Source organism: Aquarana catesbeiana, linkage group LG09 (genome assembly GCF_042186555.1).
Source record: "Aquarana catesbeiana isolate 2022-GZ linkage group LG09, ASM4218655v1, whole genome shotgun sequence".
Taxonomy (NCBI): domain Eukaryota; kingdom Metazoa; phylum Chordata; class Amphibia; order Anura; family Ranidae; genus Aquarana; species Aquarana catesbeiana.
This window is the reverse complement of record NC_133332.1, coordinates 297,951,670-298,240,027: the sequence shown is the minus strand read 5'-3', so window position 1 is coordinate 298,240,027 and position 288,358 is coordinate 297,951,670. Positions and strand designations below refer to the sequence as shown.

At 43.0% G+C, this 288,358-nt stretch overlaps 2 protein-coding genes across 5 annotated transcripts; both read left to right on the top strand.

Annotated features, from left to right (window-relative positions):
- Positions 1-68,445: 68,445 nt before the first annotated feature.
- Positions 68,446-205,119, top strand: FUBP3 (far upstream element binding protein 3). Of its 3 annotated transcripts, XM_073600480.1 has the most exons (19): positions 68,446-68,658; positions 96,773-96,878; positions 118,052-118,093; positions 122,378-122,411; positions 123,986-124,035; positions 124,329-124,400; positions 127,196-127,253; positions 129,323-129,485; positions 135,632-135,730; positions 148,905-149,009; positions 154,730-154,832; positions 157,158-157,258; positions 158,538-158,676; positions 182,317-182,477; positions 184,087-184,160; positions 192,411-192,487; positions 201,942-202,013; positions 202,189-202,316; positions 203,500-205,119. In XM_073600480.1, the coding sequence occupies exons 1-19, from the start codon at positions 68,569-68,571 to the stop codon at positions 203,506-203,508; spliced, it is 1,683 nt and encodes a 560-aa protein (XP_073456581.1). In that variant the 5' UTR covers positions 68,446-68,568; the 3' UTR covers positions 203,509-205,119. The 3 variants fall into 3 exon arrangements, with proteins under 3 accessions (XP_073456581.1, XP_073456583.1, XP_073456582.1); XM_073600482.1 differs by lacking the exon at positions 135,632-135,730; XM_073600481.1 differs by lacking the exon at positions 118,052-118,093 and having other exon boundaries at positions 68,447-68,658.
- A 53,294-nt stretch (positions 205,120-258,413) lies between these two features.
- Positions 258,414-270,811, top strand: PRDM12 (PR/SET domain 12). Of its 2 annotated transcripts, none has more exons than XM_073600477.1 (5): positions 258,414-258,883; positions 261,339-261,529; positions 264,104-264,259; positions 268,532-268,643; positions 269,257-270,811. In XM_073600477.1, the coding sequence occupies exons 1-5, from the start codon at positions 258,661-258,663 to the stop codon at positions 269,640-269,642; spliced, it is 1,068 nt and encodes a 355-aa protein (XP_073456578.1). In that variant the 5' UTR covers positions 258,414-258,660; the 3' UTR covers positions 269,643-270,811. The 2 variants fall into 2 exon arrangements, with proteins under 2 accessions (XP_073456578.1, XP_073456579.1); XM_073600478.1 differs by having other exon boundaries at positions 258,415-258,883; positions 268,532-268,634; positions 269,257-270,809.
- Positions 270,812-288,358: the final 17,547 nt, after the last annotated feature.

The window sequence follows — 288,358 nt, the reverse complement described above, 5'->3', positions numbered from 1 at the left end:
ATTCAGATGCCGATTTTGCCTTTAAATTCTGCAGACCTGAGAAGCGATTCCCTATTTATCAGCGTGGAGTGTCCTTGAAAGGGTTTGAAAATGCAGTAATGTACTCAGAAAAAGAGCTTGGTGGGGGGAGCCGGGTAAGGTTTATAAAGTCTTTTCCACATTATGCCTATAACAATATGATAGTTTGCCAATTATTTTATGCCTCTTTATTCCTTTTTGTAGATATATTATTATTTAAAGTTGCCCCACTCTAAAAAAAAAAGGAAAAAAAAACATGGAAATGGCGGGTCCCATCTGCTAACTCTATTCTGAGATCTCTTAGCCCATTATCCCATCGCTGGCTGGAATCTTTTTATGCCTTTTATTCTTGTCTGCTTTTTATTTTTTAAGCTTTTCCTTTTCTCAACACCCACCCCCCCTTCCCTCTGCGTCCAAAAATGCTCGGTTGAAGTTGTTTGATAGAGTAACGACACATGTGTGCATAGCAGACCAATAAAACCTAATGCACTTTGCCTTTGTCTGTTAGCTCGCTGGCAAAGACATTTTCCTCTGAAAAAGCCACTTAAAACACATCAGCCACAATCCTACACAAAACAGCCACTTGTTGGCTGATTGTGCTGTTACCCGCAGGTTCATCTGTTTCCGCAAACATGCAGCATGCTAAACAAACACACACTCGCCACGGAACATGAACAGCAAAGTGCATGCAGAAGCACATAACATGACACATAAAATAATTAAAGGGAACCTGTCACAAGAGGAATATGGGAGCTGCCATGGCTGACTTGCTTTTAAAGGCCTGAAACTGTTGTTCTTAGGAAACCTGTAACGATAAGATTATGGGTTAATGTAAAAGGGGACCGCATCCTAAATATTAACGAAATTATACCCAAAAAGAAGAAATAGTGGACTTTTTAGGCACCCTAATAACTGTGATTTAGAATGTGTATACAAATCTACTACTTTTTATTAAAATCACTTAAAAGATACATCTATGAACAGTGTAACAAAAAGGGGGAATAGCATTTAGATATAATCACATAATTTTCCTATCCAATACCAATTAGGTATAATAAACTACTACCATTATATTCCTATATGTCAAACAATATTGCTTTAGGGTAGTTGTATATGTGATTAGCTGGGTTGGTGGTGGACTGGCTATTTTGCTCTCAACCCATTTCACAGATTGGGTCCGCTTCTTCGGGAGAATGCTAAGTGCATAAGTGAATTTTCACAACTAAAGTTTATGGGAAATAAAGGAATCATGTGAAGACATACAGCTAAGTATGAGATCATCTGCATGTTGCAGGGTATGCATATTCAATGTTGTGTTTGTATGTATATAAACAAACAAAACGAAACAAAAAGGCTTTTATTTGTAAGCAAATCAAAAATAAGGCTTCCTTCAGCACACAGGTCAAAAATATAAAACAAAGTCCGCTTATCTTCAGCATGAAATAAAGAGGGTGAGGCTTGGGAGGCTGGTGCTTCTGTTGCTGTCGCAGATCAGGGCCGGAGCTGGTTTCCTCTCTTCTTCTCGTAAACAGCGCTGCGGTGTGCCAAGAGTGCCCGGGGAGCGATGCGGCCGAGCGGAGAGCTGTGAGAGCAGAGTTCCTTAGAGCAGTGGTTCTCAACCTCTCTAGTTGCCGTGACCCCTTGATAAAATTTCCAAAGTTGTGGAGACCCCCAACCGTAAAATTATTTTCATAGCATGGATTGTCAGCACCCAAGGCAAGGCAAGTAATTTGCGCCCCTAACCCATGGACATTTAGTGCTCCCTGAGTCCCTTCCACTCGTACAGTATTAAAACCCCTTATGGTACATTTTAGGATGTACCACTCTTTCTCTTTGTTCTCCTTTCTTTCCCTTTTATCTCTCTCTATCCTAATCTCTTGTTTTTTCCCCCATCCCTCTTTCTAGTCATCTTTCTTGTTCTCTCTCTTATTCTTTCTCTCCCTTTTTCTTTGTTCCTCCCTCTTACATGTATTCTCTATTTTTATTCCTTCTCTTACTCCTTGGTGGGGGGTGGGGGGGGGATGAGGGGTGAGGGGGTGGGGAGAATGGGATGAGTGGCAATGTTGGCGGGGAGTTCTGATCAGCCAACTTAGGTGCTCTTGATCAAGCTCTGCTGATCTGAGAACTATAGTGGGGACTTTTAATGGCAACTATAATCACAGGTAGCGTTACTCACTGTGTCTCTGAATTGGTGGTGTCTCGTAGCAGTGACACCTATGCCGAAATCAGGAGATGGGGTCTCCTCCAGACGGCGGGCGGCTGCAGGCTCCAGGGACAGCCCTGCTGGGCAGCCACAAAAAGGCTGGGAGAGCGGTGCGGGCTTCAGAAACAGCCAAGGATTTGGTGACCCCTGGCAAATCATCATTTGACCCCCGAGGGGGTCCCGACCCCCAGGTTGAGAACCACTGCCTTAGAGAGAAGACGGACATTGGAGACATGGAGAACGAGTTCAAGAGCGTAGACAAGGAGAACCGCTGCAGTCCGCTTTATGGACCTCTTTACCAGTGGATCCTGCTGATGATGAGGACTTATGCCGCGTACACACGGTCGGACTTTTCGTCTACAAAAGTCCGACAGCCTGTCCGACAGACTTCCGGCGGACTTCCGGCGGACTTGCAGCAGACTTTCTAACGAACGGACTTGCCTACACACGACCACACAAAAGTCCGACGGATTCGTACGTGATGACGTACACCGGACTAAAATAAGGAAGTTCATAGCCAGTAGCCAATAGCTGCCCTAGCATGGGTTTTTGTCCGTCGGACTAGCACACAGACGAGCGGATTTCGGGGTCCGTCGTAGTTACGACGTAAAGATTTGAAGCATGTTTCAAATCTAAAGTCCGTCGGATTTGAGGCTGAAAAAGTCTGCTGAAAGTCCGGAGAAGCCCACACACGATCGGATTACCAGCCAGCTTTAGTCCGTCAGCGTCCGTTGGACTTTTGTAGACGAAAAGTCCGACCGTGTGTACGCGGCATTAGTATTGAAGTGGATGCTGAATACCTTACTCATTTCTCTTTTACTAGTGGCCTTTGGTGAGTTTGACCACCTGGGGGAGTGTGCATCACGTGGTGGAACATGTTTTCTTTCTGGTGAAAGGTGCACGCTTGGACATCAGTGATTCTACACCTATAAAAGCCTTGAACTGTCTTCATCATTACCTTCTACATAGAGACTCACATTTGTGTTTTTGGCCACATGCTGTGACTTTTTTTTTTTGGCGTTTATTTTAGCGCTTTTTTTAGTATTCTATGATCCAGCGTTTGATCGCTAGACTTTTATACTATTGTGTTTATGTTATAAAATAAAGTCCGCTTATTTTCAGCACAAAGCAAATTAAAGGAAAGAAACATACAGTTTTGTGGATGGGTCTTCGCCCCAGAGTTTTGAGAGTCCTTATCGAATCTTTAGCAGCCTCCAACAGGTTCTCCACTCACCACCACAGGTGCAATCACCTACTCCTCCTCACCACCACCTCTTCACTACTTCCTATCTTTTATGAGCTCTTTCCTGGTGGCCTTTAACCCCCTGTGTGCTGAATCCCTGTGGTCAGGGGTGGAGGCTCTTTCCCACCCGAATATCACTTTAGAGCCTCTAAAATTCAGGGCCCCAAATAACTCTCTATTGAGACAGAGAGGACTGCCAGCCAGTCCTCTCTGGATTAATTCTACTGCCGAGAATTCCTCAACCATTCTAGGTGACCCCCTGAACACCAACACAATTCCCTTAAAGTAAGGTGACCAGATTTTTAAAATGAAATCCGGGGACATTTTTTAAATTTTTTTTATTGGCAAATAGTAAAATAGTTTACAAGCATATTTTCCTAAATGATATATGCAGTGTATGTGGTATGTGAGTATGGAATGATTGTAAAAATTATATATATGTTATTTCTCACACTTCCTCCATGAGATAAAAAAAAGATACTTCTTAGAATTTTTTCTAAGGGGGGAGGGGAGGGATGGGGCAGCTAAATTCAAATCCAATCCGGGCAGGGGCGGCTCCAGACAATTTTTTTGGGGGTGCTATGGCGGTGCTTGAGGTAAAAGTGAGGGTGCTAGTGTGGTGTGATACCTGTGGGCGTGGCCAAAAGTGGGTGTGGCCAGCAAGTTGCCGTGGTCAGAAAGTGGAGGTTTTTTTTTCATGGCGTGCAATGGTGATCAGTATATCCTGGCCTCTGTATACCAATAAAAAGCTAAAAAATGCAGCACTGCTCCTCCTTCTCTCTTCAGGATTTTTTATGCCCGGGTGCAGTGATTGGTGGATACAGCTGGTCTCTCTATATGTGCTGCTCTGTAGGGGGAGGTCAGAGCTCCCCAGGGAAAGATGCTGGACAGAGATGTTGATCATAGACATCCAAGACACACCCCCAGGGTTTCCGATTTGTGCCCCAAGACTGCCTGAGTAGTGAGAATGAATGGAGCTGTCAAGTCCAACTCTGATGTCGGGATGGGCAGGGCCAATATGCAGAGCTACACCCCCTTTGTCAGACAGCCTGCGCATAGACAAATGGCCGTGTTTATGCATTCGTGGGCGGGGAGGAAGGTGGCAGGTGGTGGGACCAATTGTAACTAGTGTAAACCTGAATTATACACCGCTGTGGGTAAATATACACTAGTTACAATTGGTCCCGCCCCCTGCCACCTTCCTCCCCGCCCACCAATGCATAAACCGTCAGCTACTTGGTTATGCACGGGCTGTCTGACAGAGGGGGCCCAGCCCATCCCCGACATCAGAGCTTGGGTTTGACAGCTCCACTCACTCTCAGTGTCACTGCGGCCCTACGCTCCCGGCTTGCCCACCAATCCAAACTACACTGGATGGATATTGACATTGCTGCATGTCCTGCTAGGGCTAGGCTGTCAGCAATAAGTATAGGCACCCCCCTGAATCTGGGGACAGATCTGGGGACAGACATGGTCCAGGGACAGTGTCCTCAATCCGGGGACATCTGGTCACCCTACCCTACCTTAAAGGGACCACAACCCAAATACTGGTGCTATTTAGCACCTGTCCAGGACCCAACCTTGGCGTCCTGTACAATATATATATATATATATATATATATACACAGTATCTCACAAAAGTAAAATTTTTGTAAAGATTTTATTCTATCTTTTCATGTGACAACACTGAAGAAATGACACTTTGCTACAATGTAAAGTAGTGAGTGTACAGCTTGTATAACAGTGTAAATTTGCTGTCCCCTCAAAATAACTCAACACACAGCTATTAATGTATAAACCGCTGGCAACAAAAGTGAGTACACCCCTAAGTGAAAATGTCCAAATTTTATAAATCTCATATGTAGGTTGAAACACAGTCATTAACTGAAAGAAACAGAGCTGTGTAGGAGGCTTAAAATGGGAAGAGGAACAGCCAAACTCTGCTACTAAGGTAAAAGTTTCATGTCACAGGTCATACACCATGGTGAGATTGAGCACAGAAACAAGACACAAGGGAGTTATACTGCAAGTTCTTTGCAATTTTGGGGTTGCATTTCTGCAAATGGAGTTGGAGATTTGGTCAGGATCAATGGTGTCCTCAGTGCTGAAAAATACAGGCCAATGCTTATCCATCATGTCATATCATCAGGGAGGCGTGTGATTGGCTTGGAAGTGATGGTTTGGCCCCCACAGAGCCCTGATCTCAACATCATCAAGCCTGTCTGGGATTACATGAAGAGACAGAAGGATTTGAGGCAGCCTACATCTACATAAGATCTGTGGTTAGTTCTCCAAGATGTTTGGAACAACCCACCTGGTGAGTTCATGCAAAAACTGTGTGCAAATGTACCTAGAGGAATTGATGCTAATTTGAAGGCAAAGGGTGGTCACACCAAATATTGATTTGATTTGGATTTTTCTTCTGTTCATTTATTTTCCGTTTTGATAAATGATAAAAATAAACTATTAACCCTTCCATTTCTGAAAGCATTCTTAACCACTTCAATACTGGGCACTTACACACACTTCCTGCCCAGACCAATTTTCAGATTTCAGCGCACTCGCACTTTAAATGACAATTACTTATGCCGCGTACACACAATTGGATTTTCTGACAACAAAACCGTGGATTTTTGTTCGAAGGATGTTGGCTCAAACTTGTCTTGCATACACACGGTCACACAAATGTTGGCCAAAAATTCCTAACGTCTAGATCGCGGTGACGTACAACACCTACGACGGGACTATAAAAAGGAAGTTCAATAGCCAGTGTGGCTCCTTCTGCTTGATTCAGAGCATGTGTGAACTTTTGTGTGACGGACATTTGTTGGCAGAAATTCCAACAGCAAATGTTCGATGGAGCATACACACAGTCGAACTTTCAGACAACAAGCTCACATCGAACATTTGCCGTCTGAAAATCCGACCGTGTGTACGTCAAATTAGTCATGCAACACTGTACCCAAACAACATTTGTATCATTTTTTTCATACAAATAGAGCTTTCTTTTGGTGGTATTTAATCATCACTGGGTTTTTTATTTTTTGCGACATAAGTGAAAAAAGAGCGAACATTTTGAAAAGCAAAATTTTTTTAATTTCTATAACATTTTGCAAATAAGTCATTTTTGTTCATACATTTTGAGCCAAAATTTATATTGCTACATCTCTTTGGTAAAACCCTCCCCCCCCCCCAAATTAGTGGATATTATTTAGTCTCTGTAAAAGTTATAGAGTCTACAAGCTATGGTGCAAATCATTGAAAAATTGATAACACCTGATGCACTGGTGGCCTATCTCATTTTTTGAGGCCCTGAAAGTACAAATACCCCCCAAATGACCCCTTTTTGAAAAGTAGACAGTCAAAGGTATTTAGTAAGAGGCATGGTAAGTTTTTTGAAGTTGTCATTTTTTCCCACAATTTTTATGAAAATGAAGAATTAATATTTTTTTTTCACAAAGTTGTCATAATAACAAGTTATTTCTCACACAGAGCAAATGCATACTTCCAATTACACCCCAAACACAATACATTCTGCTACTCCTCCTGAGTATGGCGATACCACATGTGTGGGGATTTTACACAGCCTGGCCACATACAGAGGTCCAACATACAGGGAGCACTGTCAGGCGTTCTAGGACCATGAATTACACGTAATTTCCTAACCACCTATTACAATTTTGAAAGCCCTGGAGCAACAGGCAATGGAATTACCCACAAAATAACGCCATTTTGGAAAGCAAACACCCCAATGTATATTCTATGAAGCATTATGAGTATTTTTAACTGTTCATTTTTTTACACAAGTCCTCAGAAAACGTGGAAAGAAAATGAAAACCTATTTTTTTTTTACACAAAGTTGTCAATTTATAAGATATTTCTAACTCATAGCATTTATATAGCAAAAATTACACCCCAAAACACATTCTGCTACTCCTCCTGAGTATGGGATTACCACATGTGTGAGACTTTTACACAGCCTGGCCACATACAGAGGCCCAACATTGAAGTAGTACCTTCAGGCATTGTAGGAGCATAAATTACACATCTCATTTCATTCCTACCTATCACACTTTTGAAGGTCCTTGAGCACCAGGACAGTGGAATTACCCACAAAATGACCCCATTTTGGAAAGCAAACACACCAACGTATATTCTATGAGGCATGGGCTACATATAGGTACTCGGGTACTCTGATGGGCTGGAGACAGGTACTCGGGTAACCTGATGAGCTGCAGATAGGTACTTGGGTACTCTGATGGGCTGGTGACAGGTACTCGGGTACTCTGATGGGCTGGTGACAGGTACTCGGGTACTCTGATGGGCTGGTGACTAGAGCTCGGGTACACTGATGGGTGGTGACAGGTACTCTGAAGGGTGGTGACAGGTACTCAGATAGGCTGTGACAGGTAGTCAGGTACTTGGGTACTCAGATGGGCTGTGACGGGTACTCAGATGAACTGTGACAGGTACTCAGGTACTCGGGTACTCAGATGAACTGTGACAGGTACTCAGGTACTCAGATGGGCTTTAACAGGTACTCAGGTACTCAGATGAACTGTCACAGGTACTCAGATGGACTGTGACAGGTACTCAGGTACTCGGGTGGGCTGTGACAGGTACTCGGTACTCATATGGACTGTGACAGGTACTAAGGTACTTTGATGGCTGGTGACAGGTACTTTGGGTGGTGACAGGTCCTCTTTATTGGGGGGGGGGCAATCAGTGTGATTGGTGTACACTGTAAGCGGTAAGGACATGCACTGCAATCTCCTTCTCACACACAATTATTCATATAATGTGTGTGTGTGTGTGTGTGTATGTGTGTATATATACACCCACACACGTGGTCTAGTTTCTGCACTTTTCTATATTTAATACAGTTAAAAAAAGCGTGGAAACTTTTTGAAGACCCCTTGTATGTACAATATACAGTATGTATATGTTAGAAAGCCTACCTTAATTCTGGGCAGTTCAGACTCAGATCATCCAGAGATATAGGCAGTTGAAGTCATATGTAAATCTTGACTTTTTCTTTTAGAGCAATGCATTGCTCTGCCTGTTTGCATGCGTGAGGATCCCTATTGGCCAGTGAGGGCAGCCATCATATTCATAGACAATAACGAGGCTCAGGAGGCAGGACAAAATATACACCCACTGGTCACTTTATTTACTTGTTCAATTGCTTGGTAACACAAATTGCTAATCAGCCAATCACATGGCAGCAACTCAATACATTTAGGCATCTAGACATGGTAAAGACGACTTGCTGAAGTTCAAACCGAGCATCAGAATGGGGAAGAAAGGAGATTTAAGTGACTTTGAACGTGGCATGGTTGTTGGTGCCAGACGGGCTGGTTATTTCAAAAACTGCTGATCTACTGGGATTTTCACACACAACCATTTCTAAGGTTTACAGAGAATGGTCCGAACAAGAGAAAATATCCAGTGAGCGGAAGTTGTGTGAATGAAAATGCCTTGTTGATGTCAGAGGAGAATAGGCAGACTGGTTTGACACGATAGAAAGTCAACAATAACTCAAATTACCTCACGTTACAACCAAGGTATGCAGAATAACCATCTCTGAATGCACAACACATCAAACCTTGAAGCAGATGGACTACAGCAGCAGAGGACCAGACCCAGTGCCACTCCTGGCAGCAAAGAACAGGAAACTGAGGCTACAATTCGCATAGGCTCACCAAAATTGGACCACAGAAGATTGGAAATGTTGCCTGGTCTGATGAGTCTCAATTTCAGCTGCAACATTTAGATAGTAGGGTCAGAATTTGGCCAAAAAAACATGAAAGTATGGATCCATCCTGCCTTGTATCAACGTTTCAGGCTGGTGGTGGTGGTGTAATGTGCGGGGATATTTTTCTTGGCACACTTTGGGCCCCTTAGTACCAATTGAGCATCGTTTAAACGCCTGACCTACCTGAGTATTATTGCTGACCATGTCCATCCCTTTATGACTACAGTGTACACATCTTCTGATGGCTCCTTCCAGCAGGATAATGCACCATGTCACAAAGCTCAAATCATCTCACCACTGGTTTCTTGAACATGACAATGAGGTCACTGTACTCCAATGGCCTCCACAGTCACCAGATCTCAATCCAATAGAGCTCCTTTGGGATGTGGTGGAACTGGAGATTCGCATCACGGATGAGCGGCCGACAAATCTGCAGCAACTGCGTGATGTTATCATGTCACTATGGAACAAAATTTCTGAGGAATGTTTCCAACACCTTGTTGAATCTATGTCACGAAGAATGAAGGCAGTTCTGAAGGCAAAAGAGAGTCCAACCCGGTACTAGCAAGGTGTACCTAATAAAGTGGCCGGTGAGTGTAGTTTGTTATGTAGTGGAGCCTCAAAGTCCCGTACACCCATAATATATTCCTCCTTTATTTTAAAAACAGGACTGAAGAAGCTTGTGGTGCCTGATTTTGGTGATAGGGTTTGCTTTGACACAGGCTCACTTTGAAGCTGAACTCCAGGCATAACATTTTTTTATTTAAATTAACTTCTTTGTAGTCATAAAGGATAAAAATACACTTTGTGTGCACAAAATGCCTTTGCAAACCAAGATATTATTTTGTAAAAGTAGCAATGACATCATCACTGTGCTGTACATAGCTTGTGCAAACAGCAGACCTGTGGGAGGGCCTTAGCAGATCCCACCCACTACAGGCTGCCTGCACAAAACTACAGAAGGGGTGGAGCCAAGACCAGTCACCCTGCACAAGGAGAGAGCAGCAGTGACCGGTCTTTATTACAGGAAGCTGCTACACAGGGTCAAAGTTGCACACTGGATTACTACACTGATTTGGAAGAAATACACAAAGCTCACCAAGATTCAAATAAATACACACGGTTCTTGTATTTAAATAATATTTGCCAAGTCCGGAGTTCAGCTTTAACTGTTCAGTATCTACCAAATCTGAAATTTTAAGGTGGACCTTTAATTTTGATTTTGGTGGGATCCTTTAAAATCAAACTTCCCTTGAAAATTTCTTTCCTCCACCTCGCTTGTGTACAGAAGACCGTTGACTCGATCATCCAAGATGCTAGTGGGGTCTATTATGGGTTTAACCTTCAACCTCAGCTGAGGCCCATCATAACATCACTCCGAGGCCTGACAGGCAAAGCACGCTTCCCTGCACCGGCAGGGTTAATAACGTACCCCGTCCACCTAGAACAGGCTGTCTAATTCTAGTTTTCACCGGCTTTTTCTTTGGTTGGGTGCCTGCAGCACCGCGGTTTCAAATCATCAGGTGCCAAAGCAGAAATGAAGGGATTACAGGTTCTGGGGCTGGACAGGCCCATCTGTCAAGGCGACGGGCAGGTGCCCACCCTTCTTTCCGTCTCCTCTGCCCCCCCTGTATGGGCAGAGCTGTCAACTCGCCGTGCACATTGCATTACAGTTCCATTAAGGAAACAGGGGCAGCAGAAAATGGCAGCTGTCAGCACTATCATCTATGTTGTAATTCACTGTACTTTTTCACCAACAGCATTTAAATAACCGTTCTACCTGCGGCGCCAATTTCTGCAGCTCCTTCCCGCATTTGTGTGTTCTCTTAAAGATACAGCACACACATTTATCCCCTGCAGGTTAATGCACGTCTGAGTTTAGAAAGAACATTAGCGTAGTAGCTTTCCTGTTCCCTCTGTCGGCTTATTATCTCTCCTGACACTTTTTTTTTTTTTAACTGCTGTTCCAGTTTTGTTCTGGCTTTGCCGTATTTATCCATGTAAAAGCCCACCTGTTGCACGTGAAAGCTGAGCTTTTAGCAAGTAAGTAAACAAAGATGAAATAGTGGCATGACATAGTTAGTCTGGTTGTAAAAAGACACAAGCCCATCTAGTTCAACCAATAAAGGGGGTGGGGGGGAGATACATAAAATACATATATGAGAGCTGTTTTATGTGTCAAAGGATTTGTATTTCTGTCCATCCAGTCCTGAAATTTACACAGCACTGCCATGTCTGGCAAGGGTGGAGACCTGATTTTAATTTCCTGATGCAGTTAAATAATACTTATTCCCCCCACCCCATTCTGCAGAGTATTGAAATCATGGGCTGGAAGCTTCTTGTATACAGCAGAACATCTTTACTTTCATGGAGGAAATCTTTATCATGGCTTTACATCATGTAGACAGAAACAGAGAACACAAACAAGTGCACACTTAGATACAGAGGGTACTTCCTCCCATAACATAGAATAAATGAACAATACACTATAATACTACAGCACCACCTGCTGGCATAGATAGGTATAATGCACACACTATTGTCAGTTTATTAACAACTTTACATTACATGCTGCTGTTCTTTTCCAACCCCCCTCCCTAGCTTGTGACTGGGCCATGAAAGGAGAAGTAGTAGCCAGGTGAGCTCATCTCGTTGTCCCTCTGTTCGCTTTGTCACTCTGTTTTCTTTTGTTAGACTGTGCCTTGCACTGCAGCACAACTGCTTTGACTCCCTTTGGTGCTTCTCCCTCTTCCAGTCAGAGCTCTGCCGTACAGGGACTTCAAGAGGTTGATGCCAAGCCAAACCCAGGTACATACACTACTTGAATTTAAAAACAAATACATTAAATGTGGGGTTGCATTCATTTGTGTCTTCTATATATTTCTGGAGTTCAGCTTTATTCTTATGACTGCCAGTTTAAATGGCTTTTTCACTGACAAAAAAGTGCAGACATTTATAAAGTGCTGGCATCTAGAGGTTACATAGTTAGTTAGGTTGAAAAAAGGCACAAGTCCATCTAGTTCAACCAATTAAAATAAAAAAATCATATGTAGCACTGGTAGATTTTTAATCTACTGCTGATAGGTAAATTTAGTGGGTTATCTGTTCATACATAGTCAGATTTGCCTCTGTTCCAGCTTGGCTGAGTTGCATGTGATTTCACACTGTGCCTGTGGGTGTCGTTGTCGCCATGGGTCGGTGTTGGAAAGGCAACACGTTGAAGTGTATAGGTGCTCCTCTGTCCCGGAGATAACTCGGTGGAGGTGGTCCTCCGAGTTGCATTCGGGGAGAGGGTATTTATGGGACAGACGCCATGTTTAGTGGTTGGTTTTTCCGTCCACCTGCTGGCCCTCCTGGCCGACAGGTATGCGCTAAGAGTACCACCTTGTGGTCCTCCGCTCTGGAATAAATCAGCAGCTCCACCGTGAGTTATTGCTACACAGTCCGATACCCACAGTTGATCTAGAGGAAGGCGAAAAACCCCAGCAAAGCATGATCCAGTTTTCTACAGCAGGGGAAAAAAATTCCTTCCTGATGCCCTGAGAGGCAATTGGATATTCCCCGGATCAACTTTTACCTATAAATGTCAGTACCAGTGGCGACCGCTCATAAGGGGCACACCCCCCCCCCCAATCCATGCGTCCAGGCCCTAATCTACACGCAGGGCGCCAGACGCATGGATTTCAATGGCTGCCGTGACCTGCATGGGGTAAGTGCAGGGGGCCTGGCGGGCCATAGGGGGCGAGCGAGCAACCCGGTATGGTGTGGGGTGGCAGGTTGGAGGGACGTGGGGGGGTGTCTGTAGTCAGGTCTGTCTGACGCCCCCCCCGACTGATGGAGCACCAGCCGCCACTGGTCAGTACCCCGTTATATTATGTAAGATAAGGAAATAATCCAGGCCTTTTTTAAAGCAATCTTCTGAGCTGGCCAGAACCACCTCTGGAGGGAGTCTATTCCACATTTTCACAGCTCTTACTGCTTGAGGCTGATGAAGGCGTGGCTTGCCTTTGAAACGCGTCCCTACTGGCTACTGCACTCACTGGGCTGACGGCACACACCTGACGGCAGAAGATCATCCCCTCAGACATCCATCCCGGTTCTGCTTATACCACCACGGCGGTTCCCAGTTACTCCGGCACCAGCTCTCCACACACGGAGTCCACACACTGCAGCTGCATTTGTATTGCTGGACAATACATCCCCTCTGGATCTAGGACCGCTACATTTTTGGATTGATCCCTGACCCTTGTCTGTCTCCTCTTTCATCATGTGAGTGCAATTGTTGTTCATAAAGTATATTCTTTATTAAACTGTGCTACACCATACCTACCTGGCGCCTCTCTGTCCCCCCCCTCTTTTCTTACTGTGAAGAAACCTTTCCGTATTTGAAGATGAAATCTCTTTTCCTCTAGATGTGAAGAGTGCCCCCTCGTAATCGTGATGACCTTAAAGTGAATAACTCAATACCAAGCTCATTATATGGACCCCTTATATATTTATACATGTTGATCATATACCTCCTTAATCTCCTCTTCTCAAGAGAGAATAAATTCAGTTCCTCTAATCTTTCCTCATAGATGAGCTCCTCCATGCCTCTTATCAGTTTGGTTGCTCTTCTCTGAACTTTCTCCAGTTCCCCGATATCCTTTTTGAGAACTGGTTCCCAAAACTGAACTGCATATTCCAGATAAGGTCTTACTAATGATTTGTACAGGGGTAAGATTATATCTCTCTCTGGAGTCCATACCTCTCAATACAAAGGATTTTGTTCACTTTGGAAACCGCAGCTTGGCATTGCATGCTATTATTGAGCTTATGATCTACCAGAACACCCAGATCCTTCTCCACCATTGACTCCCCCAGTAGTACCCCCCCTAGTATATCCTCCTTTTTTTTGTATAGTGCAAAAAAATGCAGAGGTGATCAAATACCACCAAAAGAAAGCTCTGTTTGTGGGAAAAAAAGGACATCAATTTTTTTTGGGTACAACGTCACACAGCCGCGCAATTGTCAGTTAAAGTAACGCAGTGCCATATAGCAAAAAATGGCCTGGTCATGAAGGGGGATAAACCTTCCGGAGCTGAATTGGTTAAGCTAGTTTCATACAGTATAAACCCATTTCCAGTGGGGAAATCAGTTCTAGCTTCCATGCACTTTAAAAAGGAGCGCCCTCCCCCATCTCTACCTCCCAACTTAGCATAAGGTATGTAGGTGAAGATGCACCACGTTACATGAACAATGAAGAATTAATACGCAATAACTGATTAGTTAAAGGGGTTGTAAAGGTATTTTTTTTTTTTTAAAAAATAACAAACATGTTATACTTACCTTCACTGTGCAGCTCGTTCTGCACAGAGTGGCCCCGAACCTGGTCTTCTGGGGTCCCTCGGCGGCTGTTTTAGCTCCTCCCCGCAAGCATTTACCACCTTAATGCGAGCTCCCTCGCATGGTGGTGAGTGCTTGCGGACGCGCTCCCGTGATACAGTCGGCGGCTATAGCCGCTCGCTGTATCACTTGGCCCCGCCCCCCGGCGCGCCGCGTCATCGGATGTGATTGACAGCAGCGCGAGCCAATGGCTGCGCTGCTTTCAATCCATCCACTGCAGCCAATCAGCGACCAGGCTGAGCTGCAATGAAGATGACGAGGACGAGCAGCGAAGATTCGAGGCGTCAGGTAAGTAAAACGGGGGGGCTGGGGGCGGCGGTACTGTCAAAAGTTTTTTCACCTTAATGCATAGGATGCATTAAGGTGAAAAAATTTTTACCTTTACAACCCCTTTAAACACACAAGTGATTTTTTTTCCATTGCTACTTTTTCTTTAACCCAGGATCTGTGATCTGTGAAAACATGAAAAACACAAATCCCACCAATGCGCCACAGAAAATCCAGTGAATAATGCTAAGATGTGTTAGCTAATATTTTGTTGCCAATTTAAATTAAACAAACATAATTGGCATCACCTAAAAATTCCAAGAGGTAAATAGTGCTGCTAAGTACAAACAAACAAGGCAAGATATGTATATATTATTTGATAACCATACACGCGCAGGATGGATCCATGCTTTCATGTTGTTTACGCCAAATTCTGACCCTACCATCTGCCATCTGGCACCTGAAATGGAGACTCCTCAGACCAGGCAATGTTTTTCTAATCTTCTATTGTCCAATTTTGGTGAGCCTGTGAGAATTGTAGTCTCAGTTTCCTGTTCTTAGCTGACAGGAGTGGCACCCGTTGTGGTCTTCTGCTGCTGTATCCCATCTGCTTCAAGGTTCAATGTGTTGTGCATTCATAGATGGTATTCTGCATACCTTGGTTGTAACAAGCAGTTATTTGAGTTACTGTTGCCTTTCTATCATCTGGAGCCAGTCTGCCCATTCTCCTCTGACCTCAACAAGGCATTTTCATCCACACAACTGCCGCTCACTGGATATTTTCTCTTTTTCTGACCATTCTCTGTAAACCTTAGAGATGGTTGTGCGTGAAAATCCCTGTAGATCAGCAGTTTTTGAAATACTCAGACCAGCCCTGGAGTTTAGCCTTAGAGTGCTTTCACACTGAGGCGTTGTGGGCGTCGGCGGTAAAGCACAGCTATTTTTAGCAGTGCTTTACCATTGTTTTAGCGGCGCTATTCGGCTGCAGCGGCGCTTTGCTGGAGGTTTGGCGGCGCTGCCCATTGATTTCAATGGACAGGGGCGTTTTAGGAGCAAGTGTATACACCACTCCTACAGCGCTGCAAAGATGCGGCTTGCAAGACTTTTTTTACCATCCTGCAAGCGCACCGCTCCAGTGTGAAAGCACTCGGGCTTTCACACTGGAGAGACAGGAGAGGCTCTTTACAGGCACTATTTTTAGCACTGTAGCACCTGTAAAGCGCCTCAGTGTGAAAGGGGTCTTACAGCCTTAGGCACATCAACTACTATTGATCATATGTCTTCAGAGAGTTCCTTTTTGTAAGGCGTGGTTCACATCTGCTGATCCTTCTTATAAACCACAATCTTAAAATGTTTTAGTATCTTGGCAATCAAAACAGCTTTAAACCACACCTCCAAACTTATTTCATTTTTTGGACTCCAGGTGTGCCATGCTGACTCCAATTAGCTTTCATTTAAATAATTAGTCTGTAAAGCGCCTCAGTGTGAAAGCAGCCTTATGCCCCGTACACACGGTCGGATTTTCCGACGGAAAATGTGTGATAGGACCTTGTTGTCGGAAATTCCGACCGTGTGTAGGCTCCACCACACATTTTCCATCGGATTTTCTGACACACAAAGTTTGAGAACAGGATATAAAATTTTCCGACAACAAAATCCATTGTCGGAATTTCCGATCGTATGTACACAAATCCGACGGACAAAGTGCCACGCATGCTCAGAATAAATAAAGAGATGAAAGCTATTGGCCACTGCCCCGTTTATAGTCCCAACGTACGTGTTTTACCTCACCGCGTTCAGAACGATCGGATTTTCCGACAACTTTGTGTGACCGTGTGTATGCAAGACAAGTTTGAGCCAACATCCGTCGGAAAAAAATCCTAGGATTTTGTTGTCGGAATGTCTGAACAAAGTCCGACCGTGTGTACGGGGCATTAAAGTGAGCCTGTGTCAAAGCAAACCCTATCACCATAACTGCACTAAAATCAGGTTCCACAAGCTTCTTCAGCCTTGTTTTTATAATAAAGGAGGAATATATTATCGGCGTACGGGACTTTTGAGGCACCACTACATAACAAACTACTTTTACCGGCCACTTTATTGGGTACACCTTGCTAGTACCAGGTTGGACCCGCTTTTGCCTTCAGAACTGCCTTCATTCTTCATGACATAGATTCAACAAGGTGTTGGAAACATTCCTCAGAGATTTTGGTCCATAGTGACATGATAGCATCACGCAGGGATCTTCTTTGTTGAGAAGAAGGACCACACACTCAGGCCCTGTGTGGACTACAGGGAATTAAATAAAATCACCATTAAAAATAGATATCCGCTTCCAAAACTCTTTCAAAGATTTTGGACTTCCCAAGTTTTCACAAAACTAGATCTCCGGGTGCTTACAATTTAGTTCGGATTAGAGAGGGGGACAAGTGGAAGACAGCTTTCCGAACCCGTTATTTTGAGTATCTCGTCATGCCCTTTGGACTATATAATGCCCCCGCAACGTTCCAGCATTTTGTAAATTACATCTTTAGAGAATACCTGGACCAGTTCCTGATTGTCTCTCTTGACAATATTCTTATTTTCTCTGCATCGCTCGGACTACACCGTGTACATGTGATGAAAGTCTTAATTACCCTCAGAAACATGGACTCTATGCAAAAGCAGAGAAACGTAAGTTAGAGAAACAAACCACCCAATTCCTGGGGTTGATAATATGCACCAACGGAATCGCTATGGACCCCCAGAAGGTGTCTTCAATTCTTGAGTGGCCTGCCCCAGTGGATAAAAAAGGGGTCCAAATATTGTAGGATTCACTAATTTCTACAGAAGGTTCATCATCAGAGGGTTCTCAGTCATTATTGCCCCCATCACTCAACTGACACGACAACACTCTCGATTTCAGTGGTCTCAGAAGGCTCAGGAAGCCTTTGATAAACTTAAAGCCCTGTTCACTTCTGCTCCATTATTACAGCACCCAGACCCTACTCTTCCCTATGTCCTGGAGGTAGACGCCTCTCGAAAGTTGCTACTGGAGTAATCTTATCACAGCGCCAAGGGCCTAAAGCTTTGCTCCACCCAGTAGCCTTTTTTTCAAGAATATTAACTCAAGCAGAAAAGAATTATGATGTCGGTGACCGTGAGCTGTTAGCCATAGAGACGGCTTTAGAGGAATAGCAAAACCTGCTGGAGGGTGCAGCCCACCCTGTGATGATCTTCACCGATCACAAAAATTTGGAATACCTCAGGACTGCCAAACGTCTTAGACCCCGGCAAGCATGGTGGGACCTGTTTTTCTCCTGATTTAACTTCCACATTTCTTACTGGCCGGGATCCAAGAATAGTAAAGCTGACGCTCTTTCTCAAATGTTCTTGGAAACTCCTGAAGTAGCATCTCCCAGCACCATCCTGTCCTCACAAAATTTTTTATTATTACTACCTGATCTAAAGTCAGCCATACAGCAAGCATCTTCCCAAAGCTCGGAAACTGAAGTTTCTTCTCTAAGGAAGCATGATGGATTCTTCTGGCATAACGATAACGTTTTTGTACCACAAGAGAACAGGACTTTAGTTCTTAAAGCACGCCATGATCATCAGCTAGCCGGTCATTTTGGGGTACACAAGACCATTGAACTTGTCCAACGTTTCTTCTGGTGGCCAGGCTTGAGCCAGGACTGCAAAGATTATGTTGGTTCCTGCACAACTTGCCTTCACAGCAAAGGGAGTAACACTAAAGCCTGGGGCCTGTTAAGGCAATTACCAGTCCCGGACCTTCCCTGGAAAATGCTGTCCATGGACTTCATTGTGGATCTACCTCCTATGGAGGGATTCACTTCCATTTTTGTAATTGTAGACCGATTGTCTAAAATATCACTTTTTGTACCTAATGGTGGGCACTCCCTCTGCCGCAGACACAGCGCGTGCCTTTTATAAAGGAGATAGTAAGGCTCTATGGCCTGCCCAGAAACATTGTCTCTGACAGGGGGTTACAATTTACCTCCAGATTCTGGAGAACTCTTTGCAGAGCCTTAGACATTGACGTCTGCCTATCCTCAGCCTACTGCCCACAAAGCAATGAACAGACGGAAAGAACCAACCAAACCCTGGAACAATACCTTCGGTGCTTTTCCACTTTCTTGCAAGATAATTGGGTATCTCTGTTACCCTGTGCTGAATTTGCCTACAATAACTCAGTTCACGCTGCCAAAAACCAGACCCCATTCTGTGCCAACTATGGGTACCATCCATCCTTTCTACCTGATGTGCTGCCAGAAACTCCTGTGCCCGCAGTTCAAGACAGATTAACCTCCATCCTAACCAACTATCAGGTTCTTCGGGAGGCCATTTCAAAAGCTCAGGAGGATTATAAAAGGAGACAGGGTCTGGCTGTCTACAGCTAATTTGAAACTCCCTTGCCCTTCGCGGAAGCTGGGTCCAAGATTCATTGGGCCATTTGAGATAAGGAGAGTGATAAACCCTGTGGCTTTTGAATTGACACTTCCACAGTCTTACAAGATCCTTCTGGTCTTCCATGTGTCTCTTCTGAAACCTGCCCCTGCAGACCATTTTCCTGGAAGAGAAGACCCACCACCACTACCTGTTACAGTGGGTAAGGAGACTGAATTTGAGGTAGAGGCAATTCTTGATTGCAGGAAATGAAGAAGGCAAACTCAATATCTTGTCAAGTGGAAAGGTTACCCTCCTGAAGAGAATTCCTGGGAGCCCGAAGGAAATATACATGCTCCTAGATTGTTGCATGAGTTCTTCAACAGACACCCTGAAAAGATATCACGTTTGGGCATCTGGAGGCTGCCCATAGGGGGTGGTACTGTCAGGAGACTAGCCGGAGAAAAGTTGCCCACAGGCCTGGCACAGTGGCCAATTTCCAATATGGCCGCACCCGCAAAAGTATTGCGAAAGCACGTTTGCCATGGCAAGACGTGTGCATGCTGGAGCACGCAATGCTTGTCAGATCCTGGCGCCCTCTGGCCTTTAAAAGAGTGATTGCAGCACATGGACATTGCTGACTGGTCTTCAGCTTCCTGCTTCCTGTTCCTGCGTGTGCTTTTGCTTCTGATCTCCTGTTTACTATTAGGCCTGCCCTTGGATTCCTCTTGTCGCTCTCCCAGCTCTGACACAAAATAGGTAAGCAGGGCCTTCTGATTTCTCCTGTATTAAATTGCATTGTAACTGTAACCTTATGTTGTAAAGCGCTACACAAACTGTTGGCGCTATATAAATCCTGTGCAGGTAAATTTGTGCAGGCTTGGCCAGACAGCCTGTCTGTGTTTTTCCTGGGTTGGGCAGAGATCCAGGGAGAGCTGGATGACTTAAAGGCAGCATCACTGAGACCTCCTTCCTACTTCTAGAATGTACTGGAACCTTCTAGAAAAATGTGAGGGGAAGTAAGGTAGAGCTACAGTCAGGTCCATAAATATTGGGACATCAACACAATTCTAATCTTTCAGGCTCTATACACCACCACAATGGACTTGAAATTAAACAAACAAGATGTGCTTTAACTGCAGACTTTTAGCTTTAATTTGAGGGTATTTACATCCAAATCAGGTGAACGGTGTAGGAATTACAACTTTTTAAGGGACCAAAAGTAATGGGACAGATTAACAATCATCCATCAAACTTTCACTTTTTAATACTTGGTTGCAAATCCTTTGCAGTTAATTACAGCCTGAAGTCTGGAATGCATAGACATCACCAGATGCTGGGTTTCATCCCTGGTGATGCTCTGCCAAGCCTCTACTGCACCTGTCTTCAGTTCCTGCTTGTTCTTGGGGCATTTTCCCTTCAGTTTTGTCTTCAGCAAGTGAAATGCATGCTCAGTCAGATTCATGTCAGGTGATTGACTTGGCCATTGCATAACATTCCACTTCTTTCCCTTAAAAAACTCTTTGATTGCTTTTGCAGTATGCTTTGGGTCATTGTCCATCTGCACTGTGAAGCGCCGTCCAATGAGTTCTGAAGCATTTTGCTGAATATGAGCAGATAATATTGCCCGAAACACTTCAGAATTCATCCTGCTGCTTTTGTCAGCAGTCACATCATCGATAAATACAAGAGAACCAGTTTCATTGGCAGCCATACATACCCACGCCATGACACTACCACCACCATGCTTCACTGATGAGGTGGTATGCTTTGGATCATGAGCAGTTCCTTTCCTTCTCCATACTCTTCTATTCCCATCACTCTGGTACAAGTTGATCTTGGTCTCATCTGTCCATAGGATGTTGTTGTAGAACTGTGAAGACTTTTTTTCAGATGTTGTTTGGCAACCTCTAATCTGGCCTTCCTGTTTTTGAGGCTCACCAATGGTTTACATCTTGTGGTGAACCCTCTGTATTCACTCTGGTGAAGTCTTCTCTTGATTGTTGACTTTGACACACATACACCTACCTCCTGGAGAGTGTTCTTGATCTGGCCAACTGTTGTGAAGGGTGTTTTCTTCACCAGGAAAAGAATTCTTCGGTCATCCACCACAGTTGTTTTCCATGGTCTTCCGGGTCTTTTGGTGTTGCTAAGCTCACCGGTGCGTTCTTTCTTTTTAAGGCTGTTCCAAACAGTTGATTTGGCCACACCTAATGTTTTTGCTATCTCTCTGATTTGTTTTGTTTTTTCAATGCAAATAGCACACTTGAAATGAACTCTGGACCTTTTATCTGCTCCTTGTAAATGGGATAATGAGGCCACGGCCACAGCCACGGAACAGCTGAGCAGCCAATTGTCCCATTACTTTTGGTCCCTTAAAAGTGGGAGGCACATGTACAAACTGTTGTAATTCCTACACTGTTCACCTGATTTGTATGTAAATACCCTCAAATTAAAGCTGAAAGTCTGCAGTTAAAGCACATCTTGTTTGTTTCATTTCAAATCCATTGTGGTAGTGTATAGAGCCAAAAAGATTAGAATTGTGTCGATGTTCCAATATTTATGGACCTGACTGTACCTGGAGTATTCTGAGGCAGGGGGCAGGCCCCCGCAAATACTCTGGGTCAGCCTAGCTGGGGAGGAGTTGTTCTGGTGGAAGCTGGAGATGGAGTGTTAGGCTGTCATGGTCTTTGAGGGAGCTCCCCAGTCTGGGTGGGGGGGGGTGACCTTGGGCCTGGGCTTGGGTGCAGACAGGACCCTCCCAAAACACATGGAAGTGTCCTGGCCAGGAGGCACGGGAGCAAGGAGAGGACGGCAGGAGAATACTGCTAGGCAAGTCTCCAGGAGGAACAGGAACAGCCAAGTGGGCTGGTGAGTGACACACAGTCAGGAGGACTGGGAGGCACACCTGAGAGAACTGGGTTGGAGCAGTCTGGGATGGGTGCAGAGCCAGTCAGGAGGACTAGGGTGGCACGGGCAGTGGAAAGGGGCAGCTGCAGCCAGGAGGTTTGGCAGTGCCTGAAGAGGTGGTACTGGGAGCAGTAGGTACAAATAGGACAGCTAGCACTAAAGACTTCCATTTTTTGCTACACCATATTGGCCCACGGTCCTTGCCTGCAAGGGGCATTCATCCGGACTCAGCTGAGTTTGTGCTGAGTCTGAAACCTGTGCTACCTGGTCCTGGGAGTGATAGTCTGCAAGCAAGTGAGTGCTGGAAGTAGTAGAGGAGAGAATGTATATACTGGAATGTATATAGTTCAAGTCCCTACAGAGATTTATCGATCAAATGGGCATCCCATATGCACCCTTCCCCATCCAAGTTCAATTCCCCTACATAAAAGAACAAAACAAACAAAGCTGCAAGGACTGCTTCTTCTCTCTGAGTGACTGGGAATTAGTGTGCCTGGCTGTGCAGAGTGGGAGACAACCACAATCACCAGCGGCCCTTACGGGGGTACCGCTACATAAGGTAAATAAAAAAACTTGAAAAAAAAAAGAGTGTTAGATTTCACATCAGCATGCAGAAATGATAACTGATGCAAATTTTAGTAAATGGGCACAAAGGCAAACTTTACCCACTAGGCCACAGTTAGACTCTGCCATGGGTTGAAGGGTCGAGTGGAGATATTAGGGAACATTCAGTGGGAGAGGCGTTTCTGTTTTGGAGGGGGGGTTCACATATTTTCAAATTGCATCAGTTACACTTCAATAACACAGAAATGCTACATAAATTTATTTAACAAATTGGTGCCAGAGGCAGCCATAATCTAATGTGTGTTTAAACATGCTGAATTCCATCCAAAAATGATTTTGTTGTCCTCTGGCAGGGATAATGTTTAATCTGCGGTCTCATGAACCCAATTATATAATGCAATATGCTCATGTTAAGTGAAATAAAGGGGCAGTTTTTACATGGTGGATAAAGTGGCCACATTAATTAAAGTCTGGTAATAAAAGAATTATAAATGCTCATCCGTGATAATAGGATGTTTTCCTCCAAGCATATTTTTGAGCATGTGTCCCTAAAGTGCCTCGGTTTTTCCTTTTGATCTGAGCTTATCTTATACAATAAGCACCTCTTATGCTCTCGCCAAAACCCTATCAAATTCACACATCCCGCCTATTATCTCCAGCCCATTCACTGTAATGCCTCGTTTCTTTGTCTTCTTATTGTATGTTTGGAGCATTTAAATAAACCGGCTTTCTGCTGGCATAATGTGACTGGTTGCGCAGTATCTTTGCCTCTAGATTGTGCAGAAAGGAGCACACTCTATCCCAAGATACTTAAAGAGGAGTTCCGCCCTCCCACCAAAAAAATTAAAAGCCAGCAGCTACAAATACTGTAGCTGCTGACTTTTAATATTAGGACCCTTACCTGTCCATCGATCCTACGATGTCAGCACCCCAGTCGATTTTCCGATCAGCTCTTGGGTACTGCCGCCACCATTCACGCTAAGGCTCCCTACTGCGCATGCGAGAAGCGCGCTGCACTTTTTAACTGGTCAGAGGAAGAAGGAGGGGGGCCGAGGTCGCCGTGGCGCAGTCTCCCAGAAGTGGATGATGGGAACTTGTCAAAAACAGGTACCCACTCCCAACCCCCCCCCCCCCCCGAAAGGTGCCAAATATGGCACTGGAGGGGGGGCAGATAAGCGGAGCTTCCACTTTTCGGTGGAACTCTGCTTTAAGCTGGCCAGACACTTGTAGATTTTAGAACAAACAGCTTGCTTAATGAATGTCATTTAAAAGTAGTTCAATATTTTGTTTGCATTTAACCATTGATTTGGGAACAAGTGAACTTTACCAAACAAAAACTTCATACACTGTTAGAAATTAATTTGAGAAAAAATGTTCCATTCTGCTTCTATGAATTTTCTTATAACTGCAGTCAAAAATGAACACCGATTAAATCCAACTAATGATTAGAGCAGTGGTCTCCAAACTTTCTAAACAAAAGGCCAGTTTGCTGTTCCTCAACCTTTCTGGGGCCAGACTGTGGTCAGTGAGAGCAGAAAATGCCTCAACATCAGTGTGGGGGATAGACAATATTTCAAGTTTTGGGAATAATAAATTACATGCCACCTGTGGTCAATAGGAGGAGGGATGGTGCCCCATTATTATTAGCGGGAGGAATCATTTCCCATCGTTACTGTCAGTTGAAGGAATAGTACAACATCGTTGGTGTCATTGGGAGAAATAATGCCCCATCATTGGTGTCAGTAGAAGGAATAGTGCCCCACTGTTGGTGTCAGTGGGAGAAATAGTGCCCCAAGGGCTGGATAAAGTTATAGAATCAAACTAAGGGCTGGTTTATATGTGCATCAAAATGGGGCTTCGGGCAAACTTTTTAATAGCACTCTGAATGCCAAAGCCCATGTCACTAAATAAAATGGTTAGCTTACAGTCCCGTTTACACGTTTTTTTTGCTTTTGCTTTGCTTCAAAAATTATACCCCATGTAGCTTTCTTGATGCTTCAAAGAGTCTCCAAAGCCTCCATAGAACTCTATGACAAAGCTCGCTTGAAGCTCCTGCAGCTTTTGAGAGGCTTTTATTCAGCTTTAGCTGCACTTTGTTTTGGAGGTATTGCAGGTATGAGATGTCCCACGAAGTACTGGGAAACCAAAAAGTGAACCCTTCCATCCACTGATGGACTTTTAATTTCAAAATATGTGTATTACTGAATAAAATAATATATTGGAAATAAATGCAATATTTACATATTATATAGAAGGCTATTCTGTCTGTGTACTCTGTCTCCCTTTTCACTGGATAACAGGTTATTCTTTCAGAAGCAACCTAACATATATTTCTAGCTCATACACTATATAGTTAAAGGTTGTGGACACCTCACCATAATACCTAGATGAGCTTTTTAGACATCTCATTCCAAATCATAGACATGAGCTAGAGTTTACTACTAAACAGGGAATCGGCAGAGCTACGGGTTACTACTGAGTGGGGCATCAGCAGAGCTGGGAGTACTACTGAGCAGGTGATCTGCTGAACAAGGGTACTAATTAGCTGGGGATCTGGTGAATGAGGGTACCAATGAGCTGGGGATCTGCTGACTGGGGGTACTACTGGGCCCCTTTAAAACAAAGAGAAAAACACACACACAGGACATTTGCCAAGCTTCAAGTGATTGTAAAGTCTCGTTTGTTTTCCTATAAAAATAACAAACATGTTATACTTACCTGCTCTGTTGCAGTGGATTTGCACAGAGCAGCCCGGATAATCATCTTCTCGGTCCTCCTTCAGTGCTCCTGGCCCCTCCCTCCTGTTTAGTGCCCCCACAGCAAGCAGTTTGACCCAAGCCGAGTTACAGCTCATCGTGTCCATTCAGACACGGAGCCCCAACCCGACTCCACCCCCTCTCTCCCCTATTTGGCTAGCTGACTTTGATTGACAGCAGCGGCAGCCAATGGGGCCCCTGCTGTGTCTCAGCCAAACAGGAAGGAGAATCTCGAACGGCTGAGATACTCGTAGACTTCGCTGGACAGAGAGGAACTTCAGGTAAGTATTAGGGGGGCTTAGTGGGGCTGCTGCTAACAGAAGGCTTTTTATCTTAAATCATATGTAGCGAGGTCCCGGGGCCCCTGGGGCCTAATGGTGAGAGTTAGGGACAGCTGACATCCTTTGTTGTAGAGTGGGTTACAAGGCATGGTGGGTGTAATGCAAGATGAAATGGTGGGCACCAGACACTTTTGAATGCAAAGAGATTTATTGTCTAGTGAACAGAACTGAGGGAGAGAGGGTTAGGGCCATGACACTCTTAAGTAGATGCAATGATAATTGGTAGACTCCGAGACTTCTATAGAAAGACAGCTATACAGGTGTAGGCCCCCAGGCAGACACTGTAAAGGTAGGACCACTGTCTTCTATGGCAATCTTGTAGCAGTTACTAACTGCCTAAACAGGGTGCTGCACATAGAATGCATTAAGATAAAAAAAACCTTCTGCCTTTTCAACCCCTTTCATTAAAGCTTCAAAAACGTATCATTAAAGCATCAAAAACACATAAAAAAAGCATGTTGAAGCAGTAGGCATGTTCATGTGTGCTGAAGTCGAAGCAAGTGTAAATGAGCCTTAATTTTGAATTAAATTCTACTAGTGTATGGCCAACTTTAGTTACAAAATTACTTTTTCTCTAAGCAATTTTTCTGTTTGTGTATACTCCCTGCCCTTTCCTGGTATTTGTAGGAGGTTAATGGCCCGTACATACGATCTGAAAATTGGACGAAGGATTGTTCGGGTTCGGGTTGTTCGCATATCAAAAATGGAGAGTTTACTAAAGTTTAATCTAATTGAAAGCCCCTTGGTAGACCCCTGGCAAGTATACCTCGATCTCCAAGTCCAGATGTGCATACTGAGCAGTACAGCCTAACCCTTTCCTGCTGGCCGCACGCATATATGCGGCCTCTCGGTGCGTGGGAATTAACGCCAAGAGGCTGCATATGCGGACCTAAAGATAATCAGAGCTGGACTGAGAGCTTGCACTCTGCACGCTTCTGGCACAGTTACTGGTGGCTAACGGAAAGCTCCCGGAGATCTCTACTTGCGATCGGGAGCTTTCTGATCATGTGATTACTGTGACAGCCAATCACAGTGGTCACATGATGAGAAACTCTGCCCTGCCACCAGGCATCTGAGACCCCTTAAAGTACTGTGCAAAAGTTTTATTCAGGTGTGAAAAAAATGCTGTAAATTAAGAATGCTTTTAGAAATAGAAGTGTTTATTTTTATCAATTAACAAAATAAAAAGTAAATGAACAGAAGAGAACTCCAAATCAAATCCATATTTGGTGTAACCACCCTTTACTTTCAAAACAGCATTAGTTCTTCTATGTACACTTGCACACAGTTATTGAAGGAACTTGGCAGGTAGGTTGTTCCAAACATCTTGGAGAACCAACCACAGATCTGTTGTGGGTGTAGGCTGCCTCAAATCCTTCTGTCTCTTCATGTAATCCCAGACAGACTCAATGATGTTAAGATCAGGGCTCTGTGGGGGCCAAACCATCACTTCCAGAACTCCTTGTTCTTCTTTATGGTGAAGATAGTTCTTAATGACATTGGCTGTATGTTTGGGGCCGTTGTCCGACTGTAGAATAAATTTGGGGCCAATTCCACACCTCCCTGATGGTACGGCATGATGGATAATTATCTGTCTGTATTTCTTAGCATTAAGGACATCATTGATCTTGACCAAATCTCCAACTCCATTTGCAGAAATGCAGCCCCATACTTGCAAGGAATCTCCACCATGCTTCACTGTTGCCCACAGACACTCATTATTATACCTCTCTCTAGCCCTTCAGCAAATAAACTGCCTCCTGCTACAGCCAAATATTTCACATTTTGACTCATCAGTCCAGAGCACCCGCTGCCATCTTTTGCACCCCTGCCACTGAATAAATTTGGGGCCAGTCACACGCCTCCTTGATAGTATGGCATGATGGATAAGTATCTGCCTGTATTTATCAGCATTAAAAACCAGGAGTCCTCAGTAATAAAGAAGAACAAGGAGTCCTGGAAGTGCTGGTTTGGCCCCCACAGAGCCCTGATCTCAACATCACAAACAAATGGCCACTGCCCCACCTAAAACTGACCTTTGCAGCAAGGAGCACATGGAAGGGTGACGCATGTCAAACAAAACCAAATAGAATTCCCAGCTCAACTTACCGACCAGTCTGCAACCAAACAAATTACCCTGATCTAAACATTATGAAGTCTGTCTGGGATTACATGAAGAGACAGAAGGATTTGAGGCAGCCTACATCCACAGAATACCTATGGTTAGTTCTCCAAGATGTTTGGAACAACCTACCTGCCGAGTTTCTTCCAAAACTGTGTGCAAGTGTACCTAGAAGAATTGATGTTGGTTTGAAGCCAAAGGGTGGTCACACCAAATATTGATCTGGTTTTGATTTTTATTCTGTTCGCTCACTTTGAATTTTGTAAATTGATAAAAGTAAACAATTAAAATATGTATTTCTGAAAGCATTCTACTTTACAGCATTTCTTCACACCTGCCTAGTATTATACACCTTTATTATTGTTGGTAGGAAAAGCAAATATAAGATTTTCATTCCATGAAAATTTTGGTCAATGTACAAATACAGTACCTTGAAAACGTGTTCATACCCCTTGAAATTTTCAACATTTTGTCATGTTACAACCGAATTCGTAAAGAGAGTCCACCTGTGTGTAATTTAATTTCAGTATAAATCCAGCTGTTCTATGAAGCCATCAGAGGTTTGTTAAAGAACCTTAGTGAACAAACATCATGAAGGTCAAGAAACACACCAGACCGGTCAGGGATAAAGTTGTATAGAAGATTAAAGCAGGGTTAGGTATAGTAAAATTAATAGTGGGTAATCCAGATGGCTCTTTTTTTAATGGTAACTCAGCTCATTAATATCCAATATCTTCCACAGCTACTGAGGAAGGCCTGTGATTGGCCGATACACATCTAGAAGGGAGGAGCTGATAGTCACGTTCAGCCAGGCACTGTGTATGTGGCGGTGCTACTCTGGAGGTTTTTATGTGATTTTAAAAGTTTTTATCTTGTAAGTGCAACTTGTCTGTTTGGGGGCTTTGAATAAATTTGTATACGGAGAACACTATGGTCTCTATACTTATTATTTACATGTCCTGAACTCATGGAATCTTGAGCCAAGCTGAGAGATGATCCGTTTCTTTGGATATTAATGAGCTGAGTTACCATTAAGAAAAGAGCCATCTGGATTACCCACCATTGATTGGGAAGAGGAAGTGTGAGCAAAGAGCTTGTGGGGAGATCTGCATATGAGTTTTGACTCATCTGGGAGGTGAGCGTGCATTGTTACTGGTGGTGGTGTGCACTCCTTTTGAGGACGAACAATCACTGTGGTGGAATTGTGTGGATACACTGATCACAAGAAGAGTTTTTCATGTTTTATTTCTTCATTTTTTAATTTTTATTGGAATATTCATTTATATGTAGGATTTATTTATTTTAGAGATTTGCACTTTATATTTATAATTTTACACATCCATTCTGAAATTAGTGTGGTGTACCACTTGGAATGTTTAGCAGCTGTGCATGTTTATTATTAGGTTATCTTATTTAAACATCACAATATTTTTTACTTGTGGCGCTGATTGTTTCATCTTATAATTTAAGGTATAATAAAATATCCCAAACTTTGAACATCTCACAGAGCACTTTTCAATCCAGCATCCGAAAATGGAAAGAGTATGGCACAACTGCAAACCTACCAAGACATGGCCATCCACCTAAACTGACAGACTGGGCAAGGAGAGCATTAATCAGAGAAGCAGCCAAGAGGCCCATGGTAATTATGGAGGAGCTGCAGAGATCCACAGCTCAGGTGGGAGAATCTGTCCACAGGACAACTATTAGTCGTGTTCTCCACAGATCTGGCCTTTTATGGAAGAGCGGCAAGAAGAAAGCCATTGTTGAAAGAAAGCCATAAGAAGTTCTGTTTGCAGTTTGCAAGAAGTCATGTGGGGGACGGAGCAAACATGTGGAAGAAGGTGCTCTGGTCAGATGAGACCAAAATTTACCATTTTGGCGTAAAAAAAAAAAACGCTACATGTGGCAGAAAACTAGCATTTCACATCATCCTGAACACACCATTCCCACCGTAAAAAATGGTGGTGGCAGCATCATGTTGTGGGGATGCTTTTCGTCAGCAGGGACAGGGAAGCTGCTCAGAGTTGACGGGAAGATGGATGGAGCCAAATACAGAGCAATCTTAGATGAAAACCTGTTAGAGTCTGCAAAAGACTTGAGTCTGGGGCGGAGGTTCACCTTCCAGCAGGACAACAACCTTAATCACTTCAGCCCCGGAAGAATTTTACCCCCTTCCTGACCAGAGCACTTTTTGCGATTCAGCACTGCGTTGCTTTAACCGACAATTGCGCGGTCGTGCGACGTGGCTCCCAAACAAAATTGACGTCCTTTTTTCCCCACAAATAGAGCTTTCTTTTGGTGGTACTTGATCGCCTCTGCGGTTTTTATTTTTTGTGCTATAAACAAAAAAATAGTGACAATTTTGAAAAAAACACATTATTTTTTACTTTTTGCTATAATAAATATCCCCAAAAAATATTTAAAAAAACATTTTTTTTCCTCAGTTTAGGCCGATACATGTTCTTCTACATATTTTTGGTAAAAAAAAAAAAATCGCAATAAGCGTTTATTGATTGGTTTGCGCAAAAGTTATAGTGTTTACAAAATAGGGGATAGTTTTATGGCACTGTTATTATTATTATTTTTTTTTTTTTATTAGTAATGGCAGCGATCAGCGATTTTTATCGTGACTGTGACATTATGGTGGACACATCGGACATTTTTGACACATGTTTGGGACCATTGTCATTTGTACAACAATCAGTGCTATACAAATGCACTGATTCCTGTGTAAATTACACTGGCAGTGAAGGGGTTAACCACTAGGTGGGCTAGGGAGGGGTTAAGTATGTCCTGGGGAGTGTTACTAACTGTGGGGGGGCGTGGCTACGTGTGACACGTCACTGATCTCTGCTCCCGATCACAGAGAGCAGAGATCATTGACACTGTCACTAGGCAGAACAGGGAGATGCTTGTTTACATTAGCATCTCCCCGTTCGTCCTCTCCATGAGGCGATCATGGGAAATCCCTGCCGCGATTGAGTCCGCGGGACCCGCGACCCAACTCACAGAGCTCCCAGCCGGCGCGCACGCAATGGCACGGCAGCAAATTTAAAGGGACGTATGGGTACGCCCATTTGCCCAGCCGTGCCATTCTGCCGACATGCATTGGCGTGTGCCGGTCGGGAACCAGTTAAACATACAGCCAGAGCTACAATGGAATGGTTTAGACCAAAGCATATTCATGTGTTAGAATGGCTCAGTCAAAGTCCAGACCTAAATCCAATTGAGAATCTGTGGCAAACTTAAAAATTGCTGTTCACAGACGCTCTCCATCCAATCTGACAGAACTTGAGCTATTTTGCAAAGAAGAATGCGCAAAAATGTCACTCTCTAGATGGGCAAAGCTGGTAGAGACATAACCAAAAATACTGGCAGCTGTAATTGCAGTGAGAGGCGGAATACAAATGCACGCCACACTTTTCACATATTTATTTGTAACAAAATGTTAAAACCATTTATCATTTTCCTTCCACTTCACAATTATGTGCCACTTTGTGTTGGTCTATCACATAAAATCCCAATAAAATACATTAACATTTTTGGTTGTAACATGACAAAATGTGGAAAATTGTGAGGGGTATGCATACTTTTTCAAGGCACTGTATTTCTGTGATTCAAGTTAAAATTGGAGTACAAAGGCAAGATGACATTAAGGCAGAGTTCCAGGCAAAAATTGAACTCAGTCTCAAGCAAAAGAACGCCCAAACCCCCCCCCCCCCTTTGTTTTTGGATATATTTTTTTTCATACCTTTTTGCAAAGTTTTGTTCAGGACTTCCTTCCCATGTCGCCACGGCAGAGTACATCACTTCCTCGGTTTTATCGTGCCCTTCTCCTCCCCATCCCCATTGCCTTCTGAGACCTGTATGTACCCCAGAAGACAACAGGACCATTCAGAAGGCTTCACTGCCGGTTTCCTTTCTTACAATGCCGGCGCCCGCACCCAAAGCCGTTGGACAGATTGGCTTAGGGTTCCGACATCATGGGCTCCCTGGACAGGTAAGTGTCTTCATATTAAAAGTGAGCAGCTACAATATTTGTAGCTGCTGAGTTTTCTTTTTTTTTCCCAGGCTGGAACTCTGCCTTAAAGGGTATAATGGTTATTACAGTATATGGCTCCTAAGGGTAAAAGAATCTCCTTCCAATTACCCTGGACCTCTTTTTGTAAAAAAAATCTGCACTTCCTCAACCTCATTATTTATTTATTTTTTCAGGGAAAACACAGACAGTGAAAAGGGAATAAAATAAAATTGTAAAGTGACACTAACAAATACCAAAAAAAAGGCAAAAAACACTAAATGAAATAAGCTACCCAGAATAATAACTACCCCCAACCCACCAAAAAACAAAAAACAAAAAAAAACAAACAAACAAAAAAACACAACTTCTAAATGCAGAAAAAGAGATGATAACTTTATAACATGAGAAATCACTGGATTACCCCAACCACATTAAATAGCATGGATGAAGGACTCTATCCTGCCAGCTGTTGTATTCACACAGCTGCAGCTCCTGATTGGATGCAGTCACAGTCTGGCTGACATTTTTACATTTTTTCAATGTTTGGCTTTAGTTTTTCCACTATAACCTTTCGATTTTCCACTAGACGTTTGTTGACCTGAGTGGTGCCTACAGGAACACCAAGAATTCAAATTTCACATGGTAAACATGGCCGAACATGGTCGATGGATGATTTGTTTCTACAGACATAGAGATAAACTCTTGCTTGCTGACTATAATAATCAATTCTATTGCAAATAAGTATTAAATAAGTAGCAAGTAGTATTGATCAATCTCACACAATTGAAGCACTGTGTAATCATGTGAGATTAATCCCTACTACACGGTTTTTTGGAGGGCACACCATTCTATTTGTTCCATCTTTTTAGCGATCAGTCACTACTCCTGGTAAGCCATTTTAGTAACACAACTGAAGTACTTAAGCTAGAGCTAAATCACTCATTAAGTCTAGCCTAAGGCTGGTCATAGACTATGCTGTTTTCTTTCCTTCAACCATGCGATGAAGGTAAGAAAATCTCTTGATTTTCCTATCAACACAGTCAGTGTTGATTGGGGATCCCTCCCACTGCGTTATTGTATTCTAACAGCGGGAGGTTTCCCCACCATCAGGATACAATGACTACTGCTGCTGACTATTGCCGGGGGCAGTAATAGTATGAAAAAAAAACATAGATCGACTTCAGTACAACCAGCCTGTCCATAGATCGATCAAAATTTGTCCAGTTCCTGCTGAACCAACCAAATTTGGATCCATCTATGGCCAGCTTAAGTGTGGGTGCCCAACAATCAAGTTTTTTAGAATCTGCCAGGCAATGGAGGCACCTGAGGGCGGTTGGATCATGTGTGCGTGTCCAAATGCCCTTGGACATCTATAGGAACCTTTTCTGTTCATATGTGTAACTCCATTGTACCATGGCAAGTGACGCAGACCTTTGCTTTTACTACATCTCAAAGCATTTCACCAAGCAGAACCACACCTTTAACCCCAGGTATCCAGGGTGAGCTCCTGACAAAGTGGCTGATGCTATCAGAAAATGAACATCCTTCACCCCAGGCTACAAGCTGTCAGGATGATATTGAGAAAGGGAGGTACACAGCTGTATTTTCACAGGTGAAACAATACACAGTACATGAGGAACAGGGCTAATGTTCATCCATCTTGTTTAACAAAGTAAACTGTTACCTGACATGAAAAAAAAAAAAATTTAATTTCAAAGTGAACGTGTGGCTCCTTCAAGTGCCTACTGGAATCCTCAGTTTATCGTTCAAGCACTCGACCATCTTCAAAACTTCTGTTGTGCAAATCCTGAGCAAAGTTTCTGTGGTCTATCGCTGGCCCGACTCACCCACCCCCTGTGCCATCCTTTTACCCAACGAATGTGATCACTGCAGTAGCCCAGAGAATGGCAATGGGCACTATGGCTGATATTTACATTTTAGGGAACCCTGGGTTTTGGAATACCAGCCATTCTGAAAGGCAATGAGGGTTATATGTAGGTACTAAGATCTGCTGGCCCTAAAAACCTAGGGGCCACTGTAGACGGTAAGGTGAGCACAATATTTTAATTCAAAGTACACTTATCAGGAGAGGAATATGGGGGTAGCCACCGATTTCCTTAAAATTGTACTTGCCTGGTTGTCTCTGGCTTCAAAAATATCTCATAGAGACCCTTTCACCACCTTAAACAATTGTGGGTAAAAGCACGAAAAATAAAGTAATTTATAATAATAATACTAATAAAGTAATATATCACCATGTACAGTATTTACATTCATTGTGTCTTGGAACTTGCTGGAAAATTAGACTTTTATACAAAAAACCCCAAGTCAATCGATATTTAAACAGCAAAAACACAATATGGGAACACTGACAATACCCATAACAAGTCATTTGCCTGGTTTATATTTAAAAAGTCAACACAGCATGGCAAATTATCAGCCCCTGATATCTACAGACAGTTGTAAAAATCATTGATTTACTGATGGTTGGCAACCCTGGGAAGCGCAACCCTAGCTCAATAAATGTATAAATCTAAAATATAAAAACAATAAATGTTACACTCACATGATCCCCGATACATGACCATATATCATCCACCAAGAGCCAAGGGTTGTGTCAAGTGCCCTCTAAGGAACATCTGTCCTGGCTTTAGATGGTGTTCCTATAGCTCAGAATCCCCCACTCTTTCCCAATAGTGACGTCAAAGGGAGAGCAAGCCGCCGGCCACACTCTGTGGGACAGGCGATGGAGCAGGGAGAAGAGACCGAGGCTGGTTCAGGTACATGCTGTCACTTTTTTCTGTAAATATATGTGCATTTATTATTTTTCCTAAATAGTATACTTAGCCTTAAAGTGGTTCTAAAGGCAAAGCGTTTTTTACCTTAATGCATTCCCTGCATTAAGGTAAAAATAATTCCTATTAGTAGTATTGCCCCGCCTCCCCCAAAGTCTTGTATCGATCCAGCACTGTGCCCATCTGCAGCGGCTCTCTCCTCTCTCCCCTCTCTCACAGGCAACAGCGGAAGCCATTGGCTCTTGCGGCTGTAAATCAAATTCAGTCTGGAGGGAGTAGGGGGTGGGGCCAAGCTGTGCTGTGTGTGTGTGTCAATAGACACACAGCCTGGCTAGGGAGAAAGACTGCTGGTGCACCACCATAGGAAGTCACCAACATAGGAAGTGGCTTGCTATGGTGGTGCACCGAGAAGAGGAGGAGCCGAGAGCACTGATGGGGGACTCCAGAAGAGTATGATCAGGGCCGCTCTATGTAATACCATTGCGATTGATGTGGTAAGCTGAATGACTCGGGATATCAGCTTAATTCATGAGCTTAGTGCTGCTATTCTATCCTCTTATGAATGGAGTAAGTGGACCTAGCAATCATCCGCCTATCCTCCATTCATAGCTTTTTATTCATGGAAGCTATAGTACAGCTTTTATGCAAAAAAAAGGTCACTGCCCCCACCTATAACTGGTCTTCACAGCAAGGAGCACTGGAAGGGCAAACGCATGTTAAATAAAACGAAAGAATTTCCAAGCTCAACTTACCAACCAGCCTGTGACCAACCGAATTAACCTGTCTAACAGTATGCGTTAAAAACAGGGGTTTAGTTGCACACATTTGCAAATACATGCATAAGCTGCAGGCCACGGCAAGGCACCCTGTATCCTTCAGACCCTAACTCTAACTTTGAAGAGTCTCCACAGTGGGAGCACATGTATTCTAATGGATAGATGAAGGGCAGATGACTGGAGGGAGCCCAACCCTCCTTAAAGGTGAAGGAGCACACTGAACACCCAGCGCCGCTACAGCTTTTATGAATGGCAGAAATGGTCAGGAAGGGTGAGCACAGTCTGCACACTTGACAAGTGCCTAGGGTGTATTAACTGTTGCAACAGAGCGACAGGGGTGGGGGGATCAGAGGAGAAGGATTTCTATTAAATATGGAGACAGCAGCACAAAGTAGAAATGGCATTGATCATAAGTAATGTCCCTTGTGCTGATTTTGTGTTTTTTTTTTTAATTTTCTTTTTTTTTTCTTGTAAATGTAGGGTTTATTAAGAATATTATTGATGATGATAAAGGATGGCATGGTATCCTTGCATTGCTGGGGTTCTGGGTTATTTTCAACTAGGGATTCTCTTTGCATGAAGTTTAAAAATCGTAGATTACTGATGCCGCATACGCATGAGCAGAATTTCCGACAGAAAGAGTCCGATGGGAGCTTTTCATCGTATATTCCGATCGTGTGTATGCCCCATCGGATTTCTCCCGTCGAAAATTCAGACGGATTTAGATATAGAACATGTTTTAAAATTTTCCGACGGAACTAATTACTATCGGTAAAACCGCTCGTCTGTATGATGTTCCGACGTACCAAAAACGACGCATGCTCTGAAGCAAGTACGAGACGGAAGCTATTGGCTACTGGCTATTGAACTTCCTTTTTCTAGTTCCGTCGTACGTGTTGTACGTCACCGCGTTCTAGACGGTCGGACTTTGGTGTGACCGTGTGTAGGCAAGACCGCTTGAGCGGAATTCCATCGGAGTTCCGTCGGAGAAACCTTCGGAGTTTATTCTGACAGCAAAACCGGTTATGTGTACGCGGCATTAGGCTCCATGCACACAGGACGTTCAAAAAATGTCTTTCTGGACGTTGGATTGCTGGCAGAAAAACGCTGCTTTAAAAAAGCAATTTTTACAGATTTTTTTAAATGCGTTTATGCGCATTTTTCAGCGTTAGCATTTTTGGGCTTTTTTTAAAATTACTCCCAGCTTATATTCAGCTCTGCAATGAAAGAAAAAACGCTGAACACTGATAAAAGCGCGTTTTTCAGCTTTCATCGTCTTTTGTGATCAGGAGAACTGCTCTTGAACCTGATTTTAGGGCGTTCAGACAGCAGCCCATAAACTCCCCTGCTGATAAACTTCAATAAACGTCCATATGTGCATGGACACATAGGATAGCATAGAGGGGAGTTTAAGGGCTGTTAAAAAAAAACGCCCAAACTCCCAAAAACATCAGTTTATCAGCTTCAGTGTGCATGAGGCCTTATAGTAATTACATGCTTGCATAAAAATTGACACTAATGTTCACTGTCTGCTTGTTTGTAAAAGGAGCACCAATTTGTCATTTAGAGGCATGAATTGGTATGAGCTGTCTTCATCTTTTAAAATGTTTTGTATTTTAAAGTAATTCAGTATTTTTTTAACTAAAAAATACTCTTTACACTGCAATTCAATGATAGAACTGTACTGTCTAACATTTTAATGTTCTACCAACAATCACACTATTTAACAATACTAATCCCAAAGGAATCTGTCTTTGCAACCCTAGCAAGCACCTAGGATGGCACATACACCATCAAATTTCTGGCCGGTATTATACCAATGTATATGGCTTAATAAATTTCTTTTTTATAATTTCACTGCGTTCCTCCAATAAAACCCTGCCCTGTTCTTGCAAAAGCCACTATTAGTAATCAGATGTTAGTTCAGACAAATCTCTGCCATCACACCGGACAGAAAATCATCCACTAAGTATTAGCCTCAAGCCGAATAAGAAAATCTTTAAGCAGTTATCACACCACCCCCACCATGTCTTAAAAAAAGAAGAAAAAAAAAAAAGGCAAGGAAGAAAACAAAATATCTCCAGTTGTCCAGACTAGGGTAGAAAAATAGAGGCAAACATCCATAATTTTCCCTGTGGGGTTTTGCAGTAATTGAACCATTACAATACAAATAGAGTCAGCGGCAGCCTAGAGGTAAAGGAAAGCAAGAGTGAAAGAGATGTTTGAATTATGTCATATGTTGCTTTAAAGTCCCCCCTCCGCACCCACTACTTACACCCATCACCAAAAACCGCTTTCTATTTCTCGTTAGCCCCCCCCCACCCCAAGTCGTTTCATGCTTCCTCGAAAACCCCATCCGAGGATGCCATGTGGTACAAATAATTTCTAATTTTTCATTTGCAGTAATAGAGAACTAACGTTTTAGTTCTTTTTTTCTCTCTCCCGACTATTGTTGTTGGGTTTTAAAAAGGAGAAAAATTCATCTCGGAAATTTGTTTCTTAGTGTTTAAGGTCTGCAATTTCCTTTCCGATGAATTATCGCATCTTCGGGGCGTTTAGACTGAGGATCCTGCAATTTTTTGTTAATTTTCCATCACCTCTGTCTCCGGCGGATGTTAATATGGTTCCAGAGCCATTAACTGTTGAAACCGAAGACGGTGGCGTGTCATCATCTGTGAGTGACAGGCAACAATTCTGAAGGGTGACATCGGCATGCTGCTACCGGCCCTCCGTTTTTTTGTTTTTATTTTCCAATTTATTACAGGATTAATGAAGAAGTTGCATGTAGAAAAAAAAAAAATTAAAAACAAATAAATGTTTATATGTATTTTGATAATTATTAATTACATGGCAAGATATCCAATTTTTTTTAGCATCTATAAATATCAACAGCTTTAAAAGTATGCCTAGTCCTGGATAAAATGGCAATGCTTACAATAGCCAGCTAGCACTGAAAATTGCAGTGGCAACAATAAAAAAGCAGCTCAAGTAGGTCAGTTGCTTCTGCTATGAAAGAAAACACTGCAAGACTGTTAAATTCAGAAAATCCATTTTTAATTTACCCTAGAACCAAGGCACACGTCCCATTTTAAAGCAACTGTGTTGTGTTAAAATGAAATTCTAAAAACTCCCCTGTGCAAAAGGAGGCTCCTAATACATAGATGCCAATTGTCCCAAAATTTTTGGTGGATATATTTAGGTAATTAGGGGATCTGATAATATCGACAATTAAAAATAGTAGTAGATAAATTTAAAATAAATAAGCAGCTGCCCCTTTAAGTAAAATCACCACCTTTAGCAAGCAAAAAACATAAAAAAGGTACGGTGCTACTCAATTGAAACCATATGAATGATAATAATAGTTTCTATACTCATGAAAACACCCAAAAAAATGATAAATTCTAACAAACATATACATTTTAAAGTGATAAGTCCTTTAAAAATCCTCCAATCACCGTGCCTTGTGATAAACAATTACTTCTCTTCCAGCTCCACCACAGTAAATAATGAATAAAATGCACACTCACCAACTGCAAATGACTCATTAAAGGCCTCAATTGATTTTCATAATACTCCAGTAAAGCTCATCAGGTCGCTCTTCAGATAGAAGGATGGTGGATCCAAAACACTCAGACACTCTAAATACAGATCCCTCAACCAATTTAATAGACCATAAACCCAGAGAAGATGATGGATAATATAGTGTAGTATTTTATTTAAAGCGGATAAATAGATAAAAGTATTGTTCTTACATAGCAGGATGCTTAAGTGAGCACCACTGCAGACAGCCTCAGTAGTAAACCATCTCCGCCGCTCGTGTGAAGCCGACGTGCGTTCCAAAACCCATATGTAACGCAAAGTCCCCCACAAGAAATGACGTGTGTGATGGCGACAGTGCAGCCTCAATGCATTTTGCAGAATGTGCGTCATCGGGAAGCTCATATATCAGGAACATAAAATATAGTGGTTGCAAACCTCTGAAATGAAGAGTGAACACAGCATATCCCTCTATAGTGTGAACTTGCCTCAATCCAAACCACAAAGCGTGATTTCTGTCATTCCTCAGTTATCTGCATGACTCACTTCTTCTGGGTCATGCTGACACCACAAAATCTTGGGAGACAGCCCGGCCCCCTCCAGCACACAGAAAGTGATTGACAGCCTTTGCTGTGTATATATCCCTTGAGACTGTGTAGAGGGGGGGGTGTCCTTTCCCTCCACTCAGGTCTCAGATTACACTCAGCTCTTCTCACTATGCTGTGCAGTGTGGGATGTCAGATCTCTGCCTCCTGCCTGGTGGAGCTGAGAAATAGCCATTGATCTGTACACTTTATCTGCAGTGTTCTCTCCTCCACAGCTAGCCAAACAAGTACAATTTATGTAGCAGGCCTTGTTTAATCTCTGCTGTGTATCAACTGAGGCTTCAATAGGAATATGTGAGGATTTACTTTAAGTGCGGCCTGTAGGCGGGGGTGATAGTGTTCCAGGGACTGGGAGAAATATGTTAGGAAGAATGCTAATACTCACCTTTCCGGTAAGTGGAAAGTTCTAATTTCATGCTCTTGCAGAACTACAGAGATTAGAACCACTGTCAGGTTTTCATTACTGTTTGTGTATTAGGAATATTTACCTTCTCTAAGTGTCCTGATTACCAATGTCACCGGGAATGAAAGTGAAGATAAATCCAAAATTCTGAGTGTCCACCAGAATGGGAATAGAAGGGGATCTTCCTTTAGGGTTACTTGTTACTTCTGCCTAAAAGGGGATTTTCCTAACATTAGAAAGATTCTCTCTCACTTTCTGTATTTTCAGGGCTGACAACCTCCCAAAACACTACCAGGATTGTCCATCTTTAGGCAGTTGCCAACTGTTTTAAAATATGTTCCATCTCATATTTCCAGTTTAAAGATGTAAGTCTGAAGTCTGTTTCTAAGTAGGAAAGGTAGGTAGGCCCTATCATGGAAAATGGGATGAGATATTGCTAAATATTCATAGGGGGACCTTGGTGGCCTCCTGCATATGTTATGGAACTGTCCGAAATTGGTTTGGTATTGGGAAACAGTGGTCAGAAAGCTTAATTGAGTGTTTCAAAATGGCATTCCTTGAGATCCCATTACTTGTGTTCTAGGATGAACATCTTCCCTATGGATCTCATATAAGTGAAGCAATTTTGAGGGTGTTATTGCAAGCTCATAAGGTAATCTTTATGCGCCGGACATCTCCAACCCCACCCACTGTCCCTGAATGGAAACTTTAGCTTAATAACACCCTATGTATGGAACAATATATTCACACCCACAGGGCTCCTCTGAGAAATTTGAGAATGTATGGGGCATGTGGCTTACGACTCCTGGGATGCCCACTTTGGACCTAATGAAACTTCCTTTGAGGCAGCCAACTTCTCAAACCATTGTTTCCATTTTATATTTGTTGCTTTCTACTGTTTAGAAGGTGACAGTGTGCACAGCTCGGTCCTGTAATATATTCCTACATTTTTACAATGACTTTGTATGATGGTGAAAGGTGTACTTATCATAGTGTGATAATAATTCAGTCTAGTTTTATATTATGCCTACCTTGGAGTTGGTATGTTACTTTAAGGCACACTATATGTGGAAGACTATTGTTTGTATAAAAGTTGATTTAAAAAAAGAGAAAAAAAAATCTCACTGGTTTCTTTAGCTAACAGGACCGTTTTTCCTGCAGGGCAGGCAATAACATACAGGAGGTCCACTGTGAGCATAGACCCAGGTCATTCCAATCTATGAGTCAGTCCTGAGCTGGAAGGAATAGGTCATTCTAAGGTACAAGACGATGAATCACTCACAGGCTGTGTGAAACACCCTGTGACTAACTAGCTCTCTTTACAAACCAATTACTAATTAATTAAGGGTTTTTTTTTTCCCTCTCCTTCTCTTAAGCATAAACAGTTGGGGACAAGAATTCTCCCCAGGGCACAATAACACAAAAGGCTAAAGGGAAATTTGCTAATTCCACTCACACTTCTATTTTAACACCCCAGACTACCCAAATCCTTTGATCTTTACAGGTACTTTGTAAATTCAGAGGCGTTGTCAAACAGAAAATGCTAACCAGGCTCACAAAATACAGCATATTTCTGGAATCAGAACCAGTCATTGCTTTATGCAGTGCATAAATATAAGAAGAAGGAGAGAGGGGGACAATCAGAGAACCACTGACCTAACACTATGGGGGGGGGGGTCATCAGTCAGACTGATTAGAATCAATGTTTAAATCACTCTTATTTAGGGTTGCTACCTTCCCAGTTTTTTTTTTTTTTATCACCACGCAAAGTCTGGTTTGGGCATTCTGTAAAGCAAACAGAACCCCAGGCTTAAGCTCTACACAAAAAAGAGGATTAGAGATCCACAAGATAGTCTCAATAAGAGGATCAGTTGGTTGAATTGCCAAAAATCTACAGCTTTATTGTTAGATTAATAACTCATATCAAAACCCATGAAATACCCTTGGTGTGGTGGATGTTTTTTTATATGGATTATTAATCTAAGTAAAAATAAAGCTGTGGATTTTTTGCAATTGAACTGACTGATCCTCTTATTGAGATCTTGTGAATCTCTAATCCTCTTTTTTGCATATGTATTTTTGAATCACACTCTGAGAGTACTTAGGGGTGTTTAGGTTTACACAGCATAGGGTGTGTGTTTTTGATTACTTTCACCCTTTATTTTTGTATTGAGTGAGATGCAACAGAGGAGTTTTATCTTTTTGGGTTTATGTATGAGCTCTACATGCGCTTAAAGTGTTTTATGTTTCAGCATTATTTTGAATAATAAAAGTTCCCCCTTCTTTTCCTGACCAGCCCAGCACTCAAGGCAGCGATTGTGAGGCCCTATGGCATGTTGATACAATCTTGCATGCCTTTCAAGATTGAGGGTGTGATTTAAGAGGGGGTCCTCAAAAAAAGGGGGTGACCCTCCCAAACTACTACTGCCCAATGCTCACAGGCACTGGGCTCTTTGGCATGCTAGGTAAACAGTCACTTTATCAGACTTTCAACTTGCTTCTAGTTGTGCTAAAAGTTTATTGAAGCCCACCAAACCTGCTAGCGGGTCATTTAAAAAGTGTCAGTTAGCATTCCTTATAAAGATATGTTTTTAACTTCCTGATGCTTAACTGAAGATTAGGACGAAGTGACAGTTTCTCTGCAAAGGGCCTAAATAACCCCCCTATACTCACCTTACCAAGCATGGAGGACTATTTGACATTTTCCCCTGTCACAGTACTTGGTTGCTGTGACAGACCTAACCTGAGCAGGGGCTTTTGGAGGGGACTGCAGGGTAGCCTCCAGACGATGGGCAATGGCTTTTGAGGGGGCTCTATTCTTGGAGTGTGTGCCTGGTGGACCCTTCGAGTGGTCTTGCTTCGGATTCAGGTTCATGTCTTCCTGAAGCATACAGACTCTGGGAGCCTAGGACCTGGATACAGATTTGGGGCCTTTCTGCCCAAATCAGCAATGACTGCTTCACCCCTTCTGAAAGTCCCTGGTGGGTCTGTAACAGTTGCCAACACCAGACTATTCCACCAACCCTCTTTGCCTATATCTCTGTAACAGGGAGCTGGCTATCTTACCTGCAATATCAGAAGACACTCTGCAACATTGTTGCAGTGAGATTGTTACCCTCTAGTGCCAGCTAAGGCTCTGTGTCATCACATCCTGTCAGTAGAGTGATTACCATCAGGGAGCAAAGCATAAAGGGAATTGAAGTTCCAGGACTCAAGTTTCACATTCAGATTGAACTGTATGGAACTGCAAGAGCCAGCATGCTTTTCCGAAGAGGAACTAAAGACCCCATCTTGCTTTGCTGAGGGTTTTTCAGACAGCACGAGGCAGAGGAAGAGATCAGACCTAAGATAGAAGTAATGCCTCCTAGGTGATTTCACCACGCGATTTAGGCCTCCGCCACCAGTCAGGACATCCAGCCTGAGAGAGGGGGATCCCAGGTGCACATCCAGGCGCACCTGCACCGACAGTGAAATGTTCCAGTGTGAGGTGACCAGTCGGGTCATCAAGGAGATCCTGCTTGTTCCAAGATGTTTGTTTGGGCCTTGACCGCAGGATTGGGTGAGGGGGCTTTTACCCATTTGCAGGAAACATGGACACTGCACCACAGAAGAAGGTAAATAGACACTGTATACAGACATCATTGCTGTTAGCCATCTTGCTGACACTTGTAGTGCCACAGGGCTAAAGGATAAGGTCATCCATTCCCAGGGACACTGTATACAGACACCATTGTCCTTTCACCTTGCTGAGAAAGATCCTCCCTTCCTCACTTGATAATCCGGGCCAGTTGTGTTGTTTGTCCCTGCTATTTATGAGTTTAAATGCACCAACAAAAATGGCTAGCTGAAGACACAAAGTCTTATCTTTTCTTCAAAAGGACTGAAGCTACTAGTGCCATATGGACCCACACGCACATATTCAGGGCTCTGTATATACAGTGGGTGTGTGTAGGCCCGTTTATCTAGGAAGTTAAGCCATTATATGTTGAGTTGAATAAAGTGTTTAAAGTTGGGCCTGTGGTGTCAGGGGACAGAAGAGAGAGGCCTGACATAAGAGGTTCATTCCTCTGCTCTTCTCCTGCCTGGACTCATAGAACCAACCTGAGTAAAGGTAACCAATCTGTTAAAGATGGCCATAATATGATTTATTGTTATTGAAGTATTTGCCTCTGCTCTTGGGGTTATTCTCAGGTTTTGAATCCCCTGAAAGCAACCTGAATATGGTATTGACCTATATTGCTTTTAATCTCAGTTATTGCCAAGTGTGCCAGAGGGACTGAGACTGTTCTTAGGGTTTAGAGGCAGAGTACGGAACAAAACATACTTAATTGGCTTCTTCGGGGGTAGCGCTACATCTCCATCTGCTCGCCCAACGCATAAAATTCAAAACACTAACCACAACATACAAAGCCATCCACAACTCTGCCCTGAGTTACATCACCAGCCCCATCTCAAAATGTAACTCAATGCGTCCTCTTTGCTCCTCCAAAGACCCCTTGCTCTCTAGTTCCTTTGTCTCCTCCAATGCTTGCCTTCAGGACTTTCCCGGAGCTTCTCTCATCCTCTGGAACTCCCTACTCCCATCCATATTTATATGTCCTACTTTTGTCCGTCTTCAGGCAATCCTTGAAAGTTCAACTCTTTATGGATGCATATCCCGCCTCTACCTAACAACTGGAATATTACTTTCCCCTTCAACTGGTCCTCCCACAGTTATAACCTTTTGTGCCACTTGCTTCTCCCTTTAGACGTAAGCTCTCACTGGCAGGGCACATCAAACCCTATTGTATTGAATTGTATTGTAACTATACTGCCTTTCTTTATTTTGTAAAGCACTGGCACTATATAGATCTTGTATAATATTAATTTCAGTGCCAACTGTTGAGAGGCAAGGAGCATCAAAAGAGCATTGGTAAGGTGGGAGGTGGAGAGAATTGGAGGATGCTGAGACACTTTCACTTTGCCTTAGATGGACAAGATGACAGCGTTTCTTTAAGTAATTATTACCTTTCAGGTTCTAGCAGCATCTAAAAATGTTCTGTAGTGGGTCTCCTGCAGCATGGGATCTCAGAAGTTGGTGCATAGCTTCTTCCTTTCTCACTCCTGAACCTGTTTTTTCCCTATGAAATGTAATTTGACATCTCAGCATTGTTAAATTTTCTTTGTTATTTTTTTTCTCTTTTATTTATGTGTGATGGGCTAGTGGAATTCAGTGGAGGGGTTGGCAGAGAGGGGCAGTCACAGATCATAGTAAGGTAGATGAGTCTAGCAGCAGAATTCATGATGGACTGGGGGTGGGGGGGAGGGTTGGGGAAATAGCCTGAGTAGGGGTAAGCCTTAGACCCCTTTCACGCTGAGGCACTTTACAAGCGCTACAGCGCTAAAAATAGCGCCTGCATAGCACCTGTAAAGAGACGCTCCTGTCTCTCCAGTGCAAAAGCCTGAGTGTTTTCACACTGGAGTGGTGCGCTTGCAGGACGTTAAAAAAACTCCTGCAAGCCACATCTTTGGAGCGGTGAAGGAGCGGTGTATACACTGCTCCTAAACCACTCCTGCCCATTGAAATCAATGGGGCAGCGCGGCTATACAGCCGGCAGCGATTTGTGGTGGCTTTAACCCTTTCTCAGCCACTAGCGGCAAAATAACGCCACGTAATTGACGGTAAATCGCCGCTAAAAATATCGGCGCTTTACTGCCGACGCACCCACCACCCCAGTGTAAAAGGGGCCTAAGAGAAGAGGTGCAGCAGTCAAGCCAGGAGATAATGAGGGAGTGGATTAGTTGTTTTTTGGTATCATTAGTTAAAAAGGGGCGAATTTTGGAAATGTTACAGAGGTTAAGGCTGGGTTTACACTGCTGCACAGAGCGGCTCACAGCAGGGGTCCAGTACGTCCCTGTTCATCGTTTCAGGTCTGAATGCAGCCTGAATTTCTGGCTGAATTCAGACCAGAAGACGCACAGGACTCCTGTGCAATTCGCTCCAGAGATGTGTGCACCAGCTCCATAGAAAGCCGGTCACAATCTTCTCCACATCCAATTCGCATAAGTGTGAACCCAGCCTTAAGGATAAGTTCACCTTTTCGGGCCTCGTTCACATCCCCACGTAGTGAAAATTCACGTTGCCGCATGTGTTTTTTTTTGGGTGTTTTTACTCGTCATGCATAGGGCAAGGATAGATTAAGGAGGTTTGAAGAGGGATTTCACACTGAAATTCTTTTTCACTAAGACGCAACAGTATCCATTGGACGAGGTTGCATGGTGGTTATGGTACAGCCCCATTTACTTCTATGGAGTGTGGTAGCAGGTGGTGTTTCCTGTGCCATTGCATTTGTGGCTGTGGCAATGACTATGGTGCTGTTCAATGGCCATTACCTGGTTTCGACAGGCAGCCAAGGTAAAACCGCACCTCAGCTGCTTGGTTTTGCTTCCTAACTGAGCCCACATGAAAGGGGACTTAATACACATTGCAGCTCACTTCTATGTAATTTAACATGTTGCTCTGCATTTAAATGCAGCATGTTCCATTTGCACCCAGGGCACATCAAAGCCGTGCACTGGGGGTGATCTCAGCCTATTGAAAACAACAGCCTTCAGCTAATCGTTTCCTTGGGACATAGACAGCAAAAAAAAACAACCTGATGGAATTTATTTGTTCCCTTATTTACACAAAACAAAAAAGTTTTGGCTTATGGATATATTTTGAGCAATGTTTTGAGGATAGCATTGGCACTTTACCGATTGATTTCACTTGTTGCCTGGAAGTGCTCTTTATACATTGACATAAGATGACATATTTACAGATATTTTATGTGGCACGTAATTAGCATAGATATGGGAGGAGGCTGACAGTTGTTCTTTGTTGTCATATTCACCCAGTGGATAGATCACATCACTGCCTCCCCTCCTGTGTATCAGTTCCTGGATGGGAACTTGGCAGTGATTCATGGCAGCTTTCCATGTATCATCTCCAGCAACTGAGTGCCAGCTTTCCCCTCCACCAGGAATGTAATTGCTGTCGTATTAAGAGTTTACTAATCGCAGCACTAATTCTTCCCAGAACGATCAGCTGAGGTATAACTGACAGACGTGTAAATCTCTCCCAGCTCAGGCTTATCATTCAGATGTGAATATAGGAGGTCTCTTTAAAAAGAAGATGTTCAGTACGATATGGGAGCCTGTGGAGTACGAGGGGACTATTATATTTATTGAAAAATGATCCCAGGGGAGATATAAAAAATCCAATAGATAAAAGTCTGTTTATTAAAAAAAAATATATTAAAGTGACCCTATTGCTAGCATCAGAGAAAAAAATAATAATAATGCCAACCTGTAAAATAAGAATAGTAGGGGCCTGGGTGGATGTCAGGGCTGGGCTCCTGCTAACTACGAGCAACTAATTTCTTTCAGAGGCTGCTCAGTTGTCAGCTAATTACCAGACACTCGTTGTTTCCACAGTGACCCACCTGGTTACCATTACCTGCCTCATTAATCCAACCTACAGCCAGCCCATTTTTGCTATTTAAACAGCTTTGCTCATTTCCCCCATGCCCTTGCGTGGTCTATGATCTCCAGTGTTTTCCTGTGTATGACTTGGCCTGACTGACTTCTCTTCCGATACATGTTCCTGTTTTTGCTCCTTACTACGCTGACTTCTGGCTTCCTGACCCCGGCTCATCTGATTACCCACTCTGGCATCCAAAACCTGGCTTCAGTTTTTGACTTCGTTCCTGAAAGGTGTTTTTTATTGATAGCTGGCATCAACGGAGTGATATACGGGTACGCCCATTTGCCCAGCTGTGCCATTGTGCCAATGTAAATCAGATTGCGGTGGTCAGCAAATGGTTAAAGTCACAGAAATGGATCAGCAGTCATTGTGCTTAGAGCCCCCATTTTTGTCATTATTCCACTCTCCTTGTATAGCAGTTTTGCAGGCTAAATATGTCTAAAGTGTCTAAATATGACTGTACAGTCTGATAGGCACCAGAGTTATGCCCTGTACACAAGATCGGACATTCATACAACAAAATCCATCAGATTTTTTCCGACGGATGTTGGCTCAAACTTGTCTTGCATACACACGGTCACACAAAGTTGGTTGGAAATTCCAAATGTCAAGAACGCGGTAACGTACAATGAGCCGAGAAGAATGAAGTTCAATAGCCAGTGCGGCTCTTCTGCTTGATTCTGACCATGCGTGGCACTTTGTGCGTCGGAATTGTCTACACATGATTGGAATTTACGACAACAGATTTTGTTGTCGGAAAATTTTAGATCCAGCTCTCAAACTTTATGTGTTGGAAATTCCGATGGAAAAAGTCCGATGGAGCCTACACACGGTTGGAATTTCCAACAATAAGCTCCGATCGCACATTTTCCGCCGGAAAGTCCGATCGTGTGTACAGGGCATTAGGCTGGCCATACAACTGTAGAATTTCATTCAAACTTTTGTTCAACATTCTGGAAATGCATTTATCATAGCATTTTATCTTGCCATCGTTGAGTTAAATAATTTAGTCTGAAAGCCCTTCGCCCTTTGAAAATTTCGTATAGACCTGTTACTCAAATTAAATCCCTTACATATTTAAACTTTTTTTTGTCTCTAGCACATGCACATTACAGTATGTACAATTTTCCCAAATGAAAATCCCATTCACGGTTAGAATTTAATTTTTTCAGAGACAATTTTTCATCCTTCAATGTGCCTTCAATTTTTCACATTTTCTTATCACTAGGGTTGAAAACGATCTTTGACTTGACCTCACTAACCATCAAGGATTGAACAAATGTTCTAAAAAGCAAACATTTTCTAAGAAAATTCTACTGATGTATGGCCAGCTTTAGAACAAGTGCTCTCAGTAGTCAGTAACAAACCCGCTCAGACACAACTCCTCTCTTTCTCTGCAATCCAAGTGCTATTTGGCTATTACTAGTACAAAGCACTGCAGGGAGAGAGCAGGAAGCGGCATTTTCAGTAACAGAGACATTTTTTTCAGCATGTCCAAGAAAAAATACATTACAAATCATAACATTCAGAGGTACGTGACTGGCTATAAGAGGTAAAAAGATGTGAGAAATAAATGGGACTTGCCTAAATCTGTGATATCAGCATGTGGGATGCCTCGCACGGAAGCACTCAGAGCCAATAAGGCACTGTTATAAAGCATATGTGCTAAGAGTAGGAGAAAACAGTGGAATTACCTCAAAACCATGCTACTGCCACATCATTATCCAGTCAGCAAGCTAGGAGCATGTGCTGACCCAGTGCTTCTGGCCAAATTCTGCTGCAGCTGGTTATTGATTGATCTGCCAGAGGTGCATAGATCACAAAACTACTAACCTACCTGCTAGTGCTTACCTCTACTCTACTCCCTAACTTCCCTTCCTTCTTCTTTGTCCTTTTTAGCTGTATCCAAGCTTTTTTTGCCATATACTTTTTATTGAAGGAAATTGTACAATTTTAGAGGTACATAGTATGAAATATATCTTTACAATATTAGTATTGCAAATACATACAAATGTAGCCAATATATGTATATCTTCAGGTTTTTTTTTTCTTTATCCATTGTTTTGTTTTCCTTTAAAGAACATTGCTTGAATAGTTTGAGTTTAGGCTTAAATAATTATTAAACAATAGGTTGAGAAAAACTAATGTAGCACCCTCTACCAATAGTAGGGCTGGGGAAAAAATTGATTTAAATCTTGAATCGAGTTGAGAGGTCAAATCGATTAAAAATTTAAGCAAATCGATTTTTTTAGATTTTTTTTCACCGCGACGGTCCTGAGGAGCTGCGGGCAGGAGTTTTTAGGCGAGGCCGCGGCTTCGGCCTAGTCCGCGAGGCCGGACACCGCGGACTAGGCCGAAGCCGCGGCCTCGCCTAAAAACTCCTGCCTGCGGCTCCCCAGGACCGGTGCTGACACCGCGCTGGTCCTGAGGAGCTGTGGGCAGGAGTTTTTAGGTGAGGCCGCGGCTTCGGCCTAGTTTGTGTGCCGGACTCCGCAGACTAGGCCGAAGCCGCGGCCTCACCTAAAAACTCCTGCCCGCAGCTCCTCAGGACCAGCACAGTGAAATAATAAAAAAAAAACTCGATTTGAATGGTGAATTGAGTTTTTTTTAAGAAAATCTCAGATTTTTTTTTTTTTTTTTGCAGAAAATCTCCCAGCCCTAACCAATAGGTAGGAGTTAGTAATAAGGTTTTACTAGGGAACTGTCAGCGCAGGCAAATTTAGGCAGGCCTATGCTGCAAGCTAGGCCTGTCTGTTTTGATCTGGGGGCTGGCAGTGGTCAGAGTATCAGTGTGTGTGGCCACCTGTGCTCTAGTTCTGAGACACCTCCCCTGCTTCCAGGGAGAATGTTCTGGAAGAGGGGCAGGGCCTGGGACTGGAGTGGCAGGCAGCTTGTGTGGGAGCCCTGACCAATCCCCAACTGGAATTGGCAGGGGGCGGGCCTCCTATATAAGCTGAGGTAACATGCCACTGGCGGGAGTTGTTGGCTGAGTGAAGTGGAGGATGGAATACTAGACAGCAGCAGGAGGGCACCCTATGTGCGGGGGGGTGTACCGATTGCAGGAGGAGGCCCAGGGAGAGCTGTGAAGGAACTTTGCCATTACACAGTCATTGGCAATGTCTTTATCATCATTGATAAAGAAGTCCTGGAGCAGAGGGGCAGGAGAAGCTGTCAGAACGTATGGTCCGGGAAAGGACTGAGGGCAGAGGGCAGGTTGGTGAGTGTACCCCAGTGAAGGGCTGGATGTGCCAGGAAGTCTGTGAGGGAACTTTGCTTTTACATGGTCATCAGCAAAGTCTTCATCATTACACGGTCATTGATGGGGAGTCCTTTATCGGAGGAGAGACTGTGGGGATATGTGTCAAATCCTGGACTTTACAGACATCTGATGGGTTGATGCACAAGTGCCTGCTGAATTTATTTGAAAGCATTTTTTCAAGTCTTTTGGAACTACTTCTCAAATCTCTCAATGAATGTGGATTGTTAAGGGTCAGAGAGGCTTTTCTTGCCTCCTCCTTGATTATCAAGGATTTTTCAAGTTTTGCACTTCTCATCCCCCTCTCCCCTCGGTGAATGATTTACCTATATCTATGTAGGTTATCAGGTATGTGGGTGGTGTATAACAATATTAAATCTATATTATGTGCCTATGGGATTTGTTCAATTCCTGGGTACTGAATACAACTAATGTGTTGATCCTTACAGCCCACCCTCCGACTATTGGTATTATTGAGAGTCCACCCCCTGTTATTAATGGTGATTTACTTCTGATTATCCGGGGGATTTCCATGTGTAAACAACCGGTTATCGGTGAGGTAGCTATATGTGTACATTATGCATAGGTCCTATGGCTATAGCAAACAGCTTAAAAGTTTCATATTATATATTCTGTGTTATGAAATGTCTGATTGATATCTTTTATCTTCATAGTGAGACCTGTTTTCTTTCAACCAAAACCCTGTGTGTCCTGAAGAAGCAATAGAGAAACGCGTTGACGCACAGGGGCTCACTAGCATCTATTCAGTGTCAATTTTTTGTCAATATGTATTGTATGCTTTTAACTATTTTCTATATATGACCTGTCTGTTGTAATCTTGTTGTTAATAAAATATTTGTTTTATTATACTTTTGCCCATTGCCTGAAAAGTCCAAACGAGGGCCTCTGCCCCTTTATTCCTCTCCTCTTCTGAGTTAAACATTATACGGATGTGGCCTTAAGAGTGTTGTGTCAATCATTTACAATTTATAGGGTGGCAAACACCATTTTTTATTCACTCCGTACATCTGTGTCCCATTACTTAACCTATGGGCACATTCTCTAATACTATGTATTATGGATATCTACTTGTCTAAAAAAAAACATGTTTTTTTTATTTATATACAATTATAGACTATGGCGGACTTTGCAGGCAATAAATGGGAGGGCCTTATGTTGGAGATAAAACAAGCATGCTTCTTATCTAAGGGGCCTGATGTGGGATTGGAGATTTTATATACAAAATACGGGTGTTTGAGCGTAAGGCTAGCCTGTTTTGGCATATAAGGTATTTTGAGCAATATATAATAGGAACTTAAAGTAGTGGATCAAGAAATTAAACAAATATATGTTGATAATACTCTTAATACACTGAATGATCCCAACTTTGTACCTTTTGATGCACGTCTGAAGGAGCATGTCCAAACCTTTTCTAGAGATCTTCTCCTCAAGAAAGAGGACAAGATGTCTAGGGACAAGTTAGCCTTTGCAGGCAAATATGCCTACTCATGGCCTCAAACAAACGGTTCACGTGGGGGAAGAAGGCAAGCTGGCTCACATAGGAATATGTAATTTAGGGGAAAAGATAAGGCTAATGATTCTGATTCCTCTAACACTTCTCACTTTTCTCAAAATTCCAGAGTCTCGGATTGGGGTCACCAGAGAACACGCTCTTCTAGGAAAATACAGCAAACCGGTGGTGGGTACCAAAGCGCCACAGATAAAAAACGGTTGGTTGATACCCCTAGTACAATAACGGGTGAGACTAGAGTAGGTTCCCAACCCACACCCCCATTTAATGAGGGGTGTTCCATGTTTTCAGGTAATACATCACTAGGTGCCTTTCCGAACGCTGTCACGCCGACTCTAGACGTCAGGGCGAATTTAGACTCTGACACACAGTCACAGATCATTACTTGTGCACAAACCATGACTCAATCATGCTAAATTATTAATATAACACGTGAACTAATCTTGAAAACTTCCGTTAGAAAGTACATGTATATATACAAAATCTTAAAAATAAAAATTGAAATATAAAAAAATGTATGTATCTATACATGTATCCATGAATCAAAAATAAGTGTCCATATATAATGTGAATCAAAAATAAATGTCCATATATAATAGATGAGAATCAAATGTAAAGTAATGTGAAATCAGTCCAAAAAAAAGACCCTTGGGTGAACCCGACCAAAGTCAATGGTGAAAATATGAGTGACACCCCATATAGTATCCGCAAACACACAATTAATGTGCTTACCACAAGGCAAGCGAACAACAGCCTGTATCTCGTCTTGGTATAGAGAATCCAGATGGTACACTTAAACTGCATACACAATGGCTGAAAGGATGTAATGAGGACACCAGACTTCCGTCTCATGGACATGTGAATAAAAAGAAACTGGCCATAGTGTAATACTGGCAAAAATGGTTTGTATAGAGAAAAGTAGAAAACTTACACAAGTGCGTAAGGATACAGCAAAAGAAAAAACCCTTTGGTGAACGCAATCAAACTCAGCAGTGAAAATGAGAGAGACACCACACTCCGTGATCCACCACCATGCAAATAATGCGCTTACCGCAAGGCAAGCCAACAACAGCTTGTATTCCGTCTCAGTATAAGAAATCCAACTGGCGTACTGGACTGCTTACAGCATAGGCAGAGGGATGTGGCAAGGACCCCAAATTGACATCTCACAAGCATGTAGATAAAAAAGAAACTGGTCTGTGTATCAGCCACCTCCCCTGGCTGATACACAGACCAGTTTCTTTTTATCATTTATCATTTTATCATAACCCCCTGCCAGTGCCCAATAAAGTGCCAATCAGTGTCCATCACAGTGCAAATCAGTGCCCAGCATTAACACCTGTCAGTACCTGCCCAAACAGTGCTGCCCATCAGTGCCATCTATTAGTGTCCATCAATACCACCTGTCAGTGCCAATCAGTGCCGCCTATGAGTGCCAATCAGTGCTGCCTGTCAGTGACCATCAGTGCCACCTGTCAGTGCCCATCAATGCCACCTATCAGTGCCCATCAGAAAGCTCTATTTGTGGGAACAAAATTATAAAAACTTACTTTGTGTACAGTGTTGTATGACTGCGCAATTGTCATTCAAAGCGTGACAGCACTGAAAGCTCAAAATTGTCCTGGGCAGGAAGGGGCAAAAGTGCCTGGTATTAAAGTGGTTAAGGACACACTGGGCCTCCTTAGAAACCTGGATAAAGTATGTGTCCCACAGGGTTGCCTGCTAGTCGCAATTGACATAGAGGCTCTTTATTCCTCCTTTCCCCACCAAATTGGTGTTGAGGTTATAACGCGCTTTCTTATAGAAAGAGGCAATACCTCTGATAAACTTAATAAGTTTATTATACAACTGCTTTCACATATTCTGACCAAAAATGTTTTTTCTTTTGATGGTTCCCACTTTCTCCAGGTACAGGGTGTGGGTATGGGCACATGTTGTGCACCCACATAAGCCAACCTGTCCCTGGGGGGGTGGGAACTTGATCTATTTTCAGACAAGAGAGATCCTAACCTATTCTCCAACATACTATGTTGGTGGAGGTATATTGACAATAATTTTATGTTATGGGCAGGATCATAACATAAAAAAATTAACATTTAAAATTTCCGATAGAATATAGCAAGAGCAGTATCGCATTCCTTGATGTCAACATCGGCCTCCACTCGGACGGTTCCATGAATACTTCCTTATATTGCAAACTAACGGCGCAAAACACAGTTTTGCACGCAACTAATGCACATTCACACTCATTGGTGCAAAGTATCCCGTTTAGTCAGTATTTGCGTTTAAGAAGGAACTGTTTGAGTGAAGAATCCTTTAAACATGAGGCTGATCTCCTCTACAACAGACTTAAGGATAGAGACTATAGTAAAACCTGCCTTAAAAAGGCTTTCAAAAAGGCTCATGGTAGATCAAGGGATGCGCTTCTGTTTTCCAGACCCAAATCCAAAAATACTGATGTGGTGAGATTTATCACCACTTTCTCAGACCATTATTGTCACTTACTTATGGAAGGTCCGTCAGTCACACTTCCTGATTGTCGAACCCATAAAGTTTGTCACCATATTTTATGTTTAACCGAAGGGATAATCTATATAATCATTGGCAAAACGATTAGACCCTTTTGGAAAAGAATAAAGGACCATGTATACTATGCTACATGTGGCAACTTAAATACAGCGATTGGCCACCACGTGGCCTTTAAACACAAGTATGACCCCCATGTATTCAGATTTTCCGCCCTCGATAGGGTATATGAGGACCCACGAGGAGGCAATTTTGATCAAAGGGTCCTGCAGAGGGAAACAAAATGGTTCTATGACCTGCATGCCACATCATTCCCGGGGTTGAATGATGTCTTAAGTTTCAGACCATTTCTTTAAAAATTAACAAAACATCAAATTATTACCCCATATGTGTACATATATATGGGTAATTTATCAAGAGTATCCCCCCAGCTTAGTACTTCTTATGGACAGTATTTATGCTTAGGATCTACAATTCTCCATGTATCTCCTATGTTAGTCGTTGTTCCTATTTATCTGCCTGCCTGAGTCCGTTACCTGTTTTACACTGTTCATAGATAACTGGTATATGAAGTTTTTTTCTTGTGTTATATACTGAATGAACTTTATTTGATCTCTAGATACATATATTATTATGTTATGGACAATAATAAACAATTTAGACAATATGTTGTAAGAATGATGAAGCAGAGGAGGAGCAACAGTCTGCATGGTGATGCAGGAGGAAAGAAAATAGCCATAAATACATGTACATCATCTCTTCTGGCTCTAACTATGTGCTAACTTTCACAATCTTTAAAGTATGATGGCAAATCAACTATCCTATGGGCATCCCATATATCCTTTTCCCCAACCAAGTTGTACCCCCCAATAAACAAAAACAACACCAGCAAAAGACTGTTCATTGTCTCTGCAAGCAATGTATGGGAGTCTGGCAGCGGGGTGATTTGGTGGATGTTTGTTACTAGTGGCAACTACACCGCTACACTAGAAATGCGAGCAAAGAGAGTTTTCATCTAAAATCCCCTAAAGAGAGGTGTGAAATGGGTCAGTGAGCTGATATATGCATTTTTAGAGAGGGTGTGTTGTATTCTGGGTGTTCCTCAACCCGTTGTGTTTAGGATTACCTGTAGTTGAGGTCCAAGTCTAGTGCGCCCTCAAGTTTCTCAGTATTGTACCCAACTGTATTTTTTGAAAGTGGACTCTAATTTCCTGAGTAGTTCTTTACTGAGTGAAGTAGTTCTCTTGACATGGTATGCATTATGAAAGAGGCCCTGTTTAGTGTTCTGTGTATCTAATTTGTCTATATGCATGAGTTTGTAAGGGGTATAGGTGAGATCCTGTTCCACGGAGGCATACAGGAGGATCCAGTTTTGCAATATGCAGCCAAAATGCATATGTGCTTAAATTTCCTAAGTGATATCTATGGTCAGCATTAGGGCTTATTTTAATAAATGCTTGGTTCAGAGTAGTGATGGGTGATAATGCTATTTTGAAACCAGTAATGATGGATATAAATCTATATGTTTGTTGCCGGAAATATTAAAGGATAGCTATGATCAAACTTTAAATTCCTATATTCATTTCCACATTGTATTTAAATATTTTTGAGGTAGCACTAACAACATGAAAGGAGATTTTTAAAGTAAGTTTATCATGGGTTGTCAAAAATAACTTTTGCTTTGCATTTACTCCTGTTATAAAATGAAAGTGTACATAACAGGTAATCGCTGGTCATTTTATTGAATTTTATAAGGAACTTAATAGTTCCTCACGGCCTACTCTATCAGTGGATAACATAGATAAGTTAGGGAAAATCCCTCAATACCTACTAGAAGCAGGCATGCTTCAGCTTATGTTAGAGGAGTGCCAATACCGGATGAACCAATTTAGAATGAAGAGTTAAAGAGGGTCCTGAAAGAATCTAAGCCACATAAGGCCCAAGGTCCAGATGGCTTTATTCTGTTACATTATAAGACATTTTCTCACCTGCTTGCTAAATCTTTTGTTAGCGCATTCCATTTGATTGATGACGGCCACCATCTGCCCCCTGACACTCTGAAAGCTACTATCACAGTCATTCCTAAGGAAGAAAAGGACCAGTGTGTGTGTTACTGCCCAATTTCAATCCTTAATGTACACCTAAAATTCTTTACTAACATTTTGGTGAACAGGTTGCTTCCGTTAGTACACAGGATACTACATAATGACCAGATAGGTTTGGTACCAAATAGGGAAGCAAAAGATAATATGACTGTATGACTGGAGCCCTCAGCAATATTCATATGGCCCATACGGCTGATACCCCTTCTATTCTCCTTTCGACCGACGCAGAGAAAGTGTCTGATCAAGTTGATTGGACCTTTAGGAAGGTGGTGATCCAATACCTTAATATAGGCAGCGAATTGGGGCTATGGTTAGAGGAATTATATTCCCATATTGTTATATTGCTTTTTACTTAGACCGCTTTGACCAGCAAAATGGGACAAGACAGGGGTGTCTTTTATCTCCACTCATTTTTATCATCTCACTGGAACCATTATTGTGTCATATAAAAGTCAACCCCAATCTAGCTGGTATGTCCCCGAGGTCTGAGGCACTTAAGATGGCTGGCTATGCCAACGATTTATTGTTCTTCGTAACACGCTCGGTTACCACACTTCCAAACTTCCTTACAGAGAACTATCACATTTTAAAGTAAACTTCCAAAAATCAGAGGCTTTAAATATCAATGTGCCACATCAAATCCTGCACAGTCAGTATCAAACGTCACTTTCCCTTCCATTGGGCCCAACATCATGTTACATATTTGGGAATCTGTTTTACTTATTTCATTAAGGACATTTTTGCGGCTCTGAAATTAAACAACACTTTCTGAAATGGTCTTCCAGCTGTTTCTCTTGCTTTAAGAGGAATTGTATTCTGAAGATGAAGATCCTCCCCAGACTTTTATACCTCCTACAAATACTGCCAATCTGGATACCACTGAAATTTCTTAACTAGCCAGTAATGAATTTAGCAATTTCTTGTGGGCATGGAAATTGCACAGATTGAGTCATACCCTTCTGTCACAGCCTAATAATAAAGGAGGGCTGGCATGCCCGGAACCCCCTGAAATATCGTAAGGCCGTGTACATGGTGAAAGTTTAGTGCACACATGGTTGTGCTAAGAGATAGATTCAATGGGAGCAGGTCTCTATTGCGCCCCCCCCCCTTTAAAAGCCTACCATGTGTAGCAATATGGACTATAACTGCAAAGTACAGCGATCCTCCGGTATTTCTGTGCATCGCATGTCCCTCTAGTGCCCAGTGTTATCAACTGACATCATATGTGTGAGCAAAACAAAAGGATTGTGGGATGAGTAATTCCTCAGGCTGATAATTGCTTTGCATGACTATGCACCCGGACTACATATCCCAGGGATCTTTACTACTATCAGGGAGATTGCTGGGAGTAGCTATTGTGCTGCCCCAACAGGGCATAGAATTTATATATATTGTTTTCCTAACCATTTTTCTATGGACTTTTATGTTTAGTTTACATACTGCCATCTAGTGATCCTTTGTGGTAATGCACTTGTCTCTCAAGTTTATTTTTCCCTTATGTTATGACACACTTCCTTTGAATGTAATGCTCCACCCTTCTTCCTGTGTTTGTACTTCCTGTGTCATCTATGCAGTTAACAAGCCACATGTAGCAGAGCACATGTATTCTCCATTGTAAGCTACAGACAGTATCATCTTTTGACCGCACAATACCACAACCTGTTCATCTGTTTGTATCCTGTCATCTGCTGTAATCTGATGTTCAGAATAAAGCATATGTGGATGGAAATCGGTATTGGTGAGTTCAAGCTATCTGATGAGGATTGTCCTCAGTGATTATATCTGCTTATACAGGCCAGGCATAGAGGTCTCACAAGGGATAAATCGCTTCAATCGGAGTCAGAATAGCTATAAAAGAAGCAAAAGCCCATGCGAAGCTCTCTTTCTCGAGGGCCTGAAGTGAGACAGACCTCTCTGTGCATGGAGAGAGGGGTCGCGGCCTACCACGCAGTATACCACATTCCAACCCGGATGAGAGGGGCCTAGCTCTGTTTGCTGTTCCTCTGACATCCATCCAGCACTACTTTGGTCGCCTGCCAACCTGTGTCCTGAGCTTCACATTGGGAGATCGATACGGAAGATCTGCATGAGTGTCGCTACACGAGTTAGGGTAGTACTAGAATGGCAGGAAGAGGTATGTCTGGCTGAAGGAGTGACTGCTAAAGTGTTCACACTCAAAGTGGGGGGAGAACAGACTGAGAAGCAGCCCTCGACCAGAACAACAGCTTAGTGAGAGCCTTCAAGGCCCAGCGGCTGATATGATCCGTAATCTGAGGATGGGCAAGAAAACTTGTGTTGCCATGTACTACATAGATGCTCTGTATGCTGTATTTGGGAGGGTTGAAACTACTGCTGACCTAATGTACAAATTCAACCACACTCACCAACAGAAGGGAGAGAGTCTGTCCGAATACGTCTCCCGAGTAGTCAGGATGCTGCATCAAATTATCCTCAAGAGGGGTATTGACTCCAAAGATGTTGACCGGGCTCACCTGAACCGGGTTCTGCACGGGGCTCGGCCAAATCATACTTTTATATTAAAGTTACTACTGAAAAGAACTCAAGTGGTACCCACATATCCTGAACTGATAAGAAAATTACGAGAGGAGGAGGCTCTGTTAGAAGAGAAAAGCCAAAGATCGAGAGAATTGGGCTCTATTGCTGGGAACAAAGAGAAAGTGGTGGCTCGAGCTGTTCATGCAGAAATGGCTTTCTCGGATGAAGATAGTGGAACTGAGTCTGAACCGTTGGGGTTGGCCCTTCCTGACATGAATAAACCTGTAGCAGAACTCGGGCCAACCGTTTTGATGGCCCAGGTAGCTCAGGCTCAAACCCAAATGTATCATGCTCTGATGCCTGTAATTAAGACCCAAGCGAAGGTCCAGGAACAAGGGACTCATCAAGGGGCGAGAGAAGAGATGTTATGGGTGTGGAGAGGTTGGACACTTCCGAGTGCCCCAAAGCTGGCATCAGCCCTCAATTACTCACTGAAGTCCTGAGGGCCTTACAAAAATTGTTTTTCCCAAAGCTGGCGGGAAACTTCAAGAGACCTCAGTGAAGGAGCTAGTTGAGAGTCCCAAGTGAAAACTGCACTCCAAAGACAAGAAAAGAGGCAAGAAAAGAGACAAGGGAAAAAGGGAAGGTAAGTCACAGTTCCCTCTACCACTTTGTTACCTAAACGAGCGAAAGAAATATAATCCTCAGAGAAAGGAAGACAGGGGCAGGAAATCAATGCACACCTTGCTGAATGAGTAGACGAACTTCACCACCTCTAAAGAGGTTGGCTAGGGCACAAACTATAGAGTCACCTATGAGAAACCTACCCAAGAACTTAGTGGGGCCTTCACCCATAGTATTGATACAAGTAGAGGGCATCAATACACAAGCCCTACTGGATTCTGGAGCCCAGGTGACGTTGCTGTATCGAGATTTTTACCACAAGTACTTGAAGCAAATTCCTTTGTGCAAGCTCAAGGAGTTAGATATTTGGGGCATTGGGACCCAGAAGTCCCCATTAGATGGATACATACCCATCAAGATAATCTTCAATTCTGCCATAACAGGAGAACCAGAGAACCAGAGATACGCTGGCTGTCGTCTGTCCCTGACCTCCTAGGGCAGGCCGAAATTCCTTATTGATAGGCACCATCAACCTTGTGAGGAGACTACTCACTCCTTTGGCCTTGGAGGGCGCTCCAGTAGGGATGATTCATCCCCAGCTGAGGTAGGCCTTCCAGAGAGTGTTGCAAGAGAAGAAGGCACCTGCTGAAGGAGTGGGAAGATTGTGGCGACTGTATACCCATGAAAAGGTGTTGCAGCCTGGGGAGAGGGCCTGTCTGAAGGCTACGGTCAAGCTGTCATGGGACTATCCGGGTCCTTACGTGGTGGTGGAAGCTAATTCAGCAGAAGAAGAGATTGGAATAGAACTGGTCCTGGAGATCGTCCCCACTCGGGCCTTACTAAGAAGTGGGTAAGAAATTGGTTTCCTCTTTTCCTAACCAATGTCTTAGCGATTTATTCTACAATTTAGGGATGTGGGTTACTTCACTTGCTAAGCGGAAACACCATAAATTTCTATCTTACTAAGAAGTGGGGGACGAATTCCTGTCAGCATGCGGAATGTCACTAGTCACCCAATCAGCTTAAAGCCTCGTATAGTGATCAGAAAAGTGACTGCTTTTGGCGGGGGATGAGGTAGTTCAGAAGGGAGATGGAAGAAGAACCACTGTCCACTGCCCAAATCTACCCCCTTCATGGGAGGAGAGGATTAAAGCTCGGATAGCTCGATGGGAGAAAATGTTCTCCAAGAATGACTTTGATGTGGGCTGTGCCAGGAGTGCCCAACATCGAATCCGACTGACTGAAGATAAGCCATTTCGAGAAAGGCCCAGGCGAATCCCCTTATGTGATCTGGAGGATCTTTGAGAGCAGCTGGCTGAGTTAAAGAAATCAGGGGTCATTAAAGAGTCCAGGAGCCCCTATGCCCCCCCTTGATTGTGGCAGTGAGGAAGAAGAATGGGTTCCTTTGCATATGCATCGACTACCGAACCTTGAACCAAAGAGCTATCCCAGATCAGTACATGACCCCTCGCATAGAAGAAGCCCTACAATGCTTATCGGGGGCCAAATGGTTCAGTGTGCTGGATCTAAAGAGTGGGTATTACCAGATCCCCATGCATCCAGATGACCGAGAAAAGACGGTCTTCATCAGCCCTCTAGGTTTTTCGAGTTTGACTGAATGCCACAGGGATTAACAGGGGATCCTGCCACTTTCCAGGATGGAGAACACTGTGGGTGACATGAACTTCCTGGCCTCGCCCAAATACCTTTACTGAGTTGAGGTCATTCTTGGGTTTCTGCTCTTACTTTAAAAGGGGGAACAGCAGAAAACTCAGAGGGGAGGTCCCAGGAAGCCTCGTGATTCTATCCAGGAACAATGGACAGCAAAGTGTGAAAGGTATTTTTAACGGCTGAAGGAGAGCCTGGTTGAAGCACCAGTGTTGGCCTACACTGATCCATCTAAATCATATGAATTACACGTGGATGCCAGCAGAGATGGCATTGGGGGGTGTTGTACCAAGGGTCGGAGGGGAAACTTCGCACAGTGGCCTATGTGAGTCGCAGCCTCACCCCCCCCTCCCCGAGAAGAACTATCCTGTGCACAAATTGGAGTTCTTGGCCTTCAAGTGGGCTGTGGTAGATAAGCTATGTGACTATCTGTACGAAGCTACCTTTGTGGTGAAGACTGACAACAACCTCTTGACCTATTTACTATCCACTGCAAAGTTGGACGCCACTGGACATCGGTGGTTGGCAGCTCTGTCCGAATTTCAGTTCAGCTTGAAATATTGACCAGGGGTGGGAAACAGAGACGCTGATGCTCTTTCCCGAAGGCCTCACTCTATCAAGGCTGGTCCAAAGAATTGGGTTAATTTACCTTTCAAAGGAGTACAGGCTGTGTGTCAGGGAGTAAAGTATAAACACAGAGGAGCCATAGGGGCTGAAGCTGTCGGAGTCACCCCTGCGGGAGTACCTAAGTACTACTGTAATTTGACCCAAGTATGCAGCCAAGAACTGCCTCAGCTGACTAAAGAGAACATTAGACAGGATCAATGGGAAGATCCATTGGGGAGTCTGATAAGAAAATCGGTATCCGCCCAAGACCCTCAGATATTGGTGAATAGCTCCATCAAGGGGACCAAGGTAATTCATAGAGAATGGGAGCGAATGAAGCTGGATGAGGTGATCATATATTGAAGAGGTCCCTCTGAATAATCAGCTGGTGTAAGCCAGCTGTTTCTCCCTGAGAAACATCATCTAACTGTGTTAACCACTCTCCATGATGATCATGGTCACTTAGGCCCAGTTAGAACTTTCAAGCTGGTCAGGGATTGATTTTACTGGCCGTCTATGAGAACGAAAGTGGAAAGTTACTACCACTCTTGTATCAGATACATCCAGAGAAAGACTTTACCAGGCAGGGCAGCCCCAATGGGCCATCTACAGAGTCAGAGACAAATGGAGTTGGTGTGCATTGATTTCTTGTGCCTGAACCTGACCTGAGTGGGCAGAGTAATGTCCTGATGGTGACAGATCATTTCACCGATATGCTCAAGCTTTTCCCACTAGGGATCAACAAGCTAGTACTGTGGTAAAGACTCTAGTGGAAAGGTTCTTCGTTCATTATGGGTTGCCTCAGCGCCTACATTCGGATCAAGGTCGGGACTTTGAGAGCAAACAATCAGAAGACTATGTGAACTCTTAAACATAAAGAAATCCAGGACTACTCCTTACCATCCCCAAGGGGATCAACGACCTGAGCGTTCAACCGTACTCTGCTGAACATGTTGGGAACCCTCCCATTAGAGAAGAAACAGCATTGGGGGGATATCACTGCAGTAGTTCATGCTTACAATAACACCTCAAATGATTCTACTGGATACTCCCCTTACAGATTAATGTTTGGGAGAGAAGCTTTTTCTACCTGTGGATCTGGCTTTTGGAACATCACTAGATTACACCTCCCAAGCCTCTTATAGGGGGTATATTGACAGACTTCGAAAGAATCTAAAAGTGTCTTATGAGAAAGCCAAGGAGGCCTCTACCATCAAAGAACAAAGGAACAATAAAAACTTTGATCTAAGAGTGAGGGTTCAGGATTTGCAACCCGGAGATCGAGTGTTGTTGCACAATCTAGGGGTGCCAGGGAGCATAAGCTGGCTGATCGATGGCATTCCCAACCGTACATTGTCTGTGAATGACTACCTGGGCTCCCTGTGTACCAGATTCGGCCTGAAGGGAAGACCGGCCCTCTCAAGACTTGGCATCAAAACCATTTGCTGTCCATATCAGAGGCTGTTCGAGTATCCTCAACCCCTTGCTTAGAGACTTATCAGTCCCCGACGCTGAGGCCTAGGGCCCGGAAAACTTGCCCACCCACACTCCCTGAAGAGGAGAGTGATGATGAGGAATTAACTCTTGATTGGTTGTGGGTTTCTCTTTTGGAAGATGATTCCATCTTCCCTGATACTGAGGGAGAAGACCGTCAAAGGACATGTTCTCATTTGCCTGACATTGAAACATTAGATTCTCACCCACGCAGGGGAGATGAGGAGGTTAAGATGGAACCCAGTCAAGTGCCTAGTGTGGCGGATGCTCTCACTCCTCCTACTAACATTGCATGGAGAGAGACAGTCCCTGAACCAGGAATAGAGCCTGAAGTAGAACCTGAATCTGAATGCAGTTTATGGGAAACAGAGCAGGGACCAGAGCCGCTGAAAACATCCACTCTAGGTTGAGACAGAGGATATGCCCTCTAAAAAGACTGACATATGATATACTTGGAGAAAATTCTGACAAACTTATACCTACTGCCCAACGTTCCAGTCAAGCACTTGCTTCCTTTACCGAACCTTTAGTAAAGGATGACCTTGATCCACCTCCTGACACTACTGGGTGGGCCACTAACTTGTTATTGGCCTGTCACAAAATTAATATGACTTCTCCTGATGATATATATAATTTGCTGTTAGAAGATGCTTCGTTAGGTCAGTTATTAACTGTTGCAACTTCTAGTTTGTAAAATCGTTAATTATTCAGTTCTCATGATACAGTAAAGTGAGTCCACAGGTTGTGTTCTGTCTTTAGGGACCAAAGACTTTCAAGTGGGGGGGAGAATGTAGCAATATGGACTACAACTAGTACAGTGATCCTCCGGTATTTCTATGCATCGCATGTCCCTCTAGTGCCCAGTGTTATCAACTAACATCTCGTGAGCCAAACAAAAGGATTGTGGGATGAGTAGTTCCTCAGGCTGATAATTGCTTCGCATGACTATTCACCTGGACTACATTACCCAGGGATCTTTGCTACCGTCGGGGAGATTGTTGGGAGTAGCTATAAAAGAAGCAAAAGCCTGCACGGAGCTCGCTTCCTCCTGGGCCTGACGTGAGACGGACCTCTCCGTGCATGGAAAGAGGGGTCGCGGCCTACCACGTGGTATACCACATTCCAACCTGGATGAAAGGGGCCTAGCTTTGTTTGCTGTTTGTCCGACATCAATCCAGCACCACTTCAGTCGCCTGCTAACTTGTGTCCTGAGCTTCACATCGGAAGATCGAGCTACATGAGCTACTGTCCGGAAGGCATCGAATCGGCCTGGTCATTGGTGAGAGGGCAATCGCTCAACCTTTACAAATCCTTTCTCACATTTTGACTGGGACACTTTGCACAGACATTTCTACCTTAGGAATACTTTACTGAATCTACTTTGAACACTGTGCATAGACACCTTTAGTTTATTTCAAGAAACCTTATTGCTTGCTACTACACCTTATTGGATAATGTTAATGCCATTAAGTCTGACCTCTCATTATGGTTAACGGTTAGTAGGTTGGCCAAGGTTTCCCTCTTTAGAAGTGTGACAGTATAACCAGTTAACTGTGTTTATTATTACAGATGCAAGCAGTACTCCATTGTGCAAGTGTATATAATAGACTGTTTACCTGCAACTATCTTGTCTTGTGTTATTCGGAGGAATTCCTTTGCTAAGTTGATGCTGTTGCCCTAAGCTCAGCGGATCTATTACCACCTCTTTGTGACAATATCCCTGTTAAACTGTTCTAGTATATATTATCAGAGCATAAATACACAGAGTTGACTGATTTATTACTTTAAGGTGGTGCAAGGATGTTGGAACCCAGAGTGTCAGGTGGGTTGAATGTTCATCAGGTCATGGCAGTGTAGATGAGCAGATAATTCCAAACAGTCCCTTAGGGGGTCGTACTGCACATGGATTGGAGAGGATGTCCTGAGATTGGTCTACTCCCAGCCTCTGGCTACTACAATTAAGAAATAAATTAAATGAAACAGTAATAATCCCAAATTATGAAGTGCATGTGCTGTTATTTGAAGCAACAAAAAAAGAGCGAAAAAAAGAAGATAAGAAAAAAGTTTTTGGTTGTAACATGACAAAATGTGGAAAATTTCAAGGGGTATGAATACTTTTACAAGGCACTGTATTTCCTAAACATGTTCAGTTTAGGAGATATTTACTGTATACTGCGCCGATGATGTCATTGCCGCATGTGCTCTGAAGGAAGGCCCGCCTGTGCCATTTCTTCAGAAGCGAATGCCATGACTGGTGGCTCCGGCCAATCACAGAGTCTGAGCCTGGCCCTGGAAGGAAGACGTGCGAAGATTGATGCGGCCTCCAGAGGGGACGACGCGGGCTTTGTTTGCAGGTGTCACATAATGTGCTAGTATGCTATGCTTACTAGAACATTATGCCTTTACTTTGCAGGGAAGAAATAAAAAGAGAAAGTTTACTTCATCTTTAAGCTTATCTAGTCTTTCCTTGACTCTGGCCTCTGTTAGCCATGAGGGTATACCATGTGATGTGTTACTAACAATACTGTGGTGGTCAATACTCCCCTACTTTTCCCGTGTGAAGACTGAGGAGAAGAAAGCATTTAGTACAGTTGCCTTCTCTGTGTCATCTGTAACCATCCTCCCATTATCGCCTTTTATGTGGGCAATGTGCTCTGAGCTCATTTTTTTTTTTACTGTTAATATATCTAAAAAAATTCCTTTGTGTCTCTCGTAGTCTCTTTTTGCCATACTGACTGCGTTCTTACCAGGGCTTTTTTTCAGGTGGAACTTGGTGGAACTCAGTTCCACCACCGCTGGCTCATGCCCCCTGCTCACCACTATCACTTGTAATCACAGAAGTCCAGCTGAGGTCAGAGCTGAAGAGCAGTGAAAGTGAAATGGGGGATGCAGAGGTAAGCAGCTGTGGTGGAAGGCTAACTCTGCACTCTGTGTGTCATGCACCCCTGAACTCTGCAATCTGTGTGTAACACTTCCCCCATGAACTGTGCGATCTGTACTTAATGCACCCCTGGTATTTAATGCCCCTTTAAGACCCTTCCACTGTTTGATGTAAAATGTGGCCACACCCACTGTGATGCAGTTTGGAGGGTGTGTGTGTGTGTGTGTGTGTGTGTGTGTGTGTGTGTGTGGGGGGGGGTCATGGTTGAGTTCCTGCACCTATTTTCTGAGAAAAAAAACCCTGGTTCTTACACTTCTTATTGCATTCCACTATTATATAGTGTTGGAATGCTGACAATGACCCCTCTGCTTTGTATTTTTTAAAGGCCATTTGTTTTCTTTAACCACTTCAGCCCCGGAAGGATTTACCCCCTTCCTGACCAAGCCCCTTTATGTGATACAGCACTGCATCGCTTTAACTGACAATTGTGCGGTCGTGCGACGTTGTACCCTAACAAAATTGCCTTGTTTACATAGGCATCTCCCCGTTCTGCCTCTCCGTGTCCCGATCGCGGGCCCCCGGCAGACATTGAGTCTGTGGGACCCACAGGCACGCTCCTGTGGTGTACCCGCTAGCCGCCGATGGCGCATCGACGTACAGGTACGTTGTTTTGCGCACCCGTGCCACTTTGCCGACGTATATTGGTGTGAGCCGGTCGGCAAGTGGTTAATAAGACTTTTTACGTTACGATTTAGCCACTCAGGTTTAACCTTCACTCATCTATATTTATTTCCCTTTGGAATGCACTGTGTGTTACCTTTGTTTAATATGTTCCTAAAGCATTCCCATTTTTATTCCTTGTACCCCTTAGGGTAGGTTCAGACCTTTGTGTGTCGGGAACGCACGCAAGATCATATGCTTTCCTGTCAGGCGGAGAAATGCGCTGCCTTTTATCAAGCGCGCATCGGCGACATGAATTGTTCCTGCCACCCCACAAGCACTTGCAAACATGCGTGTCTTCATGTGGCCAAGCTGCATTGTGCTGCAGCAGTATAGGGTTTTCTGTAGCATGTCTTTAGAAGAAGGTCAGGAAGTGCATTTCCCACACATAGGATAGCCTGTTAAAATGTTAAGTGCAAAAATACACACAAAATGTGCGGAAGCGCAGTCGCGCTTGGTCCCACCTGTAGGTGTTAGCCAAGCCTTTCATGTCCCTGACTGGGTCAGTAGTACAGTTGTACTATCAGGGGAAGCATATATATATATATATATATATATATATATATATATATATATATATATGTATATGTATATATATAACCTTATATATATAAGTATATATATATATATATATATATATATATATATATATATATATATATATAAGGTCAGTGAGGGGGCAGGGTGGTCCACGTGGCAGGCCTGTCTCCTTGGGGTGGGAGGGGATCATGTGATGAGTACACAGTATGAGGTGCTGTACACACCAGTACAGAGGAGGACCCCCTCCCCCCAAGGAGGTTATTCGCCCCCTCCTCTAGAATACTCAGAGTGCGGCTCAGCCTCACACATAACACATGTCTGTATCGGGGACTTCCGGTGCAGCCTTGCTCTGACCCGGACTGACGTCATCCTGAGACCGCTCTATGCCTTGCTAGATTTGGGTCACCCCTCTTCCGGCGGAAGTAATTGTCGCAGTATCGGCCTGAGCTTCCGGTTCTGGGTCCCCGGGCGCAGTGAGTGAGGTCGGTGGTGAAAGCGGCGGCCTCCTCCTGTGGGTGGCGGGTGCCATGGCGGAGCTGGTGCCGGGACAGAGCGCGGCTCCCGTGGGGATCAAGTCCGACGGATTCGCGGACGCGCTGCACCACCGGGTCCGGCAGGTGAGGCCGGCCGTGTCCGGGAGGGGAGCAGGCCGCAGCTCAGCCTGGGAGGGTGGATGGGAGGAGGGGAGGGATTCCTGGGCCACACGGCGGGGAGGGGGAGATAGAGACAGCCCGGGGATGCTGGAAGACTTCTAGGCCGGAGGCCTTGTCATAGGCCCTGACCCACGCCTTTCCTCTCCAACCAATATCTGACCCACACAGCTAACACTTCATCCTCTCCAACCAATATCCGACCCACACAGCTAACACTTCATCCCCATCAACACATGTCTGACCCACACAGCTAACACTTCATCCTCTCCAACCAATGTCTGACCCACACAGCTAACACTTCATCCTCTCCAACCAATGTCTGACCCACACAGCTAACACTTCATCCTCTCCAACCAATATCTGACCCACACAGCTAACACTTCATCCTCTCCAACCAATATCTGACCCACACAGCTAACACTTCATCCTCTCCAACCAATATCTGACCCACACAGCTAACACTTCATCCCCATCAGCACATGTCTGACCCACACAGCTAACACTTCATCCTCTCCAACCAATATCTGACCCACACAGCTAACACTTCATCCTCTCCAACCAATATCTGACCCACACAGCTAACACTTCATCCTCTCCAACCAATATCTGACCCACACAGCTAACACTTCATCCTCTCCAACCAATATCTGACCCACACAGCTAACACTTCATCCCCATCAACACATGTCTGACCCACACAGCTAACACTTCATCCTCTCCAACCAATGTCTGACCCACACAGCTAACACTTCATCCTCTCCAACCAATGTCTGATCCACACAGCTAACACTTCATCCTCTCCAACCAATGTCTGATCCACACAGCTAACACTTCATCCCCAACAGCACATGTCTGACCCACACAGCTAACACTTCATCCTCTCCAACCAATATCTGACCCACACAGCTAACACTTCATCCTCTCCAACCGTCTGACCCACACAGCTAACACTTCATCCCCAACAGCACATGTCTGACCCACACAGCTAACACTTCATCCTCTCCAACCAATATCTGACCCACACAGCTAACACTTCATCCCCATCAACACATGTCTGACCCACACAGCTAACACTTCATCCTCTCCAACCAATGTCTGACCCACACAGCTAACACTTCATCCTCTCCAACCAATGTCTGATCCACACAGCTAACACTTCATCCTCTCCAACCAATGTCTGATCCACACAGCTAACACTTCATCCCCAACAGCACATGTCTGACCCACACAGCTAACACTTCATCCTCTCCAACCAATATCTGACCCACACAGCTAACACTTCATCCTCTCCAACCGTCTGACCCACACAGCTAACACTTCATCCCCAACAGCACATGTCTGACCCACACAGCTAACACTTCATCCTCTCCAACCAATATCTGACCCACACAGCTAACACTTCATCCTCTCCAACCAATATCTGACCCACACAGCTAACACTTCATCCTCTCCAACCAATATCTGACCCACACAGCTAACACTTCATCCTCTCCAACCAATATCTGACCCACACAGCTAACACTTCATCCCCATCAACACATGTCTGACCCACACAGCTAACACTTCATCCTCTCCAACCAATGTCTGACCCACACAGCTAACACTTCATCCTCTCCAACCAATGTCTGATCCACACAGCTAACACTTCATCCTCTCCAACCAATGTCTGATCCACACAGCTAACACTTCATCCCCAACAGCACATGTCTGACCCACACAGCTAACACTTCATCCTCTCCAACCAATATCTGACCCACACAGCTAACACTTCATCCTCTCCAACCGTCTGACCCACACAGCTAACACTTCATCCCCAACAGCACATGTCTGACCCACACAGCTAACACTTCATCCTCTCCAACCAATATCTGACCCACACAGCTAACACTTCATCCTCTCCAACCAATATCTGACCCACACAGCTAACACTTCATCCTCTCCAACCAATATCTGACCCACACAGCTAACACTTCATCCTCTCCAACCAATATCTGACCCACACAGCTAACACTTCATCCCCATCAACACATGTCTGACCCACACAGCTAACACTTCATCCTCTCCAACCAATATCTGACCCACACAGCTAACACTTCATCCCCATCAACACATGTCTGACCCACACAGCTAACACTTCATCCTCTCCAACCGTCTGACCCACACAGCTAACACTTCATCCCCATCAACACATGTCTGACCCACACAGCTAACACTTCATCCTCTCCAACCAATATCTGATCCACACAGCTAACACTTCATCCCCATCAACACATGTCTGACCCACACAGCTAACACTTCATCCTCTCCAACCAATATCTGACCCACACAGCTAACACTTCATCCTCTCCAACCAATGTCTGACCCCCAGAGCTAACCCTTCATATCCTCTAGCTCATATCTGACCCACAGAGCTAACCCTTCATGTCCTCTAGCTCATGTCTGACCCACAGAGCTAATGCTTCTCCCGCCCCCTTAATTCCCCCAAAACTCATGTTATCTACCCACAGCCAGTGTGTGGCCTACAGAGTTTTCTCCTTTTTCCAGCTGATGTCAGAACTCACTAAATCCCCTACAATAGTCTCACCTGCAGAGCTAGAGCCTCATCTTACTCAGTGTTTGAACCTCACAACAATACTCTCTCACCCTGCCTGTCATTGAAACCCCAAACTACCCTTCCATCTCAGCCAGTTAGTGTGGGTGCCACAGAACTATCACACTACCTCACACAACTTGCATGTGAACCCAAGAGCTAACACTCAGTTTCCCCAACCATTGTCTGCCCAGTTGGTCTCTCTCAGCTTTCATCACCTGGAGTCTGTCCCACTAGCTAACTTTATCTTTCTCAACCTATATCTGATCCCCAAAAGTTGTACTCTATTTTCTGTAAATAGATTGTAAAGCTATCATTTCCTCCTTGCATAGGGTCTGATCCACAGAGCTTACCCTTCATACCGCATAACCAGATTCTGATCCACAGAGCTTACATTCCCTCCTGCTCAAACAGTGTCTGATCCACAGAGCTTACACTTGCTCCCGCACAGACCGTGTCTGATCCACAGAGCTTACACTTGCTCCCGCACAGACCGGGTCTGATCCACAGAGCTTACACTTGCTCCCGCACAGACCGGGTCTGATCCACAGAGCTTACACTTGCTCCCGCACAGACCGGGTCTGATCCACAGAGCTTACACTTGCTCCCGCACAGACCGGGTCTGATCCACAGAGCTTACACTTGCTCCCGCACAGACCGGGTCTGATCCACAGAGCTTACACTTGCTCCCGCACAGACCGGGTCTGATCCACAGAGCTTACACTTGCTCCCGCACAGACCGGGTCTGATCCACAGAGCTTACACTTGCTCCCGCACAGACCGGGTCTGATCCACAGAGCTTACACTTGCTCCCGCACAGACCGGGTCTGATCCACAGAGCTTACACTTGCTCCCGCACAGAACGGGTCTGATCCACAGAGCTTACACTTGCTCCCGCACAGACCGGGTCTGATCCACAGAGCTTACACTTGCTCCCGCACAGACCGGGTCTGATCCACAGAGCTTACACTTGCTCCCGCACAGACCGGGTCTGATCCACAGAGCTTACACTTGCTCCCGCACAGACCGGGTCTGATCCACAGAGCTTACACTTGCTCCCGCACAGACCGGGTCTGATCCACAGAGCTTACACTTGCTCCCGCACAGACCGGGTCTGATCCACAGAGCTTACACTTGCTCCCGCACAGACCGGGTCTGATCCACAGAGCTTACACTTGCTCCCGCACAGACCGGGTCTGATCCACAGAGCTTACACTTGCTCCCGCACAGACCGGGTCTGATCCACAGAGCTTACACTTGCTCCCGCACAGACCGGGTCTGATCCACAGAGCTTACTTTTTTTCCCATTCAGTGTCTGGCTCGCTGAGCTAGCACCCTCCCAACCAGCATCTTCTCAGCAGAGTTCTTCCAATGTCTTGTACTCTATCTAGTATCCCCTCCCTTCCTACAGACATGAACACATGCATGATAATGGAAACATTTTATACAGTTAACATCCAGGTGTCTGGTCAGATTTCCCCTCCATATGTTTTAGTTCTTGAATGGTTCAGGAATTGATGTTCCTGGATTCTGCGCTTTCCTTGTCCTCCATTTCTATGTATAGTAACATTTTCAGTAGTTCTGAGCAGTCTGTGATGTGTAGCTGCTGTGGAGCTGCCAATCACAGCATTGCTGGAACTTTAGGCTCCCCAGCTGTAGAATAGCCTCCTCTAGACTATGGCCTGACCCGCAGAGCTTACAGTTTTTCAGCATCACCACTATTACCTTCTTTACTTGCCTGAAGATCTCCGCTTCCACATCTCTGAACTAGCTTGCATCCAACCTTTTGTGGACTGACCCTTTTCTTAGTGGGTTTAAGCAACCTGTGGTGTCTAGATGTTGTGGACCCTACAAATCCTAGAATGGCCTGTTGATGAGCTTGGGACTTATTGTTCTCCAACATCTTGAAAGACATTGAGTACCAACAGTTTAGTCTGTCCCTCTGCTTTACATCTCAAGAGTGCAATTCTTCAAAACCTAACTTGCAATGAATTTCTTGCGCTGCTTCCCTTCTGTTAGGTCAGGGAAACCTTTGATGTCATACTGTTATGTAGCAACAAATCCTACCTTAACGGACAACCAAACTGGTCATTACATATACTGGGTCTTGTAGTTCCTCAGCATCTTGAAAGCCACTGGCTGCCTGCCTCTGGGATCTAGACTAACCATTTCATCTCCTGTCCTCCTGCTGGCTGTCCTTACACCTTCTGCCTGGAATTTATGGCTCCTTAACTTTTCTGATTTGTCATGGACTGCTGTTTGTTATACTGACCCTCCTGTCACATATTAACAAATAAAGTTATATTTTAATGTCAATGTCTTTTTCCCCTTTCTATTACCTGCTTCTACTTTCTTTGTAACTGTTGTTCTTGTAGTATAATATGTAAATGCAGAGACAGCAAAATCTTGCAATCTGAAATAACTCATCACAAGGTACCTAAGGAAAATATGGGCAAGGGAATGATGGCGGTGGTACTTTGTATGGGTGTTTTTTTTTTTTTTTTTTTTTTTGTTTTTTTTGTTACTGTGGTACCCCCTTTTGAGAGATCATAAAGGATTTTATTTTTCCCCTGCTGGAGGATTTTGGATAATGCTATTTAAAGGGCTTTTATGCATTTATCTGGATCAACTGTGGGTATGAGATTTTTTTATATGGAGGTTTTCTATTTATTTTTCCTTTGGTTGAATTACATGGACCTTTTGTCTTTTTTTTTTTTTTTTTTTTTTTTTTTTACATTCTATGTAATGTGCTATACCTGTAAGCCAGAAAGGGAGTGTACCAAAACCGTTACATTGGTGCCTGAGATATTAGTAGTAGTCAGTCTCTCAGTCAGGGTTCCCCCAGAGCTTTCTACGGGGTTCCTTAAGCTGTAGCAAATTTACCTCCTCCCATTAAATCGCACCACATACCTCCAGGGCCAGTGTCACTTGGCAGAGCCAGCTGCATGATACCAATGATCTATTTGGTTGTCTGTAAGGGTGGCATTTTGACTATCACTGTAAAGGGGCATTCTTTCAATTGACCAATAATGTAAGGGGGTGTTGTTCCTACTGGCCCAGAAAGAATTAGTTTGGGAAGGGTTCCCATGAGACCTAAAACCTATATCATGCGTTCCTATGGGGTAAAATGTTGAGAAGGGCTGATGGAGATATACAATTGTTTACCAATTCTGTTACTGACTTAATCTGGGGCTGTTCATTTTGTAGCTAACTCTACTTTTTCTTGGCCTGGTTATCACAGGTTCCTGAATGTTTTTCTTTACACTATGGGCCTTATGTGTGGCAAAAAAAAAATGAATTTTGTTTTGGCCCATGCCCAGTTTCTTCCGTTGAGGGCAGATTTTGAAGTGTAGAGGGAAAGACCATTTGTCTTAATGGGTTCCTCCTAGACCAGTCACTCTCAACCTTTTTTTAATGCAGAGTATCCCTTGCAATCATTTTGAATATCTCAGAGCCCCTGCTAAATGAATGTGCCTTTTAGCTCACGGTACATTTGCATGGTCAGTAAATTGTAAATATAATAATACTTAAAAGAATAAAGAATGTAACATACCTAGCATATCTGACACCCAAAACACCTTTGCTGCTTGTTTCATTAACAATTATGAAATGCAACACAAAATATTAATATTGGCCAGAAAAGAAACACCCACAGTTAAAATGGTAGTGCCCCTTACCATTGGCCAATGGGAGAATTCTTAAAGTGGATGTAAACCCTCACATATATACCCAGTGAAGTAAACAGTCTCAGATGATACACAGGGATGAAACAAATCACCCCATATAAGTTTTACATCTATTTTTGCTGTCTTCGTCTGTATATATCCTTTAGAAAGTGCTCTCCGTGTTTTAAAGTTTTCCTCTTCCTGGTTGGCACTGGGAGTGAATTATTGGAATACAGCCAAGACAGCTGATTGGAGGAAAGGAACCCCCCCCCCCCCCCCCCCCCCCTACATAGGCAAAGGAAGAAAGGAATGTGCAGAGGTCTGCTCTTAGACAGCAAGCTGACTGCTAATCTAATTTATAGCAACCTCCCCTATCTCCCGTTTTGGAGAAGGTGTGAGAAGTTATCAGGCTGATAACAGAGCTACTGAGCAACTGACAGCTACCGGACATAGTGCTTTGAAGAGAGAGAAGAAAACACTGCAGACATATGTGCCCTGCTCAAATTTCATAAATCGGGTTTTAGGGGTACACCGAATGGAAATTTTGGTCCCGAAACCGAAAATGACAGTTTAAAAAAATATATATTTATATTTTTATATATATTTTTAATTGTATTCAACTTTTTAATCAATATTTTAAATTAATATGACTTTATTGTTGGCCATTATTGGCACCTTTAGTGCAAGAAAGGTCAAGAAAAATGCAGTCTGCAGTCTCTAACCATCTCTTGTATCATGTCCTCCGGTCTCTAACCATCTCTTGCATCATGTCTGCAATCTCTTAAATATAAATACACTTCTAATAGTATTAGCAAAATTTCCATTCGGTGCACCTCTAGCAGACATGATACAGGAGATCAGATGCAGCCTTGCCAGTGCCCATCAGATGCAGCCTTGCCAGTGCCCATCAGATGCAGCCTTGCCAGTGCCCATCAGATGCAGCCTTGCCAGTGCCCATCAGATGCAGCCTTGCCAGTGCCCATCAGATGCAGCCTTGCCAGTGCCCAGATTAGAGTGGCAATCTCTGTGTGTCACAGAGCTGGATTTGAATTTCCCGGCAGCAGTAAGAATGTACTGTAGCTGGTCCGACAGAAGCTGGCCATTTGGGCAACTTCTGTTGAGGGTACATGGCTGAAAAAGGTCTGCTGACCGGAAGGTGTTCTGGTGGAGGGCTGTCCCCCTGTCAGAACACAATAGAACAACAGGGGAGATCACTGTACTAACATTGGATAGCTGACCTGAGCTGTCAGGTTTTTTTTTTCCTTCCGCCCGCTGGTTCGAATGAAAATAAAACTTGCAATATGTACTAGACTTTACATTATTGAATAGTTGGAACATTGCCCCTTTACAGAGAGGTAAAGAGATAATTGACATCAGTGGTTACTGGGAAATAAACTCTTCATTGCCCAGGAAACCCTTTAGAAAACTCTTGAGGAACCCTAGGATTCCATAGAACCCTGGTTGAGAAACCCTGTCCTAGACCCTTGAAGTTCTTCAATGGCCTGTGAAAATTCCTATGTCTTGAAACACTTGCTGGATTGTCTTTCTGTATCACTATAGTTTGTTTGTAGTGTTTAGTCATTGATGGTTTAAAACTTGTATATAAAATCTTGATGATATTACATTTTTTCTAAAAAGTAATGGAAATCTATTTATGAAGAAACTGGACAGTAAGTTCAATGGCTGTTTACTGGCTCTTGGGCCCAACTGGCCAGGGTAGCCAGCCTTTTGGATTTGTATATGAGTTTGACAGCAGCTCTCTTAAAGTAAAACTGACCTGGCTTAAAACATTTCTAAAGTAAGAGTGCTGATCTTCAAATCCGTCTTTGTGAAAGCATCTTGGGTCCTAGGTTTGGGCTGCACATGGTGCGTGGACTTCATCCTAAGATCAAGTCCTCCTCCTTTCACCGCCAAGCCCCCTGTCATTTACCTGTAACATGGCAAAGCCTTTCTTGCTAGCTGTATATGTTATGGATAAAATTAAAAAAAGTGTTAATTGTGCCCTTAGTACCCTGAAATCTACCTTTTTTGTCTGAAAAATAGCAGGGCGCGTCCTGCTATGATTTGAGTATTTAAGCACTCCTGTGCCTGCAGCCTCATAGCTAGATATCCGCCTTGTGACGTTAAAGGCGAAGTCCACCTTAATGGAAAAAAAAAATCTCATATATATTTGCATCAGTTGTTTGTGGGTGCATTGCCAGGCTTGTGTAGCCTCTTTCTCCAGCTGTCTGCCCGTACTGAGGTATGTGCTTTCTGTTGGAGAGCTGATCACCACACTCCATTGAAATCTACAAGTCCATCTTCTTCAGTTTTAGACGGGACTTGTAGTTCATGTATTAAAAGATCCCTGTAAATTATGTGGCTGTGTGGGCAGAACTTCACAGCTGCACTGATTTCAAATGTGACTGCAGGGGTGAAGAACCCATTTTGCTGTCGGGAAGAAAACCCTAAAAAGGAGTGTAACGTGGTACAAAAGATGGAGTTGGCCTTTAAAGAAGTTGTGAAGGCAGAAGGTTTTTTTTTTTTTTTTTTTTTTTTTTTTTTTTTTTATCTTCGTGCATTCTGTGCATTAGGATTAAAAAACCTTCTGTGTGTAGCAACCTCCCCAGCACCCCCTAATTACATAACTGAGCCCCATCTCTCTCCAGCTTTGTCCATGTGTGTCTTGGCTATCTGGGATTCTCCTCCTGATTGGCTGAGACACAGCAGCAGCACCGTTGGCTCCCGCGGCTGTTAATCAAAGTCAGTTAGGAGAGAGTGGGCCCAGCCAGGTCGGGGCTCCGTGTCTGAATGGACACACAGAGCTGTGACTCGGCTTGGGTGCCCCCATAGCAAGCTGTTGACTCTGGGGGCACTCGGCAGGAGGGAGGGACCTGAGAAGAGAAGGATCCAGGCTGCTCTGTGCAAAACAAACTGCACAAAGGAGGTAAGTAATGACAGGTTTGTTTTTTTTTTTTAAAACGAGACTTTACAAATACTTTAAGCCTTCTCTGATAGTCTTAGGAGATTTAGAATGAGGTAATTACTGTGCTTGATGGAGGCTCTGACAAAGGGAATCTTAGCCCTGCGTCTACCCCGATGCTTGCCCCCCGTAGGGAGACATGGGGAGTTTTAGTAAAACTGCTAAAAATGTTTGGTGCCTTTGGGCAAGAAGTACTAAAAATGTTCCACAGAGAATCTGGTGCAGCTGTGCAAAGTAACCAGGTTTTAGCCCTTGTTCACATTGGAGACGGGTATAAAATCCTGCGAGTGATTTCAAACCCGCATTTCATTGCGAGTTCAGTGACTATATGAAAGACATCTGTGCGAAATGTTTGTTTTCTGCTTGCCCGATCCACTCTCCTTGGCTGCCTTCCCTCTCTGAGCCATTACTCTAATGACCCAAACACTGTTCTGTTGGGGAAAAAGTAGTGCTTTCACCTGGGTAAGGGCTGATATCTGGGCTTACCCATGGTGGATTTTGTAAGTGGGGAAGTGGTGTGTATAGGTTATTATACCCTGCTGGGGAGGGGGGCTATAAGGGGCTACTCGCCTCACCATGAATGAGAAAAGTTACGCTGTCTCTTTAATTCCATAGGCCCATGTACAGCCAGGATTTGGGATCCTTGGTTCTTCAATAGGGTCTAAGGCGGCTTTTGGGTTCCTGAACTCCAGCACATTTTGGAACATTTTAAACCGTGTTAGGAGCACCTTAATTCCTCGCTTTTGACAATTCCCATTCTCCTAATTTCTCACTAATTAAATGAAGCTGGTCTCATTCATTCAGTTTGCCCCATACCATGTTGGCAAGTCCCCGGAGGCATTATTAGTTATGCAGCTGTTCAGTAATGTGTGGCGTTTCTTTGGTTTTGGAGTTGGAAATGAGAGGTTGTAATCAGTAAGCGTATTTGTTGCTGTAACCACTGCATCATTATTTTGGAATGTCTGTTTCTAGTAAATGGAGCCTTAATCCAAAAAATGCTTTATATCTCTTTACCTAAAAATTTATGTTCAAGTTTACCTATAACTTTTTTCATGTGTATTGTCTTCTATAAGGCTTTTTTCACACCTTTTGGGTTTTAGGTGCGGTGTTTTAAAAAAAAAAAAAAATAATAATAAAGCCTGCTTTAATGCCTGGTCGAATATTATCAAATTAGTTCTGTGATACTGCATGTAAAACACAACACACCTAAAATAGTAGTGTGAACAGGCTGAAACACCTGAGCATTTTGCTGCACCCTTCCCAAAACAAAAAAAAAAGGCTCAAGATGAAGACTCAATGATCAAATTTATTGTCCCTTATCGTGTGAAACGCAGAATCTCTTTTGTTTGGCCCCACAGACTTTTTTTTAAGTGAGTTTTTCAGGTGCTCACATTTAAGACTATACGGCCAGAAAATGCGAAAATCTGCTCCTGTACTGCAAGTTGCACATAAAAATGTTAAAAGGCTCAAAAACACCTGGCTATACTTACACTAATGCCCCGTACGCACGATCGGACATTCTGACAACAAAATCCATGTTTGTTTTTTTTCGAAGGATGATGGCTCAAACTTGTCTTGCATACACACGGTCACACAAATGTTGGAAATTCTGAACGTCAAGAACGCGGTGACATACGACGAGCCGAGAAAAATTAAGTTCAGTAGCCAGTGCGTCTCTTCTGCTTGATTTCGAGCATGCGTGGAACTTTGAGCATTTTGTGTCGGAAATTCCGATGGAAAATGTCCCATGGAGCCTACACACAGTACGAATTTCCGACAACATGCTCCCATAGAACATTTTCCGTCGGAAAATCCTATTGTGTATACGGGGCATAAGTGTACATGATGTGACAGTACTGGAACAAGTATGCTTCAAAGGAAGTTCTGGAACACCTGACCTGCATGCTTGTTTTAGGTCAGTGACTCCCAGTATTTTCTTAAGAATCGGGGTAATATTCCCCCACAGTTTACTGTTTAAAGGAATAGTATAGACAGCATTAATAAATAGCCATTTTTTTTCTCCATTTTTTGATAGACGGGTAGGGTAAAAATCGGTTTCCATTACTCTTTTGCTGTTTGTCTCTCTTTGGGGAAATCCTCCTTCACTTCCTGTCCAGGGGATTCAACAGGAAGCAAGAAGAATCTCTTCAATGTGAGCAGATGTTACCGGAACAGGTGTCCCCATGGGAAATGTTGCCATCATCTCTACTGGTGACAACTTAAGAGAAATATGGGGTGTAAAACAAAAAAATCTTACGCTCACCTAGGTGGATGCAGCATCGATCTGATCCTATATTTGTCCCTTGTCGCCTATATGGAGAACGGAGCGATCAAACACTGCCGATTGCTCAGTTCTTCCCCTCTGCTCTGAGCAGAGAGAGGTAAGCACTCACTGGAGGGCTGTGGAGGGGAGGAGCAGCTGGCTCAGTCTTCCAGCCAGAGAGGTTGAGCCAGCTTTCGTTACAGGTATCTGGGTGACCCCACTGTTGGCTGAGAATGGGTCACATCAGTGCAGAACGAACTGGACTCCTATGATCCATAGGAGAAGTAGGGCCAAAAATGCTTTGGCCCTATTTCTCCTTTAAAACGGTAGCCAGCTCTACAGTTTCTTTGTTTAAATTTTTTTAATTGGGCCCCCTGAATATGTTTATGCCATAATGTGCTAGTATGCACTGCAAACTAGAACATTGTAACACACACACACACTGACCTTTTGAAATGGAGTTCTCCAGCGCTGAGCTGTTACTGCTCCTGGCACTTCTACATTCATCCAATCTTCCTTTAGGGTTTGTGCTCGCCAGCTATTTAAATGGCTGGGCCACGATGACATCACTCCTGCGCATGGGAGTCACCATCATAACACAGCGCTCTCTCTTCAATCAGCACACAGTGTGCTGTGAATACTGAGCTTCTGGAGCCCATATAAATCTCTAAACAGTGCAAGTTTAGGAGATACTCCTTATGTTCGCTACCTGTTGGTAAGACTTGTTATAAGTAGGGATGCACTGAAATTTTGACCACTGAAACATAATGGCCGAAAATGATGTTTTCGGCACTTTGCCGAAAGAGAAAACACCCCGATAATAGAGCCGAAAATGGGGCGGGCCTGGTGCCGCCCAGTACAGGGGTGTCGTTCTGGAGCGCCCCCGTCCAGTCCTCTCCTCCCTCTTCTCTCCTCCCTTCCCTCCCTCCTCGATGAGGCGGCTGAAAGGCAGAAAGCAAAACAGTGCTCTATCTATGGAGGAAAGCTGCCAGCACACCGCGATAAGGAGCGGCTTGTCGGTATGATCAGCGGGAGGAACATTATCAGTGTGCAGCGCGCCGTGGGGGTTAAGAGTGCAGGACTTGTTTGACATGCTGTTAGAAACAGTGAAGCCCGCTCAGTGAAGCTGAGCTTCACTGAGCGGGCTCACTGTTTCTAACAGCATGTCAAACAACAAGTCCTGCACTCTTAACCCCCACGGCGCGCTGCACACTGATAATGTTCCTCCCGCTGATCATACCGACAAGCCGCTCCTTATCGCGGTGTGCTGACAGCTTTCCTCCATAGATAGAGCACTGTTCTTGGCTTTGCCTTGCTAACACTGTCCTGATCCTGTCTGACATACTAAGGCAGGCTGCATGATGGGCACTGGTGAGGCAAAGGCAGGCTGCATGATGGGCACTGGTGAGGCACAGGCAGGCTGCATGATGGGCACTGGTGAGGCACAGGCAGGCTGCATGATGGGCACTGGTGGGGCACAGGCAGGCTGCATGATGGGCACTGGTGGGGCACAGGCAGGCTGCATGATGGGCACTGGTGGGGCACAGGCAGGCTGCATGATGGGCACTGGTGAGGCACAGACAGGCTGCATGATGGGCACTGGTGAGGCACAGACAGGCTGCATGATGGGCACTGGTGAGGCACAGGCAGGCTGCATGATGGGCACTGGTGAGGCTGCGTTGATGTACCACGTCTGCAGTCCGACCATCTCCTGTACCACGTCTGCAGTCCGACCATCTCCTGTACCACGTCTGCAGTCCGACCATCTCCTGTACCACGTCTGCAGTCCGACCATCTCCTGTACCACGTCTGCAGTCCGACCATCTCCTGTACCACGTCTGCAGTCCGACCATCTCCTGTACCACGTCTGCAGTCCGACCATCTCCTGTACCACGTCTGCAGTCTCTGACCATCTCCTGTACCACGTCTGCAGTCTCTGACCATCTCCTGTACCACGTCTGCAGTCTCTGACCATCTCCTGTACCACGTCTGCAGTCTCTGACCATCTCCTGTACCACGTCTGCAGTCTCTGACCATCTCCTGTACCACGTCTGCAGTCTCTGACCATCTCCTGTACCACGTCTGCAGTCTCTGACCATCTCCTGTACCACGTCTGCAGTCTCTGACCATCTCCTGTACCACGTCTGCAGTCTCTGACCATCTCCTGTACCACGTCTGCAGTCTCTGACCATCTCCTGTACCACGTCTGCAGTCTCTGACCATCTCCTGTACCACGTCTGCAGTCTCTGACCATCTCCTGTACCACGTCTGCAGTCTCTGACCATCTCCTGTACCACGTCTGCAGTCTCTGACCATCTCCTGTACCACGTCTGCAGTCTCTGACCATCTCCTGTACCACGTCTGCAGTCTCTGACCATCTCCTGTACCACGTCTGCAGTCTCTGACCATCTCCTGTACCACGTCTGCAGTCTCTGACCATCTCCTGTACCACGTCTGCAGTCTCTGACCATCTCCTGTACCACGTCTGCAGTCTCTGACCATCTCCTGTACCACGTCTGCAGTCTCTGACCATCTCCTGTACCACGTCTGCAGTCTCTGACCATCTCCTGTACCACGTCTGCAGTCTCTGACCATCTCCTGTACCACGTCTGCAGTCTCTGACCATCTCCTGTACCACGTCTGCAGTCTCTGACCATCTCCTGTACCACGTCTGCAGTCTCTGACCATCTCCTGTATCATATCTGCTAGAGGTGCACCGCATGGAAATTTTTGCTAATACTATCAGCAATGTGTTATATAAAAATGTATAAGTTTTATTTAAAATATAAAAATGTTTTAAAAACAGACCTTTTCGGTTTTCGGCCTAGTGTATTTTTCATTTTCGGTATCTGTTTCAGCCCTAAAAAACCCATTCGGTGCACCCCTAGTTATAAGCTTACCTGTAGGTAAAAGTTTAAACTCAGAATTGACCACTGCGTTTAACAATTTTGGATTCCCACTCACTTTGTCTCAATGACAAAGAGCACTGGGATAAATAGCGAGGGAGGGAATACAGACCATAAAAACTTGGTAAGGGTTTTAGTTCTTTCTATCTATGTTAAAAAAATGGCTATATGTACTTTGTGTATATTTTTGTGTTTTTACCTCTTACAGTGATTTTTAAAATGTATTTTTTTTCTTTGTTGCTCCACCATGTTGTATTGAATTTAGATGTTTGAGGCTTCACTACATTATCACCGACCTGTAACAAGTATGCAGTTTAGGTTGTGACTTCACTGCATAATCCAGTTCATTGTTTATAACCAGTTTTGGTCAGACTAGGCTAGGAAATCTGACAGTTGTAACATTTCAAACTGTCTTTCTATTTGATAACAATGGGTCACTAGTGCAAACAGGATGAATCTCCAAGATAGGTAGTGATAAATACCTGACAGGGTCTCTAAAACTAGAGACATTTTGGCTATAGATAGGAGGTGACTGAGGATCAGGATGACCGTCTTTGGTGCCTACAGCTTCAAAAACAGATTGGTTAACCTTTTCCATTCCTGCAGTAAATTGAACCTCGCCATTCACATTCCCTTATGACAGGAGAGCTGCAGTATATTGGGGGGTACAGTAGTAGGGTGCTTCGTTCACCTCTAGGTTATCTGTCATAGGATGCAAACTGAATGCACTTTGTTTTCTTTGCTAAAATCAGCAGTTCAGCATTGGGTTCCCCCATCTGAGCAGAAACTGATAGGATATCTATTTTGCTCATGCGGCTTTGTTCTAATTTCAGTGCCCCTGAATGTCACAGATGTTTGTAATCTTACCCAGCCCTATACTCCCTTACTAGAGCTGCTAGCAGAAAAACACAGATAATGCCTGGATTTGTTGACTTTTCTTCACCCAAACTTCACAAAAAGCTCTGGGAAACGTGGCAGCTGAGTTCCATTTTAATGGGGGTTTATTTTAACTGAAGACCAGGTTTGGCAGAACTCTTCATTTAGCATTTTATAGTGGGCTTCCTATGACCAAAACAGGGTAGTCATCACCTGGACCAGAGGGCTGCTAAGGTAGTGAAATTGTGTAGTACTGCTAATCAGAATAGGACCAATATTTTATCTTGGCAGTAGTGGCCTACTAACCAAGAACTACTACTACTAAAGAATTGTGTATTATTATATGGTTCATATGCCATCTGTGTGTTTTCCTGTGGAGTCCTTGTGAAACTCTATTTTATGTCCTCTTCAGGGACTGATATACTTTGTCAGGATTTCTACAAACCTCACTGCGGCTTCCTACCTGCTTCTGCCCCCCCATCGTGTGTTGTTTTTGGGGTGTTCTGCATGCGTTTTAGGGTTGTTACTATTGAACTCCATACAACATGTTTTGGGGAAAGCACATTGAAGCAAGACTTTTTTTTTTTTTTTTTTAAACATTTTATTATAACATACCGCACATTAAATGCATAGGTGTATACAGGGTCTAAATGAGAGGTATTACCTTCACACATTCAGGTGTTTTAGACAGGGTGGATTTGATTTAAATCACTAGTAAAAATGACTTGATTTAACTTGATTTTAAATGATAATTTTTAAAGAACAACTGTCATCTCTGTCCTGCATTGGTTCCTCCTCTGACCTGCTATTAACTCACCGACAGTCCCATTCACTTTAATGGGGCGGCTGGTGATGCGGCAGTGATACAACAAGGTGAGGGATGTGGCGGCAGCAGGTGAGGTGATGCCGCTAACAGGCGCTGCCATGATGGATGTGAAATGACAGGTGCTCTTTAAATGTAAGGACTTATTCTTGCTGATAGTTAGAACCTTTAATATTTGGAAACAAAATGAAGGTTTCCCAGTTAGAACAATAACCTGTCAGGTTAGTAAAACAGCGATATCAGAACTGATTCAATTATACAATTTGTAGTGTACATAGATTTGCAAAACAATGGGATAAAGGAACATTCCTGAACTTTTGTTTTATCTCATGGTTACTGTGACATTGTGTGAATGCATCAATGCAGTGTATGTTATCTCAGCTTGCAGAGCTTGGCTTCATTGAATGAGTTTACCAAAAATGTGCATATTGCAGAATATACAGCCTCATGCTACATAACTAAGCTCCATTTCATGCTGAATAAATTAATGTATCTTAAATAGAAAGCTATCTTTAGATAGATTTTTACTCCAAAAGCATTTTATTAACCGCTTGCTGACAAGCCGTCATTATACTGTGGCAGGTTGGCACGTTCCCGCTGCAGTGTAAGGGATGGGGGCTTCTTTCGCTGACCGCCAGTGTCAGGGGTGGGGCTTCTCTGGCTGACCGCCAGTGTAAGGGGTGGGGCTTCTCTCGCCGACCGCCAGTGTCAGGGGTGGAGGCTTCTCTCGCCGACCGCCAGTGTCAGGGGTGGAGGCTTCTCTCGCCGACTGCCAGTGTCAGGGGTGGAGGCTTCTTTCGCCGACCACCAGTGTCAGGGGTGGAGGCTTCTCTCGCCGACCGCCAGTGTAAGGGGTGGAGGCTTCTCTCGCCAACCGCCAGTGTCAGGGGTGGAGGCTTCTCTCGCCGACCGCCAGTGTCAGGGGTGGAGGCTTCTCTCGCCGACCGCCAGTGTCAGGGGTGGAGGCTTCTCTCGCCGACCGCCAGTGTCAGGGGTGGAGGCTTCTCTCGCCGACCGCCAGTGTCAGGGGTGGAGGCTTCTCACGCCGACCGCCAGTGTCAGGGGTGGAGGCTTCTCACGCCGACCGCCAGTGTCAGGGGTGGAGGCTTCTCACGCCGACCGCCAGTGTCAGGGGTGGAGGCTTCTCACGCCGACCGCCAGTGTCAGGGGTGGAGGCTTCTCACGCCGACCGCCAGTGTCAGGGGTGGAGGCTTCTCACGCCGACCGCCAGTGTCAGGGGTGGAGGCTTCTCACGCCGACCGCCAGTGTCAGGGGTGGAGGCTTCTCACGCCGACCGCCAGTGTCAGGGGTGGAGGCTTCTCACGCCGACCGCCAGTGTCAGGGGTGGAGGCTTCTCACGCCGACCGCCAGTGTCAGGGGTGGAGGCTTCTCACGCCGACCGCCAGTGTCAGGGGTGGAGGCTTCTCACGCCGACCGCCAGTGTCAGGGGTGGAGGCTTCTCACGCCGACCGCCAGTGTCAGGGGTGGAGGCTTCTCACGCCGACCGCCAGTGTCAGGGGTGGAGGCTTCTCACGCCGACCGCCAGTGTCAGGGGTGGAGGCTTCTCACGCCGACCGCCAGTGTCAGGGGTGGAGGCTTCTCACGCCGACCGCCAGTGTCAGGGGTGGAGGCTTCTCACGCCGACCGCCAGTGTCAGGGGTGGAGGCTTCTCACGCCGACCGCCAGTGTCAGGGGTGGAGGCTTCTCACGCCGACCGCCAGTGTCAGGGGTGGAGGCTTCTCACGCCGACCGCCAGTGTCAGGGGTGGAGGCTTCTCTCGCCGACCGCCAGTGTCAGGGGTGGAGGCTTCTCTCGCCGACCGCCAGTGTCAGGGGTGGAGGCTTCTCTCGCCGACCGCCAGTGTCAGGGGTGGAGGCTTCTCTCGCCGACCGCCAGTGTCAGGGGTGGAGGCTTCTCTCGCCGACCGCCAGTGTCAGGGGTGGAGGCTTCTCTCGCCGACCGCCAGTGTCAGGGGTGGAGGCTTCTCTCGCCGACCGCCAGTGTCAGGGGTGGAGGCTTCTCTCGCCGACCGCCAGTGTCAGGGGTGGAGGCTTCTCTCGCCGACCGCCAGTGTCAGGGGTGGAGGCTTCTCTCGCCGACCGCCAGTGTAAGTGGTTTCTTTTCTACACATTTTTATTATTAATTTCACGTCATTATTATGATGAATAAGTTGTATTAAGTAACCCTGGGAGTCAAATACTCAAACTATGCCACACTTGTTTTCTTGTGTTCTTTTATCTACAACTTAGTGTACTGAGTTTGGGAGCAGTGCAGCAGCATTGTCACCCTGTCAAGGGAAGCTGCATTAGGGGGGGACTTCACTGACTTGCAGGGTTACTAAGAGAGAAATTGCAAGTTCAGATTCAACAAATTCTTTGTAATTGGAAGTCATAGTTTTAATGCTTCAAATCGGGGGTCTCCAAACTGCGGCCCGGGGGCCAGATGCGGCCCTTTGCTCGCCTTTATCCGGCCCTTGGGGCACTATTCACCCCAGTGATATGAGACACTATTCTGTCTGACACCTAAAATTGGGCATAATTCTTGCCACTGACATCAACAGTAGGGCACCATTCCTCTACCTAATACCAAAGGGGCACTGTTTACTCCCGCTGACCACAGTCCAGCCCCTAAAGTCTGAAGGCCAGTAAACTGGCCCTTTGTTTAGTAAGTCTGGAGACCCCTGCATTAAATGATTGCAAGCAGCAATGGTGGGCGGAAACTCAATAGCCTAGCACCAGTTCAGTACAATAAAAGATGCTGACTTATTGATGTCAATATTTTAAGGTTACATTTTTAGTGACTTGCTCAATGCAGCATGCAACAATAGATTTCCAGCTAAAATGTATTTAATTTTAGGACCACCTTTGGCAATTTTGTAGGCATTTTCTGCACTTCCTGTCCTGGACCACTTATCCTGACAGCAACAAAAATATACAGAACTTCTAATCTATTGAAAACTGTTTGGATTACACATAATATAGTCATTTAAGTATACGTAAATTGGAACTTCACTCTCTAACATTGGGCATTAGTAAACAGGAAAGTATATCATTTGACTTTTTTTTTTTTTTCCCTTACATTTACCTTTCTTCAGTTACTTCCTGGTTTCCAGGCCTAACCAAATGTCATGCATCCCATGAGTCTTCAGTAGAGGAGGTTATTAGCTAAAAAAAAAAAGCACTAGGCACTACATCCTATCTGCATGCCTGAGCTAAGGGCTGATAGATTACAGAATGTGAATGAGTAACTTTCTGCCCTTACTCAAGATGAGTGGCCATCTTGAGTAAGGGCAACCATCTGCCCTTACTCAAAATGGCCACAGACAGAGCTCTTTACTCAAGATGGCCGCAAACGGGGTTTTTTTTGATTTTCGCAAAACAAACTAAAACATGGTGATATGGATGGGAGATTTTGCATTCTAAAAATGAATTAAATAGTGTTTGTGGTACTCGGATGCAGCGTAGTTCCTCTTTTTAATTCATTTTTATTAGTATGTTCATATAAATGGGGTACAGATTGGAGAATGGGTGGAAAAAACAAATATTTCCATATACAAAAAACATCAATCATGTAAATATTTATATGTGAATATAAGACCACTTCCTCTAATTTTTGCCTACTCCCCCCCCCCCCCTTTTTTTTTTTTTTTTTAATTGCTATAGTTTTCTTAACTACAAGATATAGATTAATAGCATGTACTAATCCTTTACATTAACACATAGGCTAATATAAAAGTGAGGAAAAAAAGGAGAGCATTTATGTTGCTTTTTCATAAAAAAAGAAATTCATCAACAATGCTTGCCTATCCATTCCTTAAAGTGGATGTAAACCCTCACATATACCCAGTGAAGTGAACAGTTTCAGATTATATACATAGGGATGAAACAGATCTCCCTATATAAGTTTTTTACATGTATATCTGCTGTCTTGATCTTTATATACTGTTTAGAAAGTGCAGGTCCTGTTGGGAGATTTTCTCTTTCTGGTTAGCACTGCGGTGAAGTCTGAGCTTACAGCCAAGACAGCTGATTGGAGGAAAGGCACACACCCCCTTTTCCTCATAGGTAGAGACTTTCAGCTCTGTCCCTTGAATGGTTCAGGGCTCTTCTATTTATAGCATCCCCCCCAACACAAAACTTTGGCTGCTTTTAGCATATGTGACAGAGAACTTATCAGGAGTTATCAGGCTGATAACATGAGAACGGAGCAGGACAAAGCTACGGGACATAGGGCTTTGAAGAGAGATGAGAAAACTAATTGAATTGAAAATGTTCTGAGTTAAAGTGGATGTAAACCCGATTCATGAAATTTGAGCTGAGCATATATCCGCAGAGTTTTCTCATCTCTCTTCAAAGCCCTATGTCCGGTAGCTTTGTCCTGCTCCGTTCTTATGTTCTCAGCCTGATAACTCAAGTTTAGCGGCAGATGTGCTTGTATATCAAAATTGCAGATAAACTGTAATTTTAAAAAGCATACATTCACAATCGTGTCTACTGCAGGCCAAAGTGGCAGTGTGCTTATAATGACGTGAATTAATTACGGTATCTTGCTTTTTTGGTAAGGTCCAATTTAATTAAGTAAAGTGTACAAAACTATAGGTGTATCTGGGTGGTGTGGGTTTCAGACCACTGCATTTAGGGAATCGCCTAAAATTCAATCCGTTGGTGACCCTGGTGGCACCTCCCGGCTTGAATTCTGTTTTCCAATCAGCTCGTGTCACAGGAGCTGGGTGGAAAATTGTCAGCCAACCACTGACTCTGTCCAGTGAGATTGGGGGGGGGGGTGTGACTTATCCTGGTGACCGCTGGATGGGAAATGCAAATTTTACTGTTGTCATTGTGACAACTGTCTAAGACAGGGGTTGCAAAACTACAAGTCCCATCATGTCTCTGCCTCTGGGTGTCATGCTTGTGGCTGTCAGTCTTGCTATGCCTCATGGGACTTGTAGTTCTGCAACAGCTGGAGGTCCGCTAATTGCATATCCCTGGTCTAAGAGAAGATTTTCTACTCCCTTTGAGGATTCTAATGTCCTTTTCTCTAGGATGGGAAGTGAAAGGCAATTCACCCCCATGGGAAATGACCAAATACCACCTGATGGGCTTTAATCATTCTTTCTTACTAAAAAAACAAAAAACAAAAAAATACTTCAAATATACCTTTATTTTCTTTTAAACCAAAGTTTTATAAAAGATCCTGAAACATAGCAGTGACTGGAGGAGGCAGCTTTCATTTAATGCTGTTGAGGGAACATGGAGGCATCTCCGTTTGTGATCCTCTGTGAATCTTTGTATGTGGGACCAGAAAGCCTATAACCGCTATCTAGGTTAGTAGCACTGTCATAGAGGTCAGCATTGGTAGCCTCCTGGGTTTCTCTAATGGCAGGTTTTATTTAAAGTGTTTGTAAACCTCTGACATGAAATACAAAGCATATATAGTGTGTACTTGTCTTAATCCAGAGTACAAAGTGTTCTTTCTGTCTGCTGCTTCCTTCCTCTGTTCTCTGCGCAAGTCACTTCTGAACAGTTTTCCTGACAAAAAGAGAAAAATGGTGACAGGGGAGGGACCTCCAGCTGATTGACAGCCTCAGCTCTTTTCCTGTGAGCTGTGTGAAGGGGGGTGTGTGCGCCTTCCCTCCAATTAGCTCTTAGACCTCAGCTCCCCACCCCCTGCTTTTCAGAGCTGAGAGATCCTGTTTAAATTCTGCACTTTGAATGCATGTAGGGGGAAGACGGCTGCAGATAAACTGTTAAAACTTGGAGGATGATTTGTTAAAACTCTGTATATCACCTGAGAACAGTCACTTCCCTGGCAATATGTAAGAGTTTACAACTACTTTTAAGGTGTCAGATTTAGGGGAATTTCACGCTGATCTCTGGGGAAAAAAAAACGCATATGCATTTTTTGCGGTGATTTTACGGTTTTTAAAAGTTTAACAGTTTTTAAAGGACATGTGACTCAAAACACACCAAAGACCCAATTTTGCAGCACTTTTGCCCTGGTTTTACTGCATTTTCCATTGCTTTCAATGGGAAGGTACGTTTTTATTGTGTGTTTGTTTTTTTTTTTTTTTGTTTTTTTTTTTTTTACGCAAAAGCGCTTGAAAAACTCCTCCATGTAAAAGCAGCCTTGAGGGCCGGTTCACACTGCTGCAAATTCTATTCACAATTTGAGCCATTGCAATTGTTCAAATTTGCAAGTCATTTAAATAACATAGTTTTCCATTAGTGCAGTTCACATCAATGCGTTGCGACTCTAACCTGCATACAAAAAAGGGCCCTGCGCGAGTTTGATCCGTGTGCGATGCAAATTCAGCTTCATAGACTGCAATTGAACTCGCAATGAAAACGCAATTGTACATTCACATCACTGCAATATTCATTTTTTTTTTTTTTTTTTGATATGGCTGGCCAGACATAAAATCGCCATCCCCTCCCAATTTGAAAACCAATTTTCAATATTTGCTGTAGAATCGCAGTAGATTCGCCAGAACACACAAAGAATTTGCAACCAAAAATTCGCAATCGGATCAAATTCTTGCAAAATTGGCACCACAGCAGTGTGAACCAGCCCAAAAAGGGAAATTCAGACATATAAGTATAATTTATCCTTCCTTAGACTTATCTGCCTACCAGCCTTTCCCTCAACATGTACCCTCAGCTTGGTTTAGCATTTGACCGTCAGACAATATAGGATTGCAGATGTGAGAAAGTCACATTAGGCAAAGAATTAGCTGGATTTGCATAGACCTGCGCTATGTCTGCTACATGAAGCTGGCTATGACAAACCAACGTAGGCTCTTCCTGTCTTTTGTATGATATAATCTGTAGTTTATTTGCAGAACCTGAAAGCTTCTAGTTTGATAACCAGTTGTAAGTCTTTGCAGAGGTTGAAGTCCAGTCTGCATGCACTTTTCCACTGAGACACAGCTGTCACATTATAGTAACAGCAACCAGCATTTGCTTTATTATAGATATATGGGGTGTGAGTGTTTAACCAGTAACTCCTCTTTTGTTTCCCCTCTGGGTGATCTATGTTGCAGATTCTTACCTTTTGGTGTTCTGAAGAAATCCCGGTTTGTGTCTAAAGTGTGTAAAATAAATGGTAGTGACTATATAATTATTCTTTGTCTGCTGCACTTGCATTGTTCTAGTGAGGAAAGTGTTGTACGTCACCGCGTTCTTGACGTTCAGAATTTCCGACAAGATTTGTGTGGCCGTGTGTATGCAAAAAAATCCATGGATTTTGTGTAGAGGTTGACCGATATATCGGCCAACATTTCGTCTTTTTAAAGAAATCGGCATCGGCCGATTATTATGGGAAAAGGGCCGATTGTGAGGGATCTGAGGCAGGGGGCGTGCTGGGTGGAAATCCAACACCCATTCCCGCCCCCGGCCGCCTGCCATCTAGTCTAAACGGCTGCTATCACGGCCGCTGTCTGCTGACTTTTTTTCTGTTGTCCGTGGAGGAAGTCTGCAGCGGCGGCCGCCAACTGGCTGTTAACGGCCACGCTGCATTCTGGGGATTGTAGTCTGGAGGCAGAGGCGAGGCGTGCAGCACGTCAGAGGAGTGGAGCTGTCTTTGGCCAGGCAAGGGGACGGAACGGATGATGAGGTGGGACTGATGGGCTACACTGATGTGATGCACTGGTTGGCACTTGTGGGCACTGATGTAATGCACTGGTGGGCACTGATGTGATGCACTGGTGGGCACTGATGTGATGCACTGGTGGGCACTGATGTGATGCACTGGTGGGCACTGATGTGATGCACTGGTGGGCACTGATGGGCACTCATGAGATACACTGGTTGGCACTCATGAGATACACTGGTTGGCACTGGGCTGCATGGGTGGGCACTGATGGACACCAATGAGGTGGCACTGATGGACACTGATAGGCTGCACTGATGGACACCAATGAGGTGGCACTGATGGACACTGATAGGCTGCACTGGTGGGCACTAATGAGGTGGCACTGGTGTGCTGCACTGGTGGGCACTAATGGACACTGACAGGCTGAACTGGTGGGCACTAATGAGGTGGCACTGGTGTGCTGCACTGGTGGGCACTAATGGACACTGACAGGCTGAACTGGTGGCCACTAATGAGGTGGCACTAATGGGCTGCACTGATAGGCTGCACCCCACCTCTCTACCCTAAACAATAACCTCCTCCCCACCTCTCCACCCTAGACTTTGAGATGAAGGAAAAAGAAAACAATCGGCCTAAAATATCGGCCGCAAAAATTGGCAACATATATCGGCCGCCCTGATTTCTAAATATCGGCATCGGCCACAGAAAAACCCACATCGGTCGACCTCTAATTTTGTGGTCGAAATGTCCGATCGTGTGTACGAGGCATTAGACTCAACAGGTACAGATATCACAAAACTAACACCCGTCCTGTTCAGATCCCAATTTCACAGAGGATCTTTTCCTGGACCCTTGGTGAACAGAGCTGACAAAGCCTATATGCAAGGACCCTATGTCTACAGGACAGGAAGTAAGGTCAGATCTCCTAAAGGGGACCCAGCTGGTAAAAACTGGTGGGTTTTAACCATTCACTGCACTCTCCAAATTTTGACTTTAGATATGAGTGCTAGCCAAAGATCAAGCTCCAACAGCCAGCACATTTCAACTTGGCTCTTAGGTGTTCTTACAAAGTGGTGAACCTGGTCCAAGCCTTGTGAGATTTCCACGTGGGCAGATGAGTGTTGCTGAAAGAGGTGCTTGTTATCACATTATCCTAATCATTCTCTTTGTGTTAAGGGCTGCTGCTTGTTCCATTTTGAGGGGGGAAAAAAAGGCACCAAGTATTTTGCTCCTTCCTTGAGGAAAACTGCATGGCAGGGTCCAGGGATCCAGTAAGGGATGCCTGTGTATAGATAGCATTGGTCTGCAGTTCCACTTAAAGATAGACTGTAACCTTCTGGCTGGGTTCACACATATGTGATGTTTGACATCGCATGTGATTCGCACCGCATTGCTGTGCACATCACTTGCTATGTCTTTGCGATGCAAATTCACCATACAGGTTGTATGGCTGAAATTACATTGCACTCGCACCAAAATGGTGCAGGACCCTTTTTTTGGTCCACACTGGAATCTGATTGCATGGGTGTTCACCCCTATGCGATCCTATTCCACAGTTCGCACTGTGTTCTCCAAACTGATTTTGGGTGTCATTAACTTTCGACACCCGCAGTGTTTCGCAGAGAGCAGTGTGAACTGCCTGCGAGTTAGATGCGATGCGGTAACTTTCACTGGAATCGCACTGGTTCCTGCATCACATAAGTATACCCAGCCTCTATAGCAGTCTGTCTTGTTTTTTATTTTTTTTTTCGAAGACCTATATCATTACATTAAGATCAGGTAATAATAAAATAGGGGATTATTCTAAGTGTACGATTAATCACATAACCTAGTAGGCTAGACAAATCCTAGGCGCCAGGCAAACAGTGCTCTATAAAAATTATAGTTGGTCCCTAACTTCTAAGGTTTTTAAGTTGTCTATTTAGCTGGCTCCTAAAGAGAAAAAAATGCTACAGGCTCCTAGACAGAATGGCTCCTGAATTCCATATTTGTCTATCCCTGGTTTAGGCTTTGCTGTTTCTAATTTTTCAGAAGACTGATGACAGTACCTCCCTCAGTCCCGGTTCACCGGTTGAAACCCTGCGATTCAGTGCCAGTTCCCCCATCACACCTGAAATGCACACTGGTTCACGCTGATGAACAAATCAATATAAACATGGTCAATATAAAGTTAATGACACCCCCAGATCGGATCCCAGGGCAAACTGTCAAATGGTGCAGGAATCAGATCACATAAGTGTGAACACCCTTGCGATCCGATTCCAGTGCGGACCAAAAAAAGGGTCCAGTACCATTTTGGTGCAAATACAATGCTATTTGAGCCATTCAGTGTGAATTCGCATCGCACATACATTGCGTGTGATCTGCAATGCGGTGCGAATCACAAGCGAAGTCTGTGATTGCACAAGTGTGAACTCAGCCTAAATGCACCCGGTTTGTTGCATGCCGACTCTAAAGTGAGTTGAATGCATATTGACAGCTTAGGTCACTGGAGATATTGGTGATGCCTTGGGCCTCATGCACACTGGTACTTATACTGACGATTTTGGGGCTTTTAGCATTTTTTGCCTAATGCCCCGTACTCACGAGCGGAAATTCCGCCAGTAAAAGTCCGATGTGAGCTTTTGGTCGGAAATTCCGACTGTGTGTTTGCTCCATTGGACTTTTGCTGGCGGAATTTCCGCCAGCAAAAGATTGAGAGCAGGTTCTCTATTTTTCCGTCGGAAAAAGTTCCTATCGGACATTCCATTCATCTGTATGCAATTCTGACGCGCAAAAAACACGCATGCTCGGAAACAATTAGACGCATGCTTGGAAGCATTGAACTTCTCGGCTCGCCGTAGTGTTGTATGTCACCACGTTCTTGGCGGTCGAAAGTTCAGGGAACTTTTGTGTGACCGTGTGTATGCAAGCCAAGCTTGAGCGGAATTCCGTCGGAAAAGCCATCCAAAATTTTTCCAATGGAAATTCCGCTTGTGTGTGCGGGGCATAAGCCCCTGAACGCACCTCATTAAAGCCTGTGTGTCCATGCACACATAGCTCCTTCTCCTGAACGCAGAAGAATCACGTTCAAAAGAGAAACTTTTGGGAATAAAAAAGACGCTAAATGGGCTTAAGTGCTAGGCACATTTAGAGCTTGAGTGTTTATTCATTTCAATGGGCCAGAATGAATTAAAATTCTGGCCAATGAAATAATGGGACTGAGCGCATTGAAGCGCGTCTAAACGCATTTGAGAAAACGCGGCTTGGGTGCTTTTTAGCGCTGATTTTCTCCTGTCCAGAGAAACAGCGTTTACAATAAACCGGTGTGCATAAGGCTTTATTATGACTGCGAGCCGATCTTCAGTGGTGGAAGTTGCTGCTTCTGGTGGGACATCACTGAAGTCCTCAGGAAATATAAGAAGTTAGTATTTAGTCTCTTTTGATGGGAAGCATCTAAGACGACTTTGGATTTTTCCTTCAGATAGAAATATATCTTAAAGTAAAACGCAAGCTAAACCTTTTTTTTTTTCTTGTTTTGAATGGTAAATGAAAGTTAAAACCTGTTGGATTTTTAAAATTTTTTTAACCTGCCAATGTCCCCTTTCAGTAGATCCACCTTCAGTGTCTCGTCACCTGAACATAACGTGAGGGACAATCCAAAATCTTAAGGTTATAACGTGTAGGCAGGAAAGCTCTCACTGGAGAAATCTTTTCTTATGGAAAAGTGGGATTCTATTTTAAAACTAAATTTTTGGCTGTGGTTTTGTACTAATGACCTACACCAGCCAATAGTAACTTCCCTTTCACTCTCCCATACTGAAGGCAATGAAAAGGATAATCTATTTACTGTTGTCTAGAACAGCTCTTGCTTTAGACACTTTGATAAATAATCTTCTCATATATTTCTTACATAATCTGTCATTCTAGACAAAATCCTTTTCCAAACATGTATATCCTGTGAGAATCCTCTATGATCTCGGTGTGTATTCCCTTTTGGCGAGCGCACAGTGTGTCTATTCTGAAGGTCACTCAGCCAGATTACCGAGAGCGGACTAGTGTTGCTTAGATCCCCGAGTGTCACGTTGACTTTTATCTACCTGTATGTACGCAGTCCTTGGTCTAGCATCACACCATAAAGAAAACTGTACATAGAACTCCTCTCTGTTGTCAGAATTCACTCCTCACCCCAGCAATAAAATGACCAGCTGTTGTAAAGTCATTGACTATTCCATGTTGAGATAAGCTGAACTGTTGCACCTGTTAGATGTCGGCTGTGCACGCCTGTCTGTGTAACCAGCTGTCACACACAGGAAGTTACCTTCGCCTGTTCGCCCACTTTAGCCAAAACGTCTGAATGTAACTCCACTCTGGAATGCTGCAGACTCTGGGGCCAATGCCGTCTCCCATTTCTTGTTTTACAGATCGCTGCTAAAATTGATGGAATCCCGCACTTGAATAATGCAGGATCTCTCGTGGACCCAACAGTGTACGGTTATGGCATCCCAAAAAGACCGCTTGATGACGGAGGTAATGTGCTCAGTTTTTCTTTTTTTTTTTTTTTTTTAAATGTATTTATTTATTTTTTTTATCTATCCTTTTCAAAATATTTTTCAGTTTTGTGTTTGTATTTTGTACTGTATGTTCTTAAAGGGGCCGTTCTACAAAGGATATTTGTTTTTGATGGATGCTGAGGGGCTGTCTCCCATTTGGCACAAGCCCTTTCATGTAGGGGTTGCATATGTTTACTTTTTAGGCTAAGAACTTTATATGCACTAAACTAAAGTCTCAAACTTTATCTGCTTTGTGAACCCCCTTTGCAGGGAAAGAAAATCCATCACTTCTCCCCTGTCAGAACGGAGCTCTGCCTTGTTTTACATAGGCAGAGCTCCGCTCCAGTATGTGTTTCTGATAATAGTCAGGTACCAGCGGACATCCATTCGCTGACACCTGCTTCTGCTGTGACAAATCACAGCAGAAGCGGTGCATGCGCCCTGTAGCAGTAAATCTGCTTTTGGAGCGGTCGGCAAATGGTTAAAATGTAGACAAGGAGGGGGACTCGCCACCTCTCTTTAATACAGTATGGTTTTGTATGCTGCCTAAAAAAAAAAAAAAATCTGACCCCTATGCTTGCCAACATCTGTCAGCGGGCCAGTGGGCCTGAAGGCAGAGGGTCATGGGGAGGTTCTCAGGTGATGGGTCATACAGTGCTACAACCTTCTCCCTTCATTCAGTAACCTATAAGTCTTCATGTACACTAGCAGCTCCTCAATTTGAGTTTAGGAGCTTTTAGCGTGTTGTGTTTTTTTTTTTTTTTTTTTTGCCAAAGCTCCTAAACACAACTCCGTAAAAGCCTGTCCATGTACACATAGGCTTTTAGCAGAGTTTAGGAGCTGCTACTGTTAGGTGAGCTTCAACTTTCCTCTCCTGAACGCGGAAGAATCACATTTAGGATAGGAACGTTTTTACCGCCAGCCGTGGGAAAATGCAAAATCGCGGCCGCGTAAATGTAGGCAGGGTGTACATGAAACCTTAGGGCGCTCCAGTGGCCCATTCGGGTGCTATCAGAACCTCCCTCATAAGCTGCAGTCATGATCGAGATGCAGGCTGCATTTTTTTGCAACAGGACATCAGCTTAGCCATGTTAAGCAGGTGAATTTACTTTTGAGCTGTGCGCTATAGTGCTCTGGGGATTATGGTTTTTGCCATAAACTGTGTATCCTCTTTTTGCAACCTGTGGTAATAGATAAGGGAGTGAGAATCCCATGTTTGCATGTGTTTCAGTCCGTAGGATGATGTGAGGCTGCATAAATATAGATTGGAGGGTCTCATTGGATGTGCTCGTGTAAAGTAGTCTTAACTTTCCGGATGCATTCCCCCCTCAGAGAATCCCTTCCAGGGTACCCTAGAGGGATGTGCTACAAAGTTTGGAGAGGGGCGCTCACCTCGGGGAGTGAGCTGTAGCCCCCAATATAAAATGAGGTCAAGGTGGTTGTTGCACTTCTAGTACGAACATGGTGGTCTTTACAAGGATCCTTTTTCCAGTTCCTTGGTGTTAATATCGTGGGTGGATTTGATTCAAATCACTAGTGTAAAAAAGATTGCTTGAAATCAACTTGATTTAAAGTGGTGTTCCGGCCAAAATTATACTTTTTAAATAAAAATACCCCTTTAATACACAAGCTTAATGTATTCTAGTAAAGTTAGTCTGTAAACTAAGGTCTGTTTTGTTAGTTTATAGCAGTAGTTTGTTGTTTTATAAACTTACAGCAGGCCGTGGCCATCTTAAGTCTGGGCATCTGAAGCCAGACTGTATTTCTTCTCATCCTTGCAGATCTCGCACATGCTCAGTGCAGCACAAGCAGTGTAATAGGTTTCAGGTCAGGTTTCCATAGCAACGGCAGTGTCAGCGGAAGTTGCCGCCCCTTCCCAGAAAGCATTGCAAACAGGAAATGATGCGATGGGCCACGGCCAGGCAGGAGGAAGTAAAAAATGAATATAGCAGATATACCGTAAGTGCTGAGAAAAATTTTTTTTAAATATCCAATTCGTTTACAGTGCACAGTTTAGTGAGGGATGCTGAAGAGTTGTAAAAGTGGGTGGAACTCCACTTTAAATCATAATTTTTAAAGACCAACTGTCATCTCTGTCCTGCAGAGGCTCCTCCTCTGACCCGCTGCTGACTCACCGACTATCCCATTCACTTTAATGGGACGAACAGAGTATTGGTAACTGTAAGCGCAAACACACAAGTCCATATATAACAGGCGATATAGAGGGCTGAGCAACTTAGCCCATAGGGGACAGGCTGGAAGTTCAAGGGTTAAGTGGTGACCGGTAATGTAATGGTTAAAGTAGGCTGGTAGGCTAGGCGGCTGCTGTCCTCAGAGAACTGGCTCTGTGGTGGATGAGAGAGGGGTAGAGAAGGATTTTTACTCCAAAAGCATTTTATTAACTTTGATAAAAATTAAAAAATCTGATTTAAAAAAAAAAAAATCAGATTTAAAAAGGAGAGAGATTCTTTTTTTTTTTTTTTTTTTTTTTTTTTTTTATTTTAAAGTACATTTGTACTTCATTCCTAATCGAAGGACCACACAGACAGAAGTGTAACTTGCTCCTTACATTTACCTCCCCTAAAGCTATAAAACAGACAGCCTTATGTGTGTGCGCCATAAAACAATACGCTAAAATGTGTTGTGTAACAATGTGATTGCCAAAGTGCTTGTTATTACTATAAAGCGCTGGCCAGTGTCCACAGTACACAAAAGCAGGGTGGTGGCAGAGGCCATAAAAGTTTGTGTGAAGGCTCCTAACTTTGTGCCACAAAACATTTCCTTCCTAACAGACTTCGAAGTGGAGCTCCAGCCATGACACTTGACTAGTTTAGGGATGGGTTTGGAACTTGTTCCAGATATTATGTGCTGGCTGTTTACCTGTTGGGGAAGTTTGGCCCCACTTTGCAACCTTGAGACAGAATTCCACCAATGACTAGCGAGGGGGAAATCTGTAATTGTCAGCAATTGTCCTGTGTCCAAAGGAACAGAATATGACAAAAAACAAACAAAACACAACTGGTATTGGTATTCGGGTTCCTATTAGTGATTCTAAAGGCAGAAGTTTTTTTTAATCTTAATGCATTCTATACAGTAAGATAAAAAAACCTTTCAGTGTGCATCAGCCTCCCTAATACTTACCTGAGCCCCATCTCGATACAGCACTGTTGCATGAGTGCCTCAGCTGTCTGAGACACGCTGCTGCCAATCAGTGAGCCAATGGGGGGGGGGGGCTGGGCCGATGTGCAGCTCTGTGTCTGAATGGACACACAGCAGTGGCTCAGCTCGGGTGCCCCCATAGCAAGCTACTTGTTGGGGCACTTGACAGGAGGGAGGAGTCAGAAGTGCCAGCGGGGGACCTGAGAAGAGGAGGATCTGGGCTGCTCTGTGCAAAACCATTACACAGAGCAGGTATGTATAACATGTTTGTTATTTTTAAACAGAAAAAAACAAGACTAATACCACTTTAAGCACACAGTATGGGTCATTTTGGGGGTCAGTTGATCAAAGCTGATATTTTAGTTTTGAGGGATCTGTTTATGCATTACTTTTTTAATGTGTACACTTATAACTGGTATTCTGAATTTACTATAACCTCCCCTGAACCTGTCTGGTCCCTCTGGGAGGCGGGGTGGGGGAGAGAGAGAGAATGTACTAGTGGTTTAAAATTAGTCTTAGGATATGACCAGAGACAGGAGTTCCCTTTTTTGCTTGAGAGCTTTTACAAGACCTCATGATGCAATAAACATACTAGTTACTGGTCCGTGAGCTCACCCTTTCAGGCATACGTGTGTTAATTGCCTCCTGATGTCAGGAATCAAAGTGCTTTCATTTTTGAGCTTGGTGCTACAGGTTCCAAAAAAAAATCACTGTTTATATCCTCAATATAAAAAAGCAATCCTCGGGCTTCATTCACACTGAGGGTGCAGAAATGCACTCAGCTCAGTTTTTCTCTTTTTTTCTTTTCTTTTCTTTTTTTTTTTTAAACCTGAATTCCCCGGTTCCTCCTTTCCACTATTCTTCATCAACATGCTTAAAATATTTTAAAATAAAACCTTGTTTTCACCATTTCATACCTGTGCTTCTCTATGCATTGCAGGCAGATCTTGGTTGGTGGGATGGGCCAGTACTACTTTTAAGAGCCCCCAAGCCCAGATTTAAGTGTGGGCTGGCTCTTCGGAGGAGTTTTGCAAATATGAAAAAGATTTCATAGACTGATTCCAGTCTGGAGTAATGATGTGCTAAAGTTATTGCCTGCAGCCCCAAGGTACTTTGCTGATGGATTGCTGGATGTCTCCTATTTAATTTCACATACAAGGCTTCAGTCGGTGAACATGAGGAGGACCCTTTGGCTAATGTGTTCCTTTGGCAGTTGCTGCACTTGCCTTTTGAGGGACATTTCTGCTGCCTTGGACACCCTCCTCAAGGATGTCACCGGTATTAACAGTACAGTTCCTGGATCTTAGGCTGGAACGGTTCACCCACCCCTAAAGGAGTGGATGTTCCTGTACAGGCTGCATTTTATGCAGACAGCCCTGGTAATGCTCACATGTGACACTGAGCTTTTCTGGTTGAAAGAACTAAAATGCAATGAATAAGAAGGATGGGCCAGGTAAAAGTCAAGCTGGCCGGGGGGTGAACACACGCAGCAGGAATTAAACCCTCAGTCGGTTTCAGTGGGCACTACCACCCGCCGAACACGACCTATTCAAGTGAACCGCACCATGCTACAGCTGCCCCACAACTTTGTGGAATGCATGTGGTTGCAGTGTGGTCTGAAATGTTGGGGGTTAAAACAGACAGGATGCGATAACCCTCCTTGGCACCTATCATATGCTCTCTGAAGAGCGATCTGAAGGCAGCACTCTACCTGTGTCATGCTGGGAGAAGCCATAGAGGTCAGTATGCAGCTGCAAACTCACTGTTTTGTCTTGGTACTTTTTTAAATACAAACTGAGCTATTTATTTAGAACCCACTTTTAGATGTAGTAGTGTTTTTTGGGATCCTAACAGGGGTTAGTAGCTCCGGTGAGGCTTTTGCAAAACACCCAAAAATACCATAGAGTGAACAAGCCACTGTGCCCTGTTTCTGCACTGCAGGCTATTTAGTCTGAGCAGTTTGGTAACCTGTGGCTTGTTAGTTACTGTTGGGAATTTGACTTCTCTTCCAGCGCTTGCAACTCTTTCACCACTGCAGAGCCTCAGCTTGTGTAATGTAAAGATTGCAGGGATTTGGAACTGCTCTTCATTCTGCCATTTGCCGCCGCTTTGTTTACTCACCTTTAGCCCTGAGCCAACTGCGTGTGGAGTATATAAATAACATGTGCCGTGTCATTTGATCCTATTATATTTTTAATGCTGTTCCAAGTTGTCTAGTTACGCAGCACTGCTCGGAGTCTCCTGCAGCAAGAGGCCCATGCTTGGTGACTGCAGGGGTTTGGAGAGCAGCTGTTGGCTCTCCATGCGTGAGAATGTATGCGTGTATATGTATATAATAATGCTGGGCAATGCACACTTAATAGAGCAACTCTTTCTTGTTCACTGAGGTACACAGGAATTCAGATACTGAATTATTCTGCAGCATATAGAAGGCTTGGACAGTTGAAAACAAAAAAAAGTGACCAGCGTGATTTATATAACCCCCTCTACTCAGTATGCCAGTATTTTAGGAGGATGGACACTTCCTCTCTGTTGGGAAAAGTTACGTTTTACCTAGCTTCATCATTGCTTTTTTCTTCAATCAGAATTCCTCTACTGTCTTCTTCATCTCGGTCTCTGTATGCAGCTACCTGGTTCCTCAGCAGTAGCTTTGGGGGCTGTACACAGACCTCACTGGGCAGACAATTGTGAGGCTTGCTTGGACCTTCGGGGCCTTGGGCTTTGCATTATGGTGCTACCTGCAAAGCGCTTTTAAGGTTTAGAGCCATGAGTGTGGATCCAGCAATACCAGTTTTAACAAAGCACTGATGATCCCTGTGGGGGAAAGCACCTGTGTTTAAGGGTCCCTTAAGATTCTTTCAAAGATCCTGTTCTATCTGGCAAGCCCTACCTGGCAACCTGTCCTTGCTGTGATGCAAGTTCTTCAGACCTTAGCAGACTGAGCTAAGCCCATGAAAAGAGAGAAGTTCTACATCCAAGCTGATCCCTTACTTGTGGAGCTTTTTAAATCAGATCTTTACTGTAGCTGAGGACCACAAGCCAAAAATGCTATTTAATTGATTTTTAATATTCAGAGCAAACTCCCCTATCCATCAATGACTCCATGCTTTATTTTGTTGAGAAATCTTTTTAAAAAACAGACCCTAGCATTTCTAGATGTTGCCATCTTGAGTAAGGGCAGATGACTCCTATAGCATTTACTTCCTGGAATCCATCTGCCCTTAGCTCAAGTATGCATTCTGGAGAGTGTGCCTAGCTTCGAAAACCCCCTTCTTCTTTCATCCCATCCTGAAGACTCCTGGGATGTACTACATAATTTGCCGAGGCAAGAAACCAGGAAGTAACTCTAGAAACGTGGAAAAAAAAAGTTTAAAACACGTAAATATGATATACTTTCCTATCTATTTACAAATGCTAAGGATTACAAATAATGTTGAATGGGAGAGTGAAGTTCTACTTTAAGTCCATGCCTGCAGCCCTGTGCTACGGAGTTGATAAGTTGCTGGTTGTCCCTCCATCTCCTTTCTTGTATTAAGCTAGTCACTGAAAATATGGAGAAACCTTTACTTAAAGCAGCATGTCCTTCGAGAGACATTTCTTCGGGGCTGCCTAAGACCGTCTCATCAAGAATGTTACTGGAAGTAACAGTACTTCTTCATCCCAGTGGAAAGAGCCTAGACCTCAGGCTAAGAATTTAAAACCTGCCCCCCCCCCCCCTTATTACTCCCAGGCCTTGATCTAAAAGACAAACCCAAGCCAGGCACCAGTTCAACTGCAAACCTTCGGCTTCCTTTGAACATCTTGACAGCCAGCATCTCTAGTTTCTAGGGACAGAATTTTGCCCTCGGCCCCCCTCAGTTGTCACTGAACCGATCTCCATGCAGCCCTTGCAAGTCTTCTATAGTAGAGTGTCCCAGTACCTGTTGCTGAACAATTCTAGGACTTCTACTCCAACGTGTTTACAGTTTCCAAACCAAAAAGGGGTAATTTGCCCCATCCAAAACTTCAAGGCTGTGAGTGTTTTTATTCTGGTCTAGAAATTTACCCTAGAATCAACCAGATCTATTCACTTTGTAGACTTATTACCTCGTTGGATAAACTTGTGTAGCTTGTGTTGTATCAACAATACCTTCCAGTTTGTGACCTGTCTTCTTCACCGCGCATTTTCACCGAGGTTCTAGCCCCTGTGCTAGCCTTGCTCTGTTTTGAGGGCATCTCCATTGTGGGCTTTTTTTGCTGTTGTTCAGACCTTAGTTCGACTTGTTTTGGACTTCCTGACAGTCTCTGAATTCTTCTTTCCCTCAGTGAACATCAAATAAAATTTTGTTTCGTTTTTGTACTTGCTTAATTTCTTGGTGTTCATTGAGGTCTCATTCCTCTCTAATCATGCTCTTCGTATTACTTTTACATCAAATTAGGCGTGTTAGGAATGGAAAGGGTTATATTGAGCTAGTCTTTTGTTTGCCAGTGTCCAGGCCTCATGTAGGCAGCAGTGTGTGTGTGTGTGTATGTATGTATGTATGTGTGTGTGTATCTATCTATCTATCTATCTATCTATCTATCTATCTATCTATCTATCTATCTATCTATCACAATTCCCCCAATACTGGGCCCTACAAATCGGCAAAGAAGACCTGTCTTATCTGTATTTAGTTTACAAACCAGGTCTTCATTTGTTTACAAATGTAGAAACTGCATGCAGCATTAGGGATCCTTTGTCTCATGCAGTCCTACTGCAGTTAGAGCGAGCGTTGCCAATGGGACATATTCTACATGCAAAGCCTTGGCTGAGAGCATAATTCTGGCCCAGAAAATCAGTCTTTTAAATGGGACTTTGGCAGAGGCACCTTCCCATCTGAAAACAATGTATATGGCTCACCTGGAATGGAAAGCATTGCTATGTTTTTGTAACATTGATAAAGAGTACAGTATTGTTTGCTCCAGAAAGATAAAAAAAAAAAAAAATCTGCATGCTTTGCTACTCTACTGTGGCTGCTATATGTTGTACTATGCAGCATAAGTCGATTTCAGCAGCTGTTTTTTTTTTGTTTTGGTTTTTTTTTTTTTTTTTTTTTACTTGCATTCACAGGAGCTCCCTGTGTTTATAACCTAATAGTACAACTGGAAAATGTGGAAGTGAGATGGAAAACAAAGTAGATATGATTAAATGTTTTCATGACTAATAGGTTACAAGTGGAAAATGTGATCCAAAGGGGGGTTATTTACTAAAACTGGAGAGTGCAAAATCTGGTACAGCTCTGCACAGAAATCGATCTGCTTCTGGGTTTTTTTGTCAAAGCTTGATTGAACAAGCTGAAGTTAGAAGCCGATTGGTTACTATGCGCAGCTGCACCAGATTAAGTGCTCCAGTTTTAATAGATTTCCCCAAAGGGTTATTTAGTCCATCGAAAATATTTCGGCTGGAAAAAAAAAAAAAAAGTAGACTGTGATGGGTCACCCAAGCTGGCCACTTGCATATTAACAGCAATGAGAATATACATGCCAGAGTTTCCGGCCCCTGTCCTAGCTCCAGGTTCATACAAACATCCTATTGCTTTGGTAAAGAGGCAACCCAGCCTGACTGTCACCTGACGAAGTCTGCCAAAAGTATGAAACATTTGTTCGGTGAACCGACACTTTAAAAGACGGCGTTCTTGCTGGTCCAGATTGTGGTTTAAAGTGGCATCTTGTACATGTGTATGTCCTTGAATCTTTGTTTTAATGGGCATTGTTGTACACTATTGTGTGGTTTAATGACCTTCTAGTGAGTTACGTTCCTTGAATATCGCAATGTACTGCCTTTGTCAATTGTTGCAGTTGTCAGATGTAAAGAAGAAAATCAAAGCTCGATGTCTTCAGTAACTCTGCACTAAAAGCTTAATGGTTTGCTAATACAAAAATATTATCGTTTGAGTATGTAATGGCGTGTCTCTTTTATTTATTTATTTTTTTTATGTCCTTTTGGGTCCGTGTTTTCAAGTGTTTTCCATTGGAAGACTTTCATTTTATAAATCGCAAAAAACAATTTTTAAAAAATTGGTTGCTCAGTATAAATATTGTGTCCTACATATCATTTAGAAATAATGCTCAGAAGCAATTTCCACTTGGCAATAAAACTTACAAGTCTATTTAATGGACCTGTTGTCAAATGTGACCTCACTTTCTCTGTGTCCTAAAAGGTAGTAACCCCATACTCGGTCTCCCACAAGGTTGGTGCATCTTGTTGCACTGACCTTGTTTATATTCTCTACAGTTACTTTTCATCTACTCTCTGCTGTTCTATGTATGCCTGCTTTGCCTTCATCTTTTTTAGGTATTCATAAATATAACTTTTTGCACTTTTGTTTCAGTATTTTTAAATCCATTTATATAAAAGACAACAATTATAAAAGGTAGCAGAAGATCTGATCTGAAATGCTTTCTCTGCAGAAGCTGCTTCTCTAAAATCATCATAGGCTGGTCATGTGATCAAATCCATTAGGCATATGTTCATGTGATTTCTGGTTTTAATTTTTAAGCTTTGGTTATTCTGAACTCAAATTCTAGTCTTTAGCAAAGATGGGTGACCTGGGACCTTCGAACAACTAGAAGATAGTTTAAAGCGCACGTACAGCCATAAATACATTGGTCCCACCCCCATCTATTTGACCATTGGTGCTCCTCATTTATACAATTGTATGATGCCGTTCTAAAAGCCAATATATCCCCCTTTCCAACCCAATCACTTTTAATAAGTTGAAAGCCCTCGATGGTTGCTGTTGAGAGCTTAAAGCGGGGTCCCACACAAATTTTGAACAATATCTGTATGTATTCTCTTCCTTGCCTAGATGCTGACATGCCGTTTAAAAAAATTTAAATCGCCGTTATTACCTTCTATTTTTCTATTCTTCTTTGCACTTCCTGGTTCTCCTCCCGTGGGAGTAGGTGTGTTTCTAGCCTCTCCCAGACTCCGCACAGAATCCCAGGATGCCACTGAGCATGTGCGGGAACGAGCGGTGAATGCTGGGAGCACAGCATTCACCGCATCCAGGAAATAAATGCTTGTGGGCTTCAAATGCCCAGAATGAAGATGGAAACTGCCTGCAGTGAATAATATAAGTTATTCTTTCCGACGAAATCTGACACAGGCGGACATATTACACACAATATGTGAGTATGTAATGCTGAGAAGAAAAGTTTGTGAATGAACTCAAAAAAAAAAAAAAACGATAGATAGGTGGACACCCGCTTTAATTTTCTGCTTCTATTGTTTGGTTTGTTCTGTTGGAAATCCCCTAAACTGCCATTCCTTTGTGTTGAAATGAAGCTGGGACAGATAACTTATTGAGCTTAAAGTGGTTGTAAACCTCAGACATGAGCAAAGCATATCCCTCTATAGTGTGTGCTTATCTCTACCCAGAGCACAAAGTGTCATTTCAGTCTGCTTCCTTTTTTTTTTTTTTTTTTTTAAACCCTCAAAAGAAGGTTCCCTTTTGAAGAAAAGTAGACCGAGTTCTGGAACAAACCCAGAGTGAACGCAGCTTTCTCACAGGCATCACGTCGCATGGACTTGGCATTAAACGATATGGGGATATTAAAAGAAGCAATGGACAGGAGGGTGGATTCTCTTCTGAAAAAAGCATGGGATTCCACCTCATTCAGCCTCAAACCCGCTATGGCTTCCATGGTTGTGGCCAGGAACCTAGAATGTCAGTTAGAAAAGCTTAAGGGGCATGTGAAGGCTGGTACGTCGAGGAAAGACTTACTTGAATCTTTTCCGCTTCTGTTTTTAAGCGGTGAAGTATATGGCTGACACATCTGCTGAGTCAGTAAAAATGGCTGCAAGGTCATCAGCACTGGTGAATTCAGCTAGGCGTGCTATCTGGCTAAAAACTTGGACAGGGGATACGGCATCCAAAGTAAAGTTGTGCGGTTTACCCTTCTCAGATGACTTACTCTTTGGCACAGACCTTGAGACAGTTCTTAATAGGACAGCCGGCAATGATGAACCTCCTTCAGGATCTGATACAGCAGGAAGTAATTATCCAAGTCCCCAAACATCAAGGACGGGGTTTCTACTTGCACATCTTCCTAGTGAAGAAACCACCTGGAATGCATCGACTGATACTCAATCTAAAGATTTTAAACAAGTCAATACAATACAAGCATTTTCGGATGGACACAATTTGTTCAGTTTCAAAATTGTTGTCCCTGAAGTGCTTTATGGCATCTCTGGACCTGAGGGACACTTATCTGCACGTCCCGATAGCCCAAGCCTCCCAACGATTTCTCACTCGCTGTCAACCTGGGGAGTTCGATATGGCATCCCCAGTTCAGAGCTCTACCATTTGGACCATCATCTTCCCCCAGAATCTTCACAAACGTGATGGCAGAAGCGCTGGAGCCACTGAAGCTAACGGGCATATCTATTGTACCTTACCTTAATCTGGTACTTTTTGCAGACTCCAAAAGCCAGGTGTTGTTAAATCTACAACTCCTAAACTTAGAGATATCAACTCTGTCTCCAGCACAAGAAATGCGTTTTTTGGTGTACACCATAAACTTAATGCTCAAAAAGATTTTCCACCCACAGGTGAAGGTAGAGAAAATCCAGTTGGTGGTAAAAAAAGATCCAATCAAACCTCTCAGTGACAGTACGGACGGCAGTGGCAGTCTTAAGACTGCTGACTGCGTCTATACCTGCCATACAGTGGGCCAGCCTACATTCCTGTCCAACCTAGATGGACATCCTTCAGAAATGGTCACACCAGGAGCCTCTAGAGAAACCGATCAAGTTCACTTCAAACGTGAGGAGGGCTCTCTGGTGGTGGAGAGATCCGACCCATCTAACAAAAGGTCTTTCCCCTGGGCAAATGTCTAACGATGGACATAAGCGCTTGGGGCTGGGGAGCCCACCTAGACCGCTCAGGGTTCCTGGACCAACGTAGGGGCCCGAAAGTCATCAAACTGTTTGGAACTGAAGGCCATCTTTCTCGGACTCCTGTATTTTTAACAATCGGGGGACCACACGTACAAGTCCTTTCGGACAACACAATAGCGGTGGCCTATGTATTGAAACAGGGAGGAGCAAGTGACTCTTAGAGTTAGCGAGACAGTTACTCACCTGGGCAGAAGCAGAATGTGGCTTTGCTAATGGAATCCACGTTAAAGGATCCCAGAACTTTCTAGCAGATCTCCTAAGCAGAAGGAAGGTTTTAGAAGCAGAATGAAGTCTGAATCAGGAGGTATTTTTGATGGTCACCAAGGCATGGGGTCAGCCTCAAATAGACCTATTCACAAACCAGCAGAATGCAAAAGTGCAGAGTTTCTTCTCACTTCACAGGGAAGATCGAGCCATAGGGTAGATTCTTTCACCCACCCTTGGGACTACAGGTTGTGCTACGCTTTCCCCCCTTTCCAACTGATAACGTTGGTCCTCAGGAAATTCAGGGAAGAGAGTACGGATCTGATCCTGGTCACCCCCTGCTGGCCGAAGAGACCCTGGTCTGCAACGCTGCTAAATCTAGCCACAAAGCACCCCTGGAAACTACCATCCAGCAAGGATTTGCTAACACAAGGGGCACTGAACCATCCGGAAAGGAATCCTCAACAGTTGATAGCCTGGTTTCTGAGGAGGATCTCCTAGGAGCCAAGGGGCTGGCTGTCAGAGAAGCTTGTGGCCACCCTTTTCTCTAGTAGGAAAGAAGTGATGCGGGCTATCTACATGAAAGTATGGAAGAATTTCAATTCCTGGTGCTCTTCTAAGGGTTTCCGGGTCAAGAATACAGTTTGTTTTGGAATGCCTCCATGATGGAATGGAGAAGGGGCTGGGTTTTCCCTGAAAACCCAGGTGGCGGCTCTTTCCTTTTATTTATTTTTTAAAAGACTTTATCGAAGCAAGTGTTTTTAAATTTTTCAGGGCCCTCGCGCAAAGTAGGCCGGTGGCCCTTAAGTTTTTTCCCCAGATGGGATTTGTCTATTGTGTTGCAAGGATTCACGGAGGCTCCTTTCAAACGGGAGACGTCCTTGAAGAATGTAATCCTAAACTTTTTTTGGTGGCCATCGCGTCAGCCCGATGAATCAGCTAGCTTCAGGCGTTGGCGGTCACGAAACCCTCTTTAATGATATTCCTGGATCGGATGATCCTTCAAACGGACTCGGCATTCCTTCCCAAAGCTGCTACACCTTTCATCGTTCACAGGAGATGGTATTAGCCACCTTCTCTTCGGCCCCAGCCAATCCTAGAGAGGAAGTTTCCATACACTGGATGTAAGAAGCTGCCTGTTTACCTGATGGTGACTAAAACATTTAGGAAGTCAAATACACTTTTTAGAATCTTTTCGGGACCCCACAAAAGGGGAAAAAGCTTCTAAGAGCACACTGGGAAGGTGGCTTAAATGGGCAATCTTAGAAGCCTACAACGGCTAATGGAGACGTACCCCCTCCAGGTATTGCTGCCCACTGTACAAGATCGACGGCAGTTTCCTGGGCCACGCCTGAACAAAAATGCAAGGCTGCTACCTGGTCCAATTGCTCTACGTTCCACAAACTATAGGCTGGACCTATTATCTGCAGATAAGGCCTTCGGTAGGAAGGTACTGCAGGCAGTGGTCCCACCCTAGGGTAAGTTTCTCGGTTTTCCTCTCCAAGGCTGTCCTGAAAGGCGATTTGGGAACGCCTTAGACATACCGTTGACGGTATTTCTAAGAGCCTTTCAGGACAGCAGTTACTACCCTCCCTGTTTGTGCTTAAAAGTGTCTTAAGTATCTGTCAGGGCTGTTTGGTGGCTTCTGTGCTTTGTTTTCCAGCATGTCAGGCCGGGGTGGAAGAGGAGGGATTTTAAAGGCTTCAAGTGCTTCCTGGAAATTGGGCAGACTCTCTCCAAGGCTGTCCTGAAATGCTCTTAGAATTACCATCATCCAGTAAGTCTAAGTTTTTTTTTCTGCCAGTATATACCTTATACAGCCCACCTCCTGTTTCTTGTCTGATCATTAGCCTAGGCTTATGTCATCATGCACAGCTCTCTCTCTCCTCTTCTCTCTCTCTCGAGTTTGCCAGGAAGGGAGGGGGCATGAGTCATAAGTGGCTCAATGAGGGCTGGAGGTGTGCCTCTGTAAATTCAGGAAGTAAACAGGTAGCAGCTTCAGCTGCCCACAGTTAAAATGGCTGCAGCCTGACTTGGTGGAGGGTGATTTCTACAGCATATTTGGCAAGTACAGTATATATAAAATGTGCAAAGTGGTTGGAGGGAAGCTTTATAATGGCAAAATTGTTTTTATTACAAATTATGTGAGCTGGCTGCAGTTCCTCTTTAACAAGAAGGGTATGCATGGAGTGGCGCACTACAGCTTTGTCTGCATGGAAAAAACGGCAAGATCTGCCGATAGATTACAATAAATGTGGAAAAATCCAGCAGCGAGAATGACACCTTCTCCAAAACAGCTTCAGCAAGTGAGCAGAGCCTGTGACTACAATGTAGACAATATCATGCTGTGCCTGTGGGTAGACTTAAAGTGTATTTCCACTTTTGCATCCAAATTGGGATAACACCTACTTCATATTTGTTACATGTTTTCATTCTAACTTTTTTTTTTTTTTTTTTTTGTACAATTAAAAAAAAAAAAAATTGCTTATTGTGCGTTACCAATTTACTTGCTGTATTCTGCAAACTGCAAAACTGAAGTTTTCCCCTGCCAGGTAATGGAGCTGGCCATACACTGAGCATAGACCAGTCTAGATTTAAATCGGAGGGTTGCCCTGTCTGCACCACTCCACCCAACATCCTTTGATTGAAAAATGTCAGCCAAATTGTACTGGCATAATTTCCAATATGGGCATTGTTTGAGTATCACTGGCACCTGCCTGTAACAATACAATAAACACAGTGGGAGATTTGTCTATCTGTTTATTGTGGATAGAAGTATCTGTTAGATTTTAGTTCAATCTGTAGGCTGAACATAAAACGAAAAATCTCTGGGTGCGTGGCTAGCTTTAATATTTACCGTAACTAACCCTATCTGTACTGTGCTGGCGGATCTTGCTATCTGCTATACATTAGATTTGAACCTTGTTTGTTTTAATAGAGGGTTAAATCTGAAGTTTCACCTACAGCTGGAGCTAATGCTTATTTTCATTAAAAAAAAATTACAAATATGGTAGAGAAAAAGAGGAGTAAGAGAGCAGAATGTCTCCTTTTAGGTGAAGTTCCGCTTTAACAAGCTCACTGCAGAGTAATTCTTCCTCAAAGTCGACAGCTTCAGAGCTTATGCATAGGAAGTGGGATTTGAGCAGCGTGCCAAGTCCCAACTTGGGCTCCATTCCTACCTATGCAGGTGTGATTGTGCATGTTTTTATGCAGTTTTGCATGAGTATACACGTCACATTGAGGACAGCCAGCCTCAATATATAGGAATAGGCTGCTCTATGCACAAAAGAAGTGCATAACGCTTTTTTATTTGAATTTTTTTACCATGTGTTTTGGCACTTGCAGAATTATGCTTGTTAGCAAGGTGCGTTGGGGGGTGTAATTAAGTTTTAACAAAACTGCGAGTTGCGAGAAAACGTGTGATTTTGTTTTTGTGCACATTCCCACAATGCACAAATGAGCCCAGCACTGTAACATTTTGAATGACAATTGCGCAGTCAAGCAACACTGTACCCATATGAAATTTTGATCATTCTCCCCCCCCCCCCCCCCCCCCACAAATAGAGCTTTCTTTTGGTGCTATTTGATCACACCTGTGGTTTTTATTTTTTGCTCTATAAACAAAAGAAGAGCGACAAGTTTGAAAAAAAAAAAAACTATCTTTTACTTTTTGCTATAATAAATATCCCAATTAAAAAAAAAAAAAATGTTCTCAGTTTAGGCCGATTTATGTATTCTTCTTCTACATATTTTTGGTAAAAAAAAAAATTACAATAAGCGTATATTGATTGGTTTGCGCAAAAGTTATAACGCCTACAGAATAGGGGATAGATTTATAGCATTTTTATTTTTTTTTTTTTTTGTTTTGTTTTCTAGTAATGGCTGCGATCTGCGATTTTTTTTTTTTTTTTGGACCATTTACACAGCGCTCAGTGCTATAGAAATGCACTGATTACTGTATAAATGTCACTGGCAGGGAAGGGGTCAGCACTGGGGGGCGATCAAGGTGTTAGAATCACTCCCTAGGTAACAGATTTAACTGGGAGGGGGGGGGGGGGGCGACTAGGGGAGGAGACCGATCGGTGTTCATATTTAATATGAGCACACATCGGTCTCCTCTCCCTTGACAGGATGTGTATCAGTGTGTTTACACACAGATCCACGTTCCTGCTCTGTAACGAGCCATCGCCCTGCGGACATCGTGGCCGCCGGGCACGCGCACCGGTTCCTCTGTGATGCGGTGTATGCACGCCACCCCCAATACCGACAGGGAGCCGAGGACGTCATATGACGCCGCCCAGGATGGGAGATCCCATTTTCGGACGTCATATGTCTATGGGCGGGTAGGGAAGTGGTTCAAATTGCATGCCCATGAAACAGCAAAAAACATCAGTACCCTGTTTTTTTTTTTTTTTTTGTTTTTGTTTTTTTTTTTTTTTCATAGGCGATGGTTCCCTACAGGTGATCAGTTCCCTTTTCTGTTCATGGCCCCAATTCAGCTACGGATTTTGCAGCTGTGCTGTCAGTTCTGCACATGCTCCGTTTCAAATAAGTTTCTATGTTGAGCATTTCTTCCGTATCACATCTGAGCAGCCCATGTGAGTAGAGAGTCACACGTGGGCATATAAACAGTGATAAATAACAGCCCACTAACCAGCTAAACACAATGGGGGTGGGATATTACATGTAGATTAATGGAGGCTTCCCCTCCCTTATATTCTAAGACGCAGGCTGGAGGGGTGTGACACAGTCTGTGACTAGCAGAAATCTGCCCAAACCACGTTATTACCCAAAAATAAAGTTTTGACTATATATATATATATACAATTTCAAACAGTTTATTAGTATTAATTATTTTTTTTGCTCCTGTGCTTTTTATTGTTTTTTTAAATGCATTAACATAAAAAAACCTTCTGCCTTTACAACCACTTTAATCTAAAAGATAAAGCTGTATTGAGTTAATAAATAAATCTGTGTGTGAATGAGGTCTTTGGGTTTATTCTAAAGGTAAAAAAACAAAAAAACATACCGTACTTGCTCTGTGTAATGGTACACAGAGCAGCCCTGATTCCCCTCTTCTGGTTTCCCCAACCGGTGCTCCTGGCTCCTCCTGCCTTCAGGGTGCCCCATAGCAAGTTGCTTGCGATGAAAAAACACCTGCCTTTTTAAGAATCACTTTAAACCACTTTCACACATTCACATGTTGGGCACTTCCTGACTTGTATGGACAGGGTACTGAGCTTTATATGTGCTGCACTGTGTATACTGACATGTAAACAAATAATGCATTCTGTCTGTTTGCAGGCCAACTAATAGGCTGATGAACTAATCAATAATTAAAATTGTTGACAACTAATTTTTTATAATCGATTTTAGTTGTTTTAGACCTAGTTTCATCAATTTTTTTTTTTTTTTTTTAATTAAAAAGTTGCGTAACTTGAGGATATCCCACGTCATGGAGCCTGTAGAAATCATCATCTGTGCAAGGATGCTGGTCCTCTTCCTAGTGCTGAACTTCTATTGCTGATGTAGTTAATGGCTTTGGGTCTGCTGTGAGCTGCAGTGTAAAAGCCCTGACTAATGACCTGCTTGCCCCCTCTCCCATCCATTGGGAAAGGCTATGCATAGTGTGGAATGCATGTAACACTATCTCTGAATTGGGGGAGAGTTGGATGATTGACAAAATTTGACCCTCCACTCCCCCCCTCCAATATTCAGAGATCATGTTACATGCATAGACTTCTCAGTGGATGAGAGGGGAGAAAAGGGGGTGGATCCACTTTGGACCTTTTTATTTTTTTTTAAACTGCATCTCGCAGACATGAAGCTATTAACTCCCTCAGCACTGAAAGTTATGCACCAAGAAGAGGACCAGGCACCCTGTACAGAAGATTTCTACAGGATCCAGCAAGCTGCATGTCATGGAACATACTGTACTTCATTACAGCTAAGTGATTTTATCTGCAGCCATAGGAGAAAAATGGATTTTGGACTAAACTTTACCTTTGGAAAAAAAAAAACCTTAAAGCCTGCCTTCTATTTTTGTCAAATGTGCTTTGTGTTGGTTAGCTAAAAAATAACAGAATGGCATTGGATTGGCTCTCTGCTGTGTAGATAAAGTGGTGGGAGGTGGTTTCAAATTAGAATGACTACCGTCCACTGCTCATCTATTCACAACTAGAGTGCTCTATATACACTTGGCAGATGTTAAGGAAACACCTGTCACCCATGGGTGCTCAACCTGTGAACCTCCAGCTGTTGCGGAACAAAGTCCCATCATGCCTCTGCCTTTGGGAGTCATGCTTGTAACTGTCAGCGGCTTGCAATGCCTCATGGGCAGCTGCAGGGCCACAGGTTGAGCACCCATGTAGTTACACCATAAGTGCATGTGTGCTGACGGAGTCAACAATTAAATGGCACATACGTCTGTCGTGATGCATGGGAGCGGTTTTGAAAAAAAAAAAAAGTGACTCTGCCTGCAAGCCAGTGCTTAAACACAGAGACAGCTACAGAATAGGCTACAGTTGACTGTTGCTGATCCCTTGTGTCACCTGTCTACACAGCTATAGAAAGTAGAGTGACTCAGCATTGTTTGGCAGCCCTGCAGTTGTTTGACAACAGCTGATCACATGAGGAACATAGTGAGGCACGGCTATTCCTTTCTGCTCACCACATTTAGGCCTCAAGGCGCTCAGGTCGTTTTCTAAACTCTCCTACAAGCCTTCCTCCTGGCATTAGCATTTTGGCAAAAAAACGCCTGATGCTTGTAAAAGTGTCTAATGCTTTTACACGTTTTTGGACATTAAATTATATGTTCTGGGCAATGAAATTAATGATTCTGGCCATTGTAACAAACTATCACTAAGCACTAAATGTGCTTTAACACTCGTTAGCGTTAACACTCGTTTAGAAGCATAGTGTTTTTTTGCCTAAACTCTGCTGCTCCTGTCGTTGTGGTTTTTTTTCCCTCCTTCTAAACTCTCCTGTCATTAAACGCTGCTAAAATCTGTGAGTACATGGACATATAGAATAACATGCAGGAGGGTTTAGAGGCAGGGATAAAAAAAAAAAAATTGACAGTGTGTCCTGGAGCAGCATTATTTGGGCAGAAAAAACGCTTTGCTTCAGCGTTTGAGTGTTAATTCATTGCAACGGCTAGAATTATTTTATGATAAAAGTGTACACTGCGCTAAATTGAAAAAATATATGGTGCGGAGCAGCTACTTACAAGGTGACAACAACCAAAGAAACATGTGAAAATGAAATAAAAAGTAGCGCATAAATGGTGCCAAAAGTCTTCAATCAAAAAAAAAAAAACTGACAAAAACAAATGTCCACAAATAATAAACATAACAGTGAAAAAACTTGTAAGTCTCTCAATATAAGTGAATAAAATCCTGTCGGTGAGTAGGAAACAAATGACATGGAATGTCCCACTGAAAACCATGCGTGGATGCAGGGAGACAGAAGTTAAAACGCAGGTGAATCAACCAATCATCCCCAAGTTGTATCTCTCAACAACATGCGACTTGGTAAAGGTGGTGTGTAAGAAACTCTTACCAGATATGATGGACTCCCTTGTCAGCGACAGGGAGTCACTCGAGCGGGTTGCCTCTCAGGGCCAGTGAACAGACATCACAGCTCTGCGAACCTTCTGGGTCAAACTCTGCGCGGATCTCCCGGGGTCGCCAGGTGGGTCCTCCCAAAGGATGGCCAAGGTGCGGATCAGAGGGAACAATGTGTCACGTACAAAGGCTGGAGTGAAGGCTGGTTGAATCTCTCAGTAAGTATGTGGAGAAAAAATAAACAAGCTCCACATAGTGTAGATGAGCAAAAATAGGATTTTTATTGCTAAAAACGCCAGATAACAATAAAATGTGATCAGAGTATAAAATCAAAAATGGGCAACAAGGAGGATGCTGGAAGCGCCCGAAGCTTTTCGATCAATAGATCATCTACTGGGGCATGCGATTATTTTATGCCAGACGCCCCTAGGAGCAGCTGTAAAAAATGTCCAGTGTGTGTGTGAGGCCTTCGCATTGGTTCACTCTAGATGTGGTGCGAATTCCCTGCAGATTCCACACCGCTTTAAAATCACAACCTGTTCATTCGAACCAGTTGTGGAGTGTATGTTCACGACACCCTAAAATCAGTTTGCAAAACACCTATGCGATCTGATTCTGGACAAAGAAAATGGTCCTGCATGAGTTTGGTGTGAATGTGGTGTGTTTTTGAGCCATAAAAGTGCATGACTCAAATCTCACCCCAGAGACACCACATGTAGTTTGCATAGGAATGTGCTCCGATTCCTGTGCGAATTACGTGTGGTGCCCCGCATCACATCAATGTGATCCTGGGCTAAATGTTTAGCAGCTTTGCTGGGCAAAATAACAAACGCCTGCCTGTCCTGAAAGAACGCTGGCTCCCATGGCTGCTGTGTTTTGGTCAAATGACCGCAGCTGAAGGCAATTGGGAAGTGATGTTTTAGATGGTCATTGACTAGACGGCACCCACAATCCCCTTCAGCTGAGATGAAGTAGCTTAAAAGGCCAACATCTGGGCATGCAAGTGGCCTAAGGGCTGGAGCAAGGAGTTTACTTTAATATAGGTACATAGCTTAGCTCTTTATCTTTTATTTTATTTATCGTTATTTTTATTTTTTTTCTTATTAGCCTTTTATTTTTCATTAGTCTATTAACATACTTAACATTTCACTGTGGGTCTGCTTTCTTTGCTAAAAGTAGAAAACTAAGCCCATTGGCATTATCAGGTTTGCATTTCTGCAAAGTCATGATCGGCCCCAAAAGTACCTGCACATAGCCAGTGGATCTTTTACATGCCTGATTTATGCAAATCTCTACTTTCAGCCAATTCAGGAGCCGAGCACAGCTGTCCTTCATGGAATTGGGGTATGTTCACACACAGTAACTTTAAGCAATGGCTTAATCCTCAAGCCTTTATAACATTTCTGCTGTTTTATATACTCCTTGGTAACCACTTAAAATTGAACTTGGGTATGATTATTTTATTTTTTTTTTATTGCATGGTTACATTGGTCCAGCTTGTACCAGTGTATGCGTATCCATTATCTGAAGGAGCGCTGTGGAAGCAGATAATCGCTGATAGTCATCGCTTCTACAGCCACTGCTGCAGTCTTGTCAATGAAAGGCTCTCGTGCACAGTTTCTTCTCCAGCAAGTAGAATAGTGATCAGCAGAAGAGTGACCTCTCCAAATCTTGTGAGACTAGCAGGTATAGGTAGTATAGGATCTCCCACTGCAGGTGTACATTTTATGAGGCTTTAGGCACGGGACACTCACTACTATTTTTTTTAGGAGGACCTGTGTAAACGGTATGTTTTCACAGCGCTGCATGTGCATAATTAACATTTCTAGATATTTCCTGCAACAGCAATTCTCCACTTAGATTTCAGGTCAGCTTTATAATTTTGAAGGGCTATATAATTGAGCTTTGTGAGGAAGCATCGCCTAATCTATGTCCATGTTGAAGTTCAGCTGTTCATGGGTGAAGTCCTCCATATATTGCAGCCTCTTTCTTCCAACCCAGGTGCCCAAATTTGAACTGCTAAATCAAGAACATGTTTCATTAATGCCACAGGGGCAAACTTGTGTCTCCCAATTTTTTTGTGTCAAGAATGTATCTTGCCAAGTTTGGAAGCTGCGGTTTGGTATAGTACAGTGTCAGGTCTGTAAACCTACTAGACCTGTCACTGTCTGTCTACTAGATTTACAAATTTGACTTGATTCATTCTCCAAAATTGGTTGGCTTTTTTTACCAATTATGGATTGTATGTTGTATGCAAGTGTTTGCTCCTATGTGCAATGTTTTACATTTATTCATGCTGAATCTAGTTGCATAATCAACCGAGCTGGTCTAGATCATCATGGTGATGTTTTACAAGGACCGTATTACACTATATAGTTTTATGATCTCTGTATACACACACAGCTTTTTAAAACAAAAGAGCAGTAGATTGAGAATTAAACCTTGGTGTATCTTCCCAACAATATCTGTGCTGCTACAGTAGATGTTCAACATGCAGGTGTTTAGTTACTGGATAAAGGCTTTGATTCTCATTTTTTGAGACAGGTTCTAAAAGCTGAAGGTTTTTCATTCTCCGCATTTAGGTAAAAAAAAAAATCTGTGTGCAGCTCTAGCCCTCCTTATACTTACCTGAGCCCAATCTCTATCTAGTGATGTGCATAAGAGCAGCGGCTCTCTCCCTGATAGGCTCAGAGACAGCAGTGGAAGCCATTTGCTCATGCTGCTGTCAATCACAGGGCCGAGCATTACTTACCTGAGCCCAATTTTGCTTCCCTTGGCCCAATCTCTATCCAGCAATGTGTACAAGAGCAGCAGCTCGCTCCACTCTCCCTCTCACAGGCTCAGAGACAGCAGTGGAAGCCATTTTCTCCTGTCAATCACAGCCAATATGCGGCTGGGGGGGGGGGGATCGAGCCACTCTCCGCATGTCAATGGACACACACAGCATATGGCTTGGGATCGAGCCTGCATGAGTATCCCCATAGCAAGCAGTTTGCTAGGGAGGTACTTGGCAATGGGGAAGGAGCCAAGAGTGCCAGCTGGGGACCCCAGAAGGAGGTGGATCGGTGCCGCTTTGTACCAAACCATTACGCAGAGCAGGCAAGTATATAACATGTTAGTAAAATCTAAACCTTTACAATTATAAAAAAACAATCTCGTTAATCCACTTCTGACTGAACTAATCATAGATTGCACCTATGATTACTATGCAGATATAGGAAATCTGGTTTTACTTTTAGTTTATAGCAGTGAATATCAGTGAAATCCATTTTGTATGCCTTTTTAAAGTGGAATTCATGCTAATATTAACCTTAAAAATTCACCCTCCTGCTACTACCTATTCTGCCTACCTTATGTATGTGCATTTTTAAGAATAGTTAGCATTAGCGTAAATTCCACTTTTAGGGCCCATTCACACTAGAAACTGCATATCTACTGTTTTTTTGAGTTTTTCTTGCGCATATGCATGAATTTGCTGTGCGTTTTTATGCACATTTAGATGCAGTTGTTGCGAGTTTTTCTATCTCCATTTGTTCTGTCAGGGCACTTCCTGCTTTTTCTTTTGTTCGTTCGTTCTTGTTTGTTTTTTCTTTTTCTTTCTTTCCCTGGGCTTCTATGTGTGCTGTGATGTGTTAGTGTGTTTTTGTGCATTTGCAGTGTGGAAAAATGCATCATGCTCTACTTTTGACTGCACAGTATTACACTGCAATAATGTGGACTATGCCCATAGTTACCTTGATTTTGGACTGTCTATGCAGTTGAAGTGCAGTCAGAAATGCATCCCACTGTGTTTGGTGTGAATGGGCCCTCAGGCACACAAAACAGATTTCGTTGTTGTGCACTGCTGTTAAAGGAGAAGTCCAGCCTGAGCTTGTTAGGCTGGGCTTCTCCTATGGGTCACAGGAGTGCCATTCATTTTGCACTCCTGTGACCCATTTTAAGCAGAGAGCGGTCTGAAGTCTGCTCTCCCCTGACGTCACTGGAATCAGTCCGGGCACCGCGTCATCCCGACTTAGAAAGTTTGGATGCGCCAGCTGCCTGGACTGATGGCAGTCTCAACCTATCGGCGAGCCACTGAGACAGCCGCTCCCCGCCCCTCCACAGCTCAGCGCTCCCAATGAGTGCGGAGGAGCGGAGTCAGTCAGCAGCTCTCTGCTCGGGGAGGTGAGAGAACCGAGCCGTCGGTGATGTTCGGTGGCTTTGTTTTCAGTGAAGAGACGACCTAGGTAAGTATTAACCACCTAGGTAAGTATTAATCTGCAAAACAAAAAACTAACTATACTTCTCTTAACTTAAGCAGAGATTCCACTTTATTAAATAATTTGTATAAAATGCCTGTGGCAGCCCACAAAATATAAGCTTGCTGGAAGTGTAAATTAAAGTCCAATTGAACCTTCCTATTAAACGATTTCATTTTTGCTTATAAACTAGAACCAGCTCCCCTACAATCAGCCTGTTCCTGCTTGTAGCCTGGAGATGAGAACCTTTTATCTGGGTGAGAGCTGAAGTCTCTCTGCAGCAATCTGCCATGCCCACCCTCTTCATCCCTTGCTGAATCAGACCTAAAGATACACAATTGGCTGGAAGAATGAGAGGAGGGTAATGCTGGATTGCTGCAGAGGGACCACTGCTTTCTCACAAACTGCAGCAATCCTTATCTATAAGTTACAAGCCAGAACAGGCTGTTTTAATGGGATCAGAAGCTCCTTTACAAGCAAATCCAACACTATGAATTTGCACACTGTTTTGTGCTCCCTGAATAGATTTACAACAGTTCATTTGGGCTTTAAACATTTCTTTAAACATCAAGGTCTGCTCCGCCTCTAGAGCTGTTGGTCAATCTGGCCACTCATCGCATTAAAGGAGCAATAGGAAAGCTCAGAAGGAGCAGGGTTCAGTTTACCTTGCAACCAAACTTGTCCTCTTCTCATAATCAATAGGGATACCCTAACTTGATTGTACCAGGCACACCTGTTGGCTTTTTCTGGTTATGCCTCCTGCATTCAGGCTGTAAATTACCTTGTAACTATTCCACACTATAAATAGGGCTCCCGTACAAGAAGGAATTCTCTAACCAAACAAATTCCCAGCGGACACATTTATGTATAGAGAGCAAAATCCCTGCCTGTTATTTGGGCTATTGATCGGCATTTATGAGAACAGACATATGTCTTTGAGATCCTCTGTTGGCCTGTATTAATGTGTACACCAATCTGCCTAATCTTTACATCATCTTTAATTTGCTGGCCAGTGGGGAGGCTTTAAAGATTTTTTTTTTTTCTTCAATGTGTGTTTTTTTTTTTTTTTTTTTATGTTCCCATGTAGTGAGGGATATGAGGAAGGGGGGCTAACAGTATGTTTTCCTGGTCCCCCCCCCCCCACATGAGAGCAAGCGATCAATGTCACAGCGACTGCCCAGCTGGTCTGTGCAATTTATAGAATGTTTATTCCAGTGACACAATCCATAATGCATCCATATCAGGCCTAAATGTCTGCACCAGCCACCCTCACCCTCCCGGCAGTATGTGTGTGTATTATTTTATAGCGAGGTGAAGTTGGCTCATCTTAAATAACGCTGTTTTTTTTCTTTTTTTTTTTTCTTTCTTCTTTTCCCCTTCTCTCCCACAGTTGGCAACCAGCTAGGGGCTCTAGTACATCAAAGGTAAGCACCGGACTCTATTTTATTACTTATTGATCTCTATCTAATTGTTTATTGATCCACCATCTGTACTCTAGCATGAGATTGTAACACGGGAGGGGAAATAGACAGATTTCATACACTCGAGCACTCGCCGAAATGGGGAACAGTCAATAATACCATGATTTATAGGAGCCGGTGTTTTAGCTCGGCGACACAGACCAGGAGGGCAAGGGTTCCATACGTGGTGATGTAATGGACTTTTGTCGTAATCTGTTGTAAAAGGCAAGACTGAATAAACGTTTAAATGTTGGCCTTTGTTCAGCAAATGTTAACGGTTTGGCCACAACTGGTTTATGTTTTCTTTTATATTCGGGAGCTCTGGCTGCTCCCAACTTCTGTTCCTGTACCTGCTATAGTTATGAATGAAGACCATACTGAAAGAAAGGCAGGGGGCTAATTTTGTGGGATTACCTTCTCTAAATGCTAGTCGCCTGGCTGTCTTTTTCCTCAGTACTTTTGAGACCCTGACCTGGAACAAGCTTGCAGGTTACAAAGTTGGTGCCCTCAGAACTTCCAATTTCACTTTGTTACAGGTCAGCAATCCTGTAAAAAAATAAATCAAATGGGTCAACTTAACAGTCATAAAACTCGGTCTCCTTCTCAGCCTCCATCAACTATGTAATGTGAGGATTTTTTAAACTACCCACAATGCTCATATCCAGTCAGGTAGAGTCTCGCTCTATATCTGTAGGAGATTTTGTAATCAGATTATAACGTACATGGCCAGCATTTGAGCAAGTATTCATTTTGAGGCGTCAGACTGTGGCCAATGAGAGTAACCCATGTGCCATCATTGGTTATAATATGAGAAATCGTGGCCCATTGTTTGTATCGGTGGGAGGAATGGTACCTCATCATTGGTATCAGTGGGAGGAATGGTGCCCCATCATTGGTATCAGTGGGAGGAATGGTGCCCCATCATTGGTATCAGTGGGAGGAATGGTGCCCCATCATTGGTATCAGTGGGAGGAATGGTGCCCCATCATTGGTGTCAGTGGGAGGAATGGTGCTCCATCATTGGTATCGGTGGGAGGAATGGTGCCCCATCGTTGGTATCGGTGGGAGGAATGGTGCCCCATCGTTGGTATCGGTGGGAGGAATGGTGCCCCATCGTTGGTATCGGTGGGAGGAATGGTGCCCCATCGTTGGTATCGGTGGGAGGAATGGTGCCTCATCGTTGCTATCGGTGGGAGGAATGGTGCCCCATCGGTGGGAGGAATGGTGCCATCTATGGTGCTAGTGGAGGGAATGATGGCCCACATTCATGTCAGTTGGAGGAATAGTGCCCCAAGTGCTGGACGGGGAAGTAAAGGTCCACATCTGACCCCTGGGCCATAGTTTTGGAGACCACTGATCTAGTCTCTTTAAGGGGCACATTAGACACACAATAGGGTCTGTTCTCCTCTCTTAGACTCTAGCTATGATCCTGTGTCACTGCCATTTAAAAGTATTTGGAGCAAGGATGCATTCTGCCAGTTTTCTTAGTAATCCCCCTGTGAATTCATTTTTCTCATTTGTGTTTTTATATCATCCAGGACTGTGATGACAGAAGAATTTAAAGTGCCTGATAAAATGGTGGGATTCAGTAAGTATTTGGTGTTCTAAGCTTCCCATAGGAGTTGTATTTTAGTATACTCCTGCAGGTGATGTTGGCCTGTCTGTTCATGATAGTTTCATAAAGCCCTTTCAAAAATAAGTTACATTACAATGTTTGAAATGCTGTGTTCTTTGGAGATAAAGCCTTTACAAAGCTTTGATGTCTGTGTTGACAAAATATAAACGCATAATCCTACAAATTGTTGTGTTTTTTTTTGTTTTTGTTTTTTTCCTTTTTTCTTTGTTTTTGTGTTGCAATTAACTTTAGCAATTTTTCCCCAGTAATTGGACGGGGTGGGGAACAAATTTCACGAATCCAAACGGAGGCTGGCTGTAAAATTCAGATTGCGCCAGGTAAATCCCTATTATGTTTTTGTGCCTTTTACCTGTCAGCATTTATATATGTTGCTGTTTGTTTGATGCTGTACAGTCTGTGTGTTTATTGAAGCACTGCAAAACGCTGATGACCCTTTCACACTAATGTGCTGCATTGGCGCATGTGTGTTTATTGTACAGTATAGAAGCCAATTCATTTGTATAGGCTGCCTAACCCACCAAAAAGGTGCATGTTGCATTTTTGACAGTGCATTACAGTGCACGTCCATCATCAAGGTATTCAACATGAATAGCACTGCATCAAGTGTAATGTGGGTTAACACAATTCAAGAGCATGAATTGGGCCCTTAAAGTGATACTAAAGGTAACTTTTTTGGGGTAAAATAAAAGATGTTCTACTTGCCTGCAAATGATATTGCACAGAGCAGTCCCTTACCACCTCCATAAACACACACGGCCCCAATAAGTCACACCCTTGCTCCGCCCTCACAGGAGTTTGACTGACAGCAGTAGGAGCCTATGGCTTGTGTTTCCCTCGTGTCTCCTGTGAGACCTAAAAGAGAGGAGAGCGGTGCTGCTGCCTGGACAGCACTGGATAAGCAAGTGGTTAGGGATTGGGCAGAGGGGGGAAAACTAGTGGTGAGGTTTTTTTTTTTAATTTTGTTTTGTTTTTGTTTTTTTAACCCTAATGAAGAATGCATTAAAGTAAACTATTTTGACTTTAAATTATTTTATGAAAACTGCTGAAGCATAGTGATTATTTGCCTGTAGCTGAGCAAATAGTAAAGTTAACACAGCCGGCTCTCGTATCCAGTTCCCTTGCGTACCCAAGGACCAACAGAGTATACCAATAAGGACAAAAACAGTTGGGCCCTTTGATGCTTAGTCTGGATTATTGGTGGTTCTATGCCAAAAAGCTTGCTGTACAAAGTTCATTTTGTAGAAGGCATACCAAGTATGAACCATTACGTTTGCTCCACTATTGTAATTGAAATGTTGCTTATGACAACCACTTAGCCACTAGCTTTTAGATGGGTAATCTATACCATCAAGAGTCTTGCAAGTAAAACTCCAGTTTACCAGCTGAAATACCTAAATTTTTCAATGCACAAAATCTGTTATTTTCTTTAGCTGCTTTTGTTCACCACACAGTTCTGTTATATTCCATAGCTAGCGGGGTTAATCCATTGCCTGTTCTGCTCTGCAACTTGCTGTATCACCTGTGTGCTCCTTGGACAATCTTCATGCAATCTAGATCCTTCCTTTGCTTTTCTCTACCTGTAAGCTGCATGAGTAACCTAATTTCAGCTCCTGGTGTCTGAAATATGAATGACAGTGATGTACCATGCAGTAAAACCCCATCTGCTCACAGTATATAACCTTCAGCTGTAATTTGTGATGAGATGTATACAATTAGAATTAAAACTGTTTTAATGTTGTGTTAAGCACCGCTCCTCTAATGCTCTTCCTGTTCATTTTTTTTATAACCCTTAAGCCACTTAACCCAGCCCGCTTTAACATTTAAAAAGGGTGGAGACCTTTCCCTATGGACAAACTTACAGCGCTTTAAGGAGAGAAGTAGAGCCAAAGCTATTGTGACCCCACTTTTCTTTCTTCTGCACTCCTGTGACCAGTTTTCAGCAAGCCTGCTGTCTGCTGATGTCACTGAGCATGTCCAGGCTCTAGATAGATCCTGATTTTAAAGTCGGGATCCAACTAGATTTTCTGTGCAGTAGCTGGCCCTGCCTCTCTGTTCACCACTGAGAGCCTGAGCTGGCCTCTCCTGAGCCCGGTGCTCCAGTGATTTCTGACTGACAGCCATAAGACTGAGCGATCAGCAGTGTTCGAATTGCTTGGTTCTCGGTCTTGGAGGCGTCAGGGGACAGATGCAGCATTGGTCCGAAGCTGCATCCACCTCGGTGAGTATGTCTTCTGTTTTTTTTTTTTCCTTACCTTCTCTTTTAAATTCTAACAAGGGTTCCATTTTCCCAAAAGATATTATACTGTCTATGTTCCTGCTGAAATTGTTCCCCCTAACTGCTTGCCTCTGTGATAGGTCAGGAAGTGAGGAGAAAACTTGTCCAAGGGTGTAACCCTTACCCACTCTATCCAGATAATGACAAACACAAAATCTCCTGCACTTGAGTGGGCCCAGAGATATTTAGTAGGCTATATTTCCATCCTGCCTTTCATGGATAAGCCTCGTCTTGCTGCCCTCATTATACTGGGGAAGTCTGGAACCACTGAAACCACAAAACAGAGGGTGCACCAACCTAGTGAATTATCCTAAAAATATGGCTTTTATTGTAAAAAGTGTTAAGTATTATACTCACAAGATGACAAATGTATCAAAGCTCATCACAAAGAGTAACACCATCCAGTCCATGATCTTTTGTTGAGGGCTGGATGGTGCTACTCTTTGTGATGAGCTTTGATACAGTTGTCATCTTGTGAGAATAATACTTTTTACAGTAATAAAAGCCATGTTTTTAGGACCATGCTCTAGGTCGGTGTGCCGTCTGTTTTGTTTTGTGGTTCCACTCTATCCAGAAGTAGGAAGATATTCTTTTGGTTGGAGTCCCACTTTATATTCATGTTCTCAAGTTAACTAGGAAAAAAAGTAACATGCCAATGACTGTATAGATCAAACTGTATTTCTTAGGGCTCATACTGAAATAGAGGCAGAGCTATCATTTCAATGACATTTTGCATGCTGTTTTCTATAGGCAAGATATTTACAATAAATTCAGTGTAAGTGTTGGTGAATGATTGAAGTAAATTGAATATTGTCCCATGAATTCTTTGTTTTTCAGATAGCGGTGGAATGCCAGATAGGCCCTGTGTCCTCACGGGAACACCGGAAAGCATAGAGTAAGTGCTTTGTGCCTTCTGTTACTTCACTGAGTCTGGGTGCCTCATCTGCACTAGTAACTGCTACAAGTAATCCTTTCCTTTTGTGTTTAGTAGAGGTTTCAGACAAATTGCCATGTAGCAAAGTATAATCTCCCTCCAATCTTTATCCACCAGCCCCCAGTCCTTCTCTCCTTTATTCATCCCCCAAAAGCTACAGTGTCTGTTCCACAATTACTGTGTGTTTTTCGCTTGGTGAGCGAATACAAAAGTCCTTCAAGTATCACAGCAGGTAGAGGTGATGCTGTATACCTCCCCCTCTACACCACTCCCGTCCCCAATCCAGCTTTGCATCACAAGCGCTTAGCTCAGAACTGGCATTAGACAGCTATCTTTCACGTTCCCAATGTCTGGAAAAGATAGCTGGTTTTTCTGCATCCCACCAAGTCTCGGGACTTTTCAGGGCGTTTCATAAGCCCACTCATTCGTGCCAGGCTGCTGTGACCGCTGATCTGGAATAAGTGTTATTGGCAACTGCATATTACACAGCAAGTGCTAGAGTTGTTGCTTTGTTTTTTTATTTTTTTTATACCCATTACTCTTTGCACTTTCTCTGTGCAGTGAAAGTGCTGTGGCTGTGTAGAGAGAGGGTTTTTCTCCTTTTCATAGGAAACCCCAGTGTAACCTAGTTGTGCCTGAATGTAATAGAAAATTGATACTTGACATTCAACTAGAATAAAAAGAACTGGGCAGCATGGTGGCTAAGCAGTTAACACTGGGTACAATTCTCATCGGACATTCCATGTATGAAGTTCATATATGTGCCCCATGTAAGGGTTCCCCTGGGACCAGTCCACAGATATAGTGGTAAGTAAGTTGGCTTTCACCTAGCTTGGCCGAGTCGGTGGCATGACACCAGTAATCTTTTTCATTTTCTGTAAAGGTGACATTCTTATCACCTGCTTCCCACTGATCAACAAAATAAGGGGCATTTTTCCCATTGACTATTTAATTTAAGCAGAGATTCCGAAGCTCTGAAAATGAACTCAAAGGGAAGCTTTGAATACAAAGGTTGAGAGAGGCTACCTTTTGATTGAAAGCACCTCTAAACAGAGACTATGTGGCATGTTGAGTGTGATATACATATGAACAAAAATACAATTATCTAAATAAATTTATTTAAAGCACCGTAAAAGTAAAGTGAAATTACTGTTTTAAAGCAAGTGATGTACTACAAAGAAGGGATGAGATAGGGCGCGGCCCTTTTATGAAAGGTTTTGTTTATTTTGAATGGGTGGTTTTATGTAGATGTATAGAGCTAAGTCTGTAGAAGAATATAATGTCACGTTTAATGGTGTTCTGAGATGAGCGACAGCTGTGCCCAGGGGAAATTTCAGCTTTCAAAAGGAGACTGGTGAGATATTAAGGGTTGTAGTCATAAGTTATGTGTTTCCTACCCCTTTACACTCACAGTAAACCTGTATTGCCTTCAAGTAAGTCTTTGGAGTTCCTTTGCAAATACAGTACAAGTTCCTATGCAGAGTCCCCCCACCCCCAATTGCAATGTCATGGCTTTGCAGTAGGCTGTTTGGCCACCATGCTTTGTCTTGTGGGTGGCATATGCGGGGGGGGGTGTACCTGTCTTCTCCTTTTCAGGCTCTTCATCGAGGCTCTGGCAGCCGTATGTGCCCATGGAGGAATGCCCAGAACACCAGCAGTCTGCGTCTCAATTATTCGTCCCTGGGCATTGACAGCCCTAAATATTGGTAGCACTCACTTTACCATCCAGCCGCTGTAGCTGTCAGTTTCTCATAGCATTTACCAGGCTGCTGACCGTGGGGCTGGACTGTATGTCTTTGTCTTCCGGCCATACCTGAATGGTAAAGTCTAATGCATCAGTACTTAATGCCGAGCATGCATGAGGCCTAAGGCGTCAAGGAAAAATGTTGCCTATATTAGATTTCTGGCTTGGAATTTTTTTTAAAAAAATATTTAAACAGTGTATGGGCTAGATCTGAAAGAAAGTTTCAGGGTTTTATTTACTTCAATATTTACTGTACTCGGCTAAATGCATCTCTTATCCCCTACAGGCATGCAAAGCGTCTCTTAGGTCAAATCGTGGACCGCTGTCGAAATGGGCCTGGTTTTCACAGTGAAATGGATGGCAACAGCACTGTCCAAGAGATCCTTATCCCAGCATCTAAAGTTGGCTTAGTTATTGGCAAGGGGGGAGAGACCATCAAACAGCTGCAGGTAAAAGGTCCTGCCCCATGTTTTGCCAAAAAAACTCCAGCACAGCATGGGTTAATGTGACTTTTATCCTTGGGTCCATTATCAGCACCACCCCCCCCCCCCCATTGCCCTTTTCCTTATCCATACCATTTTGCTAATAGTTCAGCTCTGCAGCAGGTATAAGTGTGTGTAATTATACTCAGTGTGGAGCATTTCTTTGTGGGATGTTAATATTCAGAAGAGTGCAGACTGCTGCTAATTAGCACTTAATTCCCGGTACCTCAGTACCTTTTAAAAGTGCTTTTTATTTCTTAAATTTCTATTTTAGTTCCTCTTCTGTTTTAGCTTAAAAAAAAAAATGAATTCTCATTTAGAGTGCATAGTATAAATGCAGCTTCAAGCGGGCGAGTGACTGATATTAATCGCTATTTCCAGTTATGCGATAAGCCATCTGCAAAATAAGTGTAAGAATTCACTCTTAACGCACATTAGACAGGTACTCAAAATGTCACTGATTTGATTAATGGCTACAATGTATTGCTTTCTTGAAGCTGATAGACAAGTAAGCCCTCGCCTACTTGGGTTACTATGGTGAAAACATTAAAAATAAGGTATTTTAAATTTTACCCATTCCTTGTAAGAAAACAAATTCTCTACAGTGGGAATTGTACTTGGAATTGTTGAATTGTAGAACAATAATTAGCTTCAGGTCTTTAAATGAGGAATTAGTTGGTTTAGACGCCGGCATGTTGGTGCTGCCTGCTTCTGGCACAGAAGCTGGACCTTTTGTGGCTTTGGAATGGCTGCTGCAAAGTAAGTATGGATCTAATATAGATCTTAGTGTATGGGGTTAAGGTTTCTTTTAGGGTTAGTTTTTAAGGATTTAAAAAAGGACAATAAGGCTGGTTTCACATATCTGCGGCCGCTGGAGTCTGATGCGGTTCTGTTTACCGGTTCAGGTGCAATTCAGGTGCAAATTTTTACCCGAAATCACACCTGAACGGGATTGAAAAGGCCATATGTTGATTTTTTTTTTTTTTTTTGTTTTTGTTTTTGTTTAGATCAGCCAGAGGGCTGAACGGATTCCCCCATTCACGCATAGGTGGTGGTGGTGGTAATGCTCCCTGCTGAGCTATTGTATTATGACAGTGAGGACTCCTTCACTGTCAGAATACACTGATCAGCTCACTGAACAACTCTGCAGCCCGTTGGCTGCGTGCGCTGTTTGAACAAATATTTACTAGTAGTCCTGTTCAAGAACAGTCGATCATTAGAGCAACTCCTCTCGAATGGGAAAGGCCAAAGATTGATCAAAATTCAGCCAGTCCCTGCTGAACCGGCTGATCTTTGGATAAAACATGCTCCAGACCTGCTGCCAACCCAAACACCACCCACACCCCCATATAACATCTGGTAGGAGATCTCCTGTCTTATTTTGAAAATGCCCACACAGCTGCGTCATTCATTCACAGTGATCTGTGAATGAGAGCACTACATGTACCGTTGGCCGTTGCGGCTGATGGCTTGTAGTTCTCAAACTGCGAGCACTCTTGTAGTTCATTCACAGGCCCTGCAGCTTATAAACAGCCAGCACTATTTGGATGTATGGGCTGACAAGTGCATACCCCCCCCCCAAAAGGTGAGCTTTAGCCTTTAATATCCATGCTATTTTCTAGGTTTATTGTTTCAATACAGATATTTGAAGAATAAACTAGTTTTTTGCTGGTCCTTGCGACCGGCATGTTTACTATGGGCAGACGGCTGTATTTCCCTGTGGCTTCACAGCCAGCTTTCCACTGCACACACACGAGCTGCGCTGCACCTTGTAAATGGTCCCACAGCCTTCTGAGACCTGTGACGTGTCCCAGAAGGTTGTTGGGGCGGAGGGGTGTTGAGGTGAATTTCCGATGGATCCGCTGAGGCAATCCAACCGGAAGTGAGAGTGGGTACCTGTTGAATCCAGGTTTGATAACTGTTGAGACAAGATATCTGTCACTGAAGGAGTGCATTGTTTTTAGTGGGTTGAAGAACTCGTAGACTTGCATTGTGAGCAGTAGTAAATCATAACCATTGTTTTAGCATTGCAAATCTGGACTTAGAACCTGTATTCAGCAAATATGACTGCCTATATGTACATATCTAATTACATATTACACCTAAAATCAAGTTTTTGTTTTTTTTTTTTTTGTTTTTTTGTTTTTTTGTTTTTTTTTTTTTTTTTGTTTTTTTTTTGTTTTTGTTTTTTTAAATCTTTTCACTAAGGGTCGGTTCACACTGGGACGACTTGGGATCCGACTTGTACGCCCTCAAGTCGCCCGAAGTCGCCCCAGAAAGAGATTCACATTTAAGTGAATGGGAGCGTCTTAATATACACTACTGAAGTCGCTCCGACTTCAGAGCGTACTCCCTGTACTACTTTGATCCGACTTTGATCCGACTTCAGCCTATTGACTATCATTGAAGTCGGATCAAAGTCGGATCGCCGTCTCGCATGATCCGACTTCGGCATGCGACTTGTGCTCAGATGATCTTGAGGGGGAACTCCGCGCCAAATTTTAAATAAAAATCCGGCATGGGTTCCCCCTCCAAGAGCATACCAGGCCCTTGGGTCTGGTATGGACCTTGAGGGGAACCCCCTACGCCAAAAAAACGGCGTCGGGGGTCCCCCAATCCATACCAGACCCTTATCCGAGCACGCAGCCCGGCCGGACAGGAATGGGGGTGGGGGACGAGCGAGCGCCCCCCCCCCCCCCCATCCTGAACCGTACCAGGCCGCATGCCCTCAACATGGGGGGGTTGGTGCCTTGGGGGAGGGGGGCGCGCTGCGGCCCCCCCACCCCAAAGCACCTTGTCCCCATGTTGATGAGGACAAGGGCCTCTTCCCGACAACCCTGGCCGTTGGTTGTCGGGGTCTGTGGGCTTATCGGAATCCGGGAGCCCCCTTTAATAAGAGGGCCCCCAGATCCCGGCCCCCCACCCTATGTGAATGAGTATGGGGTACATCGAACCCCTACCCATTCACCTAGGGAAAGTGTCAATTTAAAAAAAAACACTACACAGATTTTTAAAGTAATTTATTAGACAGCTCCGGGGGTCTTCTTCCGACTTCGGGGGTCTCTCCGGTTCTTCTCCGCGCTCTCCGGGTCTTCTGCCGGGCTCCTCCGCTATTTTCTGCTCTTTTGCCGCTCTTTTGCTATAGCGGAGGAGCCCGGTCTGCTGCCTTCTTCTCTTCGGGGGTCTCTCCGGTTCTTCTCCGCGCTCTCCGGATCTTCTCCGCGCTCTCCGGATCTTCTGCCGGGCTCCTCCGCTATTTTCTGCTCTTTTGCCGCTCTTTTGCTATAGCGAAGGAGCCCAGTCTTCAATCTTCTGCCTTCTGCCCTCTTCTCCTGATGTTGACACGACGCTTTCTGGGGCTGGAATGCACTCTGAGCGCTCCGCTCTGACTTATATAGGTGGTGACCACGCCCCCTTATGCCGTCACAGTCCCTGGGCATGCTGGGACTGTGACGTTTTATGGGGCGTGGTCATCACCCAATGACCACGCCCCCTTATGCAGTCATAGTCCCAGCATGCCCAGGGACTGTGACGGCATAAGGGGGCGGGGTCACCGCCTATATAAGTCAGAGCAGAGCGCACAGAGAGCATTCTAGCCGGAGAGAGCGTCGTGTCAACATCAGAAGAAGAGAAGAGGGCAGAAGACGGAAGACCGGGCTCCTCCGCTTTAGCAAAAGAGCGGCAGAAGAGAGCGGAGGAGCCCGGAGGAAGATCCGGAGAGCGTGGAGAAGAACCGGAGAGACCCCCGAAGTCGGAAGAAGACCCCAGGAGCTGTCTAATAAAATACTTTAAAAATCTATGTAGTGTTTTTTTTTAAATTGACACTTTTTCCCTAGGTGAATGGGTAGGGGTACGATGTACCCCATACTCATTCACATAGGGTGGGGGGCCGGGATCTGGGGGCCCCCTTATTAAAGGGGGCTCCCGGATTCCGATAAGCCCTCCGCCCGCAGACCCCGACAACCAACGGCCAGGGTTGTCGGGAAGAGGCCCTTGTCCTCATCAACATGGGGACAAGGTGCTTTGGGGGGGGGGGGGGGGGGCCGCAACGCGCCCCCTCCCCCAAGGCACCAACCCCCCATGTTGAGGGCATGCGGCCTGGTACGGTTCAGGAGGTGGGGGGGGGGGGGCGCTCGCTCGTCCCCACTCCCATTCCTGTCCGGCCGGGCTGCGTGCTCGGATAAGGGTATGGATTGGGGGGGACCCCCCACGCCGTTTTTTCGGCGTAGGGGGTTCCCCTCAAGGTCCATACCAGACCCAAGGGCCTGGTATGCTCCTGGAGGGGGAACCCATGCCGGTTTTTTATTTAAAATTTGGCGCAGAGTTCCCCCTAAAGATTCATACCAAACACAGTGGCGGGGATCCAAGTCGGATCCCCGTTCATTGAAAGTCGGACACATGTCGCAGGGCAAAGTCGGATCCAAAGTAGGACGGCTGTCGTGTTGCCCCAGTGTGAACCGACCCTTATTGTTTACTTCAAGTTTATTTGTGCTGGTCTGATGCACAGATAAGAACACAGTCTTCTGCATCTTCATCTGTGTATCGGACCCACATGGAAGTTTACTCAGGGATGCATGTGGAGATTTGTACAGGTCTATGCAGCTGGCTGCATGTCATTGATTTGAACAGACTTCCTGCATGGGTCTGCACAGAAAACGGTAGTCTCTTTGCATGGTTGGACGGTGTACAGATCCATACGCCTGTGTAAAAAAAGCCTTAGGCCCCCTTCACACCGGTGGGTCGATTGGGTCTGCCTGTTAATTTTTCAGGCGGACCCGATCGGACCATCCATTGCCCTCTATGGAGCGGCGGATGTCAACAGACATGTTTGTTTACACCCGCCAACATCTAATTCTGTCTGCTAAAGACCGATGGATGAGGGATCTGTTCCCCAACCATCTGGCAGGTCGGATGGATGACAGTTTGGATGTAAACAGACAGGGCGTCCGTTTCCATCTGAACACCCATAGAGGAAAGCGGGCTGTGTGCGTGTCTGCTCTGGAGCGGAGACAGACCTTTTGTCCGCCTGCTCAGTGGAAATTAGCGGACAGATCCCCCACCTGAGCAGGAGGATCCTCTGGCCAAGTCTGCCCATGTGTATGTATAGTGTACACTTTAAAAAACAAAAAAAAAAGGTTCTAGATAAGGTAGGGAAGGCTTGGAACCCCTGCCAGATTTTTTTATGGAATGGGAAATGTCATAAAACCGGGATAAAGAAGAAATCTTCTAGAGGGAATTCATGTTAGTTGACAACCCTCATTTGTGGATTAAGAAAAGTCAGCTGCAGCATACAGGGCACAGCAATAGGTTTGCTTTAATGGCCCCCATGAATTTGGCAACGTACACGCTCCTTTAGTCCCCCACTACTTTGGTAATCTGCTAAGATTAACATTATTTCTGGGCCTTTAGGAGCTCATGTTTATTTTTTTCCCCCCTCCATGTGACAGCACTGGTACTTGGCCCAGCACTGTCCCATGGGAATGTCCTCGGCTTCAAGGGCTGAACAGAGTGGAGGGGGGAGCAAAAGAAAGGTGAGTGTATGTAGCTGGGGAGGAAGGCATTAAAGGGAACCTGCTGTTTTGCCTTTTGTTGGCAACACACGTTTTCTTTAAAGTAGATCTTTAAATTTTTAGTTTATGTCTTGCTATTATTCATACAAAGTTATTAGAAAAATGAAATGCTTAACTTTCCTGGTAACTTCTTACATTAAAGACACAAGGCCTAGGCATTTGGTCACATGATCTCTGGTGAAGGGAAGGGTTGGAGATCAGACTTGGCTGATCATCCAGTTGAGCAGAGATCACACGGTCAAATGTCTTGGCTTTTGATTGTTTTAAACATTTTTGAAGACCGCCTGAAGCAGGTCAGGAAAGGAAAGTGCTTCAGCTTTTTATTAGTTTCTATATGCACTGTTAACATAGTTTTGTGTCTTTAGAGATTAGGTTCATTTTTAAGTGGTTGGTTTCAAGGAACCTTTTGTGGGGTTATTTGAGTAAGCTGTATGGTGACTCTGTAGCTAACACCATTACTTAGGTGACATTTGTCTGTCTGATGGCTGTCTGTCTGTCACTTCTTAAACATCTCATTTCATGACACTTGCTCTCATGTTGCAGGAGAGGACTGGTGTTAAAATGATCATGATCCAAGACGGCCCATTACCAACAGGTGCAGACAAACCCCTTCGGATCACAGGAGACCCTTTCAAAGTGCAGGTGTGTGAGCTTTGTGAGACTGACCAATAGCAAAGCTTTGATTACTGAAAGCTGAACTCTTAGACAAGCGACTTTATATATGTGTATGGTCTTGCCTGCAAAAAAAAATTGTAATTCTGTTCAGCCAGTCTCCTGATCCAGGCAGCCTTGCCAAACAGCATAGCCAAGTCAGTGATGTCACTTTTTCAAATACCGTTAAAGGGCAACTCTCTAGATTTGGCTTAAAGGCAAGCAGAAGGCTGTTTTTTTTTTTTTTCTCTCTAAAACTGTAGTGGGTTTTTAAGGGAACTGATTGGCCTCTAGTGCTGTCCCTCCCTGTTCTTGTCTGATGCTGCTTTGGGGATGACAGGAAGCTAATATATAGGCTTAAATAGTTTTTCTTCTCCCACTGCAGTATGGGAGAAGGAAAAGGACAAATATTCCTGTTGTGGGTATCAAGAACAGTTTTCCTATCGATGCTACTAAAAGTCCTTACATCTAAGATCTGAGCACTGTTACTTCTCTGAGGATTCCCATAGTGGGAGAGATTGCAGCACTGAACAAAGAATTAGAGCACGCCAGAAAGTGGAAACAAAGGAAAAGGCCAAGGGGGCTAGAGCAGTGTGGATGATGAATGTTGTGGCCTGAGTCAGAGCAGCAGATGCTGTGTACAACACTGTCATGATGGTGAGACCCCAGATGCAGCAGCACAGAGGTAGTAGATGGGGGAACTGCCTGCTTTTACATATGGAGTAGGCATTAGATTTACTGGCAAGAGCAAACCTGGCAGGTGGGGAGGGGGGTGACGCTAAAGGTATGCACAGATGAAAAAGAAAAAAAAAACGTGGGTATGTGGCCTATGTTTCTTGTACATTTTTAAAGGTTGGGTAGGAGGTGTCAATTCAAATCATTGACTTTTTTTTATTTTGGTAAGAGCAGAATTCTGGATCTCAATTCTGCTACTGCCAATATGGCAGCCTGATATAGTAGTAACACGCTTTTAAGCCAGCCTGATTGCATCCCCCTAATAAAATAATATGTTTTACAAGGCCTCATGGGACGTGTAGTTCCTGACAGCTGGAGGGCTGTAGTTTGGAGATCCCTGCAATATAGAAACACTGTAGTGTACACTGCAGTAACACTGTAGTATATTACTTGCTGTTTTATGACCAGAAAGCTGTTTTTCTGGCAATGGTCGTGGACTTAAAGCTCAATTCCATCTAAAACTTTTTTTTTTTTTTTTTAAAGCTGAACTACACCACATCTGAGCACCAAAAGCGTTAATATTTAAAGCAAACTCCCCCATCCATCCATGTCTCTGTGTTTTATTTGGCTGGGAAATCACTTTGAAAAACACACCTGAGCATTTCTGCCTGTGGCAATCTTGAGTAAGGGCAGATGATTCATATAGCATTTACTTCCTGGAATCTATCTGCCCTTAGCTCAAGCATGCAGGCAGGAGGGTGTGCTTAGCTGAGAAAAGCCCCTCCTCTCCTCAGCTCTTGAAGACTCCTGGGCTCTATGACCTCATTTGCCTAGGCCAGAAACCAGGCAGTAACTGAAGAAATGTAATTTTAAAAAGTTTAAAACAAGTAAATATAATATACCTTCCTGTCTATTTACTAATGCTAGCAGGATAAAGTTTAAAAAAAAAAATCCCACTTTTGAGAGAGTTAAGTTTAGGATGGTACGAAAGGATTAGAACCCCTATCTTTTCTTTCCATTACCTGTCTCCATTGTCTTGCTGGGATAGGAAGTGATGGGAAAGGAGAGAGGGTGGGGGTGAAAATAATGGAAGGATTAGGACCTTTGTCGTGTTTTTACTGTCTTTTTTCCCCCAGTAACAATCGCTTAACTCAGTTTTTTATTCAGCTATCACAGTGACAGGAAGTGAAGTTCTCCAACAGGGTCACAGACAGTGATATGAACTCGCAGAAGTAGTCTTTAGTTTTGGGGTGAAGTTGTGATTTAAGTAAAATGGTATGCACATGCTCTGTATAAGAACACATGCCTTAGCCTGCATGAATGCTGATGCATGCCTACACCATAGATGACCACCAAGGCAGGGCTAATGAGGAACGAAAAGAAGCCAATGTTCCGTAGACCTTTCTTGTTGATGATAGTGAGCCACTATTTAGTGTATGCCAGGGCCTTAGGAAAACTATAACCATTTAAGTTACAAAGACTATAACAGAACATGTAAAAAAGATAATTAAGGCTGCAAAAACTGAAAATGATTCACAGGTTGCAAAAGAGAATAGGACAGGACCCCAATGCATTCTTCCAATTTGTTAACAAAAAGGTCAGGTTTGAGCAGGTGCATCTCAAAAAATTAGAAGATCATCAAAAAGTAAATTTATTTCAGTAATTCAATTCAAAAAGTGAAACTCGTATATTATATAGATTCATTACACACATTGTTCTATTTCATGCATTTTTTTTCTTTTAATTTTGATGTTTATGGCTTACAGCTGGTGAAAACCCAAAATTCAGTATCTCAGAAAATGTAAATATTACATAAGACCGATTAAAAAAAAAAAAAGATTTTTTAATACAGAAATTTTGGCTTACTGAAAAGAGTAAGTCCATGTATGCATGAATTACTGCATCAATGCAGCGTGGCATGGAGGTGATCAGCCTTTGGCACTGCTGAAGTATTATGGAAGCCCAGGTTACTTGGATAGTGGCCTTCAGCTCATCTGCATTGTTGGGTCTGGTATCTTATCATCTTCCTCTTGACAATACCCCACAGATTCTCTATGGGGTTTAGGTCAGGTGAGTTTGCTGGCCAATCAAGCACAGTGATACTGCAATCATTAAACCAGGTATCGGTACTTTTAGCAATGTGGGCAGGTGCAAAGTCGTGCTGGAAAATAAAATCAACATCTCCATAAAGCTGGTCAGCAGAGGGAAGCATGAAGTGCTCTAGAATTTCCTGGTAGAGGGCTGCACTGACTTTGGATTTGATAAAACACAGTGGACCAACACCAGCAGATGACATGGCTCCCAAAATCATCATCACTGACTGGAAACTTCACACTTGACCTCATGAAACTTGGATTCTGTGCCTCTCCAGACTCTGGTACCTTGATTTCCAAATTAAATTTACTTTCCTCCAAAAAGAGGACTTTGGATCACTGAGCATTAGTCCAGTCCTTTTTTCTTAGCCCAGGTAAGATGCTTCTGATGTTGTCTCTGGTTCAGGATTGGCTTGACACAAGGAATTGCTACATATCCTGGATGGATATGTCTGTGTGGTGGCTCTTGAAGCACGGACACCAGCCATAGTCCACTCCTTGTTAATCTTCCCCAAATTCTTGAATGGCGTTTGATTCACAATCCTCTCAAGGCTGCGGTTAGCCCTTTTGCTTGTGAACATTTTTTCTACCACTTTTTTTTCTTTTTTTTTTTTCCTTCCACTCAACCTTCCATTAATATGCTTGGAGTTAATTAGCTGATTAGAGTGTGACACCAGGAGTCTACAAAAAATTGGAACACTCCTATGGCCATATCCGTATGGGGTTAAATTTAGAGGAAAAAATGAGGTGCCAAACCGCTCTAAATCGGACTTTCCAGGCAAAATGGACGAAAGTATAATAAAATTAAATTTTATTCAGCAAATCATTACAAACAAGTCAAGTACAGAGAAGTTTAAAAAAACATACAAATCAGAAGAAGGGGACTAGGAGGGAGGAGCCGGATGTGGGCGTCTAGTTGGGTCCGACGCTAATCCTGGGATGCCTGGCGCCACTCCACCCCCCCACCCCGGACATCCCTGACCGAAGTCCGGCATTCTCTGGGCATGTTCGGAGCAAGTGAAGTGAGCATCTGTCTCAGCTGCAAGGGAGACACGCTGAATCAAGCCCTCGACGGGCACACCGACACTCTCTCGAGGCTGATGCTGTGATCTACATCAGAGCAGATAAGCCCTTATCCTTATCCACAGTGGGAAGTAGCTCTTGGAGTCTGCAGCGCGGCTTTAAAATCAATTGTGTAGACAGAATGGACAGTGTGATCGCAGCTTTTGACCCCTGAATAGACCTGAATAGACCATTGAGTAATTTGGGTGCAAACTATATGTATAAGATCGGTGTTCCTGAGCTCAAATGGCCTATTAAAGAGGGATCTTATCGGGTCTTCTCGGACTTTTCCTATAGAGCTCCTTTAATATCATACAATCTACACAGCCAATGGCATTTGTATAGTCCGCCAAGAGGCTAATAAGCATGACCCCCTATCTTAACCGGGGACCCCCCCAGTGGTTTGTCTACCCACTATACACTCAATAAGCTCTCCTAGAGCAGGGTTTAACAGGGGAGATCCTGTCCCTGATGGTTTCGGAAGGAGAGTGGGTAGAAGGGAGTAATTAGTGGTGTACAACCTTGGACAACCCTGAACAACCTTGTGAAATCAGGTCTCTATCCGAATTATAGTAGATAGGAAAAAAAAAAGAGGGGGAAATCAGGGAAGGGGGGGCCACATCTAACCCTACTAGAACAAGTGTAAGCCTGGGCACCATTAGAAAATACATGGTCCATGATAGCGGCAAAGAAAGCCCGGGAAAGGCAACCGGGTCTAAAAGTAAAACACCAGAGTGCCCACCCAAAATTAGTACGAGAAGACAGCTGGCTGAGATCGATACCCACATCGCAAGCACTGAGATAATAGAAGAAGCATTAATGGAACCCCAGCAAAAAAAAACAACTCCCAACAAAGATCGAAATGGCAGAAATGTTTGCAAGGTTGGAAACTTCGATAAAAGGAGAAATTGAAACAGTGCGTGGAGATATGAGCTACATCCTAAAAAGAGTAGAAGATGTGGAAACAACGATGGATAGACAAGGGGCTGAGATAAAAGGTCCCAAACACCAGATGGAAGAGATTCAGCGAGAACAGAGAAATTTACTGTACAGACTGGAAGACCAGGAGAACCGTAATAGAAGGAAAAATCTACGGATTAGAGGCCTTCCAGAGACACATGGTGAAAAAGAGAACCTACAAGAAAAAATTGATCAAATCTTTGGAGGCCTGTTAAATCCACTTCATAACAGCTTTAAAATTAACTTGTATTTACCTCAGTGCTTCCCACTCCCTAGTTTAGTAAGGATAAGCAAAGCCTTCCTCATTACACAAAAAAACAAGATGTCTGGGTTAAACATAATGTAATACAATGTAAGGGGTCTCAATTCCCCCATAAAATGTGCGAACATAGTGGGCGAATTGAAATCTCTTAAAGCAGAGGTGGTTCTGTTACAGGAGACGCACCTTTTTCTAGGCAAGAGCCAGAGAATTCTTTCCAGAGACTACCCGACGTGGATTCCCCAACCAGGGGAGCAAAAGGAGTTGCGATTGGTTTCGCAAAGGAAGTTAGGTTAACGCTAGAGTAGAGAATGACTGACCCAGAGGGACGGTTTCTGTTCTTAAAAGGTAAACTTAACGGGTTAGATTGCTCATTAGCAAACGTGTATGGCCCGAACAACAACCCTAGCAGGTACCTACTGGGAATCCTCTCAAAGTTTGAGGCTTTTAAGAAGGGGGGGGGCATCATAGCAGGAGATTTCAATCTGTGTCTTGAGCCAGGGAAAGATAGTATGTCGCGTGCCCGGGGGACTGGAGGGGTATGGAGGCTGCAACACTTTAATGTAAGAGACTATACTTTTCTACTCCCCCGTACATGCAACATACTCTAGACTAGACTTTTTTTCTATTGGAGCATTGGCTCCTCGAGGAGGTGGAGGGCACAAACATAGGCTCAATGACGTTTTCTGACCACGCGCCTGTGAGTTTACAGTTGAAAATAGGTAAACGTAAAAATTTGCGCAACAATTGGAGATCAAACGAAGACCTCCTCCACGATAGAGAAACAGACAAGCGAATTAAAGGAGAACTGGAATTCTACTTTAAAACAAACGTGTCGGGCGAGACATCTGAAGCTATAGTTTGGGAGGCTCACAAAGCATATATCAGAGGTATCTTAATGATGGTGGGCTCAGAAAAAAAAAAGAAGACAGGTGAAGGACAAACTAGTCCTACAAAAAGAAATCTATGACCTAGAACAACAACATAAGTTAACAGGGGATGGAGAGATACTGGTGGGCCTATATAGGAGACGAGAGGCTATGTGGGAGCTAATTGAACAAGAAAACCGAAAGTTATACAACCTCGTGAAAAAAGAAAGATACCTAGGCGGTAATAGACCTGGTAAATTCCTGGCAAAGGCCTTAAGTAAAAAGAAAAACAATAACTATATTGACAAAATAAAAACTACACAGGGGAGATCAGTTATAAAGATACAGATATTGCAACAACTTTCCAGGAATATTATGGGGGGTTATAGGTATCCTATAAATAAAAATGATACTCTGGAGGAGAGGAAAAAGAAACGAGTGAAAATGAAAAACTATTTAAAAGATATTGGAATGGTTAAAATAACTGAAAGGGAACAAACCTCCTTAGAGGCCCCCATAACCGAGGACGAAGTAAGAAAGGCACTCAAGGAAATGCCTGTAGGTAAAAGTCCAGGTCCTGATGGGCTGACGGTACTGTACTATAGAAAAATATCAGGATTATTTAATACCCAAAATGTGCTCTTACATGAATGATATTGGGGATAAAGGGGAAATGAGGAGAGAAGCATTGGTAGCTAATATAGCCATTATCCTTAAAGAAGATAAAGATTGTACACTATGCTCCAGCTACAGACCCATCTCGCTCCTAAATGTGGATACGAAATTATTCGCAAAAGTGATCGCGGAAAGATTGAAACAAATAATAAACAAGATCATACATCCAGACCAGGTCGGGTTTATATCGGGAAGGGAGGGACGTTATAATAGTATTAAAACCCTCTTGGCAGTACAGAAAATCAAAAAGAGTGGAGCCCCGGGTCTATTTCTGTCAATAGACGCTGAAAAAGCGTTTGACAGAGTAGACTGGGACTTCATGATGGGTACACTGGAGGAGATCGGCCTCGGGGATAGGGACTGTAGATGGATGGGACACTATATTCCAGACCTTCAGCGAGAGTGAGGATAAATGGGGTCCTGTCGGAGCCTTTTGAAATATACAATGGCACAAGACAGCGTTGCCCACTCACCCCGCTGTTGTTTGTGTTAGCCCTTGAACCCCTTCTCTCTAAGATCAGGCAGAACCTGGACATCAGTGGGGTAACGATTGGTAAAGATGAGTATAAACTAGCTGCCTTTGCGGATGATATCTTGCTTTATGTAACACGCCCGAGGATTTCCCTCCTGAATATTATGTCTGCTTTATCAGAATACGGGAAGCTATCCAACTTTAAAGTTAACCCGACCAAATCGGAAACACTGGACATTAACATTAGTAAAACTAGAGACTACTCATACCAAAAACACTTCCCCTTTTTGTGGGGGAAAAAAGAATTAAATTATTTAGAGGTCAAAATCACTACATCAATACTTTTCTAGGCAAACTGTATGCCCCTTCTCAACGAGATAAAGCAAGAACTAAATAGAATCTCATACAGACAGCTATCCTGGGCAGGGAGAATAAATATATATAAAATGGTAATACTGCCTTAAATTACATACAAAATGCAGATGCTTCCAATAACGCTCCCACAAACATACCTTAGAAGTTTACACACAATGTTTTTAAGATTTATTTGGAGAGGAAAAACGCCTCGCTTGAAATTTACACAATTGACAAAAGCTAAGGGCACGGGGGGCACCAGATATTCTTAAGTATTACGAGGCTATAGCCCTGGCAAGGGTAATAGACTGGGTTAAAAATAATTTAGAAAAACACTGGGTAAAAATGGAAAATAAAATTGGTGAAACTAAACTGAATAAAATATTATGGATTCCACCTCACTTAAGAAAATGTAGAATTGAAACACAAGATATCACAAGACACGCACTCAACATTTGGGACACATTGCACAAAAGGGAGCACTGGGGGTTTAACTCATCTCTAATTCCACTTAAGGATTCAGATTACTTTGCACCAGGGAAAGAGGAGTGGTTTGGCAAGTGGATATTGGAGGAAAACGCCCAACTAAAAGATGTAATGTGCCAGGATAAAATATGCACATTCCAGGAGCTCAAAGACAGGAAAAATCTGTTAGTCATTAATACTTGGAGGTACAACCAATTGAGCCACTTTATAGACTCACTCCCGAAGCCAATTAGATCAGCAGACAACCTACTCCCACTAGAGAAAATCTGTATTGATAAAAACAGGAGGGGGGGGGTTCTCTAAGATCTATAAAGCTTTAATAGGGCTGGGGAACATAGAAGTCTCGGCTTTCATTGGGAAATGGGAGAAGGAACTGGAAAGGAAGCTTACAGACCCAGAAGTGTGGCTGATACTGAGGAGAGCAACCGCTACCCCGGTTAATTGTAAAATATTGGAGTCAAACTTTAAGTGTCTGGCCAGAATGTACATGACCCCTGATCGTACACATAAATACCAGAAGGAAACTTCACAATCTTGCTGGAGGGGTTGCAAGTGACTAGGGTCAATGGCCTATATTTGGTGGTTCTGTCCGGAAATCAAGATATTCTGGAGGGAAGTGAGAGGATTCATTAAAGATATCACCAGCATTAACATACCTGACGACCCTTGGGTATGTCTATTCCATAAGAGCGAAATGCCCACAAAAACTTATCTGAAAACGCTACTACCATATCTTACAGTTGCGGCCAAAAGTCTAATACCAAGGTACTGGCAAAAGAAAGGAAGACCCACGATGAGGGACTGGTTTATCAAAATCAACGATATTCATAGCTTAGAATACCTAAGATTCAGCGAAGGGTTAAAAACGGCGGCCTTCGAAGTGGAGGGCATGGGTGGAGTTTAAGGACTCCCTAAGAGCCGCTGAGATATGGGCTATTTAGCTTAGAGACCTGGTCTTCGTTTCGTGGTGAAAAAGGGTTTAGGGGAGCAGATACTGGTGTAGACAAGAGGAGTTTGGTGTGGGAGAGGGGGGAAACAAGCGAGGTACGGTCGAGGGTTCCTCTGATTAAAAAGTAGAGAAAGTGTGTAATACATGGATGCTAACATTGGCAAAGTTTTGATTCCCCTTCTACACGGTTGATACTCTGATGTTCATTTGGGAGATTTTCTTGTGGGGATAGTTTTGTGCTGACAAGATAGTGAGACCTGTTCTTTCCAACAAGGAGGGGGGCGTCTCGGGTTGGGTTTAAAGTGGGAAACGTGTAATAAATGTTTGCTTGTGTTATACTTGTCTTGTAAAAATGCAGATTAAAATTTGCCACTATGATGTGACGAAATGATGGGATGAATTTGAATCTTAAATAAATGAAAGATGACTCCCGGAAAAATACCTTGCTGACGTGGCAAAAAAAAAATTAAACATACATAATGATCGTAAATATATGGCGTGAACAAAAGGTTGACACCAAATAGACAGTAGTGAGCCCTGTACATTAACGCGTTTCGCTATTTTGCTTCATCAGGACACACTCAGGGGTTGTTGGAAGGAACAGGTCTCACTATCTTGTCAGCACAAAACTATCCCCACAAGAAAATCTCCCAAATGAACATCAGAATAACAACCGTGTAGAAGGGGAATCAAAACTTTGCCAATGTTAGCATCCATGTATTACACAATTTCTCTACTTTTTAATCACAGAGGAACCCTTAAAAAAACAAAAACTTTCCAGTCTCAGGGAACCCCTACTAAGTGTTACTATATCTACAACTCATGATACATTAGTGTGATAGTCAGTGGGAAGAATGCTCCTTACACTTGTGGTCATTGGGAAGAATTACCCCCTTACAGATAGCTAAAAAGATCAAGAGTGACAGTGGGAACTTATCTGAGAGGCAGAAATTGGTCATTGCTCAAGGAACCCCTAGCAACTTTTGGAGGAACCCTAGTTGAGAAACCTTCCATTAGTGTGATAGTCAGTGGGAAGAATACTCCTTACATTTGTGGACATTGGGAAGAATTATCCCCTTACAGATGGCTAAAAAGATCAAGAGTGACAGTGGGAACTCAAGGAACACCTAGCAACCTCTGGAGGAAACTTAGGGTTTCACGGAACCCTGGTTGAGAAACCCTGATGTATTATGTAGCACAAAGATATGAATACAAATATCTCTTTGCAGATTGTTATTCGCCGGGGATAAACCGTGAAAACCAAGATCATTGGGGGTGGGAGAAGCAAAACCTTTCCCACCGTGTTTTGTCCGCACTATCAAAGACTTAATGTCCACCCACATTGACATACATATGTCTCTTTACGAATGGGATTACTGGCCTATCCTCCAGCTATTGAGGTTAAATACAGCTATGTGGACTCCAAAATATTAAGGCAAGCATCGATAGTATAAGGTTCAAAGTCAACCATGGTACTTCCGTCCATTTTGCCTGGAAGGTCTGAGTCTACAATATTGAATTTTTTCACAATATTCAAATTTTTTGAGATACTGAATTCTGGGTTTTCCCTACCTGTAAGTCATAATCATCAAAATTAAAAGAAAAAAATGCTTGAAATAGATCACTCTGTGTGTAATATATCTATATAATGAGTTTCTCTTTTAGAACTGAATTACTGAAATTAACTTTTTGATGATTTTCTAATTTTTTGAGATGCACCTGTAGGTTCTTTACTAGATATTTTTGGAGTTGGTGACTGAGGACAAAGAGAAGGCAAATATATTAAATACCTTATTCAGCCCTGTGTATACAAAGGAATATAGGGAGGCTCATGTCCTTATTGGGTATAGTATTGATATAATCCCAAATGATCTACAATGCTTCAAAATTGACATGGTCCAGAAACCTTTAGACAAAATAAAGGTAAATGCACCTGGCTTACATCCATGGGTCCTCAAGTCCTGAGTCATGGAGAAAGGGCAACCAAACTGATAAGAAGCATGGAGGAGCTCAGCTATGAGGAAAGATTAGAGGAACTCAATTTTTTCTGTTAAGAAATAGAGATTAAGGGGGATATGATCACCATGCTCATATACATAAATGGTCCATATAGTAAACTCAGTGTAGAGTTATTCACTTTCAGATCATTACAAAGGACAAGGAGGCACTCTTTATGTCTGGAGGAAAAGAAGATTTAAACTTTGCATATGGAAAAGCTGCTTCACAGTAAGAGCTGTGATAATGTAGAAGACTCCCCCCAAAAACTAGCTCTGGCCATCTCAGTAGATTGTGTTAAAGGGCTGGATGCGTTCCTAAATGCACATAATATAATTAGATACAAATTTTTAGAGGTCCTAACACCAGGGGTAGTTGATCCAGGAAATATTCGAATTCCTCCTTGGGGATCAGGAAGGATTTTTTTCCCCCACTGGAGCGAATTGGATCATACTTTATTTGTTTTGTTTTTTTTCCTCTGGATCAACTGTGGGCATAGGATAGTGTATATGGAGGTTTTGTAATTTATTGCACTAGATCAGGGGTCTCAAACTGGCAGCCCTCCAGCTGTTAGGAAACTAAAAGTCCCATGAAGCATTGCAAGGCTGACAGTTACAAGCATGGTTGCATGATGGGACTTGTAGTTTCACAACATCTGGAGGGCCGCCAGTTTGAGATTCCTGCACTAGATGGACTAGTGCCTTTTTTTTTCAACCTGACCTATAACTATGAATGTTTCATATGTGTGAAGTAATGCAGCAGTGCATGTTTTTTGCATGTAACATCAAGATAATGTTTCATAGATGGTCCATATACATAATCATTTCATAAATAGCCCTGCACATATAGGCCTTCACTGTCCCGCTGCTTTTAAATCATCAGCTTTTTTGCTTTTTTTTTTTATTTAATTTTTTTTTTTTTAAAGGCCATGTTCTGTTATAATGGACTGTTTAAATAAGGCCACCCAAAAGTGAAGTTTTTTTGGTTATAGGTGGAGCCTAGCTAAGTCAGCCCCTGATTATTTTTTTTGTCTTGGGTGCTTAAATAGTGAGATCTCCCTGCTCTTAATTACGGTTTTTGTTTCTCTGGAACTTTTGAGCATTCCCACTCATCTGTGTTTCACCTCCTTTGTTTTTTGCTTTTAATCTAAACTAAGAGACAAAGGGGAGAGTGGGAAACCCATAAGAACACATTCATACTAGAATGCAGTGCATTACAGCTCATGCTTTTTTCATGTGTGTTGGGATGCCATTCAAAATAAATGGTATTGCATTGCAAACGTTCATGGCGCACTACCCTAGTAGTGTGAAAGAGCCCTAATAAGGACATGTGCCGATGGGCTTTTGTCCACACAGCTCAGGAGGAGATCAGCTACTCTTGTTAATGATTTCTGAATAATCCCAGAAGGGTCTCAAACTGTTGGCAAATAAATGCCCTAATGGCCGTAGCGGGTGTACAAAGCCGGAAACTCAGCGCCGAGATCTCGCCGTTAGCATCCCTGAGAGATGAAGAAAACCATCAGGTGACTTAGCCCTCCGTCTTCTACCAAACACCAAACTATAAGGTTTAGAGTCACTGGGGGTTATTTACTAAAGGCAAATCCACTTTGCACTTCAAGTGCAAACTGCACTTGAAATTGCACTGAAAGTGCACTTGGAAGTGCAGTTGCTGTACATCTGAGGGGGACATGCAAGGAAAATAAAAAACATCATTTTAGCTTGCACATGATTAGATAATAAAATCAACAGAGCTTCCCCTCATTTCAGATCTACCCTATTTATTTAAGGTACCCATATAGCGCCGTCAATTTACGCAGCGCTCCAAACATACATCGCACACTCGCATCGGTCCCTACCCTCAAGGAGCCCACAATCCAAGGTCCCTAACTCACATTCATATACTAGGGACAATTTTGGACATAAGCCAATTAACCTACCACCATGTCTTTGAAGTGTGGGAGGAAACCGGAGTATCCAGAAGAAACCCGCACAGGGAGAACATGCAAACTCCAGGCAGGAAGTGTCGTGGTTGGGATTCGAACCAGCGACCCTTTTTACTGCTAGGCGAGAGTGCTACCTACTCAGATTTAAAGCTATTGCGCTTCCAAGTGCACTTTCAGTGCAATTTCAAGTGCACTTTCAGTGCAATTTCAAGTGCACTTTGAACTTGTAGTTTGCACTTGTAAAGCAAAGTGGATTTGCCTTTTGTAAATAACCCCTACTGACTCTTTACCTTTAATGACTTTGTGTACATAATATGACTCGGTGAACCTCCTTTAATTTTTAAATGTAAGTTACTGACTTTATTTTTTTTTAGCAAGCAAGAGAGTTGGTACTAGAGATCATTAGAGAAAAGGACCAGGCTGATTTCAGAGGTTTACGCAATGACTTCAGCAGCAGGATGGGAGGAGGAAGCGTAGAGGTAAGTAGAAGTGCAAACACACTACTTGTACTTTTATCTTCAGTGCTACAATTTACCTTTTTCTTGTCACTTTGGGAATTCTGATATTGGACTTAACCAGGTGTGTTTAATGTGACTACATAACTTTTATTCATATAACTTCCATTATCTACCAAACACTGAAAAAAAAGTTTTGGGCTTACGGATTCCATTTACTATGACGGCTTTTTGGACAAAGTTAAATACTATAAAAATCCTACCAATCCACCTTGCAGTCTGTATGTAGCAATATAGATATTTGGGAGTTTGATGATAGTACTTGTGCTGTAGAAGTAGTAGTTGTAAGAGATGTCTGGAGGTTAATGATTTTTTGACATCATGTGGAATGGAGGTACAGAGAGAAGCAGCAGCACAAGAGAAGTCCTGGTATGTGAATAAGTTACCAGGGAGGAATGGAGACATTGTGAGCATGTGAAGTTTTTGTGTTACCACTTGAAACTAACGGAGATGTTGAAAAGAAACATTGGTAAGGACATATTAGTATAATGTTATTAAATGGACGTGAGATGAGACGTATAGTGGCAATAAAATGTATGTATATGAATTCCTTGGAATTAACTGGTTTTCTGCAGTAATTTGACATAAAATGTGATCTAATCATCTAAGTCATTAAACCTTCAAAGTGCTGGAGTTAAAGGGAAGTGAACCCATGGACTACTTATCTGGAGGCAAATTAATGAAATAAGTTTGAAAGTGTGGTCTAGAGCTACTTTGTTTGATAAGACACTAAAACATTTTAAGAATGCAGTTTTATAAGAATCATCAGCTGATATGAACCACGCCTCACAAAAAAGGAGCTCTCTGAAGAAATAAGGTCAAGAGTATTTGATCTGCATAAGGCTGGAAATGGATACAAAGCAATCTCAAAGTGTTTGGCATCCATCAGTCAATAGACAAATTTTCTTTAAATGGAGACCGTTTAGTACTGTAGCTGCTCTTCCTAGAAGTGTGCCCAGTCAAGATGACTCCCACGGCACAACCCTTAGTGAGGTAAAGAAGAACCGATGAGTAACAGCTAGAGGCTCTTAGCGCTTTGCTTTGGTGTGTACCTTCCAGCTTTACTATTTCTTCCCGCAGACCCTACCCTGCAACTGCCGTTGCTGTCATATCCATTAGCCAAACCTTGGGGCATGCCCCATGTTCTGCCTCCTGTTCACTAGTCTGGTTTTCTATAGCCGATCCTGGCTCTCTGGTCTGTCCCTCTGTGTCACACAGCAGGAACCTACAGGACTGGCAGTATTTCGGTATTTATTAGCCTGTACATCTGTGTTCTGACGTGTCCAGCCTATTTCATGATTTGTTTTAACTAAATTTTGCTGTGCAGTAGGAAAGGCTTATAAAATAGCATAATATAATGCACTATATGAGTTTCGTATGTAACCTGTGGTGTCCAAAACTACACTACTGCACTTCTGCACTCTGTGTGTTTCTTACTCATGACTCCTGCACTCTATGCGTTACTTTTGGCCCAGGGCAAGGTAGGCATAAGTTTTATTTAATGATAACCCTTTTTTTAGTCCCTCCCATTGTTACCTTAGTTCAGCCACACCCATAATTCTACTCCTGTGACCGATTGAGGATGTGTTAAACCCTTAGCCTAGAGTCTCTCTTCCCTTCAAGGAGGTGTCCCCTTTTCACTTTTCCAGGTCATTGCATTGTGCTTCCATTTATCTGTCCTACTCCCTCCATAGTTTGGATGTAGTACAAATTTTTTGAGTTTTTCTTGGCCATGTTATCTTCCAGGCTCGATGGAGTCTTTGTTGTACCTGAGGATCTTAGTATTAGGCAGCCTGCGTCTCATTCCACTTTTTTTGGGCAGCTCATCATTCAAATCTATAGGCTTGAGATAAAAAGGTCCACCTTTTTCTGTCAAGGCACATGCCACTCGATCAGTAAGTGCTTCTTGGGCGTTTTATCACCCAGCGTCTGTTTCCCAAAGTCATAAGGCTGCCACCTGATGTGTTCACATAAGGTCCTTTTAACCACTTCCATACCAGGCACTTTCCTTCCTTCCTGCCCAAAACAATTTTTCGCTTTCAGCGCTGTCGCTCTTTGACAATTACGCAGCCATGAAACACTGTACCCAAACTAAATTATCATTTTCTTCCCACAAATAGAGCTTTCTTATGGTGGTATTTTATCACCCCTGCGGTTTTTAATTTTTGCGCTATAAAAAAAAGACCAACAATTATAAGAAAAAACTGATGGGCTCTGGTTAGGGGGCACTGGTGAGGAGCTACTGACAGTCATTACTGAGTGGCACTTTTTTGTGCACTGATTGGCACTGTTGTGGGCACTGACAAGCGTTTATTATGGGGAAAAGCTGGCAGGTGTTGGAAACTGATTGGCAGCTGATGGGCACCTTTTGATGGTGGCTGTGCTGATAATCAATGTGCTGATTATTGGCACAGGCTCTCCCTGTCACTGTGAACCAAGGAAAGCCATTTACCGACACTTCCTGGTTCACGTGATGATCAGCTGTGATTGGTCACAGCTGATCATGTGGTAAGAAGCCTCTGTCAGAAGCTTCATACCACGATTGGAGTTGCGGTGTGTCAGAGTGACACACAGCACCTCCGATCGCTAAGCGTGCATGCGCCGACTGTATTGTCCTGGGCACGTCATATGATGTCCGGTCAGGATATCACAACTACTTTGCCGCCGTCATTCTGCTATATGACAGATGGCAAGTGGTTAAACAGCTCTTTGAGCTGCGCGCAGCCCCAGTTTTACGTGGTTATTTTCAGGGCTTCTTAGCGCTTTGCTTTCGTATTTTACCCTCCAGTTTTACTTCTTTTGGAAGTTATCTCAGATTTCCTTCTGACCCTGTGTCCCCAAATGAACAATTAAAAAAACAAAAATTTTGATTTACCATAAAATCCTTTTATTTAAAGTTCAATAAAGCTGGCCTTCGATGAATCAAAATTTGGTTGGTTCTGCAGGGCCTGGACTAATTTCAATTCCTCTGTGGCCATTACTGATCTTGAGAAAACAATCTAATAATCGACCTCTCACAAATCTTGGCCAGTGTAGTGTGACAGTAGGAGATTTTTTTTCTTACCTGCAAGGCAAAGGCATAATGTGCTAGTATGCATCGCATACTAGCACATTATGTGAAACTTGCATCAAAAACCAAGCCTTTCATGGCCTCACTGAAGGCGATGTCCATCTTCACTCGGTCTTCCTTCCGAGTTTGTGGACTCTGGCTCTGTGACTGGCTGGAGCTGAGGTAACGTCACTCCCGCACATGCGCGCTGGAGCCACTGGTCACAGCACAGGGCTCTGAAGAAACGACATGGGCGGCCGTTCAATGATTTCACTGGCTGCATGTACAGTAAATATCTCCTAAACGGTACATGTTTAGGAGGTATTTACCTTACCTATAGATAAAACTTAAAGTTTACTTCCTTTTTAAGCATTATGGGAGTAGAGTGGAGAGTTGAAGGGTTATACCATGTTGAGTGCTTTTTATGTTTGCCAGTGTCCATTTCTTCCGTAGGCAGCAGTTTAACCCAGTGGTCTCGATCCTGTGTCCCTTAAGCCTTCTACACACCACTAGAAAAAAAACCTGACCGCTCAGGTTGGAGCTGCTGTACTAACGGATGTTAGACCCCTTTCACACTGAGCCGCCCCGGGCAAAGCGGCGCTATTTTTCCCGACGAGCTCACGTGCAGAAGCAAACGCATACATGAGTAGCGCCCGTATATGAAAACAGTGTTCAAACCACACATGTGAGGTCCTGTAAAAAGCTGCGCTAGGAGTTAAATAATAGTCTATGCAGATATTAATAAAAGGGGATTTTTCAAATCCTTTTCAGAGTAGAACCACCACCACTGTGCACTTCTAAGCAGTAGTGACAATCCACCGTATAGTAGTTGAGCCTGCTTACCAGATGGCAAGCATAAAAGAGCAAGTGGCTTTAGCCCAGCCCAGGCCTTTTAGCTTGCTGGCGCTCCCGGTGTTCCTATGGGGGGGGTTTAAATCTCCAGGCTCACTTGTGTTGTCCACGTATCACCATTTAGCACGGGAAACCCGGATAACTCAGAAGGAAGAAAAACTTGCCATAGTATAAAATCCTCCAGATATTTATTTAAAAAACATGTAGACACTTACATTTAGGTTAGCAAGGTTGCATATACGAAAAAGCCGGCCGGCATGCAAACAAACGGAGCCAGACAACGTCACATGATGACGAAACGCGTCTGGGAAGGTACGCACTGACGTCACCACGCTTTCGGAGTGAACGGGCTCCGTTTGTTTGCATGCCGGCCGGCTTTTTCTGAACACAGCACTATGGCTCCTGGGTGTAACATCACTGCGTGGTGCCCATTAGAGATGCAGGATTAATCGTCAAGAATCGTTATCGTGATTTTTTTTTTTTTTTTCTCTCTGTTGCGATCTTAAGTGTTTCACAATTCTTAATATGCAAAGAATTCTGTCTGCTCTTCTGAAGCCACAGCCGTCAAAAGAAAGGAAGAAAAAAAACGGGCAGTCTGCCAAGAATCACAACATTCTTTAGCAGTGGAACTTAAGTAAAGACAATGTAACAATTTGTCAAAGGAATAGACTTTGTATGTAAATGAGGAAAGTTAAACCGCTTAAACACTAAACCTTTTTATGACATTTGTTGGTTTCAAAGTAAAATCATTTTTTTTTTTGCTAGAAAATTACTTGAAACCCTAGTAGAGACCCTAGAGAATTATATGGTGATTGTTGCAATATTTTATGTCACACTGTATTTGCGCAGCGGTCTTTCAAATGCAATTTTTTTTGGAAAAAATTACTTTAATGAATTAAAAAGAAGAAACTAAACGGCAAAGTTAGCCCAATGTTTGTTTGTTTTTTTGTATAATGTGAAAGATTTTACGTTGCGAGAATCGTGATCTTTTTATTCTAAACAACAAAATCATGATTCTCATTTTGTCCAGAATCATGCAGCTCTAGTGCCTATTGTAATATTCATGGCAGCCAATGAAGGGTGATTATGAGGCTTTAAAAAAAAAAAAAAAAAACGCCTTTTCTTGGAATCCATTAAGAGCTTATTCACACGTGCATCAATACAGTGTGTTGATGCAGCATGTATTTATCATGTTAAAACATCTTTGTGCAATTTCAAGATGAATTCTCAATGTTTTTAAATTGGAAGCTTTTGTTAAAATAAAAATGCAATATAAAAGCAAACCTACGGCCCTAGACAAAAATATTGTCTTTTTGAAAGGCTATATTCCATTTTTTTGCTCCTGTTGTCACCCTTTCATGTGTGCCCCTGGTGGAGACTTCAATTGGCCATATTAATACACAGGCCTGATACACCGTTTAGATCAGGAAACCAGTCCAGAGCAATGATGTGCAGCTACTGCTGGAAAATGTTCGCAGTATGCAGAAACTGACTGAAGGAGGAGATTAGCAGAACTGGGATACAGAGAGATTAAAGAACTAAAAAAAAAAAAAAGTGGGAAGAATATTTTGTGGAAAACACACATGGTGATTTGTTTAGGATACACATTGCTTTAGCAAACTGAATGTCCTCCAGTAGGGGTTTACATCCAATATAAAATTGTGACGGTTAGGCATTATATTTGCTATTTGACAAAAACCTTGAAATTGTACTTCTCTATAACGGCTGGTTGCTGCTTTGTCTCAATGCTACCTGTTTGCTTTTGTTTTGTTACAATACACAGGTGTCTGTACCTAGGTTTGCTGTGGGAATCGTAATAGGACGAAATGGGGAAATGATCAAAAAAATTCAGAATGATGCCGGCGTAAGAATTCAGTTTAAACCAGGTATGTGCAGTATTATCTAATACTTGTATGTGGTACATGGCTCTTTGTGGAACCAAACACGAGGGAGTTGCATGTCTTCATTGTTTTGAATATTGGTGCATTTGTTCAGTTTAACACCTAAATACAGTCCCCCACAGTGCAATATACAGCGCTTTAGAATTAAGATTAACGCAGACTTGTCACAAACCTGAAATATTTATAAAATTCACAAGCAGAGATTACTTTTATTGAATAGCACATGCCATTAATTATAAGTAGACCCAGACATGTTATATGCATATCTCAATTTCCCTGTGAAGCTAGCTTAGCCCTGCCTCTCTATTTATCCTTCAATTGTTGGCCTCAATAAGAAAAGGGTTTGCAAGGTGGTGAGGGGCTGGGTCCAACCCGAAAGTGGAAGAAAACCCTTATCTATAATTAGAAATGGTCCCTCCCTCCTTCCCTATCTCTTCTGCCTAACCTGTATAAAGATCTGTGTACTTGCCTAATTCCATGATCCTGCAGCTCTGTGTCAGGGAGTGTTTGACAATGACTGAATTCTGCAAGCTGTGATGTCGCCCATAGGCTTCTATGGCCCAGCCATTGGTTGGGCTCCCTCTTCTCCCCTGCAGCAGCTGCTCACTGGTACAGAAGCCAGACTTGACATTTTTAAAAAAACAATTTTAGTTAGGACTTTCTTTTCTTTTAGGCCCCTTTCACACTGTCGGACCATTCAGGTCCGCCTGTCAGTTTTGTCGGCGGACCGTAAAGGTCCGCCTGTCAGTTTTGTCGGCGGACCTGAACGGGCGCTCCATGTTAGCCTATGGAGTGATGGATGTCAGCGGTGACATGTCCGCTGACATCCGACCCGGTCCGATCCGCTAAAATCAGACGGATGGCCATACGTTCGCATCCGTCCCTGGCTGATCGGATCGGGTAAGATCTGATGAAAACGGACTAAGGCTTCATTCCCACGAGGCGGATCCGCTGCCACGGAGTCCGCCTCTGTCCACCTGCTCAGCGGGAGATCTCTCCATTGATCTCTGCTGAGCTGGCGGATGACAGGTCCCTCTTTGCTCACTGAGCAGGGAGGGGCTTGTCGAGCGCCGCTGGTTGCTATGGAGAGATCGGACATCGTATCTCACCCGATCCTCCAGGGGCGGATGCGAACTTATGGCCATCCGTCTGATTTTAGCTGGTTGGATGTCAGCGGACATGCTACTGACATCCGTCGCTCCATGGGCTAACTTGGAGCGCCCGTTCAGGTCCTCCGACAAAACTGACAGGCGGACCTGAATGGTCCGACCTTGTGAAAGGGACCTAAAAAAAGTCAAAACTTTCATTAAAATTTTAGCTGCCCATATCTCAGGATCAAATACTATTTTCATACAGACAGAGGTTTACTTTTACTTTTAGACCCCTTTCACACTGGGGCGGTTTTCAGGCGCTTTACGCTGGAAATGGCCTCTGCTAAGCGCCTGAAAACCGTCTCCCATTCAATCGAGTGTGACTTTTCACACTGGGGCGGTGCGCTTGCGGGACGTTCACAAAAAGTCCTGCAAGCAGCGTCTTGGGAGCGCTGTATATAGCGCACCCAAAACGCCCTGCCCATTGGAATGAATGGGCAGCGCTTTTAAAATGCCTGTAATGCGATTTGAAAGTGCCACAAAACTGGAGTTTTTAACCAATTTTTTGGGGTTAAAAGCGTCAGTTAAATAGCGATAAAGCGCCGCTATAACTAGGCCGGCGCTTTCAGTGTGAAAACAATCTTAGAAGACACAAATCACTTCTTCCCTCTTATTTTTTTTATTTACCGGTATATATTTTATGCATGTTCCTGCCAGCATTAGCTTTACTTTTTTTTTTTTTTTCTTCTTTTTCCTATTGGTCATTAAAGCTGCTTTTCACATTAAAAGATGAAAAGGGAGTTGGAGTGGGCGGGCCAGCCATTGATTTTGTGGCAAAAACTGAATTTTCCAGCAAACAAAACCCTCCACATTTATACATTTTATGTGTCTGGCTACAGTTCCACTTTAACCATCCCAGTTGTGTTGTCTGGGTTTGTTTTAACCAACTGCTCATCTCATGACAGTTTGCCACTGGGTGCTGTTTTTTTTTTTTTTTTTTTTTTTTTTTTTTTTTTTTTTTTTTTGCACATAGATATATTTTTCTAGAAGCCTGTCATTTTGTGTAATCCGCAGCTTTCAAGCAGAGTCGCTGCTGTTATGCTTTAGTTGATGTGGCATGTGCTGGCCTGTTTTTATATACGAAGCAGCGCTACATAACAGCTGGGTTTACAGCACATGGGGCTAAATGGTTTGCTTTGCTTGTGTTTGCCTCCTGCAGATGATGGAATCAGCCCTGAAAGAGTGGCGCAAGTAATGGGCCTCCCTGACCGGTGTCAGCACGCTGCGCATATCATCAATGAGCTCATTGTGACTGCACAGGTGAGAGACTAAAACTCTATGGACTTGTACTGACATTTTATACCTGCACCTGATACCTGCAACACTCCTCCTTTGTGCAAAAGACAACACCAGAAAAACGTACAACGCATGTGAACAGTTTAATATTTTTGTATATATTTGCTTTCCTGTGAAAGAAAATGGTTGCAAGAATGCTGTCCCTAGCACTTAGAAGAAAATCCAGCCCAGGATAACTCATCCTACCACCAGCATGCCTCAATTATTTTGTTAGTGTCAACGATGCTGGTTAAGACTAACCAAAAGGACCATGTTGTCCCTGGCTTTGATGGCACAGGAAACTGGCTCTGGAGGATCCTCATGATGGACCTCAGCCTGGGAAAGAGCCCTGGGCACCTGGTCAGGGCAGTGGACATGGTAGTTGGAGGAGTCTTGTCTCCCAATCAGCATCTTGGATACTCCTTCTTTTTTTTTTTTTTTTTTTTCTAGTGAGGTTTTTTTATATTTTTTACTAACTTGCTCCTTTAAGTGAACTAAAGGTAAATCCCCCCGTTTCAGATAGTGTGGACATAGATTGGAACAAAGCTGTTGGCTCTTATCGCTACCTGTGCCCCCATTAGGGAGATTCACCCTCTATCTGTCCTATTTACCATATCATTGACAGTAAAAAGAAAATCCAAAATTTTGAATTGACACTGGACCAGTGATAGAGGGGAAGTCTTCCAATGGGGGATACCATTTCTTTGGACACCCCAAGATTTTCCCTCACTTTGGAGGGATAGCTTATCACTTTGGCCGTGGAACAGGAAGTAAGAGAAATCTCCCCTATGGGACACAGATGGCACAAAAAAAAAAAAAACAACTTTTATGACCATCTCATACTCTATCCAAACTAAAAAAAAATGCCTTTAATTCCACTTTCATAATTTGTGGATTAGTAAAGTAGAGATCAGTAGATTAGCCACTAAGGGGGTGTTTGGTAACTGTGCAATTACTATGTCTCCCTTTTAAATAATGCTGCACAGGAAGTGCACTGTTTTCATTGAGTTAGCCAAATTATACACGCATTGCAAGCAGGAGCAGTAAATCACAACTAGGAAAGCACAATACATGTAATGAGCAAATATGGCTGCACATATTATTCATAGAAAACATTTTGAAAATATTTAGATATAGTGGTAAGATTTAAACCAAGCCTATTCTTAATGCATTTTAAACATTGGAAGGATTTATATTCGCTTTTACTAGTGGTAGAAAAAAACTTTTTGTTCTGCAGTCTAAATTTATGTGCTGTCTCCTGCAGGAAAGGGATGGTTTTGGCGGCCTGGCAATCGCTAGGGGTCGGGGGCGCAGTCGTGAGTGGAATATTGGTACGTCAGGAGGAATGCAAGAGATCACCTACACTGTGCCTGCAGACAAATGTGGACTTGTCATCGGTAAAGGTAGGCCTTACCAGAAACCTCCACACTAAAATCGCACAGGAAGCTGTTCCACTTTCTTCAGTCTGAACAAGGTTGATGTATTCCCAGCAAGGAGCTGCCGAGCCAAATCATTCATTTGATGTCCATAGATGCAGTACACACTTTTAACCGCTTCAGCCCCGGAAGATTTTACCCCCTTCCTGACCAGAGCATTTTTTGTGATTCGGCACTGCGACGCTTTGACAACTGTGCGGTCATGCGACATCCCCCCCCCCCATAATTAGAGCTTTTTTTTTGGTGGTATTTGATCACCTCTGCTTTTTTTTTTTTTTTTTTTTTTTTTTGGCGCGCTGTAAACAAAAAAGGCGTAAATTTTGAAAAAAAAAACACGCATTGTTTTTTACTTTTTGCTATAATATCCCCCAAAAATATATTAAAAAAAAATATTCTTTTCCTCAGTTTAGGCCGATATGTATTCTACATATTTTTGGTAAAAAAAATCGCAATAAGCGTATATTAATTGGTTTGCGCAAATGTTATAGCACCTACAAAATAGGGGATAGTTTTATGGAATTTTTATTATTTTTTTTACTAGTAAGGACGGCGATCTGCATTTTTTTTATCGGGACTGCGACATGGCGGACACATCAGACAATATTGACACATTTTTGGGACCATTGGCATTTTTACAGCGATCAGTGCTATAAAAATGCATTGATTGCTGTAAAAATGTCACTGGCAGGGAAGGGGTTAACACTAGGGGGCGATCAAGGGGTTAATTGTGTTCCCTAGTTTGTGTTCTAACTGAAGGGGGAGTGGACTGTGTAGGGGAAGAGATAGATCGCTGTTCATACTCTGTATGAACAGATGATCTGTCACTTCTTCCCTCAGAGAATTGGAAACTGTGTTTACACACACAGATACCAGTTCTCTGTGTGCCCCGAGCGATCGCGGGAGCCCGGCGGTGATTGCGACCACCGGGCACTCGCATCGGCTCCGTGGGCAGCTGGTCGGAAAGTAGTTAAAGTGTATGTCAGGAATAAAAAAATATGCAGTCATCTTTGCCATAGTTGCACATTTCCTGGTGTTTATCTGCCCTTGAGATAACAAGAAGTGAACACTGGACACACGGCAACTCTGAATTTCTGATCAACAGGTACCTTGCGACTTTGAAGTGGTTTACCGGGATTATGGCTGAAGACATCGGCCATAACCCTGGTGCCATTTTATACAGCCAGTGGCTGGCTTTCTCATGAAAGCATTCCGAGTGGCTATTGAGCCACTGGACTGCTTTCAGAAGCAGCTTAAAGGAACCCCTGCTCCCAGCACTCAATAGTGTTTCTCAGGCTTACCATTTCTGCCAGTTCACCCGAGAAACGATTCTAGGCTGCCACTGGCTGGTCACACAGGCCATCAAAGAGTAGATCCTCTTTGATCGCCTTTATGGCCTTGGAGGACCGAAGCAATGTCAATAAAGAGGCTGACATCCTTATTACTATTACAAGGGATGTTTGCTTTCCTTGTAATAAAAATAGAAGTGATTAATTAAAAATGAAAAGGTAAAATAAGGAAAAAACTCTAAACGGCAACCTGTAAAGGTGTTTTAAAGCGTTGCCTATGGATATTTTAAAGTACCGTCGTTTTATTCCACTAGTGTGCGCAATGTTCGGTATCTATTCGGCATAACAACATCTTTGACATTTTACCAAAAAAATGGGGTATATATTATTTTTTGGGTTATTTTTATATTCATTAAAGTGTATTTTTTCCTCCCCAAAAAAATGCCTTTACAAAACCGCTGCACATATACTGTGTGACATAAAAAAAAATTGCCGATAGCCATTTTATTCCTTACGGTCTCTGCTAAAAATGTATAATTGGGGGTTAGAAGTAATTTTCTACCAAAAAAAATACTGTTTTTAAACTTGTCAACAAAGTGCCGGTAATAGCCTCATCCTAAAGTGGTTGTTATCTTTATAGTTTAATATTATTTTTTATTTTTATTCAGAAAATGCATAGAATATAAAAATGCACAGTAGGTACAGGTAAAAACAATAAGCAACAAATCCCCACAGACTAAGGGGAGACGTGCATCAGGTCAGAATAATGCACAATGCAAAGAAATATCAATACATTAAGGAAAAGATATTGCAACATATAAGATTGGAAAGAAAAATCAGAATGTCACCCTGCCCTTTCCTGAGCAACAGCTGAAGTCTGTAGATTTGTTTGTAAGGGGTGAAAAACCTTGTGTTCACCATGATTGGCTATCATGGTGATCACATCACCTGGGGTATTATGCTGACTGGTGCCCAATCCTTAGTATGACACTAGTGACTGTTGGTGATAGCTGGTCTCCAAACACAGGTGCACACTTCTAGTTTAACACAGGTATGTTGACTAAAGTTCCTTCTGCGTGTAGAACAGTGCCTGAAAATGTTGACGTAGAAATCAAGGAATTTTCTAGGTTTCATTTTTTTAGGTTGTCAAAATCCTGAAGTTTTGCTTTTAATCTAGAAATTGTATTGAGAAATAGGTTAAAGGAAACTCCACTTTCAACCCTATTTTCTAAAATTATGTATCTCTGCTTTTCCTAATCCGTTTGCTGTAATGTTTGCAGGGGGTATGTGTGTAACAGGATGTGTTGCTTTTGTCATGTTCAAATTTGCAAAGTGAGCCTTTGCTAAAAGAAGTCTGGGAGCTTCCACTGTCCCACTGATTTTTTTCTGGGGTTGTCATCCTCATCCTGGCTTTACTAAAAAGTGAGTAATTGACCAGAAACAAGCACAACAGCCACGGAGATCTGAAAAGTCAAAACTCCTATACTGCATGCTTACTCTAGGTCGGTGACTAGGTATTGAAGCTACACACTTGAATCCGTTTTTTTTTCTTACTCCCGGGAACAGTCAGAGGTACACATGTTCAGTGATTGAGGCAGGCTGTGCAGTAAGGGAAGAGGGGTGCATGGCCTAAAGTCTCAGTAAATTACAGGTTTCCAAACATGTGGCCCTATCGCCATTATTTCTTCTTTGTTTTTTTTTTTTTTTTTTGTTTTTTTTTTTCTGATGGTTTACTGTGTTTGCATTGCGTTTTCTGTTCTGTCTCTGTCCCTTTCTGATCATTTTGGTTTCTTTTGGCATTCTGCTAGTCTTTAATGTACAACATCAGGGCTTTGTTACTTTCCAGCATCCATAAATCTCACTTGCAGCCTCTGCTTGGTGAAGCATGGCTGTTAATTAGATTATAATCACAGAACGATTAGCAGCTCAGGCACTTAAGTATATTTAGAACAATTTGTTTACCCAGCCTGCCCTTTGTACCTGCTGTAACACACTAGTCTCTGCTGGGTTGCTGCTCTTGTTCCCTTTTAGTGCACTATTAATGTGTTGGCGGTAAGCCTACGGCACTGGCCGTTCTTCATAAGTAAAATCTTCACTATATGCCTGCCCTGGAATGGAGGCCATCACCGACATCTTCTTTGACTTTGTTTAAAGCAAACCTGTGCTTTGACCATACAGGAAAAGACACTATGTTCACCTCAATGTTGGTTCCCAAAGCTGTTTATACTGTGGCTGCTGGGAGTGAGGAGAAGCGGCCCCCTGTAAGCACATGATGCTTTCTTAGGACTTTCCTGAGAAAAGGGACTTATGTAGGAGTGAAGAAAGGGTAAGTATAAGCAGCTGTGGGAGCTAGCATGGGCAGTGTACAGGTTCGCATTAAAAAGCTTTTAATGTGATATTTACTTTTTTACATGCTTGCTTGTCAATATATTGTATTAAATAAGGGTAGAAGTAGATGAACCTCTATTATGAACTAATTTTGTGATAAGAGTCAACCAACCCATAAACTTGCAGTATGAGAGGAAAGCCACAGTAAAGCACAACCATTTGCTGTGCTGGAAAGCATTGAAGTTTTATGTGAGCAAATATGGGTGTGTGTGTGTGTGTGTGTGTGTGCAAAATGTGATAATTTAAGTGTACGTTCACCCAAAACTAATGCTAAACGTACTCTCAACGGCATTCTAAACCTAATCGATATAACCCCGTATAGAAAATCACTATACTTACCTTTTCTGAAGCCTGTCCAGTCTCCAGCAGCAGCGGCTGTAGAGATAGCTGACAATGGCTGGAAGGTGACGTCACCCATAGTTACTATGGGGCATCCGTTGTTGGCTGCCGCTCCTGCACACTCCCACACACTGAAGCTGCCACTGACAGGTCAGCGTTGGACCGGACTGAAGCACCTGCAGAACAGGTAAGTATAGCGATCTCTTTACAGGGCTGGATAGATGAAGCTTAGGCTGCCCACTTCTTTCATCATCATGGACCTCTTCCTAACCCTCTTTTAAACCGACCATGGAGTGACATTCAAAAACACTTGATTTCTTCATGGAATGTTCACCATAAGCCTGTTGTATGTAACAGAACTAAAGTTTCACTCGCATTTTTGGCAGTTTGCACACAAAATTTGACGTTAAACTGCTGCTCCAGGGTCCTGTCACTCGTTTTTAGCCAACAGCACAACTCGCCTGTTATTTCCTCTGAAGCCTAGTGCACATGGGCTGAATGTCGGGCGGTTCAATAGAACCCGGCCAACATTCGGCCCGTGTGTACGGCAGTTGGTCTGTCCGAAGCCGGGCGTTCAGCTGGCTTTCGTTGAAGGGGCGTTATCGAAAAAAGTCTGCCGATCGGCTTTCGATCCGCCCTCTCAGCCTACGGTTGTGACTGCTGACCAGAGTGTTCTGGCAGGGGGGCCATCCCCCTCTCGGAGCACAATAAGAACAGCAGGGGAGATCGCTGTACTAACGTCAGTTAGTACAGCAGCCCCTCCTGAGCTGTCCGTTGTAGTTATTTCATTCAACTTGAAAAACAAATAGTGTGTACTAGGCTTAATACTCCAAAAAGACTACTCTGGGACTTTAAATTGTCAATGCATACACTGGTAAGGCTATACGTTTCCTTTAATTGCATTGCAATAATTTCATACTGTGTATCAGGTTAGCTGTAATGCCTGTGCTGACTTCTTTGTTTGGGAGACGCTAGGGTAAGAAAGGGCTAACTTCTAACTACAGACATATTCCAGGCTGGCAGGACATGCCCAGCGGAAGTACTCTCTGTAAAGATGCTCGGCCAGCATTTGAGAGAAGCCTTCACCCCCCTCCCTTAGCCCAGTCACATTTCCATGATAAACAGTGTGTGTCAGTGACAGGCAGGGGCTCACAGCCTTAGCCTGTCCACTCTGCCTTTTAACTGCCTTGATTAATTGCTTTACAATTTGCCACCCAGCTGGGGGGCCCCTCTCTTACCTCCTCTCCTTACTGTTCCTGTAAATAGGAGCAGCCTGGGAGGAGGGGGGCTCCATTCAAAGGCTCTCAGACTGCAGGGACAAATTGGGACAACACCACTGAATACCAGGAGATTGGTGCAATAGCCCATATTAAAATTGGCATGAAAAACAGCAGTTGGTTACATGGTTAAATAATCCAATGATGTGACCGGTATAGAGAAAAAACAAGCTTCTGCCAAATTTTATAGTGCATGTAAACCCAGTGTTTGTTTTTTTTCCAACTTGTTTATTATTATTATTATACAGGATTTATATAGCGCCGACAGTTTACGCAGCGCTTTACAACAACATTAGGGCAGACAGTACAAGTACAATACAATTCAATACAGGAGGAATCAGAGGGCCCTGCTCGTTAGAGCTTACAATCTAGGAGGGAGGGTCAAGTTATACAAAAGGGTAATAGCTGTGGGGGATGAGCTAATGGAGAAAATAATGCAGTTGTTAGATGGAGGCAGGATAGGCTTCTCTGAAGAGGAAAGTCTTCAGGGATCGCCTAAAAGTGGATAAATTTGGAGACAGTCTGACAGATTGGGGTAGGGAATTCCAGAGGATGGGTGAGGCTCGGGAGAAGTCCTGGAGGCGGATATGGGAGGAGGTGATGAGGGAGCTAGAGAGCAGGAGATGGCGTTTAGGTTGGTATTTACCAGGTATGTCCAAAATAAGTGAATTTGTTTTCTAATGAAGGTGCCAGGGGTAGGACAAGAATGATCTTTCATTGATCTTTACAATAGATGCTGCCTTCTGGTGTTCTGCAAATAGAAGCATCATATACACCATTTAGGGGTAAACTGATCTAATAAGCCAGGCGCACTGAAAAATAACAAGCTTGCTTTTACTTTCTGAGTCTTTTCTATTGTTAAAGATGTCCCTTGCTTCTTTAAGAATTGCTATAGGTTGGAAATTACCTTTATGGGGTTGATCTACTAAAATTGGAGAGTGCAAAATCTGGTACAGCTCTTCATAGAAACTAATCAGCTTCCAGGTTTTTTTGTCAAAGCTTAAAGGGTTACTAAACTCTCTAGTTTTTTTAAAAAAACAAACATGTCATACTTGACTCCACTGTGTGGTTTGTTTTGCACAGAGTGGCCCTGATCTTACTCTTCTGGGGTCCCACATCGGCGCTGGAGGATCCTCCCCGCATCGGGAAACCACCTAGGAGAAGCGCTCCCGAGTCCAGCATTTGTGTCCATAGACACAGAATGCCGGACTCGGCCCCTCCCCCCAGCATCATTTGATTGACAGCAGCGGGAGCCAATGGCTGCGCTGCTATTGATCTATCCAATCAGAACACGAGACACCAGACGGAGCTCGCTTGCTCCCGGCGAGGGAATTATGGGGCTCAGGTTAGTATAAGGGGGGCTCAGGGGAGCTGCAGCGCTACAGAAGGTTATTCACTTTGTTGCATAGAATGCATTAAGATGAAAAACCACAAGGGTTTTAATTCAACAAACTGAACTTAGAAGCGGATTGGCTAGCATGCAGCGCTGCACCACATTTTGCACTTTCTAGTTTTAGTAAACCTGTCTTTAAAGATAAATATTTTGGGGTCTACTTTTTTTTTTACTTGATTTTTTTGAGCCCAGCATTTTTATATTTTTTGAATTCATTTTGGTTTTTTTTGTTTTTTTTTTTGTAATATTCGCCTCCTCTGTCACCCTTCCCTAAAGACGTTCCCGTTTTTGTGATCCAGCACTTTCTGTGAATACAGGACCTCATGTAATACTTAATATTCCCATCGCACACATTCCTGGATGAGCTCACGAATATGGGTGCTGCAGCAACAACCAACTGGATACTGGTTCAAGTCACAATGAAGATATTTGCCAACCCACCATGGAACGGTGAAAAATAGCATCCAAACGTGTAATTTATTGCATGATCACAACACAAGGAGAGTGTAACGTTTCGGAGTCACCCAGGACCCCTTCGTCAGGCGTGTGATGATGTCACATGCCGTTTGGACGCTATTTTTCGCCGTTCCATGGTGTGCTGGCAAATATCTTCATTATTCATACAGGACCTCATGGACACATCCCTTGGAGTTGTCATCCCCGAGTCTTGCAGTACAATGATGTAGGGAATATCATTGAGAGCTCCCCACCACTATACAAGGGGGACCATGCACATTACGTCGTGACCGACCAGTAAATTTCTGGGTGAAAAAAAAAAGTGTACAAAAAAGATCAAAAGTCACATGCGGAGACGGGGTGTGGAATTGTTCTTTAAAGTTTTTTTTTTCTCAGCTGGTTATTACATTTGTTCAATGTATATTTTCTATATTTACAAGGAAAGCTTATTGGGTCAGGGGCCCCCTTCCTCCTGTTGAAATCACCATACTTAAACTGACTAAGCGATCACCCTGTAAAACATTCAGTTTAAAATGGAGATGAAAGGCAAAACTTTTTTGTATAAATATAAAAAAGATTATAAATAGACCCTTTTTTTTTTTTCCCGCTGTAAAATCGTGGCAATAACGCACTACATGCTTTTCTGCAGCTTCTCCATTGAAGTCTGTCAGAGGCGTATCTAGTGAAAATGGCACCTATGGCAAGCATTGAAACTGCACCCCTGTCAAAACATTTGGAACCCACATCTTTCAGATAACCCAAACATGGTTTAGAGTCTGAGATGAAAGAGGTAACGAAAGGAGAAGGGAAAGCTGGATGGAAGGACAGCAGGCCCAGATCCTACACCACAATAGCAATATGTGTATTCCAGAAAGCTTAACAATCAGCAGATAAAGATACTGCAAACACCATCCCTCCAGGCAGATCTCATCGGACAGATACTGTACAAGAGATTGTTGGAGAGTGTGCGGAGGTGATACAGGAGATGGTTAGAGAGTGTGCGGAGGTGGTGCCAGGAGATGGTTAGAGAGTGTGCAGACATGGTGCAGGAGACAGTCAGACTGCAGACATGATACAAGAGATCAGATACTGCAGTTTCTGTCTTACTAACAGTCCATTTGCCAAGTACGGTTAGTAAGACAGTAAATGTATAATAAGTCTGTGAAGATCCAAGCCCGACCAGCCTAAATCCTGAAAGGCAATATAAAAACAAATTGTGCAGAGCACACAGAACTCTGGCACCAAGAGCTCTTTAGAAACAGCTGCAAATCATCAGGAACACTGTCACACTTGTAGCATCTTCTAGAAGTCTAATTATCAGTGTGCTCACATGTGTGACAGTGTGAGAGAGAGACCCATCTCCTGGTATCACCTTAGCTATGAGCGCTCCTCCATCCTCTATCCTCATTAGGTGCCGCATAAACAATGGGAGCTCCTCCTGGTATCTACTCTGTCATCACCTTATCTAGCAGGGGCTCCATTCCTGTCATCGTCTTCTCTAGAATCTCCCTCCTCCGGTCAGCCTGTATTGCTCACCCGTTCTGCTTGCTGGTGTCCTTCAGTGCAGCCCAGGCCATGGCGTCCTCCCTCCTCCCGGGCACAGTGCTGAGGCTCCCGGAGAGCGGATTCCGAGTGATGGACACTTCAGGGCTGAGGGAACTAGTAGCATGCAGCAGGCGATGGCCATCTCTTGTCATGTGACAGCAGTTAGCTGACAACTGTGAGGGTGGAGCCTTCTGTACCCCGGGCACTGATTGGCTAGGACACTGTGCAGCCCCTGCTACCTCCTTAGCTAGTAGCTGGCCGTTGCATCCCTCACAGCATACTGTGTGGGTGGCGCCGGCTGACGGCGTGCCGGAGCTGTTCATCTTTTTTAAGGGGGGGGGGGGGTTTCTACACCTCGGCCCAGTCCGTCCCCGCCTGGGAGAAAAATGATTTTTCGGGAAACTACCGGAAACGGCCACAGTCTGGGAATGTACCATCAAAATCGTGACTGTTGGCAAGTATGCCCTGGTAAGTGCCTTTCTGCCTAGCCACTCACGAGCGCCCCCTTCAAATGGCGCCCATGGTACTAGCCATACCCTGGATACACCACTGAAGTGTATGGAACCAAAAAAGCAAAAAAAAGCTCAGTTTTTTTGCATTCTTTTTCAAAAAAAGTACCTGACCCTTTCCAAAAACGCAGCGGCTGAAAAAAGCATGCATGTAAACGTGTCCCATAGGAAACCATGTTAAATTGACTATAGAGCGTTTCTGCAAAAAGCACCAAAAAAGCATAGCTGTGAACTAGACCTAACACTTCCTCCAACTTTTCTGCTTTAACTATCAGATTCAATTTTTGATGATGATTTTGGTGACAGAATAGTTTAACACTGACACCTCGATAAGTCTATGTGAAGGGCAGCAGTGGGCTTGCAGCGGTTATGTTTGGCAATGCTTTTCTTTCCTAAAGCCAGGTTCCAGCCTGTACAAAAAAATAAATAAAAATTGACAGCAGCTAAAAATACTGTATCTGCTGACTTTTAATATAAGGACCTGTTCAGGGATCCCGTGATGTCGTTGTGTTTTCTGAATGGTCCCGCCGCCTTCTGGAACTTGTGTGTCTCCCAATAGGCGGGGGGCGGACATTTCGTAGATCGCTGCACAACAATTGCGGCAATCTTACCCAGAAGTGGGAGCGGGCGCCTGGTTTGACAGGTATCTGCTCTCCCCGAAAGGTGCCAAATGTGACAGCGGGGGGGGATTAAACAAGTGGCGCTTCCCCTTTTGGGTGGAGCTCTGCTTTAAGCGGTGTGCCAAAAGGCTTCTCAGATTAATAGAAAAGGTAGATGGGCTGCTGCCTGCATTTTAAACCATAGCCCTATGCGGATAGTCCATGCTTCCATAAAGCTCAAGGCAAGATAAACATTAGAAGGCTATGAAATCTGCCTGGCTGGAAACCAGAGGATAAAACTACTTAGGGCTGTAATGTATTTAAACTCTGGAATCATTGAAGAGGAGACCCATCTTGGTTCTTTAGGAAACAAGAATGCTTTATGTAAGAACAGAATAATTCTTTTTAGGCAGCCAGCAGTTCAATTCACTCCCCTGTTCTCACTCTACTCTATCTCTAGTCTGTTAAATGTCCATTCAGTCTCATGACTATACGGCCTCATGCACTGAATGAGACGACAGATTGGAGGTTAGAGGTGATTACATGGGTGTCCCTGCTGTGCAGTGTTCTTCTGTAATTGATTGGGAGATCCCCTCTCCGCTACATTTATCCTGCAGCTAATCATTACTATCTAATGGTTGGGATATTGTACCTCACAGGCGTTCATAGAAAATGTGGAAATGCTCTGTTTCTCTGAATCATTTGTAATTTTATCTACATACCAGTAACAGCTCCATTTATTCTTCAGCCTCTCTATAGTCGTGTGTGTTTGTAAGTAGATTTTTTTTTTTTTTTTTTTTTTTTTTCTTTAGAACAGAACTACTTAGTAGAAATTTTGAATTGTTGCCAGTGTATGCGATTAACAAAAATATATGGCTTCCTATGTGTATTTCTAATATATGCATAGCTCAGTTGGAACCTGCTTTTGTCTATAGCACATGGTACTGGAGGGGGGTTTCCTTTTTACAGATCTCCATCATAGAGATGGATCCTGTATGTGTTCTCCATTTGTATACAGGAGCCACTTGGTGCAATTGTCTTGTCATCCTAACCTGCTGGCAGCATCAAAATGATTATCCTCCCCTTGTGTTCTACTAGAAGCTGGAACAGTTGAATGTATAACAAAATAATGGAGACACGGGGTATGGAGATATTCCTTTTGCTAAGTTTGAAACTATAAACACCATGATGAGTGAAGTTAGATTGAATAAATCGTGTATTTGAATGGCCCATCGGTCTTAATATTGAATGATCATTAATGCATTCTTTTTTGAAAGTTTTGGCTTAAGTGGAGCATGGCCCAGTCATTGACCGGTCACATGATCAAAACGAGAACAGGAAGTGGTGTTTATGTGTGGGAGACCATCCTGTTGGTGTTGGCTAAATCAAAATGTCAGCTAAATGTTTTTACAAATAAATATGTGAAAAGTGTGGTGTGCATTTGTATTCAGCCCCCTTTACTCTGATACCCCTAACTAAAATCTAGTGGAACCAATTGCCTTCAGAAATCACTTAATTAGTAAATAGAATCACCTGTGTGTAATTTAATCTCAGTATAAATACAGCTGTTCTGTGAAGCCCTCCAGAGGTTTGTTAGAGAAACAGCATTTTGAAAGCCAAGGAACATACTAGACACGTCAGGCATAAAGTTGGGGTGAAGTTTAAAGCAGGGCTAGGTTTATAAAAAAAAAATATCCCAAGCTTTGAACTTCTCATGGAGCACTGTTCAATTCATCATCCAAAAATGGAAAGAGTATGGCACAACTGCAAACCTACCACCTAAATTGACATGCCGGGCAGGGAGAACATTAATCTGAGAAGCAACTAAGAAGCCCATGGAAATTCTGGAGGAGCTGCAGAGATCCACAGCTTAGGTGGATCAAGAAATCTGACCTGGCAAGACCACCATGACATGCCTCCATCCCTAAAGTATGTATGGACAAACAAAAAGGCAGTGGTCATTGGACTTCGTATGAGGCATGTCATCGAGAGAGTAATGATGCATAGAATACATACATTTTTACCGTAAAGGTTAACGTTGCCTTTAGGAGCATGTTACACCCAAAATATGGGTGCCAGCATGTAATGGGCCTGAGCCCTGCCCTGCCCTCTGCATACAGTGGGCCTGAGCCCTGCCCTCCTAACCCCCTGTACTGTGCTCTCCCTGTGTTGCATCCTCATTCCCTCCATACCACCCCCCCACCACCACCACCACCACCCCTCAAGCAATCGCAGCCTTTTCCATCCCAACTCTCCCACCCCACAATCCCTATTTCACCCCACCCTAAACTACCGCAACCCCCCTCCTCTTAACCCAACCTCACCTAACTCCCTAACTCCGCTCCCATACCCCCCATACCTACTCTTCCTAGGCAATAGGTATCGGTGATTGGTATCGGTGAGTACTTGAAAAAAAGTATCAGTACTTGTACTCGGTGTTAAAGTGGTATCGGTGCATCCCTACCCCATCTTCCATTGCGACAGACAGCTTGTAGCTCTCATTGAATTACGAGGGCACTGGTGAGCACTCTTGTAGTTCATTGATCTTCCTGCCCTTCAGTACCTGTCTCCCAAGCCTGCAAGAGCCTGGCATTGCACCAGTGATCCACTTATCGTGGGTGCAATGCTTTCTAGGCTCTTGCGGGAAAAAATACGTGCACTTTTTTTTTTCTGCGGAAATATGTGCATTTGTTATTTTTTTCCCATAAGGTGAACTTTCTTTAATGCAGAGAATGCATTAAGGTAAAAAAATGTTTTAATAGACAGACTACAGTATATAGCTTTTATTTGCATTCTCCATAGGCGCACCATATATGAGACTGAAACTTCTAAGAGGGAAAAAAGAATCATGAACTATTTGGATTCTACCACCTTTCTGTATTGGAGAGGAGAGAAATGGAATGTTTTTATAAATGATACCCAGGGGGACACCTGTAAGCCTGAGATATTTTTCTGTAATTGGGAGATAAAGGGGGGCAAGTGTTTGAGGAGCACAATCGCACGAGGGGACACTTTGATATATCTATATTGTAGAATGAATATCTCATGTACTGCTTTATAGAGTTTACATGGTGTAATGCATTGAATTGTTTGAATTGTTTGTATTGTAGTCTTACACATTGAAGTTATATTATTGAATTGGTTTGATACACTAAAGTGGACACCTTTTTGGATTAAGGAGTAGGAGACATGAATGTGTTTTTTTTTTATTTTGTGTGTGTCTGTACTTACCAAAATCAAGGTTACCATGGGTCTTCAGTGAAGTCGTAAGCTTTCTTTATGACTAACATGAAATTTCTGGTGCCAGACCAGCCATCACCCCCCCCCCCCCCCCCTTTTTTTTTTTCTCAAAAAAAAAGCTAATTGCTGCAGCAATTAACACACTTACTCAACAAGTGATAATCAATTTTTTATTCTCCCGTTGAGCTGATAGAGCTACAATTTATGGGCTAATTTGGAAAACTGCAGAGGCTGCGCTTAGTTTGATACTGATAAACAGCTATAGAAATAATAGAGGATTATAAAATGTGGAGTTTTTGTCTTTCTCGGAGATTCTTGTTTATTGTGGTGTTTAAATTGTCCACATAGAATCTGCATTTGAAATTATATGCAACGCTTAAAAGCCAAACTCCCATAATGTTGGCAAACTCCTCTCTGCTGGTATGAAAAAGAAAATGTACTATTTTTTACTTACCTGAATCCTTGGTCACGTGATAATCTTGCTATGTTCTGTTTATATCCTGAGATCCTTCTTTGGCTGCCACATCACTGCCTGCATGACATGGACATCTCCTGTTGGTGGAGGCAACACTTCCAGCAGCTGGATCCTCTCTCATAGAATCCAGAGGCAGAAGAACTCATTGGGGGTGGTCAAGGGGACCAGTGCCAAAGAAGATATAACAAGCCAGGAAAAAAAGGCAGGATATAAGCTTAGCTCATAGAGAAGACTGTGACCTTGATCCATTACACTACACGATGGCTTAGGAAGAGGTATTTTAAATTGGACCGAGGCGTAAGGTAAATGAGGCAAAAATCAATTTCCATTTGGGCTTAAAAGAATAATTCCAGGCTTGGACCTTTAAAAATATGTACATACCATACCTGGCTGGTGCCCCTGAAATCTGGAAATCGCTGACATAGGCCTTGTTACTCCTGTTATCTCCACTTGTTTCAGGGTCCTGTGCTAAGGGACCGCTCTCCTGCATTGTGAACACAGGTGGTCAGCTGCTTTGCACGAACGTCATTCATAGAATGCATTGCATCTTCTGAATGAATGCAAACCATTCCCTGATTGAACGAGGTGGAGAGTGTTTTGTCATTGCCAAGCCTCTCTACTTCATCCAATCAGAGAACTCTTTGCATTCATTCAGGAAATGCAAAGCTTTCCCTGAATGGCGCATGTGCCGATAAATCCGACCTTATGTGTTCAGTAAGCAGAAGTGCAGCCACTTAACACAGAAGCAAGTGGAAATCACTGAAGTAGCGGTGTGTAGTACAGCCATTTCCAGCTTCCAGGGGCATCAGCCAGGTATGCTGTATACACATTTACATTGGTCCAATGGAATTATGTATAAAATATCCATACCTGAAATTCTTCTTAAACTTCTCTTGTAAATGTGGAGCATGGCCCAGCACTCCATAGTCCTATTGTCCAGTTAGGTGGAACAATAAAAAAAGTTTGGATTGGTCATGGCCAAGATCAGCTTTTACAGGCAAACCTAAGATGTGCCCAAAACCGCATATACTCATATCTCAAGATCTGCTGATTGTTTTGACATGGTTTACTTTATGGTTACTTTTCTTAGGTTAAAGTGACTGTAAATGCTTTCTATGGGGGCACTCTTGCAGGCACGCTCCCAAGCCTCGATGTCTGTATCTATAGACACAGACAGCAGGACTCGGCCCTGCTCCCTCATCCCTAGCTTTGTTTGACAGCAGGGGAAGCCAATGGCACCCACTGCTTCAACAAAGCCTGTGAGACCAGGAAGTGAGGGGAGAGAAGAGCTGCAGACAGGCACAGCGCTGGATCATCTGAGGGCTCAGGTAAGTTAAAAGGGGGAAGGGGTGTGAGGGGGCGATACTGATGCCTAAACATTTTAATACCTTAATGCAAGGAATTGGTGGAGTATAGGTAACATTGTGATTAATGCTGGCCATACACTATACAGAAAATCGGCCGAACCCATTTTCGAAAAAAGAACGTTCGACCGTGACCGCAAACGATCGTGCCATCATATAATGACCGATAAATTGTTCAGTGGACATGAATAAATAATTTTTTGTTCGTTTTTTTACATATACCTAGTGCAGACAGTTCGGACGGGAAACACATTAACCTTGCAATTTATCGTACGTTCGGCAGAAATTTTCCAAACTTCCCGTTCGTTTTTTCCCCACAAAAACGTCACAAACGATTATCGATTTGTGCCCATTAACTTGCCGAAAAACGAACTAAGTGTCTATACGAACGATTTTTCGGCCGATTTTTCGTATAGTGTATGGCCAGCATAACTCAAAGGCCAACTCCAGTCCAGTTTTTTTATGCTTTGGATTAAATGGGAAATTATCAAAATCATTTGTGTTGGGAAGATTTTCCCTCATGTGTCGCAGGAAAAGGTTGTGAAGGGAAATCAATACAGATGGGACAGTGACTGAGACGGAACTAAACTGAAAAGGAAAGAGCTTGGTATAGAACAGGGATATGCAATTAGTGGACCTCCAGCTGTTGCAGAACTAAAAGTCCCATGAGGCATAGCAAGACTCTGACAGCCACAAGCATGACACCCAGAGGCATAGGCATGATGGGACTTGTAGTTTTGCAACTGCTGGAGGTCTGCTAGGTCCTGGTATAGAATATGTATGATACCCAATATGGAAGCACTCCACCCCTCAGGGGGTGAAATGAAATGCAAACAATGTGCTTGATAGGCTTTGCAATACTTTAATGTGGGTGATTTCACTACTATTAGTATACATTTCCTGTATCTAAAGCAAACGATATAAACAATGAAAAGAGATGGGCAATATAATGGCTAGACAGTTAAAAATATAAATGATCCCTATACGATGGAGGAAAAAATTGCTGGAAGGTGTTAGAAGAGATCACCCAATCACCTCTGAGTTCACCATGCAAAAAAAGGGTCATTTCTACCTCCAACAATCAGTGGTAAAGTATCAGCTCTACACCCCGGGTGCAGTATGCTCTTAACTAGATGGATGCAACTGACAAAGCAGCCTTCATGCAGTTTGATATCAATCCCTCTGTGGTGTTCTTAACTCTTCACTATCCTCCTCTGCTTTTCCCACTATGGGTGCTGTTGCTTATGCCATGATGCATGCAATAAGATAATCACGGAAACGTCAGAAATTTAATTTCACCCCTTGAGGGGTGGAGTGCTTCTATATTGGGTATCATACATATTGTAAACCAAGCGCATTCATTTTCTGTTTACTAAGGGTGGTAGTACACCTTAAAGGGGCAGCTGGTAAACACCATTGCCATGTGTTTCCATACTGAGGCTATATTGTTAAAAGGGCAGCGCCGTCTTTTTTGGATATTTTGGTACACTTTAGTAGAGTGGAGAATGGCTAGAAACTCTGTACGGTGTTTGTCGTCTGTCTTGCCGTCTGTGCCCAACATTTTTTAGCTCTGGGATCACAGTGACAAAAGGTGGGTGGGAATCTCCCCAACTATAACACACAAGATAAAACACTACTTTATTCATACAAAGCTTCAAAAAAATGACAGAAATTAGGTTTAAAGTTTACGGGATAATTTTAAGTTTTACGCTAAGTGCTAGGGTCAATATAGGTAAAGGTTCCATAACTTGGTACAAACATGTTCCGCTTCACTCAATGGTCAGTGCAGTGGAGCACTTGGCCACTATGGAGATGGAAGTTTCATAGATTGCGTACAGTGTGCCCCCTGCTGTTCCTTATACCGTATCACATTTTACTGGTGTACTTCATGTTCTGCCAGTTTCAGGGGAGGATGGGATTGAAAGGTTATGCTTTAATCGATTATCCGTACCCCATTCACACGTCTATAGTTCACTTCAACCATATGCTATGTCTTGCAGTCTGTTTGGCTTTGTGGTGTACAGATGCTTTTCTGAAAGTTTAGAGGTCATACATTGTGTCTGTGAGCCGCACCCCGTAGAGGCAGCCAAATCTAGCTTTAATGTAAAAGTATCAGATAGAACTGCCCATGTAGTCTAGAGTATTCATTCACATGGTTCCGTTCATGTGCTATGAGCATAGGAAGGAAAACCCGTTTGGTTGCCTTTGGTAACATGGTAAGGAATGTTCTTTTAATCAGTAGAACCTCAAAAAATTTAAATTCAGTCCAGTTGTCAGGAAAAAAAAAAACTATAAAGCTTATATTTTGTGGGGTTTTTTTTTCTCAAATCAAAGGCTGGAAGTGTCAGATGCCACAGAAATCCACAGGTTCTAGATTGAGAAAATATTTTAAATGAAGGCAATGCTTGGAAAAATTGTGATAATTTACAGTAAATCCCAAGATATCAATGGCCACAAAATACACGTGATAAAGTCAGTCGTAAACCTCATGTGAAGTGAGAGATGTCATATCAAAGCAGTACAAAGCACATAGCACCTTGTGGAAGCATATTTTCCAGACAGTATGACCTCCAAATTAGGTAATATACAGAGCCACCCATATCCCTTAGGCATACAATCTTTAATTTTGTATCACAAGAGCAAGACCCCTCTAGAAAATGGCTTCCTCCTCCACAATGTTGCTTAGCCACTTGTCTACAGGGCACTTTCACCCTCTTCCTGCCCAGGCCAATTTTTAAGCTTTCAGCGCTGTCACGCTTTGACCATTGAGCGGTCATGCAACAAAACAAAATTGCTGGTGGGCACTGATTAGTGCCCTGATTATCAGTGTAGATTTCCCTTGTATAGATTTGCTGGTTATCGGGTCTCCTCACTTGCTGTCAGCGTGAAGTAGAGCTGCACAATTCTGGCCAAAATGAGAATCCCATTTATTTTTTTTTTTTTGCTTAAAATAAAGATCCGATTCTCGCGGCATAACCTCATCTTTAACATTGTACAAAAAAATTGGGCTAACTTTACTGTGTGTTTTTTTTAAATTCATTAAAGTGTATTTTTTCCCAAAAAATTGCATTTGGGAGACCGCTGCACAAATACAGAGTGACATAAACTATTTTAACAACCGCCATTTTATTCTCTAGGGTCTCTGCTAAAAAAAAAAAATTTAATGTTTGGGGATTCTAAATCATTTTCTAGCAAAAAATAAAGATTTTTACTTGTAAACAACAATAGTCAGAAAAAGTTTGTCTTTTAAGTGGTTAAACTGGCTTCATTTACAGACCGAAGTTCATTCCTTTGATCTAAAGAACTAAATTGATACAATGTTTCTCTTTATCTCTGTCTAAGCTAAACTTGGCAGGCTGCCCGTTTTATTTACCGTATTTATCGGCGTATAACACACACACCCCAAGTTTAGGAGGAAATTTTAAGGAAAAAACTTACATGCCCATCAATGCAGCCTTATTAGTGTCCATCTGCAGCCTTGTCCATCATTGCAGAATGATCAGTGTCCATTTGCAGCCTTGCCCAGTGTCCATTTGCAGCCTTGCCCTGTGTCCATTTGCAGCCTTGCCCTGTGTCCATTTGCAGCCTTGCCCTGTGTCCATTTGCAGCCTTGCCCTGTGTCCATTTGCAGCCTTGCCCAGTGTCCATTTGCAGCCTTGCCGTTTAAAATTAGTGTCGCCGAGATACACAGAGACGGATGTACTGTGTACTCGGCTCCTCTCACAGTCCCGCCCCTTGGCCCGGCTCCTATGATGGACATAACACAGGTCCAATGCGGAGCTGAGCCTAGACGAGTACACAGTACTCTCGGCTATGTGTATATTGGCGCCACTCCCTCCTCCAGACAGCGGGGATCGGAGTATAACACGCATCCATGATTTTCCCCTGATTTAAAGGGGGAAAAAGTGCGTGTTATACGCCGATAAATACGGTATTTATTTTTTTCAGCTGTGAGCAGAGAAAACTCTGCACCGAATTGGGAAAATGCTGTTTTTAAGATTGTGAGGGGGGTAGAATCACGATCTCAATTCTTTAATGATTTTGTGCAGCTTTAGCGTGAGGAGAGGATTGCTGATCACAGGCAACTCCTGTATACACTAGTCAGCTGTTATTGGACACAAATGGTAAAGAGCCACTGTGATTTGGCTCTTTATCCCGATCTATAATCGGCTGTGTCCTAAGGACACAGCAATCACAGATCCCTACCGATGCTGGCAGCGTTATCATGGGAGGACATCCATAGATGCCCTCCCAGCAGTGCGAGCCCTGCTGTAGCAGTCTTTTGACTATAGCACAGGTGGGAAGAGGTTAAAGAGGAAGGAAACCCTGATGGGTTTCCTTCATCTTTGTTTCCCCTCCAAAGGTAAAGCATAATGGGCTACTATGCATCGCATAGTAGCCCATTATGTGTCCCTTACCTGACACAGGAGCCTGCGATGTCACCGCTGTCCCCTCTGCTACGGAGCGTCCATCTTCTTTCCGGGTATCGTGGCTCCGGCGCTGTGGTTGGCTGGCCGGAGCCGCCACTAACAGCATATCGCCGTTAGCAGCGGCATGCTCAGTGCACCGCTGTTTACGGCGCATGCGCCATAGACAGTGGTGCCTGTGTTTTTGCAAATATCTCCTAAACCGTGCAGGTTTAGGGGATATTTCTTGGACCTACCGGTAAGCCTTAATCTAGGCTTACCTGTAGGTCAAAGTGGTCTGTAAGGGTTTACAACCACTTTAAAGATATATAAACTTCTTGCAGTATTGCCTGTATTATATCACTAAAAGGAAGTGCCAAAATTGAAACTCATGTAAACTAGACATGCAAAGCATGTACATAGGTGGAGTTACCATCGAGGCATGGTGTTTATTACCTCCCAGCAGAGCAGCAGTGGTCCACGTGCAGCGTGATGACATTAGCCTCGTCTCGCCCTACACGTTTTTTGAGCCTATTTCAGGAGAATCTGGAAATGGCTTGCATAGTGTAACCATAGTCGGGGGAATTCAAAACAGTCCTAATAACACTTTTCTGGCGGGAGTTCCCTTAAGATATACCTTTACCCAATTCAGGCAAGCATTTGTGCCAGTGTTGACAACTCTTGCAGCAAATTCAGGTAGTTTGTACTGCCACCACTTTAAGAACCTGTCTCTATGGCAAATGGCTTACATTAGTACAGTTCTCTGTTTGGGAACCTGGTGGGAATTTAAGACCTGCTCTGAGCTGCCATACAGGAGGTACTCCAGAGCAGGCTGTGCCTTTGCCTGGAAGCTGTCATCAATGTGACAGTTGCATGTACAGCTGTATCCCCGGGCCACACATTCAGCTGTGAGCCGGATGATTCCCAGGCCAAAAGTTAAACATAAATTGAGATACAGGTGATGTCATTACCACATATGGCAACACCCAAAATTGGGAAATGACTTGTCACTGAGGAGGCAGTGCCTGATGGGAAACTGAAACTAGTTCCCCTTCAGTTCAGCTCTACTTTTGATTGACAGCACATGGTAGTACAAAAGTTAAGCAGACCTGATGAGAAACTAATCACCCAGTTACCCATCAAACTCCACCCACACCAGTACAAAACACCTTGGCTTTGCACCTGTCAGTATGACCGGTGTAAAGGCCAGGGAGGGAGGCAGAGAGAGTGCACTGAGGAAGATGTCTAATGTGGACGCTCCTACCTCAGTGCAGAGAGGGACAGATTCATGTTGCTGTCTTAGATGGATACATAAATCAGGTGAAAGTACCAAAACTTTCAGTGCTGTACCCAGACGGAATTCTAAAGGGAGTCTGACACCCTGTATGAATTCCCGCAAGTATGTGAATGAACAGAGCAAGTGAGCAGATTATTGTGTGTGAACTGTATGCGTTCTTTCTATTACTCTTATTTGCTTGCCTCATATTCGAAATAGTTTCTATATGGACTGCAGACTGATTTTTAATTCCACTTATGAAACTATATAATGAGGGACATAGGACCTTCTCTTTTTCTGATTTAAAAAAAAAATGTTTATTAGAAAACTTATGCATGTAACACCATACATAAAAACACAATAAACATACAGGTACCATCTATAGACCATGGATACATCCAGCAATGTCATTTGCACTATGCTGCCAAAGAAACAAAAATGAAACGCAGATCAAAAGTATACTCCTATTATAAAAAAATCAACAGGAGCCTCCATAGATCATTCCGAGTCTCTCTGGTGCAAAACTAGGAGGAATCTAAGAGTAAATCAAATACATTTTACATAGGTAGTATACCCAGGAAAGCCTAGCCTCCCAGCTACCAACCAGCAACTATCTAACCAGGCTGACTAAATTTTATTGCACTTAACCGGGCAGCCCCTGTGTTGGTAAATAATACGCTCCAGCCTTAAAGTATCCCCAGGATCCTATTTATTAATATGTAGTATATGCCACTCTCAAAAGAACATCAGTGTTTTCTCCACATGGGCCCGTTTTTTATGTTTCACTCGAAAGTTGCTGAGCTTGTTAGGAACCAGTAGTGTCTCTCTTGGATTTTTTTTTTTTTTTTCTGCATAACGTTGAACTAATACACTGGAATAGGAGGAGATCCTTGCCGCATCAGTCAAGCCACTCCAATCCTCCAAAGTGTCAAACTATTTACCGCCATTTAAAATGCAAAAAATAGCACACCATGAACTGGTATTTTTCATGTCCTAGAAATAGTGGCTGTGATGTTAGTAAGGAAATCTAAAGGGTTGGGGAGTAGAGGCAAACTTTTTGTCTTTCTCCTGTATAAAGCACAACACCCCCAAAACAAGTTGGTGCTCGTTCCCGAAGGACTTCCAACACTGAAGGTAAACCTCCATTGAGAAGAATGCTTTCTGTGCTGTAACAAAACCTTTATGTGAAGAATTCTACATATGCTCTTGTCCTCCTCCAGAAGGATAGGTGAGCTTTGTAGGATCGATTAGTTTTATATTCTATTAGAGCTCATCAACCAAAAAAAATACATATTTGCCACCTTGCTTGATTTGCTTGAACATCTAAAAGGCAAGTTTTGTTTTTTTTTTTTTTTTTTTGTTTTTTTTCACATGAACCTTTTCTTTCAGCTTTAGAAAGTCTTTCCAATACAAATTATGGCAGGATGCTGGTGGGCAGAGTCTCCCTGCCAAGCAGAGTAGTCTCCCACGTGGCTGCTGCTATAGTATGGAATTAATGGGGAGTCAAGAAGGGCCGCTGTATGGATCTCAAATTGGAGTTGCAAGAATATTCGGTATACCTGTAGTGATTTCTCCCCAATAAATCTGAGCACTAGCACCCACCAGATTCTGCACATCTCAGTTGGTCGGTCAGTGGGTTTGCTACACCCATTGACAGGTGTGGTGAAGGACCTAACTGTACACAGTTTTGCCTGGGTCCATTTAGATCAAGAAGGCCTGCTCCTGCCAAACCATTGCATTGCAGTCCATTTTGAAAACTTGCTGCTGTTCTGTGTATGCCTTGCTCTGCAGCATCACGTCAAAGTCATATAAAAAGACCTATTCAAAATTGCATGACATCTGAAAACAAAGGATAGCACGTGTTACGTTGCTTACAATGCTGCACTGCCATTTTAGTTGTGTGTGGGTTAATCCGTGCCCTCAAACTACAGAGTACAGAGGGACACTTTGTTTTGTCTGTATTCAGTTCATTTTTTCTGATTTATGTATTAACCACTTCAGCCCCAGAAGGATTTGCCCCCTTAATGACCAGGCCATTTTTTGCGATACGGCACTGCATCGCTTTAACTGACAATTGCGTGGTCATGCAATGTTGTACCCAAACAAAATTGATGTCCTTTTTTTTTTTTTTTTTTTTTTTACCCACAGCTTTCTTTTGTTGGTGTTTGATCACCTGTGCGTTTTTTTTATTCTTTGCGCTATAAACAAAAAAAAAATTTTGAAAAAAATTTTTTTTTTTAATTTCTGCTATAATACACATCCAAAAAATATTAAAGAAACTCATCAGTTTAGGTCGTTATATGTTGTTCTTCATATTTTTGGTAAAAAAAAATAGCAATAGGCGTATATTGATTGGTTTGCATAAAAGGTATCGCATCTACAAACTACGGAATAGATTTAGGGACTTTTTATTTTTTTATTGTTTTTACTGGTAATAGCGGCGATCTGTGATTTTTAGCAGGACTGCGACATTGCAGCGGACAAATCTGACACCAAATTACACTTTTTGGGGACCAGCGACATTATTATAAAAATGCACTGATCAATGTGAAAATGACAATGGCAGGGAAGGGGTTAACACTAGGATGCAATCAAGGGGTTAAGTGTGTTCCCTAGGTGTGTTCTAACTGTAGGGGGGGGTGGGCTTACTGGGACATGACAGAGATCACTGTTCCTGATCACTAGGAACAGAAGATCTCTGACATGTCATTAGGCAGAACGGGGAATCGCCTTGTCTACAGGCAGTTCCCCGTTCTGCCTCTGCACACATTGATCCTGGGTCGCTGGTGGACATAGAGTCCGCAGGGCCCATCGGCCCACTCCAGCGGCGGGTGTGCGCACACACTATCCTCCTTGCACAGACCGACGTATACCTACGGCGGTTTGCGCAGGAGAGCGGACCTGCCGCAGTATAATGACAGCGGCTGGTCGGCAAGAGGTTAAGTGTGTTTGTTAAATAAAATGGGGGGGGGGGGCAATGTAAGGTTGATGCAAGGTCCAGTTTTTATGCAAGGTTGACTAATCCACTTTGTGTTTTATCATCTTTTCTCACAGGTGGTGAAAATATCAAAAGCATCAACCAGCAATCGGGGGCCCATGTGGAGCTTCAGAGGAACCCCCCACCCAACACAGACCCAAGCATCCGGATATTCACCATCCGAGGCATCCCACAGCAGATTGAGATGGCCAGGCATCTCATTGATGAGAAAGTAGGGGTAAGTCTACAAACAGATGAGGGGTTGGACAGGTTCAGATGATGATTCCAGCTATGCCTCCCTAAGCCCAGGTTCACACTGAAGTGAACACAGACATCGCATGTGATTTGCACCCGCACTGCGGTGCCGATCATATGCAATGTCTGTGCAATGCAAGTTCAACCATACAGTTTGTATGGCTGAACTCGCATTGGTTTCGCACAAAAAAGGTTGCAAGGACGCCCCCCTCGCACTGAAATCGGAGCGCATTGGAGTTGTCACCCATGTGATCCGATTCTTGTCTGAATCCACAGTTCGCACTGCGATCTGTGAACTGATCTGGGGGTGTCATTAACATTGTCTTGACACCCGCAACGGTTCACAGAAGGCAGTGTGAACTGCCTGCAGGACAGATGCGATGCGACAATCGGCGCTGGAATCGCGCTGGTTCCCGCATCGCTACAGTGTGAACCCAGGCTAAAGCAGTCTTTAAATCCCAACTGAACTTTCAGTCTAAATCGGCTAAATACAATCAAGGAGCATTAAAACACAAATGGTGTGCAGTCTTACACTAGTTTTAGAAAGCTGCATTCGAAGTAAAAACACCTGTCCCCTGCCAGCATGTTGTAGAGAGGACACTTTTTGGTGGTCACTACAGAGATCCAATACACCCTCCGCTGATTCAGATCTATAACGCTGCTATCGGCATTGCTCATTCTCACAGCTAATGAGGGATCTAAAGCCCCGTTTCCACTGAGCGGATCGGTTCGGGTCGGTACAGTTTGAACGGCCTAGAATGGTCCGGTCTATTCTGGTGAGTGTTTCCACTGCAAGTGGGACCACAAGGGGCCATACAGGGTTTAGAAAAAATGCCTCAGCACAGCAGAGGGTTTTCTGTCAGCCAATCAGTGGAATGTATCGTAGCTCCGCCCTAACCTAACCGTTCCATTTTCTATGGCCCCACATCTGAAGCAGAACCCTGAATGGAGCGGTTCGGTTGTATGGGCTGCTTTCATAATGAAAACACCCAAAATAGCGCACCGTACCGAACTGATCCTCTCAGTGGAAACGAGGCATAAAACTCTAAAACTGGATGTCAAACGGACACTTCTACTTTAGCACGGTTTGTCAGTCACCTAGAGGAAATATGCAGAAAAGGACTTGGGACTTTTTCAATTTTATTTCTGTTAATGCGTTACAGTGTGTCAGGTGTGTTTTTTTTTTTTTTGTTGTTGTTTTTTTGTTTTTTTTTTTTTAATAGAATGTGAGAAGCTTTAAATGAAAGCCTTTCCGTCACTCCCAGTCTGCATACTGGTTTCTGGGCTTTCTCACATTAGAGCAGAAAAGTTTCAGTATCCGTGCCCCTTCTCTAACATACCCTACTTGAGTCCGAGGGCAGCTTGCATCTGCTGATTCACACCCAGGTACTTTACACCTTGGTAGAGGCCCTTTGATGTGTTTTTCAGGTCTTCTGTCTGAAGAGAGCTAATGATGCTGAAAGACAAAATTGGCCATCCTTTGTGTTGCTACTTAGCTGCGCTCAGCTGACTACAATTGCTTCTAGTTCATAAAGGATCTTTTGCTCAAGCATTTCCTTTTGCTCACTAAAATGTCTGTGTTCATCCTCCAGGGCACGGCAATCAGCGGTCCAGGCAGCTACGGGCAGAGTCCATTCAGCCAACCGCACGCGACACCTCATCAAAAGTGAGTGGGTTTTGCATGATCCCTGCCTTTCATTCATATTTGTTCAGTATCATTATACCTATCCTACACTGCTAACAATGTATCTGAATGGTAAAGGAAGGGTGCAGTTCCCTGGGGTATCTTCTCTCAAACTTCTCAAAAAATTAAATGCCACAAACCTCAGTTGCATATACTCATAACCATGAACTGTAGAGGGCCAGGCCACATTTACAGTCTGCCACTATGCTTTTTGCCAGTGTTAGCTATAGTTTACAAATTGCCGTCTGACTCTGGAGATGGCATGTCATATGCTGTGACCACTACATGTTCAGTATGTCACAGTAATGGCACACTGTGGGCAGTGCCTGGCCTCATTTTAGGAGGGAGCAGTGCCTATCCTCAGTCTAACTCTTCCCCGCTCCATCCAAATAATACAATTATTTGCTTTTTTGGTTAGGGTGGGGAAGGGTTAGACCCTCTGACAATTTTTCTTGTGGTCTGTGTCACCATTGTGGAGATTTCCCTCCTATATGTACTGGTGACCACTGATAGAAAGAGAGGGGGTGGTCAAACATTTTAGTTTCCCCAGAACAAGAGCTAAGGTAAAATCTTCCAATGGAGACTCCTATTTCAGGGACAGATACGATGGGAACACTAACCTGGCAGAGGTAATTTTTTACTCTCCTGTTAAAAACTTTAACTTTGGCTATAAACATTTTAAGGCAGTAGTTTGGAGAGATAGTGTTGGAGAAGAGGGTGTTGTGTGTAAAAACTAAAGTTAGGTGTTGTGAGTGAGACTCTAGGTAGTAGTTTAGGGGTTAAGGCTGCAGTAGATCTAAGAGCCGGATCACACACAGTGGTGCAAATTCGCACCGCATCAAAATCGTGGCCTGTTAATGCAAACGACACCCCGCAGCACTGTGCGAATCACATGCGATGTCTGGCATTGCACTAGTGTGAACCGGCCCTAAAGCTGGCTATACATTAATCATGGGTTGATAAATATTTTAAAAAACACACCTGATTCCGCCATCTACTCATTCGAGGTGGATGGGGAATCGCTCCCACTGTGCTATTGTGTTCAGACAGTGACGGAGCCTTCCCCACCATCAGAATACACTGATCAGTGTTGCCAGCTTTATATATTTGTATTATACACTGATCAGCCATAATGTTATCACCACTGATGGCTTAAGTGAATAAGATTGATTTAATTCACGGCAACGGATTTAGAAGATCTTTCAAATTTGGCAGCAAGTAAACATGTTGTCCCTGAAGTTAATGTGTTGAAAGCAGAAAAAATGGCCATCGCAGTTTGTGTATTGGGCTGCATACCCGCAGAGCAGTCAGGGTGCCCGTGCTGACCTGTGTCCACAGCCAAAAGATCCTGCAATGGGCATGTGAGCATCAGCACTGGACCACAGAGCAATGGAGAAAGGTGGCCTGGTCTGATGAATTATGTTTTTTTTAACGTCTTCTGGATGGCAAAGTATGTGTGCTTTGCTTACCTGGGGAAGAGATGCAGTATGGGAAGAAGGCAAGCCGGTGGAGGCAGTGTGATGCTTTGGGCAATGTTCTGCTGGGAAACCTTAGATTCTGCCACTTATGTGGAGGTTACTTGGCCAGAAACAATGTTTAGGTAGGTGTTACATGTCAAAGTACACCCCTTCCTGGAAACAGTAATCCTTGATGGCAGTGGCCTCTCTTAGCATGATAATGGGATGTGCTGGAAAGTGTGATCCATTTAGACCACATCTCACAGTCCCGCTGTGTCCAATCACCCCACCCCCTGGACTGGACACAGTGGTACTTTGTCAGCAGTTTCTGGCCAATGATTTATGGCTGATTGGCTGTGTCCAATCACAGCCCAGAGCTCTGTGTTGACAAACAAAGCTCTGTACAGAGGGAACAATCTTTGTTTCTTCTCCCTGCAGGGAAAAAGAACAAATGTTTTAGTAAAAAGTAGCACATATTACCCAAATTAACACCTCGTTGGGCACACACTTAATCCCTTGATTATCGAGAGGTTAACCCCTTCCCAGCCACTGTCAGTGTATACTTTTCTTTTCAGTTAGCCTCCCACACTATCTGTCCCAATTATTATAAGTCGCTGATCACCACCATTACAGTATAAAGAAAATTAAATAAATATAAATTCCAGTATATACCATTATTTGTAGACGCTATGCCTTTCACACAAACCAATTAATATACACTTATTAGGATTTTTTATTTTACCAAAGACATGTAGCAGAATACATTTTGGCCTAAATATTGAAGATATTTGATTCTTTTATTAGCTAGGTTTTAGAGCAAACAGTAAAAAATTGTTCTGTTTTTTTTTTTTTTTTTCAAAATGTTCATTTATGTAATAAAAAATAAGAAACCCAGAGGTTTACCACCAAAGGAAAGATCTGTTTGTGTAAAAAAAAAAAAAAAAAAGATATAAACTTCAGTTGAAATTGAGTAGTGTTGCATGACCAATTACCAGTTAGTTTCACAGTGCTAAATGGCAAAACACGTTCTGGTCATGAAGGTCGCAAAACCTTCCAGAGCTCAAGATACCACAGCATACAGTGCATCCAGAAAGTACTCGCAGCGCTTCACTTTTTCCACATTTTGCATTGTGGAGCCTTATTCCAAAATGGTTTAAATGCATGTCGTGCTCATAAGTTTACATACCATGGCAGAATTTATGATTTCTTGGCCATTTTTTAGAGAATATGAATGATGACACAAACTTTTCTTTCACTCATGGTTAGTGTTTGGCTGAAGCCATTTATTATCAATTAACTGTGTTTACTCTTTTTAAATCATCACAACAGAAACTACCCAAATGACCCTGATCAAAAGTTTACATACCCCAGTTCTTAAAGTGGTTGTAAACCCTTTACAGCCACTTTTTTTTTTAAACTACAGGCAAGTCTATAATTAGGCTTACCTGTAGCTACACTGAACATATCCTAAACCTACACGGTTTTCGAGATATCCCTGTATTTGCATGTGCCGAAGTTATCAGCACATGCGCACTTAAGCAAACTGAAGCAAAGTGCTTCAGTTAGACTGCCGTTGCCGGCGGCTCGCGTGTGATTGACGTCGTTGCCGGCGGCTCGCGTGTGATTGACGTCGTTGCGGCTCTGGCCAATCATATCGCCGGAGCCACGATACCCGGAAGTAACCCCCTGGAGCGATGTCTGCCGCCAGAGCGGTGAACGAGGAGGCTTCGATCTCAGGTAAGTAATTCATAATGAGCTAGTATGGGTTTTTTTTTTGTTTTTTTTTTTTTTTTTTACAACCACTTTAATTCCGTGTACTGCCCCCTTTAACATCAATGACAGCTTGAAGTCTTTTGTGGTATTTGTGGATGAGGCTCTTTATCTTCTCAGATGGTAAAGCTGCCCATTCCTCTTGGCAAAAAGCCTCCAGTTCCTGTAAATTCTTGGGCTGTCTTGCATGAACTGAACGTTTTGAGATGTCCCCAGAGTGGCTCAATGATATTGAGGTCAGGAGACTGAGTTGGCCACTCCAGAACCTTCACTTTATTCTGCTGTAGCCAATGACAGGTCGACTGGGCCTTGTGTTTTGGATCATTGTCATGTTGGAATGTCCAAGTACGTCCTATGTGCAGCTTCCTGTCTGATGAATGCAAATGTTCCTCCAGTATTTTTGATAACATACTGCATTCATCTTGCCATCAATTTTGACCAAATTTCCTGTGCCTTTGTAGCTCACACATCCACAAAACATCAGCGATCCACCTCCATGTTTCACAGTAGGAATTGTGTACCTTTCATCATAGGCCTTGTTGACTCCTCTCCAAATGGTTGTGGCCAAAAAGCTAAATTTTGGTTTCATTGCTCCAAATGACTTTGTGCCAGAAGGTTTGAGGCTTGTTTCTGTGCTGTTTGGCGTATTATAAGTGGGATACTTTGTGGCACTTGCGTAGTAATGGCTTTCTTCTGGCAACTCGACCACACAGCCCGACTTCCTTCAAGTGCCTCCTTATTGTGCATCTTGAAATGGCTAAACCACGTGTTTTCAGAGAGTCGTGTATTTCACCTGAAGTTATTTGTGGGTTTTTATCTGCATCCCGAACAATTTTCCTGGCAGTTGTGGCTGAAATTTTAGTTGGTCTACCTGACAGTGGTTTGGTTTCAACCGAACCCCTCATTTTCCACTTCTTCTTGATTAGGGTTTGAACACTGCTTATTGGAATTCTCAATTCCTTGGATATCTTTTTATATCCCTTTCCTGTTTTTATGCAGTTCAGTTACCTTTTCCCACAGATTCTTTGACAATTATTTTGCTTTCCCCATGACCCAAATCCAGAAACGTCAGTGCAGCACTGGATGAAGTATGCAAGGGTCTGTCAGGAGTCCAGAAACTCATTGACTTTTTTATACACACTAATTAAAAGTAAACAGATCACAGGTGAGGATGGTTACCTTTAATAGCCATTCAAACCCCTTTGTGTCAGCGTGTGCATGTTATAAGTCCAAAATCACCAGGGTATGTAAACTTTTGATCAGGGTCATTTGGGTAATTTCTGTTGTGATTATGATTTAAAAAGAGCAAAAGCAGTTGATTGACAATAAATGGCTTCAGCCAAACTCTAGCCATGAGTAAATGTTTGTGTTATTTATATTCTCTGAAAAATGCTCAAGAAATCATAAATTCTGCCACGGTAAAACTTATAAGCACAACTGTATTTTCCTCAAAATTCTACAAACAATACCCCATAATGACAACATGAAAACTTTGAATTCTTTTGCAAATTTATTGAAAATAAAAAACAAAAAAAATCCAATGTACAGAAGTATTTACAGCCTTTGCCATGACGCTCTAAATTGAGCTCAGGTGCATCCTATTTTAACTGATCCTCCTTGAGATGTTTCTAAAACTTGATTGGAGTCCACCTGTGCTAAATTGATTTGGAAAGGCACACCCCTGTCTATAGATGGTCCTGAAGTTAACAGTGCATATCAGAACACAAACCAAGCCAAGACGTCCAAGGAATTGTCTGTAGACCTCAGAGACAGAATTGTATTGAGGCACAGATCTGGGGAAAGGTACAGAAAAATGTCTGCAGTATTGATGGTCGCAGTGAGCACAGAGGCCTCCATCGGTAAATGGAAGAAATTTGGAACCACCAGGACTCTTGCTAGAGCGGGCCTCCCAGCCAAACTGAGCAATTGGGAGAGAAGGGCCTTAGTCAGGGAGGTGACCAAGAACCCGATGGTCACTCTGGCAGAGCTCCAGTGTTTCTCTGTGGAGAAAGGAGAACCTTCCAGAAGCACAACCATCTCTACAGTACTCCACCAATCAGGCCTGTATGGTAGAGTGGCCAAACGGAAGCCACTCCTCCAGTAAAAGGCACATGACAGCACATCTGTAGTTTGCCAAAAGACACCTGAAGGATTCTCAGACCATGATTAACAAAATTCTCTCGTCTGATGAAACTAAGATTGAACTCTTTGGCCTGAATGGCAAGCATCATGTCTGGAGGAAACCAGGCACCGCTCATCACCTGGCCAATACCATCCCTACACTAAAGCATGATGGTGGCAGCATCATGCTGTGGGGATGTTTTTCAGCGGCAGAAACTGGGAGACCAGTCAGGGTCGAAGGAAAGATGAATGCAGCAACGTACAGAGACATGCTTGAAGAAAACCTGCTCTAGAGTCCTCTGGACCTCAGACTGGGGCGAAGGTTCATCTTCCAACAGGACAATGACCCTAAGCCCACAGCTAAGATAACAAAGGAGTGGTTACAGGACAGCATTCTGAATATCCTTGAGTAGCCCAGACTTGAACCCGATTGAACGTCTCTGGAGAGATCTGAAAATGGCTGTGCGATGATGCTCCCCATCCAACCTGATGGAGCTTTAGAGGTCCTGCAAAGAAGAATGGGAGAAACTGCACAAAAATAGGTGTGCCAAGCTTGTAGCATCGTACTCAAAAAGACTTGAGGCTGTAATTGGTGCCAAAGGTGCTTCAACAAAGTATTGATCAAAGGCTGTGAATAAAATAAATGAGTGATCCGCGCAATTTAATACTATAAATATAATAATAATGGTTTAACACTGTGCAAATGCTTCTGTGCAAAAACTGCTTATGATGCTGTGCAAAAAATGCTATGTGCAAATTATGATCCTGTGCTAAAACAGAATGATTCCTGTGCAAGATGAATCGATAGAAATAAAAATCTTGTGCATAGCCAATATTTCAGTGAAATACAGTAGATGTGATCTGTGTAAATTGATACAACAATAATCCATTCAATTCCTCATTCTCGTACTGCTACCACAACAATAAAATGGTATTGCAATAGTTCATGAAGTAAGGATTATTATGAGGACATAGTCAATGGTTAAAAGTGCTTAACCACTTGCTTACTGGGCACTTAAACCCCCCTCCTATCCAGACCAGCTTTCAGCGCTGACGCATTTTGGATGATAATTGCGCAGTCATACAACACTGTACCCAAATGAAATTTTTATCATTTTTTCCCCCACAAATAGAGCTTTCTTTTGGTGGTATTTGATCACCTCTTCTTTTTTTTTTTTTTTTTTGTTAAAAATGTAAAAAGACTGAATTTGATAAATTTTTTTTTTTTTTTTTTTTATATTTTGTTATAAATTTAAAACGGATAATTTTTCTCCTTCATTGATGTACGCTGATGAGGCGGCACTGATGGGTGGCAATAATGGGCACTGATCAGTTACACTGATACGCAGCACTGCTAGGTGGCACTGATTGGCACTACTGGTGGGCATTGATAGGTGGCACTTGTGGGCATTTATAGGTGGCACTTTTGGGCACTGTTAGATGGCAATGGCAGGTGGCACAGATGAGGCAGATGTGCCTCTTTCACTTCGGGACTGATGTCCCTTGAGGCTGAGCTGGTGATCGGCTTTTTTTTCTCCTCACGCCGTTAGCATGAGGAGAAAAAAAAACAGATTACCGATCTTTTGTTTACATTATGTGATCAGCTGTCATTGGCTGACAGCTGATCACATGGTAAGGGGCAGGGACCGGCCCCTTACTCGGATCAGTGATCACCCAAGTTTCAGTGACTCGGAGATCACAGCGCGCGCGCAGGGAGCATGCACAGGGGAGGCCATCATACGACAGCCTCCCGGAAATTCAGGTCCGCGCTGTGGCCGTCATTCAGCTATAGCGCGGATGTCAAGTGGTTAAACAAAGTGCAGAAAGTGCTTCAAAAGTGCTCTTCAATAAAATCGCCAGTCTTCGTGTGCATCACTCAGTGCTCGCTAGACTCTTACTGGCACATTGGCTATTTTATTGAAGAGCACTTTTGAAGCACTTTCTGCACTTTGTTTAAGCACTTTTTACCATTGACTGTTTTATGTCCTCATATTGATCCTTATTTCATGAACTATTGCATCACCATTTTATTGTTGAGGTAGCAGTGCAATAATGAGGAATTGAATGTATTATTGTTTTATCAATTTATACAGATCACATCTATTATATTGGATATGCACAAGATTTTTATTTCTATTGATTCATCTTGCACAGGAATCATTCTGTTTTAGCACAGGATCAGAATTTGCACATAGCGCTTTTTGCACAGATATACTTATTTAGCATTTTTTGCACAGAAGCATTTGCACAGTGCTAAACCATTATTATATTTATAGTATAAACTTGTGCTGATCACTCATTTATTTTATACCTATTTAGTGCACTTGCACACTTCAGGTCCAGCTGCAATTTATCTGATTACTATATCACTTATTGACTTTGATAGTGCAAAGGACCTCATTCACATTTATAAAGGCTATGAATACCCATTCATGTGTGTTATTCTGTTTTTTCTTTTTTTTTTTTTTTTAATAAGTTTGCAAAGATTTCAAACAAACTTATTACACGTTGTCATTATGGGGTGGTATTTGTAGAATTTTGAGGAAAATAATGAATTTATTCCCTTTTGGAATAAGGCTGTAACATAACAAAATGTGGAAAATGTGAAGCGCTGTGAATACTTTGCAGATGTGATGTACCTTCCAAGGTCTAGTGGCATCCATACCTCAATGGATCAGGGCATTTTTTTTTGCGGCAAAAGCAGGACCTGGTAAATATTACATGGGGAGTTTTTATGGCCGATTAGTGTGTGCGTGTATGTATATCTCTTTACCATTCTCAATCACTCAGAGTTTAAAAATGAAATACTGGATTTAGAGCATGTCTGTGTGTGGGTTAGTTTAGTCCAATGCAGATTCTGATTGTCATCTTTCTCTCTTTCCAGTGGTCCTCAGGCGTTTTTAACGCAGGGTTGGGGTAGCACTTACCAAGCATGGCAGCAGCCTGCGCAGCAACTTCCAGGTGAGTGGCTGTTTTGGACACGCTAGATTTATTAAAGTGCACCTGTCAGTAAAATTCACACTTCAGTCTTTAAGCATTACCAAATATTTTGAAGTCGAGGCGTTTGCTATACATTCACAGAAATCACAGGCAGATACAAACTATTATGCTTAAGCCTACTAGAATGGGGCATAATCTGGAAAAGGTCAAGCTCTGTGCCATTTTTCCCAGTTATTGGGTGTCTTAATCTTGCCTCTCACAGCTTAGGTTGGGTGATGCCAGGCTGTCAATCTCAGGTCACACACCTCTGCCCTTCCTTTACAGTTGTTTCACTTATTCCTGCACTTATTAATGGTTAAAGAATATGGGCACTCTCCGTAGTCAGCTTGTTCAAAAAATTCTCAGAGCACACTGCTCTTTGTATAGACATTATAGTGATATTTACGATTTCAGTGCATTTTGAGGTGCTTTTTTTTTTTTTTTTTAGATTGAGGATTGGCCAGATCTAGACCAGGAACAGCAAAGTTTAAAGGAGTGCAGATTTGAAAAGACTGCACAAGTCAATGAAGACTTGTAGATGGTTTCAAATCTATAACCTTTATCCTTTGTACTATATTAGTGTCAATATTCTATGTTTATTCATTGGTTTCAACCTTGATTGGCTGATCCAAAAAATTGGCATGTAGGGAGTGAAGCCAGAGGCATTTGGGTTTATAGGCAAGTAACTTGTATTTCCAAGAGGTGGTCCAACAAAAGCAGCATCTTTAACCAAACCTTGGCGTTATTATTCTTATACAGTATTTATATAGTGCTTACAGTTTGTGCAGCTCTTTACAATATAAAGGGAGACAGTGCAGTTACAGTACAATAAAATATAGGCATAGCTGCAAAATAAGAAACTGCATGCTAGCACACATGCTATAGAAATTGGATATTCAATAGTCCAAACATTTTGAGTGCTGGAAATCTTATATGTATTGCTTGTCAGTGCTCCCAAATAATACTGTCCTGAAAAAAAGTTGCTTTTTTTGTTTAGCTTACCACTTAGGCAAAGAGGTCATAGCTCTGGCTACCAAGTGCATTGTGGGTCTTTTAACATCAAGAGAAGCTGTGGAGATTCTGTTTTTTGGTAGACGGATCTAGCAAGTATGGTTGTCCCCTGTGCTTGTTCACAGTGGCAAAGACCTATTAGTGTACCTTTTATTAAATGGATGTGAGATGACAAAGTGTGTGAACCTCTTGGAATTAACTGGGTTTTCTTCAGTTTATTTGCCATGAAATGTGATCTGATCCTCATCTAAGTCACATCGATAGACAAACACAATGTGCTTAAACTAATGACACACAAACAATTCTAGTTTCTTGTGTCTTTATTTAAGGAAAAAAGTAAGTGAACCCACTAGACTTTTTAAATGAAAGATGAATTGGAGTCAGAAGTTTTCACACCTGGAGTCCAAATAATGAAACAAGTTTGTAAGTGTGGTTTAAAGCTGTTTTGATTGACAAGATACTAAAACATTTTAAAATTATGGTTTATAAGAAGGATCAACAGATGTGAACCACGCCTCACAAAAGAACTCTCTGAAGACATACGATCAATAGTAGTTGATGTGCCTAAGGGTCGGTTCACACTGAGACAGCACGACTTACAGCGCGACTGCCTCAGGCGACCCAGGACACGACTCAGCGGCGACTTGCAAAACGACTTCTGTATAGAAGTCAATGCAAGTCGCCCCCAAAGTCGTACAGGAACCTTTTTCTAAGTCAGAGCGACTTGCGTTGCTCCAATTAGATTAGGTTCCATTGCACAGAACGGTATGCTACTTGTCAGGCGACTAGGTCGCCTGACAAGTCGTCCCAGTGTGAACCGGGGCTTAGGCTGTAAGACCCCTTTCACACTGAGGCGCTTTACAGGTGCTACAGTGCTAAAAACAGTGCCTGTAAAGATCCTCTCCTGTCTCTCCAGTGTGAAAGCCCGAGGGCTTTCACATTTGAGCGGTGCGCTTGCAGGACGGTAAAAAAAAGTCCTGTAAGCCGCATCTTTGCAGCGCTGTAGGAGTGGTGTATACACCTCGTGATGCAGCAGGACAATGACCCTAAGTAAAGTCACCACAGACTGTCTTCAGATAAAGAAAATGTGCCTTATGGAGTGGCCCAGTCAGATCCCAGACCTTAACCCCATAGAGAAATGGTTATAAATTCCTCCTGAATGTTGTGCAGGTCTAATCCAGATCTACCAAAAGCACTTACTGCCAAAGCAGGTTAAACCAGCTATTAACTCCAAAGGTGCACTTACCCTTTTCTCCATCACTGTGAATACTTAATGGGTGTTTTCAATAACGACACAAGAAATTGGAATGCTTGTGTATCATCATCTTAAAGCGGAGGTCCTGCCAAATTTTTTTTTTTTTTTTTTTAAGTCATTAGCTACAAATACTGCAGCTGCTGACTTTTAAAATATAGACACTTACCTGTCCAGGGCGCCCGCGATGTCAGCACCCGAAGACGGCTCTCAGGTGGAGGCACCGCCATCTTCGGTAAGAGAATCGGGAAGTAAAGCCTTGCAGCTTCACAGCCTGGTTCCCTACTGCACATGTGTGAGTCACGCTGCGTGATACTACAGGTCCCCGCTGTCTTCTGGGACCTGTGTCTCTCCCAGAAGACAGCAGGGGGGATGGAGGAGGCGCCGGATATGGCGTAGATATCCGCGGGTACCCGCAGATATCTATGCCTGGAAGTGGGAGCAAATACCTGGATTATCCAGGTATTTGCTTTCCCCTCCCCCATGAAAGGTGCCAAATGTGACACCGGGGGGGGTTCCGAAAAGCGGAAGTTCCATTTTTGGGTGGAACTCCGCTTTAAACACATTATGTTTGTTTATTGGTGTGACTTAAATGAGTATCAGATCTCGTCGTTTGGCAAATTACTGCAGAAAACCAAGGGGTTCACATACGTTTTTTTTTCTTGCCACTATATATAGTGTAGCTATGGTCATTTATGTATTAACACAATCAGATTTACATTTAGGTCATCTTTTTTCACTTGTACTGTGTATTCACCAAAAAAAAAAACAGAGCTGTGGAGGGGTCAGGAGGGGCTGGCTCAGGCTCTCGGCGGATCACCTGAGAGGCTGAGCCAGGTACTGGTCCAGGGATCTGGGTGGATCCTGACCATGTGGTCAGGATCTTTTTAGAGCCTTGACTGGCTCTGTGACATCAGCAGGCACAAACTGCACTATTGTGATCTATAAATGCTTTGGCTGTACTTCTCCTTTAAGCCATGCCAGCCATAGTTGGGTGTCTTTATAGTATTAGGCACAGCTGAGCCTAACACATCTCCCACTTCCTTGTCCTAAACTGCATGGTCCACCTTGGTAACATACAATCAACCCAGATACACACAGGAATAGACCTAAAACACTCAGTGGTAGGAGAGCAATAGACAGTGCATCTTCCCTACCTCTTAGCGCTCTGAACATACAATCTTCTGTCTTTTGTGCCAAAGGATTTGAAATTTGTGATCCAAACACCTGCCAGATAGCACATCAAAGAGTGTGACACCACCTTCTCTGTGATGGTTTAGGTGTATAGCGGTCTCACCTCCTTTATCCCAGGCTGCTCTATTGGAGTTATGAGGAAGCAGCAACACACCAAGTCATCAACTCTGCCCTGACACCAGGTTTACTGTCGGCATAATGTGCATGCAGCACAGCCTGATTGGCTGCTAGCACTACCCATCCCTTCCCAGTCCAGCAGCTGCTGTGCAGGGTAGGTCAGGAGGCAGATAGTCATGTTGCAGTAGTGATATGCAAGCGCCACAGCAACCAATCGGGTCTCTGAGCAATTATTTCTGATAGGTTTCTTTTCGCCAATGCTATTGGCAAATTGCCCTTTGTGTGATATAAGCATGTAGGGGGCCTGTAAATCCACCCCAGACATCAGCTGGCGTGTATCCATTGTGTAGTGAAGGTGAACCACTAGAGGCACCCGACTCAAGTTTCTCCTGTTTATTGTTCTTGCTGCTGCTGCTGCTGCTGCTGCTGCTGAAGACTCATACTATATGATAGTACTTGTGAATGTTAATGACCTCATGCCAGAGCATAAGGGAATATCCTAAACCAATGCATTAGTGGTCATATATATCTATTTTCCTCTGCCGCTATTCATTTTCCAAGGTGAAATGATGATTCTTCCTCCCCCTCCTCCCAGGCATTGCTTGCACTCTAATGGAGAGAAGTAACATTAGGTGTTGGTGCCATTTATGAGACTGTATTCAAATATTTGTACTTTTTTCTGAGGTAAATGGCTGCTTGCACAATAGGAGGCTTTTCCATGCAAGGCTGCTTTTGGAGTGTTGTCAGCTGATAGGTTAAAGGGCAACTCCAGCTAAAGAGACATAGTGATTTTAGCTTGAAAAGGTTTTGTAAAAGGATTGCATGTACTCTCGTGATACACCTATACAAAAAAAAGGCAGCCCTTTGAAACTGTATCTGGTGGCTTTAGGCACTAAATTCTAGAAAAAGCAGCTAGCAAATTTTTGTGTTCACAGGCGACAGGATTCTAAACATGCAACCACACCAAAGTACGTATGGAATGATGCAAAACACATAAGAATTCATTAAATGAGTCCAGTCACAGTCCTCATATGGTGGCCCATGGGTGATTTTTCTTAAAAGATAAGACGCAGAATATGGAAGTCCTCCACCATCAAACCAATCACACAGCCTCTTAACATAAGGGTTTGGCCACCCTAAGGAATGGTCAAATAGCGCAGTTATGGACCCAAAGATAGCTATCAGACTTCCAGGTATGAATCATCCAGTTTGCCTTGCTTGCACCACTCTCCCAAATGTCCAAATCGGTTCAACCAGATAAGCAGCATCTCTCCCAAAAAGGTATAAATCAAAGAACACAGCCATTTCATAGTGTAGTAAAACCAGACAATCATTTATTCAGAGTAGTCACATTCATCATCCTAAAACCAGCATATCAAAGTATTGTTTCAAACCAATAAGGTGGCCCCTGTGCACAATGACATCGCATGCCGTTACTTCACCCTACACGTTTTGTCGTCAAAAGACATCATCTGGTATCTGTGTCAGCCTTCAAATCAATTCCAGGCTGTGCACAGGGGCCTCGACATCTGTGCTAGTTGACATTACACCGCCCATTGAAACAAGCTCACACTCACCTGAGTTTGTGTGAATTCTGGACCAAGCCCTAACAGTGTTGTGTTTTTGTTTTTGTTTTTTTTTTCCCCCTTGTGGTCTTCCCAAAAGGTTACGTTCTGCCATCCTTGTCATATAGACACCCTAAAAAGTATAGTCAGAATGATGGCCTCACTTCTCTTCCATAATGAAGCATTACCACAATGTTGGGGTTATTTGGGTCTAGTCTCTCTTCAACAAGCTTGCAGTCTTAGAGCGACAGCACTATGCAGCCATAGTATTTTTAGTGTAGGTTGGCAATGGCGGTCTTTCTCTCGAGACAGTTCTTCTGCTGAGCAGGTTTTCCAGAAAGCTATCAGGGGTAGTTTCAGGTACCAATACCATCTTTTCTAAAACCTATATCTACATTTTTTTTTTTTTATTTTTTTTTTTTTTTTTATTACCTGGGTGGATTTAATTTTTTTTCCTCGTGTCACAATGTAGAAATTGTAGCAGTGGGGGAAAGCCATTTTTATTTATGACTATGGTTGTTCAGGATCTGCACCCTCATGGAAGGACCATAGGCCTGGATGCAGCATGTGTTTTCCACATCTATGCAAACACACAGTGGGGACATCTGTTTTTTATTGTGAAATTTAAAAAAAAAAAAACTTTTTTTTTTTTTTTTGAGATCCTTTTTAATAGCTTGTAGAGCTTAGTGCTGGTGAATTTTAAATTTATAGTCTTAGGGAAAAAAATCAAGTTTGCTTGGTTTTAGTTTGCTGTGTTCATGCAAGGCACAGCAACGGGTTCTCTTACCTGGTCCCATCCCCAGCTGTATACTTTACATCTTAAGTTCGCTTCCCTGGTCTGGTTATTTTTTTCACGCTTGCTATCCTTGTTTTGTTACCCATTATATCCAAAATTTAAAAATAAGCTTATGGGTACATTAAGTTATATTAAAGGCAGAAAAAACATACAAAAACCCTCATACCAGCTCTGTGTTAATGGTTTTGCACAGAGCAACCCTGATCCTTCTCTTCTCAGGTCCCCTGCTGGTTCTTCTGGCCCTCCCTCTGACTGAATCCCCCCAAAGCAAGCAGCTGGTTCCCAAACCACTGCTCCGTGTGTCCATTCACACATGGAATGTGGCTCAGCCCCGCCTCCGCTCTCCCCTCATTGGCTCACTGGCTGTGATTAACAGTAGCAGGAGCCAATGAGGAGGGAGAGACACTGCTCCCGTGGACATCACTCGATCAAGATGGGGCTCAGGTAAGTATTTTGGGGGCTGCTGCACACAGATCTTTACATTCATGCATAGAATTCATGAAGGTAAAAAACCTTGAGCCTTTACAACCACTTTAGGGTCTCCCTCACGTGGACAATTCTCTGCATACACAGGATTCCAGCAGCAAGAATCAATGGGTTCTTGTGGCAGGGATTACAGGTGTATGTATACAGTGGCCTGTACAGAGCAAAGACAGGCTGAGAATAGCTATGGCTCTTCCCATGTATCTGCACTACCAGCGGTTAGGGACTGATGTTTTTGTGGATGTCCCGAGGTCATTTAATCTTTCCTTAACCACAGGTAACCGCTGGGGGTGTGGATGCATGCAAACTGTGTTGGTACCTCTCTGCCTGTCATCGCTTTGTACATGCTGAGCATCCACAGCTGTATACATGCCATCCCAGCCACAAGACTCCAGATGTTTGTCGCTAAAATCGAGTACACATCATTGCCCAAGTGAAGAAGGCCTTACTGACATGCTACAAATGTTTGCTTTTGTTGGAAAATGGGAATTTAGGTTCCTTCCAGCAGCCGGTCAATGTAGCCTCTGTTAGAAGGATGCTTACATTCAAGCAGAAAAGACTAGTCTGCCTGAAAAGTCTACTAATGAGGTTTGTCCGGCCCCATCACACCCCAAAACCTCTTTTATTTAGAGAAAGGTAATTGACCTTTCAAATTGGTTAGGTTTGCTAGATATTAATATAAGGACTTAAAGATTTGGTCAGCCATACAGATGACAAAAACTTAACTTATGAACAATTTTTACGCTTTTGCATGTTCTTCATGTACTTGAATCAAACTTTACACTAAAGCCTGGTGTGTCCATACCTGATCAGAGAAATCCATGAGTCAGTCCTCAAAATGGCAGTCTTGCCCATGTTTAGGCAAGGCGTATGCCTTAAGTGGACTCAAGTGGTCCAGGCTGGATGATGCGGCCTGTTTTGATGCAATCCTTTTCTCCTTTCTGTTATGTGAGAACAAGCCTTATTGCAGCTGCTATTGTTCCCCTGCCCATATTGTATGCAAGCAGAGAGCGTCTGTAACCATTCACATCCCAAATGGTGAACAAATTGAGCGAGTCCATTCACCTCCCACAGCCATCCTAATAAGTGATCTAATCATTTAGAGTTTTATTGCTTCCAACATCCCCCTTTTCACCTCCTACATAAAGCATCCAATGAGGTAAAACATGCTGGCCTGCAGTCTATTAATTGGCGTGTCCCTCAATGACTTTCCCAAAGAAAAGCCATTGATGGAGCTCCCTATTGTGTGAATTAGCAGGTGGGCACTTTGTGACCCTAAGCCATTCACACATGGACAGGGCCTGACTTGTGGCATCGGTCAAAATTTAAATGGAGCTTTCTAACTGCTTTTGGAAAGGGTTGTTCCTCGAAAAACTTTTATTTGAACAGATCCAGGATGGATAATTCAGTATATTTATGCTCTTTTTCCATTGCAACATTATATTGAGTTCTTTGTACAAGGCAACAAATGGTGCAGGCAAGAGCATGGGAAGATGAAGTGTGGTTCATTTCCTGTTTTAATTAATAAGATTGGTGTATTAAAGACAGTTTACAGTAGCTTATCAGAAATGATCCTTGATTGCCCTTTAAATTGCCCTTGCTCTTCATGTCATCAAATAGACATGTATGTGTCAGTGCCATGTGGAGGGTCTGTTTACGCAACTCTGCCTAAACCGGGCACAGGCAGAATTCTGTAGTCATGTCCTTAAGGTGTAACTTCACCTCTAGCAAGTTTGATGATGTTGGGGAAGCCATTGACATCAGTTTGGTGTAGTTAACCGATTTGGACTTGGTCATGTATGACACTCAATTGTAAGAGCGTGACCTCGAGCTTCGAGTGTCATCCATGGGTTCCAATATATTTTAAAATACCACTCATCTACATTTAAAAGATAATCTGAAATACATGCAGAAATCTTATGAAAATTACTAATTAGCATGGGAGCGGGGACGTTCAAGCGTTTATTATAGGTATTTATATAGCGCCATCAATTTACACAGCACTTTACATATATAATGCATTAACATTAGGCCCTGCCCTCAACAAGCTTATAGTTTAAGGTCCCTAACTCGCATGCATACACATAGGGCCAATTAACCTACCAGCATGTCTTTGGGGTGTGGGAGGAAACCAGAGTACTGCAATTGACTAACAGTGTTTATGGGCCTTTCTTTTTCCCTAGTGAGGTTTTTGTTCTCTCTTGATAGCCACCCAAATGTAGTGCAGTGATATGATCTAACTTGCCAATGTTCAGTACCTTCATCGTTGCATTATACTGGCTAGCTACATTATCTCTCCTCCATGTGCTGCGTGTTTATTAAAGTGGCCAATCACTGTGCCCCATTGCACTGAGAATTCATAAGTGACCTTGTGATTTGCACACCAAGACCTCTAGTGTGTGCCGAACAGCTGACACCTTGGTGTACATCATACAATAGCAGACAGTTCCCCGACCACCAGATAACCCAATAATAGTTATTTGTGAAATGCAAGGCTCGACCAATCATTTTGGGTATAAACCGCTTGCCAGATTTTACATGCGATTCTTGCAAGTGACTGTTATAGATGCTAGCACTAATCACTGTGTTCTCCTGGCGGCCCCCCCCCCCCTTCATTGCCAGGAAAACACAGTGGCTCTATTGGAGAGATTCCCACATCAACACTGGTTGAAGGAAAGTAATTTGTTACATCTATGGTTGGCCTTGGAGGCTCCAGTGATGAGAAGATTCTTCCCAGACTTTGATTTTTTTTTTTCTTCAGGATCTAAGAGGAGACAGCATAAACTACAGAAGGGAAAAAAATCACAACAAATAAAAATATGAGTCCGTTAATCTCCAGGACTGAAATAGGAATTTTGGGTGAACTGACCCCTTAAGCTATTGGGAGGGGGGGACAAGTGTCCCTATCGTACAATTTGTGCAAGTGGTGCATGGCTAAAAGTACTTCAGATAAATCCAATACTTGCACCATCGGCCTATTCCTTTTATTATAATTTTTTTCCCCCATTCTGTTATCAGGTCAACAGAGCCAGCAGCAGAACGCGCAGCCAGACTACAGCAAGGCATGGGAGGAGTATTACAAGAAGCAGAGTGAGTGTTTCCATACCCCACTATTGTCATGTGTTGCTCTTAACTAGATGAAATGCGTTCATCTGGGAGCTCTGTGTCCTGTGTGGAGATCGACCCACAATCTAATGACACTGTACTCCTTCATAACTCTTCTGCTGTCCATAGTCAATACTTTCCCTTTTTTATGTCTTTTCAGCCCAGGCTGCCAGCGCCACCTCACAGCCAAGCTCCCAACCAGATTACACGCTGGCATGGGCAGAGTATTACAGACAACAGGCTGCGTACTACGGACAGTCGTTGGGCCAGGGGCAAGCCCATAACCAGGTGAGTAATGTCATGTGTCCCATCAGAATTGTAGTAGGGGGGAATTCTGAAGACCAAAGAAAGGATATTCCCAAACTACCACGATCCAGCTGTCATTTTCCGGATTCTCCAGTTGCTATTGTTGCTAAACTATTGTATTCTCGGTACTACTTACAATGACAGTATTGATCTATTTTTCTCTACATTTTACATGCAGGCCAACCTGTCTAGCAAGAGTAACTTGGGTTGAGACTAACTATGCACTATTAAAAGTTCAGTTTTGACAATTGGCCTCTAATGGCGTTCACTAAATAGTTGAAAAGCCTGAAGACCAGTTATTGATTTTCATATATATATATATATATATATATATATATATATATATATATATATATATATATATATTCTATTTTTTATTGTAAAATTGTACAATAGTAATATTTCCAATAAGACCTTGCAATATTATATTATACTAATATATAATAATAAATATAATATTGTAAAATTTCCAATAAAAATCAAATTCCTAAAAACCCAGGACTGTCTTTTGCAATGCCGGACTATTTGACAACTGTGAAAATACGCCATACCTATCTTTATATGCTTCTGTTTTAAAAATTGCATCCTGCTGCAAGTTTATTCTAATCTACTTTATCGGAAATTTTATTTTTAACTCCATGTCAAAGGCATGTTCCCACCATAGTTCATGTGTTAGCATGGGTTATATTGATTTCATATTGTTCTGTGCGGCAATACGCTTTAACACCTTCTAGTCTAAACGAGACTTAAGTATAAAAAAAATGATTTAATTAAAAACAAAGACCTCAAGAACAAAATGTACTGTCAATATCATTTCTCCCTAAGTTTTTCCAGACATTTTTTTTATTCCATTCTTTTAAAGCAGACATTACATTTTATTCTTGTACATTGCAATTCAGTTTTTAAAAGTAGTTTATTTAGTCCGGTCCTATTTTTATATAATTGTTTCCTTTTTCTAATTGAGCGTTTATTAGATGCAATAATTTTATCATTTGCTCCTTAATCCTCCAGAATATAATTAATAGAATGTATCAAAATAAAATATTTTGAAAGACTCCTTTTAGTTAAACTGTTTTTATTAATTTTTTTTTTTCTTCATAATAAAAGATGAGACTTTGGTCCTCCTTTTCATGCGAATTCTTGTTTTGCTTGTTTCCCCTTGCAGGAGCAGTAGAACAATTGTCCAGTTGATGATTTTTTTTTTTTTTTCTCCCTTCGGAATCAAGGCAGGAGAAGAACCTTAATTTGTAACACGTTCATAGATTTGACAGCGTTTGAGGAAGACTTCTTTGTTTTTACAACACTAGTCCTAGAGTTAAATCTATACTGAACTTTGCTAAGAATCAGGATTATATAATAAAACTAAAGATTTAAATGTGCTGGGTTTATTTTTTATTTTTTTTGTTTTTTTGTTTTTTCTTTGCATTTTTGTTTGCTACCCTTGAAAAAAAAAGTGTTAACATGAATTCTTTTTGGAACCGATTACATTGAAGAAAAAAAAAATCAACCAAAAAAAAAAATGACATGTATGTAAATTTATATTCCTCCACTGTGTACCCCTGCCCCCCCTTGGTGCTGATATTACAAGATATTTGTCTCAATTTTTTTTTTGTGTAGCATTTTGTCTATTGGACAGTGCAGCTTGGAGGTCTTATCATGAAAGTTAAACAAAAATTTATTGATACAAAAATGTACACCACCTCTATAAAAAAGAAATTTTTAAATGTGTATTTAAATATTCTTAACTGTAAATTCTTTAAATGTTTTACGTCTAATTTTTCTCTGGTATTAAGACTGTATTTGATTTTATTGCATTGTTTTTTTGTTATATTTTTTAAAGAGAATTATCAATCTGTTACTTGGAAATGATTGTTCATTCTGAAAAGTGAATATATGAATCTATTTCTTGAGACAAGTATTGTGTGTAGGGGTTATAAAGGGAGGGGGGAGCAGGGCCATATTTTGTAGGCTTTGTTTGTATAATAACCAGGGTTTTGAAGCGTTAATATAAAAAATGATTGTTAACTCCTCTTCTTCCAGAGGGAATTGCTATACATCGCAGTGCAATGTAACCCAAGTCCCTCTGGCAGAGGAGGGGTGTATTTTATAAAGCAATGTTTATCAATTATTCAGTTGCCTATGTATATCAGGCTTCCAAGCGATAACGGGAAAATTACCTTTTTTTGTGCTGTCAGAAAAAAATAAATGCTATTATTTTTAATATGAAAGAATTCAGCTGTTAAAATCTTTAATGTAAACACTGTGGAACATTTACCAGTATGGAGACGTTTAAAAAAGAATCATTATAACTATTTTTTAACTCCAGGGTTTGGTTTTTTTTTTGTGTTTTTTGTTTTAAATATTTTCATATCTAATTGTCAAATTTATCATAGAAAATAAATTCTAGTATTAACCACAGTATGTGCTAAAAAATACTTTTGATTTAATAAAAGGGATATGATTTTGAATGTTTGTAGCTTTTTTTTTTTTTTTTTTTTTTTCTTGTACAGATAACTGTATTTTTTTTTTGTTTTTAAACGGAATACAAGCTAATTTTTTTGTGTGTGAATTTAAAAATTTAATCCATGGGAACATTCCGTTTTTTGGAAAAAGGGGGGTTGACTTTTACTTTTTGTTCTTTTATGCCTAAAAATTGTTTAACTATTAAAAAAAAATCACAATTGGATAATATTGAGTATGTTACAGAGAAATGTCTTACCTGACAACTGCATTTTACACTCTATATAATAAAAATGCCACAGGTCTGCTTGTGGAATAAAATGTTTTTGTCTCTTTTTAATTTTGACAGTTGTTAACATTTTTATTGTACATTAGACACTTCTCCAAATATTTGCACACATATAAAATATTTAACATGCAGTGCTAATAAATTCTGCAGGACCTTAGAAAAGTAACACAATGGAGTTGATTTTACTCATAAAGAAGAGTGCAAAATCAGGTGAAGCTCTGCATAGTAACCAATCGGCTTCCAGGTTTTTTTATTTGTCAAAGCTTAATTGAATGGGCTTAAGTTAGAAGCTGATTGGCTACCATGCACAGCTGCACCAGATTTTGCACACGCTACTCTTAGCAAGGCAGGGTTCACACTGGTAAGACAAACGCTTCGACTTTGGGAGCACATGTCGCATAACGTGTATAAATCATTGGTTCCCTATAAGCCGTCTTAACTGGTCTGACACAAGTCGGTCCGACTTTGAAAATGCTCCCTGCACTACTTTGGTCCTACTTCAGCCCACTGAATATCATTGAAGTCTGATCAAAGTCAGATCCTTGTCCTAACCATCCGGCTTGTGACATCCAACATGGTGATTACAGCAGCAGTAAAAGGAATTTGTCACACTGGGATTGTTTTGATTGGTCAAAGGACAAGTTAGACTAGGATGGCAGTCGTACAACAGTCATGTCGTACCAGTGTGAACCCAGCCTTAATCAACTCCACTAATTCACTATCAATGTTCATTCTAAACTAATGCCGATTTTCAAAGCACTTGAACATGTGCTTTCTTCTATTAAAGCTTCCATTATTCTACATTTTTTAACAGCTTTTAAAAGCATCGCCTATGGGGATTTTTAAGTACCGAAGTTTGGCGCCATTCCACGAGCGTGTGCAATTTTGAAGCGTGACATGTTGGGTATCTATTTACTCGATGTAACTTCATCATTCACATTATGCAAAAAAATTGGGCTAACTTTAATGTTTTGGGGTTTTTTTTGTTTTTTTTAAAGCCTGAAACTTTTTTTTCCAAAAAAAGTGTTAGAAAAATTGCTGCTCAAATACCGTGCGAGATAAAAAGTTGCAATGACTGCCATTGTATTCTCTAGGATCTTTGCAAAAAAATAAATATATATATATAATGTTTGGGGGTTCTATGTAATTTTATAGCAAAAAAATTATGAATTTTACATGTAGGAGAGAAATGTCAGAATTGGCCTGGATGGCAAGTGGTTTTGCAGTGGTGATTAGAAGGGGTGATGTTTATTATTCAAATGAAGGGAGCAGACAAGGGTAATGATGCTTCTCCACCATACAATAGAGAGAACATTGTCAACCTAGGAAATGTGGTGTTGGTCGGATCACCAGGAGAGAATGAAGAGAGTGCCTTACAAAGTAAACCATTTCAGCCACCACATTTAAGAAAAGACATGCTGTAAGAAATTATAATTTTGATGTACTAAAAGTGCTTATATATCAGTGATTTCAGGTTGTGTTGTGTTGTGATGATGTAGACGGTTCAGATTTCTCACGGTTCCACCGTCAGCGCTGACGGGTGAATTCCTCCTGCCGAGAAGACTGTGATTATCACTAGAGGCTATAACAGCCACTTGCTATAATCAGAAGTAAGTCCGGTAGGCTGGTTATACCTAAGTTGACCAATCAACTTGGGACATTCAGCCTACCATTGACCTTCATAATGCTGTTTGTTCACCAAGACCCCTTTCACACTGGGGCACTTTGCAGGCGCTACAGTGCTAAAAATAGCGCCTGCAAAGCATCCTGAAAGAGCCGCTGCTGTGTCTCCAATGTGAAAGCCCCAGGGGCTTTCACAATGGAGCGATGCGCTGGCAGGACGGTAAAAAAGTTCTGCTAGCAGTATCTTAGGTTCCTAAGCCTTGCGGTTATTTTAACCCTTTCTCGGCCGGTTGCAGGGAGGTAAAACCTGCCCTGTTAGCGTCTAAATACCGCTGGTAAAGCGATGCTAAAAATAGCGCCGTTTTACCACCCAAACACACCCACCCACTAACCCCCCCCCCCGCGCCAGTGTGAAAGGAGCCTTAGGTTTTCTAACAGACCTGAGGGCTTCACAGAACAGCTGTATTTATGAGATTAAATTGCACACAGGTGGACTCTATATACTAACTAGGTGACTTGTGAAGGCAATTGGTTCCACTAGATTTTAGTTAGGGGTATTGGCGTAAAGGGGGCTGAATACAAATGCACACCACACTTTTCAGATATTTATTGGTAAAAAAAAGGAAAATCATTTATCATTTTTCTTCCACTTCACAATTATGTGCCACTTTGTGTTGGTCTATCAAATAAAATCCCAATAATATACATTTATATTTTTGGTTGTAACATGACAAAATGTGGAAAACCTCAAGGGGTATGAATACTTTTTCAAGGCACTGTATTTTATATTTGTTACATCTTCCCATTCACGCAGCAAAACTTGCATATTTAACCATCTCAATACCGGGCACTTACACCCCCTTCCTGCCCAGGCCATTTTTCAGCTTTCAGTGCTGTCACAATTTGAATGACAATTGTACGGTCGTGCTACACTGTAACCATGTGAAATTGTTATCATTTTCTTCACACAAATGGAGCTCTCTTTTGGTGATATTTATTCACTCCTGGGTTTTTTATTTTTTTTCCTAAAAATAAAAAAAAACTTTTTCTTAGTTTTTGTCAGTAAATTTTGTTACTAAGTAATTTTCCTCTGGCACTGATGAGGTGGCATGAATATGCTGCACAGATAGGCAGCACTGACTGGCATCACTGATTGCTGGCACTTGTGGGCACAGATTGGTAGCAATTGTGGGCACTGTTTGGCACTGATTGTTGGCACCGGTGGGCCCTAATTGTAATCAGGGCGCTGATTACATACCTAGCTGTCCCCTGTGAGGAGATGCGGCCGATCGGCTCGCCTCACTCTGTCAGTGTGAGGCGAGGAGCGCCGACTACCGGCGTCTCCGTGTTTACATGTGACTGGCTGTGATTGGACACAGCCGATCACATGGTTAAAGAGCCGCGGCTCTTTACACAGATCGGGGTTGTGCCGTGTCCTAGCAACACAGCGCAGCCACGTTGCACGCTGTCATTCTGGGAGGCCATCATATGAAGTCCACCCAGAACGAGAGCCGCACCGCCCAGCTGTCATTTAACGGTGAGCGGGCGGCAAGTGGTTAAAAACAAAACAAAAAATCTGCTTTTTGTACGTGCTCTTTTCTGAAATGTCCAGAACTGCTCTTTTCCCTATGTAATATTTATAAAGGGGTCTGGGGAAATGTTTACCATAATTAACCCTGTCTGTACTGTGCTGGCAGATTTTCATCAGCTGTAAACTAAATTTGCATACGATTTGTCCCAAAAAGAAGGTTAAAGTTGGTAATGCACTTTTATAGCAATCTGTCCCTTGTAAGTTAGGCCAGCCAAACACGGTGCCAATTTCTTTCCTGCAACCACAGGTGATGGGAATCGGCTATTGTCCTCTCCTGGCGGGGTAAGCTATGCCTGCTGGGATAAGACAGTGATTATCGCTAGCAGCTGCTAGCAATAATCAAGAGAATCTGGTAGGCTGGTTGTACCCAAGTCAATTGATCAATCAACTTTGGTACCTTCAGCCCATTAACGGTTCGAATCTCGGCCGATTCCTGCTGAAACCGCCCAAGATTCGAACCTAGTATGGCTGGCTTTACTCTGAATATTACAAGCTGCCTATTGATACCTCTGTAAACCTACACCAAAGAAAAAACTGAGAAGGTAAGAATATTTATTATTTTTAGTTATGCTGTGTGAACAGGACCATATGACAAACCTATAGGGGGGTGCTCAAGCTTGGTTGGATGTAAGAAATACACTTTAGAGGGGGTATGTGTGCCTAAGGTGACATCATAGACCACAAGAGGCCGGCTCAGCTATATGCTACCTTTTAAAACCTTACTTACATTCTGTAGATCTCTCTTTGCAACTTGACATGATGCTAGCTGTCACTAATAAATGGGCTATGGGGAGAGAGCATGAGTCTGGTCTGCTGCCTATAATAACTTCCATTATAAGAGCATTAGGTGGTGGTGGGGGGCCATTCCAGCCATTTACAGTTCTTATCAATATTACAGGAGATCTAAAGACTCCCCTGTTCTGCACTTACCCAGCTTCTAATGCAGGTTGTCAGTCAGTAATGGGCATCATGGATAAACACTTGGGAAGGGGGAAAGTGTCTGTGCTCCCTGTAGCAACCAATCAGATTTTAGCTCTTGTTTTCCTAGTCTACCTTTAAATTCAGTTCCTGGCAAGCATCTACAAAGCCCTAGCTCAATGCCAAGCTTTAGAGGGGGCAATCTAACTTCCAGTCTGAAGATGCTTTAATTAAATTGTTACATATATGGTTCAATTTGTGTTCCAAAAGTATCACAGATGACTGATAAACTGACAAACATCTATGTGACAAAAAAATCATTCTCAGCATACCAACATTAATGAGAAAGAAGTGAGCAATCATTTTGAACCAGAGTAACACTGAGACAGTTTAATCCTATACAGTGCAACCGAAAAGTATTCACAGCGCTTCACTTTTTCCGCAATTTATTATGTTACAGCCTTATTCTAAAATGGATTAAATACATTATTTTCCTCAAAATTCTACAAACAATACCTCATAATGACAACGTGAAAGAAGTTTGTTTGAAATCTGTGCAAATTTATACAAAAAAAATAAATAAAAGAAAATCCCACGTACATAAGTATTCACAGCCTTTGCTCAATACTTTGTTGACGCACCTTTGGCACCAATTACAGCCTCAAGTCTTTTTGAGTATGATGCTACAAGCTTGGCCCACCTATTTTTGGGCAGTTTCTCCCATTCTTCTTTGCAGGACCTCTCAAGCACCATCAGATTGGATGGGGCGTGTCAATGCACAGCCATTTTCAGATCTCTCCAGAGATGTTCAATCGGGTTCAAGTCTGGGCGCTGGCTAGGCCACTCAAGAACATTCACAGAGGTGTCTCGTAACCACTCTTTGTTATCTTGGCTGTGTGTTTAGGGCTGTTGTCTTGGAAGATGAACCTTTGCCCCAGTCTGAGGTTCAGAGCGCTCTAGAACAGGTTTTCATCAAGGATGTCTCTGTACATTGCTGCATTAATCTTTCCCTCAATCCTGACTAGTCTCCCAGTTTCTGCCGCTAGAACACATCAGCATGATGATGCCACCACCATGCTTCACTGTAGGGATGGTATTGACCAGGTGATGAGCAGTGCCTGGTTTCCTCCAGACATGACACTTGTAATTCAAGCCAAAGAGTTCAATCCTTGATTTATCAGACACGAGAATTTTGTTTCTCATGGTCTGAGGAAAGTCCTTCAGGTGCCTATTGGAAAACTCCAGGTGGGCTGTCATGTGCCTTTTACCGGAGAGTGGCTTATGTCTGGCCACTCTACCATACAGGCCAGATTGGTGGAGTGCTGCAGAGAGGGTTGTTCTTCTGGAAGGTTCTCTCTCCAGAGAGAAATGCTGGAGCTCCGTCAGAGTGACCATCGGGTTCTTGGTCACCTCCCTGACTAAGGCCCTTTTCCTCCAATCACACAGTTTGGCCGAGCGGTCCGCTCTAGGAAGAATCCTGGTGGTTCCAAACTTCTTCCATTTACGGATGATGGAGGCCACTGTGCTCATTGGGACGCTTCAATGCTGCAGAAATGTTTCTGTACCCTTCCCCAGATCTGTGCCTCGATAAAATCCTGTCTCAGGGGGTCTACAGACAATTCCTTGGACTTATTGGCTTGGTTTGTGCTCTGAAATGCACTGTTAACTGTGGGACCTTATACAGACAGGTGTGTGCCTTTCCAAATCATGTCCAGTCAACTGAATCCACCACAGGTGGACTCCAATCAAGTTGTAGAAACATCTCAAGGATGATCAGTGGAAATTTTGAGCATCATGGCAAAGGCTGTAAATACTTATGTACATGGGATTTTTCTGTCTTTTATTTTTAATATATTTGCAAAGATTTCGACCAAACTTCTTTCATGTTGTCATTATGCAGTATTGTTTGTAGATATTGATTGGAGGAAAATAATTAATTTAATTAATTTTGGAATAAGGCTGTAACATAACAAAATGTGGAAAAAGTGAAGCGCTACTTTCCGGGTGCACTGTACCATATCAATAGCACATTCAATCAGATCCGGGAACCATTTTCACAATTGTGCAATCTATCAATTACTAGAAAGGGAAAGGAAAGGGGGAAAATAAGGCCATTGTCCCCAAATTTTGACATAGACAAGAAAAGAAACCCCCCCGCGGGATTTTAAAGGCCCAGATAACTACTTATTCACAGATCATAAAAAGTGCTAAAAAGTAAAATCACAAATACAATTTCAATTAGGAAAACATTCATTAAAAAAGCTATTTTAGGCTAGTGTAAGGCCCCTTTCACACGAGGCGGGCTCCGTTTCTACGGAGCCCGCCTCGGTCCGCCGGCTCAGAGGGAGATCTGTCCGTTGATCTCCGCTGAGCCGGCGGATGACAGGTCCCTCTCTGCTCACTGAGCGGGGAGGGGCTTGTCAGGCGCCGCTGCCGCCTATGGAGGGATCGGACGAAAACAGACAGCGTGTCCGTTTTCGTCATATCTCACCCGATCCGATCCGCCAGCGATGGATCTGGACGTAGAGCCATACGTCTGCTTTTAGCGGATCGGACGGGGTCGGATGTCAGCGGACATGTCTCCGCTGACATCCGACGCTCCATAGGCTAACATGGATCGCCCGTTCAGGTCCGCCGTCAAAACTGACAGGCGGACCTGAACAGTCCGATCGTGTGAAAGGGGCCTAATAGTTCGATCCCCAAGAGGAATACAACAAAGTGCACAATGTTCTACATTTTCTGTTGATGTCATGACCAATACGTTGTGACTGATGCATACAGAATGACACGTTTCAGAATTGGTTTCTTTCTTCGGGAGTGAATGATAGTAAAACACAATCACTTCTAAAAGTAAAACATACAGATATATGTAAGCGACCAATATTACAGATTACAGTACATACAAATGCAAAGCTGTACTGTAACCTGTAATGATATTGGTTGCTTATGTATAGGATATCAGCATGTTCCTAATATTAGGGAGGGATTAGACCCTCTGTCAAGTTTTTATTTTTATGGCCCTGCCGGATAGATTCACCTTCTCTTTTACTGATGGGAGAATCTGCCTGGGTTCAATTCACCTAGGGTTCAGCGAATGTTATTAGAAACTCAGTGATCCTGAACTTAGAGGCAAATCCCACTGAAGTCCATGGAGGTGAATCTTGTTCAATTCTGGCCAATTTTAGGGCTAATAGGCAAACTATTGTCAAAAATGGGGAAGCTGAGCACTGCCACATGTTCCAATACGAAAAAAAAACCCTTACAGTAGGTGGAGGATTTTTTCGTGTGGGTTCACGGCCAACATTGACAATACACAAACCGATACTTTAACACTGTGCGTGGTGTTACAGATCATTATGATTTTTGCTGACCGCCTCCTGTGGCAGTACATTTTAGGCTTTCTTTTACAACTAACATGGTTTAAATACAGCAGCAGCACCCCGTCTGATTCCTTTTAATCTTCTATAGGTAGTTTTGGTACATTCTTTTTCATGAATTGGTAATAAATCCGCTTTGACCAGCGGATAGAAATTGTCCAATAGTTTATTAAGGCTGTCCCTGTTCTCGCTAACTCAAAATTGTCCTGCCGCTGGGCAATTTCTGTCAACCTCTTGTTAATAATTAAGACATAGCAGATGACACGGCAGTGTAAAATTAGCCAGAAACTGGACAATTTTAAATAGAAAGGCTAGGCCCAAATTTACTAGAGACAAAGAGCACAGGCTGGGGTTTGTTTTATAATAAGAAATACTGCAGATGATATAACAGTGAAAAAATGGCCAGAAACAGCACAGGTTTTATTGGGGATAATAGGCCAAAATGATTGACAGTCAAAGAGAGCAGACAGATGATTTGTTACATTAGTGTAAATTTAGCCAGCAGCAGGACAAATTTACTGAGCAAGGCTAGGCCTAAATTTACAGGAAACAAAGTACAGGCTGGCGTTTTACTATACGAATTAAGATACTGCAGGAGATTTAACAGCTTAAAATTGGCCACCAGCAGAACAGTTTTATTTATGATTAATAGATCTAACTGCTCAATTCCTAACTTTTATTTAATATATGGGGATAGGCAGGGTTTTTTTTCTCAGAGAATAGGTGCAGTTACTCCCCCCTTTTCCCTGCTCTCTACCCACCTCTGAGTACCATCCCTTAGTTCCAACCCTACCCTCCTTCCAGTAAAACTCCTTTTGGGAAAATACAGAACTAAGTATCATTTTGTGGTGCTACATAATTTGTATGGAATTTGTTAATGATAACAAGGGAAAGCAGTAAAAAAGTAGGTTGCCTGCAGCCAGCAGTAATAGATCCCCACAAACAATAGATCCCCCAGCAACAATAGATCCTCCCCCCCAAAAAAAACAATACCTCTCCCCAACAAAATAGATCCACCTCAGCAACAATAGATCTCCCAGCAGCCAGCATCACTAGACTCCTCCGTCAATAGTAGATCCCTCCCAGCATCAGTAGTCCCTCTGCAACAATAGACTCCCTCTAGAGATAATAGATACCCCAGCAGCCAGCAACAATAGACCCTCCAGCACACCCCAGCACCCCTTGCCATTGCACACACTCAGTGCCAGAGGTGCCAGAATTGCTTTCCCGCTGAAACAAAAAGCCCTGGGGATAGGAAAATGAATTTCAAACAATGCAGTGGTGTGCTGCAAACAAAAGGCAGCTTTAGGAGCGGATGGTCAGTAACAAGCGAATGCTGCTCTTTGAGCACCCCACAAATCCTTATAAATATAAAATAAAAAAACAAACAGAAATAAAACCCCCTAAATACCACCTTGAAACAAAAGCCCACAGTTTTTTTTAGAGGTAGACTTGCAAAAAAAAAAAAGTATGCAAAGCCCCCTTTGTTACCTTTTCTAAGCCAGATGGCTGTAGTTAAGGCCACACAGTGCATTTTGCTTTTAAAGAATTATTATTATACAGGATTTATATAGCGCTTTACAATATAAAGTGAGATAATACAGTTACAATACAATAAAATACAAGAGGGGTAAGAGGGCCCTGCTTGTGAGAGCTTACAATCTAATAAGGTGGGAAAGTGGTACAAAAGGGTGAGAGGGGAGGCGGTGGGATGAGCTGGTGGAAGTGATAAAAGTTCAGTTAGTTGGAGGCATGATAAAGATGAGTTTTCAGGGATTGGCTAAAGGCAACCATAGTCGTAGATAGCCAGGCAGATTGAGGTAGAGAGTTCCACAGGATGGGAAAGGCTCTGGAGAAGTCCTGGAGACGAGCATGGAATGAGGAGACAAGGGAGCTTGAGAGTAGGAGCTCTTGAGAGGAGCAAAGAGGAACGTTTGGGTGATCTTTGGAGACAAGATTGGTGATGTAGCTCGGGGCAGAGTTGTGAATGGCCTTGTATGTTGTTAGTATTTTGAATTTAATTAGCTGGGCAATTGGAAGCCAGTGGAGGGATTGGCAGAGAGTGGTAGCAGACACTGAGTAGTTGGTAAGAATGCTCCCAAGCAAATCTGCACATTAATTCGATAGGGCTGCCAATCTCGAGCTCGCAGGGTACGACGGTTTGCACAGCCGAGCCGCCTTGCCGCAGTATATATGCGGTACCAATCTTAAAACTGGTGCTGCAGGCATCACCCTGGTACAACGGCTTGAAGCAGAAGGCCGCAAATATGCATTACTTTGGCACAAAGGGGTTGAAGTGCTATTAAAGGTTCCTTTTTAAATTAAAATAACAAACATGTCATACTAACCTGTTCTGTGTATTGGTTTTGCATAGGACAGCCCTGATCTTCTTCTTCTTGGGTACTCCACCTGCGCTCCTGGCTCCGCCACCCCTGCCGCCGAGTCCCCCCATAGAAAGCCACTGCTACTGACACGGACAGCGGGACTCCCTTGTCACAGGATTTGATTGATGGGAGCTGGAGTCAATGGCTCCCGCTGCTATCGATCTGCCCTGTGAGTAGGTACAGAGCCGGGAGAGCCACTGCTCTCATATGCACAGCGCTGGAGTGAGATCAGGCTAAGGAAAGTAAAAGGGTGCCGAGGGGGGAAAACCACATAACTCTAACAGGGTTGATTAGAATGATCAACTTGTTTGTTCATGTAAAACCTTTATCCCAAAAGAAAAACTGTTTTGCTGTAAGTGATTATAGAGTGTGAGATGGAGTTTGCCTTCAATTTGTTATTGGTTCTAAATCTGCTAATACATTTAACACTCTTCCTCCTCCCCAGACTCACAATGGGCTGGCTGACTACTGTGCCTCCTTTGCTCCTAAGTTGTGTCTCACTGATATCGGAGATGTGTTACTGGCCAGATCACCAGTAGAAAATGGGGAAAAAAACAAAAAAGAAAACTAAAGCAGCTACCACATTTAATAATTGGTAAGCTGCAATATATTACATTTTTGGTTTAATACCGCTTTAACATATTAAAGATATGAGATTTTAGTACTTGGGTTAGTAATATTGAGTGTTCTCCCTGTGCAATGAATGGATGAAAAAATATCAGTAGTCATCACTCATTAGATTAGGTAGGTTAATGAGACGAAATTAGGAGTACAGTGGGTGAGGATAATGGAGTGTAGAGTCTAGTACATAATATCAGTTTTTTGGGTTTTTTTTTCGTTCAACCCAGGAGCTCCCCCACCAGAACACACTGGTCAGCGTTCTCAGCCATTGGCTGAGGGCACTGATCGGGAGCCAGTCGGCTGCTGGTTTCCGGTATGCTCATCTGATAGAAGCCAGCCAGATGGCCAGGTTCTGTGGGAGTGGCTGCCATACACACGGGGCTAATGTCAGACGATTTTTACTGAACTGGCCGATGTCGCCCGGCATTCATCCCGTGTCTATTAGGCTTAATGCAGGAGTTGCACGGAGTTGCAAAAAAGAAATTAGCTCGACTTCCCTATCAACACAGACAGTGTTGACAGGGGATCCCCTTCTGCTGAGCCATTGTATTCTCTCCGCCGGGAGAAGACAGTGGTTATTGCTAGTGGCTATACCAGCCGGTAGCGATAATCATATGTAATATCTGGCAGGCTGGTTGTACCCAAGTTGATAGATTGATCGATCAGCTTGGGCACATTCAGCATGCTCATACCTTATTCAAATCTCAGCCGTTCCCTGCTGAACCAGCCGAGATTTGAATCATCTATGGCTGGCCTAAGTTTGTACAGGGATAAGGGCCAATGTCAGTGTTCTGAATGATTTGTTGGTGCTAAATGAATTTGGGAATCGGTTAAATTGCTTTTTGCATTCAGCATGCCGTAGGGTACATGTGTCATACACAAGGCCTGCGGGCCAAATCCAGCCCTCCAGGCCTATGCATGTGGCCCTCGCACCCAGGCGGAGGGATGGAAGTGAGATGTGATCAGCCTGTGAAAGAATGCTGATTTCTGCACATTATGCATAGCAAACCCCTAAACCCTGCACTCTGTAGGTAGCACACTCCTGAACTCTGCACTCTGTATGTAGCTTACTCATGAACTCTGCACTCTGTATGTAGCGCACCCCTGAACTCTGCAGTCTGTAAGTAGCACACCAATGAACTCTGCACTCTGTACAAAGCGCATCCCTGAACTCTGCACTTGGTATGTCGCGCACCCCTGAACTCTGCACTCTGTATGTAGTGCACCCTTGAACTCTGCACTCTGTACATAGCGCACCCCTGAATTCTTCACTCTGTATATAGCGCACCCTGAACTCTGCACTCTGTATGTAGCTCACCCCTAAACTCTGCATTCTGTACAAAAGGCAGCCCTGAACTCTGCACCCTGTATGTAAAGCACCCCTGAACTCTGCATTCTGTATGTAGCGCACCCCTGAACTCTGCACTCTGTATGTAGAGCACCCCTGAACTCTACACACATCACACTCCTGGTATTTATTGACCCTTTAAGATCCTCTTACTGTTAGTGCAATTTGGCCACACCCATCATTCGATATAGTTCAGTGGGGGATGTGGTTTGTTTCTTGCACCTATTCTCTGAGAAAAAAAAAGCCCTGCATAAATTTATATAGTCTTCCAGGAACAATCGGCCCTTTGAGGACAACCATAATGCTGATGCAGCCTGCGATGAAATTGAGTTTGACACCCCTGCCGTAGGGGCTCTTTTGGACAGGCAGATGTAAAAGCAGGTTGCCGAGTTGCAGTTTTACTGCTCGCTTCCCCAGCCACCCACCCACATTGTAATATTACATCCAGACAGCGTTGTACACATGCTATTGCTTCTATGCTTTGCTTTTCGACTGCAGCATTTTTAACTCAAGTTGAAGAATTTGCCACCTGTCAAACTTGTCCATTGAGTTTGATAGGACCGCATGGCAACCACAAGCCGAATGCTAAGCTTGGAGTTGCAGCACAGTCTTGCAATGTACAATTGCCTTTACATAGTTTAAAAATAAAAGTAAAAAAAAAAACAGGTGCTCAGAAGATGGCAGTAAGCCTCCTGAACGCCTGTCAATCGGTGCTACGCATCACTTGTCAGAGGGCGTACGGTAGTACCTCTAATGTAAAAGGAGCCTTACTAAGTGTTCAACAGCAGAAGAAGAAGCACGTTTTGGCTCCTTTTTTACAAGCAAATCCAGGTAGACCATCCTTGATTTAGAGGCTGGATGGAGTAATCTTTTCTTTTTGGACTTGTCTATATTTTTTAACATAGAGGACTACATTGAGTCAGAGGCATGGACACCAGAAATAGCTCTTCCAATTTTCTACACCCCCTATAACGTCTGAATAACATGATCCCAAGTCTACAGTAACAGGTTCTTTTATCTAATGAGTTAACTTTTGCATGTTAAATTGCAGTTTTTGGGACAAATTCCCTCTACAGATGAAGCCAAAATGCGCCCATCTGTTCCCTATCTGGTGGGGATAATGATACACACACATAGGCCCTCCGGCCACAGACGAGATGCACAGGTGGAAGATGGGAAGAGCAGCCTATAGTCAGAGTGACAGCCCGCGAGATGCTGAGACAGGCTTTAACGCTGAGTACTGGGATGGGAATTGAGAGTGGAGAATTACAGCAAACATTTCCTTCTAATTTATCTTTGGAGCTCTGTGCCAGAATCACATTTGGCATGGTTGAGAGGGAGTAATTGAGCAATAATGAACTCTGAGGTGTCCTATAATTGAGGACTGAGCATTGTGAGCTGTGCCAAAACCATAAATGCCTAAGAATTTGCGGGCGGATGCAATCTCTTAACTCTATCTGTAAGTACAGCTTAGCAATGTTCCCCTGTGGTATACCCATACTGTAATGAATTATAGAAATCCATCATTAGGACTCTTAAGCTTTTATCAAGGGTGGGGCAGGAGGCCAGATATTACTACGACCCACTATGGCTGACTTCCATATGCATGCAGCCATTAGGATGGCACTTGGGCGCCGTAGTGGCGCGTCCATTACCTGCTATCCGTTGCCATTTTTATAGTCGAGGAGGGGAGGTGGCCAATCGAAAAAAGGCTCACACTATCGTTTCTGCAAAGTGTCGCTTATCCTTTTAGCAGCAAAGAGGTTTTTTTTCTTTTAAATCACCCTTGCGGCCTTGCGTTCTTCGTTAATGCAAAATGATAGATTGGTCTTGCTTGTAAAGTATTGTCTATAAAGAGAGAGGGAGGAATGACTATATTTCTGGGGCACGTTAAATCAGTCTGTATGTCAAATCTAAAAGCTAAAGATCAGATGTGTAGGAAAACAACTGAATTGACATTTGGAGTACATATGGGTGAACTCATTTGCCTGCCAAACAATATGTAATTCAATTTAGAAAGCCTTGTGATCCAGGCACCTCTGTAAGAAAGCATAGCTGGGTCCCTGACCACAATATTGTTTATGGCAGCTAAGCAATAAAGCTTGGTCAGGGACACTCCACCCCATTCACTGATGAGATCATTCCCGATTTTTCCTCCTGTTAACATGCTCCCTGTGATAGATTGATAGCATTATTCAGTAGAATATAATTGGCTTATAGGACTGCCCTTTTTACTCTTTGTTCTGGAGGAGACTTCAGGGTCTAATTTAAAGATAGGTTGAGGTTCTATTTCACAATGCATTGATAACTAGTTACAGTTCTGTTTGAACACATACAATACTTTACACAAGGTAACAAATCAACAATAAGCAAAAATACATTCGGAATATTATAATAATATATTTAATATTGAGGTGTGAGGGCTGAGTAGCTGGTAGCCATATTTTTTGAAGCAATAAAGAAAGCAAATCTTAACAAAAACTTGGCTTTTGAATTAGTAAGTAGCGTCATAGGCTTTATAACATCTGAATTTTGGCTGAACCAATATACTTTGTGAATGTGCCTTTTACAGTAGATTTACATGGGAAAAGGGGTAGTTTAAAAGAAGGGCAGACTATAGCTTAGTGAAGGGCTTCTTAACCAAGAGTGCAAGATAGGTATATTAGGAGTGTGAAGGTGCTGTTTCCATGAGTGGTTTCTCTTTTGGTGATAAAAAATTGAGATTTAGTTATGTGATGTACTACATAGGGAACGGGACGGTGGGCACCAGCGAATGGGTACTAGTATTTGTATGTTGGGTGGGTGGTTGTATACTATGGGTGGAGATAACACATAGTAAACGGGATTTATCACTCATAAATAGAGAGCTATTGAAACTGCTCTTTCTGTTTCTCGAATGTGGTACAGATAGGGCTGTGGGTAGATGTGTTACATAGCTAGTCAGGTTGAAAAAAGACACTAGTCCATTTAGTTCCACTTATAAAAAAAGAAACACACACACACATACAGAGGAAATGCAAAAAAAAAAAAACAACCCAATAAAGGATAATCCAATTTGCTCCAGTGGGGTAAAAATCATCTAGGAATACATCCAGCTCTTTTTTAAAACAATCTACTGAGCTGGCCAGAACCATCTTGAGTCTATTCCACATTTTCACAGCTCTTACTTTGAAGAAGCCTTTCTGTATGTGGAGGTTAGACCTCTTTTCCTGCAGACATAAAGAGTGCCCCCCTGTCCTCCGCAATGACCTGAAAGTGAATAACTACACCAAGTTCACTATATGGACCACTTAAGTATTTATACATGTCGATCATATCCCCCCTTGATCTCCTCTTCTCAAGAGAGAATAAATTCAGTTCCTCTAATCTTTCCTCATAGCTGAGCTCCTCCATGCCTCTTATCAGTTTAGTTTCCCTTCTCTGTACTTTCTCCAGTTCCCTGATATCCTTTTTGAGAACTGGTGCCCAAAACTGAACTGTATATTTCAGATGAGGTCTTACTAATGATTTGTACAGGGGCAAAATGATATCTCTCTCTCTGGAGTCCATACCTCTCTTGATACAAGAAAGGACTTTGTTCACTTTGGAAACGGCAACTTGGCACTGCATGCTATTATTGAGCTTATGATCTACCAAAACCCCCAGATCCTTTTCCACCATTGATTTCCCCAGTTGTACTCTACCCAGTATGTATAATGCATGCATATTCTTAGCCCCCAGGTGCATAACTTTACATTTATCAACATTAGACCTCATTAGATGCCCAATTAAATAAAGCATTGAGGTCGGCTTGTAGGTTGGAGATATCCTGTAAGGATGTTATTCCGCTGCATAGCTTAGTGTCATCTGCAAACACTGAAATTGTACTTTTAATCCCAGACCCTCCCAGAACCTATATCATTTATAAAGTTTTTTAAAAAGTAAGGAACCCATCCCTGAACATTGAGGCACACCACTGATAACTTTAGACCATTCACAGTATGAATCATTAACCACTACTCCCAGAAAACTGCTAAAAAGACAGAATTCAATCAGTTTAAAAACTGAATTTCCTTAGCCTATAAATTTTAATTGACATATTAGCCTTTTGTGGGGAACTGTGTCTAATGCTTTGGTAAAATCCAAGTATACTATATCCACAGCCACTCCTTTGTCTAAGTTTTTGTGTACCTCCTTATAAAAAGAGATCAGATTTGTTTGACAACTTCTGTCTTTCTTAAATCCATGCTGTCTGACCTATCTTCTAGCAATAATTCATCTATGTGGTCTTTTATTAAACTCTCCAGTATCTTCCCAACTGTAGAGGTAAAACTAACTAGTCCGTAGTTACATGTTAAAGACTTTGATCTATTTTTAAATATAGGCACCAAAGGGAGATCTCTGGTGTTTTGACCACACTTTTCTTTATGATAGCTAAGTAAAAACATTTTGTCAGGGATACCCCATCCCATAATGGGATAGTGATAAATTATCTTGGTTAGACCATGTTAGCTTTCTCATTCCTTACGAATTTATGAGATGGAATAAGGGACACCTTTCAACACAAAATATGTAGGCAAAGGACACATCTCCATGTGGACCATGGAGAATGTATTTGAAAAATTATTTGTTAAACCTTAAAGTATTTTTGTTTTACCACTTTGGTTTTCTGTATCCTGGTTTTTGAAAAAAACAAATGCAAAAATGTAAAGGTTGAATATAACATTTAGTGTAGTCTAACACTTTTGGTAGTTAAAGAGTACATTTTTGTAGAGCTATACATCACACAAAAAATAGGGACAACTGAGGAGGTTCGAAATACAGAGGGATTTGGTTCCAAAAGATGGACAGTCCCTCCAAATGAAGGACAGTTGGGAACTGTTCCCTTCTCAGTATATAATTACAGGGAAAGACATCGCTCCCAACTGTCCCTCATATGGGGATCGCTACGACTATTAGGTCAAACTTGTTAGAGGGGCAGTCCTGGGGCAGAGACTATCATTGCAATGCTTATGGTTCTTGTATACAATAAATGCAGACTTCAGTGACCTTTTCCCGGTGTGCAGCAGTCTGTCATTCCTGGATCAGGTTCATGAGCATAGATGGCTCAGTTTCATGTCCATCACCCGGTGTTCAAGTGGCAGCGGGCAGAAGTAGCTTAGAGCAGAAAAGTCTGTGAATGTCTTCCAGATCCCTCTGTACTTTGTTTCTCTTCAACAATATCATTGTCATATCATTGCCTATGAAGACAATATTGTTGTTCCATAAAGATTGTAATTGAGTGAGTGAGTGAAAATGGAGAAATATGTCGCCCAGGCATTGTTAAAAGAAAAAAAACAGCTGTTGCCACAATACTACCCAAAGTCATTCAACCCACTTCCTGCTCAGGGCATCAAGGACATGCCCCCTCCAAGTACAGTATGTCATCAAGCCAGGCTTACAGGAGGATTCTACAGAAAACAGCACACCATTATTATTTGGTGCTTCTCTCCACAGCATTCAGGACACTACACCATCAAATGAATAAGATTAGGAAGAGAACCAGTGGCAACATGTTTAGGAAGCAAGGACCAATGCAAAAAAAATGTATGTATACACACATGTTGTAGCAGATCAAGGTGGTGGAGGGCTCCATGGAGAGGCAGGAAACCTTGAATTAAACCATAAAGTAGAACTATAGCAAAACTTTTGTTTTGATTTTGGATAGAGCAAGGGAGGTTTATAACCCCTGTCATTTTATTTCCGGCCCCATAGCCAAACAGGAAGTGAGAGGAAATTCCTGCAAATTAATGGAATTCCTTTGGGACTCCATCCCCCCCAGGCCAACAGAACTAGTGTTCCCATTGGAAGATTTCCCCCCTATTACTTATCTGGGGACAAGCCAAAATTTGGGATTTTCTTTTACTTTTACTTTCAATGATAATGGTAAACAGGACAAATAGAAAGGGTGACTCTCCCTAATAGAGGCACAGGTAGCAATAAAAACTGACAAACTTTTTATTCCCTCTCCCTTCTACCCAAAACAAAAAAATAAAAAAATCTTTGCCTTTAGTTATACTTTAGTGACCACTGGTCAGGACATCTTGCCAAAGCAACCTAAAAACAATTGACCACCAATCTTGAACTCCTGTGCAATGAAGAAATATCTGACATTATATTAGTACAGTGTCTCCTGACATATTTGTGCTCAGGAGTGTAACCCCAGTTTGAAAGCTGGGGCTGCCGTGAATTAGCTTGTAAATCCAACTGATAAAATTGATGTACTGTACAACACATCATTTGTTGATCGGTAGATGTCCCATGTTTTTAAAGATCAGGCATATTCAAACATGAGTCCTTAACCACTTTTTACAAAACGGTGGTCCTTTACACAGGTGGGCTATTTAAAGTAGAGCTGGAATTCTGGTCAAAAAAACAAGACAGACCTGTTTCCTGGACCAGCTAGGTTTCAAGGGTGACTACCTTTTCCAGAATGATTTCTGAAAAATGTGAGCATGTGTATATGGAGTGGATGCTCAAGGTTCTACTTTTCTGCTGTTGATTAGGAAATGAAAAGAAAAACCCGTTTTGGGCCATTATGCCATCAAAGACAATACAAACAATGCTGTAAATGAATGGACATTAAGAACAAGAAAAGGTGATTTCTGATTGACTGCTGTAGGTTACAGCACTTTTCACATTGCATTAGGAAGTGCAATATTTTGGTAGCCCCTGACACACCCTTTTCCACTAAGGCTTGGATAATGATGGCATGTCTGTTTGCACACCCCAGCCTCTCCAGAAATCCCCTGACTGACAGGTCAAATTAACTAGTGGAGCTGGATTCTTCTAGTCAGTTGGTATTGAGCTATGCCAGCATCAGGGGTGTCACCATGACCCCTTTTCTCCATGTATACATATCTCCCCCCACCCCTTCCATAGGACTAATCTTGCTCAGCCAGTTTGATGGTTCATGTTTGTAAAATACCAATATCCATCAGAAAGCTTTTGGCAGTTGGTTAGTGACTGCATGTCCACCCGCCAAAGATAACTTTTCACCTTTTGAAATAAGCCCAATAGAGAAGTAATGGAATTCTAATTAAGAACATTTAATCTTTTGCAGGTTTCTCCTATTAGAAAGATGATCTTGTCACTTTCCATTGTGTGGAGTGTCAGTCACCTGTCATAGGCCCCACTGGACACACCGAGATCTACAGGGTTCCTTGGCTCAGCCTTTGACGTGGGGATAGTAAGCTTCTTTACACAAGCCTTGTTACATGCTGAGGAGTAGACTGCAGTGCCCTGCTCTGCACAATACACATGATCTGTAGGGAGTGGCACAAACAGCAGCTTGTGGTGCATCTGCTTCGTTGAATCAACAAAGGTGAACTTGCTCATGAAGCCAGTAAACTTACATTCCAGGCTATACAAGCCCGAGATACTCTGTTCAGTAAGCCGACAGCCCTTGGTGAACATACCAGTTATTGTAGGCCCAACCTGTCAGTCCTTGGATTGCTGTCACTGTACAATACGAGCGTCTCAAGTGGCTTTTATGCCATTGTATAATGGTTGATAACTGCAGACATGCTACAGATGTGGTTGGAGACTGGAGGTGTGCTTCAGGAGATTGTAAGAAACTGGGAACATGTTACATTAGACTGTTAGAGATCAGCCCTTCACAAATCAATTATTTTACTCTGAGTACTGACTGCTGGGGTCTGCTCATTATATTAATTATAATTATCATTATAATATATGCGGCACTACCCTCGTGAGGGCCGCTTAATGATACTTGACCCAATGATTCCCCTGACCTTGCAAGTCCCCTGACACCTCTTACACCTTGGTTTTGGGCATTTCAACAATAGAAAATGCAATACACAGACACCAAATTAGGACAATGTAATCAAAGAAGTCTTTACTTAGAGTTTGGCAGTTAGCAACAGGATGTGACTTAGGCAAATATAATACTATTGGCACAATAGATGGCACAACAGACTCTTGGCACAAATAAACAAGAAGATTATGGATATAAAACTTTAGCAGAATACAGAGCAGCAACCATTAACCAGATTAAGGCCTATGGCCACAGGTCAGAAAAGGAGAATAACCATTTTTATGTCAGACAACTCTCTTTTGCCTCCTGCCACCACAACCCCCATAAATACAGATACATGGTAATATTCAACAGGTCGTACACAAGATATAAGACCCTGGTCTCTAAGAAAAGAGTTCCTTGGTAATATGGGCTGGTAAGGTATCCAACATTTCTTCTAGTGAGGGGAGGAAGAACAGAGGGGTCCTTGTGTTGTAGACCTCCTGCGTCTTCAGCTAGCTCAAGCAAAGGGGCCCAATATAATTTCTGGATAATAACACCCAAATATGGCAATAGTGGATGTAAGCGTCTACTTATATGGCTTTAGAGAGAAAAGCAAAGTAAAGGTGTCTGCATGCAGTGTCTCTTGGGGTGTAAAGAGGGTGTGCTTCCGCCCGCTTACCAATCTGGGTGATACTAGGCTCAGAAGATGGTACTGAAGCAGGCTCCTACGGATGCTGTCCCCAGGGAACGATGCTCAGCTGCACACTAGGATTGCCACCTCTCACTTTAAAACAGAACACATATTAATAACACAGGTTCGGTGGGGTAAGGTGGTAATTAAACTCACTTGGTGCCTTATCTGCATTAAATTAGCTTCAGAATCAGTGTAATTCATATGTGTTTGGGTTTAAAGGGATGAGGTGGCAACCTTACTGCACACCCTGCAGCTGGATTTGGAGGGTGACTTCCTGATTGTCACCAGACCGACCAAAACTGCCGATGACGGATGTATCGACACTCGCCCGCCAGAGGCTCTCCCTTGCTGCCTAGGCCGCAGCACCAGTTCGCTCTCATGTTAGCCTATTGGATCAACATCTTCTCCTGCTACGCTTGGTACTGGTACTGTGTACTGGACTGTGATATATGATGAACTATGATGCAATTGCTATTCTGTGAGTTTTCTTTTCAACAATAAAGTAGTTGTTTTAGGATAATACACTAGGTCGGTGCACCCTCTTTCTTTTGTTTTGTGGTTTACTAGATCCCGACTGCCCCGGTCTTATGAGGGCAGCAAGATGAGGCTTATCCATGCAAGCCAGGATGGAACTATAGCTTATCAATATTTCTGGGCCCACTCGCAAGCACAGGGGATTTTTGTGTTATTGACCATTTTGCACCTTTGTAAGTATACATCTTTTAATTCTTTTGTTTATTTATGAAATCATTTGTGCTTTAATTAGCTTTGAGTGGTCGAGCGGTAGTAGCCAAGTGCTTCTTTTAGCATGAAGCATCATTTTCAGCTTTGGGCTTTTACATTTCCTGTTTTCCTCTTTTGTACCCATAGCCCCGAGAGGTGGGCAGGAGGGGCGGCTGCCCTCTGCAATGTGATATCATGTGTGAGGAGAGGGGGTGCTGTGAGGAAATTGGGGGGGGGGGGGGATTTGTGTTGGGAGGGGGAATTTGGAGTGCGGCAAGGGGTAAGAATTGTTCTAGGAGGGGAAATTTGGGGGGGGCTAGGAGTGGTGATTTAGGGGGATCTGTGTTGGGAGAAAGAATAGGGGAAGAGGATTTGTGGATTGGGGGGTTTTGTGCTTGAAGAGGTGGTATGGTAAAGGGGGGGTAATTGTGATAGGAGGGGAATTTTTTTTTTTTTTGGAGGGGGGGGAGATTTATGCTAGTAAGAATGATTGAGGGTTATTTGTGCTAGGGGGAAGGGGATTTGTGCTGGGGGGGGGATTTGGGGGGATGGAAGTGGGGGAAGAGGATGTGTACATGGAGGGGACATTTTAGGGGTAGTGGATTTGTGATAGGATGGGTGATTTTATTTGGGGGGGCATTTGTGCTGGGAGGTTTTTGGGGGCAAAGATTTGTACTGGGAGGGGGGATTTCAGCAGTGGGTCAGATTTGTATTGGGAGAAGGGGGAGTTTATGCTTTGGGGTAATCATGCAGATTAGCGCTCAGTTTTGAGCACTTGGAAAATTTTTGGTGACACATAATGCTTATGCATCTTGGTTGTGGGGGGACGCAGTTTGGCATGTTCACCTTGGGCACTAGATGACCTTGTCCCAGCACTGCTTGCACCCATTATTTTTTAATTCCTGTTCCGTCACCTGTACAGGAAAAAACTCCTGACATTAAACCCCTCCACACTGTTCAAAAACGTTTTGGCTGGAGTTGGGCTTTACCTGACTGGTGACACACTAGTTAACCCAGCCAGAAAAAGATGACATCCCCAGACCTATCGAAACAAAGTCATCAATAGCTGCTGTCAGGTTTCTCTGTTTTATTTTAACACAGTGGGGTTGATTTACTAAAACTGGAGAGTCCAAATCTGGTGCAGCTACATAGAAACCAATCAGCTTCCAGTTTTCTAATTGATCATGTTAAGTTAGAAGTCGATTGGCTAAAATGCAGAGCTGCACCAGGTTTTGCGCTCTCCAATTTTATTGAATTGACCCCAGTGTGCCAAAAACCATAAAGGCATTGAGGCATTTTCTCATTAGACATCTCAGCATGCTTTTCAAACACAGGGGTTGATTTACTAAAACTGGAAAGTGCAAAATCTGGCACAGATCTGCATAGAAACCAATCATCTTCCTTTTTTTTTTTTTTTTGCCAACGCTTAAAGCATTTGTTACCCCAACATTTCATATTCCTGATATGTGCCTGCTGTACCATGTACTTGTATGAATAGATATCCTGTTTCCTTTGTATGGCTTCTTTTGTGTGAAATCCCTGGTGTTCCTGCTAGTCCCCTTGCTTTCCTGTTAAAAACTGACCACACTAGGCATGAGAGAACAGCGTGGTCAGTTCTTAGCTATGCTGGTAACTCAGTCTGTTCTCCTCCAATGATCAGACTTGTCCTGACACCCCCTCCCTGCACAGCCATTCACTGGGAAGCCCACTGTGCTGCTGCTTCACCTCCCCCCTACTCTTTTTTTATTTTATAAATTGTTATTGTTGTTGGAAAATGCAATGTTATAACATCAACAATTCTTATTAAGATTATTAACTCTACTAGAGGCTAACCGCCAAAAGTAGAAATTTCAACACAACATATGGCAGCAATCTACATAGAGTTGTAAAATTATAGTAGATAAAGCGTTAGCTAGCAAAGCCATCTTATCCAACAAATTAGGAGGGGGGTCTAGACCCCCCTCCCCCCCCGGCTCTTATGCACCTGAGAACAGAGGGAAGGTACTCTCTTATAAAAAAGGGATAAGAAAAGGTATTTGTAATTTTTTTTTATACCTATACACAAATGTTTTGCCTTTCATATCTATTTCCAACAGAATAGGTTGTTTTACAAGGTGATCGTTTACAATCACTTTAAATTGAACAAGATGAAGTTTGGAAGCTGATTGGTATCATGCACAGTTGCACCAGATTTTGCACTCTGTAATTTTACTAAATTGACCCCATGGTGTCATGGAAGCACTCTGTAGATTTTATATCAAACATTAAAATTTATTAAAATTTAATACAAATAACTAAAATATGAATAAAACTTTAGTTTATAGCCTTGTAAACGTTCAGAACAAAACTAAAACCTATATACCGGTAGTTTTTCTGCAAGAGGTTTACTTCAAGGCTTGAATGTGACATTTTAAATTAAGGATTTTATTTCAAAGTGAAATAATGTTTTTAATTTTTTTAATTCTTAGTATTATTAAGAACAATATAGTCAATAAAATATATTAAAAAAATAATAATAGTGTTTATGATACACTTTTCCTAGATCACTTTCAATCAGAAGAGAATGCTAAAGGCAATCATCTTGAAATAAAAAAATGTTTACCCGACAACTGCCTAAATGTGTCACTTGGAGCTCAAGCATTGGTTCACTAGCACAAAAGAGGGAAGGTGATGTTGGATGGGGTGGGGGGGTGGGGGGTGCTTTTATGATGGAAAGAAAGGGCTTAGAGTCCCCCCAGACAAAAGAGATCTGCAAATGTTTTCAATAGATTTACTCAATGAGGAGTACATTTCCCAAAGTTTAAAAAGAGACAGAGAAAAAATTGAGTGAATGTGGAGTATTTGGTTGAAAAGCAGAACTGAATTTAATGGGGGACTTGTGAATTTATTTGTTGGGAATCAAATTTAATTAGCTTAGTACAACCCTTCAGAGACAAAGGCGTCTCAATCTGTAGCCAATCTAAATCTCGTTTCCGAAGCGGGGCTTTAGCAGAAGTCAAAAGAGAAAGGGAAGGCTTAAAAAGGGACTCTGGGGTCTGCAGGTGACTGGCACGCGTAAAAAACAAGGGGCCCCATTTTTCCTTTTTTGTTTTTTTGGCACAAGGCGCAATTGAAAGAGAATGGAAACAAATGGAGTTTTCCTCAGGTCTTACCTCTTTAAAGCAGCCCAGAGACAAAGCATGAAGAGGCTTAAGAAAAGAGAATCTTCAGGCTACAAAGCAAACAGGAGCCATTAAGGAGATGTTTGGGGTGGGAGGCTGACAACAGGCCATGGGCTGGTTATGGGAATCTGCGCAAATGGTACCTAAAGGGGTTCTTGTGTCCCTACTTAGTTGTGTGCTCACGTGTGCACGGCGAGTGCTGAATGGGGAGAACGGGCAGGGGTTCTGCTTGCTGAGCCTGTCTCCATTGTAATTGAACAGGAGTGAGGAGGGGATCCTGAGGGGCTCCACAGTTAGGTGCTCATTATAAGCCAAGCAGCTGCAAAACCTATCAAGTTGGGATCATATGCCATTTATTAAGGCTGCTTTTGATTTGTTTGTCAATTTAAAGGTTGCCAGAGATATTAGATGATCCTTGGCCAATACTTGTAGTTTCAAAAGGGAGGAACAGCAATCAGGCCACGTTTATCAGGAAGCAGTCATGGGTCATTGACTACGGCACTAGGGTTACCCAACTCTAGACAAAAAAGTTTGTTTTTCAGCCTTGGATAGAGCGGCTAGAGATTACATTCTCTGTCAGGTTTTAAAAGCTGTTCCCGTTCTGTAACATAGGCTGAACATAAGGAGGGAATTTCCCAAATGGAAACAAAGACACAACAAAAAATGGATCTCTAACCGTTCTCTACTCTATCTAAAACCACAACCAAACTTTGGCTTGAGTTAGACTTTAAGAATCCTGGTCATTGACTCAAATTGTGGCGAAGTGGAAATTATTTTGAAGTAGCCCAGCAACAATCTGAGCATTTTAGAATATAGATCATAGATAGAACATAGATCATATAACCTAGATGGGCATCAGTTGAACAGGTAACTGGTAATTCCTAATGTAGTAAGAACCAGATGTTCCATGTACTGCAAAGTGGGACAATGAGCATTTGGAGTCTGATTGTGTCCAGTGCCCAGAAATCTCATGCATGATACTCTTTCATATCTGGGAAAATACCCTTACCACTCCTCGCTCTCAGCTATCTAAATTAATTTTTGTAGAGGAATTGCCCCCATGTCACTCCAACAGGAAAACTATGGGAAATGGGGATTTTTTTGAGTGCCCAAAAAAACTGCACCAAAAGAAAAGGTTAGCAGTACAGTTAAAAGATCTATTTTTTATTTAGTACAGGTTAAAAAAGGAGTTTTTCCATAAAAACATTTGGTTACAACTGTAAATGTCTGAGAAGAACATCTGTACGCCGACAAACAACGAAGAGCATATGGATCGGCGAGTTTTGCCCAAAAAGAGCTTCCTCAGGATCCACTCTGTTTTCCAATCTTTGTACCATTATAGCTGATAAATGATACAGACATTATATTATTCCAACAGTACAAACAGTATAGTTATACCATACACAACACATGCAATATATGGTTTAACTATGTTATTTTTATTGCTGGAGTAATATAAGTCAGTTACTCTGATATTCTTAAATAGCCATGAGATTTCCTAAAAAAGTCAGAGAAGAAAAAAAAACAACCGAAAAATAGGCCGAAAAGCACCCAACTGTCGATGACAAGTGTGCTAGATAGGAGTATGGCACAAAGTTGACACAGAAGTAATGTTCACCAAAAGGGGATCAAATATCCATATCTGAAAATCAAATAGGCACAGTCGTCTAGCAAGAAGAAAAACAACAAACCATAATCAGCAAGACCGTTAAAATATAATAAGTAAACCACCCACATAATGGGGATACACAAACCTCACTGAGCAATCCCCCCATAGCCACTTACCCAGCAAACGCAGCTCGCATGGAAGGTCTGGTTAAACCACGATAGTGGAAGTATGAGACAGATTTACGAGGAACCCAACTTCCTATACAAGGAGTCATATGGTGGCAGACAGGGTGGAAATCCCTTTCACTATAACCAATGTAGAGGGTCAGCCTGGGGCAGGGTTAAGAAGGGGTTAATCGAGGAGGGCAGGTATTTCCCCTTCAGACCTGCTTATTGTCAGCTAGGCTGAGAGTGTCAGAGAGGAGCTGTTTGAGTAGGAGAGAGAGACACAGCAGCACGCTGTGTGAAAATGTCCATTGCTGGATGGTGTACCTGCTGGGTGAGCTTAACCACATAAATACTGTAGCTCTGATTGGAGCCATGAACTATTATATAAGCCTGTGTGCTGCTGAACTGAGAGCTGTACCTGTGTGCACAACCATGTGACAAGACAAGTCTGTCTTATCTTATGTTTATTTTGTCATTTTGCTGAATAAAGCCACTTATGTTTTAATGGACTGTCTCTGAGCCAGCTGTCCACCCCTCTGGTCCCCTACACCAGAAACAGAAAAACACAAAAGGAAAAAGTGAATAATCACCATATATCTAAAGCCCACAAAAATTTGTACAAAAATAAAAAAGAGAAGGGGGGATGCCAAATGCTGGGGCAGCCAGAAGAAATTTAAATTAAATTCTTAAAAAAGAGAAGCTCACTTGAATGTAGAAAACGCCCTGTGAACTCCGACCGGTATCTCTGCATGGCAAACAAAGAATACAAAATGGCGTGTTAATGTCTTTATATGAAGCAGGACAGCTCTGACTCCTTCACGGCCCGTGGCATGATAGGTGGTGATGTCATAAGGGGGCGGGGTCACCGGGTGACATCAGCCGGTGACCACGCCCCATGCCTATATAAGTCGCTGCGCACCTCGCACACATCATTACAGCGGGAGAGAGCATCGTGTCAACATCGGAAGAAGAGAAGAGGGAAGAAGATGACGCAGAAGTCCAGGCCACCGCTAGCAAAAGAGCGGCAGAAGATAGCGGAGGAGCCGGCAGAAGAACCGGACACCGGGAGAAGAGGCCGGAGAGCAGGAAGAAGAACCGGACACTGGGAGAAGAGGCCGGAGAGAGGGGAGAAGTCAGAAGAAGACCCCCACAGTCGGAAGAAGACCCCCAGAGCTGCTTAATAAATTACTTTAAAAACCTGTCTAGTGTGCTTTTTTATTGACACTTTTTCTTCCTAGGTGAATGGGTAGGGGTACGATGTACCCCATACTCATTCACATATTGTGGGGGGCCGGGATCTGGGAGCCCCATTATTAAAGGGGGCTCCTGGATTCCGATAAGCCCCCCGCCCGCAGACCCCGACAACCAACGGTCAGGGTTGTCAGGAAGAGGCCCTTGTCCTCATCAACATGGGGACAAGGTGCTTTGGGGTGGGGGGGCCCGAAGGGCGCCCCCCTGCCCCAAAGCACACACCCCCCAATGTTGAGGGCATGCGGCCTGGTACGGTTCAGGAGGGGGGGGCGCTCGATCATTCCCACCCCCATTCCTGACCGGCCGGGCTGCGTGCTCGGATAAGGGTCTGGTATGGATTTTGGGGGGACCCCACGCCGTTTTTTCGGCATGGGGGTTCCCCTTAAAATCCATACCAGACCCAAGGGCCTGGTATGCCCCTGGAGGGGGAACCCATGCCGTTTTTTATTTAAAATTTGGCGCGGAGTTCCCCCTCAAGATTCATACCAAACATAGTGCCTGGTATTGACAGGGATCCAAGTCGGATCCCCCTTCATTTAAAGTCGGACGTATGTCGGCTTCAAGTCACAGGGCAAAGTGGGATCCAAAGTAGGACGGCTGTCGTGTTGCACCAGTGTGAACCCAGCCTTAGGCCAGGTTCACACTGGTACGACAAATGCTCCGACATTGGGAGCTCATGTCGCATGACATGTGAAAATCAATGTTTCCCTATGAGAACCGTCTTAACTGGTCCGACACAAGTCAGTCCGACTTTGAAAATGCTCCCTGCACTACTTTAGTCCGACTTTGATCCTACTTCAGCCCACTGAATATCACTGAAGTCAGATCAAAGTTGGATCGCCGTCTTAACTGATCCGACTTTGGCATGCGAATTCCACTCCAAATTTAAAAAAAAAATGCCATGGGTCCCCCCTCCAAGAAGCATACCAGGCCTTTGGTCTGGCATGGATTTTAAGGGGATTTCCCCATGCCGAAAAAAGGGCATGGGGTCCCCCCAAAATCCCTACCAGACCTTTATCCGAGCACACAGCCCGGCTGGTCAGGAAAGGGGGTGGGGACGAGCGTGTAGCCCCTCTCCTGAACCGTACCAGGCCTCATTCTCTCAACATGGGGGGTGGTTGCTTTGGGGCAGGGGGGCCTTGCCCCCCCACCTCAAAGCACCTTGTCCCCATGTTGATGAGGACAAGGGCCTTTTCCCGACAACCCTGGCCGTTGGTTGTCGGTGTCTGCAGGCGGGGGCTTATCGGAACCTGGAAGCCCCCTTTAACAAGAGGGCCCCCAGACTCGGCCCCCCCACCCTATGTGAATGAGTATTGGGTACATTGTACCCCTACCCATTCACCTAAAGAAAGTGTCAAAAATAAAACACAGTACACAGGTTTTTAAAGTAATTTATTAAGGCAGCTCCAGCGTCGCTTCCGATCTCTTCTCCCCTCTCCAGCTCTTCTGCCTCCTCCGCTGATGTCTTCTGCCTCTGCCGGTTCTTCTCCCCTCTCTGGTTCTTCTCCCTCTGTCTGCTGTCTTCTGCCTCTGTTCTTCTGATGTTGACGTGACGCTCTCTCCTGTTCTAATGCTGGGTGTGCGGTGTGCCACTACTTAAATTGGCATGGGGCAGGGTCACCGGGTGACGTCATCCAGAGGCCCGCCCCTTATGACGTCACTGCTCAGGGCATGATGGAGCGGTGATGTCATAAGGGGTGGGGCTTCGGCTGACGTCACCCGGTGACCCCGCGTCATGCCAATATGAGTAGTGGCACACAGCGCACCCAGCATTAGAGCGGGAGAGAGCGCTGCATCAACATCGGAAGAAGAACAGCAGGAGACGACAGCGGAGAATACCCGGCAAAAGAGTGAGAAGACAGCGGAGAAGACCCGGCAGAAGACGGCCAACAGAGGGAGAAGAATCGGAGAGGGGAGAAGACCCGGCAGAGGCAGAAGACGTTGCCAGAAGAGAGAGAATAGCCGGAGAGGGCAGAAATCAGAAGAGATGCCGGAGCTGCCTTAATAAAATACTTTAAAAACCTGTGTACTTTGTTTTATTTTTTATTAGGGGGCTTCCAGATTCCGATAAGCCCCCGCCCGCAGACCCCGACAACCACCGGCAAGGGTTGTTGGGAAGAGGCCCTTGTCCTCATCAACATGGGGACAAGGTGCTTTGGGGTGGGGGGGCGCCCCCCCTGCCCCAAATCACCCACCCCCCATGTTGAGGGCATGTGGTCTGGCACGGTTCGGGGGGGCAGTCGCTCATCCTCACCCCCTTTCCTGACCTGCCGGGCTGCATGCTCAGATAAGGGTCTGGTATGGATTTTGGGGGGACCTCATGATGTTTTTCTGGGGTGGGGGTTCCCCTTAAAATCCACACCAGACCAAAGGGCCTGGTATGCTCTTAGAGGGGGAACCCATGCCAGTTCTTTTTTAATTTGGTGTGGAGTTCCCCCTAAAGATTCATAGCAGACACAGAGTGCCTGCATTGTCGGGTTCAAAGTCGGATACCCGTTCATTGAAGTCGGACGGATGTCGGACTTCAAGTCACAGAGCAAAGTCGGATCCACAGTCGTACGACTGTCATCCTCAGGCTGGGTTCACACTGGTACGACATAACTTCCGACTTTGGGAGCACATGTTGCATGATGTGTGTAAATCAATGGTTCCCTATGAGAGCCATCTTAACTGGTCCGACACAAGTCGGTCCGACTTTGAGGCCGGGTTCACACTGGTGCGACAAACGCTCCGACATTGGGAGATCATGTCGCATGATGTGTGAAAATCAATGTTTCCCTATGGGAGCCGTCTTAACTGGTCTGACACAAGTCGGTCCGACTTTGGAAATGCTCCCTGTCCTACTTTAGTCCAACTTTGATCCTACTTCAGCCCATTGACTATCATTGAAGTCGGATCAAAGTCGGATCGCCATCTTGCATGATCCAACTTTGGCGTGCAACTTGTGCTCTGATGATCTTGAGGGGGAACTCCACGCCAAATTTTAAATAAAAAAACGGCATGGGTTCCCCCTCCAAGAGCATACCAGGCCCTTGGGTCTGGTATGGATTTTAAGGGGAACCCTCTAAAAAAATGGCGTGGGAGTCCCCCCAAAATCCATACCAGACTCTTATCCAAGCATGCAGCCCGGCCGGTCAGGAAAAGGGGTGGGGATAGGCGAGTGCCCCCCCTCCTGAACCATACCAGGCCGCATGCCCTCAACATGGGGGGGTGGGTGCTTTAGGTCAGGGGGCCCTGCGGCCCCCCCACCCCCAAAGCACCTTGTCCCCATGTTGATGAGGACAAGGGCCTCTTCCCGACAACCCTGGCCGTTGGTTGTCAGGGTCTGCGGGTGGGGGGCTTATCGGAATCCGGGAGCACTCCTTTAATAAGGGGGCCCCCAGATCCTGGCCCCCCACCCTATGTGAATGAGCATGGGGTACATCGTACCCCTACCCATTCACCTAGGAAAAAACTGTCAATAAAAAAACACACAAGACAGGTTTTTAAAGTAATTTATTAGGCAGCTCCGGGGGTCTTCTTCCGACTTCGGGGGTCTCTTCCGACTTCTCCGCGCTCTCCGGCCTTTTCTCCGCGCTCTCCAGTATCTTCTGTTGGGCTCCTCCGCTATCTTCTGCTCTTTGGCCGGCTCTTTTGCTAGCGTTGGCCTGGTCTTCTCCGTTGTCTTCTTCCCTCCGGTCTTCTGATGTTGACACAACGCTCTCTCCCGCTGTAATGCCGTGTGCGCGGTGCGCAACGACTTTTATAGGCATGGCTCGATGTTCACCGGCGGAAAGTCCGACCGTGTGTATGCTCCATCGAACATTTGTTGTTGGACTTTCCGCCAACAAATGTTGGCTAGCAGGTTCTCAAATTTTCTGCCAACAAATGTTTGTTGTCGGACTTTCCGATCGTGTGTACACAAGTCCATCAGACAAAAGTCCACGCATGCTCGGAATCAAGTACGAACCTGAGATATAACTAGCGCTCGTAATGGAGACATCACGTAAGTCTTGTACGTCACTACGTTCGTAATTGTTGGCCAACATTTGTGTGACCGTGTGTATGCAAGACAAGTTGAAGCCAACATCCTTCGAACAAAAATCCACGGTTTTGTTGTCGCAAAGTCCGATTGTGTGTGCATAAGGCTTACTTTCTTTTAGTCCCAGGGGCTGAACAGGAAAGATCACTTGATTCTCCCATCCAAGCTAAACATTGTGGATGATCCAATCTCTTCTGCTGACTGTTGTACTCTATTCAGTTTTCAGATTGAAGGCTGTCAGGTGGAAGTTTGTTGGCAGGGTCACCCATGGCTTGAATTCTGACCACTTCATCAGGGATCAGTCAAAAATTGGCTCTGTGCATGGCCAGCTTAACACTTAATGACATTCATAACTATTTACTTATTAATCCCTGTACCAGTACAAAAAATTAGATTAACTAACAGTTAAAGTCCAACTGCTGCAAAACATTTATATTTTATTTTGGTTGGAGAGGTAAAGAGGTAGGACTTCTGGCAGCTTTGTATTGCTGTATTTGACCCCACTGCAGATATTTAGCCTGACTTCCTGTGACCACAGGGCAAGAAATACGTGTGATCATTGGCCATTCTAGATGTGTACTAGAGAATATTACCACATCCTATGCCAACTTAGTTGTCCATTACTAGTTCAGCTTCAATACCAGATCAATTTTGCATCTCAGTTTTGTACCTGGTATGGGCTGACAACTATCTCCCAAAGGTGCATCTATGTTGTCACCCTCTCACATGACAGACAAAAAACTTAAAATACACAAAATGATTGAACATTCACAGACTAACAGTAAAAAAAAAAAAATCTAACATTAGATAGGGGATAGGGTGTTAATTAATAGCTAATTAGGGATTACTATGGGTTTATTAGGCCCTTTTTAGGGCAAGATCACAGTACAAGCCAGTGCCATGGGTAATTTTGCAACATTTTGCAGTTATGCCAAATGATCACTCAACTCTTTTTTGGAGTAATCATTCAAGCAAGAGCTGATCAGACTGGCTTCTGCTTGCAAAATTGGGACTCTGAATGGAGAAACTGCCTGTTTCTCCAATGGGGGACGTTTTCCTCGCTGTCTGGTGTGATATTAAGACAGGAATCTCTTAAAGTGGGACAGAAATAGCTATAAGTCATTCCTCGTGGTGACGGACAATAACGGATGCAGAGCTGATGGCGGCGGCCATCTTCCGGATCTCTGTACTTCCTCTCCACTTCTAGTACTGACCAATACAATCGCTTTTCCTCTTGGCCAATCGCGCTACTACTGCTTCCTGATTGGCTGGGAGGAGAAGTAGGAAGACAGTATTGAATATTATATAATTTGCTATTGCCACACACGTGGGTGGGCTCAGGGCGTAGTGCTCTGCGCCCCGAGCCCACCCTTTTTTACAGACAATTAGAGCTTCAGGCTCTAATCATGTGCTTAAAAAAAACCCCATTGGAATCCATGCGTCCGGCGCCCCGCATGTAGATTAGGGGGCACATGGATAGGGGGGCAGCACCTCTGCGCCCCATATGGAGCGGCCGCCATTGATTATGACCTTCTAGATGCCAGCCTCCTAACAACCAATGACATCATCAGTTGATAAGGAGGATGTCAGTTTCTTGCACAGCGACCCTGCCCCACTCCATCAGCACTGGGGTCACATTAGCTAAGCGATAGGGAGAAACTGAGGATGAAGAGAAACACTAGAATACTAGTCAGTACCAGTGTGCAAAGGTGAAGAATAAATCCCCTCTAACATTGGGTGTCCCGTGTGTGGATGTTGCTGATTAGAATCGTTTTTTACATTTTAGAATGTGGTGCCTCAAGACTGTCCATAACTTTGAAGGGTGCCTTGACTGAAAAAAGGTTGAGAAACACTGGTTTAAAGACACAGAAGCACCAGGATGCATTAATTGCAAGCTTCTATGCAATATTTAAGCCCTGTAGAAGAGGGAAGTGTTTTGAGGTCTGAAGCACATTGGATTTGTTTATGCGACCATAAGCTACTGTACTCTTTCACCGTTTGGTCTGGTGCTTTTGTTGTGTTTTTCACCAGGGGATCCTGCTGTCACATACCTGGGGGAGATCGAGCTGAAGAGGGGGCTTTTTTGCACCTCTTGTCCAACACACCCGGTAGTGGTGACAGGATATGTGAGGACTGAGGGAGTGTGGCAAGAGTGCCAATGTAATGGTATGGACCAGGGGCAAAAGCATGGTAGCACCCTACCAGTAGGCAGGAATGAAGCCAGGGTACAGGCCAAGAGTTGAAAACAACCTGGCAGCAAAGTACTGTAATCAGTAATCAGGAGGCAGAGACAGCATTAAGATATAGCCAAGGTCAGCAACAGCTAGACAGTGAGATATAGGAACATAAGGCAGAGGCAGCGTCAGCATACAGGCCCAGGTCTGCTAACCTCTGAGCAGCAAGGTACTAAATGATTCAGTCTGCATCCTGCTTTCTAATTCAGAGTCTGATACACTGGCTGAGATAACAATGGGAAAACAAGAATCCAGAGACAGGGCAAAGGTAAGCAGGGTTGTACACAGCAAACGTAGCATGTGGGTGGGACCAGGATTTGGGTACCCGAGTTGGAGGATCAGCACACACAGTCCAGGAAAGGGTTAAACAATTCTTGTATTTTCAGTTATAAAGGCAACAGCAATCTGCAATCAGTAGAACTAGTACAATGGCTATAGTAACTGTGGGAACAGCTACAAATAGTCTTGGGCTAGAATTCAGAAACACTGGTGATACAAATAAAGAAACATTGGCTGCCCACAATATCTCTCAATAATAAATATGCCTAACGTGGCTCGCCTACATTCCCAGGCGCTGCATGTGTAAGAGGCAGGACTGGGACAAGGGGAGGGCAGAAGGGACGGCTGCCCTAGGTGCAGCGTGTATTGAATAGATGGGGGTGCCGGACGTTCCTTCCTCTTTAAGGCTGACAAGAGTAGTGACAGCAGCATCACTACTTCTGTCAGTCCCGCACTGGAAGCTGCAAGGAGAGGAAAAAGAGCCAGGAGGACATGCAGGCTGTGCTCTCTCTCCCCCTCCTCCTCATAAGCTCGCACATAATGAATGATGCGCAATTTGGCATCTTTGCCCTGGGCATTGGATGATCTTGTCCCGGCACTGGTAAGAGGGATAGCTGTTTGGCAAAGTGGCAGCACCACGGGCCCTTGAGGAAGCCTGATGGAGCCTATGGATCAAATCTGTGGACAGCAGAGTTTACAGCGGTGTCCCTATTCTCATCCTCCTCGAGCAGGAACCTTTGCCTGAGACTAAATCTCTTTTCCTGACAAGCATGGTTCCTCTCACTACACTAGCCACTCACAGAATGCACACCAAATGCAGTGAGGCACTGCTATTTATTAGCATTGCTCACACTGAAGATGGCTGCCGAGGATATCTAGTGTTACTGCGCCCAATCGCGCCTGCAGATGGATACTGTTCCTCTCAGCCTTCCCCTCCACCAGCACAGCGGCACAGCAACCAGCGCCACCTACAGTGAGGAGGATAAATGGCACCTACTTGGAAGCTGGCCAGGACACAGATAAATCAGGAAGTAGCAATTTGTCCATGTTACATTCCAGCTTAAATAGGCCATTTGACACTGCTTAGCATGCACCCTAACATGTCCACGCATGTGTGCTAACACACGTCTGGCAGTAATATGCTTAGAAACATGTGCATACAGATACGCTGGTCTTCTTGTATTAGAACACACTGGACCTTCCTTACACCTGCAGTCTTCTGCATGCTTATGTACTATCCATGGGTTTAGACCTGTGGTAGCAAGGGGCAGACACTTTCAGTCAAACTTTCATAGGGAACAGCAGGAGCCATGCAAAAGGATCATGTGTCTACAGTCCCATATAACACATCCATAGTCAGCTCCCACTCTAGTAATTGACATGGGCCCCCATCTGGGGAAACACTGCCTAGCACTAGACACACATCAGGAAGCAAAGTGGAACCGGATATGGGATACTGTACTGAAAAATGGTCACCACTTTAAATATCACCAAAAAGTTATTTGGAACTTTTTTTTATTTTACAATATTATTGTGGTGTGTGCAATAAAAAAAACAAACAAAAAAAAACTTTCTTTATTTCATTAAGCTATTGTGCAGCTTAAGGGGTCCCAGGCCCTTTAAAGCAAACATGTTGTATTGCTCTGCATAGGCAAAGCAGAGATTTGTTTAAACCCTCCTCCACTCTATAGAAATCTGTGTATGGTGTTTCCCTTTAGTCTGATCACAGAAGGTTTGATCTATCATTTCTCTACAAGTCCAAACTTCTGAGAGCATTTATGTTCCTCACACCTTTCCTTCCTCTAATACAAGGAAGTACATGCAGCTTACTTATCATATCTGTATCTGACTCTTCAGTATCATTTAACAAACAACCTGCAGGGTGGTCAGAAGTGGCCAGCACAGATAGCCCCTGGCATCACTTAACTTAACTATCCTCAGTATCAAGTCTAGAGAAGGCAGGGTTACCAGAATTACATGCCCTGAGGTCTGAGCCTTAGCTGGAGTAATCTCTCTGCTTTATCTCCCTCCTCTTCTCAGACCCCCAGGGAGCAAGATACAGTTAATTGAATTAACACTGGATGTTCTTTTAAGCATCATGGGAGACAAAATACTGGAAGGTGGCTGCAAGGTGCTAAACAGTTCTTGGCAGAGGGTGGCCATGAACTGGCTGAAGCATAAGCATATAGATGTGGGTAGGATGCCAATAGTCAACCTATTGGTTTCATCTGACATTTACAGTGTATGTATGTATATATATATATATATATATATATACAGTATATATATACAATATAAGGGGGTTACAGCACAGCAAACATAAACTTATAGCTTTTGTTAAATAAAATGGTAAGTAAAAATTAAAAAATGACTGACACCAGTGGTGGAACTTCCAGGGTCGCAAAGGTCGCACTTGCAACTGGGCTCTGGCATTCCACCACCGTGGGGGGACCTCAAGACAGCAGGAAGGTGGCCCCTATAATAAAGGGTCCCATGATAGGAGGAAAGGGTCCCAGTATCAGTGGGAAGGGCCCTGGTCGGGGGTCAGGGAGGCCCTTCATGGTTTCTTGCACCAGGTCCTGAAGGTTCTCTAATCCACAATATCAAGAGTACACTATTTGAAAAAAATAAGAGGTTGGCAAATCTTCAAGATATATTAGAGTAGGGACTGCCCAGAGAGGGATCACTTTGATGGAGTTGGCCAGCTTAAACATGTATTGCACTATACTGTATGTTAACTAAGAATCTTCCTTTTTATAATCCAAGCCCGAGTTTGCTATGAGTATGTAAGGGTTAATAAGTGGATACAACTCTTTAGTATCTCGTGTTGTATATATGAAACTATTTACGACCTGAACACTCATATCTCCATTCTTACAGCAGTGGTGCACGTTAGCACCTAACATTGGGAAGGGATGTCTGAAGTTGCTATTGTTTGAGACTATAAGTTATATTCACTGTGTGTAACCCCTCTGTATGAAATATTGATGTTTTTGGGGGGTTTTTTTGGGAACACGCATGGTAATGAGCTTGGATACCTATTGTTTCTTGCTGGTGCTGTCCATGCTAATAAAATATAAATATAATATGATACATATCTACTGATTAACTTGTGTACAGCTAGCCTGTTGGGTTTTTCCTGAACGATTAGTATCAGGATATTAGGAACACGGGGAGCATTGCTTTCAGTAAAGCTGGCTATACATGGACTGGCCAAATTTGGATCAATGTGTGGCCACAGGGAATAGACTGCCGCACTGATCTGTGTATTCTGATGGCGGAGAAGTCTCCCCGCTGTCAGAATACAAAGACACAGCGGGGAGGATTCCCCCATCCACCTTTGAACGTGTGGATGGGGGAATAGGGTCCGTTTTTTTGTTCAAACCGCTGGCTGAACAAAAAAAAAAAAATTGGCTCATTTATGGCCAGCCTTAATGAAAATTCCTAAGAAAACTTGTTCTAATAAAGTTAGTTCAGTTTTCTAATCATTAGTGGGGTCAAATCCACATTCCTTTTTGACCGCAGTGATGAGAAAATTTGAAGAAACAGAATGAAAATTGGATGCAACCAAACTACCCATAGATAGATTGAATCTTGGCTGGTCTTGCTGAACCGGCGAAGATTCGATCCGTCTATGGCCGACTTTAGTCAGCCTGGACCTTGATTTACCAAAAGAATAAAGACTGTTCAACTAGTAAGGTAAATCAGGTGAAGCTCTGTTCACTTCAATATTCCAATCATGGGCAAGCAAATATCCTATTTTCTTCTTGCACATGATTGGGTGTTTAAAGAGAACCCATACTGTATATTATATTATATTATATTATATTATTTTATATTATAAGCACAACAATTGTGTAGCAGTGCAAAGCAGAAAGAAGGGCCTGCATAGTTAATGGATAGGCCTGGGATTACCACGAGGCAAAGCAGGCTTGACAGAAGAGGAGTCAGGTATGTAGTTATCACACCATTCTAAGGCAGGATGCAGACAGGAGGCCGGATGTGGCAGACAGCAGGATGGTGTACTGTAGTCCAGCAGCAGGATGCAGACAGGAGGCTGGATGCGGCAGACAGCAGGACGTAGACAGGCCGGGTCAAACACAGTCGGGCAGATCAGGTACAGAAGGGCATTCCAAAGAATAGCCGGGATCGGGGCAGGCAGCAAGCAGAGAAGTCAGGAACAGGCCAGATCAGATAATAGATCAAGTAACAAGATAACAGGGCAGCAGGGGTCTTCAGGAAACGCTGTAAACCAGACAGCAAGGCAGCAAGGCATCAGTCCCCTTTAAATAGCCATCTTGGCACCCAGTGCTGTCACAAAGAGCACGCACGCGTTCCCGCACGCGCCCGCACACCGCTATTCGCGCTATTGCACATGCACATGCGCCAGACGGTCTTTCTGCGCACAGGCATTCTTCTAGCACCCAGATTGCTAGAACGTTTGCTGGAAAGCCTTTCCTGACACTATCAACACCACTGGTGGGCAGCCATATTTGTCCATTACCAGGGTCTGATCTCCATCACAGAAGCCTGTAGGCACAAAACAAGAAACTGTCCTGTATAAAGGAGGTGATTGTAGCAGCTGGGGGTACCTGTTTTTTTGTGCCTACAGGCTCCTGTGATGGAGATCAGACCCTGGTAATGGACAAATATGGCTGCCCACCAGTGGTGTTGATAGTGTCAGGAAAGGCTTTCCAGCAAACGTTCTAGCAATCTGGGTGCTAGAAGAATGCCTGTGCGCAGAAAGACCATCTGGCGCACGCGCATGTGCAATAGCGCGAATAGCGGTGTGCGGGCGCGAGCGGGAACGCGCACGTGCACCTTGTGACAGCACTTGGCGCCAAGATGGCTATTTAAAGGGGACTGATGCCTTGCTGCCTTGCTGTCTAGTTTACAGCGTTTCCTGAAGACCCCTGCTGCCCTGTTATCTTGTTACTTGATCTATTATCTGATTTGGCCTGTTCCTGACTTCTCTGCTTGCTGCCTGCCCCGATCCCGGCTATTCTTTGGAATGCCCTTCTGTACCTGATCTGCCCGACTGTGTTTGACCCGGCCTGTCTACGTCCTGCTGTCTGCCGCATCCAGCCTCCTGTCTGCATCCTGCTGCTGGACTACAGTACACCATCCTGCTGTCTGCCACATCCGGCCTCCTGTCTGCATCCTGCTGCTGGACTACAGTACACCTTCCTGCTATCTGCCGCATCCAGTCTCCTGTCTGCATCCTGCTGCTGGACTACAGTGCACCTTCCTGCTGTCTACTGCATCCAGTCTTCTGCCTGCACCTTGCTGCTGGACTACAGTGCACCTCCCTGCTCACTACAGGACCCAGCCCTCTTCATCAGCCTTCCAGTCAGGCACTTGTGCCCCTTTGTACTCCTGAGTCCCTGTCAACACTACCAGGGGTTCCCGAGTCAAAGGTATACGAGAAGCCGTTGCCTGCATTCTGGGCTCTACTACCATGTGACAGATAGTCAACAAAGTGTCCCTGTGCAAGAACAATTTTAGTGTCCCTTCTTTTAATGACATGTCCAAGTAAATCACTTAGTCACAGTATATTAGTAGATAGATGCATCCTTTGAGATGCACAGAACTTAATTTGCAGCTGTGGTCAGCCAGCGGTCACCTCCTCACTTCTTGTCATGAAGAGGGAACGGAAACAACACTGTGCATGGTAGGAAGAGAAGGACATGCTGGTTGCCCCATCATCACTTGGACATCACAGACAGTAGATATGTGATCAACACTAAACAAATGGGGTATTGGATTCAGATTTTCTAAAGATCACTGAAGCTGGGCACACTGGCTCCAGTTTGGCAAAATGGGGCCACCAACAGGGACCAGAGTTGAGAATCCAGACGCATATAATCCAATGAGAGTGCCAAACAGACTTCCAAGACTCCAAGGAAATGTAATGATAAAATTGATTCATAGCAGAATAAAGTCAACATGTTTCAAGGCCAAACAGACTCCCCCTTCATCAGGAGGACAAATACAAAGGTTATGAATCTAAAAGTAAGAGGTCATAAATATAAAAATGAAAATACAGGTAAAAAACAATGAATCTAAATGTCAAAGGTTATATACCCATTTCTAAATAACATCTGATTTCAGTAAAGACCCAAAGATAGTAATATCTTACAAATAGACACCAGAGGTCACAATACTTCATTAGTAAACAATGAAACTAATAGAAGCATCATCTCATATCATTCTGTTAGTTTCTTTGAGCTTAAAGTGGAGTTCCACCCACTTTTGAGAGGTGGTCTTAAACGAAAGACCACCCCTCCACCCCTCATTATTGGATATGAAAACATTTTTTTTTGTTTCCTTCCTACCTTTTTATGAAGTACACAGTGTACTTCTGATCCATCCGGGCCACGGCCCAGGACGTCATATCCTTTTTTGCTGCGTGCCCCCCCCGCTGTCTTCTGGGACCTGTGTGTGTCCCAGAAGACAAGCTGGCCATTCACAAAGCGCAGCGCGACTCGCGCATGCGCAGTAGGAAACGGGCAGTGAAGCCTCAAGGCTGCACTACCTGTTTCCCTTAGTTAGAATGGCGGTGCCTGCACCCGATCCGATGGACGGGACCGACATCGTGGGCTCCCTGGACAGGTAAATGTCCTTATTAAAAGTTAGCAGCTACAGTGTTTGTAGCTGCTGACTTTAAAAAAAAAAATGTTTGCAGGTGGATCTCCACTTTAAAGAGGTTCTAAAGTCAATAAGTTTTTTTTTTACCTTAAAGTTAAACCAAAGAGAAAACTTTTGTTTTCTCTTTGGATAGGGCAAGAGAGGGTTATCATAGCTCCCAACTGCCCCTGATTTCGAGGGACTGTCCCTGATTTGGAAGTCCCTCTGTCGCTCTTTCTTCCTCATTTATCCCTAATTTTGGTCTGATCTATATAGTTGTATATAAAATGCACTATTTATCTTTCAAAAAGAATTTCCCAGTGCTAAACCTTTCATCCAATTTCTAAATTGCTGCATTTGTAAATGTCAAAAGCCAATATAAAGTAATAGCAGTAGTAAAAAAAAAAGCATTTGTGGGTTTAACTAATCATTTTTTTTTGTTTAATTCTCCTTTAAGGGGCCATGCCAGGGGGAGCGTCCTATGCCTATATACTTTATACTAATATACTAATAGGTGTTCCTCGTTCACATCTAAAAAAGTTGGGAGATATGGGTTATAACCCGGTCAGATTTTTTTTCCTCCATTTGTTTCCCATTGCAGAGATTGCCCTTCACTTCCTGTACCATAGCCAAACAGAACGTGAGAGGAAAGCCCTGCAAACTAAAGGAATTCCTTGGGTACCCCCAGGTCACCGGAACTAGTGTCCCCATTGAAAGATTACCCCTCTATTACTTTTCTGGGGACAACCCAAAATTTGAGATTTTCTTTTACTTTTACTTTCAATGATAACGGCAAACAGGACAAATAGAGAGGGGGAATCTCCTTAACGGAGACACAGACAGCAATAAAAACCTCCAGGGGTTCTAATCCCTCTCCACTCTATCCAAAGTTTTGCCTTTAGTTATGTTTGAATGCATTCTCTGTATTAAGGTAAGAAAATGCCCAAAAACTTGTACCTACCCACCCACAACCCTAAACACTTACCTGACTCCTGTCACTGATCCGGCGCTGTTTCCAATATTGTTGCACAGGACAGGTAAATATAGCCTCTTTTTTTTTTTTTTTTTTTTACCAAACGAAACAGCCTATAGTATCACTTTAGTCTCATACTTACATTAGCCCAACATGGCACAATGTAAGTATGCATATCTCTATAGGGAACTTCTAGGGATATCATGGTCTCCACCTCATCCAACAAACACATTTTTTTACTCATACTGTATTGTCCAAACCATCCTAGGGCATGAGATCTAAAGCTTAACTCTAGCAAACACTTTTTAAGCAGTTACAGCCATATGAAAAAAATACTAGCATTACAAGCAATCTGTAACAGAAAGATTTGATGGACAGATTGGCCTGTTAAAGAAGTAGAGAAATGAGGAATCTAGGATTCATAATCTAGGATGGCAAGATTGACCGATAATAAAACAGTTGGACTGCTATGTTAATGCTGCTGAAAGAAGATGGCATCATACATGTTATTTTTTTATATTGCCCATGGTTCCAATTTGTGTAGTTCATCAGATGCCCATTGAATTCAAGTTCCATTTGGCATTTACCATCTAGCATATACTTCTATGGACTGTTGGCCAACAATAAGTATCAAAGGATATCCAGACTTTTCTCTGTTGCACAGGAGTCCTCTACTATCGATGTCACCAAAGATAAATTATAGACACTCATACATTTCTCAGTGTGTCAGATCAATCATCCTTTGAATGAATGGAGATATTTTCTTTTTAATTAGCATGAAAAGTGTCCCAAACTTTGGAGCTTGGCGGTCCTCTGCTGCTGTCCTGTATCCCTGATCAATATCGTCTGCTGGGCCAGCCTACTTGCACTAATATCTTTTTAATGACTTGCTGTGTTTACAGATTTTGCCCTGCAGCCTGGATTTCTCCCAGCAGATGTTCTAGGCCGAGAGGGAGAGATGCAAGCCCCATCACTTTACCATGGGGTGAGGATATAAGAGACTTTATTGCAAAGTTCAAAGGGAAGAGCAGAGAATCCATCTTCAGTTAAAAAAAAAAGTATTTGGTAGATTTAACAAAAGGCTCCATTCTGCCCTACAGAGGAGAGCAGCTCCTGATCTGTGGATGAGGCGATGGGGTGGCTTTACACACAGCAGGCTGGGTTATAGGACACCATTAGGAATCGTTTTAATGTCATGCTTCTTAAGTCATGTTCAATAGGCTGAACTGCCATTAGTTTGGCTCCTTCTTGACGTGGCATAAGAAATAGGGTTCTGTCTTTCTGGCTGGAAATGGGGCTGTCTACAAGGCACACCATCTCTGATAAGGGGAAGGAGGGGACAGGTATGGTGCTTTTACATGGACAAAGCCTGACTCTGTACATTTACACCTTTAGGTGCTGAAGACTAACCCAAATTTTACTGAAAGCACCCATACACCCCAGCTAATACAAATTGTTAATGCATCCACTTTAAGCTGCCCAATACACCGCTCAAATTTTTGAGTCGTTGAAATTTGAACCCTGTATGGCAGCCTTAAAGTATAGCTAACTTTTTTTTTTGTTGGTTTTGGATAGAGTGGAGAGGGATTTAAACACCTGTCAGGCTTTTATTCATCTTCTTTATTTCTCCTGGTGATAATTATTACCTAGAATAAAAAGGAAAGAAAATCTCAAATTTGATGTCAACAGAACTGGATACGAGGGGAAATCCTCCAATGGGGGCAACTAGTGATAACCAGGGATTTCCCTCACTTTGGATGAATTTTCCTCTCACTTCCTGTTTTGGGCTATGGGACAGGAAGTGAAGGGAAATTTCCCCAATGGGACACAGAAAAAAAAAAAGCAGACAGGGGTTATACCTTCCCTTATTCTATCCAAAATGACAAAAAACATTTTGTGTTTAGTTCTACTTTAACATTAAATATTTTCCCTTGTACTTAACTTGAACACTTAGTATATCTATACCCAAGAACAAACATTTAAAGGTGACCCCCTAGCTGAAGAAGAAGGGTTAAATGCTCATGCTGTCTAGGGCATGATAAATATGGTGAATTACATACCTTATTCGTCATTCCACATTTGCTATTACTCTACTCCGTTGTTCAAAGCCCTGAGTTGTGGCCAGTCCCTCAGCTACCTTCCTTACAAAGCAGGACCCTGGGGTCCTACCTTCCTTACAAAGCAGGACCCTGCATTGTACATGATAACAAGGAAGAGCTGGAACCAGTCAGGGAGTAAAGAGGTACAGTATGGCTTTGGGGTATCAGACTTTTGATGATGAGGAAGCCTGTAGGGGTGAGAAATAAGGTAAGTATTTTGCCTTATACTGAACCTACCCCCTAGATGAAAAATGAACATTAAACCCTTGTAGTGTGGAGTGGAGCCCACTGCGAGTGTAAGATTTTCACTAGCTGGGAGTCCAGCATTAATATATTGCAACCTAGGGGTACGTTCCCACTGAACGCAGGTTTGAAATCGCGCAAGTTCAGCTGAACTCGCACGATTTCACACAAGCATTTGAGTGCGAGTTCAGGGGCGATTTGAAAGACATCTGTGCGGGTTCATGCACAGATGTCTATTGAAATTTCGCCGCCAAATTGGCATTGCAACGATTGGGACAGTGCCATTGCTGGCAATATGCTGCGATTTGGCGTGCGACATGTCAAATCGCGCCAATGTGAACGCGGGCTAACAGTCCTATCTTAGATATGGTTTCTGTACTCGTTTTTTATTTTCACCTGGAGATCCTGCCAGACTCAGCAAGTATTTTTTTTTCACTAATGGAACAGATATAACAAAAAGCTTGCAAATGTATAGTTAATAAATCATAAGGGAGTAAATAAGATAAGTTCATTGTAAGGGTGTACATACACTCCAACCTACCCTTTAACTAAGCTTTAATTCCTATACTTATGCCGCGTACACACGGTCGGACTTTTCGTCTACAAAAGTCCGACAGCCTGTCCGACAGACTTCCGGCGGACTTTCGGCGGACTTGCAGCAGACTTTCTAACGAACGGACTTGCCTACACACGACCACACAAAAGTCCGACGGATTCGTACGTGATGACGTACACCGGACTAAAATAAGGAAGTTCATAGCCAGTAGCCAATAGCTGCCCTAGCATGGGTTTTTGTCCGTCGGACTAGCACACAGACGAGCGGATTTCGGGGTCCGTCGTAGTTACGACGTAAAGATTTGAAGCATGTTTCAAATCTAAAGTCCGTCGGATTTGAGGCTGAAAAAGTCTGCTGAAAGTCCGGAGAAGCCCACACACGATCGGATTACCAGCCAGCTTTAGTCCGTCGGCGTCCGTTGGACTTTTGTAGACGAAAAGTCCGACCGTGTGTACGCGGCATTACTTCTCTGGGCTGATCGATTTGTAAAAGTCAGGCTACAAGCAACACAACTTGTACACAATCACAGTATCTAAAAAAGACATACTAATGATACGGAAAGATGAGGAGTTGGGAGATAAGCTGGCTATACATATACCAAATTTTGGACAGTTTCTGATGAACTGGGTGAAATTTGACCAGTGGCTGGCACTGTTAGCCCTGTCCTGCCCAACATCCTTTGAGTTTAAAATCGAAGGAGCAAATACAGGCATTGTTTAGGTGTGCTGACAGCCACGGGTGGCTGGCTGTCAGAATACAATAGCCAGCAGAGGAGATCCCTCCATTTACACTGTTTTGTGTGAATGGGGGAATCGACTGACTTCTCTTGTTCAGTCTGTGAGGTTAAACAAGGGATAAGTTGCAGTGTAAGGCCAGCTATAGAGATGGGGTGGGGAGTAATGAAAGGAAATAGAGTAGATAGATAGATAGATAGATAGATAGATAGATAGATAGATAGATAGATAGATAGATAGATAGATAGATAGATAGATAGATAGATAGATACATTTTTTATTATATCTTTTCATCTGACAACACTGAATAAATGACACTTTGCTACAATGTACAGTAGTGAGTATACAGCTTGTATAACAGTGTAAATTTGCTGTTCCCCCAAAATAACTCAACACACAGCCATTAATGTCTAAGCCGCTGGCAACAAAAGTGAGTACACCCCTAAGTAAAAATTTCCAAATTGGGCCCAAAGTGACAATATATATATATATATACTACAGTGCAAAAGTTTTAGGCAGGTGTGAAGAAATGCTGTAACGTAAGAATGCTTGCAAAAATATATATTTAAATGTATTTATTTTTTTATCAATTTACAAAATGCAAAGTGAATGAACAGAATAAAAATCTAAATCAAATCAATATTTGGTGTGTCTACCATTTGGCTTCAAACCAGCATTCATTTTTACACTTGAACACTTTGTACACTTGCACAAAGTCAGAAATTTTGTAGGATTAGAGTCAGGGGTATGATCAGTGGAGACTGGTGGTTTTTTTGGGGGGGGGGGGCAAACAACCACTCTCCCCACTGTTTGCCGGTCGGTCTGGCACTTACCCCATCTAGGCAGGTAGCGGGCAGCGCCTCCATGTCCTCTCTTCCATTGATGGCTTCCAGCGTGCAGCTCCTCCGTCCCTCCTAGGTGTCCAATAGGATCGCCTGTCCTTTCAGCCAATTGGGCGACGGGTGTCAAAACTTGCTTCCTGATTGGCTGGGAGGAGGTTCAGTGTTACAATATTAATTTGCTGTTGTAACACACCTGGGTGAGCTGTGAGTGCATTCTCTATGCCCCGAGCCCACCCTATTTTGAAGCCTATTAGAGCCTCTTGCTCTAATCAGTGCTTCAAAAAAACACCCCATTGGAATCCAATGTGACCGGCGTCCTGAAAGGGGCCGGACGCATGGATAGGGGGGGTGGCCCCCCCTTAATGGGGGGCCACCCCTGGGTATAATTAATCAATTATACCAAGCAGGTGCTAATGGTCATCAATTTCATATGTAGGTTAAAACACAGTCATTAACTGAAACAGAAAGAGCTGTGTAGGTTTAAAACTAAGTGAGGAACAGCCAAACTCTGCTTCTAAGGTATGGTTTTGGAACACAGTTTCATGTCACAGGTCATACACTATGGCAAGACTGAGCACAGCAACAAGACACAAGGTAGTTACCACATCAGCAAGGTCTCTCCAACGCAAAGATTTCAAAGCAGACAGGGGTTTCATGATGTGCTATTCAAGCTCTTTTGAAGAACCACAAAGAAATAGGCAACATTGGGGATTGTAGATGCAGTGGTTGGCCAAGGAAACATAATACAGAACATGAAAGACATCATGCTTACTTCTCTTCGACATCAGAAGATGTCCAGCAGTGCCATCAGAACAAAACTGGTGGAAACCAGGGGGACTCAGGTACACCCATCTACTGTTCGGGGGGAAGTCTGGCCAGAAGTGGTCTTCATGGAAGAATTGCAGACATAAAGCCATACCTCTGATGTGGAAACAAGGCTAAGCAACTCAACTATGCATGAAAACTAGGGATGGGATGAACGACCTCCAGTTCGGTTTGCACCAAAACTATTTAACATCATGAAAGTTCGCAACCGAATAACGAACCCCATTGAAATCTATGGGACCCAAACGTGAAAAATAAAAAGTGCCAACTTTGGAGGCTTATATGCAAGTAATTGGGCAAACAATGGTTATGGGGGTCTGGGTACTGCCCTGGAGGACATGTATCAATGAAAGAACGTTTGTAAAAAACATCACTTTTAAATGAGCAGTGATTTATTGATACTTAAAGTGAAAGCATAAAAATTAAAAATTCCTTTCAATACACTGTCTGGGTGGTCCCCTTAGTCTACCTGTAAAGTGGAACATCTGTACTGTGTATAGAAGCTGCACAGAACTAATTGCATTTATAAAGCCCAAAAAAGGGACATTTTCCCTGCAAGCTATCTTTATTTTGTAAGCAATGGCTTGCCGGAGTCAGTCTGTATGATGAGGCTACAATGTAGTGCACTGGGAACAAGATTAGAAATTTTATGGATAATTTCTGGTGTCTCTTTCACAGACTTTGGATAGAAGTAACAGGTGCGGAAAAATTGGTCTTTGGGTGTCAGTGGCACTTTCACACCGTAACCTTATAGAGGTACTCTTGATGAAAGCAAGAATTGGCCTTGCTGTCAAAAATTTCAATAATATGCACTTGTCAAACAGGTGTGGAAAAATTGGTCTTTGGGTGTCGGTGGCACCTTCACACCATAACCCTATGGAAGTACTCTTGTCTGAAAGCAAGAATTGGCCTTGATGTCAAAAATGTAAATGATATACACTTGTCAAACAGGTGTGGAAAAATTGGTCTTTGGTGTCATTGGCGCCCACACAACATAACCCTATAGAAGTACTCTTGATGAAAGCAAGAACTGGCCTTGCTGTCAAAAATTAAAATGATATGCAACTGTCAAACAGGTACGGAAAAATTGGTCTTTCTTTGGGTTAATTGTGCCCATGAAACCTACACCCCAAAAGATTCTTCCAGATTAATTCAACGCTCACAACACTTTAGGCAGCCTAGAAGTCCTGCAGAGATTCCACATCTCAAAAACACTTAATCAGCGACATCAGCATCAGGGGCTTCATAGCTGCTGGTAATCCAGGACTGATTCATTTTGATAAATGTCAGACAGTCCACCGAGTCTGTGAACAAACACATTCTGTTATCAGTAACCAAACCTCCAGTAGCACTGAATGCCCGTTGGATGCAGGACAGCCCAGCAGTTCAATTGCATACTGGGCAAGTTCTGGCCAGTGGTCTATTCTCATGGCCCAGTAAGCCAGTGGATCATCGACTGAAAAGCTCTCCATCTCTGTTTTCGCCCCTAGATAATCGTCCACCTTGTGATGCAGACGCTGCTGATAGGATGTGGAAGCTGACAGCCCTGGGCGATGAGGACTAAAAAAATTGTGAAATGCATCACTTAAGCAGCCTCCTTCTCCACCGCTCTTCTCTTGACCAACAGGAGCCTCAAAACTACGTTTTCCACGACACTTTAACCCACCAGAGTCAGGAAAAACATTAGATAAACTCCTCTTTAAGGTGTCCTTTAAGAGATTTCATCTTCTGCACTCTCTGTGGGGACGGGATGAGTTCTGAGACTTTCCCCTTGTAACAGTGGTCAAAGAGGGATGCCAACCAATAGTGATCCTTCTCATTTATGACTGAAATATATGGCGTTAAACTTGCAGAAACGCACTGAACTGTACTGCATTAAACGAAAGATAATGCACTCAAATATATGGTGTTAAATTTGCAGTAACGCACTGAACTATACTGCGTTAAACAGAAGATAACGCACTGAAATATACAGCATTCAAATACTGTGTGCTGTGAGCTGGTTTGGAGGCCAAGGGTGGTCACACCAAATATTGATTTTATTTGAGTTTCTCTTCACTTCATTTACTTTCCATTTTGTTAATTGATAAGAATAAATTATTAACACTTCTAATTCTGAAGGCATTTTTTCACACCTGTCGAAAACTTTTGCACAGTAGTGTGTGTGTATATATATATATATATATATATATATATATATATATATATATACACATATACAGAGATAGAGAGAGAGAGAGAGAGAGAGAGAGAGAGAGAAGTGAGGAAGAGAACAATAGCTAAGTCAATTAAAGTTATAGAAAGTAGAGAAGTGAGAATAGGGGTGAGACAGATGGAGAAAGGAAAAAAAAAGAAAAAAAGAGATAATATTGCATAAGAACTCTGTGACCACAGCACAGACCTAAATACCCAAATTGTCATTCAATAAGTTAAAAAGAGGGTTAAGGAAAGGAAAGTTCCTCGAAGCAGCACCGCAGTATTGTCTGTTACCTGCCCCACTCACCCTCTCCTACAGAATAGCAGCCTTTGTTGCCAGTCTCTTTTCTCACTCCATTGACAGCAATAAATGTTTAACCGTAATACATATAAATCAGTCTAAAGCCTGTACAGATCCTATTCATAGGGTAGAAAAAAATGCTGGAGAGAAAAAAGGGGGGAAGTGGAGCCCCCACCCTAAAAAAAAAGCAGCTGTAGAGCACTAATCTGCTTTCTTACAGTGTCATTCACCCTCTCCAGGCACATATCATGCTGTCTTTTCTTCTGTCTCCTCCTGCAGCACTGGGCCCATGTCTCCAGCACAGGCCTGTCCAGCTCTGGCCATCCCCTTCCAGACTGAATGAAAAGCTGAAGCCTTGGATGTCAAATTGGCCTCAAAGAGACCATCCTAGATTGATTTCCTCACAATTCAGCCTGACACTGAATGGAGGGGAACTGCAGGCTCTATGGACTGGAATAGAGACGTATTCTGCCCAGGAGGAGGAAAGGGGAGGGGGGGGACCAAGTTACAGAGCCACGTTTTACTACTGCCCCATCAACCCTACAAAAAAGAGAGTTAAAAATGGGAAGAATGGAGAGTGAGCAGAAAAAGAACTCAACCCATTCAGGCAGCGAGGAAGAAATACACCTCTGAACAATAGGCCAATATAGTGAGAGGCTCTATTAATTGTCATGAATATTTAAAGTGCTCAGCAAACTGGGGGCTGAAAGGAGGGGTGCAGGAGCCATTTATAACACCATTATCTCCCTGGCACTGAATATCCCTTCACAGCCACTGAAATACACATAGGTTTAACTAGAAGTAAACTGGAAATGAACTCTTGATGAACACAGGCAGTCCAGGAGCCAGCCTCCCTAAATGGACTTACCTGGGATTGGCTGCTAGGGGATCACAGACAGTGCAGGAGATTCTGCTGCCAGTGCTGAGCTTGGAGGACACACTGTACCAGGTTGCTAGGTCCCACAAGGGCTGAGGATGAGTATCAGGGGAGAAGTACAGAATGTCAAATCACTGATGAGACACAAAGATAGCATTATATTTAATGAGCAAATCGAGATACAGAATCTGTTATATGTATTTTATTCTATTTATTTATCTATGTATCTTTCTATCTATCCAAATCTTGCTATCTATCTATCTATCTATCTATCTATCTATCTATCTATCTATCTATCTATCTATCTATCTATCACTGTATGGAGTTACTATCTAGCTAGCTAGTAAGCTATTATGTATATGTCTCTTTATATCAATATATTTATCTCTATCTATATATAAATCTATCTTACCATCAATTACATCAATCTCCCTGTATCTACCCATCTATCCCCTCTATGTAGTTCCTCTTTTCAGATTCCCATACCTCCCCATGTGTATGTAGTATTCTCCTATCTCCGGTACATATTATCCCAGACCCAGACCTGTATATCAGAGACCTCTCCACATCGTGTCTTGTCCATCCATCCTTCCATGTACATTCATGTGTCCCTCCTTACCACACAACTTCCCATACACCATTTGTCGGGCTATAGGCACCAATTCAATCGATGTCTCTACAATACAATCGGAGCTCCGGGATGACATTCATATATTGGGGTCTACAATACATCTGGGGCTGCATGGATCAAATCAATTACTGTAATAATACGTGAGCCCGAAGTATCCCATGTATTCATCTAACTCTGTGATAAAACATGTATTCTCCAAACTCTAGAATAAATAGTCTACCCCAGGTATGAAATATTCATCTACCTCTGGAGTGCCGAGTATCACACCTACCTATGGAGCCCTGACATTAAACATGAATGCCTGGTATGACAAGCCTTACCCATCTCACTCTGCAATATAAAGTGAGCCCTGGGTATTACAAAACATCCATCTCACCTTGGAATAAACACTATACCACAGGTACCAGGTGTATAAACCGTGCACACCCCTACCCAGACCCCTCAGGTACTACAAATATCTAACGATACACATACTACTACATACTACAAATATCTAACCTATTCTACATACTACATACTAAAAATATCTAATCTATACTACTACATACTACAAATATCTAACCTATACTACTGCATACTACAAATATCTAACCTATACACATACTGCAAATATCTAACCTATACTACTACATACAAATATCTAACCTATAATAGCATATTACAAATATCTAACTTATACTACTACATACTAGTACAAATATCCAACCTTTATGTCATACTACAAATACCTAACTTATACTACTACATACTACAAATATCTAACCTATACACATACATACTACAAACAGCTAACCTATACACATACTATACATAATACAAATATCTAAATTATACTACTACATACTATAAATATCTAAATGATACTACTACAAATATCTAACCTATACACATACTATACATACTACAGCTAACCTATACACATACTATAAACACTACAAATATCTAACTTATACTACTACATACTACAAATATCTAACTTATGCTACAGATCTAAACTATGCCCATTTAACTGTATAATGACATAGAGAGAGAGAGAGAGAGAGAGAGAGAGAGAGAGAGAGAGAGAGAGAGAGAGAGAGAGAGAGAGAGAGAGAGAGAAATAGAGAGAGAGAGAGAGAGAGAGAGACAGAGAGAGAGAGAGACTATAATCTATTTACTTTTAACGCCCCAATATCAGTACATTAGTGTCAATGAGCTTAGCTTGTCATCTGAGCCAGGTTACCCACCAGAATAAAACCAAATCCCCTTCCCCCTCCCACCCAGCCCAGCGCTGTTTATTTCATTTATCAGTAATTATTGTTTTGGGACCTGGATGAAAAGAAGTGGAGAACCTTTAGCTGCATATCCTCCATCCAACAAAACAACGATTTAAATCCACCTCTTCTCCACCCGACAAAAACTCTGGACGGGAATGTTCGTCTAGGCTGATTAAAGTTAAACAAAAGCGGCTCAGAGAAGTACATTCCCAGCCCGGATCCAGCTGCCGACTGACACTCTCAGGTGCGCCACACTACACCGACACTCTCTGATTTATTTAATTGAACGAATGGATTCGTTTGATGATACATGGGAACAGACATCAGTAACATTTTCTATGATTTGTCGGGGTACGAAAACAGGGAAGGAAGAGTCTTGGGTAGAGTAACAAAAAGTAGAGTAACAACCATAGAAATTACACAATTAAAAAAAACAAACGGAAAGTAACAATTACAACAAATAACACAATACAAACAGATACAAAGTAGCCATAATAAATTTAACACAAAACGTAGTAATACAGCTGTAAAAATTACGCAATAAAAATAACCAGAAAGCAACAACAAATAGAAAATTATCAAAAGAATAGTAAAAAAAAATGTGATGTACGTTTGTACGATTTATTTGTGCATATATATATATATATATATATATATATATAAATAAAACAGATATATATATATATCTATATATAGATAGATATAGATATATCTATATCTATCTATCTATCTATCTATCTATCTATCTATCTATATATATATATATATATATATAGATAGATAGATATAGATATATCTATATCTATCTATATATATATATATATATATATATAGATCTATATATATCTATATATATATATATAGATATATATATATATCTATATATATATATATAGATATATATAGATAGATAGATAGATAGATAGATAGATAGATAGATAGATAGATAGATAGATAGATAGATAGATACATAGATATATGTAAACATACACCTCAAGTCATAATGAATACACTCAGTTATAATCTTAAAGGTCTTATTATTGCGACACTTGAGCATTTATTCAGACTTAGAATGCTCATATTTGAAGTATACATTTTGACAGTCCAGTCTGCAGCAGCTTTTCGTTTTTCATTCTAGGATGTGTCACCCACCCAGTCCCAGCATTAGAACCCCCTCTTGGGTTGTGAGGGGTTGTCATGCAGCTTTGGGCATAGTCCTAGGTATTGTGGAGCAGGTGACACAGGCAGCTCCTTCTCTTCCACTGGTGGGTTGATGGTGGGAAGTGAGCCTGTCTCCCCCACCACCTCCTCCCACCCCTCTCCTCCTCTTTGCTCTTTATCTTGCTGTCTCCCAGAGGGAGGGGGCTCTCTGAAGGTTTGGCTCTCTCTCTTCTTTTTTTTTCCTCCTTTAGAACAAGTCTATCTTACAACGTCAGGGAGGTCATTAATAACCAATTAGGAGGGTCATTCGGGCCCTTATAAAGAGGGAAGGGCTTTGGCTGGAAGAATTCTGGCAAGTCTTCTCTTTTGGAAGAGGTAGAGTGTGCCTATTGGGCTCCACACAACACATACCCACCAGAAAGCTCAGGCAAGCAGTCCTCTTGTGGCTTCTAAGTTGTCGCCAAGTGCCAGCAGATCCATGATGGGCTCGGTGCTCCCAGCGGAAGCCCTGGTGCTGAAGGGTGGGTTGAACAAGCCAGCCTTGTCCTTGGCTGAGATGATCACCTCTGATATCCTGCACAGCTTCCTCTATGGGCGCTGGAGGAACGTCCTGGGGGAGCAACTTTTTGAAGAGAAGAATAACCACAGCAGTCCAAAAACTGCCTTCACAGCTGAGGTCCTGGCACAGTCCTTCTCTGGAGGTGAGTACACCAACTTCCTTCATCTAACCACCCATCAACCAACCATCAGCCTACCCAACCTACCCACCTGTATCCATCTAGCTGCGACTTTTAGTCCTGCACCCCTTCAGCCATTTAACCCTTCTTTCCTAATTCTTTACACTTTATCTTTTCTTTTTCTATGGCTTTTTTGCATTTTTTTTTCTTTAATGTTTGTTTTTGCTTCTATAAAAAACCCAAGTTAATCCTTGATGAATCCTTACGATTTTATTGTGCAATAAATAATTCTATGCATTGTAACAAAGTTCCCCTTTTAGGATCCATCTCCGAATTCCTCTCCAACTTTCTCACAGCCCCTCTGTCTGGGCATCACCCGACACAAACTTCAGCTGTTTTCTTCTCCCTTCAAAGTGTCGGCTTTACCAATCTGCCCTGAAATCCCATTCTCTTGTGTCTTCACGTTTTCTCTTCTTCACCACAAATCCATTCTGACTTTCCTCAATTCCTCCCCCCCTCCTCCTCAGGCGTGTAATAAAGCCAGACTTGGCCCCCTAAAAAAAGCCTTAAATTCATTTAGTTAACTTGGGGTTGACCTGAGAAAAGTTCTCACTTAAACCAACTTTTTTCAACAACAAAAGAGAGACCCTTTAAAAAAAAGAGACTTTTCTTTTATTATGTCGCAAGTTTTTAGTCCTCATTCATCAATCTTGGCACAATATACCTCCTTTCTGTTGGCATCCGTGGAAAAGGCATTATCACCCCCTTTATCAGCTATGTTTCTTTCCTAATTTGCCATGAACGCTAATTCCATTTCCATTCAGATTATGTCAAGCAGCTAATCCCCCCATTTTGTTCCAGAAATTCCTCCAGCCTTTATAGCTGCCCCTCACTACATGATGCATCAATGTATAGCTACACCATTCATACAGGCTAATGAATTTAGAATTAGCCATTTCTTTCTAGTTGAGTTTAAATGAATGCCTATCACTTTAACAGTGTGACAAATTGCTGGACGGATAGATGGGGGACACTATTTAACCTCTGTCTAGAGAACAAAATACCACCAATCCCTTTTTTCTATCGCAGGTACCGTGTTAAGAAAGGGGGGAAAAAAAGTCCCCCTTTAAAAAAGTCACTTTCTCAGAACTCTTCACAATTGCGCACAATTCCATGAGTTCGCAGTTGGGAGGAATTCTGCTGCCTGTAGTCTGCACACTTTACAAGGACTTCTTAGCAAGGTTGCAATCAACTGGAAGTGTTGCAATTCAATCAACTGTATATGTATATACATATTCTATGTTACAATCAACTACATCTATATATATGAGAAAAAAGTGGTTAATATATATATATATATATATATATATATATATATATACATATTATATTAGTTTATTGCACGGAATATATATAAACATATATATATTCTATGTTGTAATCACCTGTAACGGTTGCAAATATATATATGTATATAGATATTCGTACATATTAACTTAATTCCTAAGCCACTTATTAAAAGCAGACTCGAATGTGTAATCATCAGCTTTGCTTTTTACCCAGAGGTACCAACGCTTGTATAACGTTTGCCACCTGAAATATTAATTGGTTACTTTAATTATTATTAAATGAATTGGTTAAAACATTTGGGGTCGATTTATAATCGGTCACACATTTTCTAATGCGAATCTTGGGCGACAGTTGTGTGAATATTGAGTGATTTATTCACAGAACCCCTTTTGCGCTTTCCAGGGAGGAAAAGTTTTGGGTTCTCTAACACTTTGGCAGAAGTGAGTGATTTCATGGGCTTGGTACAATTTAAATGCACCCCCCCCCCCCCACTTGTCAGATGTAGGGAGATCAAGACATGAGTTTTGGAATAATGAAAGAACACCTTGTTCCAAAATCGAATGTTGCCTGGTCTTCTTCATGGTAATTCTTTATGGCAGATGAAGACACCGGTGCCAGAAGCTCTGTTCCAAAATCTTCAGATTCTTCACATATATTGCCTGGTCTACCTCATGGTAGATCAAGACCTGATTGCTAGCATAATGAGAGAACACCTTTTTCCGAAATCTTCACTTAAGAGTTTGTTGCATTTCTCACCCCGATGTTTATTCCTAGTCTCAGTAGTAATGTCATCTACATCTTTATATATAATGTTCATGTCATGGTATGATCAAGACTTAGATGCTAGAAGAATGAGAGAACACCTTGTTCCAATCTCTGCACTTAAGAGTTCGTTCCTTTTCTATTACCCCTGATGTTTATTCCTAGTCTCGGTCTTAATGTAATTTAGGCATATATATATATATATATATATATATATATATATATATATATATATATATATATATATAGTTGCCTAGTCTTCTTTATGGAAAGTTCAGAGTTTACCTAATAGTCCTAATGCACTCATATATTAAGTACCTGTTGTACCAGTGCTTATGGACCATTTCTATGTCCTTGTTTCCTGCAGAGGTGCAGAAGCTTTCCAGTCTGGTCCTGCCTTCAGAAGTAATCATTGCCCAGAGCTCCATCCCTGGTGAGGGGCTTGGCATCTTCTCCAAGACCTGGATTAAGGCTGGGACTGAGATGGGACCGTTCACTGGCAGAGTCATCTCACCGGAGCATGTGGACCTGTGCAAGAACAACAATCTGATGTGGGAGGTGAGGACACCGTAGTAGCTGACTGCTGTCATGATTAAGGTGTATGTCACGACAAGCACCCTATAGACACTGAGGAACCATGAGTCCCAGCATGTTTTTCTGGCCACAGGTGTGTAGAGAACTGTGGTTTCTTCACAGCTGAAGGGCATAGTTGTGTGCTGGACGAGATTTTTTCTATATATAGACCATTTAAGCCATCCAGCACTTTAAGAACCATAAGTCACAGCATGCCTTTGTAGCCAGATCGTAGGCGTGTGCTTGCATTTCCTTAGCATTTGCATGACAAGAATATATCCTAAGTGGCTCAGATTTAAAATATTGCTCCTTTTGATTTTCTACTTTTGAAGAACTACAATTCTCAACATGCCCTGTTAAAAAAAAACGTTGGCAATAGGTGAAGGAATTGTATTTTCTAAATTGTTGGAAGCCAAAAGTGCATACTACATGATACTAAATGCAGACTCACAAGACCAATCTCCTACCAAGCAAAACATTGGCCATTGCTAGCTGGGACTTGTGGTTCCTTAACATTTTCAATGGCATTTTTTTATCTAAGGTGAAATCATCTTATACAATGACCACAGGAATACATATACCACGCGCTGGTACATGTGGTTCTTCAATATCTGTAGAGATTACTTGGATTCTAGATTGCCGTATTCTATACACCTTATGTACACAGGTTTGCACAACCAGGTGCATATCTCCATCTTTATCTATCTTCCTTCAGGGCACAGATAAGCCAGAGATGCCCCCCTCCCCAGGGGAGGTTCTAATTGAATGAGATTAACTGGATACCCTAGCCATGAATACAGTGGGCTTCAAGATTAATGACATTAATTGACACCACACTATGGACATTTTACATTACTGATCCATTTGGGATGATGTCAGGGTGGCTGGGTTAAAGGGACCCCTTGGAAGTCTAAATGTCTAACCACTGTTTTGATGTTTGAGAGGCTCCCATGATTGAGGGCTTCAAGGGGCCAGTTAAAGCCTTTGTGTAAACTGATTGCATTCTAAGAGGAACTATTTCCCTCCTGCAGGAGATAGTAAAGATAGTTGTGCATCTGTCCAGCCTTACAGGCCATTCAAAATAAAAAGTTGTGGAATCTCAAATTCTTGCACTTACCCTTTCATGTAAAGGTATGTAGAAATTAAAGAGCATGTCATCTTTATGACACATGTAATGCATGTGAAGCAGTGCCATCACTATTAATGCTAATTATAATCATTTTTGTAAAATGAATAATTCATTTTGCTGCACTGTTCTATAATATCAAATTTGTCAGGAAGGCAGACTATATTATATGATTTGATGTCTGCTGCAAGCCTGTATAAGTTGGAACTGTTTGTGGTAACATAAGCTTCCTCTAACTTTAAGATGCCCAGTCCACATACCTGTTATTCCTAATTTCCCTTTTCTATTTATTTCATTCCATCATTAAATCAATGATTTAATATGTGTGGAAAATGAATGAATCCTGAGTGTAGACCATGTAAAGGAAAACATTCATATGGATTGCAAAAATAGATTCTTGAAACTCTTTAACAATTTGTTTCAAATTCTTTAACAATATGTTTAAACATTAGGCGTGAATGGTCTGCACATGCATTATATTCTTTATTAGGCATTTGCAATATGTTGGTACAGTTTGTGCTTTTCATTTAAGAAAGCTATTCATTTGGAAGGGAAAAGAAAGTGAAAAACTGAAAAGGAGTTTTTTTTCAGTGCAATGTCATTGTTTTGACAATTGACATGAAAGCATCATTCAGTGACTTCAATTAGGACTCAATTATGTTAGGAGAGGTCATATATGCATTGCACTTTAATTCGCTACAGTCTTTCTCTAAGCACAATAGGTTAAAATGGTTACTTTAATTGCTACCTATTTGCACATTTCATTCAAATATAACTTACAGCATTACAGAGTAAAGGATGAAGATTAAAGCCTCTTTTATTTTTATTTTTTGAATAGCCCTTAGATCTAAGTTTATAATGCTTGTGTTGTTTTCTAATATAATCAGATGATACATACTTTTAAACAGTAGCAATTAAAAATTAAATCAAAACAAATACATTAATGAGTTAGACTGTTATGGGATATTATAAAGAAAATAGATAGATATAAGATAGGTGAATGGATAGATTGAAAGGTAGTTTGATAGATGGATATATACAAGATGGATACATTAATTTATATATATATATATATATATATATATATATATATATATATAAATTAATGTATCCATTTTGTATGTATCCATCGATCAAACTACCTTTCAATCTATCCATTCACCTATCACCTATTATCTATCTATCTATCTATCTATCTATCTATCTATCTATCTATCTATCTATCTATCTATCTATCTATCTATCTATTATAGATAGATAGATAATTTGTGACTTATAGTATAAAATTGGAAGTTCAAGATTTGTGCTTTTTAAACTTTTATTTTACCATATAGAATTCCAGCATATATTAAAGTGTAGAATGGAGTATCTTACCTAGAAGACTTGTCCCTTCTTGCAACTTCTTTCAAACAAAAATGCTTATATTGACATAGGTGTTCAATGAAGACAGCACAGTGCGTTATTTTATTGATGCTAGCCAAGAAGACCACCGTAGCTGGATGACTTACATCAAGTGTGCCCGCAATGAGCAGGAACAGAACTTGGAGGTGGTACAGATTGGAAATAGCATCTTCTACAAGGCGATAGAGGTAAGATTGTGTAACATGAAACATCTCAGTGATGAGTGAAAATCTATTTTGAGAACATGAGCTTAACTTGCTTAACTAATGAGAGATACAATTAAATTAGCTAGGTAAACTTGCATTTTCAACTTAAAAGCCATAGTTGCAATCTATGTCTAGAATACTGATGTCCAATTGCAAACCCTGCACACACATGTCCTTTGTGTCCTTTGTGAAAATCTATTTTGAGAACATGAGCTTAACTTGCTTAACTAATGAGAGATACAATTAAATTAGCTAGGTAAACTTGCATTTTCAACTTAAAAGCCATAGTTGCAATCTATGTCTAGAATACTGATGTCCAATTGCAAACCCTGGACTCACATGTCCTTTGTGTTGTCTTTGTCGACATCAGAAACAAGTTGTTTGTCGCTTCATTATGGGGCCATTTAACACATTTCAGATTTTTCTGACTTTGCTAGTATTATCAACTTTCAAGCTGCTGGAGGGGACAGGAGCCTGGTTAAGACTTGGCAACATTTGATGATCAAATAACCCATTAGAAATGTTGGTTGATCTTATGAACCTATTCTATTCCTTGCTTTTCTGCATTTTGCACTTGATGCAGATTGTCATTTGACAGAAAGGATGGAGACAGAAATCAGTGGACTGCAGTTTGTCGAAAGTATGTTGTCATATTTGATTTTATTTTTTTTAAATCCCTGAAAATTAATTAAATAATTTTAAATCTCCATTATGTAAGGAAATCAACATGATCTAGGCTAACAGCCATTTTATTTAATTAGGGTTGGCCACTTTAAATTAAATCCTTTGAGTTTGGTTTTGTGTCGGTACATTTTCTTTTTCACACAACAGAAGTCACCTAAAATTGAAGCCCTTTACAATTGCCCATTGGCTGCAAGTCAAGGACCTCTTTTCTTGAGCACAGGTGTTATAGCTTATAGCTCTGTTCTTTAGATTGGCTCAGCTGCGTGAAAAGCAGAGCAATCCTTTAACTGGAACCTGCCACACAGCCTTGAGGACTGGTAATGGCACTCTGTGCTTAAATGACAAATGTATGAGCAGTTTTGCAGAGCCAACAATAGCATCCCCCCGCCGTCTCATCGCTCTTCAGAAAGGTTACCTTTTTTTCTAGGAGGAAAAAAATCAATTTGACATCTAACAAATAGCAAGGTACAGTGAATAGCTAGCGAACTAAGTGATGTTTGGAGATGTCCTCTTCATATATGCTTTAAAAGGAGACTTGAGTGGAGCGGTGTCTGTAAATATCAGTTAGCTAATAAAAGACTTCCCACTAACCTGCCATTTTGCGATTTGCTTTTGACAAGAGATGACACTCTTTTGTTATCTGTCCTCTTTAGGGTGAGGGCTGGGATTGACAGGGTAGTTGCAGGTCTCTAGTTGTAAAGATGGCTATACCCTGGACAATGTGCATGCAAACAAGATGGCAATGTAGTAAAGGCTGAAAGCGGTAATGTTCTCTTTGCCCCACATGTCAGTTTTTTTACTTAACACCCAAAAAGCTGTGGGGTAGATTTATTAAAACTAGAGAGTGCAAAATCTGGTGCAGCTCTTCATAGAAACCAATAAACTCTAGTTTTTTTTTTTGTCTAAGCTTAATTGAACAAGCTGAAGTTAGAAGCTGATTGGCTACCATACACAGCTGCACCAGATTTTGCACTCCCCAGTCTTAGTAAATCAATCCCCGGTGTGCTGAAAATATGGAGAACTCTGGGATTGATTTACTAAAATTGGAGTGTGCAAAATATGGTGCAGCTCTGCATAGAAACCAATCAGCTTCCAGGTTTTTTTGTCAAAGCTTAATTGAACAAGCTCAAGTTAGAAGCTGATTGGCTACAATGCACAGCTGCGCCAGATTTTGCACTCTCCAGTTTTAGTAAATCAACCCCTCTGTCTTTTCATATCTCTCAGGCAATGGCGTAACTATAGCTATAGCAAACTGCACTACTGCTATGGGACCCAGAGCTGGTTGGCCAGTGATTTGTGCAGTAAACAATTGCATTCAGGTAAAACGTTAGGATTAATTTGATTGATATAGTTTGGGAACTGCTATATAATTAATTTAAAGCAATTCCTCTGCCAGATTTTTTTTTATATCGAGATTAGAAAGACAAGGGGCCCATAATCACACCTAGTTATGGCCTTGATTTTAGGACAGGCAAGGTGGCAAGACATAGCCATTCAAATCTCCAAACCTGCCCAACTGCTGTTCCTATTACAAAGCCATATGTTGCTGTCATATGCCACCAATGGATTTTCCATAATGTATAATTCACAAATAACTAAGAGAGTAGCAGCTCTGCTACGGCCTTTAGGGGAAGTGAGGGTGGAGCACAAGCCCCTACACAGCAGTTTCAGCTTTAGAGCATCAATCTCACTTCTTGAAAATTTTAGGGGCCAATGTTTTTTTAAGTTAAGCACCACCCTCCCATCAGAATTAAGAGGTACTCATGCTTGGACGTGTTCTTGAAACCAGTGATGCCACTGGGCCATTCTTAATTTTTTGTATAGACACTTGTAGCAAGTTTGTGAAAGACCCACATTGCAGCAGACAAATTAGGAATTGGGTTAAGAGCATACAAATGGTACAGAACAAGAGAGGCAATCAGTACATTTACAAAGTTGGTTTGGCACTGTCATATTTGCCAAAAAGATTAAGTGATGCTTTAACCTCAGGCACACAATCATTGAGGCATCCCAGCTCCAGAACAGTATAGCTTCTGCACTTCCTCTATGGGGCATGCTGTGCTTAGCTCAAGGTCACCACCAACATGAGACACACAAGGAGCCGAAAGCAAAGACTTGCTATTCACTGCCTTTTTTTGGTTTGTTTGTTTAATAAAAGCATGTTAAATAACCCTCCCATTCAGAGGTGTCCTTGGTAACCAAGGAGCTGACAACTGAAAGTCAAAGGAGACACCCGGCTTTACAGGCAGGGAGAATCAGTACACACACTAATTTCAAAGGTGATGGAAAAAGCAGAAAGAGGGAGAGTTATTCTATAGAAAGATACTCAGACGCCTTCCTACTCATCTGCAGACCTCATCTACATCATACTACAAGTGCATCTTAAGCACTTTGCACATTGCAGTGCTCTATTATTTCCAAGCTGCTGCTTATTCACTGAATAGTATACACATTATTATAGAAAACTGCAACCTCTGTGATGTTGACTAGAGAACTGGCAATCTATGACTTTATAGATGAAATGTAGAAGCAAGAAAACAACTTTGTTTGGTGTAAGAGTATTATTGAACAAGCCTTGAGTGGGTTAGAAGTCTTTGACGTTAATCACAAAAATAGAGCCGAGGGAGAGTTACAACAGGAGATGGTATTTTTTCTTGCATATGATGACATATTTGTCTATGTATGTCTGGCTCTGAATTGGGAGATTGCTCAACAAGGGCGACCACAGGGTAAAGATCTCTCTGTATTTTTCTTAACTGCCACAACTGCTGCTCCCCAATACAACTTTTGTCCCAAATCCAATGTGGTGCAGACAAGCAGATCTGGCATGCACAAGTGCTCATTACTGCTTGGCAATTATCCAGTTCAGCAGAATTGCTCTTTACACTTTTTGGGGTGTGCCCCTTGCCACAAGCGGGTGCCTTGGTCCAGCCCAAAGTAGTCTGATAATACTAACAAAGGTCAGGAAATATAAAAAATGTACAAAAATAAGAATTGTGGCTCAAAATTAATTTCCTTGACCTAAGATACGAATGGTTAAATCTGAAATAATTAGATGTTATATGGTGTATTGTATGGTTCAATACCCTGTTTTTTGTAAAGTTTGCAAATGCACAGTGTAAGTATCTCCAGAAGATGCAAAAAGAATTTTACATTTAATAAGACTGCCTTTTCTAATGGCATACCAAGACAGCTAAAGGAGAGTGAGAGACTATGCCCCAACCTTCACAATCAATTCATTTTCCATACCCCACCTCTTGTGCACTGCCTGCTTTGCAAATTGGTTAACCCCTGGCAACTATTTCTAATCAATAATATGAATTGTAGGAAAAAAATAGATTGAATAAAAAAACTTTTTACACTTTTAGAGTGAACATAGGTGACCCCTGTTTCTTAAGTCCAGACAGTCCAAAAGAGTGATCACCTAAGCAAAACTATATATTTACAATTAGACAACATGAAAATAATGGCCAGAATACTGAATTTTAGTTGGTTAGTCCTGTTTTCAAAATGTAAAAAATCTCACATTTTGGGATTTTAACTGAATGTTACCATGTGCTTTGTTTACAGACAATCCCTCCAGACCAAGAACTTTTGGTATGGTATAGCAACTCACAAAGCACCTTCCTTGGCATTCCTGGAGTCCCTGGAATAGAAGAGGAACAAAAGAAAAGTAAGCATGGTAAGTTGCTGGATAGCAGCAACAATACCTCACAAATTGTTTAGTATGTGCATTTTACTACTGTACAGAAGACCTCCATCTAGAAAAACACAAATGTGTTTCCCATATTAATGAATTAAATCTTTTTTTTGAGGTTTATACCATATACTAAAAGGATGATGGTTGGAATTTGAATAGATTCTCCAGTTAAAGGAGTAGAATGTTCACTTAGCTGTGCTGCCTTTATTCATCCAGTTATGTACAGGGAAAGTCCTATTTATTTTTACATTCCCTGCAAATTACTGGACAATTACTGGGCATTTAAATTGGCTTAGTGACCTTTCTACTTCATTAGTAAAGCAAACCCGCCGTCCTTGTTACCTAAGAGGTACCATTACTTTTATGTTTAATGGCCCATGTTGTTAACTTCACCCTAATTTTTATTTTAAGATATTAGGTTGGGTGCATGTGCCTTTTTTTTGGCCTAGTTAAACTAAACTGTAGAATTGGAAAAATCTCAAATGGAATTTTGGCATCATTTTGTATGTTTCATATTTTTTGTATACTCAAAGTGATAAAAACAAATTAACCCTAGTAAAGACCAAAAAACTGAAAATCTGTTTTTCTTCCCTAGATGATTTTGGTGGCATTGATCCCACTGCAGCCACCCTGGCTGGTCGAATGCGCTGCGTCATCTGTCACCGTGGCTTCAACTCGCGCAGTAACTTACGTTCACACATGAGAATCCACACACTGGACAAACCCTTCGTATGCCGTTTTTGCAACCGCCGCTTCAGCCAGTCTTCCACCTTACGCAACCATGTCCGACTGCACACTGGGGAGCGCCCTTACAAATGCCAAGTCTGCCAAAGCGCCTACTCACAGCTAGCTGGCCTGAGAGCTCATCAGAAGAGTGCAAGGCACCGTCCACCAAACAACGTCCTGCAGGCTCATTCTCCAACCCTGCCAGTGCCACACCCAGCTTCTCTTGCGCACCACATCCCCACCATGGTCTTGTGAAGTTAGCCATCATTACAAAAAAACTCAGCTTATTAAAACAGAGACACCCTATAGGTTGATCCTTGGACTGAGGTGGTTTACGAAACTGTTTTTATTTTTGTAGCTCAAACTTACTTACCTAACTTCCACAAGTTTTTCTACACAGTACCAAAAAACACATCTTGAGAGTCTGAAGTTAACAAGTACATTGATACAGACAGATACCCAACATAAAAAAGACCACCAGTCACCTAATCATGCAAAAAAGGCCCCCTCTTGGAACAGAATCAAATATTAATGTATACCTTTTGCTAGAAAATAAGACAGCCATTTTGTATGTTGACACAGCATGCATGAAAAAAGGGACCTCTATTTTTGGCATGCTGCTTTTTGATAAAGTAGTTCAGCAGACAAAATGGCTTTTTTGGTTCATTGTAACCAAAATACTAGTATTACATTGACTTGTTAGGTCTCTTATGAACCAAGTTGATTTTCTAAATTTAGTTTAAACTGATAAATTGAAGCTCTTGCCAGGAACTCTATCGTTTTCAAACTGCATGACTTGAATTATATAATGTAATGGGTGGCGAGGCATGTAGTACCAACATCTCTAAATAGCTGCAAGATGCATCAAAATTCATGGGGATTGGCTATTTTTGTCTTAACACGTTGTATGTGCTAAAAAAAAAAACAGCATTTCTACATTTTTAAAACAGCCCTCAATTGGGTAAAAGAGGCCTTTGCTACCTTCCTGCCAACATTGTATCAAAACCCAAATGAACATTTTCTGTTTGCAGGCGGTAAGGCCTTTTGTATAAAAGAGTATATAAATATCTAATAATTATATAAATATATACATATCTATATATAATAAAGAATTTAAATATATATATATATAAATAATACCTCTAAAATATATATATATATATAGCATTTTCACAAAACAGTGTTCTATGAGAGAAAAATAAAGCAAAAATAACCCACAATTGAGTCACTTTATATATGTAAATATTGAATGTAAAATCTTTTCTGACATTATCTGTATAATAATTGTAAGTAATTTGTACTTCTCTGTACCTATCATATATTCAGAATAAAAGAGGTAAATTTATTTTGTGAAAGTTTATTTATGTGAAGATATTTTTTTTGTGTGTGTGTAATGTATGAATGACCACATTTTGTTAATGTTTTATATTTATTTTGACCATGCATATTATAAGTATATTAAGACCACATGTTTACTGTGAAAACATCTGCACCAAATGTGACATATTCTATAACAGGGTGTATTTAGAATGACCATTTAAAGCATGCAACTTTAAACCAGCAAGTTTGGACAAACCATCAGTAAGTCAAGGTGGATAGTTTTGAGTGTTGATTTCACTTAGTATAGGTTGAGTCCTTTACTCAAGCCTATAATGTACAGGGTTGATAAAATATTCACTCTAAATAAGGTACAGGGGTATGATATCAATTGGGACCCTGATTTTAAAAAAAGCACAAGTTAGGAAGCAAAAAAAAAAAAATCATTATTTTCTGGGCTTAATTTTTAAGCCAATCCAAAGAGGGATGAAGATATGCAAAGTGAAGCAGCTTTTAACAACCAATTTAATTTCTGCTGATTAATTTACTTTTCTACTGACACTGAAAGATGACTTGTGATTGGCTGCTTGGGGTGACCGCCTTTTGTACATTGGTGTTAAGATAACAGAAAAAAGAATTCATTATTTTCTGGGCTTAATCTTTAAGCCAATCTAAAGAGCGATGAAGATGTGCAAAATAAAGCAGCTTTTCACAAAAATTTAATTTCAGCTGATTAATTTACCACTCTACTGACACTGAAAGAAGACTTTTGATTGGCTGCTTGGGCTGACCATCTTTTTTACATTGGTGTTAGGATAACAGAAAAAGAAATTCATTCTTTTCTGGGCTTCATTTTTAAGCCAATCTAAAGAGCGATGAAGATATTCAAAGTGAAGCAGCTTTTAACAACCACTTTAATTTCAGCTGATTAATTTACCTCTCTACTGACACTCAAAGAAGACTTGTGATTGGCTGCTTGGGGTGACTGCCCTTTGTACATTGGTGTTAACTGTATGAAAAAAACAACCACTGCTCCCATTTCACTATGAAAGTAATTAAATGACACGTTAAGAAGGTTATAATAGAAAAGCTATTTAAAAATGTCCAGAACATAAATAGAGGAAACAAACAATGAACAGGTGACTGTAGTCCCTGTACTTCTGTACTGCTACTAACTCAATGAAAATATATAAAAAAATAATAATATAAAGATATATATATAGATATAGATATAGATATAGATATATATATATATATACCGTATATATATAGATATATATAGATATAGTTATATATTTATCTATATCTATAGATATATATATCTATAGATATAGATATATATATCTATATCTATATATATCTCTGCTGTATATATCAAAACACAGACTAAGCAGAGTGACTAGTTTTGCAGAAATAAAACATTCATTTTAGCTACAACACTTTGCATTCCTAATTTAGGATGAACTCTGCAATAAAGAATTAAGAAAAAATACAAATATTTTAAAGCAATTACATCTTCAATGGGGACAGAAACTACATTCCTATTTTAGCAAAAGTTAATTTTAACATTTTAAAGTTTTTTAAATGTCAACTATTTTCAATTGAGTACATATTCTTTTGTCCTTACCAATATATCATTAGTTGACCTATCATAATCAAACTTCTTCCATATGACTTAAGTGTGAAACACAATGATTAACTTCGGATTTCACTGTGCTGGAGGCACACCAGATGATTTGCGATTGTTTGCTACTGGCTTTTGCTCTTAACATTTAGCACTTAAAAAACAGCACTTACGCGTTGGTGCCCTTTACTGAATAAGGCCAAATGCGTTAGTGGCAAAATATTTTTTTTTCTTCTGTTAATTGCTGTCATAGAAATAAAGCTTGTTTTCTTAACTATGCTAGTTTCTAACACTAAATCTTTAACCGATAAAGTACATTTTTTTAAAATTCTCGAGTACAGCCATGCAAATGCATTGAAATGCTTTCAACGCTTGAAAAAGCTATTGTGTTTACAGTGGAGAATGGATACTTTGCTCTGCTCATAATTTTTTTTTGTCATTTTTTCTGTAAATCCAGCAACAAAAAGACCAGTGTTTCTGTTAAAATACCTAGGAAATCGGCACATTCGCGTGGCAATCCTTCCATATTGCATCCTAATGCACTTGACAATTGTACGTATTATAGTACAAAGGAATGTTTCTGCTGTAACCTTGTTCCATCTTGACCCGCTTTATGTGTCACAATGCGCCTCACACAATGGAGAATTTGTATTGGGAATCTTTACAACAATGCTCTGTATTTCTATAATAGCTATACAGCTAGGTTATGATTGCCTTATTGTTAGGTGGAAATGTAGTTTTTAACTGCTTACTTGACCCTGTGTCTAAGGTGTGTGTTACAGGTTGCTCAATTAATTAAAAGATATTTTATAGAGAAAAACATGGAAGAACTACAGAAAAATATAAGCATTTTTGTCATGTTTTTGTACAATCTGCCCTAGTAATATATTAGGCCTTGAACTGACTGCAAAGTATTTCCTAGTATCGCTCACAAGAGTTGACTACATACAATAATTAAATAGAGGTCTCAGTCAGAAAGTACAATCGATCATCTAACTTTTCACAATGTAAACTGAAAAACATGGAAGAACTACAGAAAAATATAAGCATTTTTGTCATGTTTTTGTACAATCTGCCCTAGTAATATATTAGGCCTTGAACTGACTGCAAAGTATTTCCTAGTATCGCTCACAATAGTTGACTACATACAATAATTAAATAGAGGTCTCAGTCAGAAAGTACAATCGATCATCTAACTTTTCACAATGTAAACTGGTGCCTATTAGAGTGTAAATAGTAAAGGAATACAAAGTCCAAGCTATTTTTTTTTTTTTTTGTGTTGCTATTCAGTTAGAGCTGATGTGTTTCTTGCTATTTTTTTCACATGAATGCCTCTACTGCAGACAATTCAGAGACAGTAATTCTTCAACAATCCAGCCAAGGTATTTTCCCTAAGATAAAAAAGTAAGGAATATATTTAAATAATAGCTTTGTGTTTTACAAATAATTCAATGCTCTTTCTGAAACATGTTTTGAAAGCCTATATTAAGATCCAATTAGTGGAAGAAATATTTTAGATGTTGAACAATAGTTATAATCAGTACACAATGATAAAGAATTGTCCTGTGTCTTGCAAGATTAAAAAACCATATAGTAGAATTAAAATAAAAACATTAAGAAACGTATATTCATACCTATATGCAAGTAAGGAGCTAATGTGTCAAAAAAAAAAAAGCATGACAATAGAAACATAAAACACAATAAAGTAATTATTATACAGAGCTAAACAATGTTGTATACAAAGTATAAAAGTGCAATATACAAAGAAAAAAAAATTTAAAAACATGACACTGAATAAAAAAAATGGTCCTCATTATTCTCAGATGAATAATTGCCAAAAAATACATAAAAAATTACAGCGCACAAAGGCCAAAATGTTTTTTAAGGAAACATATTGTCAGAGGAATACCAAGCTTTTCAAAAAAAGGTAACACTGTGGAGCAGAGGGAATGAATTGCAGAAACAAGAGGGATATTGGCGGAGAAAAATATTCTGAAATATTCCAACTGTCGCCTTTCAAGCAGTGTGATGCTGACCTCTGAGCGCGTGATGTGACACAGTCCAAGTAATCGGTGAAAATCAGACACAGGCAGATCTCATAGATGAAGCATCGCTGTAAGCACCTATTACTGGAAATGAATAGAGGGCTATGTCAGACATTAGAATGGGATTGTTGCCTGACAGCGGTTGTAGTGTACTTCTATCTCACACAGCGGGGAGCCGCGTTGAAATGTTTCAAAATACAGGTAAAAACAACATGATCAAAAGGCGGGGAGGGGGAAAAAAATCCAGTCGGCAATGATGTTGAAAGCTTCGCTCTTTTTCAAACCTTGGATCTGAATGCATCTCTCCGCTGCGTTTAAGGAAATAATATTATGAAATTATAATGCTTTTCCTGCGGCTTTTTTTCCCCTGAAATGTCTATGTATTTTTTTTTTCAAGGCCTGTTCTGTAAATGGTTTGCTTTTTTCATGATTTTTGTGCGTAGGCTTGGTGATAAACTCAGAAAAGAGGTGACGGGAGGCAAAGTGCTGTAGAGATCGCTTTAACTGCTTCACAGCAAAAGAAAGATACAACAACTGAGACCACTCAACTTGCATTATAGTTTTTTCCAGAAAAAAAAAATCTCTATCTATCTATCTATCTATCTATCTATCTATCTATCTATCTATCTATCTATCTATCTATCTATCTTTTTATCTATCTATCTACCTTCCATACATCATTCTATTCATACACAGGTGTTAATTGTTAAATAACACAAATGCATTTTGTCACAGTTGATTCCAGGTATTTACTTTATTAAAAATTTACACTTGGAAAATAACAGTTAAACATTGACTGCATTTTAATTTAATTAACGAGGTCAGTGTTGGTCAGTGTTGGAGACTGTTGATGGAGTAGAGATGGAGATCATGTCTGGTGAAAGATCTTGAAGATATTGGCATCAGTTGAGATGATGTCCTATGGTTTGAGGTAATTTACTTTTGAAAGGAGATTTTTACCTGATGCAAAGATCTTTTAGTAGGCCTACTAAGAGACTAATCTAGTTTGGTCACAAGACACTTTTCTACTGTCTGAGGCTGTGACATTGGGGGTATGCTGATGTTGTCACAAGCAAAAGGTTATGAGTTTGACTCCTCGGATAACCACCTTTTAAGACCTTTTTATTGAATATTTGGGCAGCAGTTGAGATTGTGCCCTGTGGTTCAAGAGACTGGCCTGGTAAAACTACATTTTTACCAGATGGGAAGATTCCTTAGTAAACCAAATAGGAGACTTGTCTAAGTCTGGGGATAGCAATTCAGTACAATTTTTAGATATGAAGCCACTAATATGATAATATGTAAAGATAATGGTTTAAGCATGACTGTTATCTTTGTTGGTGTGTGTGTGGCAGTGGTTACATAAATGCTTTGCTTGTGAGTTTGAATCCTGAGGTGGGCATCTACTTAGATTTATTTGTTAAAGTTGCAAAAACTCCTAGCAACCAATTGGCTTTCAGACTAAGTACTTGGTTACTGATCTTTATTTGTTTGTAGGCAGCAGTTGGGATGGTGTCCTGTGGTTCAAGACAAGGGAGCAGGGGCGTAACTAGAAATAGCAGGGCCCCATAGCAAAATCTGGTATGGGGCCCCCCTGCAAACAGCCCACCCCCACAGCTGCCCTAGTGTCAATGCAGTGTGACCTGTGCAGAATGCAGCATGACCTGTGCACAATGAAGCGTGACCTGTGCCCCATGCAGCGTGACCTGTGCCCCATGCAGCGTGACCTGTGCCCAATACAGCGTTGCCTGTGCCCAATACATAGCCACCCGGATCAGCAGAGAGCTGAATTGCCAGATGTAATAGCTTTCATTTGAATTTCCCATCTTCCCGGGGCTCATCGTCACATAGCCCCACCTCTTGGCCTGACGCCTTTGATGACGTCACACGTCCCGCATTGGATTGGCGTTCTGTCTATCAAAGGCACCGGGCCAAGAGGTGGAGCTATGTGACGTGAGCCCCGGGAACACTGGAAGTTCTAATGAAAGCTATTACATCTGGCAATTCAGCTCTGCTGATCCGGGTGGCTTGCCTCTTCCTCTGCACAAGTGAGGCTGTATGGGGCACAGGCAGACCAGGCTGTATTGGGCACAGGTCACGCTGCATTGGGCACAGGTCCCAGCTTGCCTCTTCCTCTCCTCTCTCTTCCCCTGGCTGGGAGACTGTGCCTGCGGTGCTCTCATCCTCACTGGGCCCCACTTGGCTGCGGGCCCCACTTGGCTGCGGGCCCCATAGCGCCCGCATGGGTCGCTACGGTGGTAATTACGCCCCTGCAAGGGAGTCTTGAAAGTGCACTTAGGAGGAGGCGAAGTGGGAGACTAGTCTAGGTCTGATGGTAGCAATTTAGTAAAATGTTTGAACATGAATGCACTAGTAATATGGTATTCCATGATATTAAAGCTCTAGTTCTGAGAACCACTTACCATCAGAGTAAATACCCTTGTATGTATATCTCTGAGCATGCAAATAAACGGTTGCAAGTTTGAATCTTCAGCTGCCTAGCTTTTCAGATTTAGTTATTAAAGTTGCAGAAACCTTATGCAACCAATCAACTTTGAGACAAGATGTTTTTCCATATTGGTTGCTATGTGTTATTGAACTTTGTAGGCAGCAGTTGAAATAGTGGCCTGTGGTTTGTGTCAATGGACTCTTGAAGGTACAGTTTTTCCAGGTGGAAATTTCATCTAGGCCGACTGAGAGATTTGTCTAGGTCTGATGGCAGCAGTTTAGCAAATTGTGTGAATATTAACCACTAGTCATATGGTATTTCAGGAAATTAAAGGTGTAGTTTTGACCCCAACCCACCATCTGAGGCAGTGGCCTTGTATGTAAGACACTGGATTAGCAATTAACAATGGTTGCAAGTTTGAATCCCCAAGTGACCACCTTTTCATGATTAATTTATTAGAGTTTCATAAACTGAAGAAGCCCATAATAACCAATCAACTTTCAGACTAGGTATTATTTCATTATGGTTGCTTTGAGTTATTGTACTTCACCTTGAGCATTATCTTAATTGCTGCTTGCAAAGTATTCTTGAAAATACAGTTTTACTAGATGGGAATATCCTTTGGAAGGTCAACTGGGAGACTAGTTTTTGTTAGATTATGGAAATTTAGTACAATGTTTGAACATGAATCCACTGATGATATGGTATGTCATTACTAAGGTAATGAAACTGATCAACCTGTGCAAAATAATGGAAAGCCTGAGAACAGGACCTGCTGGGGCGCCTTGAGGACTGGAGATGAGAAACACTGGTATAGGCACTGCTGTCAGACTTGAATATCCAGTGCTGTGGCGCAGCTTGTAGGGCGATGAAGTGAATGTGGAATCTGAAAGCAGCAGTTGAGATAGTGCCCTGTGGCAGAGGCGGCTCTATAATTAGGCAAAAAAGGCGGCCGCCTAAGGCCTCGCTTTCCCAGGGGCCTCGCAGCCACCTAATTTGCCTGATGTGTGTGAGAGAATGAGATAAAGGATCTCCATCTTTCGTATACTGTGCTGCCTGCTGCAGCGGAATTGTAGAGGAGGTGGAGGCGGAGCTGCCGGGCCGGCCGCTGCTGAACCCGCCAGGACAAAGAGGGGGACTGAGCCAGGGGGCAGGGAGGCCTTGTAAAAATGCCGCTTGCTCCGCAGTCTGCACCGCCGGTACACTGTCTGCAGCAGAGCAGTGTGAGTATGCTGTGTGTCCAACCGACCGACTCATTCACTTCCCTGTCAGGCGAAGTGATCTCCGCCCTGCAGGAGCTTCCTAGTCCCACCCCGCGTGATGTCATTCACAGGCCGGGATGAAAGGGCAGAGGAGAGTGCTGCTGCAAAGACCTGCAAGGAGCCAGTGATGCCCCGTGCAAAAGTGCAGAGGCTTAAAACCTGGAGGGTATTATTGCATTACTATACATTAGTGACCAGTGGCAGTTAAAACCCCTTTGTGCTGCATTAGTGACACCAGTATCAGTGTTTATGAACCCTTTCATGCTGCACCAAATAGGAGTTAATTTAACACTGACACTGGTGCCACTAATGCAGCACAAAGGGGTTAATTAACGAATGCATCAGTGGCCAGTGGTGTATTTGATACTGCCCACCTCCATACACTCTGCACCCCTCTCATGTACATACTACCCACCTATATACACTCGCACCCCTCTCATGTACATACTACCCACCTATATACACTTGCACCCCTCTCATGTACATACTACCCACCTCCATACACTCTGCACCCCTCTCATGTACATACTACCCCCACCATACACTCCACACCCCTCTCATGTACATACTACCCCCACCATACACTCCGCACCCCTCTCGTACATACTATCCCCACCATACACTCCGCACCCCTCTCATTTACATACTACCCACCACCATACACTCCACACCCCTCTCGTACATACCACCCACCGCCATACACTCTGCACACCTCTCATGTACATACTACCCACCGTCATACACTCTGCACTCCTCTCATGTACATACTACCCCCCACCATACACTCCACACCCCTCTCTGTACATATTACCCACCACTCATCTCATGTATATACACTCTGCACCCCTCTCATGTACATACTCCCCACCTCCATACACTCCGCACCCCTCTCCTGTACATACTACTCCCCACCCCTCTCATGTACATATTAGCCACTGCCACACAATCCGCACCCCTCTCATGTACATACTACCCACCGCCACACACTCCGCACCCCTCTTATGTACATACTACCCCCCACCATACACTCCGCACCCCTCTCATGTACAAACTACCTGCCCACATACCCTCCACTTTCCTCTCCTACTCAAGTTTACCGCCATTGTACAGTAGGGGCCCCTACTAGGGAGAGGGTGACCCATGCCATACAGAAACATTTGTATGTGTGGCTAAATTATGCTACATATTGGGCATGGCTTTTTAGTTTGATTAGAAATTTTAGTCTTTCTTTTTTTTTTTTTACATGTTTTTATTTATTTTTTACAATCTTTTTATTTATTTTTTAAGTTTTTTTTGGTGAGAGTTTTTTTGGTTTCTTTGGAGAGATATCAGGGGTCTAAACATACCTCTGAAGTCTCACTTAAGACAGAGAAAGGAAATGAGGAAACACATTTCCCAGTTCCTTTCTCTGTAGCCTCAGCTGCACTGCAGATGAATGAACAGGAGACAGAGGCAAGGGACCTTTTCCCGGCCTCCATCCTGAAGACCCCCCCCACAGCAATCAGCGTGAGGGCAGTTGGCAGCGCTGGGGGGGGGGGGGGGGGGGGGGGCACACCGTTATTTTTTATCGCTGGAATTATTTTTCCCATTATGAGTTTGAGTGGGGCCTCATGTATAAGTTTTGCCTAAGGCCTCACAAAGCCTAGAGCCGCCTCTGCCCTGTGGTATGTTGTAATGGGAGCTTGAAGGTACAGATTTCCTCTAGACCGAGTGAGAGATTTGTTTATGCCTGATGGTAACAGTTTAGTAAATTGTGTGAATATTTAACCACTAGTCATATGGTATTCCATAAAATTAAAGGTCTAGTTTAGAGCTAAGCAAACCATCTGAGCCAGTGGCCTTGTATATAAGACACTGGACCAGCAAGTCAAATGGTTGCAAGTACAAATCCCCAGGTGGCCACTTTTTTCAGATTCATTTATTAAAATTGCAAAAACCTATCAACTTTCAGAGGACTTAGACCCCCCCCATACACATTAGATTAGATTTTCTGCAGATTTTTGTCCTCAGATTTACCAAAACCATGTAGTGCAAGGGCCTGCCTGATTGAATACAAATTCAAACTCTTATGCCGCGTACACACGGTCGGACTTTTCACCTGCAAAAGTCCGACGGACGCCGCCGGACAAAGTCCGGCGGAAAGTCCGACCGTGTGTGGTCTCCATCGGACTTCCGACGGACCGTTTCGGTCGGATTTTTGCGGAAATCCGACGTACTTTAGATTTGAAGCCTGCTTCAAATCTTTACGTCGTACCTCCGCCGGACTCAGTTCCTGACGGAAAGCCCGTTCGTCTGTATGCTAGTCCGAAGGACCAGATACGACGGAGGAGCAGGTTGCTGCATCTCGCGCTCGCTGCAATAGGAAAAACAAATCTTCCTATTGCGGCGAGCGCGGGGCATACCAGGCCCTTAGGTCTGGTATGGATTATAAAGGGGAACCCCTACGCCGAAAAAACGGCGTGGGGTCCCCCTAAAATCCATACCAGACCCCGATCCGAGCACGCAGCCTGGCCGGTCAGGAAAGGGGGTGGGGACGAGCGAGCGCCCCCCCCCCTCCTGAACCGTACCAGGCCGCATGCCCTCAACATGGGGGGTGGGTGCTTTGGGGGAGGGGGGCGCCCTGCGTGGTCGACCACGCCCCCTAAAACGTCACAGTCCCAGCATGCCCAGGGACTGTGACATCATATGGGGGCGGGGTCTCCGCCTATATAAGTCACAACGCAGCCCTCAGAGACCAGTCCAGCCGGAGAGAGCGTCGTGTCAACATCTGGGAGAAGAGAAGAGAAGAGAAGAGAAGAGAAGCCAAGAAGCCCAGAAGCCAAGAAGCCCAGAAGCCCAGAAGTCCGGACCTCCGCTCGCAATAGAGCTACATGAAGAGAGCGGAGGGGCCGGCCGAAGACCTGCGACACCGGGAGAAGAGGCCGGAGAGCGGAGAAGAACCAACCGGACGCCGGGAGAAGATGAACCGGAGGGACCCCCGAAGACGGAAGAAGACCCCCCCGGAGCTGTTTAATAAATTATTTTAAAAACCTGTGTTGTGTTTTATTACTGACACTTTTTACCTAGGTAAATGGGTAGGGGTACCATGTACCCCATACTCATTTACATAGGGTGGGGGGCCGGGATCTGGGGGCCCCCTTATTAAAGGGGGCTCCCAGATTCCGATAAGCCCCCGCCCGCAGACCCCGACAACCAACGGCCAGGGTTGTCGGGAAGAGGCCCTTGTCCTCATCAACATGGGGACAAGGTGCTTTGGGGGGGGGGCGCAGGGCGCCCCCCTCCCCCAAAGCACCCACCCCCCATGTTGAGGGCATGCGGCCTGGTACGGTTCAGGAGGGGGGGGGGCGCTCGCTCGTCCCCACCCCCTTTCCTGACCGGCCAGGCTGCGTGCTCGGATCGGGGTCTGGTATGGATTTTAGGGGGACCCCACGCCGTTTTTTCGGCGTAGGGGTTCCCCTTTATAATCCATACCAGACCTAAGGGCCTGCGACGGGGCTCGCAAGGTTTCAATCTCGCCAAAAAAAGCGGCGAGATTGAATTCCTTTTCTAGTCCCGTCGTACCAAAGTCACGTTCAAAATGAACGGACTTGTCCGTGTGTGGGAAAGTCCGTTCGTTCTGAAAGTCCGGCGGAAGTCCGTCGGGAAGACCGGATTCCGGAAAGTCCGGCCGTGTGTAGGCAAGTCCGGCCGTTCAGAAAGTCCGGCGGTAGTCCGCCGGAAGTCTGGCGGCAAGTACGTCGGACCTAGCTTTCTAGAAAGTCCGACCGTGTGTACGCGGCATTAAGGTTTGACCTCATATTACATGGTTTTGGTAAATCTGAAGACAAAAATCTGCTGAAAATCTAATAGTGTGTATGGGGCCTTATCCTTTCTTATTAATTTCTATGGATTACTGCACTGTATAGGCAGTAGTTGAGATAGTGCCCTGTGGTTCATGACAATGGACTCCTAAAAGTACAGTTTTGCTAGATGGGAATTTCCTCTAGAGTCTAGACAAAGTGAGAGATTTGTCTAGGTCTGAAGGTAGCAGTTAAGTAAATCGTATGAATATTAAACCATTGGTCATATGGTATTAGATTAAATTAAAGCTCTAGTTTTGATCCCTGCCTTGTATGTAAGACACTGGGCTAGCAAGTCAAATGGTTGCAAATTTGAATCCCCAGGTGACCACCTTTTCAGATTCATTTATTAAATGAATAAATAAAAGTTGCAAAAACCTAAAGCAACCAATCAACTTTCAGAGGACTTATCCTTTCTTATTAATTTCTATGGATTACTGCACTTTGTAGGCAGCAGTTGAAATAGGGCCGTGTGGTTCGTAGCAATGGACTCCTAAAAGTACAGTTTTACCAAATGGGAATTTCCTCTAGGCCAAGTGGCAGACTAGTCTACGGTCTGATGGTAGCAATTTAGTAAAATATTCAAATATTAATGCACTAGTCATATGGTATTCCATTAAATGAAAGGTCTAGGGGGCAGGGGGAAAGGTCTATGTGGTCAGGCATGTACTGGCCATCAAGACTACCGGGAGTTTCCCGGTGGGCTGATGGCTCAGTGGGCCAGTCAAGCGCAGACAATCCTGGAGCCGCTCCTCACTAACAGGAATGATCGCAATTTCATTACTGTCACCAAGGAGCAGCTCCCGACACTTGCTGGACTGAGGATTAAGCTTTCTGCTTCCTCCTGCCTGCAGGGGGAGATAGACAGCCGGCACACTTTCCTTCCTCTCTCCCCTTATCACTTGTCACTTATCACATGACTGGAGAGAGGAAGAGAAGCTGGCTTCAGAACTGTGAGTACACATGGAAGGGGTGACACCTGATGTAAAAGGACGCTGATGGGGACCGCTCTGATGTAAAGGGGTGCTGATGGGGGCACTCTGATGTAAGAGGGTGCTGATGGGGACAACTCTGATGTGAAGGGGTGCTGATAGGACCTCTCTGATGTAAGGGGGTGCTGATGGGACCACTCTGATGTAAGGGGGTGATGATGGGACCACTCAGATGTATAGAGTGTGCTGATGGGGAGCACTCTGATGTAGAGGGGGTGCTTATGTGATGTAATATTATGCCCCCTAGTCATGTGTTATTTCATGATATAAAAGCTCTAGTTTTAATCTCTGCCCAACATCTTAGACAATGGCTCTGCATGTATGCGGCTGATCTCACAATGGTTAGGTCTGCAAGTTCAAGGTCTGAAGCAACCACCTTTTCATTATTCATTTATTAAAGTTTCATAAACTGAAGAAGCCCATAAGAACCAATCAACTTTCAGACTAGGTATTACTTCATTATGGTTGCATAGGGTTATTGTAATTTGCAAGCAGCAATTAAGATTATCCTTTGGAAGGTCAACTGGGAGACTAGTTTTAGTTAGATAATGGCAGTACATTAATCCACTGATCATATGGTATGGTATGATATTACAGCTCTGGTTTTGGGAACCCCCACATTTGAGACTATAGCCTTGGGAGTATGTTGGTGATCTCACCTTCGAGATAGTTGTGAGTTTTAATTCTCAGGTGGTCACCTTTGCAGATTTATTTATTAACGTAGTATAAACTGCTGTAACCAATAGCAACCAATCCTCTTTCTTTTGGTTACTACTCTTTGCTGCTTGAATCTTGGTTGAATTTAGGATGTATAGGCACTGCTGTCAGGCTTGAGCATCCTGGTCTGTGGCGCAGCATGCAGGGTGGTGGATATGGAATCTCAAGGCTATGAGTTTGATTCCCAAAGCAGATCAAACAGGTCTCTTCTCAGAGCTGTTTGGGGCAGAACAGCTACTATGTGCTTGGTGGCAGAGGAGCGTCTCTGTGTAATGAGAGGTTAAGGAGTGGACCTTCTCACTGTGTAACTTTGGCACCATGTGAATGAACCCTCAATAAAGGGAGGTAGAGTAAGTGGATGTCCTTGAAACCATGTGAATGAAAGCCACAATGGAAGTTGAATGCTTAGAAATGAAGCCACAAATCAATAATTGCCACCCTAAGATATAGAAGACATTTTTGTATTTTACCAATAAATTTCATATTTTTCATCAACATGCCCTTCTCCTTTACAGTAATTCTGCCCCAGACAGGGCCGTCTTTAATATTGATTGGACCCTGGGCAAAAATTTTCTTGGGGGCCCCCCATGCAGTTTTGCTCTTCACCTGCTCTGAGACATACAATATATAGCAGCTAGACTCAAAATTAGTTTACTGAATCAGATCAGACAGTGATTGCGATTGGTTGCCAGAGGTTACAGTGTATCATTACCGCTCACTGACTGGTTGCTAGAGGTTACAGCACACATTTCGGCTCACTGATCAGTTGCTAGAGATTACAGCACATGATTTCTGCTTGATGATTGGTTGCTAGAGATTACTGTACATCAATTCTGCTCACTGATTGGTTACTGCACATCATTACTGCTTACGATTGGTTGCTAGAGGTTACAGCACATCATCTCCTCACTGGCTGCACACCATGGACTGGACCTTGCTCACCTGTGCACCCCAAACTGTAATTCCTTCTCTGCCTACCTCTGCACACCCCACACTACCCTCCCCCCACTAATTTGCTTACCTTTGCAGAACAGGCTGATGGTAGGCTTAATGACCACAGTTGTAGGCAGGACTTTCAAGCATGCCCCTTTATCTCCCCAGTGGGTAGCATTCAGTATAGGTGATGGTGGATATGACCTCAGGGGGGCATGATATACATATGAATACCACCTCTGTTTACATAGAATGCTGCCGATGTGCCACTATTTACATATGAATGCTGCTGCTATTTACATATCAATGCTGATATTTACATGTAAACACAGGGTCTGCAGGTGAGTCATCTGTACACAACAACAAGACAGAGCTGAGCAGCATTAATAACAGAACTTCACACTGAGATATTAGGACACAGCATGAGACTAAATCTTCAAGAGACGAGGGAATTTAAACTGGGAAAGTTGGCAAGTATGAGGCAGCTGCTGTGGGCCCCACAACAATGACAAGGCCCAGGGCAGCTGCCCCTTTTTCCCTGCCTTAAAGATGGCCCTGGCCCCAGGTCTAGGGTCACAGGCTCAACTGAGGGCGGTTCGCACCACTTATTCAAGTCCTGACGACACCATCGCAGGCTTTACAATTTTATCCATCCTTCACAGTCTTGGTGCTACTTTGAGGAGCCATTCTTGCTACAGTCCTCTGATTTAAACTACAGGAACTTACAAACTGTGCCACAGAACCCAAAAACATCAGAAGTAGTTGCTAGTGCACCTATAATATGGATCTAGACTCTTTAAGCCTTTAAAACATAAAATTATCACCACATCAGAGATTCAAACTATGAAATCTAGGGCTTTTGGCATTCAACAACAACACACCAACAACACACACCACAGACTCTAGCTAGCAATGCATCTTCTCTGTAGAACTACAGGGGCGTAGATAAGGGAGGTCAGGGGTGTTCAAACCCCCCCCCAGGGTCAAAATGAAATGCACGGTGTCCCTGCTCTACAGCCGCACATGGCACCAGCGACAGGCAGCACTGTAGTCAGTGGCACACAGACAGTGGCTTGTTGTGGGGCTCACTGGCTTACTGATTCGGCAGTTGGCACAACAACATGTCTGCAGGGCTGGTATAAGGATTTTTGACACCCTAGGCGAAACCTAATCCCCCCCAATGGCTCCACCCCTGACTCCACCCCCTTTGCCCTGCCCATGTATACCCCACCTTTTTAATGAAAATCAAATGCAGCCTACTAGCGCCCATCAAATGCAGCCTCACCAGTGCCCATCAAATGCAGCCACACCAGCGCCCATCAATGCAGCCTCACCAGTGTCTATCAATACAGCCTCACCAGTGCCCATCAAATGAAGCCTCACCAGCGCCCGTCAAATGCAGCCTACCAGTGCCCATCAATGCATCCCACCAGTGCCCATCAATGCAGCCTACCAGTGCCCAGCAATAAGTTTGCTTGCTTCCATTCATTCGGGAGTCGGGACACAGACACTTCCGCCACCACTGCGCCTCTGACACTATGTGCAAACGGAGATGCAGCTGCCTACTGATGCTGAGACTTAGTTGCTCGCTGCAGAGAGAAGAGAGTAGGAACACCAGTGGCCGGGCGCCCTAGGCAGCAGTGCGCCCTAGGCCTCTGCCTAGTTTGTCTAGTTTTAGCACCAGCCCTGCATGTCTACCAATGCCAAAGCCAGGCTGGACTTTCTGCTACCCTCAGTGGCATGTCTTGGCCCTGTTTTACCCCTGGTTCATACATATGTGGTGCAGGAAACGCATTGGAATCAGACTGTGTCTTTGATCTGCTGCAGGTGTCAATTCAAAGTTAACAACTACCAAAAAGAAGGTTGCAAATGCAGTGTTTGTCTGAACCAGATCACATGGTTGGTAAAAAAAAAGGTGCCTGCACTTCTTTGGTGCGATTCAGCCCATTCAAAATGAATGGGCCCAAATCACACCACACAGAATTGCATGTGAATTGCACAGGAATGCGCTGCAGTTTCTGTGCGATTCACATGCAAACTATAGTGTGAGACCAGACTTACTGTGTTGATTGCGGTGCAATCAAGGCCCATTCATTTTGAATGGGCTCAAAATGAACCAAAGTCATGCATGCACCAATTTAGGAACCGCACTGCAACCGGTTCGCATGGTCGTTTTGTAAATGCGATCCGGTGCGGGCAAACACACTGTTTTGCAACCTTTGTTTGGGGTGCCGTTAAGATAGCACTGACACCAGTAGCGTATTTAGGTTTTGTGCTGCCCTAGGCCTGATTAAACTTGTGTACCCCTTAATTTAAATATGACCCACCCCTTCCTGTCAAGGCCAATTCTCTCAGCCGAAGACTGCATGGTCCTGATCGGGATGTTTACCGCCACAATTCCGGTAGTCCCATGGGCCAGGTGGCACATGAGGGCATTCCAGGTAACCTTCTTGAGCCAATGGGATGGGTCATCCAAGAACCAGAAGATATACATCCCAGAGGGGGTACTTCGAGATCTAGGCTGGTGGACCGTGCCAGAGAACCGATCCCCGGGGGTACCCCTCAACCCAGTGGACTGGACTATCGTCACCTTGGACGCCAGCCTCCGGGGTTGGGGGGCCCATTGTCAGGGGAAAGAAATCCAAGACCATTGGAACCCACTATACAAACAATCAAACTATTTGGAACTCAAGGCAGCCTTTCTTGCTCTACAGGCCTTTCAGGAAGATCTTCAGGGAGCATGGGTCAAGATGCTACTAGACAACAAGACCGCAGTAGCTTACCTTGCCCACCAAGAGGGGACAAGGAGTCTAACGCTTCTTCGCCTGTCGACAGACATCTTTGCCTGGGCAGAGGAGCATCTTCAGGACCTGACAGCAGCATATCTCCCAGGAAGCCAGAATCAACTGGCAGATCAGCTGAGCAGACATTTCCTCGAACACACCGAGTGATCACTCCAACCGAGGTACCTCCGGACAGTTTTCAGGAAGTGGGGCACACCCACGGTCGATTTGATGGTGACCCCACAAAATGCTCAGCTACCCCTGTTTGTGACAAGATACAGTTATGCAGGAGCACTAACACAGGATGCATTTTCGATGGTATACATTTTTCCACCAATCCCATTATTATTGAATGTCCTGTTAAAGATCAGAGCAGAGACGGTCCACACGGTGTTGGTGGCTGTTTCCAGCCAAGAGGGACCTTTTGACCCAGAACCAGTGGCTATACTCCAACCTGGCAAAACTAAAACTAGCGGCATGGTTGCTGAATTGGCCTGATTAAGGGCTCAGGGACTTTCCTCACAGGTGGTACAGACTCTAATGAAGGCCAGAAAGACCTCAACCAACCTCACGTATTAACGTGTTTGGACGAAATTTGTAGAGTTCGCTGAACACGAGCACTTTTCTCCTGAATCTCCTTCTCGGCCAAACATACTGGATTTCCTGCAGTCAGCCCTAGATAAGGGGTTAGCATGTAACTCAATTAGGGTGCAGGTCTCTGTCCTACCATCTCTCACCAGGCATAGGTGGCTTGAAGATCCCCTAATCAGGTGTTTTCTGCAGGCTGCAATTCGCATTAAACCACCAAAGAAATGCCTTATACCTTCTTGGGATCTCGGCTTGTTCCTCAGGTCACTCACACAACCTCCATTTATACCTCCAGGCTTTTGCTCCTTATGGTCCCTGACCTTAAAAATTGCGTTTTTGGTCGCTATAGCCTCGGCAAGGAGAGTTTCAGAATTGGCGGCTCTGTCCTGCAAAGAACCTTACTGTGTGATCCTTCCACAAAA

What these genes read in the sequence shown, in the direction of transcription:
- FUBP3 (XM_073600480.1), top strand. Translation starts at nt 68,569, where the DNA reads ATGGCGGAGCTGGTGCCGGGACAGAGCGCGGCTCCCGTGGGGATCAAG. An exon ending in AAGACCGCTTGATGACGGAG is followed by an intron (nt 96,879 to 118,051) that starts GTAATGTGCTCA and finishes CTCTACTTTCAG; the next exon opens with CCAATTCAGGAGCCGAGCAC. An exon ending in TGGGAGGAGGAAGCGTAGAG is followed by an intron (nt 149,010 to 154,729) that starts GTAAGTAGAAGT and finishes TACAATACACAG; the next exon opens with GTGTCTGTACCTAGGTTTGC.
- PRDM12 (XM_073600477.1), top strand. Translation starts at nt 258,661, where the DNA reads ATGATGGGCTCGGTGCTCCCAGCGGAAGCCCTGGTGCTGAAGGGTGGG. An exon ending in GGCACAGTCCTTCTCTGGAG is followed by an intron (nt 258,884 to 261,338) that starts GTGAGTACACCA and finishes TGTTTCCTGCAG; the next exon opens with AGGTGCAGAAGCTTTCCAGT. An exon ending in TCTTCTACAAGGCGATAGAG is followed by an intron (nt 264,260 to 268,531) that starts GTAAGATTGTGT and finishes CTTTGTTTACAG; the next exon opens with ACAATCCCTCCAGACCAAGA.